The following is a 268,433-nucleotide window of genomic DNA, read 5'->3' on the forward strand; positions in this document are numbered from 1 at the left end:
GCTCGCAGCTATTTGGCTTGTTTCAGCCTGTCAGCGGCAGGGAATGTCCCGTCCTGCAGCGCCGTGTATCCGAATCCGGCTGGTGGCGGCAGGGAATGTCCCTTCCTGCAGCGCCGCTGGTTCGAATCCTGCTATCTCTTGCAGTAAATGTTGGCCTATTTTCAGCCGTTTACACTTAGTTGGCCTGTTTCAGCCCGTCCGCAGGCCTGTTTCAGCCCTTGAGCGCTCAATTCTCCGTTAGATGTCGGCGCTTCTCGCGGTTCTCCGTCAAGTTTCGCTGCTCTCCGCAGTCTCTCGTCCGATTTCACTACTCTCCGCAGCTCGGGTTCCACCACACTTAGTGGTCTTTCGCTAGGTTTCGCTTCCACAACTGCCGGATGCAGAGTTAGACCTTGCTATCCAGGGTGGGTAATTCAGGTTGCTTGTGTCAGTTTTGCCAGTTTCACTGCTGGGAGTACCTTAGCCTCAGCTGCGCGTCTGCTCTACACTTGTGGTTTGCCATAATCTCACACAGCTGTCACCAAAAGTTGTGGTATCCGCCTAGGATAAATGGCAGACACCAGAGTTCAAATGACTACGGCAGTGTGAACAGACGTGGACACCTATACTATAGAGAAGCTACGCTTCTCTAGCAATCACTAAATAATAAACAAAGTCTATTCAGTTGTGTCTTTATTCAGGGTCTAAGGGTTACTAACTTTATATACAACAAACAATAAATACACAGATAGGAATAAATAATCATAAACAAAATCAATATAATACATATACAATAGTCAGTTTGGGCAATAATGATCCCCCATCCCTGGAAAGGGTGGGGGGAATTAACAATACAGCTTAACCATAATAAGGCTGTCAGAATCTATCATTAATTTTAGGCATAGGGAGGGGGTCGGCAGACCCCTTCCCCAGGACTCGGGGGAGGGCCCTTGGCCCTTCCCCGAACCCAGGTCAGGGTTGCCATAGGCATGGCTCACGGTTGCCGAATACCACACCACCACCCTCCTAAGAGACATGAATTTAACAACTGATTGACCATAGACAAATGATTTCTCAAATTAGATATTTAAAATTAAAAAAAAAATTAAATGTCACTAGAGGCCTCTAGGGGCGTAGCCGCTAGTCAAATATATCCTATCAACTAATATTTGGGTACTTTTAGGGAAGGATGGAACATTGACTATAAATTTTACTAGTCCCCAATGTTTTTTTACTTGATTCTCTTATTATTCCTTGGCTTTAAAAATTATGGGTACTTTTTTAAGTGTTGTTTTGTTAGTTCAGACAAGTAGTGTTCTCGCTTTTAAGGGGGTAATTTTGATAATCATTATTGAGAGTAGTAAAAGGTTATAACCCCCCCCCCCCCCCCCCCTTCTTATTTTCAATTTTTTTTTTAATATCAGGGCTCAAATGGAGCTTTAATAACTTATAACATACAAAAGTGTGTACGCTTTTAAACCAATAATGTTTACGGATTGTTCCTAAACTGGGTTACAATTCGTGAAGATAATGGATTGTTCATCTAGTCTTTCTATACCATTAAAATACCAATATTAATTTTGAGCGTTAAAATATTTGGATCATGGAAAGAAAACGAAGTAGCGGGTTTTGTCGTATTTAAACAGTAGCTTTTGATAGTTTATTTTATTTTAGGTTAGGTAAATGTTGATGATTGCCCTGCAGGGTTGGAGCGCCTGCAGGGGCTAGAAATAGGAGAAAAGCTACTGTGAAAATAGTAACCCGCTACTTCGTTTTCTTTCCATAATCAAATATTTGTACTAAGAAACAAATTGCATTTTAATGATTTTAAAAAACCTTTAATGACAAAGTCATATAATAAATATTTTACAATTAAGATATACATAAAGTGCATTTAAAATATGTCTTTCTTAAATTTTTAATTAATATTACTCAGGAGTAGATATAAAAAAGTTAGATTAATCCATTTTTATAAAATTTTACAAAACAATAATTTCTTTATTGTGGCCCTACGTTCGCCTATACCTTAGCGCATAGCTCTGACTAAGTCTGTTTATGAATTTTAAAATTGTCCTACCGATTTTAAGCTTTGTATGATGATCTATGTAACGGTTAGTTAATATTTGTTCTTTGATGTTCGTTTTAATTTGCTTTAATGAATTTTGTCATACTTGTTTAAAGAAAGACTGTCCATTAAAAAGGAAGTATAACCCCCCAAAAATATTCGTAAAAAATTGTATTATTTCTTATTAAATATTATAAAAAAAATTTACTTTAGTCCCCCCCCCCCCTGCCCCCTCAAAAAAAAAGTAGTAGTAAGTAACCCCCCACCTCAAAATATGTTTTACACCTTACCCCCCACCCCCCCCCAAAAAAAAAAAATCACCCCCTTTACCAACCCCTATAAAAAACACACCTCAATAATAAGCCTTGAAATTCCAACGATCCTTCGATTTTGGTTTAAGTGGGGTGTCAAAGTGTCATGGCAAAACCGTGTGCACTGTGCAGGCCACCACTTAATTTTGTACCTTCTGGTCTGTTTTAATAATAACTACGATAATAAACATTCAATCTAGATAATAATGATAATAATTTGTAGGGAAGCTATAATAACAAGGATGACAACATCCATAAAAGCGAAGCACTGAAACGGTTAGACAAACGGACATTAGCACTTGTACAGTGTCAGAACTGAATAATCATAATATAAATGTATAAGAGTCAAAGCAAAATTGTAAGTAAATTTGTTGAAAAACTGCTTGATTCAGGATAATGTTTATGGACATACTAACATTTTTAGGACTTGATTATAGAGTTGCCTTGCTTAAAACATTATACTTTGTTGTCCCAGGAATCAATATACCAAGAATCAGATCAATCGGATGATTAGATCACATAAAAATTTGTTGTTAAAAAAGTAAAAATAATCAACATGTTTAAAATGGACGTACGGACATTTTGGTGATGATTATAAAGTTGCTACGCTTTCTAAAACGTACCTATTAAAGGAATCACCATGCAAAATTTGAAATCGATAGGACAATTCTAACATGCCTAAATTAACGAAAAAAGCTATCCGTTACGGACGTACGGACGGACCGACCCTAATTATAGAAAAGCTTCGCTTTTAAAAACTGACAACTTACATGGACCTTAAGGGATGAGACGATAAATTAATGACAACACCAAATAGGGTTACCGACTGATAAGTTTGCACACTGCTAGTTTGTACCAACCAATCAAGATATGTTAAAAGTACTCAAAAATTTCAAGGCTACAAAATTGGGTTTTTTTTCTTAAAAGTACCCAAAATTAAACATTTTCTCATTCATGGGCCCACAAACTTTGGATGCTTTTACTAGAACTTAATTTGTTGGTTTAAATCTGCAGTGTCCAAACATTTTCACCAATGATTGTAATCATGTACATGAGGGGTATTTTGTTTATAACCTTTGAGGAGGTTTCATCTTAAGGGATAAGACAATAGCCAATAAATTGATGTATTTAAATTGATTGTATTTATTGTAGTGGTTTGAAACGATTGGACACTCAACTAAATGAACCATCCAATCAAAATTTAATAAAAGTCCCACAGGTTGTTAAGCTAACGAGTAAGAAAACGTTATTACAAGACTTTGGGGGCTAGTGTGATTCACAGTCCAATGTCCCCCCCCCCCCCTCCCTCCCTGCTTAATATCCTTGTGACTTACAGAATAGCCTCGCTCCTAACTGCCCTGACACCAGTCCGACTAATTTTCTTAACAAATAATTTCCACTGAAAAAATATTAAATTAGTTTTCATTCAACATTTACATTGAAACTATCAAATTGTCTGTCAATCATATTAACAAGAATAATTATGTCCATAAAAGGCGTATCAAATAGGGATGAAGGGGACATTAGACTGTAAATTACATTGATACCCAAGGTTTAACGTCGACTCAAAAACTTTGGGTCCTTTTACTAAATTTTGATTGTTTAGTTCTTAACATATCGAGTCCAAAACTTTAAAATAATAATTCAAATCTACAGAAGGGGTAATTCGATTTATAATCATTGAGGATGTTCATCAATTTATCGCCCATTTTCTTATCCCTTATGATTTCTGTTTTTGAACAGACTTATCTATAAAGTTTTCATATTAAGACATGTCTACTTTTTTTGTTTCAAGGCTTAATATAATTTGAAACAAATATAAAATGATAAAAATAACTGACTTAAAGTCTCCTCGTTGAATAGAATCAGTTCATAGTCAGGGATCTTAAGGTATAAGACGATGGTTATCATTTGATACCTATGCCTTGCTCAATGATGATAAACAAGATTACATCTTATGTAAATTAAATTATTAAGTAAATGGTTTTGACCAATCGAAATTCAACAAAAAGTATCCAACGTTTTTAAGCCAACAAATAAGATAACATGTTTATAAAACTTTGGGTACCAGTGTAATTTCAATTCTAATTTCCCCTCCCTCCCTGGTTGAAAGTATACCTGAACAGAACCATAATTAGTCGGATTAGCAGAGCTACTCTATACTAGACTGTGTCAGTGTGTATGTACCTGCGTTTGAAAAGTCAAAGGATAATTTAATGGCTAAACTTGAAGGACCTTATAGTGCCTCATAAAAAATGACGTCATACAATACAAATGACCAATGATAGGCAAGTATACATTGTAATTAACCAATGGTAAAATGTAAACTGACCTATCATTGGTCATTCGTATTGTATGACGTCATTTTTTATCACCAATTTTAGGCATTATACATTTAAATTGACCAATGGTAGGTCAGTATGACACTAAATCAGTTTCACAGTTTTGATAACTTCCTTAAAATTTAGATTGCCTGCCTTTTCCCCTTTTCACCCCTGAAATTTTAAACTCCCCCTGACGAAACAGACTAGGCTTTTTATTCCTTAAAAAATTGCTTCGCTTTTTATGGGTATACAAGTTCTTGTTTTTTTAGTCTGTGCGTAAACTCTAAATTGGATGTGCTGAATTTTAATTTCCAAATGTGTACGCAGTTTCCGCGGTGTTTCCTCATCCTATCTCAATATTTACTACTAGCTAAAAAGCTTCAAATTTCCAGGGAGTAAGGGAGGGGACAATGGATCGAATATTCAATCTTTAGGAGTCTCAAACTTTGGGGACTGGCTTAAAGGGAATGTGCAAGAATTTAGCAGTTTCTGACTGAGTTTGGGGACCTGTGCAAGAAATGCCGTTACTCGCTATGTTAGTTTTGAATATATATAGTTTTGCAGACAGAGAGTAGTTCAAATATAAATACACGGCCCCCCTCCCATACTATATTTCACCCCCTTCATCCCCACCTCCTTTTTAAAAGTAGATGAGAAAGGGAAATGGAGAAGGGAGGTGGGGGAAATAAACAGGATAAAAAGGGGCAGGAAGGCGTGCAGGTCATATACTTGCCCATCCAGCTACACGCCTGCCTGCCCCTTTTTTCCGTGTTCACATCACTTGCCCTCAAATCTCTTTTCTTTTTCCCTGTCATTTGAAGAGATCCAGGGAGATATTTCTAGTAATTAATTACAGAATGGTTATGACAGTCTGTAATACTGATAATCTTATTTTCAAATGATTGCTTTTTTTCTTGGAACTTTTTTCTTAGTTTATGGTTTTCTAGATTTAATCAACAATCACTCTACAATTTCCACCATATTTTCGGGATTATTCTGGTTTTCATGGCCTTTCTTCAAAAACTCTCAAATTGAATTATTTGCCCATTGTCCCCTCCCTTACTCCCTGTCAAATTTCCCCCCCAAAAAATCAAAAAATTTAAATTTTGAATGCATAATGCATAAATCGTTTATACATTAATTTTTTTTTTTTGGAAGTTTGAAGTTTTTTAGCTAGTAGTAAATATTGAGATAGGATGAGGAAACACCGAGGAAACTGTGTACACATTCGGAAATTAAATTTCAGTTCATCGTAAATTGGGTAATTATCAGGGAAGGAAAGAACATTGGACTGTAAATCATTTGAACTGGTAACCAAAGTTTTTATAAAAATGTTCTATATTGTAGGCTTAGAAACTTTAGGTATTTCATTAAAACTTGATAAGCTGGTCCAAACTTTACAAACAATGTTTTATCATAATGGGGGAAGTACATTCATTTATTGCCCATTGTCTTATCCCTGGTAATTAGCTTCTAATTTAATAATATTAAAAAGAAATTAAATTTTTTTGTAGAGGTTTTTGTAGAATGTGTTAGTTTAAGAATCACTGTACACAAGAATGGTTATTAAAAATAGTTTCGCTATTTTTATTCTTATTTTTACAAATCAGGTAATAGTTATATATCGCATCATTTTATTAACAGCTTTCCGCGGATATAAAACTGGTTTTAATATGTGATTGTATATTTTTATTTTTGTAGAAAACTGGATATAATACGATATGATACATGAATTTTAAGTATGGCTTCGAACCGGTTCTAATCCAGCGGATATTAATCGGTTTCGAAGCAATACAAATGAAATTATTATCAGAATTTTTGGACTTGGAGTACTTTTGGTTTAAACCGAAAGGACTTTTCTATCAAGTTTGAATTTTAACTAGAATTATGTGTTTGAATTTGTGAAACTTAAAAAGGAATTTTTAGCAGACAAAGACTTTTGGTTTATTTATTTACACGGGTAAGACCAACGGAGAAATAAATAGATTTTATTCAAGACCATCTGGGAAAAAAAATCCATTTGTCCATTTCTACAAGAATCCTAATATTAGAGTAAAACACTAGATTGAGAGGGTTAAATTCTTCATCGCAATGTCCTTGTTTCGACTTTCAATTGGGTCATTGAGAATCAACCACTGGTGTGGCGTGTATTAACACAGCCAAGTAGCAGAAAATAATTTGGTAGCAGACGAAAGAGGAAGGGAGTTAGTTATCTGTATATACATCTATACTTTAGATCTGTTGTGTCCTTATTTGAAGATTTTAAAAATATTTTTTAGAAGATTTTTAAATATATTAAGACACTTGGGGAAAGAAATGGATTTTTTCTTACTACAAATTTAGGGGGTCTTTATGTGAAAATGTGAATTTCTCAGCTGCTATTAAAAATAGATGTCTGATTTTTTTGTGAAGATTTCCCTTAAATTTATTCTTGATTTATGAAAACTGAACATTTGCTCATCAATGATTTTTGTTTGCTTCGATACTTAAAAAACTATGAAAACCAAATGTCATTAATAATAAAGTTGAAGAAATGCCTTGGTATTTTTAATATAATTTATGAAATTATAGACTTGTCACCCAAAAGACTAAACAAACTTTCTTTATTTGTCTTTTAGCAATTAAATCTTTAATTTAAGACTTTTTTGGATTAAATTGGCTGCAAAAGTAATTAAAACAATAAAATCAAGGTTTTGTAAATAATTAAAAAGTATACATTAAAAAGAACTGCAATCTATTATCCTTATTTAAAAGTAACAGGATGCCTGATTGTCTGTATGCAGTGTTTGATCTTGCCAACCGCTGAAGCAATATGGTTCTCCTTTGCAGTAAAGCTTCCTACAGGTCCAGAGAAGGGTTATATTTTTTGGGGGGAATAGTAGCCCCAACCTCCAAAATGAAATTTTAAAAATCTAACCTTCAAAACTTTATGGATTTTATCATGTTTGTTTAATGTTTAGGCATCCGGTAAATTAATAAACAATTTTATTATGTTAAAATAAATAATCTATGAGTTTAATTAATAATTAATTCTGTGTTGACAAAAAATAGTTCTTTTACACACAATACAATTGGGAAGATGGATATGTTTTTACTTTATTCTATCAACTGGTGGGGGCTCTAGAGGCCTCTTGGGGCACTTGGGGGGGGGGAGGGGGGGTTTGGGGGAGTCAACAACTATCTATTTGCAATTTTACTTTTGAAAAAAATATTTTGGGAGGGTCAATTTTTTCAAAGGGCGTTTTCTCTTGAGTGTGTTGTAATAACCTACCCCAAAATAATTTTAAACTTTCCTGGTAACTACATTAAAAGGGAAACCCAAATCAGTTCAGTGGTTGTAAATAATTTTTTTAAGAACGGGTCCTGACTTTTGTGATTTTTCTTTAACCCATACATGATGAGCTCCTAAAGTTCAAAAATTTGATTCACCGGGGTTCAACAAATTACATTTTTTTAATAATTAGTCAACATAATTTAAAAGTGAGGTGTCAAATTAAAGATCTTACTATTGTTGTTCATAACGTTGCGTTTTAGTACCTTAAAACCAACCTCCTTTTTTTAAAAAAAACTTTATTTACTTCAAAAATAAGAGGTCTACAAAAAACGATAGCATATCTAAATTCTATGGATCATTTTATATCTACTACTTACTAAAAGCATCGACTAGCTATTTTTTTAAATCACAAAAATTAGGACACGTTCGTTAAAAAAAAACACAAATTTTAATCAAACAGTTTATGAGGGGAGAAATCTGTTCAACACCCCAACTCCTTTACGCTACTGCACTGCACACTGATTTTCTCAGGAAGGGATGGAACATTGACTGTAGATTAGACAAGTAGGGCCCAAAGTTTTATAATATCGTCTTCTTATTTATTCGCTTAAAAATTTTGGGTACTTTTAATAATTTTCTCGTATTCATTCGAATCCGGTCGATAGGAACCGGTTCTCATCCATACGAAAAAACTATGTCTAGCATCGTATAATAAACAGCTTTCCGCGGATATAGAATGTACAATTATAAGATTAAAACTAGTTTTTTTAGCCCCAAGGTGCCGAAGGCACCGGCTAAAAAACTGGTTTAATCTTATGATTGTACATTTTTATATTCGTATTATTTGTTTGATTTATTAAGTGTCAAAACGTTTCAGCCAATAGTTTAATCTAGAGAAGCAGTAAATTTGTAATCATCATTGGAAATGTACATCAATTTATCATTCATTGTCTTATCCCTTAAGATTCCTGTGTTTACTTTACTATAGGTTACATAATATGTTTGTACCTATTACTATCATAATTACAATAATTACACTCTGTTATAAATTACATATAATAAATAAATCTGATTGATTATTATTTTTGGAATGATTTGATTATTGCATTTGAACTGATTTTAACAAGATATTTCAAGCTTTCAATTTATTACATCAGATTATCGTGCCTGTCTGAAGCTTAAGATCTCAGTAACCACAGAACCGATTGGGCTCTACTCTTCAGGGAATATGCCTACTGGTCCTGTGATGGTTTTAGGCTATTTTCTACACGCCACTGTATACTAGAAAGGAATATCTTTTGCCTTTCTTAGACATAAAAAAGTATGTATTAAAAGTAACTTAGTCAGCTAACTTTGATAGGTTTTAGCCAAATAAAAAAATTTTAAAATTCTTAGGTAGCCGGTTTTACAACAGATGAATGGGTGAAATATTTTGATAGTTTGCGCACTATTGATCCTCTACTTTATAATTCAGGTAATAAATATATAAATATAGTTGTAAAAGCAGACAACTACCTGTATCTCTTTGTTTTGGACCTTTTACGTCTGCTAGCATATTGATTTCTTATCTTTTGAAGCGGCTTGGCTGTGTAAAAATTCCCAATGCTATTGGCTCATTTTTAAAGACCCAATTAAAAGTCTGCACAGGGTAATTGCAGTGGGGACATACAGTTATTTATCCTCTTCCTCCTCTATAGTATTATTTTATAATTCGGGTAAAAAAAATATTAAACAACAAGAAAAAGTATGGCCAAAAATAGCACATCAGTTAAAGTTAACAAAGACCTAGAAGAAAAAATACAGTTAATTTCTAAATGAAAAACATTAACATGGTGTTTTACAAGGATAAAATTACAGGGGTTATATAAGGATAATCAATGGGTAATTAATTCATTTTTAAATCAACGCTTAATTCTTTTGAAAATCATATTTATCTAAAAAAAATTTACAACTAAAATTGAGAAAAGAAAAATAAGAAAGTGTTTAAAGAAAAAAATGTTTATTCTTATCTTATCTTAGTTATCTACAAGGTTGATTGTAATACAACTGATGAAACACTCTACATGATGAATTATTTTTATACATTATATTAGCTTATCTTAGTTATTTACATGGTTGATTGAAATACGACAAATAAAACATTGTAGATGATAAATGATTATATTAGCTTATCTTAGTTATTTATATGGTTGATTGAAATACGACAAATAAAACATTGTAGATGATAAATGATTATATTAGCTTATCTTAGTTATTTACATGGTTGATTGAAATACGACAAATAAAACATTGTAGATGATAAATGATTATATTATCTTATCTTAGTTATTTACATGGTTGATTGAAATACGACAGATAAAACATTGTAGATGATAAATAATTATCTTATCTTATATTAGTTATCTACATGGTGGATTGTAATACAACAGATGAAACACTGTCCATGATAAATGATTTCTATACATCAAAACGTCTCAACCTGAAAATTGCTCGGGTAATTTTTAATTTTAAATTTATTAATGTGTAAATTAATGTTAGGTTATTAAGTTTTTAAAAATTTAACGTAAAAAATTTACGTATTTTTTGGTGTGAAGGGGGGATAATTTATTTTTCTGCGGAGAGTGAAGGCATCCTACACATTGGTAAAAAGATAAAAAAAAACTTTTTTGACCAATAAGAAGCTTTAGTGTAAAGGAGAGCTGGTCTAGTGGTTACCAGGGAGTAAGGGAAGGGACAATGGATCGAATATTCAATTTTTAGGAGTCTTAGATTTTGGGTACTGGCTTAAAGGGAATGTGCAAGAATTTAGCAGGTTCTGACTGGCTTTGGGTACTAGCGCATCAAATGCTGCTAACTCACAACGTTAGTTTTGAATATAGCAGACGAGTATCAATAAACTTAATTTGTTATGAGATGGCTGGTTTTAACAATTTTTTTTCTCAAGAAAATATTATTTCATAGAAAAAAACTTTATTGTGATATTTGTGTAATAAACATTATAAGAACCCTTACAATTTGGGGTTATGGGGCTATGGGTTGAACTGGTTTCTGGGACAATTTTCTAGCAATTAATTACATAATGGTTACGTCAGTCTGATGTGCTGGTAATCTAATATTCAAATGAATGTTTTTTTTCTTGGAACTTTTTATTTTATAGTTTTCTAAATTTTATTAACTTACCCTTTAAAATTTCCTAAACATTTTCTGGATAAATCTGGATTTCATGGTCTTTCAGCGAAAACTCTTAAATTTAATTAAATGTCTCCTCCCTTACTCCCTGAGTGGTTACACACAAAAAAACAGTCAGATTTCCTGTTAATTTAATATAATACAACATTATAATCTTTTTTATTTAGAGTGTGCTATCACCCCCGCAAGAATCAACAATAATTGTTTGCAATCAACCTGACAAAGTAAATGTAACTTGGGCTTTGCGGTTCAACAAGAACAAATGCGAGGGCAGTTGTGGTGTACAAAATATCCCAACAATTAAAATGACTAGCAGATTGCAATAATGCATTATGGATAGACGGATAAAGATATTTTAATAGCAAATGTTTAGAGGGCATAAATAAGGAATTTTCATAAATAAAAAAAATCACAAAAGCTTTCACATGTGTCTTAATTAACAAGGATGACAACATCCATAAAAGCGAAGCACTAAAACGGTAGGACAAACGGACATTAACACTTGTATAGTGTCTGAACTGAATAATCAGAATATAAAAGTATAAGAGTCGAAGCAAAATTGTAAGTAAATTTGTTGGAAAACTGCTTGATACAGGATAATGTTTATGGACATACTTACATTTTAGGACTTGATTATAGAGTTATTCGCTTATAATGTTGTTCTTTGTTGTCCCAGGAATCAATTACCAAAAATCAGATCAAAAGGATAATTAGATCACATAAAAATTTGTTGTTAAAAAAGTAGAAAAATCAACATGTTTAAAATGGACATACGGACATTCTGGTAATGATTATAGAGTTTCTACGCTTTCTAAATTGTTCCTAAATACTAAAGAAATCATCGTGCAAAGTTTGAAATCGATAGGACAATTCTAACATGCCTAAATTAATGAATAAAAGCTATCTATCTCGGACGGACGGACCGACCCTAATTATAGAAAAGCTACGATTTTAAAAATGGGTTAATATTAACATATTTGTAGCATGACTGATAGACCAACGTTATAAGTAAATTAAACACTGAATGATCATGGGTATATAGGGTATCTTTACCAAAAAAATCAGTAGTTTATCTTAAGTAGCAGATGAGAAAATCACATTTACCCCATAGATTGATAGACTAGAAGGACGAGCAGACAAGAAAATTGTAGAATTTCTTTGCTATTATAAATGATTTATTGTGAGTGCAATAATTTTGTATATTTGTAGGGTGTAATTCAAACAACTCATACGACGTTCATCTTCCTTACAGATAACACAACCATTCCACTAAGGTACAGTTTTGGTGCAGTTCGCGGTAAAATCTTCATGGGATTGATTATCTCAAAAAATCTATAAACTTTAAAAGCTGCTAGTTGCCAAACGTCTCAACGCACATGCTTTGCCTGCACACCGTTAAAAGGTGAATTAGAAATAGCCATGATCCAATGATGCACAGAGAAAGTTTTACTGAAGAAAACACGCGTAAAATAAGCCTTTTCGCGTATTTATGTGCGCTGCGAGATAACTTAGAGTTCTCTAGGGCACCTAAGTTTTAATTTTAGTTTTAAAAAGAAATATAAAAAAAAAAATTTTGGAAGTCATATTTTTCTCAGTGCGATTTATCTTGGGAAGAACCGTATCTGTTTAGCGGTTAGTGAGATTCTTTGGTACAGACAGACACAAAGACAGATATCATGTTACTTTTATATTTGGATTATATTATTTTAGTTTTGAGGCTAATGGATACAACAACACAAAATATTTGATCAACTCCCAGTTTGATATTTTTCAAGTTGTCTATCATAAGGTTTGGTTAATTATTTAAACACTAATCAAGAAATATTTAGTACTGAAGCTACTTTGTATTTAACTTTACTTGTCCGTCCTTCAGTCCATGCACAAGCTATGAAGGGAATTTGATTTTTTCGGCTGCTATTTAATATAGACAGCAAAAATTTTTGAGGAACAATATATGTGTTAGAGTGCTACATTAGTACATGTGGACGTTGTCATCCTTTTATATCTATAAATGTTTTGTGATTTTCCATTTTTATTTAGGCCACTTTTGACAAGGTGTCATTTTTGAAGCCATTGGATTTGACTGGCAAAAAGACTGAATCCGGGTAAATATTTTAGTTCTTTCCGCTGGATTAAAACCGGTTCTAACTAACCTAACCTTTTAAAGTTAAATATTTGAGGATTTACATTATGTTTTGAATTATTTAAACGTATATCTAAAATTGATTTTAAAAACAAGACTCACATATGATTTATGTAGGCCATTGAAGGTTTTAGTCTATTTCATTACAAAATTAAGGATGTCATTAAAGGATAGGTGTTTAGCCAAGAGTAAAATTAAAATTGAATTCTAACTCTTAAAAATATTAATAGTTATTTCTCGCATCGTATTATAAACAGCTTTCCGCGGATATGGCACTTCAGGGCTAAAAAAACAGGTTTTAATCTTATGATTGTACATTTTTATATTTGTAGAAAGCTGGATATAATTCGATGCTAGACATAGTTTTTTCATATGGATGAGAATCAGTTCCTATCCACCGGATTCGAATGAATACGAGAAATTGAATTCTAACTCTTATAAATATTTTAGAGTCGATTTGCAGGGTCTGGAGTTAACAGTCGGATACATTGAATATGAAGGATACCTTACGTAAATACATTTTCAATCAGAAGCTACTTTATAATTCATTATTTTGGTTGGTTGGTTAGGTCTATAAAATTAGTTGAATTGCATGCATTACATACCTTCATAAGGATTGCGAACATCTTTATGATACCCAGAGGGTACACAAAGTTTTGAAGAAATAAAATATTCTTATTCATTGACTTTTTAGTTATTAATCTTGATTTATTGTTATTCAATATTCGTATCCAAACGTTTCAACCTACAGGAATACTAAACCTTTTTTTCAAATTTAAAATGCATATAAAAATGATTTTAAAAACTTTCTAAAATTATTCTAAAGTTTTTAACTATTAAACTTTAAATTATCAAATATGGAGCATTTAAAAAATTTCTAGTGCTCCCCTTTTAAAAACGCTTTGCACGCCACTGGAGTATTTGCTGCAGGCTTTCAAAATCAATCATATTTCTATTTGTTAAGGTATAACAAGTCAACAGGGTTTGACCTGAAATTTGGCAAATTATTTGAGATAATGAAAAAACAGATGAATTTTACCTACAAGGCTATCCCTTCTAAAGATGGTGGATATGGATCGTTGGTGAGTAATTTGATTACAGAATTAATCCCTGGTTTATTGGCCCTTGCCATTACTTGTTCTGATGAAATAGAATATATATATAGTATGCAAAGACGTCCAAGCTTTTTTTAAGGGGGGGGGGGAGTAAAATCTATGAACACAATCTCTCACTTGCTGGCTTATGTTTCTTGGAATTAATCTTGATTGGTTGGTTCCAACTAGAAGTGTTGAATATTTCAACCACAAAGTTTTATCTATTAGCTTATCCCTTAAGATCGCTGATAAAAGCTCAAACCAAATTTTTTTATAGTTGGCTAAACCTATCAAATTCAATGGACATGAAGTCACACATACTGGTCTAATTGGGATGTTGGAGGGCAAAGAAATTGATGTAGGACTGGCAGATCTCTCATATACGTATAGTAGGTCACAGGTAACTGAAGTAACAGGGGTTGTTCAATAGTTTACAACAGAATACAGGGATAAAACAATGGAATCAGGTCTAATTTGGATGTTAGAGGGCAAGGAAAATGATGTAGGACTGGAGGATCTCACATATACCTATAGTAGGTCACAGGTAACTCAAGAAACAGGGGTTGTTCAAAAGTCCACAAACAAATACAGAGATTTATCAATGAACACAAGACTAATTGGGATGATGGAGGGCAAAGAAATTGATGTAGGACTGGCAGATCTCTCATATACGTATAGTAGGTCACAGGTAACTGAAGTAACAGGGGTTGTTGAAAAGCCCACAAATGAATACAGGGATAAGGCAATCAAAACAGGACAAATTGTGATGTTGGAGGGATAAGAAATTTATGTAGGACTGGAGGATCTCTCATATACCTATAGTAGGTCACAGGTAACACAAGAAACAGGAGCTCTTGAATAACACATGATCGAATACAGGGATATATCAATGGAAACAGGACTAATTGGGATGATGGAGGGGAAAGAAATTGATGTAGGACTTGCAGATCTCTTATATACCTATAGTAGGTCACAGGTAACTGAAGTAACAGGGGTTGTTGAACAGTCCACAAACGAATACAGGGATAGATCAATAAACAAAAGACTAATTGTGATGATGGAGGGGAAAGAAATTGATGTAGGACTGGAGGATCTCTCATGTACCTATAGTAGGTCACAGGTAACTAAAGAAACAGGGGTTGTTGAAAATTCCACAACAAAATACAGGGATAAGGCAATCAAAACAGGACAAATTGTGATGTTGGAGGGGAAAGAAATTGATGTAGGACTGGAGGATCTTTAATATACATATAAATAAGAAATTGACGTGGGACTTGCAGATCTTTACCTATAGTAGGTCACAGGTCACTAAAGTAACAGGGCTAGGTCGATAGTCTATGACCAAATACAGGGAAAGAGGAATAGACATGAGACTAATTGTAATGTTGGATGGGAAAGAAATTAATGTAGGACTGGCGCATCTATCATATACCTATAGTAGGTCACAGGTAACTCAAGAAACAGGGGTTGTTGAATAACAAATGATCGAATACAGGGATATATCAATGGAAACAGGAATAATTGGGATGATGGAGGGGGAAAAAATTTATGTAGGACTTGCAGATCTCTTATATACCTATAGTAGGTTACAGGTAACTCAAGTAACAGGGTTGTTGAACAGTCCACAAACGAATACAGGGATATATCAATGGAAACAGGACTAATTGGGATGATGGAGGGGAAAGAAATTGCTGTAGGACTTGCAGATCTCTTATATACCTATAGTAGGTCACAGGTAACTGAAGTAACAGGGGTTGTTCAAAAGTCCACAAATGAATACAGGGATAGATCAATGAACACAAGACTAATTGGGATGATGGAGGGAAAAGAAATTAATGTAGGACTGGCGCATCTCTCATATACCAATAGTAGGTCACATGTAACTGAAGTAACAGGGGTTGTTGAAAAGTCCACAAACGAATACAGGGATAAGGCAATCAAAACAGGACAAATTGTGATGTTGGAGGGATGAGAAATTGATGTAGGACTGGAGGATCTCTCATATACCTATAGTAGGTCACAGGTAACTCAAGAAACAGGGGCTCTTGAATAACACATGATCGAATACAGGGATATATCAATGGAAACAGGACTAATTGGGATGATGTAGGGGAGAGAAATTGATGTAGGACTTGCAGATTTCTTATATACCTATAGTAGGTCACAGGTAACTCAAGTAATAGGGGTTGTTGAACAGTCCACAAACGAATACAGGGATAGAACAATGGTATCAGGTCTAATTTGGATATTAGAGGGCAAGGAAAATGATGTAGGACTGGAGAATCATTAATATACCTATAGTAGGTCACAGGTAACTCAAGAAACAGGGGCTCTTGAATAACACATGATCGAATACAGGGATATATCAATGGAAACAGGACTAATTGGGCTGTTGGAGGGAAAGAAAATTGCTGTAGGACTGGCAGATCTCTTATATACCTATAGTAGGTCACAGGTAACTCAAGTAACAGGGGTTGTTGAACAGTCCACAAACGAATACAGGGATAGATCAATGAACACAAGACTAATTGTGATGTTGGAGGGAAAGGAAATTGATGTAGGACTGGAAGATCTCTCATATACGTATAGTAGGTCACAGGTAACTGAAGTAACAGGGGTTGTTGAAAAGTCCACAAACGAATACAGGGATAGATCAATGAAAACAGAACTAATTGTGATGATGGAGGAAAAAGAAATTGATGTAGGACTGGAGGATTTTTAATATACCTACAGAATGTCACAGGTAACGGAAGAAACAGGAGTTGTTTAATAGTCTATGACCAAATACAGGGATAGAGGAATGGACATAAGAATATGAAAGAAATTAATGTAGAATGTCAGATCTCTCATATACCTATAGTAGGGCACATGTAATTGGTGAAATAGTGGTTGTTAAAGAGTACACAACCAAATAAGTGATAAGGCAATTGAAACAAGACTAATTGATATGTTGGGGGGAAAGTAAATTGCTGTAGGACTGGCAGATCTCTCATATACCTATAGTAAAAGAGGTAGTTCAATGGCTTGACTAATTGGGATTCGTTACCAATGAGATGCAACAACAAATTACTACCTTCAATATATCACCTGGGTTTTTTATATTTTAGAAAGCTGATTTTGGTGGTATGATGATGTTACAACGAACTATCCTAATTGTCAAGAAGATTGGAGCTGGTGGAGATGATTACAAATACTGGGCTTTCTTCACAGTTCTTTTCAAGGTGAGACTCAGAAATCTTAAGGAATAAGACACAACATTGTACCTATCAATTACCTCATACATGCAAGGCTGTTGTCCATGACACTTTACAGTCAAGTCCAACTGCATAGGACAACTAAAGGGAGCCTAATATCTTCTTTTCTGTTAAATAACAGACAACCAACTCTTTGATCGCAAAACCTTTCTCTGGAAGTCTTAACTATGCATGGCAAAGAGTTGCGCCTGTTTTTGGCCAATGCTTTCCCCCTGCTCTGTCTATTTATGTTGCACATGTGATATAGCAGCAGTAGGAACAATTTCTAATGTCTTTAGTTATGATGCAGTGTTGAGCCAAGATTCGAACTCATCACCCACACCACGTGTTTAGCCACATTTGCATCTAAAACTTATTGTACTAATTCTCTTATATCAAGTCATTGTCCTACTTTAACATTAATGTTTCTGATAATGAATAAAGCAAATGATTTGTAATATATCATTTATTCATCTACTGGCATAGAAAATGTAAATTATAATATTCAGGAATAACTCTTAATTGATAACACTGTACACTTGAGGAGGGGGGAATCGAATTTGATAACCCAATTTCTTATTTTAGATTTTAAAAGAAAAAGTAATAAAAATATTTTGGGGGGTGGAAATTTTTTTGGGGGGTGGAGGGTGCCCCCCTCATTTTTAATTTTAGTTAAAAAAATAAGAATTTAATTTTTTTTTGAGGGGGGGGGGGTGTCCCACCCCCCAAGAAAATAGTTATAAACCTTCCCAGGACCTATGAGAAGCTACCCTGTTAAGGAGAACCTGATCAGTTCAACGGTTAGCAAGATCCTTTGGTACAAACAGACACACAAAGAAACAGACATCCTGTTGCTTTATTATAAGGATACATAAAACTGCAAATGCAATATACTTAGTACATGCCTAGTGTTAAACCAAAAACCAAAAAATTCCCATATTCAAACCACATACTTCTATTATGGTTTATGAGATACAAAGTAGAATTATGCCTGTCCTTTCTGTCTGTAACAACTTTTCAGGGGGTCATACTTACTAAACCTTCTTTAATAGTTTCTGCTGGATCGGGGTAAAGCAATTTAACAATCTATTCTTTTAATTATAGTTCCCTTTTGTTTTTAGGATGTATGGGGCGCCTATCTTGTGTCTGCTGTTGTTTTCTCCTTGTTTACTTTTGTTCTCACTCTATTTGCCCTCAGGATCATTCATCTTATTTTTTTGATTAAACATCTTCTATTATAAAAAGTTTTTATTTTCTTTTAAAATCTTACTAAGCCTTTGAACAAGTTAGTTTACCAATGGTTATTTAGGGTTATTTTTTTTAGAGGCAACCCTCCCCCAAACAAATCTTCTCTACATTTATAAGAATCTTCACTGTAAAGGAGAACTATAGCCGTTCAGCAGTTCACAAGATCCTTTGCTACAGACAATAAAATGCTTACTACTTTTGTATAATAGGATAGAATGCAAGCTTTAATTGTAATATAATGAAAAATGGTCTTAAAAATTACAAGACTTAAAATTGAATGAAAATTATGACCAGGGATTGCAAGCAGGAATTAACAATGTGGAATATTTTAGCATTAGCTTCCGACAATATTGCATTTTCAATTAGAACAATGTCGACTAAAGATAACTATATGCTTGAAGAAATAAGGTAATTTTTTAGTAGCTATGCTACTTTTTAAAGGATTGTGTCTGTTCTTGTGTCTGTCAGTAATAACACCCTTTGCTAATTTTAAAATCCAACTAAATCTAATTTTTGAGAAAATTAGATTTGAAAATTTTAAATTCAATTTTCATCCCCTAGGAGTTACGGAACAATCATGACAATAAAAGAAAATATTCATACTTTTCAATTCTTTACAACTTTGCTTTTATGAAGTCTTTCATAAACCACTCTATATAAGATTTATTTAAGGCTGAATTTCCGTGACCTTGGCAAAGCAACTGATAAAAATGACCATTGATTAACTCCCTTCAGGAGTGGTTTTATGAAGAACTTTATAATGCAAACTTGTTCAAAATTTTAAATCAATAATCTTTGCTTTTCTTGTCATGATTGTTCGGTAAATCCTAGGGGATGAAAATTGAACCTAAAATTTTCAAATCTAATTTTCTCAAAAATTAGTTTTAGTTGGATTTTAAAATTAGCAAAGAGTGTTATTAGACCTACTTACTGATACGATTGCAAAGTCATTTTTGCCTAACACTAAAATAAACATTTTTCATCTGGCCACGCAACAGTGGGTAGGTAGGATGGCCCAATTTTTATTAGAAGGGCAGATAATTTACTCTTCAGTTTGGCTTCAAAACTGATTAATATTCGCTTGATAAGAACCAGTTCTCAGCCATACTGAAAAGATATGCTAACAAAACTGTTCTTAATCTTATAATTTTCATTTAATATTCTCGGAAAGCTGTTTACATATAATACGATGGTATGAATAACTATTCCTTCACTTTCCCATCACTGCACTTTGTCCCCTTACCTCCCCAGTCCCTTTATTTATTATTATTCCCTCCCCCAACTTCTTTGGTCCAGCCATTTCGGAGATTCATATTACTCATATTCTCACAACTTACTATTTTTAATATGGAATAGTATATAAAAATACTGATTTATATTTCACCTTTTAGATATAAATATGTGTGGAGATTTGTGATGTTTACCTTTATCTTGACTGGATACTTTGCTGTGGAAACTTATAATGCTGAACTTACTACCTCATTAACTAAGTAATGTTATATTTTTATTTTTGTCTTTGATTTTAATTATTTAAGTAAATCCTTAAGTAGTAACCTTTTTTTGTCTGTAGCGAAGGATCTCGGTAACCGCTGTACCGATATAGTTCTCCTCTACAGTGAAGCTTATGATAGTTCCTGAGATGGTTTTGGGCCATTTTATTTTTATAAAAAAGTTTGGGTGTGGTTTTAAGCTATTTTTCTGCCCCTAGAATATAGAGCTCCTAGATGCTAGGGACGCAGCCGCTAGTATCCTATATAATTATACTCTTTTTCAATAGGAAAGAAGTTAAAATGCCAATTCAAAGACTTGAAGACATTTTGGGTAAATAATAATTTTTAGTAATTATTTGATAAGGTTAAGACTTACTTTATTAGTTTAGCTTGTGATTACCTAGTAAAGTTCCTTATTAGAAAGCTAGGGTTTTAAAAAAGGGATGTAAGCAAAGAAAAATAGCCTAATACCATCCTAAGACTTAAATCTTAAAAAGAGATAGCCTTAAACTATTTAGAGACCTATTTGAAGCTTCCCTAAATTTAAGAAATTGATAAACTCAGTGGTTAAAGGTTTATTCCACACCTTAAACTATAAATTTATTAGATTGTCCATCACAGACATACTAGAAGACAAAGGTTTTGTTTCAGTCACAAATGATTCAAACCCAATTCTGTGACTGTCTAAAGCTTTCAATTATGTCTCAATAAATATTAATGCTTTGGATTTATTTTCATTGAAGATAACGATATGAAGCTATCTCTACCAAAAGGAACATTCTATGTGACTCAGTTTGAGTTTGCTGAGGATGTAAGTATTCATCTAAAGGAATCCTGTAAGAAATACATTATTTTAATTGCAGAAAGTTTGACACAAGTAGACCCAATACCTTATTTTTTTTTGATGTAATAGAAACCTTTCAAAATTTCTATCGACCTAATATTCATTTTAAAATGCATACAACTTTTTTGTTATTAAAGCTGAAGGCTTCAAATCTGGGGTATTGGGTCTACATGTGGTGGTTTTCCAGCATTTAGATCGTTGTTTTTCTTGCAGGCTTTCTTTAATAGACTTTATTATAAAAGGCATAACACAAGCTCATTGTCAGGAATGCTGTAAGTTCAAATATTGGCCAAACACCGTGTCATAACTAAAGATAGAAAATAGATCCTGCTGCTGATATGTCAGGTGCATTACATTAATAATTAGAGTTTGGAAAATGTCTTGGCACAAAACAGGCACAAATAGTTACCCTGCAGTTAGGATTTCCAAATGCCCTGCAATCAAAGGGTTGGTAGGTTAAAGAGTGTTTATGGGCTCATTTTCACTATGATTGGTCAATCATCCTTGCTTAATTTTTCAATGACTAACTAAAATTTATATATTCAGGGAGACTGGTATAAAAATATTTACAGAGACAAAGTTCAGGGACAAAAGTATGGAGTTGTTCAACAAACTGAAGAATTAGTTGTTGAAGCTTTGAAGGCTAGATATTTATTTTACACAAATGTTTGAGGATAACAAAATGAAAATAAAATGATTCATTCTCTACAGCCCAAAAGACAAACACTTTTAATCTTTTTTTTATAAATCTATCTCAACCAATGAAATCTTTAATCTTGTAAGTATGACTAAATCTACAGATTTTACTTACGGTTTAGAACCGGTTTATTTCCGATGGAATTTTAAGCCATGGTATAAATCAGCGTTTCGGAGCCGTTTATTTTGGTGCGGCTCCGGCTCCAGCTCCAACTTGACATATTTTTTCCCCATAAAAAAATATTTTTTATTTTTGACTTTTGAAGGTTTTAAAAGTTCAATTTTTGATAAAAATGGACTTTAAAAACTTAAAAAGGGCATTTGCACAAGACAAAACAGAGTTACCTAATTATAATTTATAAAAAATCTCTTTATTTATCTAGTCTGAAGCCGTTTTTTAACGAAAATTACGGCTCCGGCTCCAGCAAAATATGAACACTGGTATAAATCTGGTATAAATATAATTAAATCCAGCCATTGTCTATGTGTAAGACACTGGTGTCCTGAATAGGAAACAGGTTTTTTTTGAGTTACGTATGACAAGACCTATATTTCTATGACCGGGCGTGTATGATGGTTCAGCACATAACTTTCATTAAATCACAGCTGATCATTTTTGTGGATTTTTTTGAAAATTACTTTTTTACCCATATTATCATAGTTTTTCCCCCAAAAAATCACAATATTCTCACATTTCCATCTTAGTTATTATATTTTCATGCAAAAAAGTATAGTAGATGACAGCTATAACAAGATCAATTACCTCAATTGACTATTCTAAGATTTGTAGGTAAAACATAGATACTGGATGTGATACAAGGTTCCTCTGAGGTTCCACCAAAAAAGTTTAAACAAATCAGAATCAGCAATGATTTTATACAATGTTTTCATTGTAGTATTGACAAGTAAATCACTTCTAGACACCAAGCATATGAAGGACTGGTAAAATAACCAGGGAAACTTGACAATTAGGGTTCCAGCTACTGCCCTGTCTCACTTCTTTATCCTGCCTGCATGATTTGTCCCTACCTGAATGATGCTGTTAAACTTGCAGAACAACATTATGGCTTTCACACAGGCAGGTTCACCACCACTGCCTTACAGAGTATTAAAACCTTAATCAACAACAGCCTAAACAATAAGAAACCAGTTATCAGAACAGTGGCAGTTGCCATTTATCTTTCTAAGGCTTTTGACACTGTAAACAATGAGGTTCTACTGCATAATATTAATGCACTAGACTTGAATGAGTACATGTAACGTTTTATGTGAATACCTTAGAGGTAGACAACAATTTGTTGTTATCAGAGGATCTAAATATGCATACAAATTTGCCAAACAGGCTGACCTACAAGGAGGGGTCTTATACCATATACTATTCGAACTGTAAATTTCATAAATGCCAACACCACACTCTAATTACATCTAGTTTCCTCTGTTGACAACTCCAACAGCATAGGTCCTCTTATTTATCCTTATGTCAAGGTCATAAAAGCTTACTTAGCAGTTCTTAATGATTGGTTAAAAAGCCAGAACCCATTTTTTTCTCCAGCCAAATCACCTACAATAGTCTTTACCACCTTTTTGAATGAAGCAGGCACTGTAGTATTTGTTGAAACAGTACCATAAGTCAGACATCCTAAGTTCTTAGCTGTTACATGTGACAATCTTTTCTATATTGACCATCTTGTTAAGGAGCCTAGAAACAAACTAAACCCTTAAAACTAAATGCTTCAAGCTCTCTCCACCAGAGGGAAAGAAAAGTAAGCCATAGAAAATACATAAAAAGCAATTTCCCAGTTCCTGATATTCTACTGCAGTTCCATATTTAGTAATGCCAGCTGGGACAGCCTACTGTTTGCTGGAAAAGCTGCTCTGAGAACAGCCATCTACAGTCACGCCACGAACCAGGAAGCATTCATTACCAGCAATATTTTCCTATGAACTGCAGTAGATCCAAACTTATTACCCAGAACAGCTAAAACCACCCAGTCCAAATACTTTCAGGTTACAATGTTTACCTGAATACCACAACCCATCAAAACCTTTAAAATCAGCAACAATACTGAACTGACTGTTTCCCATAATGATGAGCAGGAACAAACAATAACACAGGAACTATTTAGACATCAAGTCAGCAAGGAACCAATATTGAGCAAGATAACTTGTCAATATTACAAGGAAAACTTTATACAGAATCTTTGCTGATTCTGAAGCATTATAGTTTAAACTTCATTGGTGGAACCTCACAGGGACATCTTATTACAGCCAGTAACTATGCTATAACAATTCATGAGGCATGCATGAGGGACTTAAAAAGTGAGTATTTTTTTGTGTTGACTACCAAAACAAACTTAAGTTTTGTTTAGCTGTTTAGACATTAATTCAAATAACAACTTCAAATAACTTTTACCCAACTTCTATACTACAAATCTTAGATTAGTTAATTGATTCTGAAAGATCTTTGGTTTAGCTGTCATCTATTATACTTTTCTTTGAATAAATTTAGATTAACTAAGCAGTAAATTTGAGAACATTGTGATTTTTGGGGGGAAAACTATGAAATCTGGGTAAAAAAGTAATTTTCAAAAAAATCCACAAAAATGATCAGCTGTGATTTAATGAAAGTTATGTGCTGAACCGTCATACACGCCCGGTCATAGAAATATAGGTCTTGTCATACGTAACTCAAAAAAAACCTGTTTCCTATCCAGGACACCAGTGAAGAGCTTTGGTTTCAAACACTTTACATTTTAAGCTTTTGAAATAAACTAGAGTAGGGTGAGGTCTTTTGTAATAATTGTAAATTGGCAGTTTCCAAAAATATAGATATTAAATTACATATCATGCCCTGTATTTTTCATGGATATAAAGGTATATTGAGACAACGGTTAATAAAATGTAATAATTATCCTTAGTGGTTAAAACGTTTAGACACTAAACTTAATGAACAAACAAATCAAAATTAAATAAAAGTCCACAAAGTTGTTAAGCCAAAGAATAACAAAATGTTATTGCAAAACTTTGGGGACTAATGTAATAAACCGCCCAATGGCCTCTCCCTCCCTGGTATTTTTTTTCTGTCCTTCTGTCCGTGAATTTATGCTTGTCTTATAATTTATTATATCATTTAGAAACTTAACATAAACTTTGAGATTTTTATTTATAACTCTTTAAAATGATTTTAGGACAATTATGTTGTGCTTACATCTGGAGAAGTTGCTTTTCTGTATAAAAGTAAGCATTTGCATTGATAATTAAGAAAGGGAAGAGAACACTTACAGATATGCTAATAAACTCAAAAAAATTATTTATTAATCAAACTATCATTGTTTGTGTTTAACCCATAATCTACTTTATAATAATAAACTTTCTAAAAGAATGTTAAATAACAATTCACGATTAGAAAATTCTTTCATTAAGTAAAATTGATATTAATAACACTTTTAAAATTTTTGAAAGACTTATTTTTAGACAACCACCCCTGCCTGGTAGAGATAGTTCCTAAGGACCCAATCCTGGAGACTGTTAATCAAATTGGAATGTATATTCAGAAAGGGTCGCCTTTGACACAAATGTTTAGGTAACTTTTAACTCAATATTTTCTACTAATGGCTATGCCCTAAGCTCTATATTCAAAAGGGAAAAATAGCTTTAAACCATACCAAGACTTGAAAATTAAAATAGAATAGCCTAAACAAATTAAAACTTATAATTTTGGTCATAACATTGTTCCTAATCTTCTTAGAAATCTAAAAATCAAGTGAATAGAAAATTATACACCAAAATAAGATCTTGTTGTATATCCCGTCTACTATAGGCAATTCTGATGGATGTACAGATCTGACAATAAATGTAATCTTGTGTGTTTAGGAACCAAATTGGAACCCTTCATGAGAGTGGTGTAATCAATGTAATCACAAAAGACAGTGGGAGGTATTTTTAAAAGCGAAGCTTTTCTATAATAAGGGTCGGTCCGTCCGTCTAAAGGGATAGCTTTTTTCGTTAATTTAGGCATATTAGAATTGTCCTATCGATTTCAAATTTTGCATGGTGATTCCTTTAGTAGTTAGGTACGAATGAGAAAGCGTAGCAACTCTATAATCATTACCAAAATTTCCGTACGTCCATTTTACTTTTTTAACAACAAATTTTTATGTGATCTAATCATCCAATTGATTTGATTTTTGGTATATTGATTCCTGGGACAACAAAGTATAATGTTATAAGCGAAGCAACTCTATAATCAAGTCATAAATATGTAAGTATGTCCATAAACATTATCCTGTCATGTATAAAGCAGTTTTTCAACAAGTTTACTTACAATTTTGCTTCGACTCTTATACATTTATATTCTGATTATTCAGTTCTGACACTATATAAGTGTTCATGTCCGTTTGTCCTACCGTTTCAGTGCTTCGCTTTTATGGATGTTGTCATCCTTGTTTATCTATTTAATCATTAAAAAGATAAACGTTAATGTTTGATTTTTATACTGTAATTCATAAGCGAAGTAAGTGAATTTTTTTCCAGCATGATATCCTTGAATAAAATATATGAATATATTTGATTGGTTAGTATACGTGTTAAGGATATGACAGTTTTCCTCATTTTAGTCATTCTTTACACTTTTTGGATCAACTGCAGTTCACAGTATAATATTCCTGATAAGCAATATTTCCAAAAATCTATGAATTTTAAAGGCTGCTAGCTGCCAAACGGCTGAACCTACAGATCAGGCCCGCACACTGTTTTAGGTGGCATAAGAAGGCCTACAAATAATCTGGAATAGCCATAAATCAATAATGCATAATTATCTCGCAGTGCAGAGAAATGCGCGAAAAAAACCTATTTTACGCGTTTTTTCTTCAGTGAAGCTTTACCTGTGTATCATTGGATCTTGGCTATTCCAGATTATCTGTAGGCCTTTTTATGTCGCCTAAAATGGTGTGCGAATATGACCCGTACGTTTAGCCGTTTGGCAGCTAGCAGCCTTTAAAATGCATAGATTTTTGGAAATATTCGTTACCAGGAATATTTTACCGTGAACTGCAGTTGGTCCCACTTTTTTTTATAGAGGATAATCTTTTATTCACTTTATCTGTCCTTCAGTCAGTCAGTTTCTACCGCTATGGAGATTTATGTGGTTTTATCGACTGCTTTTGAAGATAGACATCTGAAATTTTCAGTGAAGATTCTTGTGACATAAGAGCATCTAGTCTATATGTTGTTTTGTTCGTCTGTCTGTCGGTCAGGCTTCAAGAGACTTTTGCATATTATCTGTGTTTCTTTTCTTTGTTATGACAATATAACATCTCTTCTATCACTCTCTTTGTCAGTTTGTCAGTGCTTTGCTACCTTTAGAAGATTTCATCCTCGTTTTATTTATAACACAAAATGAAACCAAAACAAAGTATTCCAAATATTTGGAATGGCTGGAAAGTGTCATGTGTGAGGTCATAAAAATAAGTCTTAACAGGAGGGATGAAAGGAGAAGAGGGAAAGAAAATCCCTCAAAATGAGATGAATAATAGACGTATTTTTCATGACGTCAGACATGACACTTTCAGGCGGTTCAATTATTTTTAGTACACTGATGAAAGAATGTCAGGGACAAAGCCTTGTTCTCGGCCTGGGGGTAAGTTGAGTGCAGGGGTTAGGGATGTTTTCCCTAAAAATTTTCTTTGCCTGCGGGACATTCAGTAAACGTTCCTTTGATTTAAATATGTTTAATTGTAACAGATTTTAGGTGCCTGATGAGCACTTAACCTCTCCCCCTTTATTATCTAAATATTTTTTTTGTAAATAAGGGCCAGGTAGTTTTAATTTTTGATTGTTCATAACTCTAGGGAAGGTTAGGTTAGGTTATACCGAGTACTGGGTAGTCTAGCAGTGTCAGGGCTTCTCAAGTACAGACCAAACAGCATAAGGGCCCCCACAGGAAAAAACATAACCATCCCCTTTATTTTCAAATTAAGGGGGAGGGGATATCAGTGCTCAACAGGCACTTTAAGGGAAAGTACGATAAAGTTGAATAACAAAAGAAGACTTTTTTAGACAAATAAGTAGATAAATGGACAAAATTTTCCCTTCTGTCGCCAAAAATTGTTAGTAAAAAAGTTAGGCACTAAAAGTTTTTACGCCGACTTATGAGAACTCATGTTTATAAAACTTTGGGAACCAAAAAATTTAACAGGCCCCTCCTTCCCCTGTTCTTATATTCTTTATTTTCAGAGCTGCATATTTCTGTTTGTGTGCATCGCTGCAGGAATCGCCCTATCCGTCTTAACCCTCATAATTGAAATTATCGCAGACAAATTGGGCATTTTTAATCTAAATATATTCTATTTTTACACTGAATAATTAATAAGAATTCCAAATCAAAAGAAAATTAAGCGTCAATAAAACTAATCAAAATTGTCAATTTTCAAATTGAATTGATATAATTACTTTTGTATTGTTTAACCTGTATATATTTTTCATGTACTAAAAATGCAGAGCTCGGCAGCCGCGCGTTAGTTGCCTGAAAGCTTTAGGAAAATAAACCTTCCTAAAATTCAGCTAGCAGTCTAAACCTGGCAATCCCTCTTTTCCAAAAAAAAAATTTGAAGCATCCAAACGGGTTTTAATTTGAGACTAAGTCGCGGCTGATGCACGGCTGTCGAGCCTTGTAATAATGTATTGGTTTGTATTAAACCTCTTATTCTATTATCTTAGATTTGTGATAATCAATAAAATTTTTAATTATAAATATACATGCATGCCTCCGTAAATACCTTGGAAAACACAAAAAAATGTAGAATGGAAACACAGACGAGGAGATCAAAAAGCATTTATTCAGGGGTTGCTATTCGCCCAATTAAATCCATTTGAAATTGCCTAAAATCAAATATTTTGTCGGCGTAGAGTTGGCATAAAACGTAGGGGTTGTGGGTAAATTTTAGAATTGTTTGTCAGAATCACATTTTCTTTTCCCTGCACATATTAAAATCAAGAATAAAAATGTATTACAGAAAACAATCACGGAACCTTACTCACATATCTTTAATATTTGTATTTTGTAGCACGCCAGTCAGACTGTCGGACAAAGTAAATTGCATACCAGATGCTCATTTGCATAGAGAATCTTCACAAAAAAATCTGAGTAAAAGTAATAGTAGGGAATGAGTAGTAAAAAGTAAAGTAGTAAAAAGATAGAGCTTTTACTATATAGAGTATCTAATTTTTAAAGCAACATTGGTATGTTTTTAGTGCATTTCTATGAATAAAATAAATTAATTCTACTGATACGATAGATACTAGTAGCTTCGCTCCTATTCCCCCCATTTGTTTGTTTTGAAAAAAAAATTAAGAGAGGGAATGGGTGCTAAGGGCCTAGGTGTTTCATTCTTTTCAATTACATATTATTTTTTTGAAAATAAACTAATTTTTAATGAAATAGCTAAATACCTGAGGTGGATTCTTTCAAAAAAAATAGTATCGCTGGCGAGGCAAAATTGTTTCTGGGAAAAAATTCTCCAAAATCACATAAAAATCTACAAAAATGAAGTCTGTAAATTCTTAAACGGCATTTGAAAAAAAATAATTTCAATGAAGGAAATTTGATTTAATCATTTGTTTCTAACGAGTATCTACTCTATTTTTAGTTCGGTTTGTCAGTAAATTTAGATTTTCTCAATATGTCCTTAGTGGTTGATTATATATGTTTTTCGTTATTTTGAATATTTTCATCCTTGTTTATTCAAATAAAATATTTCCCAGAGAGAGAGAGAGAGAGGGGACAATGGGCTGTTTATTACACTAGTCCCCAAAGTTTTATGATAACGTTTTCTTGTTTGTTGGCCTAACAACTTTGGAGACTATAGTGAATTTTGATTGGTTGATTCATTATGTTGAGTGTTCAAACGTTTCAACCAATAATTTTAATCTACTTTAGAAGTAATTTTTGTATCATAATTGAGGAAGTACATAAATTTATCGGCCATTGTCCTATCCCTTTAGATCCCTACAGAAATCAAAATATTTTTATATGAAATAATCTAAACGTCGTCTTCCTTCGAATGTATTTTAAATATTTGGAAAAAAAACAAATAAGAAAAAACAAGGATGAAAACATATATAAGTAGCGAAGCTCAACAATTTATAATAAATATCAGGAAAATATTAACTAAAGAGCAGTAAAATAAAAATAAGCATTAAATTTGATAATCACGAAACCTTTAAAATCATAAAAACGTAAAAAAATTTTATATTGTAAACTTATTTAATCCTTGAAAATTTCTATCTTACATATGAGTCAAGTAAATCATAAAACTTGAAAATCTAGGAATCGATCTAGCACCTCCACCCATAAGCAAATCTTAATTAAACTTGATGGAAATATGTAGAATGTTAACATATTTAGATCCACGATAATTTAAACCGTCATTCCTTAATAGGAATCGAGAAAATCATGGAAACCTAAAAGTTTAGGCATCTATCTAGCACCCCAAATGATGATATGATGAATAAGAATTTGTTTAATCCCTAAAAAATTCTGCTGTTTATCCTGAATAGGAGCCTTGAAAATCACGTTTCCCCATATCGTTACGGACGGACGGACTGACTGACGGATAGACAAAGTTAATCATAGAGTAGCCTCGCTACTAATGATATCTTTAAATGTTTACTCCATAAAATACAAAAAAAAATTAAATAAAATAAACAAAATAAAGATGCCTATTATACAAAGAGAATTTAAAAATAAATTTTGTTGTTTTAATCACACATAGGTCTCACCTATAAAATCTCTGAAAATATTATCAAAAAAATTTATTCATCCTACACATCACTTTTTTTTACGGCATGTTCTTATGGACGGATGTACAGACATATTATAGTTATATTATAGCTGCGCTTCTCATAAAAACAAGAAAATTAAAGTCTTTAAATATATTTATTCTCTAAATACATAAATAAAACATTTTATTAATTAATTAAATCACAATGTTGTTGAATTTAATGCTAAAATTCAAAATGTAAAAACAAGGTACATAGTATTAATCTTAATAACAGTCTTTGTTAAACCCACCTTTTTATTGCCTTTTTAGGTCATGTTTTTTAGTTAATGATAAAAATAGCCCCGCAGGGGCTATTCTAGGGTCAGATTTAAATGAAAAAATAAGGGGATGGGTTTTGCTTATTTTGGACTCTAAAATTTATGTTGGACAATTTTAATTTTAAAGCAGAATATCACATAAATTTTTAACGTCCAAACAAAAGAGGGGCGAATAAAAGTCCCTTGAGTAGACCAAGACCAGCGAGACCAGCAACGGCTGCGCCTACACCATCACCACCACCACCAGAACTTTGACGATTAGCAGCAGCACTAAAAAATAAACAGCATTAGTATTACCTTCAGGCCAACATATTTATTTATGGACTAGCGGGTACGTCCCTAGAGTCCTCTAGTAGCACTTGTTTTTTTATTTAATATATCTAATTAGATAAATAATTGGTTTATGTTTCGTTCAAGTCTCTTATTTGGGAGGGATAATTTTTTTCTAGGGGCGATTTCTCTTGGAGGGTGGTGGTACCCTCCCCCAAAATAGGTAAAAACCTTCCCTGGACCTATGAGAAGCTAACCTGTTAAGGAGAACCCGATCGGTTCAGAGGTTAGTGAGATCCTTCAGTACAAACACACAGACATCCTGTTACTGTAGTATTAGGATTACTGCATAAAGACAACAGACAAAAAAAACATCTGCAAGGAACAAACAGACACACACCAAATGCTTTCATTTAGAAATTGTAATTTACTTGGCTGTTACTTTAGATAGACATTCGTTGATTAATTCTTGTAAATTTTAGAATAGTTATTTCTCACATCGCATTATAAACAGCTTTCCTCGAATATAAAATGTACAATTATAATATTGAAACCAGTTATTTTAGCCTGAGATGCCAAAAGGAATGGGCTAAAAAAATGGTTTTAATCTTATTGTACATTTATATATTTTAGAAAACTTGATTTTATACAATGCTAAACATATTCTTTTTTTTGTATGGAAGAGAACCAGTTCTAATCCACCAGGTATTAATTGATTTCAAATTAATACGTGAAAAAATATGGGTTGAGTTAGACCTCAAAAACCCCACTTCAAATACCCAGTAATAGAATTAAACCTTTAAAATGAGGCGGGAAATTTTAAATTCTCTATTACTGGGCCGTTGCAGTCCGAGGTATTTGATATCCCACTCAATAATATTACCTTTTCACTTTTCTGATGTAGTTTTTATACTCCTTGGAGTACACACATTTTGTTTTTCCATTTTTTTTATCAATGTAACAACATTTTCCACAGTTACTCCTAAAATAAAACAACTTTAGATAATTAATATAATACCAATATGGTTCTCCTTTGCAAGTGATGCTTTTTAGTCTCTCTCCCTATTTAGTTTAGCCTTTAAAACAGTTTTCGCATGTGGAAAAAATAAATCACTACAATATTTTTTTTCCCCTCCTCTTTGATACTAGAGTGGTCTAAGGGCGTAACAGCTAGTTCTTATGCTTAAGTAACAGGCAGTGGCGTGCGAACCGAAGGGGGCATTTGGGGCAATCACCCCCCCCTCCTAGCAACCAAAACGCCCCCCCCCCCCCTAAAAGTTGAAAAATGCCCCATTTGCCCCCCCCCCTGGTCAACAAAAATGCCCCTTTTTGCCCCCTACCCTACAAAAAGCAAAACTATCCCAGTTTCCATAAATAAGATCAAGAAATACTCAAAAAAAAAAATTTGGCGCCAAACAACCGTTACTATTCATTTAACCTTACCAAATTTTTTAATTAGCGTAGAAATTAGGTTATAATCTTTTTTCACTGAACATAACAAACCTGGTAATAGGAAGTATTTTATTTTGTATAATATAAACTTTTTACTAAAGAAATTTTGTACATCTCCTATGATGATACACAAAATTACCCCTTATATAGATTACAATTAGTGGATGAAATGTATGGAAACTCGACTTAATTAACCAACCAATCAAAATTCCATTAAAGTCCCCAAAGTTGTTGAGCCAACAAATAATAAAATTTTATATGAAATATTGGGGACTAGTGTAATAAATAGCCCAAAAACCCCTCCCTCCCTCCATATTTGAAGAAAAAAATATGCGCTTCGCGCCCTTCCAAATGGTTTCTGCTTTTTAACACATTGTATATTTTGTTTTTATTTCTATAAAAATATTTGTAAACATTAAATATTTAATCAAAAAGTTATTTTATATAAAAAAGAAACAGATATTTATCTAAGCCTTGTCTAAATGAATAACTATATATGATGTCATATTATTTTCAGGATAAGTTTATCATTTTTTTTGTGTACATACCCTTACAAAAAGACATGTTTTTTTACGGCAATTTTCATTAAAACCCTTAAAACTAACTACACTCTATATTCCTAACTTGATAAAATAGGCCACTCTTGTTGTCCTGATTTGATTTAGTTCAAAGGGAGAGTAAATATTTTTAGGTGCGCTTCACGCACCACCCTTACTTGGAAACACCACTTAATGAAAAATTAACAGAGTTTTAAAGTGCCATTTAAAGAGGGTAGAATATGTTGATATAACTTTTTAGCTTCTCTATAATTCACTATGGCTGTCAGTACGTAATGCTAAGGGGGAAATGTAACTTTTTCAACTGCAATTAAAGATAGAAGGCTAAAACTTATCATTATGGAGTATAATTAACTATTAAAAATTCATGGAGGTCGGACTGCTTTTAAGGACGTTTTTGGCTATTTTTGTATCTTTTAAATTTTGGGTATAGTCCCTTTTGTGACATTGCCTCTTAAGGTGCATTTCGTTGTATTTTCACAGTAGCTTTTCCCCTATTTATAGCTCCTGCGGGGCCAATTGCCTAACCCTGCGGGGAAATCACCTGACCTAACTTGACCTTAATAAATTATTAAAAGCTACTATGAAAATACGATGAAATGCCCCTTAAGAGGCGTTGCCACAAAAGAGACTATACCCCAAAGTTTTCCATATTTCTAAGAGATTTTTTATCTGTAGATGAAAGGACGAGTAATTTTTTTTATTTTTTACATAGTTCTTTATATCTTTGGTTTTTATGGTAAGATAAATTTTTTTGTGGATTATAATATTTTAAAAAAATAAAATTTCTTGCTGTTTCAAGCATCCAGTATGTAATTTACTTTGACTGTCATCACACAACATACAGGAAAAAGGATATTTTTTCTACCTAAAATATATATTTATTTCAACAGATACTCTTTAAATCTATTTAAATCTGTATTCTTATTAATGATTTTTTGTGCTTTGCTACTTAAAGATGTTGTCATCCTTGTTGTCATACAATAAAGAAATATTTAAAATCAGTTTTACATATTAGGTTAATTTTTGGTAAATTATTTCCAAAATGAGTGTTTTTATCTCCCCCCCCCAAATTTTTTTTAATGGGGTTATTCATCCTTCCTGCTGAGATTTTATAACATCCCCTTCCACCCATAAAAAATGTTTTGTGGTGGGGGGTCATTGCAGGGTGGGGAGAAGGGATGGGGGAGAAGAGATGGGGGGGGAGATATGGGGGATATAAATGGGAAATAGGGATGGGGAAGAAGGGATAAGAGTAGAAGGCCCATAATCAAATAATCCCACCCCTTACAACGCCCTTATTTAAAATTAGTATATATAATCAAAATTTTACAAAATCTTCAAAATGACCCCCCCCCTAGACAAAGTGCTTCGCACGCCACTGGTAACAGGATGTTTGTCTGTAACGGTGTCTATCTGTAGTAGCTGAAAAAACTTCAAGATTTAGGTCAAGGGAATGTTTATTATATTTAGCAGTGGTTATCTCAACCCTCATAAAGAGACTAGTCCCTGAAAAAAATGTCCCCCCCCCCCAAAAAAAAAAACTAATTTCAAATGTCGAGGTTCAATTTAGAACCCCCCCCCCCCCCCATGCCCCTAGAGTCTTCTAGCCGCTAGTATATTTAAAGTACATGTAGAACCAACCCAGAAGGAAAGGGGACAATGTACTGTTTATTACACTAGTCCCCAAAGTTTTATAATAACGTTTTCTTGTTTGTTGGCTTTGGCTTACAACTTTTGGGACTTAAGAGAAAACTTATTGGTTGGTTCATTAAGTTTAGTGTTAAATTGTTTCAACCAATAATTTTAAACTACAAAATCATTATTGTCTTGTCCCTTTAGATCCCTGCAACTGACCTGTGTTGAGGAGTACTATGAGCTTGGTAACAGTATGAATCCTTGCCATTATAGTAGTAGGATGTGCAACAGTATTTAGGGCCACCACTTTCTAAACAAAAGTTGAATCTGCTGGCCCTAAATATATAAAAAATTATTGTATTAAAGTAATGCGTTGTCTGTCTGAAGCTTCATATAGGTCCATGGTGAGTCTATCTATAATACTAAAGTAGTAAATATTTATAGTGGGAGGCTACCTCCTTCCTTTCAGAATAAATCATCCCATTGAAAAATCCCCACCCCCCTCTTAAAGGCCTTTAGGAGCCTAGCCGCTATTCACCTATCTATCTATCCATCCAGAGGCGTGCACAAGGGGGGTATATCTACCAATCTACTAGTCAAAGAACGTTTTTAAGACTTTTATGTAGAGGGTGGACATTATATTTATGGAGGGTGGATTCATCCTTCCCGACACTTAAATCTATCTATTTATCTACCTATCTATCTATCCATCTGTCTAACTATCTATCTCCACTTACTCTGCTCTCTTGACAATACTATGGGTATGATCTGCATCATTAACAGGAGTAGCGGGAGTATTGGGAGATGAACCTATCTATCTATCTATATATCTATATATCTATATATCTATCTATCTATCTATCTATCTATCTATCTATCTATCTATCTATCTATCTATCTATCTATCTATCTATCTATCTATCTATCTATCTATCTATCTATCTATCTATCTATCTATCTATCTATCTATCTATCTATCTATCTATCTATCTATCTATCTATCTATCTATCTATCTATCTATCTATCTATCTATCTATCTATCTATCTATCTATCTATCTATCTATCTATCTATCTATCTATCTATCTATCTATCTATCTATCTATCTGTCTACTTACTCTGATCTCTTGACAATACTATGAGCTTGATCTGCATCACTAACGGGAGTAGCGGGAGTAGCGGGTTGTGAACCTGCAGCCACAAGGCTTGCTGTCAGTCCAAGACAAACAAATAATACCTAAAATCAAATAATAATCCGTATATATATAAAGTAACAGGATGTCTGTCTGTGTGTCTGTCACTAGCAAAGCTTTCTGAAGGTAATGTTTATAACTATTTTAACAAGAATGAAATCATCCAAAACGAAATGAAGTCGTAAAACAAATCCCATTTTGTTATAGAAATCAAACGTCTCTTATTGATTACATACTAATGAGACTGAGAAACAATTTAAAAAAATCAGCCGTCTATCGTAATTATACTTAATAAATCATATATATCCTGTACAAATTGGATGTCAGAGCAAATTACCGATAGACCTATTGCATAAATAATGCCTTATCTTTTGCACAAAGTGGTACAATGTCTTTTTGATCGTCTGTATAAAGCTTAAGATATCTGTAACCACTAGACCGACAAGGATGTACAAGGATATAAATACTTATCCTTCAGCGGTTATTGGGGGTTGGGACACCCTAACAACCCCCCCCCCCCTCCAAAAAAGAAAAAAATAGCCGTTAGTCCTATAAAGAAAAGATTCACATAGGTCCCGAGATTATTTTAGGCTTATTTGTCTTTTAATTTAAGTCTAAGGATGTTTTTTTTCTATTATTATGCATTTCCCTATCCCAAGGAATCCAGATCCCCTAGATGCTAGGGGGCCCGGCATCTATTCTCTTTAAAAAGAGAAGAAATCTGTCCACCTGAGGCGTAGCCAATGGACGGACGGATATTTAGAATATCTAGTTTTGGAAAAAAAATCCATAAATTATTATAAATACCATAGTTTTTAGAGATGCTTCCATTTTGAAATCTTTGTAGGAACTGAAATTCAGATTTCGAAAGTTTGATTTTATATCCTTGCATACACACACATACAAATACACCCCCCCCCCCCACACACACACACACACACACTCACACACACACTCACCGCAACCATATGCTTATTAGACAAACCATTGACGTCATATCCTTATTTCAAATCGTTTTCATTATTTTTGAGTGAATTACCTTTTCTAATTTTCTAGGAGCGAAGCTACTCTATACTTACAAAAAGTACATATGTCTGTTCGTCCGCTCGCAACGGTTATCATAAATTTGTTGGGCATGTTAGAAATTTTAGAAGTATGTTGATTTGTAAATTTTTATCTGAAGCTTCAAATTTCAATCTACTGTTTGAGTTCTACTACTTTATATAGGGACTAGCAGCTTTTCCCCTAGCCTCTAGGGGCTGTGCCCCAAGAGGTTTAATCAAACCAATTTTTCAAATTTTAATTTAAAAGAAAAAATAAAATAAAAAAATTTTTGGGGAGGAGAATTTTTTTTCTGGGGGGGGGGTAGTCAACCCCACTGTTTTAATTTTAGTTTTAAAAAGAAAATTTTAATCATCATTGGGAAAATTTTGCGTCCATTGTCTTATCCCTAAAGATCCTTGAAAATTAGAAAGTATCTTCATATTTAAAATTTCAGTGAATTCCCTTTTTTAATAAAAATTTCTTTGCCTGAAGCTAATTACTCCTTGTCATGCAATTTTTAGTAGCAAAGCTACTCTATAATTCACAATGACCGTCCGTCCGTAATTATTGAATTGGGGGAAACGTGATTTTCTCAGCTCCTATAAAAGGTAGAAGGCTGAAACTTTTTGACAACATTCCCATCATTAAGGAGCACAATTAACTATAAAACATCAATGGCAGTCGGACTTCTTTTTAGCAGGTTTAGGCTATTTTTGTATTTTTCACATTTTTCTCCATATCTTTGGTGCTTATGGTCCGATTTCCAAATTTTTTTTAGTTATAGATATCGAAATTAAATTTCCTGTCATTTAAAGAAAACAACTATGACGGCCAGACTGCCTTTAAGCAGGTTTTAGGCCATTTTTGTATTTTTCAAATTTTTCTCCATACCTTTGGTGCTTATGGTCTGATTTCCAAAATATTTTCAGTTATAGATATCAAAATTAAATTTCATGTCGTTTAACGAAAACAACATGGCAGTTGGACTGCTTTTTAGCAGGTTTCAGGCTATTTTTGTATTTTTTCCTTGTTTTTCCATATCTCTTATGTATATAGTCCGATAAAATTAAATTTCCTGTCGTTTTAAGAAAGATACCATGGCGGTCAGGTTTTTGGCTATTTTTATATGTTTTACATATTTCCCCATATCTTTGGTGTTTTTAGTCCAAATAATTTTTTTCATTGTTATGAGCATCTTTTATGTAATTTACTTTGACTGTCATCATTATACATAGACATTAACATAGAGCTTTTTTTAATACAATACACCTAGATTAGATTAGATTAGATTTATTATTCTTGGGTGTACATACATAGAGAAAAAAACAATAATAAATGAATTAAATGAATATTATATACATTTATATATACAGTCAAATTTTATTGATATGATTAATTTATACAAAAAAATTTCTTCTCAAATGGCAGTTTCCTAAAAAGTAGGAAGTATGCAGTAATGTGTATTCACACATTGTTTTCATACAGGCCATATAGATAAGACAAAAAAACAGAAAAAAAGATAATAACCAATAGATAAAATCATATTGGAGAGGAAAGAATGATAATAGGAAAGATTGATTAGGGCATACAAGTCTCACACCATTATTGCAATATTCGAAATTTAAAAAATTTTCAAGAAATAAATTTGATTAATTTATCAGATTTTAAACGAACACAGTAATAGTGTCTGACTGATTATTACGTAACAAAAAAAAATTAGCCAATGAGAGGCCACTATAAATTTTACCATTGGTTAATAACGGCCTCTCATTGGCTAATTTTTTTTTGTTACGTCATAATCAGTCAGACACTATTACTGTGTTCATTTTAAACAATATTGAAAAGAAATATAAATCTATCTACATTCTTGACATAATGGGTTGTTACACACTAGAGTTAAGCTTGATAAAAAAAGATTCTTTTGTTTTAGATTTTTAACAAATATTTTTCTTGATTGATTGTGGGTTAATAAATCATTATTACAATGGTTATTCCATAATTTTCGAAAATGATACTTAGGAAATCTTTCCATAGATTTAAACTTTCTGGTATGTAATTGATTACGGCGAAGCCATGTACCTTGAAAGGAACTTGTTAGATTATTGTTCATAAAACCATACATAAATAATAATTTTAAATAATTAGCTGATTCAAGTAAAGGAAGAACATTCATTTTTTTAAATAAAGGCATTGTGTGTGAGATTATCATTGTGGCTACATTTTTAGAGATAATAAAATATACCTTTTTAAAATTTAATGTGTATTTTTACATAGAACAAGGACATCTAATTGTTTTTTTTTTCATATTCCTTCTGGTTGTGTCTCAAAAATGGATAATGCACTTTTATTTTTGCTTTAATTCGTGTAAAATGATAACAAAAAACTATTTTTTAGATTTCTAGTATCAGCGGCTACCAACTAGAACCGATTTAAACGTCTGGGATAGGCAAAGAGTATTATGTGTGAATATGACTTGTGACGGACTTGCCCTGAAAATAGCCCAAAAATGGCTTTACAGATGAGCCGCCAGCTTTTAGCCGTTACTTTTCCAACCTCAATTTTGGGAAAATATACCTAACAAGGATTACTAATGCCAAGTTTTATAACAAAATTCGGATTCTATTTGCGATTGATTAGGAGATGGTTGCATTAACCCACCCTTTAACATAAAGGTATATGACAAAAAGTCTAGAGTTTGTATTTTGATAATAGTATGTACTACGGACAGATTAATTCGCTTAAATTGTACATTTGTACAGTTATAGTTAAAAAGAATATACAGAATAAGAAATTAAAAAATAACATTTTCCATAATTTTCTTAAAGTAAATAAAAAAAATCTTTTTTTGCACATATAAGAATAAAGATATATTTCATTGAATTCATAATATTATACAAATTTTCTTAATCCAAATAATCATGAAACCCCGAATATTTATCAAGCACTTTTCTCATGTAGTTTTTATGCTCTGTAATGTAGTAACATCTGGTTTCTCCATAGACTCCATCTTTTGTATAACAACATCTTCCACAATTTAACCTAAAATAGGGACAATTTAGACAATAAAGATAACACAATTATGGTTTTCTTTTCCAGTGATAATATTTTTACACTATCCCTCTCCTCAATTACTACTAGAGAGGTCTTGGGGTGTAGCCGCTAGTAACAATATTTAAGTAACAGGATGTTTGTCTCTGTGTGTGTCTTTCTGTCTGTAGCTAAATATATGCACCGATAAGAATCTACTTTTCAGTGCAGCTTCCAAATGGTGAGGTTCCAATTAGACCCCTTCTTCCTCTAGTGCCCGTATAGTTTTTTTTAGGGAATTATCTGCTATAATTATATAAAGTCAAGGTTGTAAAACAATTGCTCACTAGTTAAGCTGTCTTAAAGACTTGAAATATTGGAAATATACCAGCAATGAAATTAATTTTAAGCCGTAGTAAGTGGTCAACACATAGTAGAATTGACAACCATTACAACTGCACACCAAATATTATTTAAGATTAATTCGCTTGTTGGTTTTACATTATTTCTGGGAAACAGACCCCATAATGTTGAAGCTCTTTGTAGTGTAGATGTAAAAAGGAAATATATTCAGAAACTATGGCCGAAAAATTCCGAATGACGTCATATTAGAATAATGGACTATTCTAATACGACTTCATTTATAATACTTTGGCCAAAAGTTTTTTTTTATTTTATCCCCTATATTAGTAGGCACTAAAAAGTGCTTCGATAAAGTTATCTCTAAGATTTTAAGTATTTAAGACTGATTTGATCTTTTTTGTAGAAGACAAAATTAATTTGTAATAAAATATGTACTCTCTCGTTTGAGCCAAATTCTCTAAAGGGCTACGTCTTGATCTGTGGTGCTCTTTGAGGTGATTAGATTCATAATTTAATGTTGTTTTTAGATTAAACAAAAACAAAATTTAACAAAAATTGTAGGATTTGTAATGAAAATTGTGAAAAGTTGTTTTTTCTTTTCTTTACACCCTTTATATGCTAAACTGACCTGTTTTTCTGGCTTATTAGAGTAGTATTTGTAGTAATCCTTTCCCTTGTGGTTGTAGGATGTGTAACATCGTTTGTAAGAATAACTGTCAATACACTCATTGTTGTTTCTAAATAAAGAAAATCATTTATAAAAGTAATGGGATTTTTGTATGTCTGTAGCGAATGATCTTGCTAACAGCTGGCTTTCCTTATACAAAGAAACTTAGGGTATAGTCCCTTTTGTGGTAACGCCTTTTAAGGGGTGTTTCATCATATTTTGCCAGTAGCTTTTCTCCCATTTCTAGCCCCTGCGGGAGGCTTTAACTCTGCATGGTTAATTGCCTAATCCTGCGGGGCAATTGCCAAACCCAACTTAACCTAACCTCAAAAGCTACCTTCACTTTACCCACCCATGATAAATCGCCTCTTGAATAATAATTTCCCTTCTCTTGTGGCAAAGCTGCTAGTCACTTACCTATCCATCAAGATGCATGCAGAATGGGGGTGTATCCACCCCCTGTTAATTCACTAGTCAAAGAACTTTTTAAAGACTTTTAAGAATATTGACTATTTAGAGGGTGGATATTTACATTTATGGGTGGTGATTACATCCCACAAGATATTAAAATAACACCCCTCTTGTGGTCTAGATTGCACCCCTTAAGTCTCACTACCCCAAAAACCCACCAAAACCATATTTACACCATTGCATCTATCTACATATCTGTCTATCTATATACCTATCCATTTATCCATATGTCTATCTACATATCTATATAACTATCCATCTTTTTTCTATCCATCCATCTAATTAAATATCTGTCTATCTTTTCAATTGTCTATCTACCTACATATATATATCTACCTATCCATCTGTCTATCTATCAATACTTACTGGTTGTGTCTCTTGACAATACTATGAGCAGAATCAACAGGTGCAGAACCTTCTGGCACCAGGCCTGCGGAAGGTGATCCTTCTCTCTTGACAATACTATGACCAGAATCAACGGGTGCAGAACCTTCTGGCACCAGGCCTGCGGGAGGTGATCCTTCTCTCTTGGCAATACTATGAGCTTGATCTGCAGTAGCGGGAGATGAACCTGCAGCCACACGGCTTGCTGCCAGTCCAAGACAAACAAATAATACCTTAAAGCAATTTATAATCCTTTTATAAAAGTAACAGGATGTCTACCTGTGTGTCTGTCACTAGCACAGCTTTCTAAAGGTCCAGGTAATGTGTATAACTATTTTAACAAGAATGGAATAATCCAAAACGAAACAAAGACGCAAAGCAAATACTAGAAATATAACGTCTTTTACTGTATTACCTACTGACGGGACCGAAAGTCATTTCAAAACTTAGAGTATTGGCTCAGTGATAACAGAAATCTTAAAAATTAATAAGACAAACAGACATCCTGTATAAGGATAAAAATTAGATGTCTCCTAGAGCATTACCAATAGACCTAGTGCATAAATAATGCCTTATCTATTGCAAAAAGTGGTAGGATGTCTGTCTGAAGTTCAAGATCTTTTTAACCACTGGACCGTCAAGGGTGTGGTGCTTCTCAAGGAATATAGATACTTGTCCTATAGATACCCCCCACAAAACTTTTTATAAAAAAAATCCATAAATTATTATAAATACCATAGTCTTTAGAGATGCTTCCATGCATGTTGAAATCTTTCACAGTTATGGAATCTTGACCACAAAGATTTTTTATATCCAATCTTGACAAGTGAGGTACTTTTGGAAAGAGGAATATATATAGAAAACGCCTATGTAAATTTAAAAATCTGCAGAAATCATATTTGCAAGTTATTTGCAAAAATCTGCAATGTTAATTTGCAAAATTAATTTTATGCCTTAAATGACAGATTTAGAAAAAAATCTATTTATGAAATGTGTTTATCTATAAGTTTAGAACATAATTAAAGCAAGTGTAATTAAATTAATTAAAGCATTAGTGTTACTTTGTTCACCTTATATATGAAAAAAGCAGTTTCTCACATTTTATGATAAAAAAAGGTATAGGAACCAAAAAATATGTTTTTTCTTGATGTAAACACAATAATTGGCATTAAATCTATCATCCTAAATGTAAAAATCAGATATAGAATCCTTTTTAGAGTCAATATAGTGCAAAAAGTAACCAAGACATTTTTGCAAAGTATGAAAATCTAAAGAAAATAGTTCTTTTTGATTTTGATATACATATCAGAAAAATGTATAAAAAATTTGTGATCAAAAACTATAAAACATGTTATAAGTTTTTTCAACACTGTCATTGATTAAATTGCACTTTTAGGTTTAAGAATTACCGAAGTAGTGCATAAAAACTCTTTTTAAGAAGTAAATAAACAAAATAAATGCAAAGAAAAACAACTACAAAATGGTCTACTGCATTATAAAAAACGCCTAATTGTTGATTTGAATTTATTTTGTTTAATAACTAAATAAAAAGAGTTTTTATGTGTAACTTTGGTAATGAGTAAACCTAAAAGTGCATTTTTATCAATGATAGGGTTGAAAAAATTATAAATTGTTTTATAATTTTGATCACTAATTTTATATACATTTAACTGATATGTTTATCAAAATCAAAAAGAACTATTTTCTTTAGATTTTCATACTTTGCAAAAATGTCTTGGCTACTTTTTGCACTATATTTGCTTTAAAAAGGATTCTATATCTGATTTTAACATTTAGGATGATAGATTTTATGCCAATTATTGTGTTTACATCAAGAAAAAACATATTTTTTGTTCATATACCTTTTTTTTATCATTAATTGTGAGAAACTGCTTTTTTCATATATAAGGTGAAAAAAGTAACAAAAGAAATTTTTTTGCCTTAAGTATGTTCTAAACTTATAGATAAACACATTTCATAAAAAGATTTTTTTCTAAATAAGTCATTTAAGGCATGAAATTAATTTTGCAAATTAACATTGCAGATTTTTGCAAATAACTTGCAAATATGATTTCTGCAGATTTTTTAATTTACATAGGTGTTTTCTATGTATATTCCTCTTTCCAAAAATACCTCACTTGTCAAGATTGGATATAAAAAATCTTTGTGGTCGAGATTCCATAACTGTTCTTTGTAAGAACTGATTTCTAATCTTGAAAGTTTAACTTTATATCCATGCAAATCCAGGCAAAATATTGACGTCATATCCATAATGGTTTTCATTTTTTTGGGTGAATTACTTTTTTTCATTTTTAGGAGCAAAGTGGTAAACACTGAACTGATTGGATTCTATTCTTCAGGGAATATACCTACTGGTCCTGTGATGGTTTTAGTCTTTTTTTTGGGGGGGGGGGAGGGGATGGGACACCCCTAACCCCTCCAAAAACTGACAAGGTTTATAACTATTTTGGGGGGTGGGTGCCGCCACTTTCTCCAGAAAAATCCCTCCCTAGAAAACAATTACCTCTCCAAACTTTTTCTTTTTTTATCTTAAATAATAATTGAGTTATTAAATTCAACTTCCCCCTCCTTAAGTGCCCCCCCCCCCATACACACATCCATATGAATTGACGTCATATCGTTTTAATTTTTTTTGGTGAATAACCTTTTTCATTTTTTAGGAGCCAAGCTACTCAATAATTCCAAAAGTACATATTCCGTCCGACCTCTCCTAACAGATTGCTCATATCTTAACTTTAGAAATATTGGAATTGTATATCAATTTAATAAATTTAGAGTTGTTAATTTAATTTTGTTATTTTTTATCTTGAAGCTTAAAATTTATATTACCACCAAACTGTTTGAGTTCTACACTTTTATATAGATAGCATCACATAGGTCCCAGGATAGTTTTAGGCTATTTTAATTTTAGAATAATCCTTGGTCTAACCAAGGACCCCTTTGACTTTCTTTTTTGTTAGCCTTCACTTTTTATGTATTTTGTCATCCTTGTTTTTTTAAAAAATAACTCAACCCCGTCTTTCAATGGCTACAAAAAGAGAAATTTCCCAGAAAAGCCCTGAGGTTTTTTAGAAAATAGAAACAAGGTAGATAACATTCAGAAAAAAAATGAACATTATCCTTATAATATAGTAACAGGATGTCTGTTTGTCTGTGTGTACCGAAAGATCTCACTAACCACTGAACCAATCGTGTTCTCCTTAACAGGGTAGCTTTTCATAGGTCCCAGGAAGGTTAATTACTATTTTGGGGGAGGGTATCACCACCCTCCCAGGAGAAATCGCCCCTAGAAAAATCCCCCCCCCAAAAATTTTTTTTTTTAAATTAACCTAAAATAAAAATGGAGGAGGTGCCCCCCCCCAAAAAAAAAAAATTTCCCCCCCTAAAAATTTTTTTTTACTTTTGCTTTTAAAATCTAAAATAATAGATTGGGTTATCCTAATAACAATGTAACAGGATCTTTGTCTGTCTGTACCGAAGGATCTTGCAAACCACTGAACCAATATGGTTTCCTTTATAGGGTAGATTCTCAAAGGTCCACTAGAGGCATCTAGTGGCACTTTAAATGTTTTTGTTTGTTAAAGTCTATGTTAATTATTTATGTTACGATATCTACCATATGTTACGTTGAAGTCTCCTTATTTATGTTACGATACCTACCATATGTAACGTTGAAGTCTCCCAATATTAAAATTTTTTTCGATTTTTTTGTCATTTCTCTTGGGAGGGTGGTGGTACCCTCCCCCAAAATAGTTATAAACCTTCCCAGGACACATGAGAATCTACCCTGTTAAGGAGAACCCGATCGGTTCAGCGGTTAGCGAGATCCTTCGGTACAGACACACAGACAGACAGACAAACATCCTGTTACTTTAGTATAAGGACTAGCGGCTTCACCCCAAGCCTCAAGTGGTGTTTTTCAATTATGGTTCAATGTAAGATTTATTTTTCAAAAATCTTAATTTTTTAAAAGATTTTTTAATTCTTAACTTTTTTTAGGTTTCTAAAATTATTTGCCTGTAGCTTTTTTGGGCGTTGCCCCTACAGGGGAAGAGAGGTTTTCCAACCATTTTGAAAAAAATAAACAAGAAAAAAAATATAAGAAAATCTAAAAAAATATAAATTTTTAAAAAAATATATTTTTTTGAATTATGAAATTTTAAAAGATATTTTTTTGAGGGGATTTTTTTAGTTTTTAGGGGGGCTTTACAGTTATACAGGACCTGTAGGTATATTCCCTGAAGAGTAGTTCAACGGTTACCGAGATCTTAAGCTTCGGACGGACGGACAGACATACCTCTACTTTGTAGTATAAATTAGGTACATTACTTGCCAAGCGGACCAGTTTTCTTCGCTACATTTTGGTCTGAAAGAAGAAATAACCACAGAATAGCTTAATACCTGCCCTGGAATACATTCTTTAAAAATGTGAAACAATGTAGAAAGCTTTATTTTCAATGAAGACAATTTGATATAATCAGATGCTTATGTTCTATTAATAAGTCTCTTCTCAAATGAATATCTACTCAATGGATAAGGCAATGGCCGATAAAGTGATGTACATCCTTAATGATAATAACCCAATCTACAAATTACAATTAGCAGTTGAAACGTTTGAACACTCAACCAATTAACCAAACAATCAAAATTTAATAAAAGTCCCAAAAGCTGTTAATAAAACGTATAAGAATAGTTATTTCTTTCATCGTATTATAAACAGCTTTCCGCGGATATAGAATGTACAATTATAAGATTAAAACCAGTTTTTTTAGCCCCGAGATGCCGAAGGCACGGGCTAAAAAAACTGGTTTTAATCTTATGATTGTACATTTCTATGTTCGTAGAAAACTGGATATAATACGATGCTAGACATAGTTTTTTCGTATGGATGAGAACCGGTTCCTATCCACCGGATTCGAATGAATACGAGAAAATGATATCTTAAACTTTGTAGTCTAGTGTTCTTCATTACTTCGTTGAATATTATCACCCAGTTTGTTGAAACTAAATATTTCCTATTTATACATAACATTTTTAATTTTATTTCATAAAGGATTTCAGTTTTTATAGACTTGTGTCTTTTTATTCACTTCTCAATTTATAAAAGATTGAATTATCTTACATTATGATAAATTCACTAAGTGATAAAGTCGGATACTTCCTTTAGTTATTTATTGAAATATATTTCGGTGGACATTCTACCCTCTTCAGTCTAAATGACATAAATCATATTAATTTAATTTACATATTAAAAGATAGGTAAAAATAAAGAAAATTGTAGAACTATACAGGCAGAAAATGTTGCTAAAAAAAATAATATGATCAACCTTGAGTTTAGTTGGATGTTAAAAGTAAACTAAAATGGGATTTTTTAGCAGGAGAAAATAATCAGCAGGGGGGGGGGGTGTTTAAAAATACATTATCTCCAAAAAAAATTTCCTCTAAGGCAAAATTTATATTTAGGGGGGAGGGGCGAGGGTTAATTACCCACCCAAAAATTCATTTAATATCTATAAAACGCGTCATATACATATAGACAGTCATACAAAGTATGGAAAGTCATTTTCATAGAACATGCTTTGTAAGTTAACAACAAGGATGGCAAAATCCATAAAATCGAAGCTCTGAAACTGTAGTACAAACAAACATTATCACTTGTAAAAATTGATTAAATACAGGATGATTTATCACAAAAAAATAGTTGTAAAAAAAGTTAAAAACCATATTATAGAGTTGTTACGCTTTCTAAATATTACCTAACTATTATAGGAATCAACATGCAATTGCAAAGTTTGAAATCGAAAGGACAATTCCAACATGTCCAAATTAACGAAAAAAGCTATCCGTTCCGGACGGACGGACGGACTGACTGACGGACGGACGGACTGGCCGACCCTAATTATAGAAAAGCTTCGCTTTTAAAAATGACGTTAATAGTTATTTCTCGCATCGTATTATAAACGGCTTTCCGCGGATAGTTTTAATCTTATGATTGTACATTTCTATATTCGTAGAAAGCTGGATATAATACGATGCTAGACATAGTTTTTTCGTATTGATAAGAACCGGTTCCTATCCACCGGATTCGAATGAATACGAGAAAGGATATTACAATATATTTTCCTCAGACTAATTTCCCCGAAAGTTCAAGTAAAAACTTCTTGAAATTTTAATGTGTTAAACTTTAAAGAACAAATTATTTTCATTCTTTTGTGAAAATCATTTATTAATGTAATCTTTTCACGGAGTGGTATAACTTTACCACAGGATAAATGTCCCAATTATTGTAAAAAATGAAATATTGTATGTATGGTAAACGTTAGGGTTTGTTAAATTTAATGGATATTTTGGCAGAATATTTTGTTGCTTTCTAATTATAAACAAGGATGACAACATACATAAGTAAATAAGAAAAATAATAATACCCATAATTTTTATGGGAATATGAATTTTAGACATCTATCTTTAATAGCAGACAAGAAAATCATAATTTTGCTTCCATAAAATTCGGCAGAGCAGTTTAAGAACCTTATTGCTATTTTTTTTTAATTAGGGTCGCTGCTCGCTGGTGAGGCAAAATTGTTTTTTTTTAAATCTTCAAAAATCACATAAAATCTTATGTTAATAACCCTTTTATGATTTTATTTCATTTTCGTAGATTTTATGCGATTTCGGAGGATTTTTCACAAAAATAATTTTGCCTCTCCAGCGAGCAGCGACGTAATTTTTTTAAGAATCCACCTCATACCTTATAACTTACATACATATATACATTAATGGATAAAAAATGCTAGGATAGTGTATCAGATTCTTGCATACACTGATAATATTCTAATTTCAGCTGGCTAATATAACGATACCCACTTTACCCGATCCCCTCCCTCCATTTGAAGAACGAACTGAACAATAATTCAGGACCATATCAGCAACCTAAATTGAAGACAACATGTTCCCTGTTATATTATCCATGTTTTCTATATACATTTTTACATTATACACTTTACAATATGTGTTATTATACTTCATTGATTCACTTTTTTTATTCCAGTATACTATTCCAATAAAACAACAAATTTTTGGTAAATTTTTAATGTTGAAATACAAATGTTTTGAATGTGTAGTGGGACAAAGTGTTTAAAAATCAGCAATGTGACGTCAAAAATGAGTAATTATCCATCTCTCCCACTTTTCCTCTCATCTCCCTCATGTTTATGACGTCACATGACGGATTTTTGTGACACTTTTTCACGCTACTTTGAAGGTTTTTTTGAGTTAAGCTGTTTAAAGTTGAGTCCAGTAATTTTGGTCATCCTATATTTGTTTGGATCTTGATGAATGAGATAATTTAGGTTTGCTAGGTTATTTGTGGCATTACAGTGTTAGAGGTCCGCAAGGGTTAGACAGACATAGTGTAACTTATATGAGGTTATTGCATTGCATAAATAGTCTACCTTTTCATATTATTTTAATCTTGATTTATTGGACACAAAATTATACTGAAACCCAAAGTTTAATAAACACGGCCTCTCATTCGTTGGCTAAAAACTCCGGAGACTTTTTTAGTTGTTTAGAAATCTTTATAGAAGTTGTACAAACTATTAGTGTCTAAGCTTACAACCAATTATTTTTAACTACAAAAAGCACAATTCAGCCAATTAGCCATTTTAAACAGAAAAACAAGAATTATTTTTTGAGCGTTTTCGCTATAAAAATCATAATTTATGTATTAATGCTCGACAACTGTCTTTTTCCATAATTTTTGTTCTCCATAATATTTATATAGTTTAGTTAAGTTTTAGTCATAGAAGAATTAGTGTTTTTTAACATTATACAGCATAGCTGCTATATACATCAGTAATGACTATACAGTAAGTACAAAGTACAATAAAGCAAGGAATAAGGATGTAAACATCCATAAAAACGAAGCTCTGAAACGGTAGGACAAAGGAACATTAACACTTGTAGAGTGTCAGAACTGAATAATCACAATATAAATGTATAAAACAAAACCTCAAAGAACATCACAAAACCTTTTAAAAATAAGGTTTATGTCTATTGAAGAACACTGTAAGTGTCTGACTGATTATGACGTAACAAAAAAAAATTAGCCAATGAGAGGCCATTATTGACCAATGGTAAAATTTATAGTGGCCTCTCATTGGCTAATTTTTTTTGTTACGTCATAATCAGTCAGACACTATTACTGTGTTCTTTTTTCTCCTAATATATTTTTCAGGAAAGTTTCAAAATGACTAAATTTTCATCAAATTAAGCTGTTATCTAAAACTAACGGTTACGCCCCTAGAGGCATTTTAAATGTTTGTTCTTTATTTTAAATATAAAACTTGAGAAATAATTTCTATGTTGCGTTGAAGTCTCTACACGACAATTTTTTTTCGATTTTTTTTGTGATTTCTCTTGAGACGGTGGTGGTAACCTCCCCCAAAATAGTTATAAACCTTCCCGTGACCTATGAGAAGCTACCCTGTTAAGGAGAACCCGATCGGTTCAGCGGTTAGCGAGATCTTCGGTACAAACATACAAACACACAGACAAACATCCTGTTTCTTTTTTATTTTACTTTATTTTACGCCCCTAGAATAAAATTTCCTCCAAATTTTTTTAAATTTAATTTTTAATTAAAATTAAAAATGGGGGAGGGGGGGAATCGTTGTCGAATTCAACTCCCCACTCCCCAAGTGCTCCTAATTGCTTATTTTCTCATCAATTGTTTTCCTTGTCCTTTGTTTATTAAAATAGCTACTAAAGTAGTTTCATATCATGATCGGTTGAAACGGTTCGGCAGCCACAGTTACTCATACTATCAGCCACGCAGCTGAAAGAAATAATAAGCTGCCGGACAAAGCGGTTTTTGGCAGTAATACCAACTGAAATACTTAATAAAACAGCTGTGACAAGCCAAAAGTAGCTACAGTATATAACTGCATGAATTTGGGAAAGCGGTGCAGATTTGAAGAATCAGCAGCCCTTATCCGCAGCCTCTTTCAGCCACGCTTTGTGTCACACTACTTAAGAAACCTTAATTCTGTTACCCAAGGTTTTTCATCCTGGTACCCAAGTTTTTTTATTCTCGTACCCAAGGTTTTTATTCAGGTTGCAATATTTAGCTAGAGAATTAAGGGGGGGGGGGGGTGCACAATTAAACCATGAACATGTACATGTTAATGTAATTGTTGATACTTTTTACATTTAGCAACATAGATACAAAATTATACATAGCATGTTAAAAATGTTTATCATTTTGAAAACTAGAAAAGATAAGCTTTCCATTGGTATGTCTAACAATTTCTTAGGATAAATATGGGCTGAGCAATAACAGTTTTAAAATGCCTACCCTAACTTTTTTACCTTAGTTTTAGAGGATTTTAGACGAAAATGGAAAAAAAATATTTCGCGGATTTTCTCAAAAAGGGCCCATTAGAAAATTTGATTTTAACTTTTTCCAGTATACCAAGACATGTGACTTTAAGGCTGTGCAAACCGCTTAAATGGGTATTTTCAAAAGCCTAGAATTTTTTTAGCCTACCCGTGTACAATTACTAAATTAGTAAGTACATGTATTATAAACTAAAAAATATATATTTCTATTTTGTAAACATTTTTTGTTTTCAATCAATTATTATTAAACTAACAATATTTTCCGTCATTCAGTATTTTCCCCTCAAATCTACGTATATTACCTAGCCATAAATTCGTTTTGTGTGTATGACCACTGTGGGGAAATAGACTAATAGACGGAAGATTTTTTGTTGTGCCCCTAAAGGCCTCTATTGGCACTTAAGGTGGGAAAGTCGACCTCCTAATTTAGATTTTAGTTTATAAAAAAAGTCATTTTTTGGTGTCATTTTTTCAAGGGTCGATTTCTCTCAGGAGGGTGGTTATACCCTCCCCCAAAATAGTTATAACCCTTCCCAGGACTTATGAAAGGACTATGCTGTAAAGGAGAACATACACACAAATACCCTGTTACTTTTATAAGAGGATATATTTCAAGAGGCTGTGCCCTTAACAATAAATAATTTTTTTACAAATCAATCATAATTTTTCAAGGTTGAAAGTGTCAATAAAATTCCCATGGAACCATTTAAACATAAAAAACATTTATTCAGTGACAGATTACGCCCCGTCTTACGAAGCAGTACATACAATAGTACACCAAGCTACTGCTTAGTACCAGGTGTACTTTACAATTTTTCATAATATTTATAAATTTAAATTGCATAACTAACACTAGATGTTATGTGTGGCACTGATTAGGCTTCCCTAAAAGTAGGAATATGCGTATCCGAGATGTTTGCATTGCCTTTTTGAGGTTGGCATTAAAATAATAAGAAAAATAAGAAATAATAATGTCAAAATAAATGTAGGTAAAATTAAATGGACAGGGGAAAAAGAGAAGGAAAGAAGGGTTACAACAAATTTTAAGGCTAGTTTTTCTTAAAGAAGTTGTATCAACTTTTTTTTTATAGCTAGCCGGTTCTTTTAGTAAGTAGTAGATGTAAAATTTTTCATAGAATTCAAATATGCAATCGGTTTTTTTGTAGACCTCTTATTTTTTAAGTAATTTAAGTTTTTTAAAAAAATAATTAAGTCGGTTTTAAGGTACTAAAACGCAACAAAATAAAAGAAGAAAATGGTCAGTAAGAACAAAAATAGTAAGATCTTTAATTTGACACCTTACTTTTAAAATTCTGTTGAGTAATTATTGAAAAAATCTATTTTTTTAACCTCGGTATAATAAAAACTTTAGACCTAAATATTTTCTCAAACAGACATAAAAAACATGGGTTCATATATACCATTAGAATCAGAAAAATATTACGAATCCATTGTAAGCAAAATTGAAAAAAATTAAAAAATTACAGAAATGGCCAATTATTTTTTTTGTTCAGACAACACTATTGTTTTCCCTTTTTTACCCCCTCTTTACCCCCTCTTTACCCCCTTCCCATTTTTATACTCAATTGAAGAATTAAGACGTTGCCTGTACAACATAATATGATATTTTCATATAATTCCTTTTATTGTAGTTTATATACTATATTGTAAACTTTTTTTTTCAATTTTGCTTACAATGGATTCGTAATATTTTTCTGATTCTAATGGTATATATGAACCCATATTTTTTTATTTGTGAAATAATAAAATTAAGTTCAAAGTTTTTATTCTCGTGGGTTTAAAAAAATCGATTTTTTCAATAATTACCTGACAGAATTGAAAAAGTAAGGTGTCAAATTAAAGATCTTACTATTTTGGTTCATAATGACCATTTTCTTTCTTTTTTTTGTTGCATTTTAGTACCTTAAAATCGACTTAATTTTTTTTTTTTTTAAACTTAAATTACTTAAAAAATAAGAGGTCTACAAAAAAACCGATTGCATATCTAAATTCTATGAAAAATTTTACATCTACTACTTACTAAAAGAACCGGCTAGCTATAAAAAAAATAGTTGATACACCTTCTTTTAAAACCATTTCTGTAATTAATAATGTAAGGTTTTTAATAAATCCAGGCAAATCAATATATTTTAAGTACATTCATTACATTCTTCAATATTACATATAGATTTAAAAAGTTCATCTTTAAGATTTAATGCAAATGTTTTTTTAGGAATATTCTCATTTAAAAGATCTTTTTCATGACAAAAATTATTCCATAGTCTTTGAAATGAAAATAATGGAAACCTTTCAATTTTTTTAAATTTGGCTATTGGAATATAAAACTCACTAGAATTTCTTAGTTGTCTCTGATTTCTTAGATTATTTCTAATCCATACACCATCAAAAGAATTTGGTAAAATATTATGTCACTTTTCGAATATAGAGACCCATAATACCGAGATTGTACGCAAGTTTTTAAAATACAAATGCAAATAAACACAAAAACACTGTTTCTAAAAGTTTTAAAAACTTGAGGTAAACCAATTCTATTATTTAAAATAGTAAGTCTTTTTTATCTCAAGCTAAAGAAAATTTTTGTCCGAATTGGATGTACTTTTCATAAAGCTCTATAATTAGCAATGGAGGCAGGGGGCGAAACAACTGTACAATAGTATATACTGTACAAAATTGGACCCTAAATTAGCCTACCATTGTTTTCTCCTATCAGGAATAGAGAAAAAGGCAAAAGATCACTAAATATTCTGGAGTTGTGAAAGTAAGATTTTCTGACAATAAATTCCAGTGATCTAAAGAGATAAGACAATGGCTAATGAATTGATGTGTTCCTCAATGATGATACACAAAATACCCCTTCTATAGATTACAATTATTCGTTGAAACGTTTGTACTACACTTAATGAACGAACCAATCAAAATTCAAAATAGCCCCCTAAGTTGTTGAGCCAACGGATATGAAACAATTATTACAAAACTTTGGGGACTAGTGTAAAAAAAACAGCTTAATGTCCCCCCTCTCTCTCTACTATAAAAAAATCTGCTAGAAAATATTTGTTTTAAAAGCTGAGTGAATTATGTTTGAATGTGATAGATCATCTATGGTAATAAATCTAATGTATTTACCAATGTCCGTTTCCCTGACCAGAGATTATATGTGATCTAACAATTGATATATTATTAATTGGATGTTGCACTTAATTTTCATGTTATTTAATCAATTAAAACTTACATCTGGTTAAAAAATTCATTCACTCCCTTTAACCTATCCAAACACTAATCTTACTTACCAATAAATGAAATCCATACAAGCAACCAAAAGTGACGACAAATTTTCCCCTGTTAATATATCCACGTATTCTATGTCCATTGTTCACAATAAATTTTCTCAACTTTCTCCTACCAAGTGTTTCCACAATGTAGCTAGTTCTTCCCCCTCATAGCAGCGTGTTTTACATAAGCAGCTGCGCCCCTGAATTTAAAAGGTTAGGGAAATACAGAAATAATAGCTTAAAACCATCCTTAACACTTATATCTATAAATAAAATAGCTTTAAACCATCCATGGACATATGTGAAGCTTTCCTAAAATGGAGAAATTAATCGGTACAGTGGTTATAGAAATTTTTTTTACACAAGACAGAAAAAAACTTATATTATAGTCGTGTAAAGTACGAATCTATAATACAGAGTAGCTTATTGTCTGTCTGTCCGTCCGTCCCTTAAGATCGGATTCCACTTTTCAGGGTGTAAACCTATTTGTCCTGTGGTGGTTTTAAGCTATTTTCTTGAGGGGTGGGACACCCCCAACCCCCCAAAATAAAAATAAAACCTTCATTTTTTTGTTTATGGGGAAGTTAGTTCACATAAAACTACTGGCAGCACCAGCAGTACTTAATTTTTTATTTTTTTTTTATTTACCTCTTGGGGCAAAGCCCCTAGAGGCTAAAGGTGAAACCGCTAGTAATTTATGAAGACTTGCGTAATTGTTTGGACACACCAGAATACGCATTTTCACCCAGTGCTGACGCTTTTTATAGAATATATATAGTTAGTTGGGTCTAGACGTACAGAGGGTGAAAATAGTTATATCATATGTAATGTGTTAGTTCATCATTTATAGGTTATGTAAAGTCTAGCGGTCTCGCCCCTAGAGGCTTCTAGGAGCACTTGGATGAATGTTAATGAAGTCGACGCTCCTACTTAAATCTAAAGTAAAACAAAAATTTGGGAGAGGTATTTTTCTAGAGACGATTTTCTTAAGAGGTTGGTTGTACGCTCCCCCAAAATAGCTATAAACCTTCCCGAAATTTGTAAGAAGCTTAACTGTTTAATTTTATACAAAGCTTCGAAATACTTCTATGTTTTCATTCCACAGAAAAAATAGGATGATAACATCCATAAAAGCGAAGCACTGAAACGGTAGGACAAACGGACATTAACACTTGTATAGTGTCAGAACTGAATAATCATAATATAAATGTATAAGAGTCAAAGTAAAATTCTAAGTAAATTTGTTAAAAAACTGCTTGATACAGGACAATGTTTATGGACATACTTAAAGTTTTAGGACTTGATTATAGAGTTGCTTCGCTTATTACATTATACTTTGTTGTCACAGGAATCAAACTACCAAAAATCAGATCAATCGGATGATTAGATCACATAAAAATTTTTTGTTAAAAAAGTAACAAAAATATTTAAAATGAACGTACGGACATTTTGATGATGATTATAGAGTTGCTACGCTTTTTAAATCGTACCTAACTACTAAAGGAATAACCATGCAAAATTTGAAATCGCTATGACAATTCTAACATGCTTAAATTAACGAAAAAAGCTATGCGTTACGGACGTACGGACCGACCCTAATCATAAAAAAGTTTCGCTTTTAAAAATTATGAAATTGTTAACAACTTTCTACTCTATAATTTACTTTGTCTGTCCATTCTTCCGCACGGCAATGGAAGAAATGTGATTTTCTCAGCTGCTATTTAGGATACTTTGCCGTGCCAACTTTAATTGGTGACGATACCCCTGACCAAAGAGATCAAGAAAATAATTTGCTTTGTCCGTCAGTTTAATAATATAAATAAATCTCACTTTCTTTATATAAAAAAAACTTTTTTGGGTATGTAGGAAGGACAGCAACATCGGTCCAGGAATTGGATCTAGGAACTCTGTATGAGTCACACAAAAAAAATAACCAAATTCCATCCAAAGACTTATTTCTAAAGCTTTTAGTAGACTAAAAAGAAGAATTAAGTTTAGTAGTCAGATTTACAACTTTAGATTATACAAGCGAATGCATTATGCGTCCCTAGCTTTGAATTTGAATGGGTAGAGAGATAGGATAAAAACAATTCCAAAAGTGAAATCTAAAAGTTAAAAAGCCTACACCATTGGTTTATTAGTTAAGCTACAGAATTATTTTCAGAAAGAAATGAGACCAATACACAGCTTTCCTCTCATGTTGTTAATAATATACTCTCACAGTTTACATATAGCATCAGCAGCAAGTGTACACAAAATGGCGGATAATGAACACAAAATGGCGTCAAGTGAACACAAGATGGCGGCAAGCGAACACAAAATGGCGGCTTTTGTTTCACCCGTGCAGCCTTTAAATAGCGGTAATAGACAGGGCAAAATGTTAGGTAAGTTTATTGTCTTGAAATTTTATTGGAATCTTTCAGCTGACTGATAGTAGATAACCAGCTGCAAAGGCATTATCAACAGCCGCCAACTTTAAAATTGCAGTCAAATAACAAAAAGTTTGTTATGCCGCTAAAATTAACCAATCACATCTTGCTTAGTAAAAAAGACATTAATAATTTTGTAGGTATTTTGTCAAGAAAACGTCCTATTGGTTCATTTTAGCAGCAGATTTATAAATTCGGTTGTTCTATCAAAGTTTAATTTACCCATTTGAAGCTTCCCAGAGCTGGATCTTTAAATCATTTTAGTGGTGAGCCAGATCTGGGTGCGCCGAATTTCCGCCAATCACATCGCGGCATTTAATAAAATGCTGTACTCTCATTGGTGGAAAGTTGGCTTACCCCGATCTGGCTCACCACTAAAATGATTTAAAGATCCAGCTCTGAATTATTTTTTTTCTGATAACAAAACTTTGAATTTCTGAACTGAAATAACACTTAAAGAGTTTTCCAAGTATGGCTTCGAAACCGATTAATATTCGTTGAATTAGAACTGTTTCTTAGCCTTACTGAAAAATCATGTATAGTATATCAGACAATTTTCCACGAATGATAAAATAAACATCATAAACTTATACCAGTTCAGTCAGCCCGGTCCTTTGGCCCCTCGGGTCTAACGAAACTGTTCGTTATCTTAAAATTTTTAATTTTAATATTCGTGGAAAGCTGCGGAAATAACTATTATAACAGTGTAACTTTTAGGTTTGGATACAGGAAATCCAGAAGCTGACAGGAATCTTCATAAAATAACTCAATATTTATGAATGCAAAGATTATCTATATTTGGGTCAGTCCATCCATACAATATTAATTTAATTAATATTTATATAGGCATGTCATAATGTGTTTGCTTGGTGATTCCTGTAGTTTGGTACAATACTTAAAGTGATAAGTCTGCAAGTCCATTTTAAATTTCTTAGTTTTGTAGAAAAAATTCCGTTAACATAATTTTTGTATTATTGATTCTTGGAATAATTTAGTAATTCTTGAAGAGCATCTCTTTAACCAAGTCTTTTTAAAAGCGAAGCTTTTCTATAATTAGGGTCGGTCAGTCCGTCCGTCACGGATAGCTTTTTTCGTTAATTTAGGCATGTTAGAATTGTCCTATCGATTTCAAGGTACGATTTAGAAAGCGTAGAAACTCTATAATCATAACAAGAATGTCCATACGTTTATTTTAAACATGTTGATTTTATACTTTTTTAACAACAAATTTTTATGTGATCTTTATCATCCAATTGGGACAACAACGTATAATGTTATAAGCGAAGCAACTCTATAATCAAGTCCTAAAAATGTAAGTATGTCCATAAACATTGTCCTGTATCAAACAGTTTTTTAATAAATTTACTTAGAATTTTACTTTGACTCTTATACATTTATATTATTATTATTCAGTTCTGACACTATACAAGTGTTAATGTCCGTTTGTCCTACCGTTTCAGTGATGTTATCCATTTCTTATGAATGATATAATATGAAGATAATTACTTCAGAGAGGCTGAAATGTGGATCATGGCATTAATAGGTAAATAAATTTTGATATAAGAAAGAATAACAACATGAATTAAAGACAAAGATCATAAGGGATAAAACAATGGATGATGAATTGATGTAGATTTCCAATGCTAGTTTGAAAAAATCAATATTTTACAAATCAGAGAACTTGTTGATAAAACTTTGGGTACAACTATAATTTACAGTTGTTGTAACATCCCCTTAAAAAACAAATATGGCAATTCTAATCAGTGATATCGGATATTTGGATTAGAATTTTCACAAAATAGGGGTGGGGATGGGGTAAAAGTAGGGTATAGTCTTAATAGCCAGCTGGAAGAACTATTTTACTGTAGTGCCTATCGATTTTGTTTTTTTCAAGGTGCTATGGCTGCGGCGGCTCCCCTGGCCTTCCTGAATCCTGGACTAGGCTTCAAGAGGAAGAGAAGTGCAGGTATATACCTAATAATCAGGCATCTAAAGGGATAAAACAATAGCCGATAAATTGATGTACATTCTCAATGATGAAACACAAAATTACCCCATGTGTAGATTACAATAAGTGGTTGAAACATTTGTACACTCAACTTAATGACCAACAAATAAAGATTTTTAAGCCAAAAAATATAAAAACTTTATTATAAAACATTGGGGACTAGTGTAATGAACAGTCCAATGTTTTAATTGATATTTGCTTTTTTAAGTTGTCGTTTAGTCGTATGCAGAAATTTAGGGATGGTACAATGGATCTTAAGTTGATTTTCTTTGAATTTTGATACTAGAACTAATGCAACTTTTCTTAATTTGGCTAATTTAATACACTTAGGAGACTAGCGCACAGAATGCCGTTGAATTTGTTACAATCCTAGCAGACCCAAGGTCCAAACATAATGAAAATAATCAATATGATTTCTAGCAGACAACAAAATTATTTGTATTTATTCTAATTATTATTTTTTTCAGCACAAATTCTTAAATTGAATCAATTGTCAACCCCTGAGCTTATGTTAGAATACTTTAATGTAGTGTTTTTTTCTGTCAATGATTTGTCCATGATTTCTGTAAGATAATGAATTATTCTTTTTTCAGATGAGAGTGAAACACTATTATCAAATGCTGAACAAATTTTGAATTATATCAACAATCAGTTATAAACCTTGCAAAGAAGCGTAGCTACTCTGTAACTGGAACATGGTTGTTCGTCCAGGATCAAGAAAAAGTAGTAGTAGTCGTTACACATTCTAAGCAGTTTTTTGTGTGACAGACAGTATCAACAATACAAATAAACTCACACCTAACTTGTGTATGTAATAGTTAATTATCGCATTGTATTAAGACAGTTTTCTGCGAATATTAAAATAAAAAATTATAAGATCCAAACTAGTTTTGTTCTCCCTGTAGGTTTTAATTCTATGATTTTTATTCTAATATTCATGTAAATGGCTGTGTTACGATGCTATAAATGATTTTTCAGTGTGATAAAAAAAGTTGTAACCCAGTGGATATTTATCGCTTTGCAAACCATTCTGGAAAATACTTCACAGTTATGTTTTTATCAAAATATTGTTAGCTTATTAATGCTGCGCTATTTATGGACATAATTGTCTTATTTAATTTCAAAATGTTTAATTGTGATTGACTAGTCTTCCAAGTGTAATAAATTAAAACAATATATGTATGATAAATAAAAAAATATATTTAGAAAAAAATAAAAATGTAAAAAAAATACATTATACTTTTTGGTGTGAATCCATTTCATTAATGAAAAAATCACATTTTTCTATCAGAATGTCCAAGGCCATAACCACCTGAAAAAGAAAGAAAATTGTAAATAAGCCATGCTTCAATGTATTTGGAGCAAGGACGAGTACGTCCATTATGAAAATTAATTAAGAAATTGCAAATTCTGTTAAGGGGGGGGGGGGAAGTTTGTACAGTTACAGGAAATGAAAATTCAGTATCAAATTTTGCCCTGGCCGTTTGGGCTTGTTTTTATGGTTATCAACCTAATTCTTTTTGTAAACTCTCTTATATGATTGAATCTACCTGTAAAACTTTGAAAATTGAATTTTGGGACTTTCCTTCTAGAGGCTAGTGGGACAAAAGACCCCCCCAAACATTAAATTTTAAGTTCCAATCATATAAGTTGATTACTATAAAAACAAGCCCAAACGGCCAGGACAAAATTTGATACTGAATTTTCATTTCCTATAACTGTACAAACTCCCCCCCCCCCCCTTCAGCGAAGCTACTTAACAATAAACTTTGTGGGTTTGTCTATCAGTTACTCTAAGAGGAAAAAATTGATTTTATCGGCTGCTGTTTAAAATAGACCTTTGCAAAGATACCCCTCACCAATGACCAATGAACATACGGTATACAACTTACTTGATGCGTCAAAAGACATATTTAGTATATACTAGGTTTCGTTTTTTTCTCTATTATTTCATATCCTCCTTTTATATTTCGATTTCTATTCTTTTGACTGCTTTATATCTGGTCTATAACTCACATTGTCCATAAATTTATTTGTTCTTCTCTGCTTCTCATAGATTATGTCCCCTTTTAACAGGTTTTAAACCGAACAAACAAGCAATAGACAAAAGTAAATTAAAGCGCATCTATGCTCTTAATAAAAAAAACTTACTAAATCTGTAGATTTGACAGCACCAGTAGATTCAACATTGAAAATAAAATGATCCTTCTTCTTCTCAAGTGTTACTGCATCCTAAATATAATAATGATAATAGTTATTTTCGTATAGATAAGAACCGGTTCTAATCCAACGGATAATAATCGGTTTCGAATGAATACGAGAAAGAATTTTTTACTGATCTTAAATTTTTTCTCATAGCTAAATACAACTACGTTTAGAAGTTCCCTTGAGATTAAATCAAGACATTTTTTACAGCTTTGATAGTCCTTTAGTAACTAAAAACTGTAGAAATAAAGGAATACTTTCGTCAATCAATCAAGTTGTTAGTTATGCAACTACGCGTCTTTAAATATTTAATAAGCAACAGGTTTACTTTGAAATAATTAAAAATTTTCTTTGGTAAATAAAGTCAAATTCCCACAATTACAAATTTTCTCCAAAATCTGTAAAACAGCTGTTTACCTTAAGATCTTCGTGTCTGAAAATATTTCTGCTGCACATGTCATTCCTAAAATATGTTTAGAAACTTAAGTAATGCACTTTTCAAAGTAAGGGCAGGGGTGTACTGTATAATCATATTCTGCACAAATTTTTTTCCAGATTGCAAAAAATATCCTCCCCTCCCCCCCCCCCCCCAAAAAAAAACCAGTTTTCCCCAAGGAGAAAAAATGGTATAGCTAATGAAGTAGCTACGCCAGAGCCTTACATATAGGACACTGAAGATAATCTCTACAAGTATACCCAAGTAATAACTTCATTTATTAATTGTAAATTGCCTAATTAAAATCTTAACTCTGCCTCGTGAAATATTGTTGCCTCGCTGCGCTCCTTATTACCTATTATTAAAATTGTTCTTGATAAATGAAAGTTAATCATACCTGGAGTCGACTACAACAGCCTTTTTCCTGCCATCCTGCGTAGGCTCCAGCTGGATTACTCCAGGTGTAAATGATTTCAACAACCTACAAAAACATTAAGATTAAATATTTAGTGCTTATATGGACTTCAAACTTTTAAACAATAAATAATCAGGGAGGGAGGGGACAATGAGCTGTTAATTACACTAGTCCTAAGTTTTATAATTTGAGTGTTTAAATGTTTTAATCACTAATTTTAATTGTAGAGAAGGTTTATTTTGTGTATCATCATTGGGGATGTCCATCCATTTATTGGCCATTGTCTCATCCCTTTAGATCCCTGATAAATAATTATGCTGGTTCCTATGTTTTAAAAACGTTCTCTAATTTGTTGACTTAAAACTTATGGACCATTGAAGCATTACAGAAGGACCAGTCTCAAACACGTATATTATAGAGTAGCTTCGCTACTTAAATAAGATGTAAACCTCATGGCATCATCGTCGTAAACGTCTCTGTTGATTGTAATTTCTGGATGTAATCTGTAGAAAGCTGTGGCAACTGGAGAAAATTTGGCATGGTCTCTTCCAACCCCCTAGCGAGCAAATTTTGAATTAATATTTGGATAAAATCAGGATATTTGTATGGGAAAGTGGAGAAAATTTAGCATAGTCTCTTCCAACCCCTTAGCGAGCAAGTTTTAAATTAATATTTAGATAAAATCTGGTCATTTGTGTGGGAAAGTATCTACTAACCCCTCAGCGCGTAAAATATGAATAATAATTAGATAAAATCTGTCAATTTGAGTGGCACCTGGGGAAAATTTGGAATGGTTTCTTCTAATCCCCTAGCGAGCAAAAAGTGAATTAGTATTTGGATTTTCCTTGCCATGTTCTAGACTAGGTAAAAATATTGGTAAAGTCTCTTTTGTAACAGAAAAAAATATTTTGAGTTACACTTTAAATCTAATAGCAAGAAAAATATGAATTATTATTTGAGTATATTCCTATTTTGGTCAATTTAAACCTACTAGCAAATACAATTAAAAGTTCAAAGTGTTATTTTAGTGGGGAAAGGGGAAAAGTTTGATTATTTTATATTTGGTATAGCCCCGCTTGGTTAGGGTTCAGGGACCCCCGCAGAAATTAAGTATAGGAAAAATTTAACCCCCCCCCCCCCCATATATTCAATATATTTTTTTGAATGGGGGTTTGCTCAACAGTCAATTGTGAAAAAGCACCAAAACTACCTTGACAGCAAACAGTCTCATTTCCATCTCATGTCCAGGACGGAGTTTGTTTAATAGGATATCTGTCTCCACTGGTCCAGGATCTGTCATCTTGGAGGCCTATATAATATAAATAATGAAATAGTTATTTATCGCATAGTACCTATTAAATATAAACACCTTTACGCGGGTATAAAAATGCACAATTACAGGATTAAAAACAGTTTTTTAGCCCCTAGTTGCCGAAGGCACGGGCAACCAAAAGGGCTTTAATTTTATGATTGTACATTTTTATATTCGTAAAAAATAGATATAATGCGATACGATAAATGATTTTTTTTCAGTGTGGCTGAAAACCGGTTCTTATCCACCGGATATTAATCGGTTTCGTAGCTGTACTGGATCGAATTGTAGATTCCCAATCCATGTATTAGACCAATAGAATAGTGTAAGAACAATCCATATTATTGATTAGTAAGTGTACACATTTTGGTACAAATGACAATTAGTTTTTTAAACGTCTATAAGTTCATGATCAAAGAATGAAGGAAGGAGTTTTTAAAACTTTGGATACCAATCTAATTTAACAGCCCAATTTCCCCAACCTTCCTAAATTTTATTCATATTATTCCTTAATTCATTTGGCTAACCTAAGAATAAACTTTGTTTCAGGACGAAGGGAACATTGAACTGCACAGTAAATAAATTACAACGGGATTGGGTACTTTTGTTGAATTAAGATTGTACATAAATTCATAATCCATTGTCTTATCCCTTAAGAATCCTGACTTTTTTATATTTGAGAAAAAAAATGTATACCTGTTTTCCTTTGGGTACCCATTTCATGGCACTGGTAAAAACTTTGGAGTTGATGTATGGTTCTTCTTTGTCGGGATTAGCTCTGAAAAAAATAAAGTATTTACAGAATTTTTGCTCTATCCCAATGGATATAGGTAGAATATATGTGGATATTATGACGAGGGAAAATTTGTCAATTTTGGTTGACAATAAGGACCTCATTTATTGGCCAGTTCGCTCATCCAGTTACAGGGGAGAGGATGGTGTAAAGGGGGTAGATGGGCGTATCGTTATTTTGGCCTATTGCGAGTATCGCTTAATTAGAATACTTGAAAATCTGGTTATCGATTTCACTTTGACTATTTGAGTTTTATATTTTTTATTATACAATGCAATAATAGTTAGGTATCTATCGCATCGTAATGTAGACAGCTTTCCGCGTATATCAAAATAAAAAATTTGATTAACAAGAATAAAACCAGTTTTGTTGCCCCCGAGGAGCCAAAGGCACGGGATAACAAAACTAGTAGGTATTAATTTGATTAATTTTGTTTCAATATTACTGAGAACCGGTTCTAATCCAACGGATATTAATCGGTTTTAAAACGTCATGCTGTAATTGACTATACCTGCATTTTACATGTAATGTGAATTCTAAAGTATCTTCTTCAGTGCCTTCATCTTCTGCGTTCTAGACAGAGCTTTCTTTTAGTCTTTGTTGAGAGGGATCTTATGGGATAATACAATTGACGATAAATTGATATACACAAATCTATAACCCGTTAAAATTAAAATTATTGGTAGCAAATTTTAGACACAAATAGTTTTGAAACAAGTAATTAAAATTAAATAAAAGTAGCCAAAGTTTTAGAGCCAACGAATAGGAATTATTTCTGTCTCCTGATTATGATTATCCGACTTATAAAATAATGTTGTATTAAGATCACTGGGAATTTAACTAGATAGAGAATCTACTACACGAAATATTCAGCCCTCTATTTCTAATAGAAGCTGATAAAAAAATATTTTTAGAGAGATGGAATGATAAGCATGATAATACCATAAGTAGTTATCATAACATTACTGGCAGACAGACGGACAAAAGGCTAGAAATCAACCTTATTAGACGTTCACTCAAAGCCCAAAAATAATGGATTTAAAAGTGTATTAAACTGTATATAAGACATTTGCGGATATATTGATACCATTAATTTGCCTCTTAGATAAAAAAAAGTATGTTTTTTTAATATTTTTCTCTTGCTACAAATCAAATTTCAAATTTGAGTCACCAAAAATGCTAAACTAATTTTTGCTCTAGAAGAATCATTTTATGGAGTTAGAAAGTGCTTAATACCTCATTTTAATTGCCTGGCATTGCTTTATAATGTACAGGTAATGACTTGGTTGTTTATAGAATAGTTGACTAAAAAATCGAGGTTTTGTGATAAACCCACTTTTGTTGTTGCTCCATAACTGATATTTTTTTTCTAAATTTTTTGGCTGTAAAGAAGCTTATATATTCATATAACATCCACCTAAATTTGACTTTTGATATATTATTTATAACATCACCAGAAGGAATTGAATTTTGGAAAAAAAATATCAATTTATATTTTACACTATTATGCATTGTTCTTGTTCTTGTTTCTAAAAAATATTTATATTATTAAAAAGAGAATTATTTAACGCTTCTATAGGTATGTTTATCATTTTTCTAGGCTAAATATAACTATAATTACACCATTTTAAAGTTAAACATCATAACATATAAACTCACTTATTGAATCGGTCTGTATTATTAAGCTGGCAACTCTTAAAACAGCTGCATTTCATTATTCTATTATATAAAGTAGTAAGCTTTTTTGTCTGTAGCTTAAGATTTAGATAAGGTTTTAGGCTATTTTACTAATTTCCTTACTTTTTTAAATTCAGATATCCTAGATCCTTGGAGCGCAGCTGCTAGTAAACAAACAAGGAAAACGATTCGTGAATAATTGATTTACTATTTTAATAACATTTTTATAATTTGTTTATGTGTTTATCCATGCCATGGTTAGCTCTTTTTGTTAATTCAGGCGTGTTAGAATCCTATTATATAAAGTAGTAAGCCTTTTTGTCTGTCCTGAAGGATCTCGCTAACCGCTGAACCGATATTATTCTCCTTTACAGTGAAGTTTCTTATAGGTCCTGGGAAGGTTTTAAACTATTTTTGGGGAGGGTGTCTTCAGCTCCCCCCCCCCCTCAAAAAAATAAATATATTTTTTACTCTTTTAAAACTCAAATTTAAAATGGGATGAGGTCGACTTTTCACCTCCCTACTTAAGTGCCCCTAGAGGCTTCTAGAGGGCGTAGCCGCTAGTTAATCTTATAGCAGTTAGGTACTTAGCAACTTTACAATCATTACTTCATGTAAAGGGACGTCCAGGTGGGAGTGGGGGGGGGGTGTAGGTGGTTAAGGGTTACTAATTTATTTGGGACAACCCCATAATTTTTAAATTTATAACTTTTAACCTCCGCCCCCCCCCCCCCAAAAAAAAATATAAAAAGCTTAAACATCCTTTCCTCTATGATATAAAGATTACCCCACAAAATGAACATGGGGGTGCCCAAATTTAGATATTTCCCCCAAATCAAAAAGCTTGTACGTCCTTGATTATGTAAGCTCATTTAAAACATACTGAAATCAATTTGTGTACAATGATTATCCTATTCATCTGTTTTTAAAAGCGAAGCTTTTCTATAATTAGGGTCGGTCCGTCCGTCCGTACGTCCGTCCGTCTGTCCGTCACGGATAGCTTTTTTCGTTAATTTAGACATGTTAGAATTGTCCTATCAATTTCAAATTTTGCATGGTGATTCCTTTAGTAGTTAGGTACGATTTAGAAAGCGTAGCAACTCTATAATCATTACCAAAATGTCCGTACGTCCATTTTAAACATGTTGATTTTATTAGGGTCGGTCCGTCCGTCCGTACGTCCGTCCGTCCGTCCGTCACGGATAGCTTTTTTCGTTAATTTAGACATGTTAGAATTGTCCTATCAATTTCAAATTTTGCATGGTGATTCCTTTAGTAGTTAGGTACGATTTAGAAAGCGTAGCAACTCTATAATCATTACCAAAATGTCCGTACGTCCATTTTAAACATGTTGATTTTTTTACTTTTTTAAATAGTTTTTTTTCGTTAATTTAGGCATGTTAGAATTGTCCTATCGATTTCAAATTTTGCATGGTGATTCCTTTAGTAGTTTGGTACGAGTTAGAAAGCGTAGCAACTCTATAATCATTACCAAAATGTCCGTACGTCCATTTTAAACATGTTGATTTTTTTTTACATTTTTAACAACAAATTTGTATGTGACCTAATTATCCGATTGGTCTGATTTTTGGTATACTGATTCCTGGGACAACAAAGTACAATATTATAAGCAAAACAACTCTATAATCAAGTCCTAAAAATGTAAGTATGTCCATAATCATTATCCTGTATCAAGCAGTTTTTCAACAAATTTACTTACAATTATGCTTTGACCCTTATACATTCGCATTCTGATTATTCAGTTCTGACATTATACAAGTGTTAATGTCCGTTTGTCCTACCGTTTCAGAGCTTCGCTTTTATGGATGTTGTCATCCTTGTTTAGTAGCAAAGATGCTCTATAATTCAAAATATCCCTCCGTCCGTTGTCTGTCCATTCATCTGTATGTCTGTCCATTGGTATGTCTGTCTGTTCATCTGTTCGTCTGTCAGAAAGGGGGATAACGTGATTTTCTCGTCATCTATAAAAGATAGAAGGCTGAAATTTTCATGGATTGAATATTCTCTCTCTCTCTATCGATACTCCATATTTTCATCAAGTTTCATTAGGATTTTTCAATAAACTGGGGTGGGCTATATCAATTCCTACATTTCAAGTTTTCATGATTTTCTCTACTCCTATTCAAGATAGATGGTTGAAATTTTCAGGGATTGAAAACTTTGATATTCTGCATAATTTTATCAAGTTTTATTGAGATTTACTTATTGGAGTCCTACCCCAAACGTAGGAGTCCCAAATGTTGGAGTGGACAAACGCAGGAGTCCCAAACATCAGAGTAAAACGTAGGAATGGGACAAACATCAGAATGGACAAACGTCAAGGTGGACAAATGTTGGAGTGGACAAATGTTAGAGTGGACATTGCTTAAAGAAAAACCTAGGAGTGTCTGCTATTTTAATAATATGACAATTTTGAATCTTTTTATACCCCTGTCTATAAAAATAATGACTATGGCCACAGCGCTCGGCCCCCTGGCCTAACCTAACCTAACTAAGAAAATTAACTGGACGAAGGGGGGGGGGCTTGGTTTATATAAAAAAAATTCAAAATTGAAATAAGAATTAAAAATTTAAAAAATAGTTTGGGATGTCCTGTGTTTGTCCACTCCGACATTTGTCCCAAAAATCCTGCGTTTGTCCACTCCAATGTTTGTCCCACTCCTACGTTTGTTTCACTCCTACATTTGGGACTCCTACATTTGGCATGGAACCGATTATTGGTTGGGGTGCTAGTTTGATTCCTAGATTGTTAAGTTTTCCTGATTTTCTTTACTCCTATTCAAAAAATTTAAAGAGGCTGGGTTTATACCACCAATAATATATTAATGGGGGTGATTACCCCCATCCCCCAAAAAAATTACACTTTTACAGGCACCCCCCCCCCTGGATATCTCTGCACTCTCCCTTGTAGTGACTAGGTCAACTTCATGGTCTCTGGAAGCCCATTCAGTTATAAGAAGTTAACATTATGAGAGCACTCTTATAGCATCCACTCTATCATAGACGTCCAAGGGGGGAGGGTAAAGTGGCGATTACCCCCCCCCAACCGAATTTTTCATTTACCCTCCCCCCTCATTTAATATTTACCCGTACCCCCAACCATTTAAGAGGGGGTATTTACCCCCCCCAAACAATTTTGGGGGGGTAAATACCTCCCCCAAAATAAAAAAATTTTGTGCTTCGCGCATTTACTAATTATTTAATTAAATTTGGATCTACTGCAGTTCACGGTAAAATATTGCTGGTAACGAATATTGCTAAAAATTTATGAATTTTAAAGGCTGCTAGCTGCCAAACGGCTGAACGTACAGATCATACCCGCGCACCATTTTAAGCGGCATAAGAAGGCCTAAAAATAATCTGGAATGGCCAAAATCCAATGATGCACAGGGAAAGCTTCACTTAAGAAATACCGCGTAAAATAGGTCTTTTTCGCGCATTTCTCTGCACTGCGAGAAAATTATGCATTATTGATTTAAGGCTATTCCAGATTATATGTAGGCCCTCTTATGTCGCTTAAAACAGTGTGCGGGCATGATCTTTACGTTCAGCCGTTTGGCAGCTAGCAGCCTTTAAAATTCGTAAATTTTTAGCAATATTCGTTACCAGCAATATTTTACCGTGAACTGCAGTAGATCCTTAAATTTAAATTTCTCCCCCTCAAAAATTTTACCCCAAGGGTAAATTTTGGGTGGGGTAAACAAAATTTCCCCTGCCAACAGATTTCTGGAGGGGGAATTACCCCCCAAAAGCAAATTTTACCCCCAGGGTAAAAATTTTGGGGGGGGAAAAAAATTTGCAACGTGCTTCGCGCGCCATTTTACCCCCCCCCCAAACCGAATTACCCCCCCTTGCAAAAATTTTACCCCCCCCCCAAAAAAAACAAGCTTGTATGTCTATGATCTCTATTAGCATTACATGTGTAATGCATTATAGACAGACATATAGATATTGTGAGGGATCCTACACTTTCTAACACCTTGTTTTGCATGGTAAAAATAGTTCTTGATATTGACATTTTTTTTAAAAATTACAATAACTTGAATATTGTGGTATTCGGCAACCGTGAGCCATGCCTATGGCAACCCTGACCGGGGTTCGGGGAAGGGCCAAAGGCCCTCCCCCAAGTCCTGGGGAAGGGGTCTACCGACCCCCTCCCTATGCCTAAAATTAATGATTGATTCTGACAGCCTTATTATGGTTAAGCTGTATTGTTAATTCCCCCCACCCTTTCCAGGGATGGGGGATCATTATTGCCCAAACTGACTATTGTATATGTATTATATTGCTTTTATTTATGATTATTTATTCCTATCTGTGTAGCTATTGTTTGTTGTATATAACTTTAGTAATCCTTAGACCTTCAATAAAGGAACAACTTAATAGACCCTGTTTATTATTTAGTGATTGCTAGAGAAGCGTAGCTTCTCTATAGTATAGGTGTCCACGTCTGTTCACACTGCCATAGTCATTTGAACTCTGGTGTCTGCCATTTATCCTAGGCGGATACCACAACTTTTGGTGACAGCTGTGTGAGATTACGGCAAACCACAAGTGTAGAGCAGACGCGCAGCTGAGGCTAAGGTACTCCCAGCAGTGAAACTGGCAAAACTGACACAAGCAACCTGAATTACCCACCCTGGATAGCAAGGTCTAACTCTGCATCCGGCAGTTGTGGAAGCGAAATCTAGCGAGATCGGACGAGAGACTGCGGAGAGCAGCGAAACTTGACGGAGAACCGCGAGAAGCGCCGACATCTAACGGAGAATTAAGCGCTCAAGGGCTGAAACAGGCCTGCGGACGGGCTGAAACAGGCCAACTAAGTGTGAACGACTGAAAATAGGCCAACATTTACTGCAAGAGATAGCAGGATTCGAACCAGCGGCGCTGCAGGATGGGACATTCCCTGCCGCCACCAGCTGGATTCGGATACACGGCGCTGCAGGACGGGACATTCCCTGCCGCCGACAGGCTGAAACAAGCCAAATAGCTGCGAGCTGCGAGCAAACATACGAGTGTAGTGTACCAAGCAGAGGAAACTACGTCAACTCCAAGTATCCTGAGAGGCTACAGCGCAGCCACCCATCTAGAAAAGCAGATATTATATCACATTGTAGGGATTACCACCCTAGTGTGAAGGCTGAACAATAGATTTATGAGCAAGGATTGGTAAACAATTTGTTGTGTATTGTGATAAAAACTAAAAATAGAACAGGCTTGGTAAGCAAATCTGTTGTGTATTGTGATAAGGCCAAAAATAGAATCTAGATGTAATATAACAATGCATTGATAAACAATCTAACCACCCAAGCCTCCAGCACAACAAATACACCCCTTATTCCAGAGGAAAGGGAGGGGCCCACCATCCATTGAAGACAATACAATCGAGGTGACATAACAATAAGCCCAGGATTAAGGAAAAGGGCACAATTACCTCACCACACAGTTACCTCAAACCCACAGCACTCCCCCCTCTCCACAGGGGGAACGGACGGTCCCCTCACGCGCTTCCCCCCTCCTACCCACACTTGACTAAGTCCGTCCACGGTGTGGAGATAGCGACCGGGAGAACAGAGCGCCATTTACAGGTCGCGCAGCAGAGTTCGGGACGCATAACAAAATTCAACGGACGAATAAGACAAAGCGGACCAATGAGAGAGCGGGTTGAGGGATAAGTGCGCGTTTTACCTGTGTGCGCGGATTTGACGGTGCGTAAGCGCATTGCAAGGAAAGGATATTTCACGCACACACACACACACAGGAGCGGAGCTACTCCATAGCATCTAACAGAGATATTTTTAGAAAACAAGACTTACAAGCTTCTCCCTCCTATCTATAGTGTGATAAAGGAAAACCCAATCAGTTCCTGACAGCAGTTCAGACCCTCAACAGCTATCTACCCCTACCAGCCTACTCTACAACTCAGAAAAAACTAGTGACAAGTACATCTAAGTTACATCCTTGTAGTTAAACTACCAACCTAGTGATAAACAGTGTTGGCTGCTAGGCTAGAAAGCCTCAAGTGTAAACCATTTATAGTATTGACTTAAAACTTCGTGTCCCGCCGCTGAACCGTTGACCCGATGGAGCAGCCGCAAGCACCAGGAGGCGACCAAGCCCAAGGATGGCTCCAGGATGATCCCCAACCGGCTCCAGCCGAGTACCGCAAGCTGATGCTGAGTAACCTGCCGGAGTATAGAGGACCGCCCAAGCAATCCTGGAGTTCCCACATCCGCAGACTCGAGATGTCATGGGCGGCTTACCGCGTGCCTCCCCATGACACACTAAACCGCCGCAACGCCCTCTTACTGTCACTGGTGGGGCAAGCGGCGGAGATGGCCTCTCATCTGTTTGGCGAAGCAGGCCAAGCCTTGACATACGAACAAGTCAAGGCCGAGTGTGAAATGTTATTTCGTCCAGCCTTTGAATCCCAGACTTAGAAGCAAGCCTTCAGGGATTACAGGCAACACTCGACAGAACCTATACAAGCATACATATCCACAAAGTGTGCCTTGTATAGGGAGGCCTACAGCCATGAGGACCTTGAATTGTTGATAGACGAATTAAATCGTGGCATTCGTAACGCTAATGTGAAACGTGAAATGATGAGTCATGAGATCGCCTCGGTACCTGAGTACACGAGGCGAGCCATGTTCACCGTCACAATGATTACCAAGCAGCTGAAGGAGGGTGTGTGCCTAGTGGACGCCACCGACGGGCTCACGGGATCAGCCAGCGTCCAGTTGCCCCACTACGACGAGTTGGAGCCAATGGAGATTGGCGCCTTGGCTCCGGGTCTCCACCAGATGGGGAAGGTCGCCCCAGATGACAAGACTTCAGGCCGCTGTTACCGCTGCCAAGGGAAAGGCCACCGAGCCCGAGACTGTCCGACGCCTATGGAGGTCAGCCTAGAAGAGAGACGCACCCAGCCACGCCGTGAACGTCCTGCCAAGTGCGACCGTTGCCACTATGCCGGCCATACGGCGGCCGAGTGCAGAGCCGACTGGGACCAGGTAGCCGGCCGGAGGCGCACTGCGGACAAGGGCGCTCCCCCAGGAAAGCCCAGCAGAGTAGCCAACATGGAAGGGAGCGCGCCCCCAGCAACACCGCAGCAAGCAGCCGCCCCCAACGCAGCGGGCCGAGCCGACGGAATGCCGCAGTTTGGAACCGTCCCAGCTAGAATCAACGTACTGGGAGGAGCGGCTGAACCCAACCGGGTTGGCCTGGGCTTCAGCCTCAACCACCTGGGGCTGGAGTTTGTGCAGCCCAACAACATCGCCGAGCCAGAAGTCCTGAGGCCCCAGCCCTTCAGCCTAAACATGATGGGGCCTGCCCGACCGAGCCTACCCAGCAAGAGTGGAGGGGCGCTACCCAGCGTCACTGAGACGGTGTACGGAGAGGCCCTGGCGGCCGTTGAACGAGAGGCAGGAGGCGCTAGCCAGCGCATCGGAGTCGATGTATGGGGCGCCACCCGGCGCCGCCACCTGCGATGACTGGGGGGTGCTATCCAGCGCCCCCACTCTGGTGCCTGGGGCGACAACCGTCGCCGCCACCGAGATACCTGGATCCTGGAACAAGCCAGCAGTCCCAGAGGAAGGGGTGACACCCGTCACCCCCAGGCAGCCAGCGCCACCAGCCCGTAGGGAGAGCTCAGCCATACACCATCCAGCGCCCACTGCCAGCCGAGGGAACCCAGCTGCCCATCACTTCCAGTCGAGCCAGGATAAGTTAAATTTGACAAATGTATTGTATCCAAAGCATTGTAACCCCCCAACCTTGCCTGTGCCTCCTGCACCAGAGGCTGGGGAGATTGAAATTTGGGGATATAAGGACTTGCCTGTGCCACATGCACCTGAGTTCCTAGGGCAGGGGAGGGACGTAATTCAGGGCGAGCCTGTGCCACACGCACTTCAGCCCCATGCCACTGGACATGCCATGGACAAGGGAAGGGACCCCTTGGGGCTAGGGGAGCCGACACCCAGGCAGGCGCCAGTCGCCTGTCAGTCTGTCATTGGGGAGGGTATCGGGATGCCCCGGGCACCCAAAGATAACGCTCAATGGAAATTTGTATCTAGCCAGGAGCAACCCAGCCGTGTCCAGCCCCAAGAAGCAGCCGTGGCCCGAGCCAAAGATCCCCAGCCGCGTGTGCGAGGTAGATGGCTGTCTGGTAGCTTCTAACACTGGTGGATGGTTCTGTGGGGACTACTGCTCGCAGCCGTGTGGCCTACAACTAGCTACGTCCTGGTAGGGTGGGACTGCGCCAACCCCACCCACGTCACAGCCTACAACAAGGAGAAGATGTGTGCAACGGAACCGCTACACCAGGAGGTGCCCCTGGGCCACGAGGTACATGTCCTGCAGCAAGTCAAGAATAGGGAAACAACAGGATATAGCTGTCAGCTCACCGTGTCCCAGTGGACATTTAGGTGTGGGGTATGGGGTCACCTCAAGGTGACCTCGGTCCCCACCCTCATGAGGCCAACCAAGATTGATCCAGAAACGTGCCGAGACCTGGCCAGGAACCGAGTCTGCCAGGCAAGACCCAGCCACTGACGTTCCAGCTGAACCATCCCCTGTTCTTCACCCTCGACATGGTGGGCGCCTTGGTCAACAGCCCCAAGGGGGTGGGTTGTGAAGGGGAGGACGTCCATTTCGAGGGCCAGCTGTACCGCAATGAATTAGTGCTCCAGGAACGACGGCTGCTGGTCAAGGAAGAGACCTACGTAGTGGAGGATGGACGGGTGGAGTCCCAATCTGACCACCTGACCCTAGAATGTCCCCATTCTGAGCTGTCTTGCATTACTGGGGAAGCCACCTACGTGTGGGACCACCTGGGGAGAGATTGCCCCTTGAGGCTGATCCGCAGCCTCCAGCCTAGCCTAGTGATGGATGCGTTCCTGGTTGACCATCAAGCCCAGTTCTTCATCAACATGACCACCCCCACCTCAATAGTGAACTGCGACTTTGAGGCTCATGCCACCAACCACCCAGCATTGTTCGTGGCAGCCGACTCGGCCGCGGCAGCGCTGCCCAGAGTATCGGCCAGGGATGTGGATGTCCCCCTGCAGGCCCAGATACATGCAGGTTACATTGGATTTACCCTGGAGACACGCATGAAAAGCACAGCGGCAGAAGAAGTAGCGGCCAATTGCTGGAAGCTCCAGCAACTAGACCCGGCCCACCCGGTGCGTGTCCAGGGGAGCACGTTCTCTGTGCTGAGGGGAGATGTACTGCTCCAGCTTACCTGCCAACGCAACAAATATGTTGTCCGTGAGAGCAATGAATGTTGGGACAAAGTACCAGTAGAACCCACAGGATTCGTAGACGCCGTGACAAGAGTGTATAGCGGCCATGCCACCAAGATTCCCTGCTCCTCCACCTACCCCCTAACTGTGCACGCGGAGGAAGGCTGGATAGAGCTAACCCCCGCACCTAAGAAGAGGCCACCCCCGCTGGATACGCCCAAGCAGCTGCTGACAGAACCCTTGGATGACTTTAGTTCGGGAGGCTTGTATTCGCAGGCTGAGCTGAGCCTAAAATTAATGATTGATTCTGACAGCCTTATTATGGTTAAGCTGTATTGTTAATTCCCCCCACCCTTTCCAGGGATGGGGGATCATTATTGCCCAAACTGACTATTGTATATGTATTATATTGCTTTTATTTATGATTATTTATTCCTATCTGTGTAGCTATTGTTTGTTGTATATAACTTTAGTAATCCTTAGACCTTCAATAAAGGAACAACTGAATAGACCCTGTTTATTATTTAGTGATTGCTAGAGAAGCGTAGCTTCTCTATAGTATAGGTGTCCACGTCTGTTCACACTGCCGTAGTCATTTGAACTCTGGTGTCTGCCATTTATCCTAGGCGGATACCACAATATGATGATGTTTAAAAAATGCTGAAATTATAGTTATATTAAGACTAGAAAAATTATAAACATACCTATAGAAGCGTTAAATAATTCTCTTTTTAATTATAAAAATATTTTTTAGAAACAAGAACAAGAACAATGCATAGCAGAGTAAAATATAAATTGATATTTTTTTTCAATATTCTAAAACTATCCGGGACCTATAAGAAGCTTCCATAAAACAGAGAAGTCAATAGGTACAGTAGTTATCAAAATCTTAAGCTACAGACAAAAAAGCTTACTACTTTATATAATAGAATAATGAAATACAGCTGTTTTAAGGGTTGGCAGCTTAATAATACAGACCGATTCAATAAGTGAGTTTATATGTTATGATGTTTAACTTTAAAATGGTGTAATTATAGTTATATTTAGCCTAGAAAAATGATAAACATACCTATAGAAGCGTTAAATAATTCTCTTTTTAATAATATAAATATTTTTTAGAAACAAGAACAAGAACAATGCATAACAGTGTAAAATATAAATTGAAATTTTTTTCCAAAATTCAATTCCTTCTGGTGATGTTATAAATAATATATCAAAAGTCAAATTTAGGTAAGACGAATGGTTAATGGACCCAACATGTAAAATCCTCAGAATGAAAAACTCAAGGCATCAAACTTTTAAATTTATTCAAGGTTTCGAGGGCAAAACTGCCCTCATCATCAGGAACTAAACAAAAAAATAGCAATTAAAATTTATCAAAATATGCATTTTAAGTCAATTATTACTTAATATATGTTTTAGAGGCATTTTTACATATATAAAAAAAGAATTAAAATTCCCTGTGGTTACACATTGATAACAAATAAAGTGAATAAATAGGATATATGTTGATACAAGGTTAATTAAATGCAAAGTAGGGCAGTTTAAATAACAAAATAGAATTAAATTTGAAATAAAATCTTACTTTTTTTCGTCCATGTACATTACCTATTAACAAAACACTAATTGAAACTGGCAAATTTTTGATTGATTTTTTGTAAATTTTTTGAAAGTTGGACGGTCAAATTAAACAAGTTATTAAATCATTTGCTCTAGAAAAAACTTCAGTATAGGTGCAGCTTTGCAGATCAGTCTTTAAGTAAAAGTTTGACCAAGAAAATTTTTTTTAAAAAGATGAGCAAATGTAACAAAACAAAACAAAAAAATTTTTTTATTGCAACTAGCAAAAAGGTACATAAAATTGTCATGAATTTATATTTAAACCATGTTCAACTGTCTTCTTTTCTCTTATCCAATATTTAGGTGGATGTTATATGAATATATATATCTTCTTTACAGCCAAAAAAAATTAAGAAAAAAAATATCAGTTATGGAGCAACAACAAAAGTGGGTTTATCACAAAACCTCGATTTTTTAGTCAACTATTCTATAAACAACCAAGTCATTACCTGAACATTATAAAGCAATGCCAGGCGATTAAAATAAGGTATTAAGCACTTTCTAACTCCATAAAATGATTCTTCTAGAGCAAAAATTAGTTTAGCATTTTTGGTGACTCAAATTTGAAATTTGATTTGTAGCAAGAGAAAAATATTAAAAAAACATACTTTTTTTTATCTAAGAGGCAAATTAATGGTATCAATATATCCGCAAATGTCTTATATACAGTTTAATACACTTTTAAATCCATTATTTTTGGGCTTTGAGTGAACGTCTAATAAGGTTGATTTCTAGCCAAAACAAAAAAAAGGATTTGCATAGGTCATAAAAATCAAATCTCTAGTAAAATCACTTTACTTTTGAAAAAAATGTATGACTGAAAGCGCTACTAACAGCCTACGGACAAAACAGTTTAAAGAAAGGATCCGCTTAGGTCAGAAAAATCTTTACAAAAAAATTCATAATATTTTGAGTCAAGAACGAGAAAACCACGTTTCCGCCTTAAACATGCACAGTGCACACAGGTGGACAAAGTGATTTGTAGAAGTAGTAGTTTCGCACTAAAATAGGACATAGAAAGCTATTACCTCAGGTTTCCATTTAAAAAGTCTTGGATCAGCTTTCAATGGAATTAAACCCATTCTGTGAGCTAATACTTCATCCTGAAATATATTTAAAGAATGACTATTTTATTATCTACGGGCAGCTACACCCCTAAAGGACTACAGGGTCATTTCAGTAAGGAGGGTTGAGTTGGAGGGTTCCACCCACCATATAAGATTTTAGTTTTTAAGAAAAAAAAGTATAGGTAAATTCTTTTCTCGTATTCATTCGAATCCGGTGGATAGGAACCGGTTCTCATCCATACGAAAAAACTATGTCTATCATCGTATTATAACCAGCTTTCTACGAATATAAAAATGTACAATCATAAGATTAAAACCAGTTTTTTTTAGCCCGTGCCTTCGGCACCACCTCGGGGCTAAGAAACTGGTTTTAATCTTATAATTGTTCATTCTATATCCGCGGAAAGCTGTTTATAATACGATGAAAGAAATAACTATTTATGCTGGATGTATTTCTGTGTCTGATTGATCATCTATGGTAACATATCTATTGTATTAGCATACACATATATACACACAGACCAGGTACAAGGGTTCAGCATTCTGTCAAACAGTTCTAATTAAAAATTTTTTCTTTCACTTCCTCTTTCTTGATTCCTGATTACATACTATGCTATGTAACATTACGTAGAAGTGCGATTAAAGCTTACATACAAACAGACAAACATACAAAAGATACAGATAAACAAACAACAGATTATAACTAACAGACAGACAAACATAAAACAGATTATAACTAACAGACAGTGAAACATACAACAGATTACAACTAACAAACAGATAAACATACAACAAATTACAACTAAAAGATAGACAAACATACAACAGATTACAACTAACAGACAGACAAACATACAAAAGATTAAAACTAACAGACAGGCACACAAACAAGCTATTACACCTAAAAGACAGACAAACAAACGAACAATCATAATTAACAGACAGACATTCATGACATTAAAACAAACAGACAGACAAACATACAACAGATTACAACTAACAGACAGACAAACATACAACAGATTACAACTAACAGACAGACAAACATACAACAGATTAAAACTACAGACAGACAGACAAACATAAAACGATTAAAATTAACAGACAGACATTCATGACATTAAAGCTAATAGACAGACAAACATACAACAGATTACAACTAACAGACAGACAAACATACAACAGATTATAAATAACAGACAGACAAACATACAACAGATTATAAATAACAGACAGACAAACATACAACAGATTATAAATAACAGACAGACAAACATACAACAGATTATAACTAACAGACAGTCAAACACACAAAAGATTACAACTAACAAACAGACAAACATACAACAGATTACAACTAACAGACAGACAAACATAAAACAGATTATAACTAACAGACAGACAAACATACAACAGATTACAACTAACAGACAGACAAACATATAACAGATTATAACTAACAGACAGTTAAACAAACAACAGATTACAACTAACAGACAGTTAAACAAACAACAGATTAAAACTAACAGACAAACAAACATACAACATATTACAACTAACAGACAGACAAACATACAAGAGATTATAACTAACAGACAGTTAAACACACAAAAGATAACAACAAACAGACAGACATAAAATAGATTACAATTAACAGACAGACAAACATAAAACAGACAACTAACAGACAGAAAAACAAACAACAGATTAAAACTAACAGACAAACAAACATACAATAGATTATAACTAACAGACAGACAAACATACAACAGATTATAACTAACAGACAGACAAACATACAACAGATTATAACTAACAGACAGACAAACATACAACAGATTACAACTAACAGACAGACAAACATACAACAGATTATAACTAACAGACAGACAAACATACAACAGATTAAAACTAACAGACAGGCACACAAACAAGCTATTACACCTAAAAGACACAAACAAACGAACAATCATAATTAACAGACAGACATTCATGAAATTAAAACTAACAGACAGACAAACATACAACAGATTAAAAATAACAGACTAAGCAGACAAACAAACATGTAATTTAAACAGACAGACAAACATACAACAGTTTAAAACTAACAGACAGACAAACATACAACAGATTAAAAATAACAGACTAAGCAGACAAACAAACATGTAATTTAAACAAACAGACAGACTAACATACAAAATTAAGTTGAACACTGCACTTACAAAACATTAAACTTTCACTTACGGATATGGATAAAATTCAACAAAATTTGTTTGTCTGTCAGTTACTTTATATCTCTGAAACGGCCAAGTTGTCAATTGCAGCTTTGCATATAACCTTAGAATGTTTCAAGCTATTCTAAGGTTTAAGATGCTAAGGGCACATCCATTATTGACTAAATGAAGTAGTTTTTTTTTTGCTTTTTGTTTAAGATCTTAGAAACCGATAAAACTCTTTGTGTTAAGGAAGCCTCATTTGAGTTCGGGGATGGTTTTAGGCTATTTAACTGTCCTCCCTCCTTTAAATTATAGGGACGCAGCCGCCGATAAATAACAAAGCAATGAAATAAGTGGAGTATACTCTAATCTATTGTAAGTCTTTCTACGTATTTATTTTATTCTATATCCTTATCTCAATTTATGATTACATAGGAAAACTTCCACGAAACAAAACACACAAACATGCACTATAAAGTATTAATGCAATTTTACACACATACCCACACACACCTACATACACACACACACAATTATACACAAAACATGAAGTACATTTAAATAACTTTATACTCAGAGTTAAGGTTATTTTCAAAAACAGCTGATTTTCACACATAGAAAAATTTAAATACCTTTTTAAGAAAAATAATTTTTTTTTGGCTTTTAAACTTTTGGACTGTTTACATACTAAATAAGCTAGACTACGTAAACACTGTAGTCTATACTACTTGGATACTATACATACAGTCTAGATTAAAGGAATCTTAAAGAGTCATGACTGTGTAGATACTATAGAGATTGCGTAGGCACTGTATTTTTAATCATTAAGTTGCTGTCGGACAGACAAACCATTTTATAAGAGTAAATTTTTTTCTTAATGTTATTTTGCTATGTAAACTTTTGGTTGAAACGTATGACCACCCTAGAATGTTGAACTCCCTTCCTATGTTCTGATATCCTTGTATAAATTTGGAAATATGTACTCTGTTTTTACACTATGCATACTTTCTGTTTGTTAACAACGAAGATTTTCTGCATAAAGGAACGTTACGTCTGTCCGTCCGTAATGCTTAATTCTGATCGTTTATAAGTAGTGTTATAATCGTTCTAACGATTTAAAACCTTGCATTAATATTATTTTAACAATTAAATATGTAGACCTAATAGCATAACTATTCTATTATTTTTACCAAAAGGTCTGTAAGTCCATATCAAACAAGTTGTTGAAGCACTTGTAAAATTAACTTGGTTTTAAAAATGATGATTTCTATAGAGTTTTTTTTAAATGATGCAATTTAATGATTACCATTGAACTGATGTCTAATTTTATAAGCTTTGCTTTTAAGAATGTTGTCATTCTTGTTAGTAAGCCTTACTGTATGTTTGTGTGTCAAACTTTACAAAGTGCAACTTCTAATATTAGAAGTTCAGCTTCGCTATATCAATGGTTTGTTGTCCGATCGTCTTTCCATTGTGTCATAATAAGTTATGAACACTGCTTTACTATAAGTATACCATCCTTCTATATAAAGTTTTTGGTTTGTTTGTCTTTTAAGATCTAATTAACTGCTGACTGAACCTATGGAGTACTTTATAAAGGTCATTGGAATTATGTTTATATTTCTGTCTTGGGAAAGTTTTAGGTAATTTTTCTGTTCCATTCCCTCTTTGAATTAGAGAAGAAAAAAAAGAATCGGGCTGATTTAAAACAATTTTTCAGTCCCCTCTTTCTTCGAATTTAATTACCCAAGATACTCTAGTGGAGCAGCCGTTGGATAAATACATAAAGATAAGAAAAAACGGTACTACGTCAAACACTAGATACGTCAAACAATAGAAAAAAAACATTAAACTGTTAAACAACAGAATACATAACTTTTTTTCTATTTTTTTTAAACAACAAGTTTGACTGCCAACTGTCATTTAAACACTGCAATATTATGCCCATAGCTGCGCTACATTTTACAAATGTACTTAATTACAGGGATCTAAAGGGATAAGACAATGGCCGATAAATTGATGTACATCCCCAATTATGATACTCAAAATTACCTCTTTTGTAGATTAGAATACGTGGTTGAAACGTTTAAACACTTAATAAACCGACCAATCAAAATTCACTATGTCCCAAAAGTTAATAAGCCAAACGAATAAGAATAGGTTAATATAAAACTTTAAGGACTAGTGTAATAAACAGCCCATTGTTACCCCCCCCCCCCTCTCTCTGACTTGGTTACCTGCATAACACTAGTATTCTGGTACAGATGGACCTTCTCAATGGCCATGGTGGGAACATCTGACAACAGGATACGCCGGACAGCATTCGCTATGGAGGGATCGTAGCCGATCATGTCGAACTCGAGAAACATTCCATTATCCTAAACAGATATATTTAAAAGTTTTATACCTTTGAAGACTAAATATCAGGGGTCTTCAGGGGATGAGACAATGGACGATAATTCCAAATGATGATAAACAAAATTACCCCATCTGTAGATTTAAATTGTTGGTGGAAAAGCTTTTAAGCCAGCGAAAAGAGGCATGTATTAAAACCGTGTCAAACTTATGGTATCAGTAGGTAATTTACAGTCAAATGACTCCTACCTCCCTGTGTAACCATAACTGGTAGTAACACTTGATAGAGTGGGTGTTTTATGATAACGCGTAATTTACAGTCTGACGGAAATACTTTGGTTAAAGAGTAGCTGCGCTATAGATAAGCCAGTAATACATTCCATTCCAGCAGTGAAGATTATTTGTTGCATCGTAATATAGACAGTTTTCCGCATACAATGAAAGAAAAACTTGTAGAATTCCAGTATTGTATATCAAAGGGGACCGATAGCCAGGAACAACCAGTTTTAATCCAGCGGAAATGAATCGGATTCGGATCTATTAAAAAATAGCACTTACGTCTTCTTTAATGATCTCTACTTTATAATTAGCCTCTGCCTGTTTCCCCCCGCCATAATGTACAGCAATGTTAAAATCTGGCTAAAAACCGGTTTTAATCCAGCGGAAATGAATCGGATTCGGATCTATTAAGATATAGCACTTACGTCTTCTTTAATGATCTCTACTTTATAATTAGCCTCTGCCTGTTTCCCCCCGCCATAATGTACAGCAATGTTAAAATCTGGCTAAAAACCGGTTTTAATCCAGCGGAAATGAATCGGATTCGTATCTATTAAGGAATAGCACTTACTTCTTCTTTAATGATATCTACTTTATAATTAGCCTCTGCCTGTTTTCCCCCGCCATAATGTCCAGCAATGTTAAAATCTGGCTAAAAACCGGTTTTAAACCAGTGGAAATGAATCGGATTCGGATCTATTAAGGAATAGCACTTACGTCTTCTTTAATGATCTCTACTTTATAATTAGTCTCCGCCTGTTGTCCCCTGACATATTGTCCAGCAATGTTAAAATCTGGCTAAAAACCGGTTTTAATCCAGGGGAATGATTCGGATCTATTAAGGAATAGCACTTACGTCTTCTTTAATGATCTGTACTTTATAGTTATTCTCCGCCTGTTGTCCCCTGACATATTGTCCAGCAATGTTAAAATCTGGCTAAAAACCGGTTTTAATCCAGGGGAATGATTCGGATCTATTAAGGAATAGCACTTACGTCTTCTTTAATGATCTGTACTTTATAGTTATTCTCCGCCTGTTGTCCCCTGACATATTGTCCAGCAATGTTAAAATCTGGCTAAAAACCGGTTTTAATCCAGGGGAATGATTCGGATCTATTAAGGAATAAAACTTACGTCTACTTTAATGATCTCTACTTTATAATTAGCCTCTGCCTGTTTCCCCCCGCCATAATGTCCAGCAATGTTAAAATCTGGCTAAAAACCGGTTTTAATCCAGGGGAAATGAATCGGTTTTGGATCTATTAAGGAATAAAACTTACGTCTTCTTTAATGATCTGTACTTTATAATTAGTCTCTGCCTGTTTCCCCCCGCCATAATGTCCAGCAATGTTATAATCAGAAGTGTTCACTATCTCAAACTCTTTCAGAGTTAACCGGGATTTCGAGTTGAAGGAAAATTCTGCCATTTTATTTGTCTGAAATTTAGTTAGGTATAAATTTTTTTTGTTAATACATATATACATACATGAACGTTAAAGAAAACAGGATTATATTTCATAAAAACTGATGCCTTTTAAATTAACTAAAAAATTAATAACGTCTTTATAAATCATTTTCCAATATGGCTTCTAAATTGATTAAAATTCGCTTGATAAGAACCGGTTCTCAGCAATACTGAAAAATCATGTATAGCCTCGGATTATAAAAATTTTTCACGCATATTAAAATAAAAATCATAAAATTAATACCTATCAGTTTTAATATCATAATTTTTAATTTCAATATTCGCGGAAAGATTTCTATAATACGAAGCTATAACTAACTGTTCAGAAACCTACAATATAAAAAAGAAAATCCAAAGAATAAAGTCATAAAAAATGGATAACAAATCTATTACGTACAGTGTACACCTACAAATAAAAACTATAGGTACAACAAATACCTATAAAATTTACTCTTTTTGAGTTTTAAGAAAGTCAATAAATATAGCATACATATTTTTTAAAACTGCTGGATTAAAATCAAATTTGGCGTATCTAATGATTTTCACTTTGGAAGTAGATAGCTTTTGATATTATGATAAAAGGATACCTAGCTGAAACAACATCTTTACAATAAATTTTCTTAATTTTTTGTTTTATTTACACTGAATGAATTATATGGGATATAAAAAAGGGAATACAATTTTTAAAAACTAAGAACAGATTCTATTTTTCTTGAGAAACTCAATAACACTCGGATTATTAAAGAGCTCAAGTTTTCTTTCGGTTAGGACATCATCAAAAATAGATGATTTGATGAACAGGGATCCAACCCTTAGCATTTCCGCGGGTTTTTCAGCAGCTGCCTGCTCGCCGCCGGTCTCCGCTCCTTCGTCCTCACAACCGTCGGTCATCGTGCTACCTCCTCCCCCCATTCCATCCATGCCCCCAGCCCCACCCACCAATCCACCTCCCATTGCTCCGACGGCTCCCCGTCCACCTCCCCCGGTAGCATCCTTCTTTCCCCTTCCTCTTTTGGACGGTCCTCCCCCGGCGCCTACTCCGCCCCCTCCACGACCTCTACCCCTTCCTCTTGTTGGGGCTGGGGTGGTTCTCACACCCTCCATGCTATGATGGGATTGGGGAGTTTGTAGTGAAGGGGCAACTATGACTCCTAAAAAGACCAATACTTAAAATCTAAATTGTCTTCACTTTTAATTTTCAAAAAGTAATTATTGTAAATAATATAAAATATGCAAAATAAAAAAGGGATAGAAACTACCCAACTATCCCGTATCAACGCAGATGGCTTCTTTTAAAATTACTCTGAAAAATATTAATATTTCCAGCAATTTCAGATCACTGTCCTTGTATCCCGCTCTGTTTTGTTAACCATTGTACAAAGATAAATAAATATTTAAGTATTGGTCCCTGGGCTAGTAGATGTTAGGATGACCGGATGGCTAAGACTTCCTCCTCCGGAAACAGAAATACTAGAGTGATCATCCAGGAGTCCTAGTCAAACAAGAGATGTTAAAAATTGGAATTTTATTGGTAGATATTATCACGAAAACTGAAAACTAGATAAATTTTAAAAGCGAAGCATTTCTATATCTAATATCAGTAAGCCAGCATCGAATAGCTTTTATTGTTTAAATGGGCATGTTCAAACTTAGAATTGTCCAATTAATTTAAAACATTTGCATGGTGATTATTGTAACAGGTATAATTTCGACAGAGTAGTTAGATACTCTATAATTATTACCAGAACGTCCTTATAAGTCCATTTATAAGATTAGGTATGATTTTGGTCTTTTTTACATAAAAAAAAACAACTATAAAATAAAAGTCTTAAATTGTAGTTTCCCTTCGTCTCTACGTCCGTACCTTACTACTAGCTATTATCGTTAATTTATTTATGTTAGAATTGTTCTATCAATTTAAAACTTGGCAAGATGATTCCTGTTACAACTTTGTGAGTATTTACCTGAATTGGAAGAGTCTAACTGAATTAAGTTGGGAGGTATGGCAGGCATCTCTGTTAACAACTGATACGAAGTTTTCTCATCTCTGAATATAAATGTATAGAAGCTGCGCATCTGGAATCTTGAGAATATTTTTTCGATGTTGGGTGTATTGTAGGGAGCCTAAAACCTTTGCATAAAATAGCCTAAAACTATCCCATGAACTATTTGCAAGTGGTTTCCTATAATGCAATGTATAACTTAGTCGGTTAAGTGTTTTACAAGACCTCAGTGGACGTTTAAAAAGTCCTTATACTAGTAATTTTAGGAATTTAGTGACAAATCTTCAAATGTTTGGTAATTTTAAATATTACAAAAAGCTTAGCTATTAAAGAAGGGGCGAAATAATACTTATTAATTTTAGTACCTGGCAAATGGATCTGAATTCTGTAGAACGGTTAGAGTGGTAGAACTGCCAGGCAATGAAGCAGCTGCACTAGTCACAGCTGAAAAAGACCAATTAAATATATAGCGCTAGCGCAGCAACAACAGGCTTTATGAAAAATAAAGCTAAAACATTCTATTTTTGCTTTTGGCGGAGAAGGTTGGCTATTTTACCCATCTTCTAGCTTTAATGAGGAGGAAGGAGGAGCGGGGGGATCACATCACTCTACACCCCCCTACCGCACGCCACTGCATTCAAATGTAATTTTTCTAATTGGATAGTTAAAATCGACCCTAATTAGCTATCAGTAACAATTTACAACTTTTCTTCCTTCCACATAAATGATTTTTGTTGTTACTTCTTCAAATATTTTCAAAGGATCTAACCTCCAAATAAAGGGTTATTTGATGGTCCAAGATCAGGACCTCGAAGGTTTACCAATGTTTCTGCAGCATCAAGTAATCTAAACAAAAATAGAATTACAAATATATTCCTTAAATATTTTTCAATTAGATCGCAAAATTAAAATATTTGTTTCAAATTATCTACTTATATGAGAGTTTGCTTTACTAGTCAAGAAGTTATTACGTGAATTTCACCAGGGCTCTTAAGGGGTAAGACAAAGTTATCGAATTATTTCTATTTTTTTTTATTACCATTATAATTTATTGTCCAATCTAATCTCCCTCTTTCTTTACACAATATAAATACATAATTTGTTGGATCATGTAAACACTCGAGTACTAGTTACCTCGGGCCCTGCAAACTTCTGTGTAGCTCCTAGGTAGTTCTAGTAGCTCCAAAGTAGCTCTAGTACCTCCTAGGTTGCTCAATTAGCTACCAGGTAACTCGAGTAGCTACTAGTATTTGTTACCTTGGATCCTGTAAACTTCTGGGTAGCTCAAGTAGCCCCCCTCTTTCCAGAACCATTCTGGCCTCCTCTGCGTCCAACTGATGGCCCTCACTGTCCATTAAAAGTCGCGGGTCCTTTATAATTCCAGGTTTGAGAAAAATTAAGGATGGATATAAGAACAAAAAAAATTATTGAGTATTCACACAATCAAATAATAAAAAAACAAAATATACCACCAGATACTTGATAAGGTTTCGTGATTTCTTGTAGAATTGTTGGTTAGAATAGCTACCCCTTGTCTAGATGATCAATCCCTCAATTGGCCCAATAATGACACATTTTAGAACCAATCCGAAAATATTTTAAGTTAGAAAATTGTACACATTTTGGTACATATGGGCAGCTTATTTTTAATTCATCATTAAAATAGTCAGCTGTAAATAGTTGATTTATTTGTCAGAAGTTGTACGATTGTTAAGTTTGACTGACAGTTTATGGAAATAAATCTACTATTTAATCATTCAACGTATTTTTGCACCTGTAAAGAGCTGGATTCAAGTTCAATTAGTCTTGAATCTGGAAGAATAGAATCATCTGACATATCCTGCTTCTCATCATAGTCTCCATATAAATTCATTACAATACAATCTGAAAATTTAGCAAAAAATAACAAAATTTGCATAAAAAATAAACTAAGGGAGGGGTGATTATAATAGAGACCTCGTAAATAAAAGTATTAAAGACAATTAAGGAACATCCTGTCAATGTTTTGAATTATTTAGCCCAAATTAAGTAAATATCTTAATATAAATTCATACATTTTTTTACATTTTTAAGAAAACGTTCTATTTCTCAAAACATCCAAGTTTAGAGATACTATAAGTGCCCTTTCAACTTGAATTACGAGATCTCTACAATAATCACGCCCCTCATTTTCTAATATTTTGCAGCAAAAAAATAACAGCCTTCAAAATATATCACAAATATAAGTGTAAATTTATGTGACTTAAACAAACTCCAGGTAGGAAAATCTATACTGGGGACTGGACGTTTCTCTGGTGAGGACCAAATTTCTGGCCTGGTTGGAAGCTGAGCTGTTGCAGCTGTCAGTGTCCAGGGATCCAAGCAGCTGCAACCAGCTTCTGGCACCCTTCATGGTTACAAATCCATGGCCGACATAACAACCTTCTGTGTAGGACATGTCACCTTAAAATAATATTAAAGTTTTTAAAAAAATAATTAAGCTATTCTATAGCTAACTAAGCGCTTTCAAACAAAGAACCCTGGTGAGCACTTATAACCTCCCAACCCCCTTCATTTTAAATAAATTGAAGACAAATTGGGGAGGTGGTTTTTGTTTGTTTATTTGTTTATTACTTTAGGTCTGGTTTGGTAAGAAAAATCATATTGGTTGCGTCCTAAGGACCTTTAGTGAAATAAAATATTTTTTTTTCATTTATTAACATTAAGTGCTCTACAAAGTCCAATAAAATGACAATGAAAATTATCGTATAAAACATTTATCTACTAATTTACTATTAATTTCAAGTTATATAGAAACCTATAAGTTACCTTTTAGCTTTCTACTATTTTCTAAATACTTAGTTTTATGGGATTGTGTCCCCAGGGAGTAAGGGAGGGGACAATGGGCAATTGATTAAATTTAAGAGTTATCGCTGAAAGACTATGAAATCCAGATTAATCCAGACAATATGAAGAAAATTATAAAGAGAGAGTTAATACAATACACTAAACTATAAAAAAAGAAAAGAGTTCCAAGAAAAAAGCATTCATTTAAAAATTAGATTACAAGCACATCAGACTGACATAATCATTCTGTAATTAATAACTATAAAAATCTCCCTGGAACCCATTCAACCCATAGCTCCATAACCCATAATTTAATTGGGTTCTTCAAATGGTTATTAGTCAAATATCACAATAAAGTTTTTATAAATGAAATTATATTTTAAGGAGAGTAAAAAATTGTTAAAACCAGCCACATCATAACAAATAAAGTTTATTGATACTTGTCTGCAATATTAAAAACTATCACACGAGTTGCGGCATTTGTTGCGCTAGTACCCAAAGTCAGTCAGAAACTGCTAAATTCTTGTACATTCCCTTTAAGCCAGTACCCAAAGTCTGAGACTCCTAAAAATTGAATATTTGATCCATTGTCCCCTCCCTTACTCCCTGTTGTGTCCCTCTATTCTAATTAAATCTTACCAATTATAACATATCCCATAACCTCTCTTTTGCAAGAATTTCTAACAGTATTAAACTCCCCAATCCACAAATCCTCGGATTTCCCGGCAAATGCCGCGTTCTCTGTGTTGCGCATCTGTTTGAGGGTGGCCATGCCGGTAGCGAGGTAGTTCAGTTTCTCAGTGTCTAGTTCTTTACCCAATGCTGTGGACTGGCACTTCATGAGTGTCTAAATAAATATTTCTTTTAAAAACTCAAATTTGCTTAATAAAATGAATATTCACTAAGAGGCTGCTGACTTATCTAGTACAGGGTAGTAGCACAAAAAACAGCTTAAAACCATCCCTGATGGCTTGTATTTTTAAAAAATAAAATAGCCTAAAACCAGCTAAGGACCTACACGAAGCTTTCATTAAAAGGAGAACTTAATCAGTTCAGGCGTAAACGAGATCTTGACGGACAAAGCAAGAATTTACTACTTTTTATGTGGACATATTTGTTAAAAATTTTATCTTCAATTCATTTATGTACCTGTTTATCTTTAAGCTTCTTCCATTTTCTTTTTAATCTTTTCTTTTGAGCCTAAAATATTCATCAAAATTTAAATTGGATTGTTTTACCCATACCCAATTAATTGATTAATTAAATGCAAAAATTCTACATTTCGTCTCAACACTTAATGATACTATTTATTTGCCAAAACTTGAAATAAGATTTTCTTTTTAAAGTTTAAGTTAATTGGCAGAAAAAAAATTATCAAAAATGCACCTTATGGGTTTCAATGGTCTCCTTTCTCTGTTTTTCCATATCATCCTGTTGATTAGTCTCGACAGGACCTTCCCACAGTCCAGACTCCATCACCTCCTCCAGATCTGCCCTGCTGGGCAGACAGATCAGGCTGTTGGCTCCAAGTCTACCTGGATTTTAAAAATGTTATGAATATCAGGGAAAAAAGGGATATTAGACTTTAAATATAACTGGTATCCAAGGTTTTCTTATTCGTTGGCCTTAAAACTTTGTGTGCTTAAATTGTGATTTATTGGTGTCCAAATTTTTCAACCAATTTTGAATAAATATTACCTCTACATGCAATTTTCAATTTGACAGGTACAAGACAGTTTTCATCAGCTGAGCTGATAACCTGAAATTTGTTGCCAGATTTAAGAATGAAAATAGCCAAATATCTTTTTCAAAGACTTCATTTGAATTAGATATTGTCATGCTTGGGATGAAATTGAAAAGTTTGGACACTGATAGATTGAACCAGCCAATGAGAGAATGTGTTCATAACCTTTAAACATTTATAATATTTAAATTATGGCAACCAAACCTTGATGTTTGATGTCAGCTGTTGCAGGCTGCTGATGACCCTTGTGTCCCTCATGACTTGTATGCTGGTAATTTCTGGCTTTGTCTTGTTTATAAATGCATCCTCAGCTGCCCAATCTAAGATATTATATTTAAGGGATAAGACATTTGATATAGGATGGGGGGGTTAGTTTTGACATATTATTTATTGGAGATAATAATCTTATTTATTGAGTTTTAAGATTTTAAGATTTTTTGGATAGACCTCTAGGTTCAGGTGCTGCGGTCCAAAGATAAAGCCTATAATCACCGTTTACGCAATGTGTCAAAACTTTCCCCTTCCCTTTGATGCTAAACCCTAACATACAAAAATAAAATAATCTTTTCTGTAGAACTGTTGAAGGAAAAGTTAAGACTCTACTGGTTTGTACAACCCAAAAAAGATTAGATAAAATACCCTAGTATGTTTAAGCTAACAAATGAGAGAACGCGCTTCTAGTGCCTTGGGAACCAGTATAATATACGATGATGGAAAACTCCCCCCAAAATAGTTATAACCTTTCCATGATGTATGAGAAGCTACATTAGAGAGGAGAACCATATCAGATCAGCGATTAGCGAGATTCTTAGGTACAGACATACAGACAAACACACACAGACACACACACAGATCCTGTTACTTTACAGAAGAATAAAAATTCCAGCTACCTTTGATTAAAATTTTCCATGGAGCGGTGAAAGGTGATGCTATTCCAAGGATTGGATAACTGCATCTGTAAAAATAAAAGGATGTTAATCAAGGTATTAGATTTTTAGCACACTTTTTGGTGATTTCACACAACGAGTCTGTCAAGCACTGATAAACCCCTCACAACCCTAATTTTAAACAAATTTAAGTCAACGAATGAGAACTTTTGGGATCGGTCCAATTAACAGTTCAATGTCCCTCCCTCCCGGATGAAAATAAGACAATGACCGATAAATTGATGTACAATGTACATCCCCAATGATCATAAACAAATTTACCCCATCTGTAGATAACAATCAGTGGTTGAAGCGTTTGTAATTCAACTTTATGAATTCAAGAAAAGTCTCTACAGTTGTTAAGCTAACGAATAAAAAAAGTTATTATAAAATTTTGGGGACTAGTGTAATAATCAGTTTAATGGCCCTGTCCTCCCTAATAAAACTACACAAAAACTATACCTATGAAGTGGAGGATGATCAAAATAATCCTTCTGTAAATCCTCTTTCCTTGTCTCAGCTTCTATCTCGCCAGATAGAGAATCTGGAAACCTGTAATGTAAATAAATGGATGGCGTTTTCACACAAAGTAGGTACCCTGTTGAGGACTGATAATTCGCCCCCACTTTATGAAAGAAGTTGAAAATAATTCTTCAGTTTGTTTGCTAATTACTTTAGGTCAGATACAGAAATGCTTATTATGAAATTTAGAAAGGTATATTTTCATCCTAAAAATTCCCAGTAATGATTTTTTTCTAAATTGTACCTAACTGTTACAGGAATCATCATGGCTGAAATAACTATAATGGCTTACCTATACATCAAAGGAGGTCTACTTTGTTCTAACTGTAGATGATCAAATTCTTTTTCTCCCCCAACTCTACAGCCATTGTAAACTAGGCACATCCAAAATGGCATGGCCCAACCTAAAACGAGGATTAGAATTTACAACAAATAAAATAGGCTTTCAATCAACAGTCAATGAACAAATAACATTGAACATGTATGATACATTTGATTTCAATCTGTTCAATACTAAATGTGCATGGTAAAAGCAATCATATAAAACAGCCTAAAAATTTCTGCCATAGCATTACAGACTGACGGAGAGTTGGTTATAGAGTAGCCTCGCTACTTAAAAAGTATAAAAACATATAAAACTATGATAATAATAAGGGGGGGGGGGGGAAGTTTGTACAGTTATAGGAAATGAAAATTCAGTATCAAATTTTGGCCTGGCCGTTTGGGCTTGTTTTTATAGTTATCAACCTAATTCTTTTTGTAAACCTTCTTATATGATTGGATCTACCTGTAAAACTTTGAAAATTGAATTTTGGGACTTTCCTTCTAGGGGCTAGTGGTGCAAAAGACCCCCCCAAACACTAAAATTTTAAGTTATGAGCTTATTTTTAAAGATATCGAGCTGATTTTTTAAATGGAAGCTTGTATTGCATAAATGAGTTGATTAGCCATCCCATATTTCATTTTTGCACCTTACCTCTAGGGGCATGTAAGCTCAAAACTTATAAATTTTGTATTTGGGGGGGTTGTTTTACTCCAAAAACCCCTAGAAGTAAAGTGCAAAAATGAAATATGGGGTGGCTAATCAACTCATCTATGTAATAAAAGGTTCCATCGATATCTTTCAAATTAAGCTCATAACTTAAAATTTTAGTGTTTCGGGGGGTCTTTCGCCCCACTAGCCCCTAGAGGGAAAGTCCCAAAATTCAAATTACAAAATTTTACAGGTAGATCCAATCATATAAGAGAGCTTACAAAAAGAATTAGGTTGATAACTATAAAAACAAGCCAAAACGGCCAGGGCAAAATTTGGTACCGAATTTTCATTTCCTATAACTGTACAAACTCCCCCCCCCCCCCCTTAGTGATGGCAATCCGTCAAATTTTTGGGCCGGATTCGGATTCCGGATTCTTAAAAGAATCCGTCAAAAAAATGGCGGATTCCTTGCGGATTCCGGATTCTAGCAGTATTTTACAAGGATCTTTAAAAAAAATTTAAAAAATTAAGTGCTACATATGTTCTAAAAATTAATGTTCTTGGTGTTCTTTCACTTTCGATAATCGAACCAGATTTTAAAAGATTTTATAGGTAATGATGATAATCTTTGCCTTCAAAAAGAGGGAGTTGAAAGAAAAAACTCGAGACGCTAATTTTAGCCTACCGATTAAGAATCCAGAATCCGCTATGAAAAAACGGATTCCGGATCCGGATTCCAAAATTGGCCCAAAAATTGGGCGGATTCCGGATCCGGATTGCCAACCCTAATAATAATATTGTTACCTGCAGGTATCAAAATATCTAATGAGTCTATGTGATTCTGTGGAGATAACAAAACAGGTACTCGAGATTCTAGGTCATCTAAAAATTGACAATTTTTTTGTATTTTTATTTTGATAACTTTAACAAAATGTTTTTGCTTATTTTAAAGAAAATATTTATGATTAAAATTCATTATTAACAATAAAAAAAACATTTTTCTTGTCCCGTGATAATATCAATGAATCATTATTCTTTTGAATTGGTGGAAAACGTAAAAACTATACCAAATAATGACTTTTTAAAAAAAAGTCTTTAAAAATGAAAAACCTACCAATAGGAATTGTAACACCAGAGATGCCAAGGTTTCCTCTTCTCTTGTTTATCACACAATTTGTGGCTTTGGATAATGTCACTAAAAATATGTCTATGGATAAATAATAATATAATATAACATTGTAAATAACGAGGATACGTCTGTTAGTAGGGGGTACAGTTCACAAGAGGAAAAATTGCAAAAAAGAGAAAGAGAAAAAATTAGGATTAGAGAAAAAAAGAAGTCACGAATTAACATACATACTCTATACAATACACTGATTGAGAGAATACCTTATAAAGATGTTTAACGACGAGATTAGTTTTAATTTTTTACTAAATTAGATGCTTCGCCCCTACCCTCCTCTAGGGGAGGGCTAAGGAGGTCAGGAAAAAAGCATAAAACCCCCAAAAGACATTTTTAATGCTTCCCTGAAAAGTACAATCAATTTGGACAAGCAGTTTTTGAGATCTTTATCTTCAGACAAAACTAAACTTAATACTTTATATTTTAGAAGGACTAGCTACCACGCCCTAGGCCTCTAGGGGTAAGTAAGGGGGTAGGAAAATCAACAACTCCCCATTTTCAATTTAATTTTAGAAGAAAAATCATGTTTCACGATAAATAAGCTGACTAACAAAAATTTTGACTTACAGATAAGATTTATTACTGTAACTTTTAATGAAGCATTATTAAATAAACTGATATAATATTACAATACCTGAATCTCGAATTTTTGAGTCAAAAAATAAAGGAGACAACTTTGTTCTTTGTAATGCTGAACTTTCACTTTTATTTACAGAATATGTACTCTTTGCAATTTTAGATTTTTCTGAGCTCTTTGTATCTTTATTTTCTACAGGCTTTACATATTTCTTGATTGGTAACAAAATTCTTGGATCTCTAAAAATAAAATCATTACCTATGTAAAAGTAACAGGATGGCTGTCTGTCTGTAGATTACAAACTCAATAACCACTGGACCGATATGGTTATTCTTTGCAGTGAAGCTTTTTATGTGTCCAGTGAAACTTTTTATGTGTCCAGTGAAGCTTTTTATGTGTCCAGGGAAGGTTTTTAACTATTTTAAAGGAAGAAAAAACGCCTCCGGGAAAAAAATCCCTCCCTCAAATTTGGAAATCAATTCCATCCCCCCTTTCCCCCTCATTCTCTCAAGTGCCCCAAAAGTCCTCTAAGGGCGCATACGTTTTAAATAAAGCGGTTACCTGACTGTAAGGCAAGTTAAACTGTCCACCGATTTACTCTCCCCAAAAACTTTATTAAGCTCCTCATTTTCTTTTTCTTTCTCCCTGTCACCAAAGTATTTTTTCCACCATTGCAGGCCAGCTTTTCCTACTGCTGGATTTGCATCCTCTTTTGGCTTTACTGTAGCTGGAACACATGTAGTTTTCATAATTTCAAACCTTTTGGGACCTACAAGCCTAAAACGGTTAATAACACCCTGGAGATTTGTAATGGTTACACCCTCTTTACCCTTGTATTTGGGGGTTCTGTCATGAGGAATATTGCGCGGCGCCAGCTTTTCTTTCTCTGGTTCTTTCACAGTTTTTTCTTTGTTGGTTTTATCATTTAGAGGCTTTTCTGACTTTTCTTGGCTTGCTTCATGGCTTGGTGGTACTTCATCAGTCTTTTGTTTCTTCTTTGGGGGTTCATTTTCAGTGCTGCTTTCAGTAGAATATTTTTCTTCATTTTCAAATTTCTATTATGTTATATAAAGTTAAGTACCTAGGTAGTTAGATTGAAAACATATTATTTTCCTTTTTTTATTCTTATTTTAGGTTAGGTTATGTTGGGTAAAGTAAAGTTTAAATGAGCCTTCTATTAAGGGGGGCGTCGGATCTGACACTTTTGCGTAAACAGGGTGCATAGGCTTTGTGTTAGGAGTTAGAGGATAGGTTATTTGGGAAAAAAGTTTACATTTGGGGTATATTTTTCTTATATTTAAAAAAAATTTTGAAAGGTATCCAGGTTCAGGTGCTGCAGGCTGGAAGGTCGTTTCTGGACAGGTATAAATGAAAAAAAAATTTTGTTTGAAGAGTTAGAGATCAACTTATTAATCCTAATATGCATCTTTAGGGATGTTATGAGCATATATGAAGAGAAAATAAAAATCAGCCTCCAGGTTCAGGTAGTGCAGGCCTCCAGGTTAATTCTGGACAGGTAAAAACTGAAAATTTTTACTTTTGAAGTTAGAACAAACCTTATTTAACAAAAGTTGCTACTTTATGGATGGTATGAACTAATTTAAAGAAAAATTTGAAATCGGGCTCCAGGTTCAGGTACTGCAGGCATCCAGGTGGATCCTGGACAGGTAAAAACTGAAAATTTTTATTTTTGAAGTTAGAACAAAACTTGTTTTACAAAGTTTGCTACTTTATGGATAGTATTAATTTATTTGAAGATAAATTTGAAATCGGGCTCCAGGTTCAGGTACTGCAGGACTCCAGGTGGATCCTGGACAGGTAAAAACTAAAAATTTTTACTTTTAAAGTTAGAGCATAACTTATTTAACGTAAGATGCTACTTTATGGATAGTATTAACTCAATTGAAGAAAAATTTGAAATCGGGCTCCAGGTTCAGGTACTGCAGGACTCCAGGTGGATCCTGGACAGGTAAAAACTAAAAATTTTCACTTTTAAAGTTAGAGCATAACCCATTTAACAGAAGTTGCTACTTTATGGATAGTATTACCTTAATTGAAGAAAAATTTAAAACCGGGCTCCAGGTTCAGGTACTGCAGGACTCCAGGTGGATCCTGGACAGGTAAAAACTAAAAATTTTCACTTTAAAAGTTAGAGCATAACTTATTTAACAGAAGTTGCTACTTTATGGATAGTATTAACTCAATTGAAGAAAAATTTGAAATCGGGCTCCAGGTTCAGGTACTGCAGGACTCCAGGTGGATCCTGTACATGTAAAAACTTAAAATCTTTAATTTTGAAGTTAAAACAAAACTTGTTTTTACAAAGTTTGCTACTTTATGAATAGTATAAATAAAGATAAATTTGAAATCAGGCTCCCGGTTCTGGTACTGCAGGTCCCCAGGTGGATTCTTGACAGGTAAAAACTTAACTAAAAATGATACCTTTGAAGTTAAAACAAAAGTTGCTACTTTGTTGCTAGTATTAAATAATTTAAATTTCGGGCTCAAGGTTAAGGTGCTTAGGCCTCCAATTGGATTCTGGTTAGTTTAATAATGAACGTACTTAATTACTTTATAATTAGAGCAAAATTATTTTTAAAAATTGCTTTTTGAGTTTGACAGCTCTTTTCTCAACGACGATGCTCATGCTCCTCATGAGATTGATGAGACGTTTGTGCAGAAACATGTGGTTTTATTGGCAATTCAATATGACAATGAATAGATGATGTCTAACTTGCATCTTAGTTGTATTTGTCTATTTTAACAAAATTTGTTTGGTTTGTTTGTTACTTTTAAGTTAAGGGGGGGGGGGGGGGGGTTTAATGCAACCATCTCGTAATCAATGTATAAATGGCACTTAGAATTCGATTTTTGATCTGAAATTTTGCATGAGTAATCCTTGGTAGGTCTATTTTCCCTAAATCGAACAAAAAGTTAGAAAAGTAGCGGCTAACGGCTGGCGGCTCATCCGTATAGCCATTTGTTGGGTATTTTCAAGCGAAATCCATCACGAAACCTCTCTCCACATAATGCTCTTTTCCGATCCAAAACGTTTTCAAACAGTTCTAGCCGGTAGTTGCTGGTACTAGAAATCTAAAAAATGTTTTTTTTGTATCATTTCACATGATTTAAAGCAAAAATATGTTTCAAAAAGTTGATTTCTACGTAATTTATGACAGATTTGCCCTAAAAATAGCCAAAAAACGGTTAAACGGCTGAGCCGTTAGCCGTTACTTTTTCAACTTTTTTTTTCGATTTAGGGAAAATAGACCTACCAAGGATTATTCATGCAAAATTTCAGATCAAAATTCGAATTTTAAATGCCATTTATACATTGATTACGAGATGGTTGCATTAAAAACACCCCCTTATGTAAGAAAGTTTTCATATTCTTTTTTTTATACTTGATAGTTGAAGAAAGCCTGCAGGAAATACGAGGCTCTAAATGCTGAAAGACTGCCACAATTAGGCTTAATTCCCTGAATTCGAAGCCTTAAACTTCAATAACTTTTTTGTATCAAATTAATGGTATTGTGTCTACTTGTTTTTACCACAGTTAGAGCAGTGTATTTTCTGCAGGCTTCCTTTAGTGACTGACCTGTTGACAATATGTTTTTTTTTATTCTAGTCGATTGTTAATATTATTTTTGCAGATATAATTCAAAATGTAACAAAATGGTTGGATTTAACTTAATCTTGAGCCCGATTTTAAATTTCTCTTTGAATTAGTTAAATAGATATAGTTCTAACTCTTAAGTTAAATATTTTAATTTTTACATGTCCAGAATCCACCTGCAGGCATTCAGTATATGAAATTTGAGCTCGATTTCAAATTTTTCTTCAAATGAGTTAATACTATCCATAAGTAGCAACTTTTGTTAAATAAGTTTTGTTCTAACTTCAAAAGTAAAAATTTTCAGTTTTTACCTGTCCAGAATTCAAATGGAGGCCTGCAGTACCTGAACCTGAAGCCCGATTTCAAATTTATCTTCAAATTGGTTAATACCATCCATAAAGTAGCAAACTTTGTAAAATAAGTTTTGTTCTAACTTCAAAAATAAAAATTTTCAGTTTTTACCTGTCCACCATTCACCTGGAGGCCTGCAGTACCTGAACCTTGAGCCCGATTTCATATTTTTCTTCAATTGAGTTAATACTAGGGTTGGGCCGGATATCCGGCCGGATACCGGATATTGAAACTATCCGGCCGGATATCCGGCCACACCGGATATTGAAACTATCCGGCCAGATATCCGGATATTAAAACTATCCGGCCGGATATCCGGCCCAACCCTAGTTAATACTATCCATAAAGTAGCAACTTCTGTTAAATAAATTATGCTCTAACTTTAAAAGTGAAAATTTTTAGTTTTTACCTGTCCAGGATCCACCTGGAGTCCTGCAGTACCTGAACATGGAGCCCGATTTCAAATTTTTCTTCAATTGAGTTAATACTATCCATAAAGTAGCAACTTTTGTTAAATAAGTTTTGCTCTAACTTTAAAAGTGAATTTTTTTAGTTTTTACCTGTCCAGAATCCACCTGGAGGCCTGCAGTACCTGAACCTGGAGCCTGATATCAAATTTTTCTTCAAATAAGTTAATACTATCCATAAAGAAGCAACTTTTGTTAAATAAGTTTTGCTCTGACTTTTAAAGTGAAAATTTTCAGTTTTTACCTGTCCAGGATCCACCTGGATACCTGAACCTGGAGCCCGATTTCAAATTTTTCTTTAAATTAGTTCATACCATCCATAAAGTAGCAACTTTTGTTAAATAAGGTTTGTTCTAACTTCAAAAGTAAAAATTTTCAGTTTTTACCTGTCCAGAATTCACCTGGAGGCCTGCAGTACCTGAACCTGGAGGCTGATTTTTATTTTCTCTTCATATATGCTCATAGCATCCCTAAAGATGCATATTTGGATTAATAAGTTGATCTCTAACTCTTCAAATAAATTTTTTTTTTTCATTTATACCTGTCCAGAAACGACCTTCCAGCCTGCAGCACCTGAACCTGGATACATATCAAAATTTTTTTTAAATATAAGAAAAATATACCCCAAATGTAAACTTTTTTCCCAAATAACCTATCCTCTAACTCCTAACACAAAGCCTATGCACCCTGTTTACGCAAAAGTGTCAGATCCGACGCCCCCCTTAATGGTACCCTGTAGATGGAAAATACCTCGTATGGTTAGAGCCGTTGAATCAGCTGGAAAAGAGGGCAGGTTTCCGGTAGTCAAGTATTATATTTATAGGTGGAAATACTCAAACTTTATACATTCCTGACTGAGATTTAAACCAAAAGCCACATCTAAAGTTTTCCACAAATCTTTGATAAAACCAGGGTGACTAGAAATCCATATTCTTGCATTTGTAGAACCTAAAAAAAATGAAATCTATTTATAAATAAAATCCTTATAATGTAAGATTATTTGTCTGTCTGTAATAAAATGTCTTAGTAACCGATAGACTGGTATGCTTCTTACAGTGAAGCTTTTTAGATCCTTGAGGGATACTTAGGGAACCTCCACTATCCAAGATTAAAATTTCCCTCCAAAAAGTTTTTACTTTTACTGTTAGAACTAAAGTAATGGGTCGACCACTCCAGTCTCCTAAGTGTTTTTAGGAGCGTACCCTACCTACTAATATCTCATAAATGCAAATGCTGACCTGAATTTTGTTCATCTGGCAACCAAATGTAAGAAACCTCAGCAGCCAGAGCATCAGAGCTGTCATCAGCCTTTGGCAGGTAGACCAATGCAGTCTGTTCCAGGTGTGATTCTGCTGTATTGAAGACTTGCCCAGTTTCTGGCCGGGTTAGTGCAGATAATTCATTTGTTATCACATGTTTTGGACCCTGCAGGTAAAAATATTTGTAAACAAACCATTCAAGTTTTATTAAAGTAGCGGGGACAGATATAATCTTTGCTTGTTTTTGTCTCTGTAAATGAAATAAAATAGAAGAAAATTTTTGCTAACTAGCTTGGTTTTAAACAGACAGGACAACAAATTTTTTTTTGGGGCCTAATCTGATAAGTAGGGAAAAGCTCCAACATTTTAGGGGCTCAATAGCACGTTGTTTCAAAATTGTAAAGGGTTAATTAGGTTGTTTACTATTTAAAACCATTAAAATTGTCCTAGCTACAGTTATTTGTTGAAAATTTTGGACAATTAAAAAAAGTAGGTATCCTTAATTTTAAATAAGAAAAGGTACCTTTAAATCTTTGGGTACAAGTATAATTCACAGCTTAATGTACCCTCCCTCCCTAAACTATATACCTGAATTTGAATGGTATTGAAGTAGGACAAATCAAACATAAGACAGGAAGACTTGGTTGCTCTATAACAAGCTCTCCATCCCTGAGGTAAGAAGACACAATTATAGTTTAAATCCTGTAAATCGTTTTCCAGTAGTACAACTCACTTCCACCGTATGTCTGTTCATTACGCTACCACATGGTAATTGGATTTACCGGGGGGAATGTGATTTATAACATTATATTGAGTACAAGTTTTTTTCTTCTAAATCTACTCTGTAACTAACTTACTTCTTAGTCCATTTTTTACTACTAGCGGCTTCGCCCCTAGCCTCTAGGGGCTTTGCCCCAAGAGATGATAAAAAAGGATATCTCCTACAAAAAAAAATGGGAGGGAAGGTTTTGTTTTTGGGAGGGTTGGGGGTGTCTCACCCCCCAAGAAAATAGCCTAAAACCACCACAGGACCAGTCGGTATATTCCCTGAAGAGTAGTAGAGCCCATTCGGTTCAGCAGTTACCGAGATCTTAAGCTTCAGACGGACAGACAGACATCGTTCTACTTTGTATTATAGATTAGAAATTAAAAATATAATTTACCTTGTCATTTGGAAAACCAGGTATTTTGTAGCCCCATTTGTAATACATATGGAACCTGCAATAATTAGGTGCACAACTAAAATTTACAATTTTGTAGATCCATTTCATTGTAATACATATGGAACCTGCGATAAGTACAAATACGGAAATTTTAAAGAATTTTAAAAATTTTTTAGAAGACATTCATCCAATAAATATAGAAATTAGATAAACAATCCATAAATTGGACCAACAGTATTACAGTGTAAAAATAATCCGATCACATTATTGGTTAGAAAGAGTACCTACACATTTTTGGTTCGAAATGGAATTATAATTTCATCTATACTAAAGCCAGATTTAAATAGTTGAATTTTGCTTGAAAAATCATTTTTCTGATTTTTTTTATTAAGGAATAGAAAACTATGTGAATAAATGTTTAGAAAAATCTTAGTCTGCTAAAAAATTCCTTTTCAAGTTGGACAGATTATTGTGTCTGATTGACCATCTAGTGTCCTAATACGTCTATTTTATCTAGGGATGGCAATCCGTATCCGGAATCCGCCCAATTTTTGGCCAATTTTGGAATCCTATACCGGATCCGGAATCCGTTTTTTAATAACGGATTCCGGATTCTTATTTGGTAGGCTAAAATTAGCTTATTGAGTTTTTTCTTTCAACTCCTCCTCTTTGAAGGCAAAGATTTTCATCATTATATACAATATCTTTTAAAATCTGGTTCGATTCTCGAAAGTGTATTATAGAGAACACCAAGAACATTGATTTTTAGAACATATGTAGCACATAATTTTTAAAAAAAATTATAAAAATCCTTTTAAAATATTGCTAGAATCCGATATCCGAACCCGGAATCCGCGGGAATCCGCCACTTTTTTTGACGGATTCTTTAAGAATCCGAATCCGGCCCAAAAATTCGACGGATTGCCATCACTAATTTTATCATCAACAATTTTGCCTTTTTCAACAATAAAAAATGTATTACCTTTTAGCATGCCAAATATGGGTTTCCAGCCAATATTGTTTCTGCTGTCTGCAAAATCAATTTATTTTTTGTATTGAGAACAAATTCAGTTCTTTAAGAATCATCATATATAATATATGGTAACTTTTCTCTAGGGGCGATTTCTCTTTATGGGTGGTGGTTTTTTTTTCTCCAAAAATATTTATAAAACTCCTCAGGACCTATAAGAATCTACATTATAAAGGAGAACCATATCGGTTCAACGGTTAGCAAGATCTTTCGGTACAGACTGACATACACAGACAGAGATCCTTTAACTGTATTATAAGTATTGCTTTCATATTATAATATGATTCTAGTTATTTTCATCTTTTATGTAAAAACCACTATTAGAATTTCTATGAAGCAAAAATGATTTAATGACTTTACCTTCTGTTATATTCTTTTAGAAGATTTGCTGGTCTGCGCCTGTGTTTTCTACTTGGTCGCTTTGTAACTGACTCACCCCCTTCCTTGTCTTTCTCTCGCAAATATTTACCCCTGAAATAAACTAAATATCAACATACAAGTATTTTTTATTGACAAAACCTAGAGTAAAAAATATACTTAAAATTAAGTCTTATGATTTGGTCAGTATTTTAAAATTCTAATTAACTACTAAATTCTTTATTCTTACTCAATTTTTCACTGCTATCATGCAAAACTTTCCGCTTCCTTTCGATTCCCATTTTTTTATAGGGTGTCCACCTTACAATTTGTTTTTAATTATAAAAGGTACCTGTAAGTGTACAGATTCTCTGAAAAGCATAGCCAAATTATTAAAACAGCTAGTTTCAATTGGAAGCACATCGTTCTACTTAATTTTTTTTATCTACCAATACCTGAGTCGTCTTGGTAATCTCATAACATCATGAGCAACAGCTCTTCTGCGCATATGCCGCGGTACCTTAAGAAAATATTGAGTATTAATGTATTTTCTGTTGAGGAAGCCGTTTTGTGAAAAAGCTGATTGATTTCCATTGGATGGGTTAAAGTTCACTCCCCAAAATAGTAATAAACCTTCCCTGGATCTAAAAAAAAAGCTTCATCGTAAGGGAAAACTATATAATTTTGACGATTGGAGTACACACACAGACAGACAAACAAACATCCTGTTACTTTTATCTTCATGGATTTATACCTGCTGCAAAATTTATGAATTTATCTGGAACTTATTTCCTTATTTAATTTAATTTTCAAATGTCGGAGAAGAAAGGTTTAAACGACAAGAAAAATTGATTAGGTATTCAACAGGTGTCATCAGGGAGGGAGAAGATATTGGAGTGTAAATTATATGTCTACCCAAATTTTGAAGACAGGATTAATTTTGTTTATTATCATAAGGAATGTAAATTTATGGTCCATTGTGTGTGGACTCGAGTAATCATGGAGTAAGTTGAGATTCTTTAGTATAGCAAAATTAGGCTACGCTAGGGTTAGCTCAAGCTCCACGTTCAAGCATAGCATACCCATGGGATTTTTTTAATACAGGAAGGAAGGGGACAATGGGCTGTTTATTACACTAGTCCCCATCGTTTGTATGATAACGTTTTCTTATTCGTTGACTTAAGAACTTTGGGGCCTTTTTAAGAATTTTGATTGATTGATTAATCAACGTGAGTGACCAGTCCAGACGTTTCAACTTATAATTGTAATCTACAAAAGGGGTAATTTTGTGTCTCATCATGGGGCATGAACACCAATTTATCGGCCATTGTCTTATCCCATTAGATCTCTGGATTTAATAGCCGGTAATATTGAGTATTGAATACCTGTTGTCCAGCAAGCTTCCCAAATCTTGGATCTGCGTTTATTGTTTGTGACAGACTTGAAATTTCCTAAAAAAACATTTTATTTTTTAACTTTTATTTGACTTTCTTTGCCTAAGTTAAGCAAATAAAAATTAAGAAGTCCCACAAAATGCATCTGATCTTATATTATCAATTCTAGTAGGTATTTTTTTCTTTTTGTAATACCTACCTTTAAACAGCATTTAATCGAAAGATTTAAAATTTTTCCTCAAGTAGTTTTAAAATACTTATACTTGACGAGTGGACTTTCTATCGCAAAGTATTATAGACAGCTTTCCGGAGATATTAAAATGACAAATTAAAAGATTTAAATCAGTTTTGTTAGATCGAGGGGCCGAGTCCCGAGCTAACAAAACTGCTAGGTATTAATTTTATGATTTTTTAAATATTCGTAGAAAATTGTCTGTAATACGATGTAAAAATGCTTTTTTTAGTATGGCTAAGAACCGGTTCTAATCCAGCGGATAATAATCGGTTCCGAAGTCATACTGAAAAATAATATCAACCTGCATTCTGTTTTGTATCAGTTCACTAAGTTTGATGTTATCTGGTATTTTCGTTGACTTAGACATTTTAATGCTATTCTATTTTTTTCTGAAAATAACAAAAAATATCACAGTTGGCGATTATGCTTATAAATATCGTAAAACTCTTGTAAGCCGAATAAATAGACCATTAAGAAATATAGTAAATTCTTAAAGATCATATAAACCAATAAGTATTATTTTTAATTACCTACTCTGAAAGAAATTGTAAATTCAAACTAAGCACTTCATTGATGGCATTAAATCGGTACCTGGCATTTTTTTGGCTTCATAACTTTTACTTACTTTTAGGATATTATACATTATCTTTTTGGGGTTTCTGATTTCTTAATGTATTAGATAGGTACTTGGCTTAAGAAATCGTTAAAAAGAATTATAACAAAGTTTTATGACACAATATTAAAAGCATATCAACTAGGTAAGCAACAAGGAAAAAAATGAGAAAATCTATTAAAATTTGACAACTTTTGGAACTTTTTTCGCTGGTTTCTCATGTTTTGCTTTGAATACGTTGAATCTTGGCTGTTCATCCTCGATGTTATCATCCTGTATCATTCCTCCAAGAACGGCTCTTCTTATATCCTAAAAAATAAAAGTTTAGACAGAACTTCATGGATAAGACAATGGATTATAAGTTAAAGTAGCCCCAAAATTATCATTTATAAAAAAATATCCTTTGCGTAGATTAAAACTAGTGATGGGTTATTCCTTAAATATTTTTCAAATTCTTAATTAAATTATGTAAGGTTCATAGCATACTTTTCAAACGTGGCTCTGAATCCGATTAAAACCGGTTATGACCTATATTGAAAAGTATGTATGGATAACTCTTCATTTCAGTGTTCTGGAGCCGGAGCCGGGAGCAGCAACATTTTTGGTGTAGCCAGATCCGGAGCCGTATTTTTCGTTAAAAACGGCTCCGGATCCGGATTAGTTAAAAATGATTTTTTAAAGTAATATTATAATTTGGCAACGGTATATTTCCATATAATAAACTGAAAAACTATTGTTACTTAACAAATAGACACACATCCTTCTACTTTTATATAGCTTTAATCAAATAAAAGCAAAATATTTTATATTAGGTATTTATTTTATTTTATCAAATTCAATAATAAAAAAATTTGATATATTAATTTTAAAGTAGGAGCCGGAGCTGGAGCCGTATTTCTAAATATTTCAAAATACGGCTCCGCGGAGCCGGAGCCGCATCAAAATTATACGGCTCCGACACCCTGCTTTATTTAAATGAAAATAAAAATTCATGATTTCTTCCCTTCGGCCTTTCAAGGCTGAGAACACAGTAATTTTTACAAATAATTTTGCATTACAATTTTTCCTATCCTGGGAATATTAACCGTTAACGTTTATAAGATGAGAACAGTTTATTTTATCGCATCGTATTATAGACAGCTTTCCGCGGATATTAAAATGAAATATTTAAGATTAAAACCAGTTTTGTAACCCTCAAGGGTCCAAAGGTTGATAACTAGATCTCATCAAGTGGATATTAGTCGGTTTCGAAGCCATAATGAAAATATCATTATACAATATAGGTACATACCTTTTGTATCTTTATATGACAATCTTTTGCGAAGTGTTCCACACTACCACAGTAAAAACAACCACCTCCCTATAGTTACATACATTAGTAATTCCAATAGATTTAGAATATATTATGACAATTTCGTCAATTTAGGTTGCTAATATGAACATCACTTCTTGGTCAGATCGTTCATACAGAAGGGGGGGATGGAGTAAAGGGGGTGGAACCAGCTACAAGTTTCACTTAATTAGAGTACACGATATTCTAAGTAATAATAAATCCATTTTCATTCTTCTTGACATATCAATAATAAATACAGTAAGCCTAGATGACCAATCTCTTACATTGACCAATAGGAATAAAGTGTCGTTCGGTACAATCCCACAACACTATTGGTTTGAAGGAGTACATATTAAAGTATAAAAAATAAAATAATATGTACGTGGCTAAAAAAACAAAAATCCTATAAAAAAGGCAAATTAACATGTCTGACCATCTAGGATAATAAATCTATTGTTAAAGATAATGTATATAATTTCCTGTGGATAAAGTCCTTTTGGATTATCAGGACAGGCTTTGGACAGGTGACCGACTTGTTTACAGATGAAACAGGTTGCAAAGTTGTAGGCATCTCCATCTACCAGTTTAGTATGTTGTTTAATTATTTGTGGCATTATCCCTCCAAATACCTGGTTGAACAACAATAACCCTTCCATTATTTATGAACAAATTAAAAATAAGGTTTTTGGTTTTTAAAAAGTGGCACATCCGCCTCCCCCCTTAGAAGAGGGGAGTTTTGTATTAATTTTAGACTATCTGCCTACTATCTACCTGTTTATAAGGAGGTTTACAGGATGTTACTAAATGAACAAAACACTTTGTTTTACGTGACATATAATTAGATTCCCCCCCCCCCTCTGTTTAAAAATAATGACATAACAACAAACATTCCTTTGGCTTTTAAAGTGCATGATTTTGACGTATGATCTAATGAACCACATTTGAAACAAACTCCAGAATCCGGGGCTCTAAAACAAAAAAATGAATAATAAAGGGAGGGAGGTGGTACGGTACGGTTTTTTCTCCTGGCAGGGGTGCATATTCTGCAAATTTGAGCCAGCAAAGGGGGGGGGGGGATAAAGAAATATGTGGTTTAGGTGGAAAAAATGTTAAAATTAAGGGAACTGGAAACATTTTATTCCATTTTGCCCCACTCTTTGGTGAAAAAAAACTAAAAGAAGATGTGGGAGGGGGATAATATAAATAAAATAAAGAGTTTTAAAAATATTTTTCCATTTTATCCCTTCCTTGCTGGAAAAAACAAGGAGGTGAAAAAAATTTAAAATTTTACAGCAGTGGAAAAAAAATGCATCTTGTGCAGAATATATTATACATCCCTGTCTTCATATGTAATAAAAAATAATGTCTTGGTGTTCTCAATAATTCAATACCGAGAATCGAACCAGATTTCAAAAGATATTATACATAATGATGATAACCTTTGCCTTCAAAAAGGCAGAGTTGAAAGAAAAAACTTAAGACGCTAATTTTAGCCTACAAATCAAGAATCCGAATCCGCTATTAAAAAACGGATTCCGGATTCGGATTCCAAAATTGGCTAAAAATTGGGTGGATTCCGGATTCGGATTGCCAACCCTAACAAAAGTCAAAAAGTTTAAAATTAAAGCTTTCTTATTGGCCGGCTTAACAATTTTGGGGACTTTTAATTTTTTGCTTCATTAAATTGAGTGTCCAAATGTATCAACCATTAATTGTAATCTACAGAAGGGGTAATTTGTGTATCATCATCTTTGTGGATGATCAACATTAATCGGCCATTGTCTTATCTTTTTAGATCTTTTTCTTTGCATTTGTTGGCTTTAAAACTTTTGGGTACTTTTACAGGGGTGTATATTCTGCACAAGATTTTTTTTTTTCCCCGGCTATGAATTTTTTTTATTTTTTTCCCTCCCTAGTTTTTTCTCACCAAGTAGGGGGGAAAATGGAAAAATATTTAAAGAACTCTATTTTATTTATTTTATCCCTCCTACCACACATTTTTTTAGTTTTTTTTCACCAAGGAGGGGGGGAAATGGAAAAAATGTTTTCAGTTTTCTTAATTTTTACATTTTTTCCCCCTCCAACCACATATTTTTTATTTCCCCCCCCCCCCCCTGAGCCGGGGATCCCATGTAGAATATACACCCCTGTACTTTTACTAGTGTATATCTAGATTGTTTAGTTTAAACAAGAAGTGTTTAAACTTTTCAACTAATAATATTAATCTACAACTTTGGAGTGTACAAATTATCATCTATTCTCTAATCCCTAATGATTTCTGACAAAACTGGAATACTTACAAGGATCTATCGCCAGCTTCCGGGCAGCAGGCGATGGTATGGCCTGCTTTCTTGCATTTGAAACAGGTCAACTTGTTGAATCTGTATGAATACATTGGGTTAGGTTTTACTCAATTCTTTTGCATGGGGCATAGACTTTTGAATCCCTCATTCCCCCCCCCCCCCCACCCTCTCAAATTTTTAGAAAGTATACTAGATTAGCAAGCCCCCCCCCCCTCCCACACAAAAAAAAAACTTTTGAAATCCCTAATATTATCTCGTCACAATAATTGAAAATCTGTCAAAAATCGTTGTTTTTCCTAAGGTGGGTATTTATTTCAGGGTAAAATTGAGTGAAAATCTAAACATTCCTGGCTAGTCTGTGTTCTGCAATCCTACGTTCTCGTTTCAATACTTCAGCCAATTCGTCTTTAGTTAATCCTGTCCAAAATAGTTTTTTTCTTCTTAAAGTTACATATTTGCGTAGTCCATAGTAAATATAATCATAGTTGCACATTTGCTTGCAAGCCCTAGCCGCATTTTTAGAATCAAAAATGGCGGCCGACAGCCGAAAATTATTCTGCCATCAAAACAGTTTCACACTTTGCAGCCTTGCCGCATTTTTTACTATTCATTTATTTTTTACCAGCAGCAAAAAATGTTCACCCCCTCCCAAATATTTCTTATTCCCCCCTTCCCCTCCTTTTAGCATGGGATCCCGTGCAGAATTAAAAACCCTTCTTTTATACTAAATCCGCTGTCAGGCCATACTAAAAATAGGTGGCTATAGAAAGCCATTATAAATTAAATTTTAAATTTAATAAATGAAAAAAAACTTTCCTTTAGACTTCAAATCTTTAGCTAACTTTAATAACTTGTCTCTATCATCTTTTGTTACTCTAGTTACAGAGATGTATTTGGTTTATAAAAAAAATACACAAATGATCAACATTCTGTCTAGAAGAAAGTTCATGGTTACATGAAGAAAAAAATAATAATTTCCAAATTCTGAATAACCAAAGATTTAAATTATTTTACCATGTAGTTTCATATTAGTTTCAAAAAATGGATATATTGACAGGGAAAAATTTGCCGCCAATTTAGCTTGCTAATATGGTATTCATTTAATGGTCAGTTCGTTCGTTCATTAGGGGGTGATGGGGTAACGGGGGGGGGGGGGTATCGTTATTTAACCAGCAGCGAGTATCACTTTATAAGACTAGAAGAAAATCTAGTGCAACATCCAAGTAATATAGGTATTTTTTCAAAAACTACATTTTTCTAGGTAATTAAGAAAAGATTTGATTGTAAAGAAACCCAAGGATCTAAGACAATGGCCGATAAATGGATGTACTTCCCCAATGATGAGTTGATACAACTCCTTCTGTAGATTGCGATTAGTGGTTGAAGGGTATGGACATTCAACTTAATAACCTATAAACCTAAATTCAATAATAGTCCACAAAGTTGAAGAGTCAACGAATAAGAAAACATTATTATAAAACTTTGGGGACTAGTGTTATAAACAGCCCAATGTCCCCTCCCTCCCCGAAAGAAACCTGTTGTAAAGAACCATATACATCCCTGAAACCCTGAAACAAAGCTTCTCCCTCCTTCACCTCAGCGCCACATAAATCTCTTACAACATCGTCCCTCCTCTGGTTGTATTTGTTCCTGTTGTCCAAATTTCTAGGTCTTTCATTGTCAAAATTTCTAGGCTTGTTGTATTCTTTATTTTTTCCTCCTATTTGCATCAAATTTGGATTTTCCTCATAAGCAAAATTTCTAGGCTTCTCTTTGTTGTTGTTTTTATTTTTTTGCATAAAATTTTCTGTTTCTACTTCCTCATTTTTTGGGTTTTCCCCATAAGCTAATTTTTGGAGGGCTGTAAGTTGTCTTTCATTGTCAAATTGTTTTGGCTTTTCATTGTCCAAATTTTTTGACTTCTCTTTCTTGTTGTTTTTATTTTTGTTTTTCTCTTTTTGCTTAACATTTTTTGTTTCTATTTCTTCAGATTTTGGTTTTTCTCCACATGCTAATTTTTCAAGGGCTGTGAGTGGTTTCTTTTCCTTTGATTTTACCGCTGCCGTCTTTGCATTGTATGTGTCCTAAAAAAGGATACATCGTTAATAATTAAAAATAGAACATCGTAAATCAACAAAAGGATGACAACATCCATAAGAAGCGAAGCTCAAAAAGTATGGATGGATATCTGGAAAAAATTAACTATACAGCAGTTTCATAAAAAAACATTAAACTAAAAAAATCACGAAACCTTGTAAGATTTATAACATGAAAAGGGGGGGGAGGGGGAAATGTGGTGACTCGTGCTACGACATACCAGCAATTTTATTTTGGGTGCTACTCCCTTAGTTTTAGAGATAATTGGATGAAATCTTTTGGGCTGGGTCAGTAATTACCCCAAAACGGCGGCGGGCGGCGGGAGCGGCGGTCCCGCCGCCGTTTTTTTTGAAAGATACCTCTAGTTGGGGTAATTACTGACCCAGCCCAAAAGATTTCATCCAATTATCTCTAAAACTAAGGGAGTAGCACCCAAAATAAAATTGCTGGTATGTCGTGGCACGAGTCACCACATTTTCCCCCCCTTTATAGTTTAATCATTGAAAAAGAATAGCCAAGCTCCTAATCTGAAAATTTTTATTGCTTATTAATTTAGCTTGTGGTGTAGAAAACAATTATGCAAAAACAATCATGTAACCTGCAATTCTTTTCTCCTTTCTTCAGACAGTTGTTCACAGAATCTTTTCAGATGTTCAGTAGAGCCACAAATTTTACATTTCTCCGTCTTTTTTCTCTTTTTCTTGCTAGGCTTCTCTGTGTCGTCCTCTTTTACTGTAAAAGGATTATTTTAGCACAGCTACTCTATGACTGGATTATCTTCAGGGATGATAAATTGATGTAAATAAAATTATCCCTTCTGTAAATAGAGGTATTTGGTTTGAAAAAGTTTGCTCACTGCTAGAGTTAACCAACCAATCAAAATGATTTAAAGGTATGTGTCAACGAATATGCTAATGAGGCCACAAAACTTTGGAAACCAATTTTATTAACAGTCCAATGTCCCCTCCCTCACAGCTAATTTCTAGTATTTTTCTTTCTAATTTTGATTTATTTTAATTACCTGCAACAGAATGTTTTCTCTTTAGAACATCAACTTTTACTGTTTCAGTTTCCTTTTCATTTTCATCAACAAGATTATCAGAGTTGTCTTCATTGGCGTTTTCAGAGTCCACATTCTCGCCTGCTCCTACAAAATATCTAATTAAGAGGGGGGGGGGGGGAGTTTTGACACATTTGCGTAAACCGTGTGTAGTGTGTACTGTGTATAGGCTTTATCTTTGGATTGAGAGGATAGGTTATTAGAGATAAAATCATTCTTATATGATAGGTAAATTTTCCCAAGTTTTAAGATTTTTTGGATAGGCCTCCAGATAGGCCAAATTTTAAAAAAGAGTTAGAGTTCAACTTCCCTATACCTCATATTTTTAAAATAAATTTAAGATTCCTGATATAGTCGGAAAAATAATTTGTACCTGGACCAAGCTGCCTGACCAGACTTGTTTGCTGTTCCTGTTCATCACCAGATGCATCATCTTCCTCAAGATTATCATCTAAAAATCAAGAAATGGATCATTAAATTAAAATAGCAGTGGTGAGCCGTTTGGTGTTTCCAAAGTGTTTTCCGGCTCACCACTGCCATTTTGATTTAAAGATCTGTAGTAGGTGAGCCGCTTTCAAAATCGGCTCACTGGATCTAAGGACCATTACATTCAATAGAAGTACAAAAGTGTCTCGTCCTTTAGAAGTAAAGGAATTTGGCAGATTTCCTCAAAGCGCTTAGTCGAACACAAAACTAACCTCCTTATTTTGGATTAAATGAAAAATAAGGGGGGGAAAGTTTCTTGTGTTTGTTTCTTATTTTAGATTTTGGTTAGGTAACTAATATTACCTCACCTTCGATAGAATTTTTGACATAGAGGTTCAGAAAAGGGCACTTATAAGATACTTTTAATGATACCAGTATATTTCATTTTATAAAAAGGATTATTCCATGAAGTGAATGTACAGTAAAATCACAGTTAATTGCCCCCTTTCTCCAAAGCCTTTTATTTTCTATGTAGCTTAGTTCGTTAGATGACCTTCGTGGAACTATCCCTTAAGAAAGTTTATAGTTATTTATCATATAAACAACTATCTGCGAATACTAAAATAAGAAAATATAAGATCAAAACTAATTTTGTTAGTTAGCACAGGCTAACAAAACATACTAGAAAAAAAAAATATTACCCACCTTGAACAAAATCTTCATCATCTTCAACAGAAAAATTTCTGAAATTAAATTTTCTTGGTGATTTTAGGGTCAAATTTCAGAAATCTAAAGGGATAAGACAATAGCCGATAAATTGATGTATCTCTTCAATAATGTTACACAAAATTACCTCTTCAGTAAATTAGAATTACGTTTGAACACTCAACTTAATGATTCAACCAATCTAAATTAACTAAAGTCCCCCACAGTTGATAAGCCAACGAATAAGATAAGAAATTTGGGACTAGTGGAATAAACAGCTTATTATCCCCTCTCTCTCTGGTCAACTTTCTTTTAAAATATACTTATCTCTAAATTAACAACAAATAACCATATAATATTTAGTAAACTTGAAATTAGCATAGGACCATAAGGCCACTGATAAACGGCCAGTATACGCAAAAGGGGTAGTTTCACGAAATGCATTTTAACTTAATTTAGTGAACCGCACGGCATATTTTTTGCTAGTTAATGAGTTTACCTATATTTATATGGCATATATTTGAAAGAATTTAAATTTTCTACCACGTAGTCTTGATATTTTAAAAACTACGTGGTAGAAAATTGAAATTCTTTCAAATATATGCCATATAAATGTAGTTTAAACAATTAACCAGAAAAAAATATGCGGTTCACTAAATTAAGTTCAAAAGAAATGCCTTTCGTGAAACTACCCCTTTGATACAGGCAAAAAGCTTTAAAAAGTCTAAATAAGCTTAAAGATCATAAAGAGGGAAGGGGCATGTAACACTTTAGGTAACCTGTCCTAAAAAACAAAGAAATTCGACCAAAAATAAGTTAAGGTACTGGAATTTAGGATGGCAACAATGTGGAACTGGAAATAACGTTGGCAGAACCACCACTCCCGCCATTTATAGTCAACATGTTAGACATGTGGTAAAATAAAAAAATAGGAGTGTCGCAGCCGTTTCTTCACTGCCTTTCCAATTCCCAGTGTACTGTGTAACAACTATTTATGGTTATGTATCTTAGTGTTTTAGGCACGGCTACAAAGTGACACATTGGCCTTCTCATCTCTTTAAGAAACCCCAGTTTTCAAGATCATATTTATCCGTATACAAACCTTGGTTGTATTGTAGCCACAAGTTGTGACCACGGTGTTGCATCTTCTGGCTCTCTATGCACTGTACCCACTGCTTTCAACTTGCGAGCAAATCTCGTCATTTTTAAGCCCCACCTTTATAGTCTATATCTGAAATAAAAACTTAATATGGCCTTTAAAACATAACAAATTGTTATTTATTATTATTTAAAAATGCAGTTACAATTACAGGGAATGAGTTTATTATTGACTTTTTCATATTATATATATTAATTTATAAAAAATTTTATATGAAATATTTAAGTAAACAATACAATTTTCATCAGAGGTAAAATAAAACAAAATACATAAAATACACTTGGAGTGAGATATGTTTTTTAGAATTTTTTAAAGAATATGCAAAAAGAAAATTCTAAAATTAATCTCTGTGTATCTTCTGACATGAAGGGCTAAATCACCGAGATGTTGAATAGTTTACTCGGCATTTGATTTTGCCGCCAAAAATTTTGCTCGTGTGTGATGACTACAGCTTAGCGCAGGGTGCTGACATTCTGAAATAAAAAATATTATCATACAAAGTTTCAAAATTATGTAAGATTAAATACAATATAATATGCTAGCGGCTAAGTCCCTACAGCCCTCTACAGACAATCCTTTACTTTTATATGGTTATTAATATTTTTATTGGTACAATATTTACCTCATATGAATTTAATTATAAAATGTCATGTACTTTTTTTTTTATAAAACTAGCGGCTACGCCCCTTGAGGCCTATAGGAGCACTTAAGGAGGAAGAGTCGAATTTGATAACCCAAATTATTATTTTAGATTTTAAAAGAAAAATAATAAAAAAAAATTTTGGAAGGGGGAGGCGAAATGCTACCCACATTTTTAAGTTTAGTTTAAATTTTTTTTCCCAAGGGCGATATCTCTTGGGAGGATGGTGGTACCCTCCCCCAAAATAGTTATAAACCTTCCCGGGACCCATGAGAATCTACCCTGTTAAGGAGAACCCGATCAGTTCAGCGGTTAGCGAGATCCTTCGGTACAGACACACAAACACACAGGCATCCTGTTTCTTTAGTATAAGGATTCATACAATCACCAAAAAAAATATCTAATTACAAAGTAGAATCATATGATATCTGACCGTTAGCCGGACTAAGGATATTCTTAATTGGTTGTACAGTACACTCTCAATCGTTGACTACTAAAGCTTTGGGGACTTGATTGGTTGATTTGAACTTTTCCATTAAAAGATCTAATCAGCAATAAAAACAGTAATTTTGATACACATTAATCATTGGAATTAGGTATTCATTTTCTTATCCCTAAAGATTTCTGTTTATCCACTATTGTCATCTCCTTTCCTCCCTGTAGGGACCAAGTTTCATGTTGCCTTATCCAATTAGGTAGAGGATGTAAATTGTTGATTGATTAGCCATAGTTTCTTAGGGTTTGGGTAGTCATGGTGTAGGCTGAGATACTTTTGTCTAGCCACTAGGGCTATCAAGCTCCACGTTCAGACACATTATGACTTGACCCGCTATCTAATGAGAGCTCAGGGTTTCGGATCCGCATTGATTGTATGCGGATCCGGATCCTACTGGATCCGGATCCGGATCCTTGAAAATAAAAATAAAATCACCAAATTTTTCAAAAAAATTTTATTCTTTAATTCGAAGTCAAAAATACTTTTAATTTTCAAGTCTGAACCTAAACCTTAAAGATTGGCTCTCATCAAGAGAATGTCTGAGATTTTATATAAATTTAGGTAGATTTTTCCATTTTTTCCGCATGTTTTTGCGGATCCGGATCCTTGGACTCAAAAATATGCAGATCCGGATCCGAAACCCTGTGAGAGCTACTTATTAATTGTAAACTATACTGGTTTTCAATTTTTAAAAAGCACGATAACTCATTCGAGGACTTAAATCCTGAACAGTTAGTACAATCTTGCAGTGTCCAAACTTTCCACAAATAAAACTACTGTAAGGGTAATCATGCAGCTACAATATCTTACCTTACTTGGAGATGCCAATAACTCCGCAGGCAGAACGGGCACCAGCGTTTCCTAAAATCAGTTTCATATAAATTTCGTTAAAAAGTCTTAAACCTAGGAATTTTTTTTAACATCCTATGTTTATAGGTATCTTCTCCATATATATACATGAGATTATGACAATAAAAAAATCCACCGGTCAAGACAATCCGCCTGTATTATTACCTGTAGTCTTGCTAAGCTCATGGCCACCCTTGCCGAGGTCGTCCTGATCAGCGTGAATAACCATGGTCCTATACAAAGTGTATTTTTATTAGAGTCAAAAGTAGTGAGGCTTTTTGTTTGTCCATTAAGATCTCGCTAACCAGTCCAATGGCCAGATTGAATTCTTATGTAAAGTAATAAGGCTTTGTTTGTCCTTTGAGACCTAGCTAACCACCAATCGGTTGAGTTCTCCAATTTAGGGAAAAGAGAGCACCTAGATGCTAGTGGTGCAGTCGCCATTAGTCAACAAAATTCGAGTATGGAGAACTATTTATTAGTGATGGCAATCCGTCGAATTTTTGGGCCGGATTCGGATTCCGGATAATTAAAGAATCCGTCAAAAAAAGTGGCGGATTCATATTTTTGGCGGATTCCGGATTCGGATTCCGGATTCTAGCAATATTTTAAAAGGATTTTTTTAACAAAAATTTAAAAATTAAGTGCTACATATGTCCTAAAAATCAATTTTTTTGGTGTTCTCTATAATTCACTTCCGAGAATCGAACCAGATTTTAAAAGATATTATATATAATGATGAAAATCTTTGCCTTCAAAGAGGAGGAGTTGAAAGAAAATACTCAAGACGCTAATTTTTGCCTACCAAATAAGAATCCGGAATCCGCAATTAAAAAACGGATTCCGGATTCGGATTCCAAAATTGGCCAAAAAATTGGGCGGATTCCGGATACGGATTGCCATCCCTACTATTTATTACAACAAATAAAAAGTGTTTTTGTGAAAGTGAATAAATTTCTAGTTGATGGAGATGAGAGAGTTAAAGAAAAGGGTAAAAATAGGTACAAAAAAGGGGTAGTCATATAACTGAAGGGTAAAAGAAGGAAAGAAAATGGCCGCCAATGTAAAAATAGACAGCATATGAGTGACTCTAGAGTAGTTTTGTTATAAAATCTTATTTCAATTTGGTTTTATTAGCAGTAACATGATATAGACTTTATGGAGAAACAGAGTAGCCGTATTCTCTGATCTGCATTGTCAAATAGAGAGACACGCCTGATGATTAACACAGGGATCTAAAGGGATAAGACAATGGCCGATAAATTTATATATATCCCCAATGATGATACACAAATTACCCCTTCTGTAGATTAAAATTAGTAGTTGAAACATTTTATCACTCGACTTAATGAACTAACCAATCAAAATTCTCTAAGGTCCACAAATTTGTTAAACCAACGAATAAGAAAACAATTCTATAAAACATTGGGGATCAGCCAATTGTCCCCTCTAATGTGTGTTGAACATGATATGGATAAGCTTACCTGCCAATAATAGAGTGTTCTCCAGTCAGACTGATCATGGCATCCTTGATGTCAACCTAAATATTAATAATAGAGTGTTCTCCAGTTAGACTGATCATGGCATCCTTGATGTCAACCTAAGTATAATAATAGAGTGTTCTCCAGTTAGACTGATCAATATCATGGCATCCTTGATGTCAACCTTAATATAATAATAGAGTGTTCTCCAGTTAGACTGATCAATATCATGGCATCCTTGATGTCAACCTTAATATAATAATAGAGTGTTCTCCAGTTCAGCGTAACAAGATTCTTTGTCAGTAACATACGCGTTACTTCACCTAAAGTAATCTGTAATAATTAAACAAAAACTACCCCTTCCCCTGATATTACATATAATTGGGGTGGGGGGATTTTGGGGTCAGCGATAAACTAGAATAAAAAACGTTCTCTCACCTTAGCAACACCACCTTCAGCAGTGACATTACCGAGATCACCAGCATGACGTTCACCCTTGGCATTCTCCGGGGCTCCGTGCTCACAACCGTCAGGGTTGAAGTGGGGTCCGGCAGAAGTGCAACCGTTGGTGTTGTCACCAAACTAAATAGAAAGGTTAGTTAAAAATGTATATATATACGTGGATATTATAACAGGGGGAAAATTGTCGTTAATTTAGGTTGCCAATACGGACATTATTTAATGGTCAGTTCGCTCATCCAGTAGGAGGGGCAGATGGGGTAAAGGGAGTGAATGAGAAAAAAATTGTTAGTTTATCCAGCTACAAGTTTCAGTTTATTAGAGTACAAGATAATCAAGATCCAAGTAATAATAAATCCATTTGGTTAAGTTAACATATCTTTATATCATAGATAGAAATAGTTGTGTTTGACTAACTGCTCAACAGATTGGCTTCTCAGAAATAGGGAATCTTCGTACAAGAAATTTTATTTTCTATATTAGGGAAGCGGGTACTCTCCAAAGAACCGTATATATGTATAAAAATATATCTATTATACCTATTCTTAATACTTATTAAGAAAATTATACAATAATACAATATACATACTTTTATATACGATGAAATTCAACAACTCAAAACTAACTGTATGTTGACAAAAAAAAAAAATTAAAGTTATTGTAAATGTAGAATTAGATTCAATAATATTGAGCTAATATCTAACAATCCGACAAATAAACGCTATAACTTTCTTATATGTAGGAAACCTAGTAAACAAAATCTAGACTACGTAGCTGGTCATTTACATTATCATATTAATCTGTAAAGTCTGTCCCATACCTGTGACCAAACTCCGGTACCAACGTCTCAACTGGTACCAACATCTCCTCCGGTACCTATGTCTCACTCTCAACTGGTACCAACATCTCCTCCGGTACCTATGTCTCAACTGGTACCAACATCTCCTCCGGTACCAACATCTCCACCGGTACCTATGTCTCAACTGGTACCAACATCTCCTCTGGTACCTATGTCTCAACTGGTACCAACATCTCCTCCGGTACCTACGCAAATATCACCTGATGAACATGGAATCCATGGAGGCCATCATCGAGACCAGTCAATTCTCCAGACACAGCTACGGGTCCATCACCTTCCTGTAACATGAAAATGTTGAAATCCAGAAAGTGTGTGTCCAACCACTGAGAGATAAGGGGGGGTCAGTAAAAAAAAAATATATTTTTTAGGACAATTTGCACAATATAAATGAACACTCAGCACTGATTACATGACCTATGTTTACAATTCTTAAGGGATAAGACAACGGACAATAAAATTAATTTACAACCCCAGTAACTTTACAACAAAATTACCACTTTTGTAGATAAAAATAATTGGTTGGAAAGTTTGATCATAACAAGTTTCATTTAACCAATCACGATTTTAGAATGTCTCCAAAGTTTGTGTGCCAACGAATGAGAGAATGATGTATATTTGAAAAAACTTTGGGTGCCAGTAAAATTTACAGCTTAATGTGCCCTCCCGCCCTGCTATAATCTATGCTGTACCTGTTCAAAGAAAACGGTTCCATTGACCTTCTCTCCCTTGAGTACACAGACAGCCTTCATTGCCATTGTTACAGGTGATTTGTCTGAATATTATTAGGTAGAAAGCATCATGAAAAAGCAAAATAATCGTTCTTTGTCAGAGCGGCAAAGGAGTTAAAAAATGATTTTTTAAGGTTTATTTCATGAAAATATCAAAATTAGTATTAAAAAAATTTAAAAGTTTATTCTTATTTGTATATCCTTTGACAGTGAGACTAACTATTTCGCTTGCTTTGCTTAATTATCTTATACCTGGAGTATCTAATTATATAATATATCTATATCAATTGCGCTTTAAAGGATCAAGAATAATAATTCTGAAAAACATAAATGTAGAAAAAACTGAATTTATACTTAAAATATTATTTCCTTAATGAATACCAATAATATGCAGAACAAAATTTTTAAATGAATAAGACAGAAAGCTTAATAGTAGGTCAATCCTACTTTGGATAGCTGTAGGAATTCCATATACAAAATCTACATTTGTTCTTCAGTATAATTATGCGAGTCCATAACATTTTAAAAATCAGTATTGTACATCTAATTTAAAAGGCACTAGGTGAGTTGAAATTTGTGATCACATTTTCGTGGTTGCACAATTTCAGAGAAAATATATTATAGACTTTGTTGATTGGAAGAAGTTCTGTAGATTAATTTCCAGTATAGCTTTGAAACCGATTAATATCCGCTGCACAGTGGGCCAGAATTGGCCAAAACGGTTCAAAATTCAATAACTCAAAAACTAGGGGTTTTAGAGAAAAAATTGTAAAACATGAAATGTCTATCTATGCAAAAACTAAAAGTTTGCTTATTTGTGTATACTCAGTTTTGGGGGAATTTTCGCGGATTTTTTTTTCAATTACTACTAAACTTCATTTTACAGTTTCAACATCAAAAGAACAATTTCATATTTTTAAATTTTAAGCAACTTTGCTTTTATGTACAATTAACTTCTGACCACTCCTTCATGTGGTTTTGGTGTATTTTTCGCGGATTTTTTTAAAATTACCACCAAACTTTATTTTACAGTTTTAACACCAAAAGAACAATTTCATATTTTTAAATTTTAAGCAACTTTGCTTTTATGTACAATTAACCTCTAACCACTCCTTCATGTGGTTTTGGTGTATTTTTCGCGGATTTTTAAAAAAAATTACTACCAAACTTCATTTTACAGTTTCAACACCAAAAGAACAATTTCATATTTTTAAATTTTAAGCAACTTTACTCTTATGTACAATTCACCTCTAACCACTCCTTCATGTGGTTTTGGTGTATTTTTCGCGGGTTTTTTTTAACCTACAGAACTTCATTTCATAATTATTGGTTGAAACGTTTGAACACTCAACTCAATGAAACAACTAATCAAAATTAACTAAAGCCCCCTAAAGTTGAAAAGCCAAGGAATTAGAAAACATTTTTATAAAACTTTAGGGACTTTTTTATTAAACACATTGTCCCCTCTCACTCTCTCTGGAAAAAGCAGTATAGTAGTTTGGGAGGGAGGGGGCATTGGGCTGTTTATTACTTTAGTCCCCAAAGTCTTATAATAACTTTTTCTTATTCATTGACTTGACAACTTTGGGGACTTATTAAATTTTGATTTTTTGGTTCTGAAAGTTGAGTGTCCAAACATTTTAACCAATAATTGTAATCTACAGAAGGGGTAATTTTGTGTATCATCATTGGGGATGTACATCAAATTATTGGCCATTGTCTTATCCCTTTTGACTTCTGAATAGTAGTATAGCTATGCATAAGCAACAATTGTTAAAGGCTAAGCTTTTCTATAATTCCGGTCGTTCTATCCGTTTGTCCGATCAAAACGTATAGCTCCTTTTAATAATTGAGACAAGTTATAATTGTCCAATCGATTTCAAACTTTTCATAATAATTCCAACAGTAGGGTACTATCTAAGAATCTTAGTATTCAATGCGTTTTTACTTTATAAAGATGCATGGTTTTCATTCTTGTTCAAGGGCGTGCAAACATTTTTAACTGGGGAGGGGGGAAATACCCAATTTGAAAAAACTAGACTGAGGAACATTAATAACAAGGATGACAAAATCCATAATAATCAATATAAATATCTCCACAACTTATATTATTAATTTATTTTATCCAGGGATACAGGGGATAAGACAATGGACGGTATATTGATAATGATAATAAATTAACAAAGTTCGGGGGGAGGGGGAATAGGATTGTTAAATACACAAATACCAAAAGTTTTAAACTTATGCTTATTTCTTCGCTGGATTAAAAACTTTGGGTACCTTTATTAAATTTGAGTTCTATAAAAGCTTCTAAATGTTTCAACTAATGGGTAATTTTAATCTACAGAAATGTTAATCTTGTTTGTCTTATCCATTAAGATCCCTGACAAATTTAACCAGGTTGAATAACATTATTAATAAGCAATTTGGGACCAACAACAAAATTCAATGAATGGTTTTAAGCCAACAAATAATACCACGGGGTTATAAAGCTTTGAGTACCAGTATAATTTATGGTTTAATGGTCCCTTCCTCCCTGTGTTTGCTTAAAAAACGTTTAGGTAATGATGCCCTACTCTCACTATTAGTGTCATGTATCAGACATAGCAGCAGAAGGTAACATTTTTAACGTCATTAGTATAACATGATGTAACAAGAATCGAACACACAGGTATGCTATCATTTACGCTAATACAACAGGTTTTTAATATAAAGCTTTACAAATGGTAATATTCATTTGTCCAACCGTTTCAGATAGCTTCGCTTTATGGATGTTGTCATTCTTGTTAACATAAAATTAGTTATTTCTGCACTATTTCAGGACATAATACAAGGACGTCAATGCTTTTTTTATGGGGAAGGGGGATAAATTAAGGGACTTCATATGTAAGGGAGGAGGGTTAGTTTTATGTAGCATCAACACTTATGAACAAACACATACACACACACACACAGAAAGAGAGAATTATAAGAAGAGAGAGAGAGAGAGAGAGAGAGAAGGAGAGAGAGAGAGAGAGAGAAAGAGAGAGAGAGAGAGAGAGAGAGAGAGAGAGAGAGAGAGAGAGAGAGAGAGAGAGAGAGAGAGAGAGAGAGAAAGAAAGAGAGAAAAAAAGAGAGAGTGAGAGAGAAAGAGAGGGAGAAAGAAAGAGAGAGAGAAAGAGAGAGAAAGAAAGATAGAAAGAGAGAGAGAGAAAGAAAGAGAGAGAGAGAAAGAAAGAAAAAGAAAGAGAAAGAGAGAGAGAGAGAGAGAGAGAGAGAGAGAGAGAGAGAGAGAAAAGAGAGAGAGAGAGAAAAGAGAGAGAAAGAGAGAGAGGGAGAGAGAGAGAGAGGGGGGAGAGAGAGGGGGAGAGAGAGAGAGGGAGAGAGAGAGAGAGAGAAAAAATGAGAGTATACAAAATTGTCACATTTACACATATAATATTAGGTTTATTTGAAAAAAAAATGTGCAACTCAAATTATTAACGTACGTATAAAATTGTAGTTTTCAAAATTCAACCAGCAAATTTTAAAACTTTCTAGAATGCACGGCTGCAAACGGCTGCAGCTAAAATCTTTTCTTCTGGCCTATGAATGAGCTAAATTTTATGAGAGTTAAGATCCTAGACCGGGCAAGTCTGGGCGAAATCTGCTACAAGCTTTGAAAGTTGACCTATGCTTAAAAATAAGCAAAATTTTAGGAATATTTTTTATATAATTGATTGTTTAAATACCATTTTATTTATTTATTTCTAGTTTTACTTTTATTATCTGATTACAATTGTTGTAACGTTTATCTGAAGCTTGATTTTTCGAAAATCGGCCATCATTAGCCTAAGAAATCTTGAATTGAAGAAGGGTTGGTAGTGGTCAAAAATAACCTTAAAAGAATGCGACCCTACTCTACTTTGTTAGGCACTGGACGCACTCAGAAATACACCTGGACCTTGAAAATATCATTTTTAAAAGCCCTAATGTATGTAATTTAGTCATATAAAGAAAAAATATAAATACCAAGAAACCAAATACCCCACCAATTATTGTATTTTGACACCTGCTGGCCCACTGTGCGCTGGATTAAAACTTTTCACATCCATACTGAATAATATGTATAGCAACTTATTACAGAAAATTTTCCACGAATATTATAATAAAAATCATAGAATTAATACCAGTTTTGTTAGAAAGGGCCTTCAGCCTCTCAAGGATAACAAAACTGGTTTTAATTTTTATCTTTCATTCTAGTAACACTGGAAAGCTGCGATAAATTATTATTATCTATCAGTGTTCATAAATATTTTCTCTCAAATTGCAAAGTGAGTAAAAAGTTACATTTTAACAACTATTTGAATAAAAAAAACTAAATAAAAATAAAAATCATATGAAACGCTTTCAAAGTCATTTAACGAGTATCAAAATAATTGTGACAAGCTGCAAAAATTAAGTACAATTTTTCTACAAATACGAGATCAAATTTGCAATTATGATTGTCATTTGCTTAAAATCAAATTTGAATTTAAAAACAATATATTTTATTTACAATTCTAATCTTTTACTACAATTATCTCCAATTTAAGTTGATATTATTATTAGTTTGTAGATAAAAATCACCACAATATAACAGATTTGTAATATAACAATTTCTACTGTTGTACTATATTATATTTTCTTTTTTAGAACCCGACTTCTACTATAGCCGGTGTCGTGTTATCACTACTATGTATTTATGAAAACTAAACGAACTAGTTTTTAAAAAAAGTTTCCTTATAAAATAACAAAATTTGTTTAAGAATCAATAGCTTAGATATACAGGTTGTAAACTTGAATTCAAATTATGATTTTGGAATATATTTTCTAGACTCATTATGTAAATTGCTTTAAAAATATTAATCTTTTGTTATTTTGAAATAGTTAAATTTGCTGTCTTAAAAATTTAGCTGCATTTTAATAATATTAAATCATCATTCTACTTGTTTAGTTAAATTTAAAAAACTGTAATAAGACGATGATTTTTAACAAACTTTAAATAAAAACTCCGCTAACAATAATAGAATATCAATATATAAAATAACAAGGAAGACCAAGTCAAATGGTAGCGCAGCTGTTATGAAAGCAAAGTTTACAGTAAAACATTTAAATTAAGACAACAGAAAGAAGGAAGCAAAGATTTCTAAAAATGTGAAATTTCAAGAATATTGGGATAGAACAATAAAGACTAAGTTAATCTTCCCCAAAATTGCTAGGAACAAAATTCTAGCTTAAGCTTATAAATATAGGGAAGAGTAAAGGATGGTAGATTAATATACAAACGTTTTCCACTCCCTATACTTGGTATATTTTGTAGTAAGTAAAATGGAAAATAAAATTTCTCCTAAGTTCTTTAACATGTTTCTCCCTTTTTTTTCGGGTGGGAGCAAACTATCTTTTATTGTCATATCCCTTACTCACAGCAAATGTTATGAAGACTAAATATATCAACTTCTTTTGGAGATAACATTGAGAATATTGCACAGATTTTGCTGGATGGACTTGGCTCCATTTAGAAAGGTAACAGGTTTTCCAAGGGATTCGAACTCTTGCTTATTGCTGACATAATATGGCCAGGCATATTTGGTAAAATAACCTTCCTGAAAATATTATAAATTTTGCAAGTTGTTATTTTCGTATTGTACATCTATTAACGGTTGTGTGTCCCTAGCATCAACGGGCTCTGTATGAAAAAGAGAACGAGGGGCCAAACCTAAGACGAACTAAATAAAAATCTTAAATAATATAGCTTAAAACTATCCGCTAACCAAAAAGATTCCAATAATTAAAATCTCAATGTATTCAGTGGTAAGTGAGCGAGATATTAACGGACAAATAAAAAGATTACCAGTGCATATTAAAGGATTTACAAATTAAAAATTTTACATTTTTTACCTTAGGAAATTCTAATTAAATTATGACCAACATTTGAAAGGGGTTTGTGCCTGTCCGTCATTATTAAGTAAATTCCCACAGCTTTAGATAATGTCTCTCTCTCCCTCTTTTTAGTAGCGAAGCTACTTTATAATTCACTGTCCGTCCGTCTGTCCGTCCGTCCGTAATTAATGAATTGGGGGAAACGTGATTTTCTCAGCTCCTAAAAAAGGTAGAAAGCTGAAACTTTTTGACAACATTCCAATCATTAAGGAGCACAATTAACCATAAAACATCAATGGCGGCCAGACCGCTCTTTAGCAGGTTTTAGGCTATTTTTATATTTTTCACATTTTTCTCCATATCTTTGGTGTTTATGGTCCGATTTTCAAAATTTTTTCAGTTATAGATATCTAAATAAAATTTCCTGTCGATTAAAGAAAACAACAATGACGGTCTGACTGCCTTTATGCAGGTTTTAGGCTATTTTTATATTTTTACATTTTTCTCCATATCTTTGGTGTTTATGGTCCGATTTTCAATTTTTTTTTCAGTTCTAAATATCTAAATTAAATTTCCCGTCGATTAAAGAAAACAACAATTACGGTCCGACTGTCTTTTTGCAGGTTTTAGGCTATTTTTATATTTTTCACATTTTTCCCCATATCTTTGGTGTTTATGGTCCGATTATAAAATTTTTTTTCAGTTATAGATATCAAAATTAAATTTCCTGTCTTTAAAAAAAAACATGGCGGTCAGACTGCCTTTTAGCAGGTTTTTGGCTATTTTACACATTTCCCCATATCTTTGGTGTTTTTGGTCCGATTTTCAAACTTTTTTGGGATATCAGTATCATAATATTTTTCCCATTGTTATGAGCATCATTCATGTAAATTACTTTGACTGTCGTCATCATACAAAATAAAAAAAAGTTTCTTGTTTATTTTCTCTGACAAATCTATTTTTTAATTTAAAAAATATACTTTAAATCTACTTGTATTGTACACATTCCCATCCATGATTTTTTGTGCTTCGCTACTTATGGATGTTGTCATCCTTGTTTTTATTACCTCTCTTTACCTTTCATTACATCTAAAATGTTGTTAATTTTATTGCACGATACGCGCGCTAAAATGGACATAATTGTCTTTCTGTTTAATGAGGACAATGTAAATATTTTCTATTATTAGTCCGTTCGGCCATTAGAGTCACTTTTATTTGACTTTAGAAATAAATTTTCAAAGTTCTAAACAGTAATGAAGCACTACTATAAAATTACAACTATCCGTCAGTTTGTCCTACCTGATCCTGTGGATCATAAGTTCGATGCTGACGTCTGGACCAACAAGTATCATAGTCCAGCTCCAGGAAAAATCTGTAATCACACAGGTCTGATATCTTGGGGTCATTCAGAACTAAAAAAAAATAAAATGTAGTAGACCCTCATTTGATTTCATTGTTGGAACATAAAATATAACAAAGACTACCTGTAATCTGTTTTATTTTTTTGAGAGGGGAGAGGAAGTCAATATTAGTTATTTCTCGCATTGTATTATAAACGGCTTTCCGCGGATATAGAATGTACAATTATAAGATTAAAATTAGTATTTTAGCCCCGAGGTGCAGAAGGCATCGGCTAAAAACACTGGTTTTAATCTTATGATTGTACATTTTTAAATTCGTAAAAAGCTGTATATAATACGATGCTAGACATAGTTTTTTCGTATGGATGAGAGCCGGTTCCTATCCACCGGATTCGAATGAATACGAGAAAAAACAAGATAATTTTTTAAAAACTTTACAAAAATTTTGGTTTCAAAATTAATGTTTTCAACTTAACTTGTTTTTAACCTATCTCTAATAAAATTTTTGCATTCTAAGATATGAAGAAAATTTCTATTTTAACAATATTTTTTATTTTATTTCGTGTTAAGTAGAAGTGAAACAAGCTATATTCCATTGTTGGTAATATTTCAAATATTCATTTAATTTTCATTGTTTATGCTAATATATTTCTGAATTAACTTATATATTTTAAATATTAAACACATTTTGAATACTAACATATAACACATAATTAAATTTTTGTACGTCTTTACACAACGAAGATTTAATGTGTACTGACCGTACAACAATACCCGAAACGTGGCAGTAAGAATTACGCGGCATTTTGTACATAAAAAACAGGGTTGTCGATTTTTAAAAAGTGGCAAATTCTAATTCTATAAAATACATGGTATTTTTTAATAGAACAAAAATATTACTTAGTTTAACCCACTTGCCATTAACAAAAGTTAATAACCTATATCTTAATTTCTTCATTGGGTTGGGGAGTTTTGTATCAGAAAAAAATATTTAGTGATTTTCAACAAAGTATGCCTTAAAAACCGGCTTATGCAACGGTTTGCAAAACATTTTTGTACTCTTAACAAGAGCCGCGCAATCTGAATTTATAAATATACGCATTTTTGCACACTCTTTAAATAGGTCATGATCCAAAAATCTTCCAAAAATAGGAAAAACCGGTTTTTAAGTCATAATTTGTTAAAAACTGCTAAATGTTTTTTTCTTATACAAAACTCCCCAACCTAATGAAGAAATTAAGATATATGTTATTTACTTCTGTCAATGGCAAGTGGGTTAAATTAAGTAATATTTTTGTTCTATTAAAAAAAAACACCCTGTATTTTCGATTTGATGAACACCTCCAAATATAATAAAAATGTTAACCCTTCAAAATTAATGGTAGATAGGTTTATAAACTGTAGGACAGGTTTGTACGCCAAAAGAATTGATAAGAGTAGTAAAGTGTTAAGTCAACTAGGAACGTGATCACAAAACTTTTATATAAAACAATATATAAGTAAAATCTAGTGTCCCCTCCCTCCCTCGATAGGCAGGCAGTTGAAAAAAAATAAAAATATACCTAATATTCCTTCAACCAACAGAAAATTAACATGTTTGAAGTTGGCTGGATCTAATTTTGTCTCCAGGCTGTCGGCTCCAGTAAATATATCATCAACCCTCCATTCTTTGGCTCCATTCAGTTCCAACGTTTTCTTACTAATCTCTGGATATAATATATTTTTTAAAAGCCAATTTTCAGCTAACGGTAAAAATGACGTTTTTAGGGAGATCTTTATACAACAAGGAACAGAATGTCTGTCCGTTTTCTTATCTGTAAAATGGCTTTTATAGGTCCTTTTTATATCTATTTTTAATGGAAACAGAAGAAAAAACCGTTCTCTGCTTTAATGTCGCTTAGCGAAAGACGGACGGATATTTTTAATTATAGAGTAGCTCTGCTATTATCATCTACAACAAAGATGACAATATCAATAAGAAATGAGAAAAGGGGTAGTTTCACGAAATGCATTTGAACTTAATTTAGTGAATCGCATTTTTTATCCTGGTTAAATGGTTAAACTACATTTGTATGACATATATTTGAAAGAATTTTTCACGTAGTTTTTAAAATATCAAGACTTGAAAATAGTCTTTTTAAATTGCATATATCACAAAAAGAAAATTTTCAAGTCTTGATATTTAAAAAACTAGGTACATGGTAGAAAATTGAATTTATTTCAAATATATGCTATATAAATGTAGTTTAACCCATTAACTAGGAAAAAATATGCGGTTCACTAAATTAAGTTCAAATGCATTTCGTGAATTTACCACTTTAGTCCATCTCAAATAATACATAGACAAGTTGTTAGGTATTATTTTTCTTCATTACTAACAGACAGGCGTATGGACACGGACAGACTAAGTGAGTTATAGAGTAGCTTTGCACTTTACAGTGGATTTACTCTGACCTTTTGATTTGTGTATTTCATCCAGGATGTCATCATGCATTGTCTTCATGTCAAATCCAGATAAAATCTCCCAATTAATAACAGAATTCTCATCCCTTAACAAAATATAAATATTTTCGTTCCGGTGGTCTTACATTGAAAATATTGTTTGAAAAGGTGTTGTTAAAAATTGGGTAAGGTATACTGTCTAATGTCCCTTATTACAATACACATTCCGTTTGGCTTTGAAAACAATTGATATCCACTGGATTAGAACCGGTTCTCAGCCAAACTTCAAAATCATGTATAGCATCGTACTGGAGACAATTTTCTACGAATATTAAAATGAAAATAATAAAACTTGTTTTAATCTTATAATTTTTATTTTAATATCCGCGGAAATAAGATGCGATAAATAACTAGGTATACCTGACATGCCTGGAGTCATCTTCCTTCCAGTAATAGTCATCCTGGTTAAACACCCTGCATCATATATTTTTCATAATTTTTCTCGTAATTCAACTTTACATTATCTTAGCAATAATATGTTGAAATTAGCGCAGCTACAGTAGAACTAGGGTATATCATACGTCCATAAGTCTGTCTGAGTGCTTATTAATAGTGACTTCGCCTCCTAGCATCTACAAGCTTTCTATTCGAAAAACAATAGAGGGGGTATAATAATAACATACATTTTTCATAGCCTTATTAGGAATAAACAAAGCCTACAAGCTACAAACAAACAATAAATATCTTTTAAACTAACTATAAATGTCAAAAAAAATCCATTGCTGTGCTTCTTAAAGAACAAATAAAATATAAAGTGCTAATTAAGTTTTTTACTTATATAACATAAAAAGCATCATTTATTGACGTATATTTCTAATTCAACTGTACAGTGAGTAAAAAATATATGACTAAGCAAGGTGCAATGTGGTGCTTATACCTCGAGTTTACGAAAATTCTCCGTAAAATATTACAAATTGTCGTCTTCCCTGAGCAGGTGGCTCCGCTTATACCAACAACTAAAACATATATATCCTTGTTTTGTTTTAAATATTTGGGCAATTTTCAAACCTTAAATTATTTTGTAGTATTCTAGATAGTATTTGAAACGCAATAGGTATAACTGTATCATAACCAGGGAAGGAGGAGACATTGAACTGTAAATTATACTGGTACTCAAAGTTTTATAAATGTGCTCTCCTATTTGGAAAATGGAAAAGTTTTTAAAATCTTGATTAGTTGGTTCAAACTATCAGTATCCTATTGAGACTATTCATAATTTTTAATCTAAATAAGGGGTATTTTGTTTTATAATATGGTGAACTGAACATATCGTTTATTGTTTATACGACATAAATAATTTAATACCAACAAAAAATAATAACTAAAATACTTTTTATAAATATTCACCTAGCATTTTGATATATTTATTCTTCTTTTGATTCCAATCGATCTAAATATTATAAAAAAATAAATATTTAAAATTAAGTCAACCTCAAAAACAAGAAATTGAATTAAGGGGGGGGGGGGTAATGCAACCATCTCGTAATCAATGTATAAATGGCACTTAAAATTCGAAATTTGATCTGAAATTTTGCATGAGTAATCCTTGGTAGGTCTATTTTCCCTAAATCGAAAAAAAAGTTGAAAAAGTAACGGCTAACGGCTCAGCCGTTTAGCCGTTTTTTGGCCATTTTTAGGGCAAATCTGTTATAAATTACGTAGAAATCAACTTTTTGAAACATATTTTTGCTTTAAATCATGTGAAATGATACAAAAAAAAACCATTTTTTAGATTTCTAGTACCAGCAACTACCGGCTAGAGCCGTTTGAAAACGTTTTGGATCGGAAAAGAGCATTATGTGAAGAGAGGTTTGGTGATGGATTTCGCTTGAAAATACCCAACAAATGGCTAAACGGATGAGCCGCCAGCCGTTAGCCGCTACTTTTCCAACTTTTTGTTCGATTTAGGGAAAATAGACCTACCAAGGATTACTCATGCAAAATTTCAGATCAAAATTCGAATTCTAAGTGCCATTTATACATTGATTACGAGATGGTTGCATTAAACCCCCCCCCCCCTTTTAAAAATTTAATTTTCAAAAGACGACTGTTCAAAACATGGACATACAATGATACACTAGTAGTTGAGTAGCTGCGCTAATAATAAGAAACCAACCTGCTCTTACAAGAGAATAAGATTTCAGGAATAAAATTGTGGAGATTAAGGTTCCAGTAAGAGCTGGCACAAGCAGACCTGTCTCACAACTTGGGAAAAATCTAAACAAAAATAAATTTTCATGATAAAGCTTTGAAAAAAAAGAGTTGAGTTGAACAAAATAACTGCAAACTTATCCACTTATAATTTTAACCTACGGAAGTGAAAATTGTCCATATCCTAAACCAAACCAAATTAAGCATAAAATACACATTTTTTTCTTCGTTTGTGGTTTGCGATATAGTAAACAAAAATGACACTTGTAGATTAAAGTTATTGGTTAAAAAGCTTGGACACTGCTAGTTTGAACCAACCAATCAAGATTTTTAAAAAGTACCCAAAGTTTTTAATCAAACGAACAAGATAGTATGCTTTATGAATCACTTTATATGTTATGTGGTTTTACTTTAAATGAAAACTTTTCCCTAAAATCCTCCACCCCCCCCCCCCATTTAGTCCTACTTTCAGTCTCAATATTATGTTAATAAAACTTAGAAGTACTAGTTAAAATTACAGTCCATTGCCCTCTCACTCCCTTGATATTAGGGAGGGGTCGATTTTTTAACGAAATCTGAAAAACAAAACTCACCTTTGAATAATAGAAAGATATGGTTGATGAAGGAATGGGAAGCCAACTATCAAGATTGTGTAGTATATAAAAAATGTTCCTAAAAATAACACAAGAATGACAAAATCCAAAATACGAAGATTAACTGTCAGATAAAGGAGTATTTGAAAATACAAGAGTAAGAATTAAGACTAAGAATTCAACGTCCTAGATAAATTTTTGTAGAAATCTAATCTTAAATTACTTCAAAACAAGATTTTAAGACTTGATTATAGAGATGCTCCGCATATGGCATTGTGCCAAATCGTCTCAGGAATCGATATATTGTAGTATTTCAAGTGTATAACATGATTAGATAATAGAATTTTTAAAGAGAAGGGGGGGTTAATGCAACCATCTCGTAATCAGTAATTAAATGGCACTTAGAATTCGAATTTCGATCTGAACTTTTGCATGAGTAATCCTTGGTAGGTCTATTTTCCCTAAATCGAACAAAAAGTTGGAAAAGTAACGGCTGGCGGCTCAGCCGTTTTGCCATTTTTTGGATATCTGTAGTGTAAATTAGTCACGAAACCACCTATCTTCACATAATACTCTTTTCAACTCCAAAACGCTATCAAACGGTTTTAGACAGTAGCTGTAGGTACTAGAAGTTTTAAAAATGGCTATTGCTATCATTCAACATGAATTAAACCAAAAATATGTTTTAAAAAGTTGATTCCTACGTAATTGATGATGAATTTACCCTGAAAATAGGCAAACAACGGCTAAACAGCTGAGCCGCCAGCCGTTACTTTTCCAACTTTTTGTTCAATTTAGGGAAAATAGACCTACCAAGGATTACTCATGCAAAAGTTTATATCGAAATTCGAATTCTAAGTGCCATTTAATCACTGATTACGAGATGGTTGCATTAACCCCCCCCCCCCTAAATAAAATCAACACGATTAAAATTCAACAATAAGGAATTTCGGTAATGATTATAGATAAGACATTACGGAAGGCCTGACGCTTATTACAGAAAAGCTTCGCTTTAACAATGTGTACTTTAATTAATCTTCTTACCTACTATAACTAAGCTAAGTATTCCTTGCTGTCTAGGTGTATCCAACATTACACTTTCTGAAAAAAAAATTGCAAATTCAGGTACTTCTTGTTAAAATTATATGCTTGATCGGTAGGTATATCATTAGAAAATAATTTCATAAATAAACAACATGGAAAAAAAACAGGATCATATGTCAGGGATCTAAAGGGATAAGACAATGGCCGATATATTCATTTAAATCACTAATGATGATACTCAAAATTTTCCCATTTATAGATTACATTAAGTGGTTGAAACGTTTGGACACTCAACTTATTTAACCATCCAATCAAAATCAAATTAAGGTCCCAAAAGTTTTTAGGCCTACAAATAAGAAAATATTATTACAAAACTTTGGAGACTAGTGTAATAAACAGCCCAATGTCCTCTCCCTCCCAGATCAATAACATATGTACTTTTTGATATCACAAAGCATTTTTTAAAAATAATCGTCATATTCTTCATTTTTCTTCTTTTTTGCCTTCTTTGTGGTCTTTCTTCCATGCTTGATAACTGTCATTTCCTCTTTATCACCTGAGGATTGTGGATAAAAGAATAAGAAATTGGGCTAAAACCACCTCAAAAGAATTGCTAAAATAAATGATCTTGTAATTTGGTCTTCATTAATTTTTTAAAATTGTTGTAGGCGTTTTACAAGATAGGCAAAGGCATTTTATGAGAGATGATCCAATATTTCAAAGAGAAATTCTTCTTTACCAAAACATCTTTTTTATGCATCATTTTAACAACAACTCTAAAAAAAACTTATTAAGACAATAAGGAAAATAAGAATGATTGATGTCTACTAAGGACAAGTGCTTGTATTATACATTTTATAATTTATTCTTTAATCCTGCCTGTAAAACCATCCACAATGTAGGCTTTACTCGAGTTGGCAAAGTTAAGCTGGCTAAGCATGGCAAAATCTTGGTCTGTGAAAACTGAACCCTCGTCTTTCTTCCCAGTCTCCAGCAGAATCTTATCATGATCCTTAAAAATGGATTTATTATTACTTGGATCTTACACCAGATTTTCATGTTCTATAAAAAGAAAGAAATCTGTAGAGGGCTAAAATAAAGATATCATATTATCTTTGGGTTATAAAAAGTAAAATTGTCACTACCTGTCTTTTGTTTTTGTAGTTTGCATCAATAATTCTTTCTGTTGGTACTGTTGATATCTTAGCATCATAGCTTTCTAAAAAATTAAGAAATTTTGAACACAACAAAAAAATTAAGTTGAAAATTTGAAAAGAAAACACATTACACTTAAGGTCTGTAGTACAAAAGAGAATGATGTCTTTCCGTTCGTTAGTTCGCCCGTCTCTTAAGATCTCGAAAACAAATACTATTATAAATAACATTGATTTACTACCTACTTACGTAATTCTATTATTTCCGTATTTCTTTTAGTTAAACAATCTTTAGATGATATACCCAAATTTAAAGTGCATAACCAAGTTTTTAAAGCTTTACTACATTAAAAAATCATTATAATTAACAGGATTTTTGTCTGTCTATTTGTACCGAAGGATCTCTCTAACCCCCCCCCCCCCAGTAAAAAAAAAATATTTTAAAATCTAACCCCCTCCCACCTCCCCCTAAGAGCGTAACTGCAAGTAAATAAAAAACTTACTTAAATTTTGTATGCAGTCTTCAGTATAATCGTCTTCTTTAGAGTAATCTTGATCGTTGAATTGAAAACTTCCCCTTTTTCAATTTTGACATTAGATTTTAAGAACTATTCAAGACATTTTGCAAAAAAAAGGGTAAGAGCATCCCGCAGGAGTAAGGCATTAAAAACATAATTCCTACCCCCTCATTTGAATTTATGTAAGAAATGGTGTGGGGTGTGTGGTGGGTAGGTAATGTTTAACAGGCTCATTGAGGGAAATCACACTACAAATACTTTATTAATCTAACCTGGACAAAAAAGAGCATCGAAATAGTTTTTAAAAAATAAATATCAAGTGAGAACCTACCAATAAAAATATTTTTGTAAATTTTAAAAAATTATCAAGAAAATCTTAAAGAATATATAAAATAAAATCTGATGTGCCTGTTAGATTTAGCAGGTTTATGCTTCTTCTTTTTTCCATCTTTAGTTGTCTCTAACTTTTGTTTTTTAATATTATCATACTCCTCCAGATCTCTTTCTAGCTCTCTTTTTAGCAGAGCAAATGACATTTTATTGTGGAGGTGTGCTATGAAACTGAATGAATTGAAAGTATTATTACATAAATATGTAATCACCAGAACTAACCAAACAAGAGAAAATTCAAAAATCTAATACATATAAATATTTCAACTATTTAAAAAAAATATTATCTTAAAAGCTTGGGGGAGGTGATTATTTCAAGGGTCTTATAAATAAGTGTCTTAAAATAATCAACACTCCCAAGGAATTTAAAGGGGTAAGATAATGGACGATAAATTGATGTTCAACACCCCAAATTATAACATACAAAATTACCTCTTATATAAATAGATTGAAGTTTGAACATTTCTGGTTTCACAGCCCAATTTATAAAAGTCCCCATAATTTTCAAGCACATAAATGAAAGAACGTTTAAGTAATAGAGTACCAGTATAATTTTCAGTCCATTATCTCCTCCCTTCCTGCCATTCATATTTTAGAGATGTATTGTACATGAAACTAGGCCATTTGAAAGAAAAAGTGTTTTTTAAATATTGCTTTTAAAACAGTATTTTTATAATTAATTTTAGATTTTACAGTATTTGTACAAATGTACACATCTCATTGAAAAAGCTGTATCTTTAAAGCTATAAAAGGATAATAAGGTCAAAATGACCGAAAAACTACAAAAAATTAAACGACTAATAATTTAAAGATTTAAATAAAAGCTCAAGTTTTATAAAATGATTATTAGATTTAACAGTAATAATTATGATTTATGCACTTTTAAACTAATAAAAGGATTTGAGACACACTTCGAAATATCTTAAAGGTTTTGCTTGTTTTAAAAAACAATAAAAAACCTCAGAAATTTGACAAAATAACCAACAAATAATCTGTGCTAGAAAAGTTTAAATTATAACTTCATGGAAGGAGATAGAAAGTCTGATTATCCGACGTAAAAACTAAGCATTTTCTTTGGATAAGAATTTGTATATGTTTTCACGGATAAGACAATGGATTTATATAAATCCCTAAAACTAACCCCTTATTAATTATAGGTGGCAAAGATTAAACACTGCTAGTGTGATCCAACAAATCAAGATTTTATAAAAGTCCAATGTCCCCCCCATCCTCTCGTTGTCAATGTTAATATGAAGGCAATTGGTTTTAGTATTTACGCCAAGTAATCAGACACTCCCCCCCCCCTCCCCTCTCATAACAAAATTCACAGCAGGCTTTTTTTTATCTAATAACATCATCAAAAAGTGAATAAAACCACAGAAAACTTTTCATAACAAGAAAATAACCGGTTTGAAAAGCAATTTGACTAAAGGTGCAGTGGTTTCTATGAATATATAAGTTGTGTTGACATCACAGTAAAATAACAAAACAGCACTGGTAGAAATTATACTGTGATACTGCAGTTTATGTAGTCTCTAGGAACCACTTGTGTATTCTGTTTTGAGTAATGAGTATAGACCTCAGTCATGGCCACCCGTATTCAAGGCTTTGATAAATTCTTCTAATTTCTCCTAAAAAAAAAATGAGAATTTTGAAATGAAATTAATACAGCAATATTGTAGTTAGGATTAATCTTTGACACAAAAATCAAAAAATGTAAAGTGTGTATCATTTCGCTTAATATTATTTTCCCCACCGCGAATTACCGCCAATCCGCAATTTTTCGATGAATAAGGTAGTAAATTTGTAATAAATCATGAATCTTCAAGGTTAAGGACAAAATACGATAAAGTGATGTACATACACCCTAACTATGAAAAAACAGAACTATCCATTTAGCACCAGCCCATCAAAATTCAATAAAATTCCCCAAACTTTTTAAGCTACCTGAATTTGTCTGACACGTTTAAGTTCCTCTGCCAGCAGCACCCTGCGTCCCGTCAACAGCTTAGTCTTGGACTCCTTGTCCTGGGACATCTCTTCCAGCACTTCTTTTATTTCTTTCTCAAGTCTTCGGGCTTCCCTATTCATCACCTAAAATCATAAAAAATATCAGAAGTTGCGGCATTGTGTACACTAGAGCAAGGAATTTTACTCATTTCTTTTATGAATAATATTAAATAGTAATTAAGGGTTAGGGAACGCGGGTAGGAAGTTAAGGAAAAAGGAAGGGAAGAGAAGGGAAAAGTAAGGGAAGAGAAGGGAAAAGAAAGGGGAAGTAAATTGAAATAAAAGTGAAGGGAAAGGGAAGCAAAGACAAAGAAGGGGATTAAAGAAAAGAAAAGAATAAGAAAGTTCAGTGAAGGGGGAGGTAAGAAAAGAAATGGAAGTTGATTAATCTGCGGTTTTAAAATTAACATCGGCAACGCTCTAATTAACAGTCATGACTTAGAGAGTAGCTTTGCTAATAAAAAAACATGAGTTTAATGTTGTATATTAAGCTATATAAGTTGGAAAAAATTTTAATGTATATAATAGATTTGCAACCTGCATAAATAAAAGGATTTTTTTAATAAAATTCGTTTTTTGTATAATTCTTTATCTAAAAGCGCAAATACAATTTAAGTTGATTAATTTTGACATCTGTGATTGGTGGGTTGAAAACAATCTGCGCTCTGATTGGAGAAGCCTAAGTTTCATACATCATTCAACCAATTATAGCTCAGGTAGTTTCCAATCCACCTATCCTATTGGTCAAAATTAATTAACTTAAATAGTATTTTGCGCTTTTAAAAAAAGAATTATATAATACACGAATTTTATAAAAAATCCTTAAAATTTTATGCAGATTTCAAATCTATTATATACATTTAAATTCTTTCTAACTTATATAGCTTATTGTATAGGGTAAAGCGGGGCGAACTCGGTGTTTTTTTTCGGTTTTTTAAACCTGCAAATCGTAAAAATTATTTTTTTTTAAATGGGACCAAGACCAGTAGAAAGATCTCGGAAAAGTCGACCAGGTCCTAAAAGGACGTAAACCTAGGACTTTGGGAAGTTTGTCAAAATTGATCTCTAAAACGGCACCGACTTCGCCCCGCCTTGAGGCGAAGTCGGTAGGGCATTTTCAAGCTTCGAAAAATCGATGACGTATTGATTTTATTACAGCATGCCCAAAAGGTAAAAGTTGCTAAATGTAATAAAGAGTATGCACAAAAAAATTTATTAAGATAGGTCAATTTTTTCTACCAAAAAAAAATAATTTTTCCGAAGTACGCGAAATTTGACTTTTTTTTCAAAAATTTTTTTGATAAAAAACATAAAAATACTACTAGAAAAAAATAACTTTTTATAACTTTAAAGGCCTGATCCTTAAAATTCAGGCAATTTTGAATAGATTTGGCCAAAAAAAAATTAGTTCTATTAGCAAAATTTCCTAAAAAATCAAGTTGAAAAAAAGAGAAAAGTTTGGCCAAATCTGTGGTCGATTTTCCAGCTTCAAAAAACCTGTGGTCGATTTTCCAGCTTCAAAAAACCTATGACATATTGATTTAATTACAGCATGCCCTAAAGGTTAAAGTTGGTAAATGTAATAAAGAGCATTCACAAAAAAAATTATGAAGATCGGACAATTTTTTCTACAAAAAAAAATAAATTTTTTCTAAGTACGAGAAATTTGACTTTTTTTCTCGAAAATTTCACTTTTTTATATACAGTATACGTTACAAAAAATGACCGGTCTTTAAAATGATCTAGACCCCCCTGTAATGAAGTTATAACCCTATTTTATGTGTGTGTGATCTTTATATACATGTATGATGGTGTTTGTATCAATCAATTAGACTAAAGAACATTTTCCGACATTTAGCAGACTATAAAAGAAAATATTCACAATGAAAAAATTCAGACCCTTATTTTTTAAAGTAAATTCTACTTAAGCCCAAAAATCACATAGTAAAATTAATTTTAGCCTAGGGGTTATTCAGAGTTTTATCTCAAGCATAAAATTTTGCTTCTATAGACACCTTACTCAGCTTCATAGCTCCCATACAAGTCATTTGAGCACAAAAAGCATGTATCAAGAACACAAAATCGATGAAATTTTGGCTTTGTGCCCAGGGTGCCCAATTTTCAGATCTCAGCCCACAGAAGGGCTAGAAAAAAGTTCTTTAGCTTTTTGGTAATGGCATAAGGAATAGAAAGCAGTTACCATTTGAACTCATAGTCTTAAATGACTTTAGAGTACCCTTACGGCCCCTAATAGGCTAGAATCGAGACATTTTCGATTTTCGAATTTCAGGATTCCAGGTATGAGTCTTTGGTTTGACTTTAGCTCGCTAAAAGTGAAGCTAGGGTTGAGATATTGGAGTTTAGTCTTCTTTACCCTCTCACTGTGGTATCTCCGTGTACTATCCTAGCTTGGTATCTTGATATCTTAAATATCAAGGCGCTGAGACAACTTTTTGTGAGACCGTTTCGGTAGAGGTAGGAAAAAATTCACTCAAAATACATAATTGGTTGATTTTTGACATTTTTAATATCTTCTTTTATAGCCTGCAAAATGTTGGTAAATGTTCTTTAATCTCATTTACCGCAACAAACACAAGCATACATATGTATAAAGAGCACACACACAAAAAATATGGTTAAAACTTTACTAGAAGGGGGGCAATAGCATTTTAAAGACCGGTCATTTTTTGTAACGTATACTGTAAAATTGAAAAAGTTAGTATAAAAAGTGAAAAAACCGAATTCGCCCCGCTTCACTTTTAGTCGATTTAAGAAAAAACTATACAAGCTTTTTTAAATTTTAAACGGAAATGGATAGCCTATTAGATTCTTAATAAGTCCCCTGAAGACGTCTAAGCTCTAGCTCTTACCAGTTTTTGTCCAACTTACCGTTTTTCCGACCGAAGCAAAAAAATCGAAAAAAAAAATTTTTGTCGTCCGACTTTAAGACCCAATAAGTACCCTAAAAATTCATCTCACAAAAATTTCATTTTATACTTTTTTGTAGGCAATTTAATAAGGAACAAATTTGATTTTATGTTTTTTTCTGTCAGTCGATTAGAACATGGAGAAAAATGTCATTTAATGAAGGTGGTAAAAAAAATACCGACTTCACCTCAAAACCGAGATCGCCCCGCTTTACCCTATCTATAATTATACCTGTTGTCTGAGAGCATTGGCGGTAACTCTTAACATCTGTTGAATCCTCCAAAATAAAACTGTATCCCCACAATCAAGCTCGTTCTCCAATCCCTGACACATTAAAATAGGTTAGAATTGTCCTATTCATTTGAGATTATATGAAAATATTCCCTCAACAATAAGCTTTTTAATTAATAGTAAACGAATAAAATAGTTATTTATGTTATGTTGACTTTAACAAAGTATTTGACACATAAACCTTTATAGAAAGTTAGTATTAAGGTCTTGGAAGATAAACGACATACTGACAGTGACCAAATGAATTATATACTGGATGCTCATCGAAATCTTTACCAAAAATTTCAACTGTCTATCTTAAGCAGCAGCCGAGAAAATCAATTTTCTCCATCGCGGTACGGACCGACAGACGGGAAATTACAGAGGAGCGTCGCAATTTACCTGATGGTACATCCAGAATCCTCTCTTACAGTCATGGCATCTTTGTAAAGCTCTCTGTAGAAAATGTCTTCTGTTCACCAAATACCATGTCTCCCTGAATGATAACATTTATTTTATCATAAAAAAATCATATGGACAAAAGACATGGAAAAAACCATGTATATTCATATGTTCTTAAATTCGTAATTAAATTTGTAGCATTACTGACAGACCGACGACGGATCAAATAGATCATATACTAGATGCTAATTGTCAATTGGTAAAGAAAATCTCCACTAAAAATAGAGAATAAAGAAAATCACTTTTCTCCAATAGCGTTTTGGACTTATATAAAAAGTGAATTATAGAGTAGCTTCGCTACTTGAGATTACATTGAAGTTATTTTTAAAGATTCCTTGTTAAAACTTTGTAAATCTTATTTGTAATATATCTTTAGAAAACTGTTTTTTTCCCCTTTACAGGACCATTGAGAATGAAAACTTTATTTTTTTGAAATATACCTATCTATAATACAAAGTAGAACGATGTCTGTCTGTCTGTTTGTTTGTAGCGAAGGATCTCGCTAACCGCTGAACCGATCGGGTTCTCTTTACAGGGTAGCTTCTCATAGGTCCTGGGAAGGTTTATAACTATTTTCTCGGGGGGTGGGACACCCCCCCCAAAAAAAAAATACCCCCCCAAAAAAATTTTTTTCTTTTCTTTTTAAAACTAAAATTAAAATAGTGGGGCTAGAGGCTAGGGGCGAAGCCGCTAGTAATATAATACAAAGTATGTACAAAAAAGTTCGTTTGATAAAGTAGGATCAAATTTTTTCAAACAATATAAAAGTAAAAACAAGTAGATGCAAATTGTAGCGAGATTATCCAGGCTTACCTAATCGCTTCATTATCCACCTCGACCCCCTGGGTGGCGAGATTACGGCGTACTGTTGTGATTTCCTCGTAGGATAAATGTGGGCCATGATCACTTTCTGCTGTCAGTAACTTTTCTAGCTCACCCTTAACAAAAAAATATTTAGTATTACTTGAAGTTTTCACGTTCAAATAAGTATGAGGTAAAATTAACGGTGCATGGTTTCCATCACAGTGTATATTTTGAAGTAAATTGTAAATAAGAACTCTCTAATGGAAAGCACCAAAATTTTTGTATGTAGATTGTAGATACTACAAAACAAGTCTAAAAAAATTGTAAAATAAAATCTAAAATTCATCTCTTTGGCGGAAATTTTCATGCTCAAGAAATTTGTTAACAGAAAATAGACCAAAAACACTTGACACACATATACATACATAGATTTCATACAACTTTCATTATGAGGTAAATCTAAAAGATGTTGACATATTCAAAAAAAATGTTTAGCTAAGGATCAGGTCTAGAAAAATGTTAGGGCAATAAAAAAAACATTTTTACCATATTTTTACAAACAAGAAATGAAATAAGATGTTCACCTTTGTTGCGTTTCTAGCTTTCTGTTCAGGGGTTCCAGACTTCCAGGATGTCCATCTTTCATACCTGGAATAACATATATTCAGGGGTCTTAAGGGATAAGACATTATATATTGTGGGTTGGTTTTCTTGGAAACAACGGGGTTGGCAGGAAAAGTCCAGGGCAGATTAAACCACATGGTTTTTTTCCGGTTTTAAACACCATCAAAAATACATGGCAAAAGTCCACCTTGAAAAAATGCTGTTTTGCCTCCAAAAAGGTCCTAAATTACTACTTCTTCTGAAGAATCCCCTTATTTTTTCTTAAAACGCATGAATAAAAACATTACCTTGAATTTACAACAAAAAAGACTTCTTTCTATTTATTTCAAATAAAAATGTTGCTTTCTATAAATAAGTCCTTTTTGTTGTAAATTCTAATGTTTTCATACTGTGTGTTTTTTCCCTAATATTTAACCAGTTAAAACCGGACTTTTGAGTCAGCAGACTTTTCTAGAAAAAGCCGGATTTTTGCCAACCCTGAGTCCCACAACCCAAAAAATTAATAAAAGTAAAAAAAAATTAAGAGTTAGATTATAAAAAAGTGGTTTAAAACTTGTGGTATCAATGTAATTTACTGCAGGCTATTGTCAACTCCCTCTCTGCATATATATGCAAGTCTTTAGACTAAGTTTAAATACACAAGACTTCAAAACTGGAAACACAAAGGATTATCATGGAAAGGAATTTCTGTAAATTATGATGGTAATTTGTTGTAACTAGCAGATACAATGTTAGGTTCAAGTTTACTTAACAATCTATAATGACCACTCCCTCCCAGCATAAAACTAGAGAGATAAGAGATATATTGATAAAACTTACCATCCCGGCCCAACAACTTGTCTGAGATTTTCATCATTTGCCCTCACTTTCTCATACAAAGATTCTTCCAAAAACCTGTAATATATAGAATAATAACAAAGATGACAAAAAGGAAGCTTTCAATTCAGTCGTATTATAGAAATGTTTGGCTAATAACACTGTGCCTTTTATTCTGAAGAATAACCCCTACAAAAATCAAAACGATATGATAAATCATAACATACAAAAAGTTACGGTCAACGTATAATTAAAATGTACCCGTGGAATTTCTGTTAAGAACTATAGAGTTGCTACGCGTTTTTAATTTTACCCTATTGTTAAAAAGGGTCTTATTAAAATCAATAGAAAAATTCAAATATACATAAATCAACGATCAGAGCTCTCTTTTATGCCCTTAAATGTGTAACAGCTTTGCTCCAAAAAAGAACTTTCTCTATATATTTTTTTTTTAAAGACAGGCTGTCATGCATTGTAATAATAGGCAACCCTTACCTAATAGCACCATCCCATTGTTGTTTATCCTAGACAGATCTATCCTCCAGAGTATTCAACTTACCTAATAGCACCATCCCACTGTTGTTTATCCTGGACAGATCTATCCTCCAGAATATTCAACTTACCTAATAGCACCATCCCACTGTTGTTTATCCTGGACAGATCTATCCTGCAGAGTATTCAACTTACCTAATAGCACCATCCCACTGTTGTTTATCTGGGACAGATCTATCCTCCAGAGTATTCAACTTGCCTAATTGCACCATCCCACTGTTGTTTATCTGGGACAGATCTATCCTCCAGGGTATTCAACTTACCTAATAGCACCATCCCACTGTTGTTTATCCGGGACAGATCTATCCTCCAGAGTTTTCAACTTACCTAATAGCACCATCCCACTGTTGTTTATCCGGGACAGATCTATCCTCCAGAGTATTCAACTGGATAACCCGTAACATCTCGCTGGCCTACACATTGCAACATTATTTTTAAACCTTTCAGAAATAATAGATTGGTCAAATTGGTAAACATTATTTACATAATTATACCATGTGGGAAAGTATGCAGAAAATAATAAAGGCCAAATTGTTCAAGCCTTTGACTAATAATCTTTGTTTAAGTAAACTTTTGCAAGGCCAATGCATTCTCCACCAATTGCCACAACTATAAATTAACAGAAATAGATACATTGATTAAATAATCAATGCCTTAAAATGATTTAAATTCGTATCACTTCTGTGTCCAATAGTGGATAGTATCATTCATAAATTAAATATCAAGGCACTAAATATATTAGAATTGTTTGTCAAATGAAAGCTGAAGTGAAATATTTTATATGTTACCAATGACAATATGTAACTGGTTAAAACACGATATACCAACCATAAATAATAGCAATAGAAAATATTTCATACTTTTTTTATTTCAATAAATTAAAATAAGGACTAATAAAAAAATAATAACAGAGTTTAAAGGACAAAATACCAAACTTTTTAAAAAGAGGTATAAAAAAAGAAAATCGGGAAGGTTACTATCCCCCTTTCTCACCCACTAAAAGCTCCCCTGGAAAATGAAGTTAAAATCAGAAAACTCTTTGTGACGTTCCAACAGACGTACGGCAATGACATAACTAATAAGCAGCTCCGCTCATAGAACTTCTTTAGGTATATTTATATATTTGATTTATCCTTGACAATTTGTTTTGGTAGTTAATTTAAATGTTGTAATTTGCTAAGTTAAATGTCAAGAATTTACTGATAAAGTAAGGGGGGTGGGGGGGAAGTTTGTACAGTTATAGGAAATGAAAATTCAGTATCAAATTTTGGCCTGGCCGTTTGGGCTTGTTTTTATAGTTATCAACCTAATTCTTTTTGTAAACTCTCTTATATGATTGGATCTACCTGTAAAACTTTGAAAATTGAATTTTGGGACTTTCCTTCTAGGGGCTAGTGGTGCAAAAGACCCCCCCAAACACTAAAATTTTAAGTTATGAGCTTATTTTTAAAGATATCGAGCTGATTTTTTAAATGGAAGCTTTTATTGCATAAATTAGTTGATAAGCCATCCCATATTTCATTTTTGCACCTTACCTCTAGAGGCATGTAAGCTCAAAACTTATAAATTTTGTATTTGGGGGGGTTGTTTTACTCCAAAAGCCCCTAGAAGTAAAGTGCAAAAATGAAATATGGGGTGGCTAATCCATTCTCTATGTAATAAATGGTTCCATTTAAAAAATCAGCTCGATATCTTTAAAAATAAGCTCAGAACTTAAAATTTTAGTGTTTCGGGGGGTCTTTTGCCCCACTAGCCCCTAGAGGGAAAGTCCTAAAATTCAATTTACAAAATTTTATAGGTAGATCCAATCATATAAGAGAGCTTACAAAAAGAATTAGGTTGATAACTATAAAAACAAGCCCAAACGGCCAGGGCAAAATTTGGTACCGAATTTTCATTTCCTATAACTGTACAAACTTCCCCCCCACCCCCCTTAGATTATTAATTTACGCTACTACAAAACGAGGAAAGACATGTGATATTAAATGCAACAAAATTGTATTCTTATGAAAGTTTACAGAAACCTAAGTTTGGGATGGAATTTAGTAACATACTAGTCCCGTTGTCTTATAGACACGTTCTCTCATTCGTTGAATCAAAAACTTAGTACACTTTATTAAATATTTATTAGCAGTATTTCGAACTTTAAAACCAATAATTTTTATCAACATAAGGAGTCATTTTGTTTTTCATCATTGTGATGTATATCAATTTATCGTCTATTGTCTTATCCTTTAAACTTCCTGTTTATAATGTACAACGTTCACTGCTACAATATGAAACACAAACTAAATACAAAATTTATGTACTCTTATGAAAGTTTAGAGTAACCTCCAAGCTAGGCTTATGACGAATACTCAGATTAAATGTCATGCAATTATGTTAGTATTAGGTTGTTTGTCTGTCAGTGTGTCACGTATTATCTCGGAAACCTGTAGACAAACAATTTGTAGTGAAGCTTCTTAATGGTCATCAAATAATCCACTTTAGAAAATGCTATAAGATAAACAAAACAATCACATTTCTCCCATAGCGTTACGGACGAACAAACAAAGTGAATTATAGAGTAGCTCCGCTACTAAAAAAAATACGACATTTAAGCTTTTTCCTTCTTTTATGTACGAGTATGGATACCATAAATGAAGATAAGTTTCTCTATTTAAATTCATGACAACAATATTTGTGGTTAGGTGATAGTAAAGAAATAATTACGTAATCATTGTAATGCATATTATTCAAACAAGTATTTTTTAAGGCGTACATTTTTGCTTAATCATTGGGATCTTAAGAGATCAGACAATGGAAAATTTATTGATATAGTCCTCTTATTATGATAAACTAAATTCCCCCTTCTTAAGTAGATTAAAATTATTGGTGGAAAAGTTTGAAACTGCAGGTTTAAATCAAACTACCTAGGTAATCAAATTAAGATTGCATTAATGTCACAACTGTTTTGAGCCAACGAATAATCGAGAGATAACGTAATTTTGAAATTTACCCTTCTAGGTAAAACATCGTTTCTGTTAAAAAATATTTCGTCAAAATTCAAAATAGTACAGACTCAGGATGTAAAAAGTTGCAATCGATAAACTTGAAATAGAAATAACTTCTATTAGTGCATTACTTAAGAACCGACGGGCAAAAAGAATAGGATCTACTACAGTTCACGGTAAAATATGATCTGTACGTTCAGCCGTTAGCTAGCAGCCTTTAAAATTCATAGATTTTTGGAAATATTCGTTACCAGCAATATTTTACAGTAAACTGCAGTAGATCCAAAGAATAATATACTGGATGCTTATTAAAAATAAAATCTTCACAAAAGTTTCCGAGTTTTATCTTTAATAGCAGCCGAAATACTTAAACCATAGCATTATGGACTGACGGACAGACAAAGTGAGTTATAGAGTAGCTTCGCTAATGAAAATCTTACCTTATCCTCCCACATATGACCATTCATGGCTGTGTCAACTACGGCGCCCTGAATTAAAAGGTTTTAATATAGGCATTACTAACAAACAGGCCAAAACAGATGATAAAATAATAAACAGATTATTTGTTTCTTATTCCAGCATATAACTATTGTCATATAATATCTTTTTGAAAGTTAAGTGCTGTCCTAAAAGTATGGTATTGTTCGTTTTTCTGTTTATCTGGCAACAAAGAAAGAATGAAGTAACTACTGCACTAAACCCCTCACCCCTCCCCAGACAACAACTTGAGAAAAATAATAATATAATGCGGCAGATAACCTCTAGATGATCAACTGGTCTTATTTTGGTGCATTTCTGAATTACATCTTGATAGTGAAGTACACGATGATACTATATATTAGCCCGACCCAGATTTGAAAAATTTTGTTAAAATTTTTGCCCCCAGCCAAAATATGGTTGATTTATGCAAAAAAAAGACCAATGCAAAATATTTCTACTTTTAATGCAAAAATAGCGACGGTACAAGCACTTTGAATTTTGAGGTCCCCCGTTATGGAGGTCAAAAATTCATTGCATCAGAACTATGGCTTCATGGTGCTCCTAGGAAAGGCCTTAAGGAGTAGAATCAGGAAGTTTTGTACATTTCAAAATATCTCGTTCCTAGCTTTAGAAATAACGAAAAAAACATTATTTTTTTTGAGTTTATTGAGAATTGTTCAATTTCTAGAAGTTTTTTGATGTTTTTTTTGTGATTTTCTCAGGCTAGGAACGAGATATTTTGAAGCGGACAAAAGTTCCAAAAGCAATAGGGACCATTTTAACTTTTATACTTCTGAATCCGTCTTGCAGAGATTCCTACCCTTTAACTACCCGGCAAAGTGCGAAAGCAAGGGTTGAATTACATTTTCTATAAAGTCATTGCTGTAGTAAAGTTTACTGTAAATTTTCAATCAAAAATATTGTTCGTACAATAAGAAAAAAATACCTTTAACATGTCAAAGATATCGTCATGCTCTTTTCCTTTCTTGGCTTTCTCCATTAGCTTATGAAATTCTTCCTAGAATGTTAAATATCCTATAATATAAAGTAGTAAGGCTTGTTGTTTGTTTGTTAAGATCTCGCTTACCACTGAACCGAAAGAACATTAAAGGGAAGTTGACATAGGTCCTAGGATGGTTTAAGCCTATCTAATTTAAATCTTAAAAACAGCTGTTCAATTTGCGCTTTATTTTTTTATTCCAATAAAATCACTTGCTAACTGAAGATGCTTGTAATATGCAGGGAACTAAAGGGATAAGACATGGGCCCAATGATAATACACAAAATTACCTCTTCTGTAGATTACAATTTTGTTTGAAACGTATGAATTCTCAACTTAAGGTACCATTCACATTCAATAAGTCCCCAAAGTTGTTAAGCAAACAAATGAAATAAGAATAAGTTGTTATAATCCCTTGGGGACTAGTGAATAAACAGCCCAATGTCCCCTGCCTCCCTAGTAATATGTAATTACACATAAAATGTATGCTGTATATATTTATCAAATCCAGAGATAAGTCAATAAATACCAAAATGAGTACAAGTTCTAACCAATAATATTGCCAAATTGTGTTCTTATTGGTTCAAATTCCAAAATAGGGGTCAAGATCTACTATATTTATTACCTGCAGAGTCTCCCACCCAATTTCAACAGATTTAATTGGCAGCTGATTTTCTGCCCACTGTTTGAGCTTGATATCAATAGTGGTGTTGAAAGTACCAGATCTGTTGTGAGGGCTGATTTGTCTGGTACCACCTAAAGTTTATTGTTATATTATTCCATCATGGAGGTGAATTCATGTTTAATGATGACAGCAAAACCAGTTAAATGAAGATTTTCCATGATTTTTTCCCCTTTAATTTCTTCTTGCGTAAAAAAGATCAAAGTAAAGTGTTTTCTATGTCTTAAAAAAATATTTCTTTATAGAGAATTGTTCCAATTCCTTAATAATAATCTATAATACAATGTAGAACGATGTCTGTCCGTCTGTCTGTCTGAAGCTTAAGATCTCGGTAACCACTGAACCGATTGGATTCTACTCTTCAGGGTATATACCTATCGGTCCTGTGGTGGTTTTAAGCTATTTTCTTGGGGGGTGGGACACCCCCAACCCCCCCAAAAATGAAAATTCCCCCCCCCCCCCAAAAAAAATACTCCTGGTGCTGCTGGTGCAGCTGGTGCTGCTGGTGCTGGTGCAGAAAATTATTTTTTTTCTTGGGGCAAAGCCCCTAGAGGCTAGGGGCGAAGCCGCTAGTGTTAAATAAAGGATCCAAGATACCTTTGTTTAATCTATTTTGGGCAAAGTAGACAGATCTATAGTGATCTATTTATAGTTACCCAGGCAGAACTGATAACGATTTGGGTTATTTATCGTTTATTGTTATAGTAGGCAAATATTATATTATCATCATCTATAATACAATGTAGAACGATGTCTGTCCGTCTGTCTGTCTGAAGCTTAAGATCTCGGTAACCACTGAACCGATTGGATTCTACTCTTCAGGGTATATACCTATCGGTCCTGTGGTGGTTTTAAGCTATTTTCTTGGGGGGTGGGACACCCCCAACCCCCCCAAAAATGAAAATTTCCCCCCCCCCCAAAAAAAAATACTCCTGGTGCTGCTGGTGCAGCTGGTGCTGGTGCAGAAAATTATTTTTTTTCTTGGGGCAAAGCCCCTAGAGGCTAGGGGCGAAGCCGCTAGTGTTAAATAAAGGATCCAAGATACCTTTGTTTAATCTATTTTGGGCAAAGTAGACAGATCTATAGTGATCTATTTATAGTTACCCAGGCAGAACTGATAACGATTTGGGTTATTTATCGTTTATTGTTATAGTAGGCAAATATTATATTATCATCATCTATAATACAAAGTAGCTTGATGTCTGTCCGTCTGTCTGTCCCTTAAGATGCTAACCAAATTTGTAGATTTTTAATCACCAAAGTTCTCGGTAACCACTGAACTGATCGGATTCTACTCTTCAGGGAATATACCTACTGGTCCTGTGGTGGTTTTAGGCTATTTTCTTGGGGGGTGGGACACCCCCAACCCCCCTAAAAATATAAAAAAACAACCTCCAAATTTTTTTTTTACATTTTTTGTAAAATCTCAGTAACTGCTGATCAAATTGGGCTCTACCCTTCTGGGAATATACCTACTGGTCCTCTGGTGATTTAAAGCTATTTTCTTGGGGGGTGGGACACCCCAAACCCCCCAAAAATAAAAAAAATCCCCACTTCAAATTTTTTTTTTTTTTCATTTTTTTAAAAACAAAATCCAGTAATTGGGGTGGGGGAACCCCACTCCTTCATGGGGGCGAAGCCCCCATGAATCCCCCCCCCCGAAAAAAAAATCAAAATATTTTTTTTTTAATTTTAATTTTTGTGTATGCGAACAACCTAGGTCTAATATTTACGAATTATAATTTTTGTGTATACGGCAAACAACCTGGGTTTAATTTGTACAAATCAAAATTTTTGTGCTTAAAGCGCACAACCTGGGTTTAATTTTACCACAGAGTAATTAAACAAAGAATATTTTTTTAAATATTTCTATTAAGAAGGGTTGACTTCCCAAAACTACATAGGGCGAAGCCCCTAGAGGCTAGGGGCGAAGCCGCTAGTTATATAATATCTTTTAATGAAAAAAAAACTTTTAAAATATTGCTAGTATCCGGAATCCGAATCCGCCTCTTTTTGGACGGATTCTTGTAAGAATCCGAATCCAGTCAAAAAATTTGAGGGATTGTCATCCCTAGTATTTGTATGTTATATTTTAAATTTTTAATGACGAAATAAATATGTTTATGTTTATGAATATTAAATGTATTGATTTTCCATATTTTGTCAATATTCGTTTATCGGACAATCTGGCAAGTTAATCTTCACATTTATGGCGTTGTAATTCTGAGCTGGATCTTTAAATTATTTTAGTGGTGAGCCAGATCGGGGTGAGCCGAATTTCAGCCAATCACAGCGCGGCATTTCATAAAATGCTGTGCTCTCATTGGTGGAAAAATGGCTCACCCCGATCTGGCTCACCACTAAAATGATTTAAAGATCCAGCTCTGGATTAAAATAGAAATATCTAATATACTCGCTACCTGAGGACTGTGTTTGTGCCGCAGGCAGGTAAATATTCTCAAATACATGCTGCGACACTCGTTCCCATAACTTCTTTCCAAGAGAATCCTCCCACGTCTAGGATAAAACAAGAATGAAAACTTAACTAAGAAGCGAAGCAAAAAAATTTTGGATGGACATTGGACAAATGAAAAAAAAAGTATTTATAGAACAGATGTAACTTCGCTACCTACTGATGATATTAAAACGATAAAATAATATTAAGAGACATCTATCTTAATATTTTACTAAAATACATCTCAAAAAATGCAAGTACAACTACTGTACTTTTACCAGATGTACACGTTTACTGTTTAACGTTATATTTACTAAACCAATCGATATATTATTACTTGGATTCATGTACTCTGAAAAAGTCATGTCTGCAGGAGCTGGCAAAATCCACCCCTTTTCCCCAAACCCTTCCTAATGGATGAACGAACTGACCAATAAATGAGGTCCATATTGACAAGCTAAATTGACGACAAATTTCCCCATGTCAATATATCCACGTACATCATATATCCATTACTATACCTGTGGACTGACAAGAGACAGGTTAACAATCTCATCCAGGATTTCTCCCCTGGCCTTCTCAAACAGTTCGTCCCTATCAAGCTCTCTAATTCGGGGGAAATTGTTCTTCCATTCCGTTTCAAGATTAAACCTATGCAATTAAATTCTATTAAAACTCAGGGATATTAAGGGATAAGATAAAAGACGACAAATTGATAAATAATGAGAAAAAATGTAGAAAAGTTTGGACACTTCAAGTTTGCACCAACCAATCAAGATTCGATAAAAGTTTTTATGCCAACGAAAGAACCGGTTCTAATACAGCGGATTCGAAGCCATAATGTAAATTTGTTACCTTGTGGCTTTAAAAGCATCAGCCTGTTGTTCCACAGTATCTCTGACCATCTTCCAGAAACATTCAGATACTGCAAAGCTCAAGTTCCTTAATGGTTATTTTTCACAAGTATTGTAGATAGCTTTCCGCGGATCGTAAAATGAAACATTGTAAGATAAATACCAGTTCAGTTAGCCCTGAAGTTATTAACTACAATTATTATTACTCATTTATGGTTGGTGGGTGTAAAAATGAACAATTAATATACACTTAAAGATTTTTTGAGAATGTTACTGTATTAAGAAAAACAAGCTAGCTTACCTGGTGGTAATCTGACTAGAGTTGACAATGCCACCTTTGAAAATTTTTGACTTCTGGAAAAATTCTTCTTCATAGTCCTAAAATTAAAATAATCAATATTCCAGTAAACAAATGAAACAAACTATTTAAACAAGCTTGGAAGTAGTCTTATGATTGTTTCAAGTCGGGAAGTGGGTTTACAATAGATTTATTACCCTAGACGGTAAATTAAGACACAAAAATTCGCCAAACTTGAAAATAAATATCTTGCAAACGAAGATTTTTTTTGGTCACATATCATTCAATAACATAAAAGAGTGACGAAATCTCCAAGAAGAACTTTATCATAATTAATCTGTCTTTTTACAGATGTGTACACTTTTAAACTAATAACGTAGTCTGATTGTTTCTACACTGTGTTCTCATTGGTCCAGTTAAGATATGGTATATCTATACTAGCGGCTTCGCCCCTAGCCTCTAGTGGCTTTGCCCCAAGATTTATAATCAACCTAATTTTTCGTATTTTAGATTTAAAAGAAAAAAAAGATAAATTTTTAGTTTGGGGAAGGGATTTTTTTTTGTGGGGGGGGGGTTAATTATATTGAAGTGAAGTGGGTGGGTATCCCCCCCCCCCCCCCCAAGAAAAGAGCCTAAAACACCCACAGGACCAGTTGGTATATTCCCTGAAGAGTAGAATCCAATCGGTTCAGTGGATCCGAGATCTTAAGGAACGGACAGACAGACATCATTTTACTTTGTATTAAAGATATAATAATCTAACCTTAATATCTTGAATAGAATCCTCCTTATTTCCTCTTCCCGTGACAACAGCAAAATATCCCAGGGCTTTCATTGGGAATAGCTTGCCAGACAGAATTTTTCTAAAAATGTTTCTTTTAAAATAATTTTCGAATTGTTGCAGGGGTGTATATTCTGCACAAGATTAATTTTTTTCCCCTGCTGCAAATTTTTAATTTTTTTCCCCCTCCTGGTTTTTTCCAGCAAGGAAGGGGAAATATGGAAAAATATTTACAGAACTCTTAATTTAATTCATATAATCTCCACTCTCGAATATTCTTTTAGTTATTTACGCAAAGGAGGGGAAAAAAATGTTTTCAGTTATCTTATTTTTTACATTTTTTTCCCCTAACCACATGATATTTTTTTTACCCACCCTTTAGCAGGGTCAATTTTGCAGAATATACACTTCTAAATTGTTGCTGAACATATATGCACATGCAGGGATCTGAAGGAATAAGACAATATACGATAAATCGATGAACACCGTCATTTACAATGAACAATACTTCCCAATTAGATTAAAATACTTGTGAAAAAGTTTGGACACTATGTTTGTACATTTACAATCTAGTCAGGATTTAATGAAGGTCCCCAAAGTTTATGAGCATTAAGATATTAGGGACCATTGAAATTTACAGTCCAATTTCCACTTTTTTTCCTGCAAATGAAAATTTACTATTTTCACTACTATTCATAATTTTCCAGGTTTTTTTGAGTCTCTCGATCTTGTTTTACTGTTGTACTGAGAAGTCAGTTTTTATTTTTGCGTTTTTACAGACTACAAATATCAACGTCTGTTTCAATATCATTGAATTTACGCAATATAACCAAAGTTATTGAAAGTCAAGTAAAAATTTTGGATCTACTGCAGTTCACGGTAAAATATTGCTGGTAAGGAATATTTCCAAAAATCTATGAATTTTAAGGCTGCTAGCTGCCAAACGGCTGAACGTACAGATCATACCCGCACACCATTTCAAGCGGCATAAGAAGGCCTACAAATAATCTGAAATAGCCAAGATCCAATGATACACAGGGAAATCTTCACTAAAGAAAGAACGCGCAAAATAGGTCTTTTTCGCGCATTTCTCTGCACTGCGAGATAATTATGCATTATTGATTTATGGCTATTCCAAATTATTTGTAGGCCTTCTTATGCCGCTTGCGGGCATGATCTGTACGTTCAGCCGTTTGGCAGCTAGCAGCCTTTAAAATTCATAGATTTTTGGAAATATTCCCTACCAGCAATATTTTACCGTGAACTGCAGTAGATCCGAGATTACCTTATCCTATCAGGGTTAGCCAGATTTTGTTCGGCCATGTCCACTTTGGTTAGGACAAAGATGGTTCTCTTGCCCGCGGGATCCATGGTGGACACCAGATCGGTCACGTTTGACCGCTCAGCATCTACTGACCCGTCCTAATTAAAAAATAGTCAACAATAGGTATATTAAAAAGATTTTTACCCTAGATGGTCAATCAGACACAATAATCCATACATCTTAGGGAAATATGTATCAGCAGTTGATTTTGTTAATATTTTGTCATTTTGATTCAATTTCATAACAAGAAGGAAAATATCATTTAACAAAATGATTCTACAAAATAAACTCTTCCTAACCAATAATGGTATTAGTCCAATTAAGAGATTGATCATCTAGACGTTCTGAGTTTATTGTATTTCTAGGGACAGGACAAAGATAATTATCTTCCTCCCAGGCATAATTAAGTATTTATATGCGACACTGATAGCTAAGTCATGATAGATGGGAAATTTTTGTAGGGGATATCAAACCACATCAACACCCCACCTCCCCCTCAATCAAGGTCCTTGATGAAGAAAGTAAGAATAAAGTTTACATACCTGAATACATAAAATGATGGCATTTGGATTGCTCATGTACTGAGTTGCCAAAGCTTTGATGCTGTCCTTCGTCTCGGGATTCATTCCTATAATGATATGGCCAATTATTAAATTACATTACAATATAAATTTTTTTTATAAACAAGAGATAAATAACAACCATTGCAAAAACCTATTATACATATAAAGTACTTAAAATTTTTACGGTAAATCGTTTGGCTATGGCAGTTTTTTTTAATATCTTTGAGTATGACACAGAGCAGTTACTAACCTGCAGTTACAGTTGAGATAATTCCAGGTAAGTCCACCAGAACCATTCTCTGGAGGCCTGGACCTTTCACAGTCATACTGATGACGTCACTGGATACTGTGCTTCCACTTTGTACACTCTTCATCATTCTAGAAATGTTAGGAAAATTGAAACGCTTGTGATCGTCTATCCTTGTACAAAAGTATCAGGATATCTAACCGCTTAACTGATATGAATCTCCTTTACATTTTAACTTCCCAGGAAATTTTTAAAGATTAGTAGGAGAAAAAGATTCAAAAAGAATAGGTAATAATTAAAATTTTAGAATTAAACAGGGGAAAATTAGTATCGATTTACATTCAATAGAAAACTTTTCTGTATCCAACCTGGATTGATATTTTTAAAGAACAGTCTGACTTACTAAGCGTATTTGACAAAACGCGAATAGTTAACACACAACTTTACGGAAAATACGCGAAAAAAATGACCCTCTTTATTATCTTTTCTGATAAAATTCCTACCTGATTTCAACTTCTCTTCTCAACTCAGCCAGCTCAGCTTCATTTGACAAGTCAAACTCACGATTTGAATCCTGCAAAATATGAAAAATTCCGTTTAATTCCAATTTTTTTTTTGCCCCGAACGGCAAAAGGCTTTGGCCAACAAAACTGTTTTTTTTTATCTTTATTTCATTATTAATCGGCATAATGAAAAACAAATTCTAATGAACATAATATAAATAAATATCTAAATCTTATTCTTAATCGTAACGAACTCCAAACTTATTGCTATTTATGAAGATTTTTATCTTTTTATCATCAAATGTAACATTATTTACAGAGGTGACCTTAGGGAATTTCTCAAAGATTAACCGTTGTCTTCGGACAATCCCTAAATATAACGTAGCTGCACTGATAACAATAGCTTTTTAAAGAAGTGTGGAAGGAGATCTGATCATCATTTCACCATGACATTTACCGTTTACGTAGCACGGACAGACCCTAAGCATATAGTAGCTGCGCCTATGGTAATACCTTAAATGAGGCAATATGGTATGGGCCCTCGCTAAGGGTAACCTTCACAGGTGCTCTGGTCATCATTTCTCCAGCCCCGCGGGGGAATATCCGGGCTTGTGCTACCATCTCCAAAACGCTAGTTTTTCCTTAAGTAAATGTTATTTCAATTTTCACTATAGTAAGAGTTCTTTTAACTTTACTTTGAGTAAAAATGAATCCATGTCATTTCATTGATTATTAATTTTTAAAAAGCAAATTATTATTTATTCAGACAAAAACATTCCTACCGGTTTATCCATTCTCACATTCTCTATATAGCTTTAAACAATTTTTAATTAAATCATGACTGCGGTGTCTAAACTTTTCCATCAATTATTTTAATGGATAAAAGATGCATTTTGTTTTAATAATTGAGAATGTAAATTAACTTTTTTTCCATTGTCTTATCTCTTAATATGGATCTTGGACAAAGTAGCTTTGGACAAAGAAGCTTCAGACAAAGTAGCTTCAGAACAAAGTAGCTTCAGGACATTTACTTAAGAAAAGTAGCTTCCTAAGAAAAATAGTCTCCAATATGGCCGCAGCGCTCGGCCCCCTGGCCTGCCTAGCCGCGGCGCTCGGCCTCTAGCCTATAACCTAACCTAACCTATGTTAGCCTCAGAACATTTATTTAAGAAAAATATCATCAACTGATAATACATAGGTAGGTGGTTTAGAATTTCGTGGATTTTGCAAAAGTGGTTAATAGATTTTTAATATTGTTTTTACAATTTTTAATAATGTTTTTACAATTTTTTGGTTAGGTTATAGGCTAGGGGGCCGAGCACCCGAGGCTAGGCAGGCCAGGGGGCCGATCTCTGCAGCCATGATCTTTATTAACACTAGAGGCTACTTTCCTTAGGAGGCTACTTTGTCCTGAAGCTACTTTGTCCGAAGTTACTTTGTCCAAGATCCCTTAATATCCATGGGATTACCTGAACTTTGATCTCCGACTACAACAACCCTTGGTAGATGATCAGCTGTGTTGTAACTGGAATCATATCCGGACAACTCGTCCAAAACCTGGCAAATTCAGATATAAGTAACTGCTAAAAGTATTCCAATCTTTTCGAAGAAGAACGTGATTAACTTAACTTAATCCTAACTTCAGAGAATCAGGGCTACATACCTACATTAACTTATTATGGGGGGATGGAACAATGGGCTGGAAAATACATAAACGTTGGATTAAAATAATAAGGTAATTAATTGAATCTTTATCTGTCGATCCAAACTAGCTGTGTCCAAACTTTTCAATTCCATTTAGAAAATACTATTTTTATTAATAAAATTGACTTTTAAAAATGCTTTTGCTATTTAACATTTCACATATTTTTAATTCAAAATAAAATGCAATAAAGTTATAGCTGCCTAATTTATCAAGCAAAAAATGCAGCCAAAATAAAAATGTACGTTCAATAGCAGTTGAATATCCACGTATTACAAGGAAGAGGGATTTCTTCATAACAGACAGACAGAAAAACATATGATATAGAGTAGCTTCGCTACTAAAAATTGTCTTACCTCGCTGTACATATCAATCAAAGACTTCTTGATCTGTTTAGAAATTGTAACTTGTTTACCACGTAGCAACAGCTGTTTTCTTAGCTCCTATAATAAATATATTTTCTAATCTATTGTATATAGTAGTAAGGTTTTAAAGTCTATCCGTTAGGATCGCCTAACTAAACCGAATAAAATCTCATATTTAGGGATGCTTCACATAGGTATAGGGTTAGATTAAAGATATTTCATTTTTACATCTAATTATTGGGAAGGTTTTAAGCCATTTTTCTGCCCCCTTCCCTGCCCCTTCGATTACAACGCCCCTAAATACAAAGTGCACCGCCGCTATATAATAGTAATTTAAATGTTTACCTTATTTTCTTTTTCTAGTTTCTCAATTTCTTTCTGGTATTTGATCTGAGTTCTCATTAGTTCTTCTTGAGCTGATTCAAGTTTTCTTGCTAGTACTGTGTTCTTCTCTCTCTCCTAATATTAAAAATCAATGTTAACTACTATGCTTTTAATATTATTATGAATTTGTATAACGTTTTCCTTGTAGCATTAATTTTGAAATAAGTCATTAAAACTATAAATTAGAAGCCAAAAAGGTATTATTTAAATTCGATACAAATATAAAAAAAGCAATAGTATATTCGTACTATTTCAATGGACGATAAATGATCTAAATCCCTGATGATAATAAACAAAATTAACACTCCTGTATTGTAGATTGGTTTAGAACTATAATTAATAAAAATACCCAAAGTTTTTGAGCCAACGTATTAGATAACATCATCATGCTTAGTCTTTCAAAACTTTGGTTACCAGTGTAAATTCCAATCTAATGTTCCATCTCACCCTCAATATTATCAAAGAGTTTTATCAGCGCACACATGGTTTAATGTGTTTTTATCTTTTTAGACTGATGACAAATCTCAAGTTGAAGAGAAGCTACAAATTTTATCATTTCATATTATGCCTATGCCTAAAGTTATAAATAGTCAACAGCAGCTAAAAAGTCATGTCTCTTTCCAGACTGTAAAATGGTCCGGGCTTAGTGCCTCTTAGTTATCACCTGGTTTCACAGTTATCCTGAAAAGTAGGCGGGCCAGGCTGACCGCCAAGCCTGGCGACGAGCCCGCCTAAAACCCGTGGAGGCTGGACACAGACAACATCTCTACCCAGACCAGGTGAGAGCTAATCTTATTTCCGTGGTGACAGCTCTTTCCTACACCCTTTCCAAGATGACTGCTAAAGTACCCTACCCCCGTCAGTTAACAAGCAATGAAACTTTGGACACTTTAACCCACTGGAAAAGTCATGTTCGAAATTACTTTAGAAGAGATGACAACATGAAAGTTTTTTTTGCAAGAGCGGCAAAATGGGACTGTTCAAAAAATAATTATGGATTTCAAGGGGAGGATGCAGCTGATAAAGCTGATAGTCTTGAAAGTCTTTTAGACACTATAGCTGGTTTTATGCCAGGTCCTTATCTTACGGCCCAAATAACGAAACACACCAAGGGTATTGAGGATGTTTTCAAATTAATCTGGAAGCATTATGATGTTGATCCTACACCTTCTACTTTTTTAGATTTTGATTCACTTAGCTTAGATAAAGAAGAGCGCTACATAGATTTGTTCTACCGGATGCTGTACCATACTGAACAACATTTGGTTACTGCTGGAACTGAAGTTGAAGGTGAAAAAGTTAATACTACAGAGCAGGTGACACATTCTCATAAAAACTTAGTGGCCCTTAACTGGCTTCAAAAAATCAACCCCAATTTAGTTGGCATTGTAAGGCTGGAGAAATCTAAAGATTTAAAAAATGGTCAACAGCTACATTCCCTTGTCCATGATATATCTAAAAACATTGATGATTGGCTCGTGAGACATGGAAAAACTAAGGATGGTGATAATGTAGTCAGAAATGTCAGATGGGATTCATCCCAAAGAGGCACTAGCCGCGGCCGTGGCTCGTTTAGAGGCAGATTCAGAGGATCTTACAATAGTAGACCTGGGTCAAATATGTTCTGTCCTGGGTGTAATTATTTGTCCAAAGAATTACATTTAAATGTCGATTTTGCTCACTTCCCTGCCCAGTGTCCAAGAAAAAGATCGGTCCTTAGGTTGTTAAAATTGGAAGAAGCCAACCTGGATGGAGAGGATAATCTGGACCAACCTGTGGAACAAGAACAGGATGATGATCAGGACACTTCTCCAGAAGGTAAAGATCTTTTTTCACAAAATGATAATGCAAATGTAAGAAAAATATGGAAAGCTAAATCTCCAGAATTAGATGCATTTATTTTTGACACTAAAGTGAAAGCAATTATCGATGAAGGCAGCGAAATTTCAGCAATTAGTTCAGAATTACAATCAAAATTAAAATTACCTTTGTCTAGAACAGTAGAGTTGGCCAGGACAGCAGATCTGCAAAATTTAACAACAAGGGGAGAGACATCAGATGCCATTCAACTTAAGGTTCCTACTCTTCAAGGATTTACTCTATGGAGCCTCGGACAATGTCTAGTAATTGATAATTTAGGGTGTGATGTTTTAGTTGGTGAGCCTGCCAAAGTATTTAATAATATATGTACTAACCCCTCCCTCAAACAAGCAACATGTATTGATCAAAACAAAAATGTCAAAGTTGTTCCTTATTCAAAAAATGAATGTAATGTTTTCAAAGTTAATATTGAAAAAAAATCAACTGTTTACCCCAATGAAGTTTTCCATCTTGATGTACCTGAGCAATTTAAAAATTGTAAAGAACTTGTTGTTGAATCAGTTGAAAAATCAATCTGTCCCGAACCAACAATTGTAAATGTAAAAAATGGCAAAGTTATTCTGAAAAACAATTGTAATTATGCAGTTTCTGTCGATGCCGAAAATCCTCTGTATTTTACAAGTCTCAAAAAGATTTATGATATAAATAGTTCAAGTATGAAACAATTTGAAGCACCATGTTTTCCTGGCAATAATAATTCATTTGATTTAAATCAGGTTAAGCTTGACCCTGATAATATTTTATCTGATGATTGGAAAAACATTTTTATCGATATTTTATCAAATTTTACAGACATTTTGACAGATAAACCAGGAAGATACAATGGCTATTATGGACAGGTGCCCTGCTCCCTCACCATAACAGGTATGTTACCACCTTCTGTAAAGCCACGTCTACCAAACTACCCTGATGAAAAACTAAAAATTATGGCTAATTTAATGGACAAAATGGAGAAATGGGGAGTATTGGTCAAACCTGAAACTATTGGTGTTATTCCTACTCATGTACATCCGTGTATTTTAGTCCCTAAAGAAAATGGTTCTTTTAGACTAGTAACTGATTTTAGAAGTATTCAGTCAAATATTTTACAAATACCCACAATTATGCCTACAGTGGCAGATGCTATGAAAGACCTTGCCTTGTCAAATTTTCACATTGAACTTGATTTTAGTAATTATTACTGGCAGAATGCGATACCAAGAGAGGATAGTGAGAAGCTTGCAGTTGTACATCCTTATGGCGGCCTCCGTGTTTACACGGTTCTACCGCAAGGCCTGAGGAATAGTGCAGAATGGGGCAGTGAAATTTTAGCCAGAATTTACGGAGATTTGGTAAAAAATAAAATCTGTACCAGGATAGCAGATCAATTATATGTTTTAGGAGACACTCTGACGGAGGTAACTGAAAATTTTAAGGAGGTCTTACAAAGAGCACAGCTAGCAGGTTTAACATTTAAACCAGAGAAAATTGTTATTTGTCCAAAATCTACAGTTATTTTGGGTTGGAAGAAAATAAATCATGAATGGTTTCCCACAAATCATGTTTTATCCCCCCTTGCTCAAGCAGAACCCCCCTCAACAATAAAAAAATTGCGGGGATGGATTGGTGCCTATAGGCAAATAGCAAAAACAATCCCAAACCATTCAAGTGCCATACAAGTTTTTGAAAAGATGACTGGTGGTAAAAATTCGCGGGATAGGATAAATTGGTCCCCAGAACTTTTAGTTCAATTTGACAAAGCAAAAGATTCTGTAAAAACCGCTAAACCTATTTCTTTTCCTAGGCCATCAGATTCCCTACAAATCTATTCAGACTGGTCACAGGATGCAGATGCTGTTGGTGGTCGCCTTCTTATCATCAGAAAAGAAAAAGGTGAGCAAGTTACTTTGAATGGGGGCGAATTTTCATGCAGGCTTAAAGGGGCACAATCAAAATGGACTCCATGTGAGAAAGAATGTTTGGCCATTAAATTGTTAGTACAACATTTTCAACCCTTTATCCGTGAAAATAATAATATTACCACAATTTTCACGGACAACATAGTCACAGTACATGCATGGGCTGCCATCCAAAATGGTAAAATTTCGACGTCATCAAGGGTTGCCTCATTTGTCTCTACATTGTGTGAAAATAAGGTAAATATTGTTCACATTCCTGGAAACCAAACAATTTTAGCGGATTACAATTCTCGCCACCCTTCTATGTGTAATGAAACAAAATGTCAAATATGTAATTTCATAAATCAAGAAATAGATGATCATGATGTAATTATCAGAAATGTAACACAATTAGAATCCGCCCCCTTAGCTCAAAGAAAAGCATGGCTTGATTTGCAAAAAAAAGATCCCACCCATGTTTCTTTATTCAAACTTATTCAAAATGGACAGGCCCCTGAAAAAAAATCTGGCAACAAATCGGTTAAATTATTACATAATTTATACAAAAGAGGTGTTTTAAATATTGCTAAAGATGGATTGATTCAAGTAAAACACCCGGATCTCGTTCATAACATTGAATATAATGCAATTTCTGTACCAGAAACCTATATCTCCCCTTTGGTTCAATCTTTACATATGAAACTCAATCATCCTTCTGCTTATCAATTGAACAAAATTATGTCTAGACAATATTATTGTTCAGGTTTGGCAACTGTGATTCAGCAAATATCAACATCTTGTAATACATGCATCAGGTTAAAAACATTGCCGAAAGAAATTCGTAATCACGCAACCTCTCCATCGGAAACTTTTGGTAAACATTTTTCCGCGGATGTCTTGATAGAAAAAGGACAGAAGATTTTGCTTTGTAGAGAAAAGTTGTCACAATATACCTTAACTAAGATTATTTTAGATGAAACTGCTGACACATTAGAAACGGCGCTGGTATCTCTGATTGCTGATTTGGTGCCGGAGGATGGAACAATTGTCCAGGTAGATGCTGCGACCGGATTTCAAGCTTTAGAAAATGGAAAAGGTAAATTTCTTTCCAAATTCAAAATTGAGTTAGATATTGGCCGGGTAACTAACAAACAAAAAAATCCAATTGCTGAAAATGCAATCAAAGAATTTCGCAAAGAATGGTTAAGGTTAAAGCCAAATGGGGATTCTCTTACGGAAATTGATTTAGTAACAATCACATCTATAATTAATAATAGAATTAGGTCCAGTGGCTTAGCTCCCAAAGAAATTATGCTGAAACGTTCAAAACTTAATCATGAGTCAATTACTGTCAATGATAGCTCTGAAAGTCAAATGCAATTTGAAAGGAGAAAAAAGCATAATGATTATACAAAGTTGAAAGATTCGTTAACTTTAAACAAGCCTGCTACACCGGAGGTCAAAGTTGGGGATCTTGTCTATATAAAAAAAGATTTGTCAAAATCGAGAGGAAGGGAGGAATACATAGTCACAAAAATCTTTGTCAAAAATGATGAAATATTTCTGCTAATCAGAAAAACTGAAAAGCAATTCAGAAACAAAGATTATCTTGTCAAATTATCAGAAATCATTTTAGCCCCTTCTGTAAATATCAAAGAAAGTGATAATTGTAGTGAAAATGAAGAAGAAGGTTTTCAAGGTTTCCAGGAAAATATTACTTTAAATGCCAGAAACAAGTTACAAGAAATAACAAATAACATCAAAGATTCTTTGCCAACAGAAAAAGCTAGAGGTAGGCCTCGTATTTCTTATCCAGATTATATTAATCAACTTTCACAAGATGTCGTTGTTGATGAAGAGGATGAACAACTTTGTGGTTTTGATCATGAAGAAGTTACTGAAAGCAAACACAGGAGAGAAAAACTTCAAACTATAATTCATGAAATGGAGGATTATTTGTCCTCTGATGATGATATTGATGACTTCCAGGGCTTTACACAAACAGATTTAAGTGCTGCTAAGAATAAACTTACAAACCTAAAAAAAAGTATAAAAAAAGAATCAAACTTAAGATCTGTTAAAAACAAAACAAAGATTTCTGTTGAAAAATATCCGTGGAACCAAGAAGAATGGAGACAAATATTGGAAGAGGAAGATGAATTTGATGTTGACATAAAATTAGAAATATCAGATTTGTCGACAAATTTGTTAAAACAGCTGCCAAACTATGATGCAATGAATCTATCAATAGATGATTATTTCAAAGAAAATGCGGATTCCCTAACATTTGATGATACAGAATTTTTGTCGTTCAATGAAACAGGTGCTATATCAAAAACAACATTCAGAAGCAAGTCAGAAACAGATCCAAACCTGTTAGAAAAAATTCCTGTTGTTGAAGAAAGTGATTCTGACATAGAATTCAATGAAAACCTGGAACAAACAATGATCACTTCATCCCCAATAAAATGGAGTCCACAAAAAATAAAATGTGACAAAGTTCAAAATCTTGACAAGGTTTTGGAAAGTTTAAATAAAAATAGTCCAGCACTACAGAAACCAGAGGAGGGCAGAGTTTATGATATGGATGAGATATTAAGTGATATTGAAAATCATTGTGAAATACGTGTTTCTTCACGCAGGACCAGGAGACATGACTATAAACAGGCAAATTCTAAAGGCTTTAGTTTTATGTGAAAAAAAGGACAGAGGAGAAAGGAGAAACCACGCACACATGGTTTAATGTGTTTTTATCTTTTTAGACTGATGACAAATCTCAAGTTGAAGAGAAGCTACAAATTTTATCATTTCATATTATGCCTATGCCTAAAGTTATAAATAGTCAACAGCAGCTAAAAAGTCATGTCTCTTTCCAGACTGTAAAATGGTCCGGGCTTAGTGCCTCTTAGTTATCACCTGGTTTCACAGTTATCCTGAAAAGTAGGCGGGCCAGGCTGACCGCCAAGCCTGGCGACGAGCCCGCCTAAAACCCGTGGAGGCTGGACACAGACAACATCTCTACCCAGACCAGGTGAGAGCTAATCTTATTTCCGCAGTGAGAGAGGGGACACTATTACTATTATTATTAATTATGATTTATTTTTGATTATTACACTAGTCCCCAAGGTTTTATAATAACGTTTTCTTATTAGTTGGCCTAACATCTTTGGGGACATTAGTGAATTTTGATTGGTTAGTTAATTAAGTTGAGTGTTCATACCGTACGTTTCAACAACTAATTTTAACCTACAGAAAAGGTAATTTTGAGTATAATCATTGGGGATGTATTGTACAGTTGTACATCAATTTATCGGTCATTGTCTTAACCCTTTAGATCCCCGGAGTTTTATATTTTTAAATCACCTGTTCCGCTTTCTTTTTCTCCTGTGCAATTTTCTCATCCTTTTCTAGTAGTTGTTTCTCTTTTTCTTGTATAAGAGCCGCACTTTCCTCTATCTCCTTGGTTTTCTCATCAAGCAACTTGGTGTCAGGGTTGGTATTGGTTAAACTAAACAAACATAAGGTGATAAACGATGCTTTCCCTTTAGCCGTATTTTATACCACCAAACCCCAATCTCAGACGTCCAAATGGGTGGGGTAAAGGAGTGTTTAGACCTCAAACTTTGAAACCCAACATTTTCCTCTTCTAAAAACATTTAAAAAATACATTACCCTCCTCAAACTTTTTAAACCCCTCATTTTAACTTTTGATAGAGATTAATCTCATATCTTGCCCCAGTGGGCTAATATAATAATTTACTATACTTCACTTAACTATAGAGAACATAAAAATACGTTTTTTCTTGATAAAATATTTCTTTATTAGAATTCTTTTTTAAAACTTGTTTTTTTTTATTGCTACACTCTTATAAATTCAGCTTTCCATATTGTTATGATAACCGTACCTGAATGCAGTTACTACAGGAACTTCTGGAATGGATAACTTTGGCCTTTCAGGTAAACTATTCTTCAATCTGTTATATTCTGCTGTTAAACTATTCAATGTTGTAAAGGTCTCCTTCTAAAACAAATAAGGGCTTAGATCAACAAAATGAATATTTGACAATAATTGACATACGGACTTTCTAAATTACATAAATTTCTTTTACCCCCCCCCCCCCAAAAAAAAATTAGCAAGATCCTTCGGTACAGACAGACAAACAAAGATCCTATTACTTTATTTAAAGGATGTGTACTGCTTGAAAGAAAACTTACATTAAGTTCAACTTTTTTAGCATCCTCTTCCGCTTCCTCCTCCTCTACTTTCTTAATAGCAGCGTCCAATCTTTTATCAAACCAGACCTAAATTAAATTTTGTGAGGTTTCGTGATTTCAGGAACAAGAAACCCAATCACATAACCAATCTTTATCTCAAATAACCTCAATTCCCCTAAAACAAAATAGTCAGAAGTCTTATAATACTGACAAAACTTCCATTTCCTCTTTATAAAACATGCAACATATATGATAAATGAGAAGTGATTCGCTAATGTAAGGACAATACCAAGCTATAAAGTTTTCACTTCAAATCCTTACAGTGCGATTAAATTGAGATATTAAATACATGTGTACCATTATGCTACACTTATAGAATAAAACAAATCTAGAGCATTAATTTATTGAAAATAGGTTGTAGTACATTATTTACAGTACACATCCGATCACTGGCCTTAGATTAACATAAACAAGTTTTTAATCTATGGTTTAATTAAAGTTTTACTCTATGATTTTAGTATGAGATTTTATTCTAAGATTGTGCATAAAAAAGTAATGCAATATATCTGAAAGTAAACAGCTTTAATAAAATTAACTTATTATAGAGAATTAATGAAAGAAAATATTAAATTTATCATAAATTTAAGAACATCAAAACATAAATAAATATCAAGTAATATTAACTATTTAATCACATTAATGTTACTTCCTTCACTGCTGTTCAAAAACTGAACCAATTGGATGTGTGTGTGTGTGTGTGTGTGTGTGTGTATTGACAGTACAAAGGGGAGGTAACCCTTGATGATATATCCAGTTTGACCACTAAACACAGCAATAGAGTTAATAGTATAGAGTTCCAACACACACTTAAATAAATCCAATTACCAAACTTTGTTTGATGATAAGTCTTAAAAGCTTCGCGTGACACTCCCCAAGGCAGAAAACATCAAACAAAGTTTACAGTAAATGTAAAGACCAGAACAACAAAAGATTCTCAGGCCTTTTAAAAATCTTGTTTTTTTTTTAGTTTCTATCTAATAATAATCTCAATACAGATATTAGAACTGATACATAAAAATACATTAAATACATATCAAGGATCTATAATATGCCATGATCGGAATAATTCACAATAAAAGCATTAAGGACACAATTAATAAAATATATACAACTTTAAAATCAATCAATTACTCGTGCTAATGTCGCAGGTTTAAAAATTAATCAATCAATTTCTTAAATGAATATTGAATTTGAAAATAAGCTAAAACATTTTACAATATTTTAATAAAAAATATATTAAAATTAATAAAGGTAAATTGAAGTTTAAAAACAATTAAAATATGAGAAAATAACCAGATAAATATTATAATGTTTAAGTTCTCACTATAATGTTTAATATAGAAAATCAGTTGGCCTGAGCAAATCCTCTGTAAGGTCCTCCATAACAAATATTGCTGCCAAATACATCTTTGAATGGACTTCTATATACACCTACTCCAGAGGGAAGGGTATAGATTAACACAGGTTGAAGATTAACATGAGTAAGTCCAATCAAGAGTTTAATCCTGTCTCCACCAATATATGCTGGTAAAATAGTACCATTGGGAATGTCTGTAAACTTTCTGGCTTCCTGATTAATAATTCCTAGATCATGTTTAGGAATGATCTTAGTAATAGAAGAAATACATTGAGCCTTTAATTCATGGAAAGTTCCTGCTCTTGTTGGTCCCAATGCTAAATTAATCTGACCATCAGTTTGAATCTGATTTCCAGAAATAACACTTATCTGTGTAGGTTTATCAGAATTCAATTTAAATTGTAGATCTTCTGCTAATGTTTTGTCAACCAAATTCTTGCAAGACCCAGAATCAAAACATGTTAACACATGATTGCCATGTATGTTGAGCACCTGCATTAAACTAATGCAATCATCACTAGATTCCTTGATAACATCATTCTTCCTAGGCTCTTCTTGAATGCCACTGTGAGTGTTGAAGGCTTTAAGGGCTTCTTGATCATTATATTGACTTGAACTGTCACTGGAAAGAAGAGTTATCTTTATTATTTTAACAGAGGAATCAAACTTAGGCACATAGTTCCTTAAAGCATTGGAAATTTCAGCATATGATGGTTTGAAATGTTTCTCAGTTAAACAAAAGAAGACAGAAAACCACGGTCTATTCTTTTTCTTGGAGAGAGCTTTACAGTCTTTACACTTAATTGCATCTGGAAGTGTTTTGACATTAGAACACTTACTCCATTGACATCTCTCTGAGGACTGTAGACAAAGTGTACAAAATCTGAATTTATACTTTCTCTTACTCTGAATCCGCTCTTTGGGACTTATCTTAAAGAATTCTTCACATTGATCAAGACTGTGATCATGACCAGCAATAATACAAGGAAACCTGTAACTACTGGTAGCTTTGAAAGATTTAGGATCCTTCTGATCATTGTGAACTAGATGAACAGAATTGTTTAATGATCTACTATCCATATCAGCTAAGTTAGTTTTATCCTGCTTCATAACTTTAACTTTACTTGGTAAAATAACAGTAGGATTCATCAACCTAGATTTGTTAAGCATGCATGCATCATACAACTCATAATAATCAGTAATTGTAGAGATCAAAGTGTTATATGCAACCTTCCCTTTGATCTGAATAATATTATCAATATCTCTTATTTGTCTAACATATTCAATCTGTGCTTCTTGAGGAAGGAAGTGCATAATTTGTGAGATAAACTCATTTGAGTAAAGATATTCCTCAGCTTCATGAGTAGGAATATCTGATGAAAACAGTGACTTGTCAATCTTCTGTGTAGCACAATGAAGCTTCCTAAAATATTTCACCTTTTCAGACTCATCTTGATAGATTCCAGGAACACATTCCTTCAGGAGTGGCTTTAAGTAATTATTGGCAATGACCCTTAAGTCACCATACTTCTTTATAAGCACATTCCTCATGGCATTGTAGTCACCTTTTAAACTTATAATTTCCTCTTGAATACTAAGGCTCAGGTACTTCTCATAGAGCAATTCTGCCTTTTCTGAGGAGATTTCATAATCTTTAGACAGAGCTTCAAATCTTCTAAAGAATTCAAAAATATTAACATCTGATTGGCAAGAAAACTTTGGTAATTCTTCAAACAGCTTATCACTATGAGATTTAAAAAGATATCCTTCTTGATGATACAGAGCTCGAATCTTAGCAACATATCTGCTTGCATCATCTATGGCATCTAACACCATTTCAGATAAACACTCATTGAATGTCGGAGAACGTACATAATACTGAAGTGATTTAGATAACTCTCTTTCTTTTTCTTCAATAGCAATTACTTTGTTATTGTAAAGATCCTCTAATACAGATTTGTTCATAGGTTTAGCAACATCAGGACTTAATAGAGATTTCAAACTGTTCATTTGAATCTTTAACAATCTGCCTTGCACATCAGACACATTCAGAACACTATTTATATCATTTGTAGCTTTTGACCTGCTATCTTGAATTTCAGTATTTTGAACCCTTGGCTTTAAGCTGGCAGCAGCCTGATGCAGGCATGATTTATCAGAACATAAACCACAATCATTTGATTGAATAGAAGCACCTCCAGGTTGGACTGTAGCATGTACATCATTAGTTGAATTAGCTTTGTTACTGGAAGGTAATCTGTCAGGATTCATGTTATGAGTAATAGAACTAGATAAAAATTTATCTAAAGTAATTTGAAGTTTATCCATTGAACTATTTATAAGTGATTTAAAAGAAATCAGTTCATTAACCAAAGATTGTTGAGTAAGAAATGCCTGGTCACTTGATGATTTCTTGGAATCATGTGCATTGGACAGCACATTGAACTTTGCCTCTAGGGCATCTAATTGATTTTGTAGTTCAGTCACAGCAAAGGTGCTGACTATTGAATTTGAAGGATCATCCTGTTCTGAGCTTGTTCTACTTCTTGTTCCTGAAGACATTGTGATATGTTTAAGAGTTGACAGGAGATGTATAGCGTATCTGGTAACCTTAGGATTGGTTAGTAGTCCTTCTTGTTAACACATCTGTACTATTCATCAGTAAACATAAAATTAGATGGAGTAAATAGTTTGATAGTTGTAGATTACTAAACTTTATCAGCCAAGTTTCCACAGATAACCAATCAATCATAGATATCAACCTTATGATAAAAAATCAATACTTTCACAGAACATTGGTAAATAGCTACCTAAGATTTAAATAATTAGCCAATAAGCAGGCTTAAATTATTTTATATAGATAATCTAATTGGTGAAGGTTTACTTAAATACAAAATTGGATTTAATATATGATACTTATAGATTCATATGAATGATAATAGTTAGCCCAATGAGCAGGCTAAAACTAATTATCTGATCTTGAAATTGAAAATAATATCATCCAATTTTAAATGTAGTAATTAAATCTTTCAATAGTTAGCCTATAAACAGGCTTAAACTATTACTAAGATCTTGAAGTATGGTAATGCAGCCAAACTGAATCAAATCTGAACACTCATCTTAATCCAGTAACATCCATGGAAGGAAAGGAGGAACAATGAGGTGCAGATTAAACACACTTGGTAAGTTCCAACTCAAACCCTAACCTCAAGAAAGAGGGAGGGGAGGAACACTGCAACAAGGGTCAATACAGAAACATTAAACATTTTATAATATGCACTAAACTTAGGCACTTTAAAATTCATGTACACATGAGCACTGTATGTTTTTTTTTATGCACTGATTCGCTAATGTAAGGACAATACCAAGCTATAAAGTTTTCACTTCAAATCCTTACAGTGCGATTAAATTGAGATATTAAATACATGTGTACCATTATGCTACACTTATAGAATAAAACAAATCTAGAGCATTAATTTATTGAAAATAGGTTGTAGTACATTATTTACAGTACACATCCGATCACTGGCCTTAGATTAACATAAACAAGTTTTTAATCTATGGTTTAATTAAAGTTTTACTCTATGATTTTAGTATGAGATTTTATTCTAAGATTGTGCATAAAAAAGTAATGCAATATATCTGAAAGTAAACAGCTTTAATAAAATTAACTTATTATAGAGAATTAATGAAAGAAAATATTAAATTTATCATAAATTTAAGAACATCAAAACATAAATAAATATCAAGTAATATTAACTATTTAATCACATTAATGTTACTTCCTTCACTGCTGTTCAAAAACTGAACCAATTGGATGTGTGTGTGTGTGTGTGTGTGTGTGTGTATTGACAGTACAAAGGGGAGGTAACCCTTGATGATATATCCAGTTTGACCACTAAACACAGCAATAGAGTTAATAGTATAGAGTTCCAACACACACTTAAATAAATCCAATTACCAAACTTTGTTTGATGATAAGTCTTAAAAGCTTCGCGTGACAAGAAGTTTGAGTGCTGTCATTTCTACAACTAGCAAAAATACATTAAGTGTGTTTTTGTCTTACACTTGAATTTATAATTTAAATTGCTTGTTTGAAAACAAATCTGTGTTTCACGTTTGTCAAATTCACTTGTAAAAAAAAAACAATTTTCTAAAACACAGTATCTGTGTTATTGCTAGTAGTAAAAAATGGCATGTACCCAGCACGGGCAAGTTACCTTAAATTCTGCGTACTTTTCCCAGCCAGCCTCTTTCAACTTCGGGTCCATCTCTAGCTCACCTACTTTGCCTTTTACTGTATCTTTAAAACCTTAACAATGAAATTTTAGATTATTGAAGAATAGCCATTACAAGTCATCAGAGGGGTGGGGGAGGGGGTGTCTAGACAAGATTATCTAAAAATGAACCTAACCTAATAATTCTCATGAATCCGAGCAAATTTTTGACTAAAAGTTTTGAAATAAAAGATAAAGCTGCCTTTCCGTACCATAATGTGTACACTTTATATTATAACCAATAATGCAATTTTTGTGTTAACATAGGTCTAATTAAGAAATTATTCATCTAGACTTTATCTATCTATTGTAGGAAAAAAATACAACTAACCTATTAATCCCTGTCTGAACTTATCAATGTCGACTTCAGGAATCATTTCTTTCAGCCAGTCTGTATCTGGTAAACCTAAACAAGGGGGGGGGAAGTTTTGCCACTTTCGCTTACTCCGTGATTATTGGGCTAGGTATTAAAGTTAGACTATAGGTTATTTGGGATAAAAGTTTACTTTTGGGTAGTAGCTCACGTATTTTTAATCATTTTTTGGATAACCCCACCCCCTAGCCCCCCGGGGCTCAAAAACCCCCTAAAAATGAACCTAACCTTAATTTTCTCAGGAACAATTTGACCAATAGAGATGATTTTTTAAACTTAAGCTTTTATGCGTGTAAACTAACTTCTAGTTTAGAAGTCACCCCCCTGCCGCCAACCCCTAGCCCTCCGGGGCTCCAAAAAAACCCTAAAAATGAACCTAACCTTAATTTTCTCAGGAACCATTTGACCAATAGACATGATTTTTTAAACTTAAGCTTTTATGCTTATAAACTAACTTTTAGTTTAGAAGTCACCCCCCTGCCGCCAACCTCTAGCCCTCCGGGACTCCAAAAAACCCTAAAAATGAACCTAACCTTAATTTTCTCAGGAACCATTTGACCAATAGACATGATTTTTTAAACTTAAGCTTTTATGCTTATAAACTAACTTATAGTTTAGAAGTCACCCCCCTGCCGCAAACCCCTAGCCCTCCGAGGCTCCAAAAAACCCTAAATATGAACCTAACCTTAATTTTCTCAGGAACCATTTGACCAATAGAGATGATTTCTTAAACTTAGGCTTTTATGGTTATAAACTAACTTTAAGTTTAGAAGTCAACCCCCCTTGTGCCAACCCTTAGCCCCCCGGGGCTAAAAAAACCCTAAAAATGAACCTAACCTTAATTAAAATTTCTTATTTGAAGAGTTAGATTTACATTTATTAAACCAAATATGCTTATTTTTGAATGTTATTGACATATTTGCTGACAAAATTAGAATCAGCCTCCAGGTTCAGGTGCTGCAGGCCTCCAGGTCCACTCTGGAGACAGGTAAAATTAAAATTTCTTATTTGAAGAGTTAGAGGTACACTTATTAAACCAAATATGCTTCTTTTGAACGTTATTGACATATTTGCAGAAAAAATTAGAATCAGCCTCCAGGTTCAGGTGCTGCAGGCTTCCAGGTCCACTCTGGAGACAGGTAAAAATTAAAATTTCTTATTTGAAGAGTTAGAGGTACACTTATAAAAACCAAATATGCATCCTTTTGGATGTTATTGACATATCTGCTGAAAAAATGAGAATCGGCCTCCAGGTTCAGGTACTGCAGGCCTCCAGGTCCACTCTGGAGACAGGTAAAAATTAAAATTTCTTATTTGAAGAGTTAGAGGTACACTTATAAAACCAAATATGCTTCTTTTTGGATGTTATTGACATATCTGCTGAAAAAATTAGAATTGGCCTCCAGGTTCAGGTGCAGCAGGCCTCCAGGTCCGGTCTGGAGACAAATTAAAATTTCTTATTTGAAGAGTTAGAGGTACACTTATTAAACCAAATATGCTTCTTTTTGAATGTTATTGACATATTTGCAGAAAAAAAATAGAATTAGCCTCCAGGTTTAGGTGCTGCAGGCCTCCAGGTCCACTCTGGAGACAGGTAAAAATTAAAATTTCTTATTTGAAGAGTTAGAGGTACACTTATAAAAACCAAATATGCATCCTTTTGGATGTTATTGACAAAACTGCTGAAAAATTTAAAATCGGCTCCCAGTTTCAGGTGCTGCAGGCCTCCAGGTCTATTCTGGACAGGTAAAAATTGAAATTTCTTATTTGAAGAGTTAGAGGTCAACTTATAAAACAGAATATGGATCTTTTGGCTGTTATTACTATTTCTGGAGAAAAATATTAAATTGGCTCCAAGTTTAGATATTCACCTGGCCAGCTGCAACCAGCGGTCACCAAGACGCAGGTAAAATTGTCCATATCAAAAAGTATCAATGAATATGATACCTAACATGTCCAAAAAAAAACAGCGAAAATATCTGAAAATACCCCCAAAAAGCCATCTGGAAGCCTGCAGTACATGGAGGCCGATTTTATTTTTTTCTTTAAAAATGGTAATTTTATCCAACAAGATGCTTATTTTCTTGTGAATTGACCTCTAACTCTTAAATTAAGAATTTAAATTTTTTCATGTCTAGAGTTGAACTGGAGGCCTGCAGCACATGAACTTGGAGGCCGATTTAAATTTTATCATCAAGTATGCTATTAACATCAAAAACCAATGCATAGATTGTTTTATAAGTTAACCTCTAACTCGCCAAATAAGAAATTTTTTTTACCTATCCAGTGTCCACCTGGAGGCCTGTAGGACCCGAACCTGGAGGCCGATTTCAATTTTTCCAGCAGATATGTCAATAACATCCAAAAAGAAGCATATTTGGTAAAATAAGTGTACCTCTAACTCTTCAGATAAGAAATTTTAATTTTCACCTGTCGAGAGTGGACCTGGAGGCCTGCAGCACCTGAACCTGGAGGCCGATTCTCATTTTTCAGCAGATATGTCAATAACATCCAAAAAGTAGCATATTTGTTTTTATAAGTGTACCTTTAACTCTTCAAATAAGAAATTTTAATTTTTACCTGTCTCCAGAGTGGACCTGGAGGCCTGCAGCATCTGAACCTGGAGGCCGATTCTAATTTTTCAGCAGATATGTCTATAACATTCAAAAAGATGTATATTTGGTTTAATAAGTGTACCTCTAACTCTTCAAATAAGAAGTTTTAATTTTTACCTGTCTCCAGAGTGGACCTGGAGGCCTGCAGCACCTGAACCTAGAGGCCAATTCTAATTTTTTAAGCAGATATGTCAATAACATCCAAAAAGATGCATATTTTGTTTAATAAGTGTACCTCTAACTCTTCAAATAAGAAATTTTAATTAAGGTTAGGTTCATTTTAGGGTTTTTTTTGAGCCCCGGGGGGCTAGATGTTGGCGGCAGGGAGGACTTTTAAACTTAAAGTTAGTTTATAACCATAAAAGCCTAAGTTTAAGAAATCATCTCTATTAGTCAAGTGGTTCCTGAGAAAATTAAGGTTAGGTTCATTTTTAGGGTTTTTTGGAGCACCGGAGGGCTAGGGGTTGGCGGCAGGGGGATGACTTCTAAACTAGAAGTTAGTTTATAAGCATAAAAGCCTAAGTTTTGAAAATCATGTCTATTGGTCAAATGGTTCCTGAGAAAATTAAGGTTAGGTTCATTTTTAGGGTTTTTTTGGAGCCCCGGAGGGCTAGGGGTTGGCGGCAGGGGGGTGACTTCTAAACTAAAAGTTAGTTTATAAGCATAAAAGCTTAAGTTTCAAAAATCATCTCTATTGGTCAAATGTTTCCTGAGAAAATTAAGGTTAGGTTCATTTTTAGGGTTTTTTTGGAGCCCCGGAGGGCTAGGAGTTGGCGGCAGGGGGGTGACTTCTAAACTAAAAGTTAGTTTACACGCATAAAAGCTTAAGTTTAAAAAATCATCTCTATTGGTCAAATTGTTCCTGAGAAAATTAAGGTTAGGTTCATTTTTAGGGGGTTTTTGAGCCCCGGGGGGCTAGGGGGTGGGGTTATCCAAAAAATGATTAAAAATACGTGAGCTACTACCCAAAAGTAAACTTTTATCCCAAATAACCTATAGTCTAACTTAAATACCTAGCCCAATAATCACGGAGTAAGCGAAAGTGGCAAAACTTCCCCCCCCCCCCTTAATTAGTAGGAATATTACCAAAATACAAAGATATTGGTATCATATCTAATGTATTTACCGTTACCAATATTTAAAAACGATTTTAATTTATTCATAGGTAGTGATTAAGCTAGCAGCAGATTTTCGGGAAACACCATAAAAAGAATATTTTTTTTGTCCCCTTCCCACAGAAGTGTTTAATTTCTATTTCATTTCTTTATTTTATCCCTTCTTTTTTAATATTTCTCGAGTGGCTTTTATTCTGTTAAAACCAATTTTATTTTTTCAAAAATAAAATAATAAAAACTTTTTCCATTCTTCATATTGTTTAGCGTTCAATATCAATTTCAGTTATCTATTTTACCCCATCTTGTTAAACTTTGAGTATTTTTGGTTTTTTTCGGTCTCGAATTTATTTATTCTGTTAATTAAAAACCATATATATCCTCAAAAAATATGTATAATAAAATAAAAACCTTTTTTCCATTCTTCATATTGTTTAGCTAAGCTAGCTCCGCCTCCAACGGCACCACCAAGTAATAAATATCTAAAAATAATATCATTTTAAAATTAAAACTATAAAAAATAAAGACACATAATACAAGATTGCATTTTTATCATTATGAATTTGAGGACATAAAGTTGCAGCACTAACAGATTATTTGAGCCAACAAATCTATTTTAAGCTATTCATAAACATATTGTTTTGATTTTGAAAATTAATAAAATCTTCAGATACGAAAAATTAATAGGTATCAGCTATAATATTATGGCAATCATAAATCAAGTTTCTAGCCAACGGTGACCCGCAAAATTGTACTTCAGCCCTCTCTTTACCCCAGTGATAGACTGACTATAATACTCAAACTATGCAATAACTTCATAAAAAAGCATATTGATATAATAGCATATATTTAGCCGTAGGGTTGGGCCGGATACTTTTTTGGCCGGATACCGGATATTCGGCTGATTTATAATGCCGGATATCCGGTTCCAGCCGAAAATCTGGCCAACGTTCGATATCCGGCAAATTACCGGATAACCGGATATCCGGCGTCAAAAATCAGCCGGATATCATGTAACCGGATAGTTTTAATATCTGGTATCCGGCCGGATATTGAAAATGACCGGATATCCGGCCCAACCCTATATTTAGGTACTAAAAATATCCTCAGAATATTGAATAAAAAAACTACTAATACCTGATTTTTAAAACACTTCTCAAGACCACAGGTACCCATCCTAAATAAAAACAACATTTGAAATTAAAACTTGCTAAAGCTTAAGCACAAATAAGATAGTAAGGACAGACAGAAATTCGAATTATAGAGTTGCTTCACTACTTAAAATTAAAAACTTAAATGATTTTAATTGGAAAACTTTTAAAATAAATCCATGCGAGACATAAATTCACGTTTTAAAACCAGTTTCAGTTTCGAAAAAAATAAGAGATCTAGTGCAATTTACGGCGAAATGTTTCTGTTCAATAATGCACACCATTGTTATCTCAGATGCACTTCAATGCGCGAAAAAGACTTATATTACGCATAATCAATCATTACCAGGAACATTTCATCGTGAACTGCACTAGATCCAACAAAAACATTCAGATTAAAAAAAATAAATTGCTCACCTAACTGTCTGATTTGGATGGCTGTAGTTAATTTTGGATTTATCAGAAGTTTTGCTTGATGTCGTCCATGTGGCAACCCTGATTTTATTTTTTATCATGTTTATTTTATTTTCAACAACAACAACATATTGTACTGTAAATCACACTCGCAACCAAGGATTTATAAACACGCTATTTTATTCGTTGTCTTAACAGTTAGGAAACTTACAGGGGTGTATATTCTGCACAAGATTTATTTTTTTCCCCTGCTACAAATTTTTTTATTTTTTTTCCCCCCTAGATTTTTCTTAAAAAGTAGGGGGGGAAATAGAAAAATATTTAAAGAACTCTATATTTTATTTATTTTATCCCTCCTACCACACATTTTTTTAGTTTTTTAACCAAGGAGGGGGGGAAATGGAAAAAATGTTTTCAGTTTTCTTAATTTTTACATTTTTTTTCCCTCCAACTACTTATTTTTTATTCCCCCCCCCCCCCCCCCTGAGCCGGCGATCCCATGCAGAATATACACCCCTGGAAACTTACTTTAAATTTTGCTTGGTAGGTTCCAAACTAGTGGCGTCTAAACTTTTTAACCAATAATTTTGAAGTACAGAATAGTTATACTTATTTAACATAAATATCATGTATAAAAAATTATCTTTTATTGTTCTTTACAATAAGTCGGGGGAATGAATTTTCCATAATTTCAGGGTTACGGATCCGCATTGATTTTTTGCGGATCCGGATCCTCAAAATTTGGTCAGTGCGGATCCGGATCCGGTTCCGGATCCCTGACAATAAAAATAAAATCACCAAACCTTTCAAAAATATTTATTCTTTAATTCGAAGTCAAAAATACTTTTAATTTTCAAGTCTGACCCTAAACCTTAATGATTGGCTCTCATCAAAAGAATGTCTGAGATTGTATATAAATTTAGGTAGATTTTTCCATTTTTTCCGCATTTTTTTGAGTCCAAGGATCCGGATCCGGATCCTTGGACTCGAAAATATTCGGATCCTTGCGGATCCGAAACCCTGCATAATTTAAAGACAATTTTTTTTATGTAGCTAAAAACACTCTAAATATTAATACATTGATAAAAATGCCTGAATAGTGTCTCGTTGAATGATTTTCTCCACACAAACGACAATATTGGAAATTATATTGTAGGGGCAGAATCCTAAACATTGAATTATCATTATTTATAGGAAGGTAGGTATGTAATACATTTAATTGACAAGTGAATAACATACGGTTTTTTATTAGGTAGGGGACTGTAATACTAGTACCCAAACTTTAAAGCACATTCTTTTCTATGTTGGCTTACAACCTTTGGGTACTTTTATAATACCATGATAAGTAGGTTCAAATTAGCAGTGTCTAAACTTATAAATCTACAAAAGGGGTCATTTTGTTTGTATATCGATCGTTGACAGTCGTAAAATCTCTTTTCTCCTATGTTTTTATTATTTTTTCTCTTTAGTTATAGTGGTTATGAAAGTAATCTTATTTTGGGAAAATATTTACTGTATGAACACTACATCACCGAATCAGCTGACATACCTTTTATTTGTTCCATTACTTGATATTATTTGTTGGATTCTTGGACCAAACTTCCCCCTGCTCACAATTTAATTTGATAGATATATTTTACAGAATAAAAGACATCCTTAAGTGTAATGTAACAATAATCTTCTGGATTTTAAAAGTTTTTAAAAATAAAATATGATTAAAATAGCAGTTAATAATTTTATTACCTATGTTTTTAATGATTTGAATAGCACTAAGTTAAAAGTTAAAGATAAATAGAATTAAAAATCCTTTAACCACCTGAATTGTTACACCCCCCCCCCCCTCTTCCCGAAAATAGGGTTTGAATACAGGGAAAAAAACGGGGTATTTTTTTATCGTCAAGGGGGGGGGGGGGGGGGGGGGGGTGGAAACACCCTACATAGCGAACAGTATCAATAGTAAATTGGCGCATATTTTTTTTACATCCCTATTTTTAACACAAAAATCATAATTTAACGCGCGCAAATAATCTGTGTCAGAATATTGTAGATTAGTTAATTAAAAAGTAACAGAACAAAAATTCCAGACAAGCAAAATATTTTGAGTACAAAGAATGACAGGCTGACATGTAATTTACTTTCAAATTAGTAGCGTTTGAAAGAGGGGTGTCAACTCAGTGAACTCAAAATAACTCTAATCAAGATATTAGTAAGAACTCTCCCCTTTTTGCCCTCCTAAATTTTTAAACTCTTCTGATCAGTGTTCCGGAGCCGGAGCAGCAACATTTTTGATGGAGCCGAAGCCGTATTTTTCGTTAAAAACGGCTCCGGCTCCGGATTAGCTAAAAATGATTTTTTAAAGAATATTATAATTTGGCAACGGTCTATTTCCATATAATAAACTGAAAAACTATTGTTACTTAACAAATAGACCCACATCCTTCTACTTTTATATAGCTTTAATCAAATAAAAGCAAAATATTTTATATTATTTATTTTATTTTATCAAATTCAATAATGAAAAAAAATTTTTATATTAATTTTAAGGTAGGAGCCGGAGCTGGAGCCGTATTTCCAAATACGGCTCCGCGGAGCCGGAGCCGCATCAAAATTATACGGCTCCGACACCCTGCTTCTGATGAATCCCCGCGCAAGCCACTGTTTTCAAAAATATACGCTAAGCTAACTTGACTTTAGTGGTCTATTTTAGTCAATTTTTGAAAGTAATTTTAAACGTAAACCCTGACATGCTTCTCTAAGATTTAGGCACAGATAGTATAATTCGATTTTCTTGAGTTTTAGTTTTATAGATACCTATTCTAATTAAGAATTATCAAAATGTATGGGATTAAGAGTGTATGCTATCCAAAGAAGTTTTCGTACAATGTTAAGTTGTAGAAAACCTAACAATCTTTCAATTAAACCAAAAGTAGCACAATGAGACCGCATTATTTGTTATAAATGTTAACAAAATAAAATGAAAAAGCTTTGACTAATAAGATGTTGGACGGAAAATTGTCTTATTTACCATCTAGGATAATAAAACTATAATTAGAATAGCTTTTAACGATTTTTTAGGTGGAGAGGTTCGCTCTTATAGACGTCTAAATCCTTATTCATGCAAAAAAGAATATATTTTATCCAAAATTGCCTTGCAAACCAGGACATTGTTATATTCACTCTATAATATCTTTACTCCATTGTAAAAACAATCTGAAAAATCATAATAATCAAATATATAAAAACAAATTTATAATTGAGATTAAAAATTTAGATTTTCAAAAAACATTTTTTTAAAGCAGACAAGATTGACAAAATCACAATGTGTGTGTTTTCCAATGGATTAGTACAAGGCTTGATCCAAGCACAGTGGTTTAAAAGTGGTTAACAAAGTGCAAAAGATTTATTTTCTCCAGTTTAATTTTGGTTACATAAGTTTGGTGATTAGTGTGCAATAATATTCAAGTTACAAGCATATAAGTGTAAAGCAATTTTCATTAAGGCGGGAAAATGAGCTGTTTAAGTCACGTGATGAATCAGCTGTTTAGTCACAAGATAAATCAGCTGATTAACTGGAGAATGAGCATCTTGGGATTGGTAGATTTTTTTTCTGGCGTCGTTGGTGGTGTTTAGCCCTTAAGGCTGGACATGCCGGCCCTCATGATCTCATCAACGAGGAGGAGGTTGGTGGCGATAACGGTGCAGGAGTTGATCATCTGCCTCTTTACCCTGTACACATTATATATCATAATTTCAAATTATCCTCTATCATTAATATTAAGTAATATGTTTTTAATGTTTGTCCGTTAACATTTAATTGTCCATTTAACAAATTAATTTATCCTATAGGTCACAAGATGACTTTAGGCTAGGTATAATTTATTATGTAAAGCAACCCACCAATGTGGAAATCCAATCGGTTAAATAGATAAAACAAAAAGTAATTTACATATTAGGAGGATAAGTTGATTAATATTGTGATAATTTCCTGTAGTTATCGTAGATGCCAAGATTGGCAGGAATACAGGCCTCACCAGAATCACAATCAAGGCCAACCTAAATAATATAACAATGCTAATGGGATTAACAAAGGTTCTGGCGAAATAGGCATGGGTCTGTAACAATTAAAGAAACTTTTTCTAGTATGGCTTCGAAACAGATCAAATAACGCTGGTTTAGAACCGGTTTTAAGCTATAATGAAAAAGCATGTATCGTATTATAGTCAGTTTTCTCTAAAATTCATAATGTTAATACCAGTTTTGTCAACCCATACCTTCAAAGCTAATAAAAATGTCTTAATCTTATGATTTTTTATTTTAATATCCGCTGAAGACTGTCAATAATACGATGCGATAAATAACTATTCTTATTGATCTTATGTAATTTTAAAAATATTTTACCGACAAACCAACAAGTCGAGCCGTCCATTTAAATTAGAAGAACTTAAATCTAACTCACCAATTGTCCGGTTGCGGATTCTTCCAGAAGTTTGACCATAACGTCCTGGGAATCAAATCCAGAGTTCTGGGCCAAAACTTTGGGGATCACGAGCATACCATCAGCATAAGCCTAAACACAAAGTGATAATTTTTTTAAAATTATCAGAAAACCCAAGGGATAAGGCAATAGCAGATAAATTGGTGTTCGTACAAGCCGGTCCCCAAATCATCAATCCCTCATGTATATTAAAATTATTGATGGCAAAGCTTTAAAATAAAGTCGGGAAAGTGTGGTTCCGCCACTGATACTTAACAGTTGCACATTGTGTTTGAAGTTTGGTAACAAAATGTGGCACATCCTACACCCCACCCCCTTTATCTAATTTTTAGCTTCTTTATATATCTTTCTATCTATATCGTTTACCTGGATACCGAGTCTGGCACGGCCCTTGACGGTCTCCAAGTACTTCTTGAGGGCAGCATGAGCAGCCACCTCGAAAGCACCAGCACCGGGAACAACACAGTCATCTTCGATGGCGTTCTTCACGGCACGTAGACCGTCACGGACAGCGTCCTACAAAAATACAATAGTTCATAATTATCATGATTATAAACCAAATTACCCCCTTTGTTGATTGCAATTAGTGGTTGAAACGTTTGGACACTCAACTTAATGGATCAACTAATCAAAATTCAAGTCCCTAAAGTTATTGAGCCAACGAATAATGCTAAGCCTAAAGTAGCGTAGCATGAAGTTTATATTTTTTTAGATGGAAAGAGAATAAGAGCATGAAAAAGAGGCAAAATCGGTTACAATCGAAGCTTCATCATATTGATAAAGAATTGCAGACAATGTTAGTACTTTTACAAACAGAGTGATGAACAGCCAGGGGGGGTTTTAAATGCAACCATCTCGTAATCAATGTATAAATGGCACTTAGAATTCGAATTTCGATCTAAAATTCTGCATGAGTAATCCTTGGTAGGTCTATTTTCCCTAAATCAAACAAAAAGTTGAAAAAGTAACGGCTAACGGCTCAGCCGTTTAGCCGTTTTTTTGGCTATTTTTAGGGTAAATCTGTCATAAATTACGTAGAAATCAACTTTTTGAAACATATTTTTGCTTTTAATCATGTGAAATGATACAAAAATCACATTTTTAGATTTCTAGTACAAGCAACTACCTGCTAGAACCGTTTAAAAACGTTTTAGAGCAGCAAATAGTATTATGTGGAGATAGGTTTCGTGATGATTTGCATTGAAAATAGCCCAAAAAATGGCTAAACGGCTGAGCCGCCAGCTGTTAGCAGTTATTTTTCCAACTTTTGTTCGATTTAGGGAAAATAGACCTACAAAGGATTACTCATGCAAAATTTCAGATCGAAATTCGAATTCTAAGTGCCATTTAAATTATACATTGATTACGAGATGGTTGCATTAACACCCCCCCCCCCCCCCTTAAAGAGTATTCATACTGAACATCTTGAAAAAAATCAATATATTCAGTGTTCAAACTATTTACTGTTTACTTTGTCATCTGACTGGATAAATGTGCAGTGCATTTGTTTTCTAAGTGTATGACTGTTTGTCTGTCCTATCAGCCTCTCTATTTGTCATGCTAAGTAATAAACTAACTGACCTTAATCTGGTTAAGAGTATGCTTGTTGGGTCCCTTCATCAGGATAGTCACGGACTGCGGGTTCTTGCACTTCTCAACGAAGGTGAACTTGTTCTCCCCAAGGACGTGCTCGTACACGGTGCCAGCATAACCAAGACAGCTCTCATCTACACAAAAAAATTATGATAAAAGTTTACAGATCAATTAGTGGGATTTTAAACTTAAATGGAGCATGGAAAGAAAACAAAGAAGCGGGTTTCGTCGTATATTCACAGTTGCTTTTCTCCTATTTCTAGACCCTGCGGGGGGCTCTAACGCTGCAGGGCAATCATTAACATTTAACTAACCTAACCTAAAATAACCTATCAAAACCTGCTGTGAAAATACGTCGAATACCGCTACTTCGTTTTCTTTCCATGATACTTAATTTTTATTAATCATGATTGGTTGGTTCAAACTAATAATTTTCAAACTTTAATATTTTGAATCAACAAAAAGAATGATTATGTTCCTTACATCACACATCACTTTATTTCCATTGTGCTATCCCTGCAGATCCCTAATTTTATACCCTTAAGTCAACACGCATAAAGAAGTAAATATTTGTTACCCATATCATCGACACTGTTCATGGCAACTCCACCGCAAGCCAGAGCCAATCTCTCCATATTTCTCCTCTTGGCTCTTCTCAGACCTTAACAAAGCATTTGATAAGTAACTGCATTTCTTTACAAATACAACAATAAGTTCCTGTAAAGAGGATATATATTATCTGACCTTGACAAAGCATTTGATATTTAACTGCCTTTTTTTACAAAAAAAAAACAGATTCACATAAAGAAGGGATATTCTCAGACCTTAACAAAGCATTTGATAAGTAACTGCATATTTTTAAAAATACAACAATGTAAAGAGGAGATATACTCTCAGACCTTGACAAAGGATTTGATATGTAACTGCCTTTTTTTTTACAAAAAAAAAACAGATTCACATAAAGAAGGTATATTCTCCGACCTTAACAAAGCATTTGATAGGTAACTGCATATTTTTTAAAATACAACAATGTAAAGAGGAGATATACTCTCAGACCTTGACAAAGGATTTGATATGTAACTTCCTATTTTTACATATAGGACAATAAGTTCCTGTAAAGAGGGGATATTCTAAGACCTTTACAAAGCATTTGATATGTAACTACATATTTACAATGCAATACAACAATAAGAGGGGATTTATGTAGAAAACTATAATCATAAGTTAATTTTAAGTTCACATTAATTTTGTAGAACAACTTCTTTGACGGTACATAAAATTCTTACCCATAATTCCCTCCTTGGCAAAGGCATCCAGGGACATGGGGTCGATACCCTTCTGGTTGATTACAACAAAGGTCTTGTCTGTTCCATCACATACCTAAAATTTAGATATTTCTGTCAGTGTGTTAATTCAGGTTTGAGAGAACCTTGTTAATGAAGATTCATGTAACAAAAGGGAATAAAAACTTAAGAGTTTAGGAGCTATATCCTTATTACCAGAAAGTCCACCCGTCCATTTTCAACATATTCAATAATAGCAATTACTTTTGAAAATATGATTCCAATAACAATTAGGAAGAAAGTTATAAACGTACAATCTCTTACACAGATGTTTTGGTCTAACCAATCAAAATTTATTTAAAGTGTCTAAACTTTTTATTCCTTTGAAAAGATAACATGCTTATCTATACAGCTGAGAGTACTAATATAATTTTCCCTCCCTAATAGTTAGTATCTAACAATCTTGTTAATTACCTTCTTCTTGAGCTCAATAATCTTGGCAACTCTGTCCTCGATGAACTTCCTCTCAGCAATGACGAGCTTCTCCCTGTCCTCGGCGGACTTGTAGAAGAAGCCGGAGTTCACCTCGGTCTTCTCGTACTCCAGAGACACATTCATAGTCAGGATGTAGCAGTTCTCCAACCTGCAAAATAAATATAATATGATAATTCTCTAGAGGACAATTTGATCTTATTTTGGTGTATCTTGGGTCCAATTTTTGTTACGCGGACAAACTTCCTACAAAAACTTTGATTGCATGACCTTTACCTGGAAGTCCAAAATGTACAAAGGTATAAAGTGATAAGTTGCACATGTTTGGGAATAAACAATTTTCCCTTCAATAACAATAAATGCCGAGCACCCGACATGGTAGCACTAGACATCTTTTATAGAGAAATTGAATAGTTTAAAACCTTCCCTGGACCTATAGAAAGCTTCATTGTAATGGAGTTCCTTCACTACAGAAAAAAAGCTTACTACTTTATACAATAGGATACATATTATTCTACTACCTTTACTTTCACCTTCAACATCTAAATAATGCTTATTCATAGTAAAAATTGAACGGTTTATTACAAGAATACATTTGATTTTGATTTTTTTTGTGTGAAAATATCAAGCTTTATAGAGCTCCTTCATGAATGGATTGTTGTTATACCTCTTTGGCATGTCAGGGTGTCTTCCTCCGTGGTCGAGGACGAGACCGTTGACCAGCTGGGTGTCGGTCTCGCTTCTGTGCTGCATCTCCATCAACTCAACCATGTGCAGGTCAATGGGGGCATCAGCCTAGCACATTTTGATAATTAAGACAAAGATTAGAAAAAGGGTAAGAAAATAAGAGAAAAAGTAATAGGTTGATATAGAGAAATATCTATGGATCTTAAGATATAAGACAAAGGACAATAAAATGAAGTGCATTGCATCCCTTATGATGATTAAAATAACCATTCTGGTTATTTGAAACACTGGTCGATAAGTTTAAATTTCAATCAAGTTTAATAAAAGTATCCAAAGCTTTTAAACCAACGAATAAGATAACTTGTTTAATAAGTTTAAATTACAGTTCAATGTCCCCTTCCTTCCTTAAGCAGAAACCTTTAATACTAACAGATGAAGAATACATATTTTTATACTGTAAAATAAATGATAAAGACAAAGATTACCTTCTTGATGGCAAGAACAGCATCGACAACGATATCAGTGAGGCCGGCGGCCATCTTGGGGTGCACCTTAGTGGCCAGAGAGGTTCTAAAAATGATGATTTTAGTAAAATCTTTTTATTCTTCCTAAGAAGTATAATGTACTTTATAGTACTCCTTGTATAGTTGAAGAAATTCAAGAGATATTTACGAATATTTTGCCCTAGTTATATAATAAAACTAGTTGCTTCGCCCCTAACCTCTAGGGGAAGCCTTGAAAATAGTCTTAAACCAACCCACCACATTTATAAAACTTCCTCTAAAAAGTATAATAAATTCGGATCAGTATTTTACAAAATAATTTAGCTTCAGACAAAAAAAAACCATACTTTTCTAGATTGTAGGATAATAAACTAATATTCATAGCTTTACAAATTTTGGCAATAAAAAAATTGGGTATCGTCTCTTAAGGGGCGTTTTGTCGTATTTTCACAGTAGCTCATGATAGGTAATTTTAGGTTAGGTGATTGCCCCGCAGGGGCTAGAAATATGAGAAAATCTACTGGTAAAAATACCACGAAACGCCTCTTAAAGAGACGCTGTCACGAGAGGGACTATACACAAAAATTCTTATTACCTGGAAACAGAGGTGAGAATGTCCCTCTTCTCAGCCTCAGTGAGCTGGACCTTCATATCATCAAGAACCTGGAGACACTTCTCCTTAGCCTTGTCAAATCCTTCACACACAATTCTAAACAAAAAATATAGAAAGTCTAGATCCCCAATACTTTAATTGGGCCACTAGGAAACAGTTAAGAATCAATCCGACTTAGTTATTGGTTAGAAAGAGTACCTACACATATTGTTGCGAAAGGAAAAAGCAATGGAAGAAAAAATGTACATTTCCAATTAAAATAAACAAAATTATCTATTCTGTAGAAAAAATTACTGGTGTAATAGTTTGGAATCACTAGCTTGTAACAACATTTCAGGATTTAAAAACTTTAAAAGCTAATAAACGAGAGAATGTACTTCTAAAAACTTTGGATACCAGTAGAATTAACAGCCCCATATCTCCTCCCTCCCTGCCTGGTTGTTACTAACCTGGGATGAAGACCCTCCTGGACATAAAGCTCAGCCTGCTTCAAGAATTCACCAATGAGAAGCACGGTGGAGGTTGTTCCATCACCGGTCATATCATCCTAGAATAAATAATTTTGAATGATATCCTGAAGCAACAAGCTGTCTATTTATAGCAAAGAATTTCATTAACCACATAACTAAAATGGTTCCTTTCTACATCAGACCCCAAAAACAGAAAAATAATTTTAGTATAACTCCGAAACGGATTGGCTTCCGCTGGATCTATACCGGTTTTGAGCCATATTGAAAAAAAATCATGCGAAGAAATATTATAGAAAATTTCACGAAAAATATGAAATTAATCCTTTTTCGTTGATTGAAGTCTTCAGTCACTCCGGGTCAACATTATATAATCCAAGTTTCTTATTTAATTTACTATACGCGAAAAACTGTCTAGAATACTCTGCAAAAAATAACCATGAAGAAATAACTGAATAGTTATACCTGAGCTGTTGATGCTCTGGCAATCAAGCTGGCAGTAGGATGCTGGATCTGCATTTCGTGGAGCAGGACGTTGCCATCCTGAATATAAATCAGGTTGTATGTTTAAAGGAATGTGAATTGAGAATTTTGAAACATTAAACATGTTCTTTAAGCATTTGCTGTGATTTAGCAAATAAATTCCATTTGAAATAGCTTAAGATATATTTTAGTGGCGTAAAACTTGTTTTGTCCTTTAACTAAAGGGAAATGGGTAAGAAGAGGGGGGGGGGGGTTAAGAAGCAAGTGGGTTGTGCGGAAATTTAACCTTAGAATTGTTTGTCAGAATCCTGGTCCCTTGACCCAGACTTTAAGGGAGACCAACCAACAGAAGTGACACGAGGAGCATCTTAGCTCCTAGGAAAAGAATACTACCAACCTTAGTGATCTTAATATCTCCAGCCCCGGAGACCAACATCTTCATGGTTCCCTTGGGACCAAGGTTGCTCTTCAACACTTCTTGGATACCCTAGAGAAAATTTGATTTAGGGTTTTGTCCGTTAAGATCTCGATAACGACTCTACAGATTGAGTTCTAAATTTGAGGTAAGCTTTACATAGATCTCGGGATAGTTTAGGGCAATTATATTTTGTAAATTTTAGATCTTATGGTTTAAGGCTATTTTTTGCCCCTTCCCTGCTCATTCGAATACAGGTCCCCTAGATATAAGTTAGTTGAAAATCTTTTTTAGAAATTATCAGACGTCTATCTTAAATAAGAATAATAGTTATTTATCGCATCGTATTATAACAGCTTTCCTAGGATATAAAAATGTACAATTTTAAGATTAAAACCTGTTTGCCCCGAGATGCCGAAGGCTAACAAAACTGGATTTAATCTTATGATTGAACATTTTTTATATTCGTAGAAAACTGGATATAATATGACACAATATATGATTTATCAGTATAGTTTAGAACCGGTTCTAATCCAGCGAATATTTCGGTTTCGAATCCATACTGGAACGAATATTACCACTAACAAATCTTACCTTGGCACCAGAAATATTGACTGCAAGGGCCTGGGCCGCTCTAGCCACCTCAGCCTTAGGGTTCAACATAGATATGGCCGACATTTTGGATTTTTGTGAATTTGTCTCTGTAACATAAGATGGTGTAAATATAATCTTTATAATTAAAGAATAGTCCATAATTAGTTATAAGGTTATCATAGCATGGTTATAAAAACTAATTTGGAATAACAAAGTAAATTATTAGGAAAGACTTAAAAAGCTTTTAAACCCTTCCAAATGATTTACCAACAATCAATCAATAAAATAAATATAGAACTATGAGTAAATGCAATTTTAACATTAAAAAGTGAGTATGTTTGAAATAAAAATGAAAATTGAACATACCTAATGCATAAATTAGAATGAGAAAATTTTGAGACATTAAATTATAAAATATTAAAAAATAGTTCAAATTGTCAATAACATTTTAACAAACATTTGATAATAATTATAGTGCATAGTAAAATAGATCTAACGTTGTGTGCAGTAAAACAATGATGGAAAATTTGGTAGATTTTTTTGGATCAAATTAGAAATATGAAGAACATTTTTTACCCTTTTTATAACCCATTACATATCCATCTTCTCCTTAGTATCTTGGAAATTATAAGAAAATTGTGGCTTCTCCCAGGGATAAGCCAATGGCCGATAAATTGATGCATTTTCCCAATGATAAAATTAGTCTTTCTGTAGATTACCATTAGTGGTTGAAACGTTTGGACACTCAACATAATGAACTACCTAACCGAAAACAAATACGTCATTTCAAAACTTTGGGGACTAGTGGAATAAACATCTCAGTGTACCCTCCCCCACCCCATGAGAGGAGAAATCTGGGAAAATTGCATCACATGTTTTTTTACAAAAACTTACGAATAGCCACACATCCTGTTACTTAAGGACATGATAGGATTCTTCATATTTTTAAGAAAATTTCTGATGTAAATTCAAACAGTAAATATAAAAAAAACATGATTTGTAATTATAAGCTAAAAGATATGATAATATTCATAATAAACTAGATTAAGTTTTCCATTGCTCTGAATTTGGAAGGTTGCCGAAGAGAGAGGTGGGACTTTTCTTTTCTCGTGTCACTCTCAATGCCATTAGAACACTTACCTTAACAAGATTAGTTATCATGAAAACTCATGCCTTTTTCAAATAAAAAAATATTACTGTTGTCATTGCACGCACAGTAATATAAGCACCATAGAATGACAAGAAAATTTAAAAGTTTATCCAACTGTTACTTTAAACAAGTTATTTTTAAATCAATATGACAATGTCCATGAACTAACCATAATAGCTATCCGTTATGGGCGGACGGATCTTGAATGTAGAACAGCTACGCTATAAAACCTTACTTTATCTAATTCTTGTTGAGTAGCCGTTTCAGTGTCAAGGCGAATCTCTCTGGATCTTTGGCCAAATTTTTCTAGTAGCTTTAATCTGTAATCAACCTAAATAATACATGGATTGTTTAAGTTATAGAAAAGCACAAAAAGATATATTTTTTTGTTATAATGGTTTGTAGGTTTTTCTTTTATTTATGAAAAAAACCTTAACAGAGCTTCTATTTAGCTTAATTTTAAAATTAATTTTTGGATACACTAGCAAATATAACTTTTATTGAAACTTAAAAGGTTGTTTTAAAACAAGTCAGGATATTCTCTAAATTCTCTCTTAACCATGGATCAATCAATGTAACGGATAGCTTTTTTCGTTAATTTAGGCATGTTAGAATTGTCCTATCGATTTCAAATTTTGCATGGTGATTCCTTTAGTAGTTAGGTACGATTTAGAAAGCGTAGCAACTCTATAATCATTACCAAAATGTCCGTACGTCCATTTTAAACATGTTGATTTTTTTTACTTTTTTAACAACAAATTTTTATGTGATCTAATCATCCGATTGATCTGATTTTTGGTATATTGATTCCTGGGACAACAAAGTATAATGTTATAAGCGAAGCAACTCTATAATCAAGTCCTAAAAATGTAAGTATGTTCATAAACATTATCCTGTATAAAGCAATTTTTCAACAAATTTACTTACAATTATGCTTCAACTCTTATACATTTATATTTCAATTATTCAGTTCTGACACTATATAAGTGTTCATGTCCGTTTGTCCTACCGTTTCTGTGCTTCGCTTTTATAGATGTTGTCATCCTTGTTTTAACAAAATTGAAAAACTTACCACTTTATTGACCTTATTATTTCTGAGGTCTAAAGTTTCTAAACAAGGAAGAGAACAAACATGGAAGACATCGTCTAGCTTGGATATCTGATTATCACTCACATTCAGATCCTAGATATTAAGAATTTAAGAATACAATCCAGGGTTGGTAAAAACCAGGTTTTTTTTTTAAATAACCCAACCCATTGGGTTTAATTAATAAAACCCGGGTTTTATTAATAAAATCCGGGTTTTTTTTGGGTTTTATTGTTTTCTTAAGATTATTACCTAGGAATTTTAAGATATAAGGTTAAATCATTTTTATAAAGTAACAGGAGGTTTGTCTGTACCATAGGATCTCGCTAACCGCTGAATCGGTATGAATCTCCTGTACAGGGTAGCTTTTCATAGGTCCAGGGAAGGTTTATTCCAATTTTAGGGGAGGGCACCACAAATCTCCTAAGAGAAATCTGCCCCAGGGCACCCCCCCCCCCCAAAAAAAAAGTGGTTAAAAATCTTCAACGGACCCGTGAGAAGCTAATTGTAATTAAGAACCATATCGGTTCAGTGGTTAGGGAGTTATTTTGGTACATAGGGACAGACATTCCGTTACTTATATATAAAATGCAGTTAAAATGCAGTTATACAATAATCAAAATAAAATGTTTTTATAATATCAATTATTTGTTTGAAAATAGTACTCCTTTTGAGTCAAAATAGAGTTAACGTTATCGACGATAGGTACATTTTAAAAAAACCCGGGTTTTTTTTGGATTTTTTTGAGTTAAAAACCCAATAAAACCCAACTTTGTTTTTTTTATGCCAACCCTGATACAATCAGAATATTAAAATAAGACTTAAGATTTTCTCATTTCTCAATTTTAAGAGAAAGGTGCTGTCCCTTAAACCACCTCCATCTCCCGTATTTTTTAAAGCAGTTGAAAATAAGGAGTAGGGGTTTAGTTTGTAATTTTGCCTAAGCCCTGAAAGGCTAACCTGTACCAAATATAACCTAACTGGACTTAAAGTAGTTTACAAACAAACACATTACTACTCCCCCCCACCCCTTATTTTCTATTTATTCAAAAAAGAAGGGTTGTGGGTATAAAGGGAAATGAACACCTAAAATACTGCTTCTAAAAGTGAAAGTAATATTTGGTTTTTAAAATCTTTGATTTATACATTTTTCTTCCAAAATAACTTTTTAAAAAATATTTTTAAAACTTGGAAAAAATCACTTATTTTCAGAACATACATTATCTATAGAAAAATCGTCTAAAATTTGAAAAATGCGCTAACCTGTAAAGAATAAAGTTTCTTGAAGTTAACCAGCGACTTGATAATATTGTGACTAAGGTTTATATGAGTTATTTGACCAAGCATTGTATGTAATTCCTGAAAAAAAAATTTTATCATAAAATAAGATTTCCGGATCATGAAAAGAAAACGAAGTAGAGGGTTTCGTCGTATTTTCACAGTAGCTTTTCTAATATTTCTAACCAATGCGGGCAGCGTGTCGGAGCCGTTTAATTTTGATGCGGCTCCGGCTCCTACCTTAGAATTAATATAACAATTTTTGTTCATTATTGAATTTGATAAAATAAAATAAATAATATAAAATATTTTGCCATTATTTGATTAAAGCTATATAAAAGTAGAAGGATGTGTGTATTTGTTAAGTAACAATAGTTTTTCAGTTTATTATATGGAAATAGACCGTTGCCAAATTATTATATTACTTTAAAAAATCATTTTTAGCTTATCTGGAGCCGGAGCCGTTTTGAACGAAAATGGCTCCAGCTCCACCAAAAATGTTGCTGCTCCCGGCTCCGGCTCCGAAACGCTGAATGCGGGACAATCATTAACATTTACCTAAAATAACCTAGAAATAAGAGAATAGCTACTGTGAAACTACGACGAAACCCACTACTTCATTTTCTTTCAATGATCCAGATGTTTTAAAAATGTAGGTTTACTAGAAAAAATGTGTTTATCCGTTTCTCCTTTAATTTAGGCATGTTAGAAAAATCTTAAAAGGTCAAATGCGTCGATTTAGAATTCTAGATTACTAAGTTAAGTAAAATTTCCAAGGATATCTTTGCTGATTTGCTAAGCTTTGCTTTTATGGGCAAAGTCATCTTTGTTCTTTTCATTTTAATCTAATTAAGGAATATCAAATTTAAAATGGTCACCTTATTAATGTCAATTCGATTATGAGAAAGATTGAGGGTGCGTAAGCGAGGTAGTCCAGTTAAATGCTCTGAAAAAATAAATTATTTTTGAATAGGTATTGTTTAACGTTATCCTATTATAAAATGCATTAGGGCTTTATTTGTCGGTAAATTAATATTTTGACAAATACTTTTAAGAATTGAGTTCTCCATTAAAGGGAAGCTCTACATAGACTTTGAGATGGTGGTTATTTTTTGCCCTTCTCAACCTTTTCGATTACAAAGCCTCTGGATTGTAGGGGCGCAGCTGCTGGTACAATATAATTCGAAGAAAAAAGGTGAATAAACGCAAATCTCATCGAGACAGACACACATCCATCTTACTAGTTTCACGGAAAGATAATTAAATGACATTTGATTGTAAATTATTGGAAGGCAAGATTATGCAAAAATACATTCTTCTACATTAATTTATAGAAATCCAATTAGTGAAGTTTTTATTGGTATGCTTCCTAAGAACATTAACATAAAAAATCAATAATAAAATGTTACCTAAACTATTAATGTTATTGTTGTTAAGAAATAATGTTTCTAAAGCTGGTGCTAATCGTATTGAACTATCAAGGCTTTCTAGTGAGTTCTTACTGATGTCTGAAAAAAGCATTTTTTAGGGTTTTGACTTAGTGCGTTTCAATATTTCTATTATGGGAAATAGTAAAGCTTTTGGTTTGATCTAACTAACTAACCCCCTAACAGACTAGGTTCTAAGTTTTAGGAAATCTAAGCTATATTTTCACCAAGGCTCTCCCCCCTTAGAATATAAATCCCTTAGATACGAGGAGCGAAGCCACTCTGCAAGTGTTTTAGTCTGTATTGTCCTTCGGTCTCTCTGTAGCGCTTAATTTGATTGTGATAAAGAAAATTATTTGGGAAATCCTATTGACAGTGAACAAAATAAATAACAGGAGCTCGTTGAATGTGTATTGTAAGGGATATGACGAGGCAACCACAGTAGCCTTGTTTTTTTTTGGAAAAAAAATAAATATTTTTTACCTAAAAACACAAGTTTCTCCAATTTCATGTTTGGAAGGGAGATTATTTGAGTATCTAAACAAACAAAAGAACATTAGCTTTATTTCCTATTTTGGATGAAAATAAGTTAAAACGGCTGTGATTTATAACTAAAAATTATGCTGACTACAGTATGTTTTCTGGTTTTATTAAACACGGCGTTTATTTATGACATAAATCCGCCGATTTTAGACGCAAGACTTTATCAAAGAGAGCCATTACCGGGATCTTAAGGGATAGGACACTATAGGATAAATTGTTGTACTTCTGTAATGAATAAAATTACCCCTTTCTGTAAGTTAAAAAGTTTGAAAACTACTGTTTGTATGAACCAGTTAAGTTTTTAGGATAACGAATATGAGAATATGGTAGTAAAACTTTGGGTACTAGCAAAGCAATAGTCCAATGTGTACAAAGAAGAAATAATCAAACCTAAAGTATAATGAGGATTATCACAGAGTAGAACATTGGCTACAGAAATAATTCCACAATTGTGGACTATCAATTCACACAGGGTACTCCTGAATATAAGGATTTTATATAGCGAAACTACTCTATAATTAATAAATGTCTGTTAGTCAGTCACTACACAAAGGATACCGTAAGTACTACGCCACAATTAATTAAGAAAAATAGAATATTTTTTAAAATCCCATTCTATAAAATTAAAAGATTTTTTGGTCTGTAGTGAAGGATCTCGCTAACCGCTGAACCGATACGGTTTTCCTTTACAATGAAGCTTTCTGACCCTTTCATTACAGAGCCCCTAGATGCTAGGGATGTAGCCGCTAGTATAATTTTAACAGCTTTGCTATTTTTGGATGCAAACGTTTATTTTAAAATGATAATAATGTACCTTAGTAACCCAAGAGAGGTTATGTGTTCATCATTAAATTGTACATTGTTCACAGTCAGTCTTGACAAACATTTAAATGCTGAAAGAAAAATCTTATAATAAAACTTTTTGGCGCTAAATGAATTTTTCAAAATAGAAGGGGAAGGGGCGTGTGTGACACTTTTAGAGACCAAAACTAAAAGTGAAAGGAAAAATAGAGTTACAGTACTGAAAAGGGTAGTTGCACGAAAAGCATTTGAACTAAATTTAGTGAACCGCATATTTTTTCCTGGTTAATTGGTTAAACTACATTTATATGGCATATATTTGAAAGAATTTCAATTTTCTACCACGTAGTTTTTAAAATATCAAGACTTGTAAATCGTCTTTTTAAAATTGCATTTGTCACAAAAAGATGATTTTCAAGTCTTGATATTTTAAAAACTACGTGGTAGAAACTTGAATTTCTTTCAAATATATGCTATATAAATGAAGTTTAACCCATTAACTAGGAAAAAATATGCGGTTCACTAAATTAAGTTTAAATGCATTTTGTGCAACTACCCCTTTAGTGGAAAACGGCGTTTTTGACGCTGTTTCTCCACAGTTCCACATTGTACCTCTTAATAACTCTTTTTTTTAGTAGAGTTCCTTTGACTTCTAGTTTTGGTCTTTAATAATGTCACCCCCCCCCCCCTTTAAATCAAGAATGTGTACGTACCAAGGAAGTCATATTTGAGTTGATTAAAAATGATGTTGCTGGTCCCCAGAGGATCTGTGCTGCCAGTCAGCTCCAGTTCCTTCATGTGACAACAGGCATCCACAATATTGGTAAAATCATACCTGCAAACAGAGAACATATAAAATAGAATCACACTATATATAAAGGAACTGAAAATAATATTTTATAATTGAAATAATACAATTTCCTATTTGGCTTCGAAACCGATTATTATCCGCTGGATTAGAACCGGTTCAAAGCCATACTATTGTCAAGTATCTTGTATCGTATTATATCCAGTTTTCACCAAAAATATAAAAATGTACAATCATAATATTTAAACATGAAATTATGTTAGCTCGTACCTTTGGCTCAAAAACTAGTTTTAAACTTATAAATGTACATTTTTATATCCGCGGAAAGCTGTTTACAATACGCTGCAAGAAATAACTTAACATGTTTGTTTTTACTTTCATTCATTTGTTAATTTTAAAGTCTGGAAAAGACTTACTGTTTTGATTCAGTGTCCATAGGGGGGCAGGAATGTTGTAATCTCTGGCTAATACTGTTCATTTCTATAATGTAAATAACATTTATAATTCTATTATGATTCAAATTTTAGAATGTGTAATATAAGACCACAATTTTGAAAGAGTCATGGAAGTTAGTTTAGAGTGGGCTTCGGGCCATTTTGTAAGGGGTAGAGTAAGTTAACGCCACCCTCAAAGGATATCCGAAGGCGAAGCAATTAATTTAAAGTCTTTGTCTTAAATTGGAATACTAAAGATTGTCAAAAAGAGGAACATAGATTCATCCTTAAGGTTTTATGTCTGAAGCTAAAATTCTTGGAATTGGTTGTACTTTACAGGGTAGCTGAGTATCTTGTGTTTTTTTTTAGCTATTTCCTGCCGAACCCCTCCCCCTCCCGTAGAGACTAGGGACGAAGCAACTATTTTTTTAAATGCAGAACAAAATATTACCTAAGGGTGTCCATTTTGGGATTTCCTCTTTCTTTTCTGGTACTGAATCTACTAAAACAATTAATAGAACAAGATTAGATTTCATGAAAACCTATGCACAGAAAGACTGAAAATTATTTTCTGATGTTTTGGCCAGAAAAAACATTGAAAATCCGATGGTATGAAACAATCGCTAAACGTTTCAAAATTTTAAATGTGTGATTGACCGACACATTATGAAGACCATCATTTAAGAGATCATTGGGGCCATGGAAATGACAGAAGCCATTAAAAAATAACAAACAGCTTGGGATTTAAAGATTCTGTGCGTTTAATAATATATTCCAGAGCTCTTCGAAACCGATTAATATCCGGTGGATTAGAACCAGTTTTCTACAAATGTAAAAATGTAATATCATACGATTAAAACCAGTTTAATAGCCAGCTCCTATGGCATCAAGGGACTAACAAAACTGGTTTTAATCTCATAATTGTACATTTAATATCCGCGGAAAGCTGTTTACAATAGGATGCGATAAACAACTATACCTGTATCACCAGAAATAACAAGGTTACTGAGTTCCAACTCCCGCGCATAAAAATCATTGGCCAAATTTCGCAGGATAAAATGACTTTCATACTGAAAATAATTTTAACTTTTAATTTTGTTATTTGAAAATAAAAGCCTTCTTTCAATTGAAGAGTAATAAGAACGAGGACGATTTAGTTCAAAGGTCTCTCAGCATGAGAAATGTTGTAAAGAACAGTAGGTATACTTGAATAGAGTAAACCAATAGAAAATCACAAACATGCAATGCTTAGTTCTTATGAACAATGAACATTAATAGCTCATTAATTGCATTAACTAAGATTGGAAGCTTTTTGTGGCGCTTCATGTATATTGCTTTCAATATTGCTTTTGCTGTGTAGATTCTGCAATTCAATTAACACAAGCTGTATCTCCCTTTATGGAATTTTAGTCATAGAATCTTTAAAGAACAGACAGAACGCCCTTTTTATAGAGTAACTGTGGTACTTAACATAATGTAAAAAATAAACATCTTCTAGTATGGCTTCAAAACCCATTAATACCCACTGGATTAGAACCGGTTCTGAGCCGTATAGAAAAATCATGTATCGTATCGTATTAGAGAATTTTTTAATGAATAATGAATTAAGTCATCAAATTGTTGGTTCGGGACAATAATACTGATATTAATCTTATGATTTATCATTTTACTATCTGAGGAAAACTGTCTATAATACAATGGATATTCCCTACCTTGTCAAAATGAAGAAATTCTGCTAGAACAGGGGGTAGATTTTTCTCCAGAAAATGGAAAGTGCTTTGTAAATAGGTTTCTAGTTCTGTCCTAAATTAAAAATTTCATCTTAATAAAGATCATATTGATATAAAAGAGTCAAATAAACCTAGACATTGCCAGAGATCTTAAGGGATAAGACAATGCAATGGATGACCTATTGATTTTCATCCTCAATGATGGTTTACAAAATAAACCCATCTGTAAATCAAAGCTATTGGTAAATCAACGTCTTTATAACTTTGTGTATTAGTGTAATTTACAGTCCGATTCCCCGGGCCCTTCTTCCCTGAGAAATTCCAGTTAACTCTCATGTATGAAATTCTGCCTTAGGTAGCTAGTAAACATTTAGTGAGTTTTAGAATCATAACGTCATTGTATGTCATTGAGAGTAAGTAAAAAAAAGTAGAAAACCATGCATGGCCATGTCAAGACTTTAATTTAGAAAAAAAAAGAGAATCCCTTACTACTGTATGTACCAGAATAATAAATAATATTAGATTTTATACCTGCGTTTCATGAGGAAAGCTGGATCCTTATTTCCAATAAGCTTTTTTGGTGGTAGTCCGTCCTTGTCAACCCCAACATCAACAAGTTTCTCGTGTAAAGAGAGAAATTCATTGTATCTTCGTTTCACGTCCCATTTCACTTCTCCTATCTAAATGAAAACAATTTTGGAAGTTTTCTTTCTAAGAGAATAGCGAGAAAAGGCACCCCCCCCCCCCCCAATCCCATCATCCTTTTTTTTAAATAGGGGGGGGGGGGGATTAGGGTTAAGATGATATTAAGAATAACATATATTAGCTATTTATCGCATCGTATTATAGACAGCTTTCCGCGGGCATTAAAATAAAAATGAAAAGTTAAAGCCAGTTTTGTGATTTTTATTTTAATATCTGCGGAAATCTGTCCAAAATACGGTGCGATACATGATTAATCAGTATGGCTGAGAACCGATTTTAATCCAGCGGATATTAATCGGTTTCAAAGCTATACTGGAAAGGCCAATGAAAAATAAAAATTTATCATGAATGTATGAAAGTTAATTAACCCTAACCTCATAAAATAAGAGGAGAGGGAGAAAAGATTTCCATAAATTAATATTGGGTTAAAACATTTTTACCATCAATATTGTCTTTATATGATAGTTTTAATTTTATGTTGTCACCCATTTACTTAAGTATAACTATAAAAAAAACACACATTCGTTTTGGTTAATTCAAATATGTATTTATCCAAAACCAGTTTTGATTAATTGCAGGGATCTCAAGGGATATGACAATTGGCGATAAATTGATCTATATCCTAAATAGTAATTAGTATACCTTGACTTCTGTAGATAAAAATATTTTTGTTGAAAAGTTTGGGAATTGTTAGTTTGTACTAACCAAACAATGTTAGATTAAAGTCCCCAAAGTTTTCACGCCAAAAAATGAGACAGGGGTGTATATTCTGCATGGGATCGCCGGCTCAGGGGGGGGGAAAAAAATAAAAATAAGTGGTTGGAGGGAAAAAAAATGTAAAAATTAAGAAAACTGAAAACATTTTTTCCATTTCGCCCCCCTCCTTGGTTAAAAAAACTAAAAAAATGTGTGGTAGGAGGGATAAAATAAATAAAATATAGAGTTCTTTAAATATTTTTCCATTTCCCCCCCTACTTTTTAAGAAAAAATCTAGGGGGGAAAAAAAATAAAAAAATTTGTAGCAGGGGAAAAAAAATAAATCTTGTGCAGAATATACACCCCTGAAATGAGAATAAGGGGAGGGCGGGTTGTACCAATATAATTTAAATTGCAATGTCCCTTTTCTTACTATTGCATTTATTTGTATGAAAGCTAATTGACCCTTACCTCATGGTTGGAGGAAAGGGGGAGTAGACTCTCATTTATATTTTCTTGGGCAATATTGTAAAAACTATCTTTATGTCTTGATAAAGATAGTATTATTGTATATGTCTACCCTTTCAGGTTAAGAACATAAAAACTAGGGATGGGAATCCGTCGAATTTTTGGGCCGGATTCGGATTCCGGATTCTGAAGGAATCCGTCAAAAAAAGTGACGGATTCTTGCGGATTCCGGATTCTTATTTTTTGCGGATTCCGGATTCGGATTCCGGATTCTAGCAGTATTTTAAAAGGCCGTCCGTCACAGAGGGATAGCTTTTTTCGTTAATTGATCACTATGTTACTTGGTTGAAGCCTTGATTTGTTTAAAGTGTTGACTTCCAGCATAACTAAAACATTTACATCACATTAGTAATTATTAAAATTTGTTATTTAGAAAAAAATTTAAGTGCTACGTATGTCCTAAAAATGTGCTTGGTATTTTCTAACCTATTTAAATTAAATTTAGCCTACCAATTTAGAATCCGGAATCCGCTATATAAAACGGATTCCGGATCCGGATTCCAAAATTGGCCGAAAATTGGGCGGATTCCGGATTCCGGATCCGGATTCCCATCACTAATAAAAACAAAAAACAAATTTTTAAAAACCTTTTCCGCCATTCAAAAGAAAAATGCTTAGACTTCAAACTTTACTTAACTTTCTTTTGTTCATTAAATGTTATAGATTAAACCAATAGGAATCATTTTTGACTGGTGGAAAGTTGAAGCTTTTTATTCTTACTTCAAGTTTTTTATACTCGCCCCTCCTAATCAAAACCTTACCTCGACAATGATAACATAGTAGGTGACACTTTCTTCATTGACAATTTCTGGTATAGAAATATTTGTGCTCGAGCTTAACAGATAGTTGGCCATAGTTTCTCTGGTATTTCTTTTTGTAGTAACTATCCCATTTTCAAGTCTGAAAATATACAAATAGTTAACATTCGGTTTTACTTTTTTAATACATTTAGATCTTATCACAGATTAGTTACATTTAATTGGTATATATATAATAGTCAAGGGGGGGGGGGGGGGGGGGGGGCGTGTAGAATGATCATAATCCAAGTAATACAAAAAATTTAAGTATGATTTATATAAGTGAATTTAATGGTTCATATTTCGAGCTTATCCAAGAAATACAAAAAATTTAAGTATGATATTATAAGTGAATTTAATGGTTCATATTTCGAGCTTATCATACACAGTTATAGAATCTCGACGACAAAGATTTTTTTATCCAATCTTGACAAGTGAGGTTTTTTTGGAAAGAGGAATATATATAGAAAACGCCTATGAAAATTAGAAAATCCGCAGAAATCATATTTGCAAGTTATTTGCAAAAATCTGCAATGTTAATTTGCAAAATTAATTTCATGCCTTAAATGACTTATTTAGAAAAAATCTTTTTATGAAATGTGTTTATTTATAAGTCTAGAACATACTTAGGGCAAAAAAAATTCTTTAGTGTTACTTTTTTCACCTTATATATGAAAAAAGCAGTTTCTCACATTTTATGATAAAAAAAGGTATAGGAACAAAAAATATGATTTTTCTTGATGTAAACACAATAATTGGCATAAAATCTATCATCCTAAATGTAAAAATCAGATATAGAATCCTTTTTAGAGCTAATATAGTGCAAAAAGTAAGCAAGACATTTTTGCAAAGTATGAAAATCTGAAGAAAATAGTTCTTTTTGCTTTTGATATACATATCAGATAAATGTATATAAAATTAGTGATTAAAAGCTATAAAACATGTTATGAGTTTTTTCAACACTGTCATTGATTAAATTGCACTTTTAGGTTTAAGAATTACTGAAGTAGTGCGTAATAACTCTTTTTATGATGTAATTAAACAAAATAAATGCAAAAAAAAACAACTACAAAATGGTCTATTGTATTATAAAAAACGCCTAATTGTTGATTTGAATTTATTTTGTTTAATAACTTAATAAAAAGAGTTTTTATGTGCTACTTTGGTAATAAGTAAACCTAAAAGTGCATTTTAATCAATGATAGGGTTGAAAAAGTTATAACTTGTTTTTTAGTTTTTGATCACTAATTTTATATACATTTATCTGATATGTATATCAAAATCAAAAAGAACTATTTTGTTTAGATTTTCATACTTTGCAAAAATGTCTTTTTTATTTTTTAACTATTTTTGCTCTAAAAAGGATTCTATATCTGATTTTTACATTTAGGATGATAGATTTTATGCCAATTATTATGTTTACATCAAGAAAAAACATATATTTTGTTTCTATACCTTTTTTTATCATAAAATGTGAGAAACTGCTTTTTTCATATATAAGGTGAAAAAAGTAACACTAAAGAATTTTTTTTTGCCTTAAGTATGTTCTAAACTTATAGATAAACACATTTCATAAAAAGATTTCTTTTTAAATAAGTCATTTAAGGCATGAAATTAATTTTGCAAATTAACATTGCAGATTTTTGCAAATAACTTGCAAATATGATTTCTGCGGATTTTCTAATTTTCATAGGCGTTTTCTATATATATTCCTCTTTCCAAAAATACCTCACTTGTCAAAATTGGATAAAAAAATCTTTGTCGTCGAGATTCCATAACTGTGCATAGCTAAGATTAAGAGAATGTCTAGTACATTAGCCCCTCGTCCCTTTTAAACATTACAATGAAGCCTTCTTTAACCTAAATAACTGCAGCGGAGTGGAGAAATGTTTATCCTGCATGTTTTCAAACCTAGCACAGCATCTTAAATGTCCAACATTACTTTGACTGCAAAAATTATCCTGTGTGGAAGTAGATGCGATTGGTTCCTGATTGTTTGGCGGGTTATTTTTAGTTTTAATTATGGGTAAATCTTCAATGTCTCCAGAAAATGCGCAAAGACTTTGTGAGTAAAGAGAAGAACAGGAGGCTGTTTTGTAGTTTCGCCGGGATCCTGCCTATTTATTTAAACTTCATACTTTTATTCTATTTGCGTTTTTAGTAGTGGAACTACTCTTAACTAGGTTTTTTTTCCGTTTTCTGTAACTTGCTTGTCTGTTAAGATCTCGCTATCTACTGATCCGATTAAGTTCTTAATTACAGGGACGCTTCACATAGGTTCCAGAATTGATTTAGCCTATTACTAATTTTTAAAGAAGTTCTTGGGACAATTACAGTCTTTATTTCTGCCCCTCTTACTTCCCTTATCAAATACATTGCTAAAAGCAAAATCAATAGTATTAAGTAAAAATGAACATTTGCTGCACAAAAAAATTACTTTACTGCTTTGATCAGCTTGATATTACTGCTCTACATATGGACATTAATGGTTTTAACTCTTTTTTTATTAATATCATAAAACTGTGATTAATGTATAAGTTTATTCCTGTCCATAAAGATGTCTGACACTATAACTATATTTGTGTTTTCTTTCTTCCCATAAACTCGAAGATTTCTTGTCTCCTATTTAAAAACAATTTTAAGTAAAACAATGATGACAACACCCATAAGAAGTGAAGCCCAAAAGTCATGGATGAACAAAAGAATAGTGATTATAAAGCAAATGCTCAAATAAAAAGACAGATGGAGAGAGAAGTGTGTAAATTATAGAAATTCAAGAAATCTTCATAAATAGATAAACATCTTTTTTGTAGCATGAACGGCGGACCAATGGACCAAATACATTGTATACTGAATGTTTTATGGAAACTGGTTAAGACTTTCTAAAATGTAGCCCATATAATAGCGTTACGGACTGACGGGCGGACAGAAAAAAATTATTAATTAACTTCACTACTAAAAATGTACCTTTAATATTTGAATAATATTTTCGCCAAAATCTGCTAGCATCGTCTATGGACATTCCAGCGTCTTTGAGAAACAGGGAGAAATTAAATCTTTGATTGTGTCCCAACTTTTCACCTTTTACCAACTTGTTGTAAATTTCTTTCATACACCTTGGAAATTTTTCGCTCTCTCTTTCTACATTTCGCATGTTAAGGGAGCCAGATTTGTTACATTTTGGAGATTTCTCGTATATTGAATTTCTAATGTAATTTTCATAGTTTTGTAAACATTTAAATAAAACTTTGGTTCTTTGGTCATCAATTTCATTATTGAAAGCTTGTAAAACATAGGGATTTTTTTCAACATAAGAATTTAATTTTTCTTCTAGCAAGATGAGAAATATTTGTCTAAAAAGATATTCATGATGTTTGCATGCTAAATGTATTAAACCCTTATTGAGAACAACAGATCTATTAGCAACTAACTTTGGTACTAATTGGAAAGGAACTTCAAGATAAACTTCACAATTTTGATCATTTGAGTAATGTTGTATAGTTCTATGTTCATAAAAATAATGATCTAACAAATCATTTTCTAATATTTGGTATACAACTTCTAAGATGTTTTCATTAGGATTTTCTAAACTTTGCAAATGTTCATAGAGATCTTGAAAGGATTCAGTCATTTGGGATTTTGTGAAGTCATGGTTGATTCTATATAAAAACAGGGACGTTTCTCCTAAAAGGGATAGTTGCATAAAGTGCATTAAAAAAATGATTGCAAGAATAAGTTATAAGAAAACCATCTAACATATATAATTTTGTATTACAATAAAAAGCTATCAATTAGGCAAAACTAAAATAGTCATCATGTGAAAACAGGACAGCCACTTAAGTTGCATATCAAAATACATGATTTTGAAGTCTTGATATTTTTAAAACTACCTGGTAGAAAATTGAAATTCTTTCAAATATTTTGTCCTATAGTTGTAGTTTAAACCAGTGAACAGAAAAAAATGTGCATTTCACTAAATTCAAGTTTAACTGCACTTCGTGCAACTATCCCTTCCTTTTAAGAAAATGGTTCTAAATCCTGGATTTAAAGCAGCCAATATCAAAAGCATATTGTGAGATATTCTATCTTTGCCATCATTGGATAAAATATTTTCGACATTACTCCAATTTTCTGTTAACCAGTCTTGCAGAGTGGAAACACTGCAACCAAATATTATTTGTTTAGAATTTCATTCAAAAAGCACAGGACAATTATGTCTAAGAAGCATACATAATCTGACACATTTTGTGAAACATGATAGTAAGTTGAACTATATGAATATAAAGATAATACCTACAAATGTAAGTGTCTAACAGTCTACAAAAGACTGCGGAAACTTAGTTAGTCGGCTGAATAAACACTAATTTGTAGAAGTAGCAGCAACAAGGGATCTAAAGGGATAAGACAAAGGCCGATAAATTGATGTACATCCCCAATGATATTCACAAATTACTCATTCTGTAGATCACGATTTAGTGGTTAAAACTTAAAGAAACCATCAAACTTAATAAAAGCATCCAAATTTGTTAAGCCAACGAATAAGAAAACGTTGTTATAAAACTTTAGGAACCAGTGTAATTAACAGCTAGCTCAGTGTCCTCTCTCTCCCTCATCAGCAACCCTTTATAAATTTTTGTAAACAAATTCCTTGTAAATCTTGCCAGGTTGTGCAACAAATATATTCTAAAATGTAAATAGCATTCTTAATTTGGTATAATTTAAAACTCAAAATGCTTTGATGAAACTGTTATAAAACCGAAACAGAAAATAATAAGTGTAATACTAAAACACAAAAATAAAAGCATCGCAGCTAATTTTTTTTAACTATGGTTAGTCCGTCTCTGTAACTGCACTGTCAAAATAACTTGGTATATTATTCATATCTTTAAAACTTTTAGGTATACAATATATATACATATAGCCTGAAAATTAAATCAATTAGCTAAAACATAATATTGGTCATGCTAATTTTATAAAATATAACAAACGGTCTGATATAAAACTGGTGCTAAATGGTTTTATTTAAAAGATTAAATGTTCATAGTTGTTAGTACTGCGCTACTTATATAATTTACCATCTTTATAAATAAAAGATTTGCTTATCCTTAGACGTAAACACACCTTGATTTGCTGATTTCTTTCAGTTTTTCTAGCCCAATATCGCCTCTTATTTCAGTCGTGTAGAACATGACAATTTTCTGGGCGAAGCCTGAATTTTACTTCAGGGATATGACAATGGATATTTTATCATTCTTCACTCTACTACGTCTATAAACATTTTTTGTAATATGTAATTATAAGTATAGCATGCGCTCTCTCCCGTAATCATTGAAGAAATATTTAACATGTGTGTGTGTGCAAGAAGACCGGGATTCGAACCACAATTAATTTAACATAAAATCTTTGACAATCTCTTATAAATGAACCAATTATTTAACTAAATATAAACACTTAACATATCTGAGTCATATTTGTTAATAATAAAACATAAATCCAGATGCAATATTTATAGAAAAATCTGGAAGGTTCTAGGAGGGCGAATTCGCCGAGATGCGCAAATTCCTTAAAATGCCGCGAACTATTGCGAGCCCTACACACTGTTCAGAGATGGCGCAACTTTTAGTTTTCAAAGATAAAAATACGGGAGTTGCAACTTTTAGTTTTGTTTGGAGTGGGTTGCGCGGGCCAGCCAATCAGATTTGAGCATTATCAGCTGTTCGTATCAACAAGGACAAATATACCAACACAATTTTTCTAATGCCATTTTTATTTTATTTTTTAAATTGCAATAAAAATAAATCATCTCTTAATATTTTTTCAAAGAAGAGTTTTTTTGAGGGTGAGGAAATAGCCTAAAACCTGCCAAGGATTTAAATAATTGAAATTCCCTGAAATCGAGAACTTCTTCAATTCATTAGCTAGCGAAAAATAAACTTACAGACAAAAACCTTTACTACTTTAAATCACAGAAAAAATGGAGAAAAAAAAATTTAACTCAATTTTAATTTATTGGGGTAAGCTGTTTAAAAGTCAGAAATTGAGAACTGGCAATCAAGATTAATGTACTCACTGTTTTTAAGTCAACAAATTTGGAGGGGGGGGGGGGGGGTAAAACTATGGGTACCACAACCTTTACTATTTAAAGTCCATTGTCCCCTCCATCACTGAATTTTCTACTACTTTACGGTTAAAATAAAAAAATGGTGTGTTGGTGGGTTGGTTGTCAAATTCGGTGATTCAACTTTCATCCAAAAGGGGGAAAGAGGAAAGAAAAGAAGGATTCTTCGTTTGTTGACGTGAATTTGTTCAAAATTAGACAATTTTATATCTTTTATAGTAAATATTACTTATCATATATGAATTTTAAAAGAAAATTACCTATTTTATACAATTATTATAAAATTTTGTAATTAAATACACGAATTTTGAAATTTTGGACTAAATATTTTTTTCTAACTGTTAATTCAAATTTTAGAATAGATTTTATAATGTTTTTTTTTATTATTTTCAGAATGTAGTCGTTTTCATTAATGAGAAGTTTTCTCTTTGCTGTTTTTAATTTTCAAATGAAATAAAGTGGTTTTGATTTAAAATAGAGCAATTTTATCATATACAGTTAAGAACTTATTAACCGTTAATATGCAGGTAAAATTAATTATGTTCAGATTAAATATACAAACTTTACTTGTTGATTACAGGAAATAGCCTAAAACCATTAAAAGATATTACTTAATTGATTTAGAAGTATGGTAGTCTTAAACCATACCATGATCTATGTGATAGATAATTCCCTAAATTTGAGAACTTGGGTTAGCAAGATCTTGTTGGACATACAGGAAATACTCTATGATTTTTGATAATATAATCTTAGTTTTTTTCCATAGGATTTAAAGATTTTATATACCGTTGATAAGTTGAATTTCAATATGTTTCCATAGAATCTTGTCTAAAAAATCGTAAACATTGTACCTAAGGACTTTTGCTTTTTAATTACGTCTCTGTGGACAATTATCCGCAGAATTTTCATTTCTCATTTTTATATTTAGACCGAAGAATTAGCCTGTCTTCCCGTGGGGTCTGAAGTTTCAGCCAAATATAAGGTTGGTATTATACTGTATTTTAAGTCTATGATAAATTGATTAATATAATAAATTATACTAGTTGTACTTTACTACTTATCGTAACCTACAATAAGCATAAAAGATATAATATTTTTTCTTTATTTATGCATAATACTATGTAAAGGAAACATTCAAATTGCAAAAAGAAAATAAGATCTGTATCAAAAAACTATTTGCAATGTTATATTTTGTGTTGTCATTGACTATTGAAACATCTTAATTAATAATTTAATAATTTTTATATTCATAGGGAGCTTTCTGTGAGGCCAAAGTAAAGAAGGTCCACAGACAGGTCAAATGTCGGATCACGTTTAAACAGGTTTATATTTTTTATTAACTTTAAGCGAATCACTATAATTTTTTATGTCCGATCGACTATCTAATTTTATTTTATTTAAGGTAGACTACCTACTGTTTTTTTAAAAAGATTCTCAATAAAAATCCGCACCCATTATATAATTTACTTTAGATTTTGCGTCTTTTCATGCTAATTTTGAACATTACGCAATGTAAATACTAATAAAAATATTGATGTACTATGTTAGTTCCAAAATTAGAATTGTTAAAATCTCCAACCACACATATATTTAAAATATCTCTAATTTGTTAAACTTAAACTTTTATGGAACTTTTACTTTTTATTCATTTTTTCTGAGTAGGTATAATGATAGGTAGGTAAATAAAGACTGAAATACTACATTCAACCAATTCTATGATGTCTCACTTAATGATATTTTTAAACTTAAACTTTTATGGAACTTTTACTTTTTATTCATTTGTGCTGAGTATAATGATAAATTAAGACTGAAATACTGTATTCAACCAATTCTATGATGTCTCACTTAATGATATTTTCTTTCAGGGCTTAGGAAGTTTTACTGTGTGTGATACCCAGATAAAAGGAAATATATCTGTTGGTGCAAGTATCCAGGCAAAGCACCCGGAAAAATCCGGGTTTTTAGATGCTGTTGTCAATAAAATCCAGGTAGATACATTTTTTACCTCTTGGAAAATAGATGTAAAATAACAATATTGCCTCTTACTATTCCATTGGTCAAAATTAACGGTTCTTTAAAGTCATTAAAGTCGAACCTCAACTTTCCTAAATATAATTATAAACCTTTTCAGTATGGCTTCGAATCCAATCAATATCCGCTGGATTAGAACCGGTTCTCTGCCAACTGAAAAACCATGTACCTGTAGCATCGTATTATTTCTAGACAATTTTCCACGACTATAAAAGTAAAAACCATAAGATAATACTAGCCCTGACCTTCGTGGCTAACAAAACTGGTTTCAATCTTTTATTTTTATTTTAATATCCGCGGATAGCTGTGGATAATACGATGTGATAAATAACTAAATCAGTTTCTTTGCTACAGATAGTGATACATTCACTTTTAAGGATAATGTGTGCCTAGTGCTTTAAATATTTCTATTTTAGGACCAATCTCACTACACTGTCGTTTTTGACGATGGAGATATCGCAACGCTTCGACGTAACGCGCTGTGCATGAAATCCGGGAAACATTTCAACGCTTCCGAGTCGCTGGACAACCTGCCCTTGACCCATCCGGAGCACTTTGGTACCCCCGTAGGCAGTAGACGGAGGGGCAGGGTAGAGGAGGAGGAGGAAGAAAGCTCCGAGGTGAGAAGTGCAGCTATTATAGACATAGGCATGTCCGTACGTCCAATTGAATCAAGGCTTTTCTTGAAATTAAATAAAATCTGGGTTTTTTTGGTCTTAAACTTAATAAACTAAATGGCTCAATGTTTAAACTCAAATTAGCTAACTATCTAACGAAAAGGTTGTATGATGAAGTGATTTATCATACCTGCTCTGCTCACATTATTTTCGTTGTTGAATATTGATTGTGTTACCCTTTGAATCATCCCCAGTAATTACCTGAATAATATTACAAATGACATATTTGCCACAAGTGACTTTGGTCTGAAAAATAGCCTGAAACCATCGTAAGACTTAAATGAGGAATGAGAAAATCCCATATTACGTTTGACGAATCTTTATCCTAAGAAATTTAACTGTTAACACTTTGCTTAGTTCATGAATGAAATAAAAAAAATAACTGTCCGTTCGTTCTAAAATAAGTACACTTTCTAACCAATAATATGTCCGGATTATTTCTTAATTGAATTATTATTGGTCTAATTGATGAATATTTATTTGTTTTAGGATGAAGAATATTCCCAGCCCTACCAGGACAACATTGGTCGGGTGGTCTGTGTTGAAATATCTGACAAGAAGATGGCCAGGGCCAAAGAAAACTGGTTTCCCGGTCTGATTGTTGCCCCCAACGCACAAGAGATTGTTAAGATCAATACTAAGGTACTTTCAATTACGATTTAGAAACCAAGTGTTTTGAATATCAAGTTTGTTAATGCTGCTCTACTTTTGAACATACTGGTCGTCGTTTCGTTTACTATAATAATATACCCTTTAACTAAATTAAGTTTCTAACTTGATCTCTATCTCAACTTATTGCAATATATATTTCAGTGCTCTAACACTTGTACAATGTACATCTTTCAAAAGTATAGTTTTTTTCATGTGATAAATACATAGAATAATTGCAATGATATATTCAATATTTTGAATTATGATAAAAATACATAAAACACTAGCATTTATATGTCAATACAATTTGATATAAATTGATCCATACTTTTATTTAATATACTGGCGAAAAGTGAAAATACATCCACTGTACTTTTACCGGGTGCAACAATGGCAGGATCTTCTATAACCCTGATTATTATCTCAGGAGGACTTTTTGGTGCGAAGCTTTAAGGATCACCGATTCTACACAGTCCCCAAGAAAGAATGCAAAAAGTTCCACCGCGATACCGCCGTTAAATCCTCCGCCGACCCTGCACACACCAAGGCAGTGGAGAACGTGATCGCCTTCCTGGACAAGGACGAGCTGCCTGTCCACTGGGACAGAGAGGTGCTCTTTGATATGAGAGAGGATCCCAGGTAATAATAACTTCATAGAAGTAATAGGATGTCTGTGTGCCTAGCAGAAGATCTTGCGAACCGCCGAACCGATATACATAGTACTCCTTAGTAATGAACTTTCTCATAGGTCCAGAGAACGTTTTAAGTATTTTTTTTTGTGTGTGGGGGAGGGCCACCAGCCGTAGTAGCTACTAGTTAATCCAGGCGTGCCAGAATTGTCTAGTTATTTACTAACTTTGCAAAATGATTGCTGAAACAGTTTGTTAGGCACAATATAGAAAGTGAGCAAAACTAGTCCTTTCAAAAAAATTATTTTACTGTATTTGTTTTATTGTAAGACTTATCCAAATTACTGGATTTTTGGATATTTATACAATGATTCAGAGGAAGATATGGCACAATGTTATAATTGAAGACTGTAGTATGTACACATTAATCAGATATTTAAGCTAGATAGATTTATGCGGATTTTTGTTCCAATCGTTGTTACTCTATAGCAGTTAAGTAATGTTTGTTTGTCTGGTATGTTGATCTTAGTTTTTTAATATTTTGTCATCCTGTTTTGTTTTAGCACTGAGGGAAGCAGTGAAGAGGATCTGACAGAATCTGGAGATGAAGATAATGAAAGCACAGAGGAAAAGGTAAGAGTCAATTTGGAAATTGCGTCAGGGATCTAAAGGGATAAGACAATGGCCGATAAATTGATTTACATTCCCAATGATGAAACACATAATTATTAATTATTCCTTCAGTAGATTACAATTAGTTTTTGATACGTTTGGATGCGTAACTTTGTTACGCCAACGAATAAGAAAATTTTATTATAAAACTTTGGAGACTAGTGTATTAAGAAGCCCAATGATCACTCTCTCTGTGATTGCGTAGTTTCACAGTTTTATATTGTACTTCATTAAAACAAACGCCATTTTTAATTTTGGTGTTCTAATTCTTTTAAAAGTCTTATAACACTTAACTTTAGCACATGGCCAGTTGCCGTTCAGTGGATTTTTTCATTCTTGTTCTAATTTTGAATACTTGCAGGATCATTTGGTGGCTGAGTTGTACAAGCACATGGACGACAGGGGAACCCCTATCAACAGAACCCCCAGCATCGGGGCTTGTGACGTCGACCTATACAAACTATTCAAGATTGTACAAAGGTTGGGAGGACAAAATAGAGTGACGGCAAATAACCAATGGAGACAGGTAAACAAGCTTTGTTATTTTTAGCAGCGCAGCTGAACCTAACTGTAATTTTTCTGTCTTGGTAAATAAAATAGTCGTTTATTAAGAAGTGTTCCCTAAGTTTTTAATTTCAACCAATGAGATATCGTTTTTATAAAACTGGCAACCAGTGTTTACTCCCTCCCGTGGCATCTACAATTACAACTGGCAGTAATACGATTTTATCGTCTCAAGTTATGACACGTTTTTATAATCATAGGTTGCGAAGAAGCTGGGCTTTGAGACAAACTGGTGTGCTAATCAAGTCCGTGTTTGTTATGCAAGATATCTGCACAGTTTTGAAGAAATGTATAGAACTCTTGGGTGTACCTTTATCAACTATCCTAAGAGTAACAATCTAAGGTAAGAAATCTTCAAATGTAGTTTTATTATGGGATGTGAAGGAATAAGACAATGGACAGAACAATAGATTAATGTGTGACACTAAAGCAACGATTGAAAACAAAATTATCCCTTTTGCAGATTCATAATTTTATTGGAAAAGTTTGGACACTGCACATAAGGGCAACAAGGGGCAATAATTCACCACCCCCAAATCAAGTTTTAAACATTCTATGAGTATTATCATACCCAATGTACATCAGATTTTAAAGGAATCATAAAAATACGCTTTTTAAGTAAGCATTCTAATGCATGGAAGTCAAGAAATGCAAAAATTTTCTTACAGAAAAAGGCGTACTTTTTGTGTTTCACCAACAATTTTAAAAGTATTATAAAATCTCTTAGAATTAACGTAATTAGACAAAATAACTTCTGATGAGTCATGCATTACATATATTTTGACAGTATAAAAGAAAAAAACACAAATTGAAGAAATTAGTCCTAAATAATTATAGTTGAAGTCAAGATTTTAGTTTATTTTTGTTTGATTTTTAATCAACATTTAAGTAGACAGTAAGAGAAAACATGTTTTCGCCGGGTGTCGCCGGCTAAAAAAACGATATTTGATTACCCAAAGACATATTTTAATCGCCAGTACTGGTTTCATTTACCCCCCCGCGCCCCCGTAGGGGTTTTTAGCGCGTTTTCTGAGGCTGGGTGCACGAAAACTTTGTTAGGAAAATCTTTTAAATGCGCTTTTAAAGTCAAAATGAAAGATGTAATACATATAGATAAAAGACGCAAAAACATAGTTATAAGAAATATTTATTTGATTAGACTTTGAATTAAAGTTGATAATGAATATTTTCAAGTTCTATTGCACTAAATGATGGAGACGGGAGGAAGGGGGGGGGGGGAGCTAAACCTAAATCTAAACCTTTTTATGTTTGATGTTTTAATGTAACTGAATAATCGTTTCTATAGATTATTACAAATATCAGGGATCTAAAGGGATAAGACAAAGGTCAATAAATTGTTGTACATCCCCAATGATAATACACAAAATTACCCCTTGTGTAGATTAAAGTTAGTAGTTAAAACGTTTGAACACACAACTGTAAAACTTTGGGGACTAGTGTTATAAACAGCCCAATGTCCCCTACCTCACTGCGGAAAGGTAGTTAATATGCAAATAACGTGAGGTTCTTATAATCATTCTAAATTGGAATTAGCTAGTAGTCTATCTGTCTGTATATTGGTAATGCTTTGATTTTAAATTATGTAGTTACATGGTATTCATGTTTAACCTCAGCAGTTTTATTTAGAAAGGGAGGGGACTGTTAATTACACTAGTCCCCAAACTTCAAAGTTTTATAATAACGTTTTTATATTCGTTAGCATAAGAACTTCAGGAAATTTAATTGATTTTTTATTGGTTGGTTCATTAAGATGAGTGTCAAAACTTTTCAACCACTAATTGTCATCTACAGACAAATAATTTTGTAATATAATTAATTAAATATGTATTTATTAAATATGTATCAATATTGGGGATGTACATGTTAATCGGTTATTGTTTTGTTCCTTAGATCCCTAGGTGTTAATATATAATACAAAGTAGCTTGATTTCTGTTTGTCTGTCCGCCCATCCCTTAAGATCTCGCTAACCACTAAATTGATTGAATTCTACTCTTCAGGGAATATATCTACTGGTCCTGTGGTTGTTTAAAGCTCTTTTTCAAAAATAAAAACCCCCAAATTTTTTTTTCATATTTCTATAATTAGGGTCGGTCCGTCCGTACGTCTGGTACAGTTAGCTCTTTTACTTAACTTAAACAGGCTAGAATTGTCCTATCGATCTCAAACTTTTCATGCTGATTTCTACAACAGTTAGGTACAACTTAGAAAGCACAGCAACTCTATAATCGTTACCAGAAAGTCCGTACATCCATTTATAACAAGCTGATTTTTACTTTTTTGACAACAAATAATTGTTTTGAATGTTAAAAATATCCTATTCATCTGATTTTTTTAATACTGATTCTTATTTCAATAAGGTGTAATGTTATATTCAGTTCTGACACTTCACAAGTGTTAATGTTCGTTTGTCCTTCCATTTCAGAGCTTTGCTTCTTTCATTGATGTTGTCATCCTTGTTTAATTACCTCTTGGGGCAAATCCCCTAGAGGCTAGGGGCGAAGCCGCTAGTATACATATAAACAGTAAACAAGAATCATAATATCATTAGAAATATAGATATTAGTTAATAAAAATTTATGTTAATCATGCCCACATTCATAATGGATTTATTAAACATTAAAAATAAAGTGAAACTTGTAGCTTGCTAAAATAAGGATCCCCATCCACCCCCATTTACACCATACCCTCCCCTCCTACTGAAATGAATTCCATGACCCCAAATTTGACACTTTGAACACTAAAATCGGACTACAATTGACATAGTTATACTTTAAAGGGCCCAAAAAGCTAGGGTGAGGCGGGGCATTACCGGTATTTTTTTTGGTTTTTTGAAAAAAAAATGGGGTAAATATTAATATTTTTAAATGGGACCAAGACCATTAGAAAGCTTACGGAAAGGACTATCAGGTCCTAATAGGTCGTTATTCTAGGACTTTTAGAAGTTTGTCATAATTGGACTCAAAGAAATTACCGATAAATGCCCCACGGTGGGGCATTGTGGGTAACGTCTTTTCAACCTAAAAAAAATCGATGAAAAACGGCCAAACGGCCAGTCAAACATAAATAATCATAATTAGTATAGGTTATAGGGATTATCCACAAAAAATTTCATAAAGATCGGACTATTCCTTCTATGTCAAAAATCATTTTTTTTAAAAGACGAGAAATTTCGATTTTTTTTTCACAAAAATTTTCTTAAAAAATAAAATTTAAATTTTTTTATATAAAAAACCTGTTCTATTCACTTTTTGGCCTAATTCTTAAAAAGCCCATATTGAATTTTAGATTTTACCAAAGAAAACCTGAAAATTGATCCTAAAAATCGAATTTGAATTTTTTTTCCGACGTTACTTAAAAATACCCCGCGCGAACTTTGGTCATTTTTGAAAAAAATATTAACTCTACATTTAAGCTCTCAACGGATTTGGAAAGAGCGGGCAATTCTTAGTTCAAAAGGTTTCTACGGATCAGTTCTAGGTCTTACCAATTTTTGTGTAGGTCGATCTTTATACACCTAGGTGAAAAACATTTTGAAGAAAAAAAATTTTCGTCCGACTTTGAGACCCAAAAAGTACCCTTAAAATTCATCTCACAAAAATTTCATTTCATACTTTTTTGTAGGCAATCTAATAAGGAACAAATTTGCTTTTATGTTTTTTTCTGTCAATCGATTAGAACATGGAGCAAAATGTCATTTTCTGAAGGTGGGTAAAAAATTACCGGTAATGCCCCTTACCGGTTAATGCCCCGCTTGACCCTAGTGATAGGGTAGCTGCGCTACTAAAAAATTCTCATATTGCTCTGATAACCAAAACCTCTAATTAGACATTTTAAACACGAAATTCAAGATAGTTGATGGATAGATAGATGGATAGATAGATGAATAGATAGATGAATAGATATATGGATAGATAGATGGATAAGTAAATGGATAATCAGATGGATAGATGGATAGATAGATAGAGGGATAGATTGGATGGATCGATATATAGATGGATAGACAGATGGATAGATAGATGGATAGATAGATGGATAGATAGATGGATAGATAGATGGATAGATAGATGGATAGATAGATGGATAGATAGATGGATAGATAGATGGATAGATAGATGGATAGATAGATGGATAGATAGATGGATAGATAGATGGATAGATAGATGGATAGATATATGGATAGATAGATTGATAGATAGATGGATAGATAGATGGATAGATAGATGGATAGATAGATGGATAGATAGATGGATAGATAGATGGATAGATAGATGGATAGATAGATGGATAGATAGATGGATAGATAGATGGATAGATAGATGGATAGATAGATGGATTGATAGATGGATAGATAGATGGATAGATATATGGATAGATAGATGTATAGATTGATGGATAGATAGATAGGGTAAGGGGGGGCTATTTTCGGGAGGGGTTAATCTGGTAATTTTCTATCTACCTTCATAAAATGACCTTTATCTCCATGTTCCTTTCAAATGACAGAAAAAAACATAAAAGCAAATTTGTTTGTTGTTAAATTACCTACAAAAAAGTATAAAATGAAATTTTTGTGAGATGAACTTTAAGGGTACTAAATAATTAAATCCCCTTTTTGGTTGATTTGCCCCAATGTGCACTGCTAGTTTATATGAACCAACAAAGATTTTTTTATGTTATTAAAGTTTTTAAGCTAAAGAATAAGAGAACGTCAGTTATAAGTAAGATAAAGTCGAATATTCTAAAACCTTCATTGGGCAAATGACAAATTGACACAACCCTATTTTAGGTGTAATAAGAAAGTTTTTAAAAATTAGGAGGAGGTGTTGGAATGGCGGTGGTACCCTCCTCAAAATAAGTATAAACGTTCCCATGCTACATAAAAAGGAGAAACTTATTGGTTCAGCGGTTAGCAATATCTTCGTTACAGACAGACACACAGACATCCTGTTTTATAAGAGTTTATAAACTAATACTTGAAAACTTTCAGGGCTCGGCATGGATCTGGAAGGCCGCTGGTACGTGGCGCTAGGATCAAGAGTAAGGACCAGGACGGGGATAAGGGGGATGGAGACGAGCCTGGACCATCAGGTAAACGTACGTCATTCCCAATTTTTAGCAGCGAAATTACTCTATAATTTAATTAACTTATGTCTGTCCGTCAGTTCGTAATTCTATGAAAAAGTGTGGTTTAAGATAGAATTTGTTTTATGAAGATGCTCCTTCCCAAAAAACATCCAACATACAATTTACCTGTTTCATCAGTCTGTCGTTCATGCGCATTTATTTTTTTTTAAATCCGTTATTTTCTATCATCGATACTAAACTTTTCCTTTGCTAATGCCTACTAAAATATACATGAAATATACGACAATAGCCGTTAAATTGATGGATACCTATCTTCTATTGTTATAAAAAAAAAATGTACTCTTTCTAAAAATAATGTTGGTAAAAAAGTTTAGACATAGCTTATATTTTCTTGACACTTTGTTAGAGTAATTTTGTTTATCATCATTTGTACAATGTACAATCTATTCACCGTTCATTGTTGTTTCCCTTAAGATCACTGACTATATAAAGACAAGAAAAAACTATTGTGTATTATTGCAACTAGGTGGGAAGGAGAAGGGAGATGAGAGTAGTGACCAAAGCAGCACAACTAGCCAAGAAGATAATAAACAGGTAATATTGCAGGGGTGTATATTCTGCATGGGATCCCCGGTTCAGGGGGGGGGGGATGTAAAAATTAAGAAAACTGAAAACATTTTTTCCATTTTGCCCCCCTCCTTGGTTAAAAAAACTAAAAAAATGTGTGGTAGGAGGGATAAAATAAATAAAATATAGAGTTCTTTAAATATTTTTCTATTTTCCCCCCTACTTTTTAAGAAAAATCTAGGGGGGGAAAAAATATGAAATTTTGTAGCAGGGGAAAAAAAATAAATCTTGTGCAGAATATACACCCCTGTAATATTGTCACTTCGATTATAAAAACAAATATTTATGTTCAGATTCTAATCTAAATACATTATACTGTCTCATACATTTATCATTTGAAACAAAGATCATTGTGAATGTGAAGGTTAATAAGTAGTTGGGCAGCAATGAACTGCATGGTTTTATATTCTTATCTACATGGCATAGACAGAATGATAACATCTCAGAAATTTAGATCTATTTGACTTTATAGCCAGCATTCTTGTTATTAATCTGCTTCTTTATCTTCAATTAACATATCCCTCTTTATGTAGTCGTCAATATGAAATCATCCTATCCTAAAATAGGGAGAAGATTAGGACAGCTTTATAATTGATGTAAATTAACGAGAAATATTTTGTCATTTTACTAATGTACATGAATACAATTTTAGGGTTATGGCAGCGATAGTGCAGTACCCACGCATGCCATGAGCAGCCGCAGCCGTGGCAGCAGCGAAGCTGTTCTCAATATGATGAACCGTGGCCGCAAAAAGGGATGTTCATACATTTGTGTAAAAAATAATTCATATGGTTAAATAATTCTTTGCTTGATATAGGATAAGAAAATATAAGATCAATTAGTGTATATCCACAATTATATTAAACAAAATTACCCCCTTTTTGCATAAAAGTGGAAAAGTTTGGACACTGCTGTTGGTTTGTATTAAGCAACCTAGATCCAATGAAAGTATCCAAAGTTTTTAAGTCAACGAATGAGAGAATGTGTTGATAAAACTATGGGTACCACTGACCAGTATATTTTACAATTGAAAGTCCCCTCCCTTAAGTATTAACCAATGTATAAACTTAACAGAAGGGTTGGAAGCGTTCTGTCGCCACTCCTCCTGAGGCACCCTCACCCTCCCCCCGAGGTGGTGGAGGGGGCCAGGATATGGAGGTCGATGACAATGACCAGGAAATTACATGAATTTATTCATTGTTGTGCACAGGATTTATCTTGGGGTGTAGAAAAGATGGATGCAGCATTGCAGGCCTTCCCAATTTCAATTTTATACCCCCTTCTGAACGCACATAAATTTAAAATATTTTAATAATGTTTGTGTAGCAAAGCTTTTTCAACATTTACGAGAACAGTTAATAAGATAGGTAATGAAAATGTTTTAAAATCATACGTTAACTTTTGGTTTAACCATACTAAATAATCGATTAGGTAGGTACATGTTTTTTAAAGTATATCCCAGCGGAAATTAATATTTAAAATTGTGATTCTAAGACATATTTTTAAAATATACTCGGATTTTTTCGTAAACAAAAATATTTTTTATTTTTAAAATGTTAACTTCATGTACAACAAACCTTTAGTTGGAACTAGAGACAGAAATAGTTGGAGATAGAGGAGCTGCGACCTCTGTTTATAAACCTGGCAGAAAATCCGCGGGAAATAATGGCAATAAATCCGCCAATGTTTTTGGAAGGACAAGGTAATAATGTTAACATTTTTTTATTAGAGAAGGCGAACTATTCAGAGATTTCTGAAAAGTTTTGGATGTCGTGTTGTACATTTTTAGTATTATACTTCAAACAAGGCTTGTAAGCGCAAATGAAAAACTCTTGTGGGTCATAGTAATACCCCCCCCAAAAAAAAAAAAAAAATAATAATAATTAGGTTATCTCCACCATTTAGTTTAATTATTGTATGGGGGGTGGGGGGGGGGGGGGTATGTATTTTATTTAGAACCCCCCCCCCCTCTTTATATTCTGTATCTGTACGCGTATTTGCTGTTTCTGTAAACAATGCTTCTATATTATTATATTTATTGACAGTATTGTCCTAGTTAATTCTTTTTGATACAAAAGTTTCATATTTTAGGCGAGATTCCAGCTCAAGCCTTTCAACAGCCAGCGACGTCAAGTCCAAAAAGGAAGAGAAATCGTCCAAGAAAAACAAGGACGAACAGGAAGAGAAGCCGGAGCGCGGCAACAAGAAAATTATTAAAGACGAAGATGAGAAAAAAGGCGCCAAAGCTAAAAAGAAGGATGACAAAGATGTGACTGAAAAGAAAGGAAAATCTGATGATGATAAATTGGAAGGAAAAGTAAAAGGAAAGAAGGATGATAATGAAAAGACAAAAGGTAAGCTTAAAACATGGATGACAACATCCATATAAGGAGTGAAGCACAAAAATTCTTGGACAGAAAGGGGATTTTTAAAAATTAAGCTTCCTATGAATAATAACATAAGAGAAAAATCTCATACTTGAATTTGACAATAGACAATAAATTGGTGTAAATCCCTAAAAGTCAAAGGGAAAGAAGGATTGTAAACTTAATAACCAGTATACTAAAGTCTTTTATTGAATCTTATTCTTTATCAGGTCGTGGAAACGAAGCAAGGAGCAAAAGCCTCGCAGTTGAAGATATTGAAAAGAAACTGGACGACATTGACAAGAAAGAGGAAGAGCAAAGCAAGCGAGGCAAAGATCCGGCGGCAGACCAAGACGAGAATAAAGACAAGGAGAGGGGGAGGAGGAGTAAGCTGGAAGATGAGCCGCTGGAAGGAAGGGGAAAGAAGAAATTGGTAGAGGTTGAAGAGGATAGAGTTGTTGTAGGACGTGGGAAGGTGAAGGAGGAAGAGGATAGTGACGGAAGTGGTAAACCTGCCAGCAACAGAGGCGGCAGGAAGAAAGGTAACTCAATTAATCAGGGATCTAAAGGGGTAAGACAATTGCCGATAAATTGATGTATTCCCAATGTTAATACACAAAATTACCTCTTCTTTAGATTATATTTAGTGGTTAAAACGTTTGGACACTTAATTAATGAACAAACCAATAAAAATTTAATAAAATTCCCTTAAGGTGTTAATCTAACAAATAAGAAAACGTTTTTTTATACTTTTGAAGTTTAGTCTAATAAATTATATAGCCTAATGTCTCTTTCCTACCTGACTAAAGAGCCAAAGACAAAAATGTGTAAATAATTGACAAAAGTCTAAACCCATTAGGCCTAAAAGACCTAACTGGTTTTGTTAATGTTTTTTCTTATGCTAGGTTAAATTGGATACAGGGTTGCACAGCAGGTACATGACTCCCTGCAACGGTTAGTCATAAAGAAAAAGTACTATCCCCCTTATTTATTTTCCATCATTCAAAATAAGGGGTTGCACACATAATTGTTTTGTTATAGGACGTAGCAAGTTGTTAGCTGATGAAGAGGATGAGAACACAAGTGATATGGATGCCGCGCTCAAGGATAAGGATGAGAAAGAAAAGAAAAAATCTCTGAAAAAGAAAGTTAGCAGCACAGCTGTCAATACAACCGCGGCAGTTACAGGTTGGATTTTTATCGAAAATAAATTAGGTATTATCTTGGTTATGTCATGTTTTCTTTAGGAGCGCGCAGCTGTACCTAAATTAGGGTATATCCGTCTAACGGCTAGTTACTGAAGATATTTATGCTTCACTGGAACTAATCAACTTAATCACATGACATCCTAACGTTTTCTAAACTTTTCCTATGGCATTTTTATAATCACTGCTAAGAAGTGTAATATGAATATTGAATAATGCATTATGAGCAAAATATAAAGTATAAGTAATAAGTATACAAATTAATAGATATTGACAGATTGACGGACTTGCCCTTATTGTAGACCATCCCCGCATCTCTTGATCGTCAGTTTACATACAACTATGAAGTTATGTTTCTACGTACTATGAGAATTTTAATAAAAAAATATTTCAATATAGGTCCAAGTTCCGTTGGAAGCACTATCGCTAGTGCCAGTTCCCTTGGAGTTGCAGCTCCTAGCTCAGCTACTGCGGTCAAGAAGACATCCTCTGGTAAAGAAACAGGGGATGAACCTCAACATTTAAAGGTATGCTTATAATTTTAACCTCTTCCACCATTTCTAAAATGATATTTAATGCTTTCTCGTCATTTGCATAGCCCCAAGGATCCCAAAAAGGTACCAAAAAGTTTGTATTTCTATCAGTTAGTAACACTTAGTAAAATCTGACATCTTAGAAGGACAGATATCGTTATCATAATTGCAATATGGCACAAGTTTTCATGATAACTAATTTTGTGTAAATTTATTGTTTATTCATAACGATTTATCTTAGGGGGGTGGTGGTACCCTCCCCCAAAAATAAAATAGTTATAAACCCTCCCAGGACCTATGAAAAGCTACTTTGTAAAGAAGAACCATATGATATCGTTTCAGCGGTTAGTGAGATTCGTCGGTACACACTGAAAGACAGCCATCCTGTTTATTTATAAGGATTTATTCATCTTTTTTTAGAACAACGTAATCTGCTCTATTGGTGACAAGATCAAAGTATTCTGGCTGCACGGACAGATCTATGATGCCAAGATTCTCAAGACTAATCATCCGGAGGGACAGAAATGGCCAAAATTCTTTGTACACTACCTGGTAAGTGCATCAAATTTGACACCCCCGCGTGGCTTAACTCGTAGCGCATCCGCTTGTCGTCGGGGAGGTCTGAGTTCGAACCTCGTCATAATACTGCGTAATAACTAAAGACTCTGAAAATGGTTCCTACTTCTACTGTGTAGATGCAATACATTAATTGTTAGATAAAGGGGGAATGCCTTGACGTAAAATAGGCGCAACGCATTGCCATGTATAGTTAGAACTTCAAGATAAAGGTCGTGCATTAGGACAAAAAAAAGAGGGAAAGATTGGCTCCCATTAGTTATCTTTAATTTATTATCGTCCATTGTCTTGTCCCTTAAATAATAATATTATTACAGGGTTGGAATTCTCGTTATGATGAATGGATAACTCGGGCCAGGATTGCCCAGAATGAAACCTGGAACCAGTCCAAGGGTGGTAAATCTGCAGCCCCTAGCAGTACTACCGTAACTAATCAAGGTATAAATTTAAACTACTTCTGAAAGGTGTTAATACATAAAGTGTTTTTTTTTCAATGAAACTAAAGTATTTCTTGATCTAACCAACATACCATTGACATAATATAATATAATGAACAATAATCAGTACACTTTATTAACCCCCACCCCCCTCCCTATTAGCCGGGGATCTCATGCAGAATATACACCCCAGATGTAAACTAAACCAATACTTATGTTCCTTAAAAAAACACTGTATTTTATTTAATTCTTGCAAAAATGGCGGGAGCCTTTTAGTGCTTAACAAGACACATTGAAAAAAAGCCATTCTAATCCTAATCTTTGTTTCATAATCAGGAAGCGGACCACCAGATGTGAGCACCTCAATCGCGGCAGCGGCGGCTAGTAGCGCAGCCAATACCAGCACTGAATCTATTTCAAGCACCAAGACTTCATCCAGCTCTACTAAGTCATTCAAGGTAAGAAAATGAGAATACAAATTAATTGCTTATTGGCAGTTTCTTGCTTAAAATGAATCAAGGGAAGATAATTGTTAAAATTTTCAGACTGAACCGATTCAAGACTATAGACGTTATCATCTGAGACAAAAGTCGTGCAATCAAAGGGTTGGTTGTCTGCATGCAATTGTGGAATGTCTTAAGGCCTACGACGAAACCTCTAAGTTCATTTCAACAAATCAGTAATTTCATAAAAATGACTATGACTTAGGTATTGAAAATGCAAAATTGCTCTTTTCATAAAAAAGTCGGCAAAGCTTTTATTGTATACTATTGAATGAAGTTACATTTCTTTCATCATCTATGAAAATAAAACATTTTAGCCTAAAATATAATTCGAGCTTGGAAGATGATGAAAAATATAAACCCTTTGCACCATGTTAAATATGAAATTTTTTATCAGGGCAAGCCTGGCACTGGCAAAGTGAAGGAAGATGCCAAGTCTGACAATGAGAATGAAGAAGATAACAAACTTAAAGACGAAGATCTTGATAAAACCAAGAAGGAGGACACACCAGCAAAGGTATATTTTGTTCAAGTAGCGCATCTACTCTTAAATACTTGAATTCAAATTCACCCTTTCCTTTTGTAATACGCTTATCTTGTTCTATAGAGCTTCGTTATCCCCCACTTTGTTTATTTGTTTTGATTTTGTATTTCTACCTATTGTTTATTTTAGGATAGGTTTGGTAAATGTTAATGATTGCCCCGCAAGGTTAGGAAATTGGCCCCTCAGGGTTAGAGCCCCCCGAAGCGGACGAAATCCGCTACTTCGTTTTCTTTCAATGATCAAAAGATTTTGTTCCTTTACGTTAATGGTTCGAAATCATTTTAAAAATAAAGAATTTTTAAATCCTGATTTTATGTTATTTAATTTTCTTGATTCCTACTATTAAAAAATGCGTTCATATTTAGGACATTAGAGAATAGAAAAGAGAAAGATTAAACATTCAGCCCCTCTCCTCCCCCCCCCCCTTTTTATTTTGTTTTACATTTGGTAGATATTGTTAGGAAGATATTCATGTTTGTTTTTATGCACTGTACATTCATTGCATCTTTAGGTGTAATGGGCTTTTGGGAAATTGTTGATTTTGCGTTAGTTTCAACTTAAGTTCTTTTCAATTTGATTTTTATTATAGAAGAAGAGGTTAGTGAAGGGGCGAGGCACTACTCCCAGCTCCACCCCAGATAGTTCCAGAACAAGTTCACCTGCTTCCACCAGGGCGGCTAGATCACCTACTAAACAGGTATATATTGTAGTTCGTACTATTTTTGGTTCTACAACGATCTATGTTTTTAAGTTCTTTTATGTCTTACACCTCCTTACCTTGAATACTATACAGTGAAATGACTACAGGGATTTTAGGTGATAGGACTATGAACAAATAAATGATAATGCATGCACACACACCCCAATTATGATAAACAATGTCAGAATTATACATGACCTTAATCAATGATTAATAATAATATCATTATTTTACCATTTGTTTTCACTTTTATTACTTTTTATTTAAAGAATAACAAATCGATTAATTATGGTTTATGGTAATGACATTACCAATTATGGTTTAAAAATAGTTTTCACTTTCAACTTTATTTTACAGGTTTCACCATCCAAAGACACTGACCTACTTTATTTTACAGGTTTCACCATCCAAAGACACCGATGACCAAGATGAGACAGATGACCGTGCCAATACCCGCACCTCGTCCCCGGTCACTGCCGCCGGTCAACGCACTGAGTCCCCTGTGACGCGCAAGCTAAAGCGGCAGAGCAGCACTGCTGCGGCTGCAGGCAGCGTTGGTGCAGCCGATGCGAAACCAAAAGCTAAATCAACTCCAGCCAAAAATGATGATGAGAAAATGGAGACTGATAATATTGACACTGAGGAGGTTAATAAAGAGGATAAAAACAAGAAAGAATGTGATGATAATAATCAAGAATTAAAGCGCAAATCAAGCAGAACTGGACCGACAATGACAACCCCGTCCAGTGAACTAAAACGGCGACCCAATACGCCTGACAAAGCAGCAGTAGATAACAAAACCGCTGAAACTAAGAAGGAAACTAAAACTGTTCTTCCTGCCAATGCTGCTAACGCGGATAATCCGCGTACATCAGCTAGGTTAGAGTCTAAAAGGCCGGTAACTCCAGTTTCTGATGCCAAACGACCAGTAACTCCATCCAAGAAAGCTATGCTTCCCAAAGATGATGACCCTTATGATTTTAAGGTAAATAGACTTTAATTGCAGTTCTCAATCCCATCAATTTCAAAACAAATCCATCTACATCCATTAGGTAGTAAAGATTCTTTAAACGATAATCTTTAAACCTCTGAGATCTGAAGGAATGGTAAATTGCTGTTCTTACACCTTACGATTGACTAAAGTTCTTAGATTAATTGTACACTGTTGGTTTGTACAGCCCAATCATTTTTTAAAAATTTCTAATGTTTCTAAGCCTACAAATGAGAGAATGTGTTTTTAAAACATTGGTGTTATTTATTTTCTCTCCCTGTGTGAAAACTAAACTTATTTGGTTCAAATTAAATAAATATACCTTCTGTAAGTAAATAGAAAAGATGATTTTTAAAATACCATTTTTTCAGGAAATTGAAGAAAGCACTTTGAAGTTTGAGCCAACGTTGAAATCTACTGATTCACCGACCAGAGCCGCTAGAATCAAGGAGGAAGCTGCCAAGAGCCGCAGCGTTGCCGAGGGTGCCAAGCTGTCGATGGCAGTTGCAGTAGCTGCTGATAAGTCCACTGATAAAACCGCAACAAGTGACTCTGCCTCTCCTGGAAAGACTGATGTACTTAGCTTTGCAACTGGAAAGGTAAGGGCAATTAAATTATCAGCTATCCTGTACCTTGGTCGACGGTTTCTTTAATATTCAGTTTAAATTTTATAGTATAAGACAATGGACGATGAATTGATAATCAATACAACCCCAATTATGATACACAAAATAATCCCATTCAAAAGATACCTAAAACATATTTGTTAAAATGTTGGGACACTGCTTCAGTGCTTATTTATCCAAACAATCAAAATTAATGAAAGTACCTACCCAAAATTTTTAAGAGAATGTTTTTTTCTCGTATTCATTCGAATCCGGTGGATAGGAACCGGTTCTCATCCATACGAAAAACTATGTCTAGCATCGTATTATATCCAGCTTTCTACGAATATAAATGTACAATCGTAAGATTAAAACCAGTTTCTTTAGCCCGTGCCTTCGGCACCTCGGGGCAAAACAAACTGGTTTTAATCTTATAATTGTACATTTTATATCCGTGGAAAGCTGTTTTTAATACGATGCGAGAAATAACTATTAGAAAACTTTGGATACAGTATAAGTTATAATCCAATGTATCATGTATATAGCTCTGATTATCTAAAGTTAAGATTGAATTGCACACTGAGATCATCATAGGCTTCATCAGGATCCGAAATTTCTTGTACTTTGTGCTATAGATTTTAAGCTAATTCAAATTTTCAGGTAACTCCAACAAAAGACAGTTCTAAGCTACCAGCAACTGCAGCTGCCAGGGGTAGAAAGAAGAAGGTTGATGAAACATCTACTGATGATCTACCTACAACAGCTGGCACAAGTGATAAATCTTCCCCTGAAAAAGATGGTGAAGCCAAGAAAGAAAAGGCTGGCAGCATCTCCCCTAAGGCTGATGCTAAAAAGGTACCAAATTTTTTATTTGTGGATGTTTTCTGTCCCCTCACAGGGGCTGTAAGGGATAAGACAATCGGCGATAAATTGATTTACCCCAACAATATGCAAAATTACAATTTTTGTATATTAAAATTATTAGCTAACTTTAACAGATAAGAAGTTGAATTTTTAAAAAATTCCTGAAAATTTATTTACATTTGTTTATACTTTTGGTTTCTCCTTCTAAGAAAGCGATGCAGGGATTCCGGTGTGGTTTTAAGCTGTTTTACTTTTAAATATTCTTATGATGAATTTAGTATATTTTTTGGACTCTTTCTTCTCCCTTTCAAATACAGATCTTGACGCTAGTTTTTATTAATTTTAACATTGTTTAGGAGAGCAATGACACCCCAGAGAAAAAGGTAAAATCCGAAGACCTGAAGAGCGTATCCAAGACAAAAGACTCACCGCCAAAGCTCTCATCTGGACAGCCACTGGTGGCACTGCAAAGAATCTCCACAACATCTCCTTCTTCCATGTTGAGCTCTACCTCATCTCAGGTAGGTTTAGGAGGAATACCTTGGCCCATCAACAGTCAAATCTTATTTACATAATAGATGTAACACGAATCCTAATTTCTTTTATATTTAGTCTCATTTAATCAATCCCATAATTCGAGCGACGAAATATTTAAACAAAAAAATTTCATCAGCAAAACCTTAACCTCAGAAATTAAATTATTTATAATTAACTTATCATATGGATCGGATGATAGTAAAAAACAACTGCTCTTTCATATTAAAATGGATACATTTTTAGTTGTTCATCTAGACTGTCTAAAATTAATATTTAGTCAATTTCCCATATAAGTGCAATTAAATGAAAAAATAAATAATGATAATCTTATTTTTTCTTTCTAATAAATCCAGGGGTGTATATTCTGCACAAGATTTATTTTTTTTCCCCGGCGACAAATTTTTTTATTTTTTTCCCCCCCCCCCTAGTTTTTTCTCACCAAGTAGGGGGGAAAATGGAAAAATATTTAAAGAACTCCATATTTTATTTATTTTTTCCCTCCTACCACACATTTTTTTAGTTTTTTTTTCACCAAGGAGGGGGGGAAATGGAAAAAATGTTTTCAGTTTTCTTAATTTTTACATTTTTTTTCCCTCCAACCACTTATTTTTTATTTTTTTCCCCCCCCCCTGAGCCGGGGATCCCATGTAGAATATACACCCCTGAATAAATCCAAAGTAGCTTATGATTGAAGTTAAAACTTATTACAGGTTGCGCCATCTTTACCTGTGTCCGTAGCAGCGCCCTCGCTGCCAGCCATGAAGCCGATGACCCTGCCTCCAAACCGGTTTGCACTGTTCCCTCACTTAGCTAGCCTATCTGCGGGTAAGACACAGTTTTACAAAGAAAACTCAAGAATAGTTAATAAAAGTGAATATTTTTAATTTAAGTCAAATGTAAAAAGTTATATATATTTATATCTCTCACTTTTTCTTGACTAGGTACCTTTTTGAAAATTTGATAATTTTGAAAGAAAAAACATCCATTGCTTGGAGCTGCTTTAATCCTGTATGACTCTTTTAACCGTTATTTAATTTCACATAACCTACAATAAGCCTAAAAACGCCTTACTCCATTCGTCGTCATGAAATATGATACACTAAAGCCGCCCTGATGAAGTATAGTTTGAAAAATTTTACTGATTTTTTTGTATGTTTAGGTGGTGGATTAAATCGTCCTCTGCCTACGGTAGCCCCACCCCTCCCTCCCTCCACTATCCAGCCTCTTCCAACCATTGCCCCCAGCCTTCCCCCCGTGTCTCCAGCAATCCTTCCGTCCTCAGCACCCCCCTTACAACTATCCCTACCACCCTCGACTGTGGCCACTAAATTCTTATCCCCCCCGATAACATCAATATTAAACACACCAGCCACTACAACTGCCCTCTCTTCAACAATATCAATGACCTCGATGATTCCAATGACATTTTTGTCATCAACTTCCACTATATCAACAAGCTTGTCGACAACAGCTAGCACAACACTGTCCTCATTGATGATGTCGACAACGTGTTCAACTAGTTTGTCCGGAGATTCGTCAACTGGTAGCTCCACGCCGCTATCAACCTCTAGTGTCATAGATGCTATTGTGGGCACAGTAATAAAGGTATTTTTTTCTTTGTACTTGCATCTTCACCTAACTATAGAGGCTTAGGGCCAAGGTGGTGAAGCATTTACGTTATATTTTGATATTAAATATAAAAATGTGGGTTTATGTATATGTTTTGGCTAGGGGGTTTATGTTTTCCTTAGGCTATATCTTTTGAAAAGGGCATTTAGTCTACATTTTTTTAAAACTTTAATGGGGTTTTATCTAGGTATCTATTTGTAGATTTATTTTCTAATATAAAAAAGACAATAAAATGATAAAATAAGCATAAGTATATTCAAAATAACATAATTTTATATTTGTGTTGCTTCTGTATTTACATTGGCAGCTAAGATGTCGCGTGAGCGGTGTTGTCTCTAGAAGAGTAATCTTATTTTTTTCATTTTAAAAATTCAAATGTTTTTATGAAAACTAATCTTGTTTCCATATTATATTTAGACAAACTTGGATCAGATGAAGAAAGAGAAGGATGAAATAGATGTAAAGCCAACCCTTACAAATATTCTACCTCTAGAATCTGCGAAAGGAATGTTAAAAATGAATAATCTTGCCCATTGTCTTATTCCTGAATACAAGAAAATTAGGTCTATAAGTAGCGCAGAAATTACAATTAATTAAACCTTTGTTTATAAAAGCATAAATTGTAATACAAAAATTTGAAAAACAATAATTGATAATTATAGATAGATATTATGGTTTATAGATTACCCACTATTGCAATGGTAGTGTATATTCTCTCATTCGTTGGCTTAAAAACTATGGGTACTTTATTTAAATCTTGATAGGTTCATGCAAACTAGCAGTGTCTACAAATGATTTTAGAGGGGTAATTTTGTTTTCATAATTGTAAGAGCTACCATTGTAATATCAGCCAGGGTTGTAATATTATTTTAACATTTTCAAAAAGTAGATAAAAACTCTCAATCTACATCCACACCACCACCTTCTACTTCAAACTTATTAGGAATTCCTACGAAGCAAGAAAATAAGGTAAGTGTTATAAATTCTTTGATTTTCATCATTCCATTTTTAATTTTAAACCTACCTACCTACCAAGCCAAATGTATAAAAGTTTTTAATTTTAACTATGTAAAGTTGATTCTTACTATTACGATTTCATTTAGGATACTGTTAAGACTGAAATTAAGCAAGAAACAGAAGATTCCGATGGAAACGACACCAAAAATAATTCCGATACGGATGACGCTAACTCCGGCGACAAGAAATCTGACGCCGCCAGACGCGGCGAGAAACGGCATTCTTCCCTGGACAACGCTACCGCCGCCGCTGCCTCTGGCGTATCACCGCGAAAAACGCGGAAACGTCAAAAGCTGCGGGGACCGCGTAATTATAATCTTAAATCCCGCGAAGTTGTCAGCGATACCGACAGCGATTCATCCGAGGCTGGCGGTGATAGTGCTACCAAACATAGGCCTGTACCGCCAAAGCGGCGGAAGACTGTTGAGTCGGCGGAAAGGCGGAAGGCTGCGGCCGCAGCACAACACCAGGAAAGCGGAACTGGTAAAATTACAGAGGACTCGGATATTGACAAGAGTCTGGTTTGTCGGGAAATTATAGAAAGGTAATAGTTGTTTATTGCATCGTATTATAGACAGCTTACTACATATAAGAAAATGAAAAACTTTAAGATTAATTCCAGTTTTGTTGGCCCCGTGAACCCGATTTCTGGGTATGATTGTCACATTCAAGGGGGAATAAATTGTCAAACTACTGGGGTCCTAGGCATCAAGGGGCTTTGTATTCGAAGGTAGTGGACATACATATTGCTATCTGAAAATAGGATAAGATAAGCAAAAAAACTATTTTTAAAAGCGAAGCTTTTCTATAATTAGGGTTGGTCCGTACGTCCGTCCGTAACGGATAGCTTTTTTTGTTAATTTAGGCATGTTAGAATTGTCCCATCGATTTTAAGTTTTGCATGGTGATTTCTTTAATAGTCAAGTACGATTTAGAAAGCGTAGCAACTCTATATTCACCATAAAAATGTCCGTACGTCCATTTTAAACATGTTGATTTTTTTTACTTTTTTAACAACAAATTTTTATGTGATCTAATCATCCGATTGATCTGATTTTTGATATATTGATTCTTGGGACAACAAAGTATAATGTAATAAGCAAAGCAACTCTATTATAAAGTCCTAAAAATTTAAGTATGTCCATAAACATTATCCTGAATCAAGCAGTTTTTCAACAAATTTACTTACAATTTTGCTTTGACTCTTAAACATTTATATTATGATTTTCAGTTCTGACATTATACAAGTGTTAATGTTCGTTTGTCCTACCGTTTCAGTGCTTCGCTTTTATGGATGTTGTCATCCTTGTTTTTATTATTTCTAATGCAAACTTTTGAATGTAGAAGTCCGGAGATGGTGAATGCCCAAGGAAATAAATATTCGGAGCACCAAAAACGAGCTTCTGCAAACAAAAGTGGCGGCGACGACTCCTCAGAATTGGACCTCGAGTCGCTGACTGGCAGTCCCAAGCGTGTCGGCAGCGATTTAGAGTCGTTAACAACCACCCGCAGTAATACGCGGGCTGACAGGCAGGGCGATGGCCGTGGCGGTAATACCGGGCACAAGGACAGTGATGTTGAGAGTGTGACGGGGAGTTCACGCCGTGCCGGATCAGTGGATTCTCGCGGCGGCATGGACAGCTCTAGTGACACGCGCAGTGGGCGGGGAAAACGGAAGCGCGGCGGAGCTAGCGGCATGGACATATCGCCGATTGATATGAAGAAGAAACGGCGGTCGCGGGATAGTGTGGGACGGGGTAGGGGGAAAGGCAGAGGGGGTAGAGCTTCTGGAAGTAATAGCAATAACAGAGGACGACAGGTAACATTTTTTGCAGCATAAAGGGGCAAATATAAGATCTTTCTATATTCAGCTTAAAACTTTGGGGGTAAGGTTGGTACTTGATTAGATTGTTAAAAATATAAGAATCAAATCTTTCACTCCATTGATTTTAATCTACACAAAGTGTAATTTTGTTGATTACCCACTTTTTGGGCGTAGATGAATTAGTATTAGTATCGTTACGATAAAATACTAGAATACAAACAAACAGTAAAAAAAAAACACAAAATAAAGAAATCCTCAAATGATTTGTAGCCTGTTTTGCTTAATTTTTGCTAAATTAAAATTGTAATCTCTTGAAAATTTCTTCATAATTTATTGTAATTAATATCTATTTGTTTTTTTAGGACGGTGATGATGGCTCAGAAACTGGTGGTAATGGTGTTACTTTAACTCCTACTATAATGGGTACAAGGTATAGTAAATAGATAGATCACAGTCTTGTGGTAATGGTGTTACTTTAACACCAAAAATATTCCTTATTACTTATTTTGTTCATAGAAGACATGATTGTTAAAACTTTCTATTACAGGTCGAGAACAGATTTTGAGATGACCAAGTTAGTCCGCCTGGATAACGCCGCGCTGGAGGCGCTGGCACAGCCTAAACCTAATGCAAGCTCTAAGTACAACTTCTATGTCAAACTAGGTAAGATAATTTCCGGTATGGATTCGAAACTGATTATTATCCGCTGGATTAGAACAGGTTCCCAGACCTGCTGAATTGTAGCATCGTATTACAGACAATTTTTCACGAATATTAAAATAACAAGCTGAGAAGTCTGACCAAGGTTGTATTAGTTGGACAACTATAAACTCTTCCCCCTTTTTCTTCAACTTTAATTTCCTAAGAACAACGATCCAAGTAGATTCTAGGGATGTTGTAAATTAAACTTCCGTTTTCAAACCCTTTCAACCTTAATTTTTTCTTAGAACCTGGAATGGATTCAGGCGCCAGAATTGGCCTGCTGCAGGGCGCCTTGGAGGACCTGCGCAAAACCTACCTGACCATCAAGAGCGAGCTCAGTGCGTTGGAGCGCAGACGCAAGAAAATCCGCAAGAAGAAGGAACAGCGCAGCAATACAACGGAGCTACACTCACAAAATTGATTGATCATGTGTTGTGAAAAAAGGGAGGGGGGGGGGGGGGGGGTTGGAAACTATCAAAAGATCACGTAACACCATACTTAGCTTTAAAAAATCAAATAGCTTCCTTGAAAATTATGTCAATTTTGTTTGCGGTTATAATACTGTAATATATGGCAATTGTTATATTTTTTGTTAATTTCAATTGCAATAAAAAACTTGTTCAATAATTAGACCTTCCCCTCCTTTCTTTGGTTTATTTCTTTCCAATTAAGATTCAAGATTTTATTTATTTTTTTTACATTTTAATGAATTTGGAAGAAATACACCAAACTAAGTCGTTGTGAATGCCCGAAAGTTTCTTTTTCTTAATTTCTCTCGGACTTATTGCATATAATAAAATTTTAATGGTATATTTATGTTTTGTAATTATTAATTTTGAATTAATTTTTTCAAGTTTTCAATTAAAAAAAACTACTTTTCTTGCTAATGTTATGTCTAAAAAATTACGTAACGTAAAAAAATCACTTATGAATTAAGCTTTCTTTGACAGTATTAACCATTCTTTCCACAAAAATATGAAATTAAATTGAAATGAAATTATAAATATATAAGATCATCTATTTGTACCTGATCATACAAAGTTGGGACTATTTTAAACACTGTTCAATATTTACTAAAATAACTTTAGGCCGAAATAAAACAAGGATGACAACATCAAAAAGCAGCGAAGCACTTAAAATTTATGGATGGACAAAGCTAGTTGCATGACCGACGGACAAAGCAAATTATATATTGGATGCTCAGTAGTACAAGAAATCTACAACAAAAATCAGCCAAGCATATTACTGTACATTTTCTACCAGTTGGACGGACGGACATGTTGAAATATCGAGTAGCCTCGCTACTATTCAGTCCAAGTAACTATAAACGGTGTTGAAATTAGTCCTGAACTTTAAGAGAGGAATAGAACAATGGTAATTAAATTAATCTTCACCCCTTAGCTTCCTCCAAATAATTATTAGCTACCAAAGGCAGCAGTTATAATTATAATTGGGGAAATATCAATTTATTACCCATTGTTCTATCCCTGTACAAAAATCACAAATGAAAATTGTCAAAAATTTGAGAAACAAAACCAGTAAATTCAGGTATTGCTTAATTTTTCTTATATTTTCATTAAAATCATAAGAAATGTTGAAATGAAATATAAAAGGTCCCATATTAAATATCAATTGATACAGATGAAATTGTAATTTTAAAATCATAATAGCGATGGGCATGCTATTGGTAGTGTATCATATGTTTTCAAATTGAAAATAATTTTAAAATCTGAAAGTAGTTTTTTAAATGTTTAACATTCCAAATTATACATAAATTCATTTTAAATTTGGCCTATCCTACAACAATTAAATTGTTAATGTTGATTTTATGACTTCATTATTGTTTCTTTTCTCAAGTAGAATTTTGTTTTGAAATGGAAAGCATGTTTTTTTTTAAATATTATATTTATTGTTTGAAATGTAACAAAATTCTACTTTAATCAAATGTTTGTTATTGTATTGAGTATTTTTCAATGACTGGCATGCCTACTATACAATATTAATTATCTGGTGTGTTTGTTAGCTTTCATTATTATTATTATTATTATTTACTTTATATTATAAATTAATTGTTTATATTTAGCTATATAAATAAACAATATATTGAAAATTTCTATATTTTTTCTTTTAATGTCCTAATTTCTACGTATAGTGAACATTGCGCTTTTTTAGTAGCGAAGCTACTCTAAAATTCTAAGTTTATGAAAGGAGATGTCTGAATTGAAGCAAAGCTTTTAGGAGCATAGCTATGATCGTTTATTTAGAATCGTCTCTTTTTCAAAATTGCATGATGATACACTGACCACTCTCCCACTGTTTTAATAAATTGAAAACAAATGGGGAGGGGGGTGGAACTTTTTCATATGCCTAACCCTTACTGGGATTCTAACCCTGCAGGGCTAACCAGTACTCAATATAAACCGACATAAAGTAGTAAAAAATACAAAATAAAAACCCTCCCCTCCAATTATTTTCAATTTTCAGGAAAAAACTAATTTATTTTCCAGTATGGCTTCGAAACCGATAAATATCCGCTAGATTTGAATCGTTTCTGAGCCATACTGAAAAATTATGTATAGCAAACAATACATTATATTTTAGACAATTTTCCAAGAATTTTAAAATGAAAATTGTTGTTAGCCCAGGCTTTAGACCCCTTGGGTTTAACAAAACTGGTTTCAATCAAATACTTTTCATTTTTATATCCGCGGGAAGATGTCTATGATACGATGCGATAAATAACTATTATTGCTGCTCCCTATTCCCTGAAAAGAAATGGGATTAAGAAGTGACACTGGTAAAGCTACAACTTGATCCAAAAGCTAATTCAACCAGGGATCTTAAAGGATAAGACAATGGGGAATAAATTTATATACATCTCCCAAATAATGACTTAGTTACTTCTTCAGTAGATTAAAAAATATTGAACACTGTTAGTTTGAAACCAACCAATCATAATGCGCGCAATAAAGATACTCCAAATTTTTGACCCAACTTATAGAATAACTTGGCTATAAAAATTTGGGTACTAGTGTAATTTACAGTCCAATGTCCCCTCCCTCCCTCTGAATTGAACAGACGTGCATTCACGTCCGCATATTATCACATGTTCGCAAAAAAGACACAATAGCAAATAAATTTGTTAGAACAAGGAGCGAGTGGACATTGGCAAATTATACTCAGTGGCGTGCGAACCGAAGGGGGCATTTGGGGCAATCGCCCCCCCCTAGCGATCAAAACGCCCCCCCCCCCTGCCCCCCCCTAGCAACCGCCCCCCCTGCCCCCCCCTAAATGTTAAAAAATGCCCCATTTTGCCCCCCCCTGGTAAACAAAAATGCCCCTTTTTGCCCCCTACCCTACAAAAAGCAAAACTATCCCAGTTTCCATAAAAAAGATCAAGAAATACTCACAAAAAAAAATTTTGGCGCTTCGCGCCAAACAGACAGTTACTATTCATTTAACCTTACCAAATTTTTAAATTAGTGTAGAAATTAGGTTATAATCTTTTTTCACTGAACATAACAAACCAGGTTATAGGAAGAAATTTTGTACATCCCCAATGATGATACACAAAATTACCCCTTATATAGATTACAATTAGTGGATGAAATGTATGGAAACTCAACTTAATTAACCAACCAATCAAAATTCCATTAAAGTCCCCAAAGTTGTTGAGCCAACGAATAAAAAAATTTTATATGAAATATTGGGGACTAATGTAATAAATAGCCCAAAAACCCCTCCCTCCCTGCATATTTGAAGAAAAAAATTTGTGCTTCGCGCCCTTCCAAATGGTTTCTGCTATGAAATATTGGGGACTAGTTTAATAAATAGCCCAAAAACCCCTCCCTCCCTGCATATTTGAAGAAAAAAATTTGTGCTTCGCGCCCTTCCAAATGGTTTCTGCTATGAAATATTGGGGACTAGTGTAATAAATAGCCCAAAAACCCCTCCCTCCCTGCATATTTGAAGAAAAAAATTTGCGCTTCGCGCCCTTCCAAATGGTTTTTGCTATGAAATATTGGGGACTAGTGTAATAAATAGCCCAAAAACCCCTCCCTCCCTGCATATTTGAAGAAAAAAATTTGCGCTTCGCGCCCTTCCAAATGGTTTCTGCTATGAAATATTGGGGACTAGTTTAATAAATAGCCCAAAAACCCCTCCCTCCCTGTATATTTGAAGAAAAAAATTTGCGCTTCGCGCCCTTCCAAATGGTTTCTGCTATGAAATATTGGGGACTAGTGTAATAAATAGCCCAAAAACCCCTCCCTCCCTGCATATTTGAAGAAAAAAATTTGCGCTTCGCGCCCTTCCAAATGGTTTCTGCCATGAAATATTGGGGACTAGTGTAATAAATAGCCCAAAAACCCCTCCCTCCCTGCATATTTGAAGAAAAAAATTTGCGCTTTGCGCCCTTCCAAATGATTTTTGCTTTTTTTCACAATGAAAGGACAAGTATTTTTTTTTATTTTATACATAGTTCATTATATCTTTGGTTTTTATGCTACGATAAATTTTTTTGTGGAATATAATATTAAAAAAAATGAAATTTCTTGCTGTTTCGAGCATCCAGTATGTAATTTACTTTGACTGTCATCACACAACATACAGGAAAAAGGATTTGTGACTTTTTCTACTTAAAATATATATTTATTTCAACAGATGCTATTTAAATCTACTTGTCTGTATTCTTATTAATGATTTTTTTGCTTTGCTACTTAAAGATGTTGTCATCCTTGTTGTCATACAATAAAGAAATATCTAATATCATTTTTTCATATTAGGTTAATTTTTGGTAAATTATTTCCAAAATGAGTGTTTTTATCTCCCCCCCCCCCCCAATTTTTTTTAATGGGGTTATTCATCCTTCCTGCTGAGATTTTATAACATCCCCTTCCACCCATTAAAAATGTTTTGTCGTGGAGGGGGGGGGGGGGGAAGGTTAATTTATCTTCTGTACTATTTTTTCGAAGATGCTTTCTAGCTCCCTTCCCTTCGGTCATTGCAGGGTGGGGAGAAGGGATGGGGGAGAAGAAATGGGGGGGGGGGGAAGAGGTGGGGGATATAAATGGGAAATAAGGATTAAAACGCCCTTATTTAAAATTAGTATATATAATCAAAATGCCCCCCCCTAAAGCAAAGTGCCCCCCCAGGGCACTTTGATTTAGGGGGGGGCAAAATTTTAAAAAATCTTCAAAATGCCCCCCCCTAGACAAAGTGCTTCGCACGCCACTGATTATACTGATCTGCAAAGTTCACCCACCATGGTGGTACCCTCCCTCAAAATGATTATAAACCCTTCCGGGACCTATGAAAAGCTACCCTGCTAAGGAGAACCCGATCGGTTCAGCAGTTAGCGAAATATTTCGGTACACACAGAGAGACATCCTGTTTCTTTATTATAAGGATTTAATTTAACAGATATTCCAACAAATATATTGAATATTTGACTACAATTAGAAAGGTAATGTAATATATATAATACAACTGCAATGGTTAAAATATAACTATTATCATGAACAATAGCAAAATCATCCTAATATAGAAAATACAAAGATCTACGTAAATATTACTGCAATGGTTAGATTAAAAGTATTTGCATTAAAGAAAATATTTGCTATTATATGTCTTACCAAATTATCTTTGTTAAGAATGAAGTTATAACAATAATAGGATGGGTATGGTAATCCAAATTGATAAATAATAACATTCAACATTTTATGATAAACTAATGTTTTTGAATATGAAAATCACATCATGGAAAGAATTTACAGTATTTTAAGCCAAAACAACATGAATCAACTTCAATCAAGGTTAGAAAAGGTTCCATCAAATCTACATGTTCACTGCCAACAACTACGGCATATTCAGGCTGTGCTCTTTGGATTAGGTTTCTGCAAGTTTTGACATAATCTTGATCTGAATCTGTAAACATAATTATGCTTTCTGCCTCATCTAATAAACTTGATAGATATCTATGAAATGCACTTTTCATACAAATAACAGTAACCTCATCATATGAACGCCGTCTAACATTTTCAATATCTTTAACATTGATATACCTTTCAGAGTTGTATTGCTTTGTTAGGTAATTACCAATCTTATTACACTGTTCCTTGTTATTTGATAGTATCAAAATAGGTTTGTTGTTATTAGGATCAGACCAATACTCATCAATGATTGCTTTAACCACATATTTTTCCTTCCATTCAAAAACATTTTCAATATGATAACAATTTACTGGCACTTTCAGGTCTAGCACATATTCATGAAGATCTGTATCTCTATTAATCATTGTAGAGACTGGAATTGGTATGTGGCACATCATCACAACTATTGCAAAAGACATTGTTCTAATGATCATGTTCCTCACAAGATTGTTCTTGGACACATGACTATTGTTTGAAAATATAATAATGTTTCTTGCCTGAGCACCTCCAAAGGATTCAAGATCTGTTACAATAATACCCTTAAGATTTATCCAGTACTTGTGAGGTAGTTTAAACCCTTTGAGCAGATAGGTAACTTTTGCAGTTGGATTAAAATATTTCTGAAAACTTTTAAACTCTCCATAGAAGCCTGTGTCAAACAGAATAAAAACTGTTTCCTCTGGATTTGAAGAGAAATACTTATTGATTATTGCTTCAGCTATCAGATGTTTATCTAAACCATACTGATAATTGTCATACCAATAGCATATTGGTCCTATAATATTCTTTTCTGGATTGAGTAATTCATCTGGTTTTGCTTTAATCAGACTAAATGCTCTAGATAAAGCAATTACATTTTGAGAATTTCTCATGTTGATAGTTAAATCAATTCGTGTAGCATTGAACTTTTTTGTCATTTCATTTATCAATTATTCATTTTTGTTTTTTTTATGAGTTCTTCATCACACTTCATGGTCACACAGAATGACTTGTCAGATAGAAACAAGTCTGGAAGATCAGAATGTATTGGAGGAAGTTCATCAATGAAAACATAATCATGCCTTGACATGGAAAGATAATTACTAAGTGCATCATAAATAGTCGGTTTACATTTCTCAAATTGGGATCTGCTCATACTCACTGTAAAAACAAAAAACAAGTCCTTGCAGGTTATGACGTTGATGTTTTGAAACTCTTTAAAATCACTATATGCAATCATATCCATTACACTATTTTCTTTGTGTTCTGTTTTATTTAAATCCCTGACCTTTAATTCATAATGGGTTAATGGTGATAGGTTTATGAAACCAATATTAGCAGTAGGTAGGTCTAAAGCACATTGTTTAGCTTTTTCTTTTAATACAATGGTCTTGCCAGTTCCATAGTCTCCATTGATTATAATGTATGGAGATGTGCATTCAACAGCAGCTAATTGTTCTGGATTCAACATGTAGAAAAGATAGTCAGAGTTTTCTCTAATCTTATCAACAGTGGGTTCAAGTTGATTTCTGTCAGTCAGACTTTCGCCATAAATGGCATGATCATTTCCTACTAATTGCATTTGAGTCTGCCTACTAAAGTCATGTGGATTCAAGATCAGATTCAGACATTTAGTCTCTCTCAATGAAGCAAAGCCTATTAATCCTACCAGCAAATTTTCATACTCTTTATGATATTCTTTTGCTTTGAAGAGTTTACATTCCTTTGTTATATTGGAAAGCCAAGGTTCAATGTTTATGATATCCTTGTCTTTGACAGAGAAATTACTACAGTTGTTGCAAGGAATCTTATTCTCTGTAATAAGATTAGGAATACAGGCAGCCTTGATAAATTTCCAATGTGTAGACAACAAAGATCCAAATACCCTTGTGAAAAAAGAAAGATGTTTTTTAGTTTGATCTGCAGCATTTTGTAGAACACTAACTTTAGATCCTCTTTTGACCTCAATATTTACAATTAGTTTAAATTCAGGCAGAAGGAGTAATGAATCATACTCCATTGATGCCTCTTGAATGCAGTTGAAATAGTAATGTTGATATATGTAAAATCTCTTCAACATTTCATCCGAGTTGGATTTCATCCCCTTTTTACCTTCACGTTTCAGAACCTGAAAATATGGTAAATATATTTTTTTATAGTAATGAGTATTTGGTATTTTCTAATTGTTATTATTGGTGTTAAACTCAAAACTTATTTTATAGAGACAATCTAAATGATCAACAATTCAAAAATTTTTGTTGCATATAATACATTTTTTTATACTATTGTTGTTAAATTCAGACCATATCATAAAGTAATCATATATACCTGATCAAAAAGCCATGTTGAAGGATTTCCTTTCCTTCCTGTATTTATATAGTCTTTGTGGAGTTTAACATGTTGTTCAAGTGTCTCTTCATCCATATTCTTGATATCTAGAATTTCCATAACTTCTTTTTCATACTTATTGAGCTCTTCATAATTATTTTTATTTCTAAGTTTTTTACCCTTTTCAAGTTTTGCCTTCAGAACATCTCCAGACTGGAAACCTTGCATGATAAATGCCTTGAATTGTAAATTTCTGAGTGCAATTATCAGGTTTTGATGAAGCAAATCTTCACAGTGTTTGTCAAGAAATTTGTTTATCTTTTTCTTGCTATTTCCTAGAAGGATAAAAGGGTTTTCTGGTAGCCCTATCATGTTAGGTATAGCAATTAACCTATTGTTTTTATCAAAATAATATTTGCCACATTTCTCTCTTATTTCATTGATTTTCTCCATAATTGTACATTGTTCATGTGTATTAGCAGGACCAAGAAAGTTGATTGTTTCATCAACTATTTTACACTTCCTCTCCAGCTCTTGGGAACTCAGTAGTTCCTGCGTAGATATTTGGTGACAGCCAAGTTCCAGCTTACAGGAACATGGTCCTGCAGCTGTCATTTTTTTCTGAAAATCAAATGTTCTTTACTTGTAGATGTGTTAAAACATGTGGAAATTATGTTGTAAGGCTTGATATTACTGACTGCTACATAATTAACAAAAAATTACAAGTAAGAGCTTGCGTTCAAATCTATGAATCACATAAATTAATTTCCAAAATGCAAAATTTGTTGTGTAGGCTAGCTTTTTGATTACAAAAGGATATATTTATTTAAAGCCTTAATTTCGTACTACAATCAATCTTATCACACAAACTAATAATAAAAACGAGTTTAAACTAGAGAAAATATAATAAATTTTTATAAGAGATAAGAAATAAGTTTTTATCCCTGGATGATTAAAGGTAAAGTTTGTGTTGTTGTAATAAATGTGCAAATTAAATAAAACAGAAAAAAAAACCAAAAAGAATTTATTTTCCAGCATGGCTTCGATTAATATCCGCTGGATAGGAACCGGTTCTCATCCATACGAAAAAACTATGTCTAGCATCGTATTATATCCAGCTTTCTACAAATATATAAAAATGTACAATCATAAGATTAAAACCAGTTTTTTTTTAGGCCCCGATGTACATTCTATATCTGCGGAAAGCTGTTTATAATACGATGCGAGAAATAACTATTCCAGTATGGTTTAGAACCCTATTAATATCCGCTGGATTAGAACCTGTTCTCAGTCATACTGAAAAATCATGTATAGCAGCGTATTAAAATAAAAATCATAAAATTAATACCAATTTTAGTACCCCTTGTGGCTTAAAAAACTGGTTTTAAGCTGATAATTTTTCATTTTAACATCCGTGGAAAGATGTCTATATTACGATGTTATAAATAGCAAATCTTTATCCAAAAATAATCATATTAAATTATTTTTTTCTGAAAATATTTAGATAGGTAATAATTCTTTGTTAATATAAAATGTATAAAATATACTAATATTGTAAAATTATAGTAAACAATTGTTGTAAAACTACTAAATTTATTATAGCTTTAATCTTAAAACGACGAAAGCTTATATTTGGTAATAAGGTTAATTTCGGTTGTTTCTCCTCAAGTGCCTTGTCGAACAAAGATCCCCCCCCCTCCTTGGGGTAGTTTTTCATGTGTTAATGTGTTAAATAACTTTTTGATAACTGGGTTGGGACTCTGTGCAATGTGCATGCTTTCAATTGAATATCAGACAATAACGTCGGAAATATCAACACCACCAAGTCGCTACAAAAAAGCCGAAAGCCATTTGCTAGCAGACGAAAAAAGTTCCCACCACACCGCACTGGAACAACGGTTGTTGTCTTGGTTATACATCTTTACATATACATTTATTCCCTGTACAGAAATTGTTTCTGAGATCTTACTTAACTTTATATTTATATTATATCTTTATTAATAATCAGGGAGGGAGGAGACATTGGGTTGTTTATTACATTAGTTCCCAAAGTCTTATAATAATTTTTTCTTATTTGTTGGCCTAACAACCTTGGGGACTTTTATTGAATTTTGATTGGATGGTTTATTTAGTTGAGTGTCCAAACGTTTCAACCACTAATTGCAATCTACAGAAGAGGTAATTTTGTGTATTATCCTTGGGGATGTACATCAATTTATCGGCCATTGTCTTATCCCTGATTAATAATGCTAATTATAGTAAAATCTTATCTTCCACTTTAGTTGTTATTCATATGTGCTTTGTAATCATTTTGAGTAGCGAAGCTATCCTAATCTATTTTCCACATCTGGCCGTCCCAACTCTCTCCCCCCCCCCCACTCCTTCCATTACATTTTTTACATAAGGTAGTTATTCTAGTTTGTGAATCAACTTATCAAGATTTAATTATTAAATGCAAACAGTTTTTGGGCCCACGAATGAATTAATAATTTAAATATATTTTTCATTTAATTTTTGGATATTATGACCTTTTACAGCCTTGTTTTACATTTGATGTACTATGTAGTAGTGTTACATAAGTTACATTTAGGTTTTAAATATTATATTTTATGTCTATCTTATGCCCTGTTAAAAAAGTAGTTATTATGTGAGTCACAATAAATGGATATAGGATATACGTGGTTATATTGCAAGGGGAAAAGTTGTCGTCAATTTAGCTTGCTAATATGAACCTCATTTATTGGTAAGTTCGTTTATCCAGTAGGAATGGAGGGGATGGGGGTACAGTGGAAGGATTAGAGATATCGCTATGTTAGTCAGCTGCGAGCATCACTTTATCAGAGTACATGAAAATCTGGTGTAACATCCAAGTTATAATATATCGATTGACAAAATAGTTGACGTAAATTTTGAAGACAAAGAAAGTCCATCAATGACGTCATAAAAATGAGGGATGAGGAGAGGAGGAGTTGGAAAGAAAACCCCTAAAAAAGGGATGGATAATTTCTCGTTTTTATGACGCAACATGCTGATTTTTTAGGACTTTCTTCGTCTTAGTAAATTATGTTTTAAAAAATATTTGAAAAATAGCATGTAAATATTAGGTCAGCCACGACAACTATTTATTAAAGCAACATAGTCGACATAAACCCTCGAAATTGTATATCGGTAGAATGTCAACAGTGTTTTGACAGGGTATTGTACATATTTCAAATGAAAGGTCTTGGTATTGTAAATATGTAGCTAGCTGTCATTGGAAAGCAGATGCGTTTCATTTCGGAAAATTTAAAATAAATTATTAATGCTTGCCTCAAAATTACTATCAAGATTTTTTTTGAAATAAATAGAAAAATAATAGAACTTGCAACATCTGCGGGAGGCCTTAGCCTATACCTATACCTGCTGCAGTGTCTGTTTGGAGCTTAAGATCTCGGTAACCACTGAAATGATTGGGATCTTTTAGAATGGGGGAACCCTAACCGCGCCACTGACCCCCCCCCTCCAATTTTTGAAAATAATTTCGGGTTACTGGGTAATGGGTATGTCCTGGGTTAAATTTTTCCAAAAAGAGTAGGTAATTTTGAAAAGCGATTTTAAAAAAAATAACTATAGCTTTGAAAGTTATTTATCGCATCGTATTATAAACAGCTTCTCGCGGTTATAAAATGTACAATTAAAAGATTAAAGCCAGTTTTGTTGACCATAGTAGGGGGATATCCCATTACCTCTAGGGGTCAATCCGCTAGTGATTTAAATTTAGAGATATTATTCCAATGAAAAAATTACTTAAATAATTATACATGAATTGTCAGAACATACACAGTCTTGAGGTTTAGGTTCTGATATTTTGATAGTAAAGAATCTGAATCAAGATTATTTATTACAACAGCGTAATAAATTATTTTTGTACCGGAATTACTTCAATTTAGATAGTCTTAAACACTTAGGTGTGTTATGTAATGCCTAGATTCTCCTACTTTGTTTCAATGTCTATTCATGTGTCTGCATAACTATTTTTTTCTATCATATCAGACTGTAAGTCTATCTTTAAATACTAGCGGCTTCGCCCCTAGCCTCTAGGGGCTTTGCCCCAGGAGGTTTGATCAAACCAATTTTTCGTATTTTAGATTTAAATGAAAATTCTTTTTAAAAAATTTCTTTTGGGGGGGAATTTTTTTTTTTTTTTTTGGGGGGGGGGCGGGGGGTGTAGTCGACCCCACTATTTTTATTTTAGTTTTGAAAAGAAAAAAGTTTATTTTTTGGGGGGGGAGGGATTGTTATTTTTTGGGGGGGTTGGGGACAGACAGACAGACAGACAAACGAACATCGTTCTACTTTGTATTATAGATGTATTTCTGTATATTTGTCTGTCAATCTGTATTTCTGTACATTTGTCTGTTAATCTGTATTTCTGTACATTTGTCTGTCAATCTGTATTTCTTTACATTTGTCTGTCAATCTGTATTTCTGTACATTTGTCTGTCAATCTGTATTGCTGTATATTTGTCTGTCAATCTGTATTTCTGTACATTTGTCTGTCAATCTGTATTTCTGTACATTTGTCTGTCAATCTGTATTTCTTTACATTTGTCTGTCAATCTGTATTTCTGTACATTTGTCTGTCAATCTGTATTGCTGTATATTTGTCTGTCAATCTGTATTTCTGTCTATTCGTCTGTACGTATATCTGTATGTCTGTTTTATCTGTCTTACTTTAAGTTAGTTTGTCTGTCTCTCTGTCTTTAAATATGTATGTATTTCTGCATATCTTTCTGTATGTCTATATAAATGTCTATCTGTCTGTTTATCTATCTGTCTGTGTATGTAAAAATGTCTGTATATCTGTATATACATATATTGTTTTCACTGTAATACAAAGAGTTTTTGAACTTGAGTTAATTCTTGTTTTCAGCTACAAAATCACTTATAAGCTAAATTTTGGTCTTTGATATATCTTAGAGGGGCCAGGTTAAGCACCAAGAACTAGTAATTTCTTAATAAAGATTATATGTAAAGCGCCTCTGGCCATAATGTAAACCTTCTTAGATAACCTAGAAAGGATTAAATTCAACAAAAGAAATCCTTTTGATGTAAAGAATTAAAGAAATTTTGTCCATGTATTTGAAGTATTACATGATATCTGCTTATATTTTAGCAGCGTAGCTACTCGGTTAGTTATTTTGTCTGTTTTGTCCGTATGGTATGTCTATACTTCATTATGTCCGTGGATTTCTCTTATTTGATTAAATTTAGTACTAGCTCTCTGGTTCAAAGTGCTTTTCTCTCATTGGCTCTAACTATCAACTAGCTATCTAAATAGTTAAAAGTATTTTTATTTGGTGAAATTCTTAACTAGCCCTTTGATTGGTTCATAGTTCTTTCTCTAATTGGCTGAAATTCTTAACTCGATCTCTTATTGGTTCAACATATATTTCCCTTATTGGCTGAAATTCCTAACTTGATCTTTGATTGGTTCAAAGTGTATTTTCTGTTTGGCTGAAATTCTTAACTTGCTCTTTGATTGGTTGAAAGTATATTTATCTTATTGGCTGAGATTCTTAAGCCAATCTTAGATTGGTTCAAAGTGCATTTCTCTTATCAATTGAAATTGTTAAGTTGCTCTTTGATTTGTTGAAAGTGTATTTTCTTATTGGTTGAAATTCTAAACTCAAACTCTGATTGGTTGAAAGAATATTTTTTTTTCTTCACTTAAATTCTTAACTTGCTCATTAACTGGCTTAAAGTGTATTTCTCTTATTAGCTGAAAATCTTAACTTGCTTTTTAATTGGTTCAAAGTGTACTTTTCTGATTGGCTCAAATTTTATAATCATTATTGGTTCTGTTCAGTAATTCATCGTCCATTGTCTTATCTCTTAATATTCCTCACTAAAAACATATTATGTGTTATTTTTCAGTTTGTAAAGAAAAGTTTTTCCTGAACTTTTAAACAATAATTCTAATGTTTCATTTTGTCATCAGTAAACTTTTCCTCCTGCCATCTAAATATTTAACAAATTCAAATATTTTTATGTTTATCAATATGTAAACTGGTGTCTAGGTCCCTAGCTTCTCTGGGAGCATCTTATTAAGGATTTGAAAATTAAAACAATGGAACAAAAAATGGTTATTTGGCGCGTCTTATTATAGACAGCTACTCGCGGATATAAATATAAAATATTATAAGATAGACCCGAGATAGATCATTAGACTCGAGTAGCCGAATTCCAAGGCTAACAAAACTGGTATTAATTTTATGATTTTTCTTTTATTATCCTTAGAAAATTGTCTGTAGTACGATGCTAAACATTAATTTTCATTGTAGCTGAGAACCGGTTCTAATCCAGCGGATATTAATGGGTTTCGAAGCCATACTGGTAAAAAAGGGACAGGATTTGATTATTTTGTAAAGATCTATTTTATTGATTCATAATGAGGAACTTATTTTAGTCTTTTTATAAACCTGGCATGATTTTCAACACTCAGGGCTTCACTAACAATTTGAAAAGAGTATTCTAGTGTTGTTTGTTTTTATTTGCCATGATATATCAATCCAAATTTGTTTTCTCGATGAAATGTGTGTATTTTTCCTATTAGAAAAGTTAGAAAGTTTGTTTTTGTACCTTTTATATAAACTATTTAAAGGCCAAAAATATTTTTTGGGGAGAGGAATGCCCTATAGATTCAAGATTTTATTGCCTAGAATAATTTATTTTTCAAACTTAGTAGTAAAATCAAAAACGGTTTTGTATGATAATGGATTCAATTATCTTGAAATGTGAAGTAGAGTACTAGTTGAATTCCAACAATTAACGGGTTATGGCAAATAATTGATGCAATTTTATTGTTTATTTTATATTACCATCAACAGCTGTTAAAAGAGCTAAAAACCAAGACTAACATTTTAAATAGCCTAAAACTATCCCAGGCCCTATGTGAATCTTTTATAATTTTTAGAACTCAATTCATTCGAGAAAAAAAATAGGGAATAAACTAAAATCAACAGGTGTTTGCAGTAGGAGGGTGTATCCCGCGCCAAAATTTTTTTCTTAGAAATTATTTATTTTTTGGGGGGTATTTCCCCCCCCCAAAAAAAATTTCTCCCCTCCTAAATGGTTAGGGGTGCCACAGCACCCCCAGGGTAGGGGTAAATTTTAATTGGGAGGGGGTAAAATAGAAAAAAATTTGGAGGTGCCTCCTAAATTTTTTTTTTTTGGGGGGGGGGTAATCACCACTTTACCCCCCCCCCCCCCACCTTGGACATCCTTGAATTCCCACCCGCTGGAAAAATTTAGGGGGTTGTATACACCCTACACCCCTCTACAACACCCTTGACAGAGGTTTGCAACTCCCTGATACACAACCCTAAAACAGCCAAGGGGGGTGTCAAGTTAATAAAGTCACACCCCCTATGAATTTAAAAGGTGTAATTTTTTTTTTGTTGACATTGAGTATGTTGATTATGTGATGAGTGGACCTTAGGTGGTGTATGTTGTCTGTAATAAACCCCTAAATCTCAAACCCCATCGATTTTGGCTTAAGAAGGGTTTGTCAAAGATCGTAATGGGGGTAGCAAAACCCTCTGCACGCCACATAAGTATTTTACCAAATATCCATCCTAAGCCTAAAACTTGAAGTAGAATTGTTCCCTGACAATTAAACAAGTAAAGATGTACAAGTAAGAGAAAGAAAGAGAGAAAGAAATAGGGAAAATAAAAAGAGAAAGAAGCATGAAAGGAGAGAGAGAGAGAGAGAGAGAGAGATAATTAGAGAGAAAGAAAGGAGAGAGAGAGAGAGAGAGAGATAATTAGAGAGAGAGAAAGGAGAGAGAGAGAGAGAGAGAGAGAGAGAGATAATTAGAGAGAAAGAAAGGAGAGAGAGAGAGAGATAATTAGAGAGAAAGAAAGGAGAGAGAGAGAGAGAGAGAAATAGAGAGAGAGAGAGAGAGAAAGATGGAAGAGCATACTAGGAATTCTAGCTCAGAATTCTTGGTCATACAGGTAGAAGTCAGGAATAAGACAATGGACGATTAATTGAGGTACATCCCCAATGGAACATAGATAATAACCCCTTTTGTAGATTGGTTGAAACATATGGAAACATATTGCTAGTTTGAACTAATTATTCAAAATGTACCCAAAGTTGCTGATTCAACAAACAAAATAACATTATTATAAAACTTTGGTACTAGTGTAATTTACAGTCCAATGTCCCCTCCCTCCCTGTGTATAAGTAGTTTATGATTTAACTTGAGTACTTGAGTACAATTCCTTACTAGCTTGCGAAGCCTAGGTGTGATTAGCAAAACTAAGTTATAGATTGTCATTAGGAATAGAACTAAGTTCTAGCTTCATTACGGTATAGTAAAATGGAAACCAAAAGGCCATAATTTAAAAAAATACAATATTTTTGGCTTTAAAACTCTGGAGAACTTAATCAAATTTATGATTTAAAAAAAAATTCAATCAATATTTTAATTTACAGAAGGAACAATGTTGTAAAGCATAGAAAGTTTCCTGTATAAAACTGATGGACAGAATCACTCAAGTTCCTTTTTAAGGGCTGGTACTGGGCCCACGTCAACTCCCCTTCCCGCACGCCCATACGCAGTTATCCGAAAGTACTTCCATGTTCTTTACTCTATAATAAAAGGATTATAAGATGAGTAGTTTTAAAATTTCTGATTTAAAATTTCAAACGGTTTAATTAATATCTTTCTTTTTTAAAAGCGAAGCTTTTCTATAATTAGGATCGGTCCGTAAGTCCGTCCGTACGTAACGGATAGCTCTTTACGTTAATTTAGGCATGTTAGAATTGTCCTATCGATTTCAAACTTTGCATGATGATTCCTATAGGAATTAGGTACGAGTTAGAAAGCAAAGCAACTCTATAATCGTTACCAGAAAGTCCGGCCTTCCATTTTAAACATGTTGATTTTTAACTTTTTTAACATCAAATTTTTATGTGATAAAATTATCCGATTGGTCTAATTTTTGGAATACTGATTCCTAGGACAACAAAGTACATTGTTATAAGCGAATCATCTCTATAATCAAGTCCTAAAAATTTAAGTATCATCAGATTTACTTACAATTTTGTTTCGTTTTATACATTTCTATTATGATTATTCAGTTCTGACACTATACAAGTGTTAATGTCCGTTTGTTCTACCGTTTCAGTGCTTCGCTTTTATGGATGTTGTCATCCTTGTTTTCTAATTAAATCAGGGAAGAGGTAGACATCGAAAATAAAAATTTAAAAACGCATTTTGTATTTGATTGGCGTAAAATTTTATTAAGTCTTGATCTCTTGCTTCTTTCTTGCAGTGTCCAAACTTTTCACCTATTATTCTTAACTTACAGAATGGGTATTTTGTAGGATATGTACATCAATGTATCGTCCATTGTCTTCCCTGCAATAATGAGCTTGGCATCACTGGATTCTACGATCCTTGTTTACCTGTAACTTGCTGTATGGACTAATTATCCTCAAAATTTCTAGAATACCAGCAGACAAATTAACAACAGTTAAGGAACAACCAGGAAGGAAGGGCAGGACACTGGACTGGAAATGTTACTGGTAAAAACATTAAAACATTCTCTCTCATTCGTTGGCTAAAAATAGTTATTTCTTTCATCGTATTATAAACCGCTTTCCGCGGATATAGAATGTACAATTATTAGATTAAAAACAAGTTTTTTTAGCCCCGAGGCACGGGCTAAAAAAAATGGTTTTAATCTTATGATTGTACATTTCTATATTCGTAGAAAACGGTTTATAATACGATGTTAGACATAGTTTTTTTGTATTGATGAGAACCGGTTCCTGTCCACCGGATTCGAATGAATACGAGAAAAATATTTAAAAATCTTTGTCTGTTCAACAAAAAATGTCCAAAACAATTTGAATTTCAAGAAAAGGGTAAATTTGTTTAACATAATTGGAGAAGTACTCAAATTTATCGTCCATTGAGATTAGAGATTATGGTTCTACAATTCTTAGTTTTCCTCACTCAAGTTTCAGTAATTTTTGTTTTCTGAACCTCTTGGCATGGTTGACAACACCATGTTGTACAATATAACTGAAGGGTGTCTAATAATAAGTAGAATAATTGATGTACATCTCCAAAAATGATATAAAAAAATACCCCTTATTACAATTACTATTAGCGGTTGAAACGTTTGAACACTCAACTTAATGAATTAACCCATCAAAATTCTTTGAAAGTCCCAAATGTTGTTAAGCCAACGAATAAGAAATCATTAATTTAAAACTTTTGGGACCCCTGTCATAAAACAGCCCATTATCCCCTCTCTCCCTGTATACAATTAGACCTTTTTAGTGGACCCAAAAACACTTATATATCATGTACATATTGCAGACAAACAACCTTTGCCTGAAAGTCCTAACTATGTAAGGAAAGGCGTTGTCCGATAATTTATTTTAAACTAGCGGCTTTGCCCCTAGAGGCCTCTAGGAGCACTTGAGGAGGAGAGAGTCGAATTTGATAATTCAATTTCTTATTTTAGATTTTAAAAGAAAAAGTTAAAAAAAATTTAAGTTTGATGTTTATTTTTCGTTGAACTCTCTTTCTAAAATTGGTAAATTTTTAAAAAATTTAATTTCTCTAGGGAGGGTGGTGGTACCCTCCCCCAAAATAGTTATAAACCTTCCCGGTACATATGAGAATCTACCCTGTTAAGGAGAACCCAATCGGTTCAGCGGTTAGCGAGATCCTTCGGTACACACAGACAGACACACAGACAGACAGACAGACAGACAAACATCCTGTTACTTTAGTATAAGGATTAAGGGAAAATTATCAATAATATAAATATTCTGGCCTAATAGTTGATATACTTACCAACCGAGTCAAAGAATAGCTTGTTACACAAATAAATCCTAAATAATCCTTCAAAAATTGCATGTTTCTAAATATTTTTTTTTGTTAAAAAAAAATTATTCTTAGATATAAAATATAATTCTATAAAACAGGATATAACTACCTTAAAAAAAAATATTTTGAAACAAAATATTCTTGTAGCAAAGAACATTTTATTTAGTACAATTTAACCAACTATAGAAAGGGACAATGAATATAAAATTCATTCTTTTGGGTGTCATAGACTTTGGGTACTAGAAGTAACGCAACTTTGCTCTTTTCTTTGCTAATTTTTTAAACTGTAGGTAGCAGTACAGGGCACATAAGAGACGTTAAATTTTGTTCCATTGTAATTCAGCCAACATGGGATTTAACCCACGGAATTCAGCCCTGCGGGATTTAAACCAACGGAATTCAGCCCTGCGGGATTTAACCCAACGGAATTCAGTCCACAAAAATTCAACCCAATGTATTCAGCCAATAGGGGACTCAAACCATGGAATTCAGTCCACACAAGTCCATTGTATTCAGCCAATAGGGGACTCAAATTTAGCCTACATGGGATTAAACCCACGGGACTCAACCCACAGAATTAATCCAACAAGGGATTCAACCAGCGGATTTCAGCCCGCAAAGGACTCAACCCAGGGAATGTCTGGGTTTGAAAATAAAAGTTAAGTAAGTTTAGCCTAGAACAAAGCCTTTTTATCCAACCTAGAGAAATACTAGTTTAACTATAGGAAACACCAAATTGTCATACAGCAAAATAAAAACTCTAATCACATGCAATTCTTTCTTGCACAAAACTACCGCTCGAAACCCTAGACCAATGACTAAAAGAAATTTTGGAAAATTATTAGGGTTTAAATAAAATTAAGTATTTTTACCTAGAAAAAATCACCTTCAACCCTTATTACCCTTGATTTATTGAGTAATTGTTCTACTAAAATCCTACCTGGTTTATAATGCAGAACGTAAAGTCAATTATAGAAATGCTTCACTTTTAAAATAACTAAAAAATTTTTGTATAAGCAATTATAAATTGATTTATCGTAAAGAAAACAGATAAATAAATATAGCACAAGTAGAAAGAACATAATTCAAACAACATTGTTTTTTTGATTTATTTTGCTGGGCCTTGCAATCAATCACTCCACACCACACTGGGATCTTGAATCAAGTAAGTTACAGGTAGTCAGGGATTTTAAGGGATAAGAAACTTGACAAATAAAACTATTCCCTTGTAGGTTGAAGTTTTGGGTGAAAATATTTGGATATAACAGTCAAGATTTAATCAAATTTCTCAAAGTTTTTGAGCATTAGAATTATAGACAATGTTTATGAAACTTAAGGACTATTATGATATATAGTCCAATGTTCCCTTCCTCCCTGGCAGTATTTGTTATCAAAACCTAGCTTATTGCATTTTGAGTATAGAACTATGGTTTGTTGAAATACTGCTTTTTTCAGTTTTAAATTTAAAGCATATCTAAAAGCTGAAATTTTGAAAAATAATTATAATATAGTAGAATTAAATGAAATGTAGATAAAAATAGTTAAAATCACGAAACCTGATAAGCTAAAGTTCTGCGATTAAAATTGTTAGACAAGAACAAATTCAGCTGAAAAGTAAAAAGCAACAACTAAGAAGCACAAATAAAAACATACACCAAAAGTTCAATAAATTTTCTTTTTGTGAAAAAAAAATATTCAATGTTTTCACCCAGTACCACAATGTGACCCAAAACACACACAAAAATCCATCTTCCCACCACCAATAAAAATTCCCAACTTTTGGTATTTTTTGCCACCATCCCCTCATTTCAAGTCCAAATACAACAGGGATAAAGGAAATAACTCCCCCAAAATAAAAAAAACCTAAAATAAAAATTTTTTGCGCGCTTCGCGCGCATTTTTATTCCTAAATATTTAATAGTATTTCATTATTAGGTAGGTACCTTTTTACAGTAAACTATTTCTTTTTTTTTGGGGGGGGGGATTTTCCCCTGCCAACAGATTTCAGGGGGGGTGATTACCCCCCCCCCAAGCAAATTTTACCCCCAGGGAAATTTTTTTTTTTTGTGGGGGGGTAAAATAATTTGCGGCATGCTTCTCGCGCCATTTTACCCTCCCAAAAAAAATTACTCCCGCCCCTTAAAAAATTTTTACACCCCCCAAAATAAAAACCTTCGACCAAAGTTTGGTAAACTCATTTTATCACATGTTAGCTTTGAAACCATGGGTACTTTTATTAATGTATAAAGTCTAATGTCTATAGTGCCCAAGCAAAATGGAGATAGATGTCACCGATTTTGGCCTACCTATTCTATTGACGTCAGGAAATACCCAAAACTCCATCTCCTTTCTAAGAGGTTTCTTTCCCCCTTCCCTTTTTCTTTCCCTCTTCTAAGACGTCAATAGAATAGGTAGGCCAAAAGCCGTGACATCTATCCCCATTTTCCTAGGGCACTAAACACAGCTACATTCATCTTTTATTGTCCTATCCCTTAATATCCCTGAAGTTCCACCAATCACCAATTGTTTTTCCGTGCGTTTATTGAAATCTCATTAACTTCACCCCCTTATCCCATCCCCACATTTTTTCCCTTTCCCCCCCACTAATGATACTCCGAGAGAAGTGCGAAGAAATCTCTCTCTCTCTGACGGAGATTTGGTGCGTGCACATAATTTATTTCTCAGAAGATGTATTGAATTTTACTTCATTCCCCCCCGGTCCTAACCCCCCCCCCCCACAGATTTACCCCCTTTAACATTATTTGGGTTCTTGGTACTTTTTCGTATTATGTGTAGATTGTAGATAATATAAAAAAATCTTTAGGGATAATTTATGTTTGATTATAAAAATTACTTTGTCAGTTAAACTTGTTGGTTGAAATGTTTAGACACAGTTACTTTTTCCAACCCAATAAAGATTTACTAAAGGTTACAAATTGGTTTTTACATTCAAATACTTTTAAAAAGATTATGAAAAAGTTGCAAATAAACAAGGATGACAACATCCATAAAATCGAAGCACTGAAACGGTAGGACAAACGGACATTAACATTTGTATAGTGTTAGAACTGAATAATCAAAATACAAATGTATAAGAGTCAAAGCAAAATTGTAAGTAAATTGGTGGAAAAACTGCTTAATACAGGATAATGTTTATGAAATACTTACATTTTTAGGACTTGATTATAGAATTGCTTCGCTTATAACATTATACTTTGTTATCCCAGGAATCAAAATACCAAAATTCAGACTAATCAGATGATTAGATCACATAAAAATTTGTTGTTAAAAAATAAAAAAATCAACATGTTTAAAATGGACGTACGGACTTTCTGGTAACGATTATTTAGTTGCTTTGCTTTTTAACTCGTACCCAACCCCTAAAGGAATCATCGTGCAAAGTTTTAAATCGATAGGACAATTCTAACATGCCTAAATTAACGAAAAGAGCTATCCGTTACGTATGGACATACGGACCGACCCTAATTATAGAAAAGCTTCGCTTTTAAAAAATCATGTTATTTTTCATTTTACTGGTTTGGGTGTATAAAAAGGATACGGACCATTATTTCTTCTCCATATAACAACAGTCCCTTGAAAATTCAATCTACACCCATTTCTCCTCAACTCTCTTTCTCTCTCTCTCTCTCTCTCTCTCTCTCTCTCTCTCTCTCTCTCTCTCTCTCTCTCTTTATCTCTCTAGTTTTTGTATCGGAGAGAAAGTGGATATATAGAAGAAAGGTTGAATGTATAAATTAGAGGGAGTCAAAAAGCAAAATTTGGCTGTTTCATACACCGGTCCCCAAAGTTTTACAACAACATTTTCTAATTCGTTGGCTTACCACCTTTGGTGACTTTTACTAAATTTTTATTGTTTGGTTCATTAAATTGTTTGTCCAAACGTATTAACCACTAATTGTTATCTACAGAAGGGGTAATTTTGTATATAATCATTGGGGATGTACATAAATTTATCGGCCATTGTCTTATTCCTTTAGATCCTTGAAGTTTACCACATATCGCATTTTAACTTTAAACGAAATTTTATGTTATTTAAATGATAGAAGAGTCCTGCAGGAACCACTGAACATCTTCTCTATAAACTACCTTGTCCCTTCGTTCATTTTTTTGTGCTTCACTGCTTATGAATGTTGTCATCCTTTTTTTTAATGTAAAATAAGCTTTCACTTCAACCCATTTCTTAACCACAGATTGGAACCCGGTATTAGTGTCGGACTGATTATGACGTAACAAAAAAAAATAGCCAATGAGAGGACATTATTGACCAATGGTAAAATTCATAGTAGCCTCTCATTGGCTAATTTTTTTTGTTACGTCATAATCAGTCCGACACTAATACCGGGTTCACAGATTGTTATTTTAACCCTCCCCCCCCCACATATTTCTTGTCCTTGTTTTTGGCATTAATCATGCGGGGCCCTATCTATAATTTTTTTCTTCACCTAACCTAAATCTTTATAAAAAATATCTGTTTGTGGTCCAAATTCAATATGGGGGAAAGTCGCCTAATCTTCAGATAATTATGCTGTTTTAAGAACGAAAATTTCAAGACTTTAATATTTGTTGAAACTCCCTAGTATGTATGTATGTTTATAATAATGTACATTTATAAATATATATATTTTAAGATATAATTCTCTTGGTACACAAAATCCCCCCCCCCCCAATCCTGATAACCTCTCTCATTTAATTTTACCTCTCGCAATTGAATTTTTGTGGAAGCCAATACATTAAATCTGGCCGTTTCACTTTTATCGTTATTGGACAATAATTTTTTTTTGTCTTTTAAGCTTATTGTAGGTTAGGTTAAGTTTGGGTTCCGATTCCTGGAGAATACCCGCAGGGTTAGAGCACTAACAGCGGCTAAAGTGAAAGGACCTAAGGACCCTGTGCTGAGATTCAATTGGGTCTTATAATATAAGTCTATAGCGTTCAAATCCAAAAAAAAATTTAATCTCCTCACTAAAACTTTAGAATTTTGTATAAGATTTCCAGTCTGGCTCGCAGCCATACTGAAAAATCATGCATAACATTGTATTGCAAACAATTTTCCATAAATCTTAAAAAATAATTCCAGTTTTGTTAGCCCGGGTCTAATTAACTATGAATTATCTTTGTTCACGCCCCCCCCCCTATCCCTCTAAAATTTCAATGAATATTACACTGTGGCATATCCCGCTACTCTAAGTGCAGAAGAATGAATCTATTGGTGGGTGATACAGTGTCTCATACAATGATGCGAGATAGCAACCGAATCTTTAATTGCACGACTTTTATCTGAAAGTCCCAACTCTGCTTGGTAATGATTTGCGCCTGTTTTGGGCTAAATCATTCCACCTACTCTAAATAGTAATATCTTATACCGGACATAGCAGCAGTAGGAAACATTTTTTACGTCTTTAGTTATGACGCGGTGTAAAGCCAAGATTTGAACCTTCCCGATGACGAGCGGATGCGCTACGGTTTGAGCCACGATCGCAGGTCAAGAAGTAACTAGCTAGGCTCTTGGCGGCGTATCATTTAGCAAAGATCCTAGATAGGAGTTACATGAGAATTTAATTTATTTATTTAAAGGGGGGAGAGGTGGGGGGGGGGGGAGAAACTATTTAGCATGGATAGTTACTAAAAATTCCCTGCAAAAGAATTTTTATAGTGATTACATGTATTTTTTATCGTTTTATCCTTTAAAATCCCTTTAAAAAGTAGATAGAAAATTGATCATTTAATTAATTAAGCTTCCTCAAAAATGAAACAATGTCAATCTATTTTTGTAAAAATCCTTAAGAACAATCCCATATTCAGGTTTTTACAATGAGAACAGTATATTTTTGTTTAGAGTAGCTATTATTATATGGTTAAAATTTTCTCAGTGGTGGGGACACCGATGGTAGATGTCTCAATGTAACGGGCCCACATCCAAACCTTCATACCCCGTCACAGTTACTTTCTATACCTGTAGTGGACAAATACAATTACAACACGGATTTCCGATTAGAAATGCTCTAAGATTATTTTTTTTCACCCTTAAAAACGTAGGTGCTTAAAGTTTTATAAATCAGAATGCCTAAAAATGCCGCATTAATCTATGGGTTTAAAAACAAATTAATTTGTTAAGATATTAAATGAAATATAAAAAGATTTTCTTTCATAACTAAAACTAAGTTAAAATCTTAAAATACTAAATTTCATTACATTATTTTAAAAGTTTTAGCTACTGCTTTGAACCAAAACAATAAAAATTTTAGCAGTAAAAATAAAGCATAACATGTCCAGCAGCTAAAATCAAAGTTAAAAATATGCTGGACAAAAATAAAACCTTATGGAAGCATAACTAAAATTTACCCTTGAAAATGTTGAAATTAAACTTAACTAATATAATTTTCTGATTTCAAACGTTATTAGAATTTTAGAATTGATATCAAGTTTTTTCCTTGCACAATTTATCAATGGTTTCATATATCATTTTAACAATGGATCTAAATCTTTTTAAAATCTAAAGTCTCGACAAACACAATGATTTTCGATAATACAGTGTGTTTTTTTTATGAGAACTTTTTTGAAAGCAATTTTACCCCACTTATAGTTATCAGAATTTAATGATTAATGGCTTATTTTCTTTGTTTTTTAAGGCAATTAATAGAACAACAAAAAATATTTCAGTTTTTATTTAAAAAGTACAGTAAAATCTAAAATTCAAAACTTAGGTGTCAACATATAAAAATGGTTTTAGCGCATTTTTCTTTAAAAAATGCATTTTCTGTAGTCGACTTTGGGGGGCCAGTACTCACTCCCTGGTTAGGATATGACCTTCAAACTTTGATATGTTCTAGTACATGTCCCTAATAGTATCTGTATACATTTTTAGCTCTATATTTTTACCATTCTTGCAAAAGGTTGATTATTTGAGCATAAGAAAAATGTGCTAAAACCATTTTTATATGTACTTTTAAAATAAAAACTGAAATATTTTTTTGTTGTTCTATTAATTGCCTTAAAAAACGAAGAAAATAAGCCATTAATCATTAATTTCTGATAACTATAAGTGGGGTAAAATTGCTTTCAAAAAATTTCTTATAAAAAAAACACACTGTAGTAGTGTACATACATATGTCTGTATGTGAAATAGTTTGATAGTTGGAAGATAAAAATGCTCTTGTTTAGTAAAATTAGTTTTAGCTAATCACTAAGTAGTTTTAAGTCTATCAAATCATTAGTAATCGTATATTTTACATAACTGTTTAATCAATTAAAAAATTTAAAGCATAAATGAGTTATTTTCTCATGGCATTAAGAACCAGTAAAAAAGTAAGATAGAAGTTTTTATTAAAATGACTTTTGAAAAATATCTATTGTTTAATCGTCCTTTTACCTTATATAAATACAAAGTAGAACGATGTCTGTGTGTCTGTTTGTTTGTTTGTAGCAAAGGATCTCGCTAACCGCTGAACCGATCGGGTTCTCCTTTACAGGGTAGCTCCTCATAGGTCCCGGGAAGGTTTATAACTATTTTCTTGGGGGTGGGACACCCCCAACCCCCCCAAAAAATTAAAACTACCCCCCCCCAAAAAAAAAAAATTTCTTCTTAAAACTAAAATTAACTAGAGGCTAGGGGCGAAGCCGCTAGTTACCTTATAAAACCCTTAAGTATATTATAATTAGATTTAAAATTATGACATCTAAAATAGTATTTATTGTTGCTTGCTTCTTTAAGTGGTTAAAAGTTTCGGGTATAGTCCCTTTCATGGCAACGTACCTTAAGGGATGATTCTCGTATTTTTCACAGTAGCTTTTCTCCTATTTCTAGACCCTGCGGGACCAATTGCCTAACCCTGTGGGGCAATCACCTAACCCAATGTAACCAAACCTAAACTAAAACCTATAAAAAGCCATTTTAAAAATACGACGAATCGCCCCTTAAGGTTCGTTGCCACGAAAGGGACTATTCCCAAAGTTTCTTGTGTTCATATAATTAACGAGCAACGCAGGAATGAATGCTTTGCCTTACCAAAAAGTCAACATTATACCCTGTAACCCTACTATACAATAAAAAAGGCATTGTTCAGGGCAGCCGCGTGCAAGCAACATGTAAGCCTCAGGAAAATCAACCCTAAAAAATTTAAAAACTAGCTGGAAATCTAAACCTAACAAAACTATGGCAATTCCTCTTTTCTAAAAATTCTGAAAGCACCAAAACGGGTTTAAATTTGAGTCTTAGTCGCGGCTGCCGAGCCCTGGAATTGATAATACATGTGATAAAATTAAACTACACAAAAACACTTTACATTTTAAATTTTTCGAGTGCCATGATATTTTATATTGTTAGATTTTATATTAGCAGCATAGATGGTCTGCATACATTTTATTTGTAAGGGTTTCAATAAAAAGGAAACGTTAATTTTGTTTAAAGGAACTGAACGTTTTAGGCCAAATTATGTTCATTATAATTTTATATATTTAGATAGATTAAGATGATCTATAAACGTTAATATGTCTTGCTTATTTACTAAGGACATTAATTAAAACTACCAAGCTAGTATTCCTTGATTCACTCCTACACAAAAGATTGAAAATGATTGCTAAATCGAAATATATCTTCATGTCTTAGAATAGTATTTAGTAAAAAAAGGTTGAAAAAAACTCTAATTTAAAAAAATAGTACATTAATTGACTTTAAAAATCTAAAGATTAAGGCTCATAATCAATTACATTAGATGATTCATCTGAAGAAATTTTTTTTTACCCTAACTTTAAGTAATCCGAGTAGTTTTTGGAATCTGTCCTTGTTTTTTTATTGTTAAAAATATTTTAAAATTTTTGTTTTGATTTATTCATGTAGGCTAATACCGGTTTATACCATATTTTCAAATGTTTTTTTGTGATTTTAAAATGCTAGAAGTTATAAAATTTTGGATATCAGTGTAATTTGAAGTGCAGTGCCTCCCCCCTCCCAATTTATATTTGTGTAGCCTTGACCTTAAAAAAGTGTTTGATAATGTATAATTCAATAAAAAATATAAAAAAAAATATTTTTGTCCGGATTACGGCAATGATTTCAATAATCACTGTATAGATTTGGCTCTTCAATGAAAATCCATGGTTTTAGGTAATTTTTCTGGGCAGTTCAACACTTTCCTCCTAAAATAATTGCCCCTTTCCCCCAGTAAATAAAGAATACAGTGCTAATCTATTAAAAAACATACAAATTGAAAGTATGGACAATAAACGAATCAGTTCAATTTAAAAATCGTCAAAACATTTAAAAATCGTTAAAAAATAGTTCCTTTTTGAAATTGTTAGAGTTACACTAAAAAGTTTTTATTCTCTTTATAATGTTAAAATTGTATCATATTGAAAAAAGTGTGAAATCAAAGAAAAAGAAGACTTGAATGATAAAATCCATAAAAGCGAAGCTTAACAATTTCGAAGAAATATCAAAATTTTTACAATTAGAGAGGAACTACTTATTTAAAATAATACTGTCATCTAGGGACTCTTTATTCGAAGGGTAGAGAGGGGCAGAAAAAAGCCTAAAAACATCCACAAACTGAAGCTAAAAAGTAAAAAACCATCCCAGGACCTTTGTTAATCAAGAACTCAATCGGTTTAGTCGTAGTCGTAATCTTAAGCTAAAGACAAAAATAAACCATTCGACCTTGAACAAAATTCCTGAGGTGGTTTCCGGTCAATTTTCTGCCCCCTACCAATTTAATCGAGCCTTTTAGATGCGCAGTCCCAAAAGCGTAAATAAAGAATTGCTACGCTTATAATATCATTTTAAAACAAAGTAAATAATATGTTGCAATAATTTTAAAATTCAAAATTTTGGAGTACTAACGTATATTGTAAAGTTTTTTTTATAATTTTAAAGTTAAAAAAAATATACCATAATGTTACAGGAATCTTCTCACAGGTTTTAAATAATTATGACAATTCTAAAATATTTGTAATTGCAATAAGCATCACTTGTGACAGACTGTTTGACTGTTTGACGTATACACCTTCAATGTAGAATAGTTTCACATTCAACAATTTGTATGTGAAATCTTTTGTGTATTTTATAGAAAAAGAATATGATAGGAGAGACGACGATGGGCGGATTTCATATAAAAGAAATTTGTTTTTTAAATGTGTGAAACTACCCCCTAAAAGTCAAATGTTCGTTTGTCCGTAGGCTACGATTTAAGATATTTCTTTGACCATATTTTTTGTGTATCATCTCTTATACTTAGTCTGTCTGTCTGTCCATCCTGCTGTGTAAATCTTAATAGCCTAGTAAATTGTTTATTATGGATTATGATTTTCAATTGACGTTAAATATACATAATGATGAAGATGATTATGGTCCCTCCACAGATTATGACGTCATACGATAGAATAACCAATGAGAGGCCAGCATAAATTTTTTTCAATTACAGTGTACACTGGCCTCTCACTGGCTATCTATCCCCAAAAGGGTCCTATGACAAACACAGGAGTCCCAAACGCAGGATTGGACACTTAACCTAACCTAACCTATTTTAGACCTTCTTTTAGTTTTTTTTAATGCCTAACCCCTGCGGGGGGCTTATTTGTACATTAATATCGTAACCTAACCTAATCTGTATAGAAATACTTAATCAAATTAATATTTTAACACTCCTGCGTTTGTCCACTCCTGCGTTTGTCCACTCCTGCGTTTGTCCACTCCTGCGTTTGGGACTCCTGCGTTTTTCCTGGAACCCCTAAAAATTTTTGAGTCAGCGAATGAGAACTTTTTGATACAATTTTGGGGACAACATAACTTTGGGTCCTAAACCCTCAAGTTTATACAGTAAATAATTATATAGTTCCTGGTCATGTTTTAGGCTATTTACAGAAATTGAGAAAAAAAGAAGTTATCTATAATACAAAGTAGAACGATGTCTGTCTGTCCGTCTGTCCGTCTGTCTGTCTGTCTGTCTGTCCCTTAAGATCTCAGTAACCACTCAACCGATCGGATTCTACTCTTCAGGGTATCTACCTATTGGTCCTGTGGTGGTTTTAAGCTATTAAGCCCCAACCCCCCCAAAAACCAAAAAATCCCCCCCCCCATTTTTTATTTATTTATTTTTTTTTGAAGGAGATTTCCATGGTCCTTTACGATTTTCGCCATAATTTTTTTTATCACCTCTTGGGGCAAAGCCCCTAGAGGCTAGGGGCGAAGCCGCTAGACATAATAAAATGTAACAGGATCTATGTCTGTCAGTACCGAAGGATCTAGGTAATCGTTGAACCGATATGGTTTTCCTTTACAGTGTACCTTCTTAATAGATCCTGGAAAGGTTTAGAACTATTTAGGGGAGCGTACCCATACCCTCCCAAGGAATTTTTCTTTCTTTTAAATCTAAAATTGAAAGTTTGGGATTGACACACCCTAAGTGTATCTAAAGATATCAAGAAGCGTAGGTATCCGACTGTAAAATAATTCTATCATACTTGGAACTTGGAAGCTAAAAATTTATGAAAAAATATGCCCATCATTTATTTTATTGTGAATAATACATAACATCCAGGGAAGGAGGGGACAATAGGGTGCTTATTACACTAGTCCCCAAAGTTTTATAATAATGTTTTCTTATGTGTTGGCTTAAGAATTTTGATCTTATATTTGATCTTATATTTGTTGATATAATACCAGCACAACAGTTTAACAGGTCTCTCTCTCTCTCTCTCTCTGATCTTGTATTTGTTGATATAATACCAGCACAACAGTTTAACAGGTCTCTCTCTCTCTCTCTCTCTGATCTTGTATTTGTTGATATAATACCAGCACAACAGTTTAACAGGTCTCTCTCTCACTCTCTCTGATCTTGTATTTGTTGATATAATACCAGCACAACAGTTTAACAGGTCTCTCTCTCTCTCTCTCTGATCTTGTATTTGTTGATATAATACCAGCACAACAGTTTAACAGGTCTCTCTCTCTCTCTCTCTCTGATCTTGTATTTGTTGATATAATACCAGCACAACAGTTTAACAGGTCTCTCTCTCACTCTCTCTGATCTTGTATTTGTTGATATAATACCAGCACAACAGTTTAACAGGTCTCTCTCTCTCTCTCTCTCTGATCTTGTATTTGTTGATATAATACCAGCACAACAGTTTAACAGGTCTCTCTCTCACTCTCTCTGATCTTGTATTTGTTGATATAATACCAGTACAACAGTTTAACAGGTCTCTCTCTCATTCTCTCTGATCTTGTATTTGTTGATATAATACCAGCACAACAGTTTAACAGGTCTCTCTCTCACTCTCTCTGATCTTGTATTTGTTGATATAATACCAGCACAACAGTTTAACAGGTCTCTCTCTCACTCTCTCTGATCTTGTATTTGTTGATATAATACCAGTACAACAGTTTAACAGGTCTCTCTCTCATTCTCTCTGATCTTGTATTTGTTGATATAATACCAGCACAACAGTTTAACAGGTCTCTCTCTCACTCTCTCTGATCTTGTATTTGACATATTTCTCTGTAATTTCCTTTGTATTGAAAAGGAATAGAAGATGTGCTATGTGTTTTATCTTTTTGCCATTGACATGTATACATATCCTCAAAGAAATTTTTATATTGAACAATTAAAGTAAAAGAATAGAGGGGAAATGGGCTATATGTCACCTAGTCCACAGGGCGGGGATCTTCATAAGTATCTTTTGTATCAGGTCTTTTAAATAAGCCAATAGCCTCGGAAATATAAACACAGCCGAGTCCCTACAAAGGAACAGAAAGCAATTTGCTACAAATGAAATGGTTCTCCACCAAATGGGTAGTTTCTGGATTATACATCTATACTTTTACATTTATATTAACAGAATAAGATGTTGAAGCTTTTATTTTTTTTTATCATGTTATAAATGGACTAAAATTTAGAAATTATTGAGAGAACGTACATTTGAGGGAATATTTATATTTATATTTATAGAGATGTTATGCTTATAACATTGTATCAAATCATCCTGGGAATCACCAATTATAAGATTATTATTTATTTGTATGTACTAAGTAATAAGTTGTTACATAAATCCCAAGTTTATTCTCTGGAAGTCTCTGGAAGGTGATATTTTTGAAGGGAAAGAAAAGCAGAAAAAATAGCCTGAAAATACCCAGAAATTTAAAACTAAATAATAAACAGGAAAAAAACCACTACGGGATCCATGTGAAACTTCCATAAAATGTAGAACTCAATCATGTTCAGAATTTATCAAAATCAAAAGCTACATATCAATAAAACTCTACTACTTTATACATAAGGATGTTTTTCATAATCATAGTTCTTTAAAAAACAAGGATGACAACATCCATAAATGCGAAGCACTGAAACGGTAGGACAAACGACATTAACACTTGTATAGTGTCTAACCTGAATTATCAGAATATAAAAGTATAAGAGTCGAAGCAAAATTGTAAGTAAATTTGTTGAAAAACTTCTTGATACAGGATAATGTTTATTGAGTTTATGGACATACTTACATTTTTAGGATTTGATTATAGAGTTGCTTCGCTTAAAATATTGTTCTTTGTTGTCCCAGGATTCAATATACCAAAAATCAGATCAAACGGATAATTAGATCACATAAAAATTAGCTGTTAAAAAATTAAAAAAATCAACATGTTTAAAATGGACGTACGGACATTCTGGTAATGATTACAGAGTTGCTACGCTTTCTAAATCGTACCTAACTACTACAGGAATCATCATGCAAAGTTTGAAATCGATAGGACAATTCTAACATGCCAAAATTAACGAATAAAAGCTATCTATCTCGGACGGACGGACGTACGGACGGACCGACCCTAATTATAGAAAAGCTTCGCTTTTAAAAATTAAGCAGAAAAATTAGGACAGTGTAGATATCTATAATACAAAGTAGAACGATGTCTGTCTGTCTGTCCCTTAAGATCTCGGTAACCACTGAACCGATCGGATTCTACTCTTCAGGGAATATACCTACTGGTCCTGTGGTGGTTTTAGGCTATTTTATTGGGGGATGGAACCCCCCCCCCCCAACCCCCCCAAAAACAAAAAATCCCCTCACCATTTTTTTAGCAGTTATTTTAAAAAAAATGGCCACACCAAAAATACTCAATTATTTAAAATTACCTCTTGGGGCAAAGCCCATAGAGGCTAGGGGCGAAACCGCTAGTGATTGAATAAAATAAAATTATATATAACAAGGATAATTATGTTAACAAGTAGTGAAAAGATAAGGGTAAGTAAACTGTTAAGAAAATATGTTACAAAAAAATGGGCTAAAAAAACAACATTGATAAGATCACACTACCAAATGAGGTAAAATACGGACGTACAAACAGACGGACAGAGGCACAAAGTATGATCAAAAAGGACTATATTGCTGCCCAAATTGATTTAAATTATCAAAACACAAAACAATGTAAAAAGTAAAATAAATATTTAAAAGAAGATAGATGAAAGGACAAGGATTATAAAAAAAATTCAATAGCATTTTTCTTTTTCACAATTTAACAAAAAAATTTGATTTAATGTAATATTTGGTACTTTCATTCCATTATACTCTTTGATCACCATGAAGATGCCCCCTCCCCACCTGCAGGGTTATATCTCTAAAGGGTACTATCCCTGCGGGGCTATTCTAAACTTTAATAACATTACTTAACCTTAATTAAGTCTTAAAAAATTTGTTTTGGTGCCTTCTACTGTTAGTAAACGGTTATACTTTGATCATACACAAAATTTTCCTATTCCTTAATAAAGTAAAAGTTACAGTGGGCTAAAATAAGGATTTTTCCCTTCCAACCAATTTACCCCATCCTCTACCCTCTAACTGGATGGACTAACTGACCAATAAGAAGAGTTCCATGTTAGCAACCTACTTTGACAAAATTTTTCTCCCTATGGCATTTTAGTGAGGAGACTGGCGGCGGGTGTCTCCTTACTACAGGCACGTCCGTATGATGACACAATACAATCTTTCCCGATTTTGTATTGATTTTGCGGAACATGGCAAGGCGCTGCGGGAAGAACATGTAAATAGTAGAAGGAGCAAAGCTTCTCTAGCCTCTAGGGGCTTTGCCCCGAAAGTTTATTAATGAAAAAAAAAATTAAGCCCCCACTCCACCACTAATTTTAAATAATAGAAAAAAAATTGGGGGGGGGGGATTTTTTCATTTTTATGGGGGTTGGGGGTGTCACACCCCCAAAGAAAATAGCTTAAAACCACCACAGGACCAATAGGTATATACCCTGAAGAGTAGATTCCGATCGGTTCAGTGGTTACCGAGATCTTAAGAGACAGACGTACAGACAGACAGACATTATTCTACTTTGTATTATAGACTACTTTGTATTATAGATAGATACACGGTGTGGTCGTCGGTCTCTCATTACTACACCATAATTT

At 33.5% G+C, this 268,433-nt stretch overlaps 20 protein-coding genes across 32 annotated transcripts; 7 read left to right on the forward strand and 13 right to left on the reverse strand.

Annotated features, from left to right (window-relative positions):
• Window positions 1-6,191: 6,191 nt before the first annotated feature.
• Window positions 6,192-18,853, forward strand: LOC145331292 (uncharacterized). Its single transcript, XM_080175909.1, has 12 exons — window positions 6,192-6,289; window positions 9,349-9,427; window positions 10,353-10,447; window positions 11,310-11,366; window positions 12,352-12,416; window positions 12,853-12,931; window positions 13,183-13,247; window positions 13,736-13,795; window positions 14,250-14,367; window positions 14,657-14,779; window positions 17,487-17,600; window positions 18,734-18,853. The coding sequence occupies exons 1-12, from the start codon at window positions 6,239-6,241 to the stop codon at window positions 18,851-18,853; spliced, it is 1,026 nt and encodes a 341-aa protein (XP_080032035.1). The 5' UTR covers window positions 6,192-6,238.
• A 176-nt stretch (window positions 18,854-19,029) lies between these two features.
• On the forward strand, window positions 19,030-28,641 carry LOC145332328 (uncharacterized). Its single transcript, XM_080177323.1, has 10 exons — window positions 19,030-19,268; window positions 20,252-20,350; window positions 20,638-20,681; window positions 21,094-21,161; window positions 21,741-21,836; window positions 25,079-25,127; window positions 25,365-25,473; window positions 25,764-25,826; window positions 27,480-27,528; window positions 28,125-28,641. The coding sequence occupies exons 1-10, from the start codon at window positions 19,138-19,140 to the stop codon at window positions 28,251-28,253; spliced, it is 837 nt and encodes a 278-aa protein (XP_080033449.1). The 5' UTR covers window positions 19,030-19,137; the 3' UTR covers window positions 28,254-28,641.
• A 2,165-nt stretch (window positions 28,642-30,806) lies between these two features.
• On the reverse strand, window positions 30,807-37,003 carry LOC145332431 (uncharacterized). Its single transcript, XM_080177426.1, has 5 exons — window positions 36,905-37,003; window positions 36,023-36,141; window positions 35,124-35,240; window positions 32,141-32,239; window positions 30,807-31,257 (listed from the first exon to the last, which is right to left on the reverse strand). The coding sequence occupies exons 1-5, from the start codon at window positions 36,926-36,928 to the stop codon at window positions 31,134-31,136; spliced, it is 483 nt and encodes a 160-aa protein (XP_080033552.1). The 5' UTR covers window positions 36,929-37,003; the 3' UTR covers window positions 30,807-31,133.
• A 2,584-nt stretch (window positions 37,004-39,587) lies between these two features.
• LOC145332212 (uncharacterized) lies at window positions 39,588-42,912 on the reverse strand. Its single transcript, XM_080177169.1, has 4 exons — window positions 42,789-42,912; window positions 42,036-42,286; window positions 41,160-41,268; window positions 39,588-40,180 (listed from the first exon to the last, which is right to left on the reverse strand). Exons 1-4 carry the CDS (start codon window positions 42,810-42,812, stop codon window positions 40,103-40,105), a joined length of 462 nt encoding a protein of 153 aa, XP_080033295.1. The 5' UTR covers window positions 42,813-42,912; the 3' UTR covers window positions 39,588-40,102.
• A 13,983-nt stretch (window positions 42,913-56,895) lies between these two features.
• Window positions 56,896-60,430, forward strand: LOC145332460 (uncharacterized). The gene is made up of 5 exons (XM_080177455.1): window positions 56,896-57,147; window positions 57,910-57,937; window positions 58,701-58,735; window positions 59,087-59,158; window positions 59,794-60,430. Exons 1-5 carry the CDS (start codon window positions 56,934-56,936, stop codon window positions 59,856-59,858), a joined length of 414 nt encoding a protein of 137 aa, XP_080033581.1. The 5' UTR covers window positions 56,896-56,933; the 3' UTR covers window positions 59,859-60,430.
• Polr1C (RNA polymerase I and III subunit C) lies at window positions 60,383-84,325 on the reverse strand. 6 transcript variants are annotated; one of them, XM_080177448.1, is made up of 12 exons: window positions 84,161-84,325; window positions 83,121-83,159; window positions 82,445-82,585; window positions 77,953-78,027; window positions 64,873-64,934; window positions 64,265-64,346; window positions 63,467-63,565; window positions 62,706-62,812; window positions 62,239-62,322; window positions 61,823-61,868; window positions 61,352-61,432; window positions 60,383-60,512 (listed from the first exon to the last, which is right to left on the reverse strand). In XM_080177448.1, exons 1-12 carry the CDS (start codon window positions 84,323-84,325, stop codon window positions 60,435-60,437), a joined length of 1,059 nt encoding a protein of 352 aa, XP_080033574.1. In that variant the 3' UTR covers window positions 60,383-60,434. The 6 variants fall into 6 exon arrangements, with proteins under 6 accessions (XP_080033574.1, XP_080033576.1, XP_080033575.1 ...); XM_080177450.1 differs by lacking the exon at window positions 83,121-83,159 and adding an exon at window positions 83,267-83,305; XM_080177449.1 differs by lacking the exon at window positions 83,121-83,159 and adding an exon at window positions 83,976-84,014.
• Window positions 84,326-85,049: 724 nt separating this feature from the next.
• Window positions 85,050-88,227, reverse strand: LOC145332457 (uncharacterized). The gene is made up of 6 exons (XM_080177453.1): window positions 88,084-88,227; window positions 87,567-87,679; window positions 87,079-87,155; window positions 86,675-86,753; window positions 86,271-86,353; window positions 85,050-85,798 (listed from the first exon to the last, which is right to left on the reverse strand). Exons 1-6 carry the CDS (start codon window positions 88,225-88,227, stop codon window positions 85,701-85,703), a joined length of 594 nt encoding a protein of 197 aa, XP_080033579.1. The 3' UTR covers window positions 85,050-85,700.
• Pop1 (POP1 ribonuclease P/MRP subunit) lies at window positions 88,193-105,327 on the reverse strand. The gene is made up of 22 exons (XM_080177444.1): window positions 105,237-105,327; window positions 104,692-104,757; window positions 103,762-103,826; window positions 103,310-103,420; window positions 102,902-102,949; window positions 101,920-101,974; window positions 101,345-101,425; window positions 100,736-100,922; window positions 100,348-100,445; window positions 95,625-96,118; window positions 95,121-95,302; window positions 94,418-94,498; window positions 94,108-94,185; window positions 92,620-92,731; window positions 92,268-92,357; window positions 91,770-91,834; window positions 91,084-91,199; window positions 90,834-90,894; window positions 90,522-90,670; window positions 90,285-90,335; window positions 89,775-89,982; window positions 88,193-88,751 (listed from the first exon to the last, which is right to left on the reverse strand). Exons 1-22 carry the CDS (start codon window positions 105,300-105,302, stop codon window positions 88,552-88,554), a joined length of 2,664 nt encoding a protein of 887 aa, XP_080033570.1. The 5' UTR covers window positions 105,303-105,327; the 3' UTR covers window positions 88,193-88,551.
• Window positions 105,328-105,466: 139 nt separating this feature from the next.
• On the reverse strand, window positions 105,467-114,708 carry LOC145332455 (uncharacterized). Its single transcript, XM_080177445.1, has 13 exons — window positions 114,575-114,708; window positions 113,473-113,510; window positions 112,715-112,792; window positions 112,303-112,428; window positions 111,880-112,013; window positions 110,745-111,268; window positions 109,999-110,059; window positions 109,532-109,599; window positions 109,182-109,262; window positions 107,773-107,849; window positions 107,360-107,458; window positions 106,840-106,907; window positions 105,467-105,857 (listed from the first exon to the last, which is right to left on the reverse strand). Exons 1-13 carry the CDS (start codon window positions 114,673-114,675, stop codon window positions 105,726-105,728), a joined length of 1,587 nt encoding a protein of 528 aa, XP_080033571.1. The 5' UTR covers window positions 114,676-114,708; the 3' UTR covers window positions 105,467-105,725.
• On the reverse strand, window positions 114,703-120,832 carry Sod1 (Superoxide dismutase 1). The gene is made up of 8 exons (XM_080177454.1): window positions 120,628-120,832; window positions 120,105-120,460; window positions 119,616-119,693; window positions 118,536-118,679; window positions 118,101-118,156; window positions 116,782-116,849; window positions 116,578-116,628; window positions 114,703-115,104 (listed from the first exon to the last, which is right to left on the reverse strand). The coding sequence occupies exons 2-7, from the start codon at window positions 120,168-120,170 to the stop codon at window positions 116,579-116,581; spliced, it is 462 nt and encodes a 153-aa protein (XP_080033580.1). The 5' UTR covers window positions 120,171-120,460; window positions 120,628-120,832; the 3' UTR covers window positions 114,703-115,104; window position 116,578.
• A 4,330-nt stretch (window positions 120,833-125,162) lies between these two features.
• LOC145332467 (nicotinamide riboside kinase 2) lies at window positions 125,163-133,734 on the reverse strand. The gene is made up of 10 exons (XM_080177467.1): window positions 133,675-133,734; window positions 132,631-132,709; window positions 132,003-132,103; window positions 131,234-131,276; window positions 130,764-130,842; window positions 130,247-130,300; window positions 129,839-129,933; window positions 128,947-129,090; window positions 127,323-127,435; window positions 125,163-125,746 (listed from the first exon to the last, which is right to left on the reverse strand). Exons 4-10 carry the CDS (start codon window positions 131,238-131,240, stop codon window positions 125,594-125,596), a joined length of 645 nt encoding a protein of 214 aa, XP_080033593.1. The 5' UTR covers window positions 131,241-131,276; window positions 132,003-132,103; window positions 132,631-132,709; window positions 133,675-133,734; the 3' UTR covers window positions 125,163-125,593.
• A 1-nt stretch (window position 133,735) lies between these two features.
• On the reverse strand, window positions 133,736-135,928 carry LOC145332468 (uncharacterized). Its single transcript, XM_080177468.1, has 5 exons — window positions 135,755-135,928; window positions 135,332-135,405; window positions 134,820-134,893; window positions 134,554-134,686; window positions 133,736-134,230 (listed from the first exon to the last, which is right to left on the reverse strand). The coding sequence occupies exons 1-5, from the start codon at window positions 135,880-135,882 to the stop codon at window positions 134,136-134,138; spliced, it is 504 nt and encodes a 167-aa protein (XP_080033594.1). The 5' UTR covers window positions 135,883-135,928; the 3' UTR covers window positions 133,736-134,135.
• Window positions 135,908-181,395, reverse strand: Opa1 (Opa1 mitochondrial dynamin like GTPase). Of its 4 annotated transcripts, none has more exons than XM_080177459.1 (36): window positions 181,314-181,395; window positions 179,715-179,771; window positions 179,258-179,331; window positions 178,169-178,246; window positions 177,738-177,777; window positions 177,012-177,082; window positions 172,832-172,906; window positions 172,444-172,535; window positions 166,807-166,893; window positions 166,497-166,612; window positions 165,955-166,099; window positions 158,795-158,908; window positions 158,441-158,527; window positions 157,852-157,939; window positions 156,896-157,023; window positions 156,383-156,453; window positions 155,883-156,010; window positions 155,612-155,697; window positions 155,031-155,167; window positions 153,728-153,827; window positions 152,968-153,044; window positions 152,668-152,754; window positions 152,334-152,463; window positions 151,778-151,874; window positions 149,301-149,431; window positions 148,622-148,693; window positions 147,636-147,683; window positions 144,530-144,615; window positions 143,654-143,728; window positions 142,795-142,858; window positions 142,220-142,344; window positions 141,347-141,440; window positions 140,906-140,998; window positions 137,684-137,830; window positions 137,014-137,367; window positions 135,908-136,754 (listed from the first exon to the last, which is right to left on the reverse strand). In XM_080177459.1, exons 1-35 carry the CDS (start codon window positions 181,328-181,330, stop codon window positions 137,317-137,319), a joined length of 3,168 nt encoding a protein of 1,055 aa, XP_080033585.1. In that variant the 5' UTR covers window positions 181,331-181,395; the 3' UTR covers window positions 135,908-136,754; window positions 137,014-137,316. The 4 variants fall into 4 exon arrangements, with proteins under 4 accessions (XP_080033585.1, XP_080033584.1, XP_080033582.1 ...); XM_080177458.1 differs by having other exon boundaries at window positions 135,908-136,031; window positions 137,065-137,367; window positions 151,775-151,874; XM_080177456.1 differs by having other exon boundaries at window positions 151,775-151,874.
• LOC145332464 (uncharacterized) lies at window positions 159,474-160,965 on the forward strand. 2 transcript variants are annotated; one of them, XM_080177464.1, is made up of 3 exons: window positions 159,474-159,612; window positions 160,016-160,651; window positions 160,830-160,965. In XM_080177464.1, exons 2-3 carry the CDS (start codon window positions 160,072-160,074, stop codon window positions 160,835-160,837), a joined length of 588 nt encoding a protein of 195 aa, XP_080033590.1. In that variant the 5' UTR covers window positions 159,474-159,612; window positions 160,016-160,071; the 3' UTR covers window positions 160,838-160,965. The 2 variants fall into 2 exon arrangements, with proteins under 2 accessions (XP_080033590.1, XP_080033589.1); XM_080177463.1 differs by having other exon boundaries at window positions 159,517-160,651.
• On the forward strand, window positions 160,966-163,682 carry LOC145332465 (uncharacterized). 2 transcript variants are annotated; one of them, XM_080177465.1, is made up of 4 exons: window positions 160,966-162,111; window positions 162,498-162,586; window positions 163,355-163,406; window positions 163,565-163,680. In XM_080177465.1, exons 1-3 carry the CDS (start codon window positions 161,371-161,373, stop codon window positions 163,392-163,394), a joined length of 870 nt encoding a protein of 289 aa, XP_080033591.1. In that variant the 5' UTR covers window positions 160,966-161,370; the 3' UTR covers window positions 163,395-163,406; window positions 163,565-163,680. The 2 variants fall into 2 exon arrangements, with proteins under 2 accessions (XP_080033591.1, XP_080033592.1); XM_080177466.1 differs by lacking the exon at window positions 163,355-163,406 and having other exon boundaries at window positions 163,565-163,682.
• Window positions 163,619-165,500, forward strand: LOC145332393 (uncharacterized). The gene is made up of 3 exons (XM_080177391.1): window positions 163,619-163,687; window positions 163,875-165,258; window positions 165,354-165,500. The coding sequence occupies exons 2-3, from the start codon at window positions 163,903-163,905 to the stop codon at window positions 165,498-165,500; spliced, it is 1,503 nt and encodes a 500-aa protein (XP_080033517.1). The 5' UTR covers window positions 163,619-163,687; window positions 163,875-163,902.
• Window positions 181,375-189,929, reverse strand: CCT6 (chaperonin containing TCP1 subunit 6). Its single transcript, XM_080177460.1, has 15 exons — window positions 189,791-189,929; window positions 189,179-189,268; window positions 188,764-188,841; window positions 188,281-188,378; window positions 187,814-187,927; window positions 187,201-187,285; window positions 186,696-186,823; window positions 186,011-186,179; window positions 185,540-185,633; window positions 184,831-184,914; window positions 184,242-184,387; window positions 183,027-183,176; window positions 182,622-182,732; window positions 182,150-182,218; window positions 181,375-181,890 (listed from the first exon to the last, which is right to left on the reverse strand). The coding sequence occupies exons 1-15, from the start codon at window positions 189,872-189,874 to the stop codon at window positions 181,792-181,794; spliced, it is 1,599 nt and encodes a 532-aa protein (XP_080033586.1). The 5' UTR covers window positions 189,875-189,929; the 3' UTR covers window positions 181,375-181,791.
• A 146-nt stretch (window positions 189,930-190,075) lies between these two features.
• On the reverse strand, window positions 190,076-201,882 carry LOC145332463 (nischarin). Of its 2 annotated transcripts, none has more exons than XM_080177462.1 (16): window positions 201,739-201,882; window positions 199,580-199,728; window positions 199,031-199,121; window positions 198,298-198,388; window positions 197,770-197,817; window positions 197,301-197,364; window positions 196,790-196,911; window positions 196,090-196,168; window positions 195,666-195,754; window positions 195,216-195,269; window positions 194,715-194,813; window positions 194,184-194,251; window positions 193,291-193,386; window positions 192,013-192,123; window positions 191,171-191,271; window positions 190,076-190,925 (listed from the first exon to the last, which is right to left on the reverse strand). In XM_080177462.1, exons 1-16 carry the CDS (start codon window positions 201,829-201,831, stop codon window positions 190,835-190,837), a joined length of 1,446 nt encoding a protein of 481 aa, XP_080033588.1. In that variant the 5' UTR covers window positions 201,832-201,882; the 3' UTR covers window positions 190,076-190,834. The 2 variants fall into 2 exon arrangements, with proteins under 2 accessions (XP_080033588.1, XP_080033587.1); XM_080177461.1 differs by having other exon boundaries at window positions 197,770-197,820.
• A 6,206-nt stretch (window positions 201,883-208,088) lies between these two features.
• Window positions 208,089-235,991, forward strand: LOC145332469 (uncharacterized). 2 transcript variants are annotated; one of them, XM_080177469.1, is made up of 37 exons: window positions 208,089-208,419; window positions 208,821-208,874; window positions 209,146-209,214; window positions 209,758-209,880; window positions 210,340-210,543; window positions 211,090-211,242; window positions 211,679-211,890; window positions 212,444-212,513; window positions 212,914-213,078; window positions 213,317-213,459; window positions 218,123-218,229; window positions 218,747-218,814; window positions 219,500-219,599; window positions 219,920-220,021; window positions 220,429-220,549; window positions 220,939-221,201; window positions 221,444-221,755; window positions 222,255-222,401; window positions 222,818-222,945; window positions 223,372-223,503; window positions 223,845-223,965; window positions 224,301-224,422; window positions 224,865-224,984; window positions 225,601-225,708; window positions 226,109-226,696; window positions 227,074-227,301; window positions 227,968-228,162; window positions 228,528-228,692; window positions 229,419-229,533; window positions 229,868-230,313; window positions 230,755-230,840; window positions 231,225-231,306; window positions 231,441-231,898; window positions 232,699-233,173; window positions 233,542-233,609; window positions 233,727-233,842; window positions 234,127-235,991. In XM_080177469.1, exons 1-37 carry the CDS (start codon window positions 208,414-208,416, stop codon window positions 234,300-234,302), a joined length of 6,348 nt encoding a protein of 2,115 aa, XP_080033595.1. In that variant the 5' UTR covers window positions 208,089-208,413; the 3' UTR covers window positions 234,303-235,991. The 2 variants fall into 2 exon arrangements, with proteins under 2 accessions (XP_080033595.1, XP_080033596.1); XM_080177470.1 differs by having other exon boundaries at window positions 218,123-218,223.
• Window positions 235,992-240,731: 4,740 nt separating this feature from the next.
• Window positions 240,732-242,733, reverse strand: LOC145332075 (uncharacterized). The gene is made up of 2 exons (XM_080177006.1): window positions 242,119-242,733; window positions 240,732-241,918 (listed from the first exon to the last, which is right to left on the reverse strand). Exons 1-2 carry the CDS (start codon window positions 242,731-242,733, stop codon window positions 240,737-240,739), a joined length of 1,797 nt encoding a protein of 598 aa, XP_080033132.1. The 3' UTR covers window positions 240,732-240,736.
• Between the last annotated feature and the right edge of the window lie 25,700 nt (window positions 242,734-268,433).

Source organism: Acartia tonsa, chromosome 11, assembly GCF_053477335.1.
Source record: "Acartia tonsa isolate MP-2025a chromosome 11, ASM5347733v1, whole genome shotgun sequence".
Taxonomy (NCBI): domain Eukaryota; kingdom Metazoa; phylum Arthropoda; class Copepoda; order Calanoida; family Acartiidae; genus Acartia; species Acartia tonsa.

Coding starts and splice junctions, on each gene's coding strand:
- LOC145331292 (XM_080175909.1), top strand. CDS start 6,239: ATGGTTATTAAAAATAGTTTCGCTATTTTTATTCTTATTTTTACAAAT. Junction 13,796..14,249: donor GAATATGAAGGATACCTTAC/GTAAATACATTT, acceptor CTATTTGTTAAG/GTATAACAAGTCAACAGGGT. Junction 14,368..14,656: donor ATGGTGGATATGGATCGTTG/GTGAGTAATTTG, acceptor ATTTTTTTATAG/TTGGCTAAACCTATCAAATT.
- LOC145332328 (XM_080177323.1), top strand. CDS start 19,138: ATGAAAATTATGACCAGGGATTGCAAGCAGGAATTAACAATGTGGAAT. Junction 20,682..21,093: donor AAGACTTGAAGACATTTTGG/GTAAATAATAAT, acceptor TTTTCATTGAAG/ATAACGATATGAAGCTATCT. Junction 25,827..27,479: donor ATCACAAAAGACAGTGGGAG/GTATTTTTAAAA, acceptor AATTATTTTTAG/TACACTGATGAAAGAATGTC.
- LOC145332431 (XM_080177426.1), bottom strand. CDS start 36,928: ATGGAAGCATCTCTAAAAACTATG. Junction 35,241..36,022: donor AGTATTGTCAAGAGATCAGA/GTAAGTAGACAG, acceptor TTATATATTTAG/GGCCAGCAGATTCAACTTTT. Junction 32,240..35,123: donor CATAGTACTCCTCAACACAG/GTCAGTTGCAGG, acceptor GTTTTATTTTAG/GAGTAACTGTGGAAAATGTT.
- LOC145332212 (XM_080177169.1), bottom strand. CDS start 42,812: ATGGAAGCATCTCTAAAGACTATG. Junction 41,269..42,035: donor ATTGTCAAGAGACACAACCA/GTAAGTATTGAT, acceptor TTCTTTATTTAG/AAACAACAATGAGTGTATTG. Junction 40,181..41,159: donor CTAATAAGCCAGAAAAACAG/GTCAGTTTAGCA, acceptor TCCCTATTTTAG/GTTAAATTGTGGAAGATGTT.
- LOC145332460 (XM_080177455.1), top strand. CDS start 56,934: ATGAGACCAATACACAGCTTTCCTCTCATGTTGTTAATAATATACTCT. Junction 57,148..57,909: donor TAGACAGGGCAAAATGTTAG/GTAAGTTTATTG, acceptor TGTAACTTTTAG/GTTTGGATACAGGAAATCCA. Junction 58,736..59,086: donor GTGGATCATGGCATTAATAG/GTAAATAAATTT, acceptor GTTTTTTTCAAG/GTGCTATGGCTGCGGCGGCT.
- Polr1C (XM_080177448.1), bottom strand. CDS start 84,325: ATGTATATATGTATTAACAAAAAAAATTTATACCTAACTAAATTTCAG. Junction 64,935..77,952: donor TTTTTAAATGGAAACCTGAG/GTAATAGCTTTC, acceptor AGCTCTGTCTAG/AACGCAGAAGATGAAGGCAC. Junction 60,513..61,351: donor CTGTCAAATCTACAGATTTA/GTAAGTTTTTTT, acceptor TTTCTTTTTCAG/GTGGTTATGGCCTTGGACAT.
- LOC145332457 (XM_080177453.1), bottom strand. CDS start 88,227: ATGCAAATTTTGTTATTTTTTGCTAAATTTTCAGATTGTATTGTAATG. Junction 86,754..87,078: donor AAATAACCCTTTATTTGGAG/GTTAGATCCTTT, acceptor GGTCTTTTTCAG/CTGTGACTAGTGCAGCTGCT. Junction 86,354..86,674: donor AATTCAGATCCATTTGCCAG/GTACTAAAATTA, acceptor ATTTATATTCAG/AGATGAGAAAACTTCGTATC.
- Pop1 (XM_080177444.1), bottom strand. CDS start 105,302: ATGTCTAAGTCAACGAAAATACCAGATAACATCAAACTTAGTGAACTG. Junction 92,358..92,619: donor AGACCTCCTTTGATGTATAG/GTAAGCCATTAT, acceptor TTTACATTACAG/GTTTCCAGATTCTCTATCTG. Junction 90,895..91,083: donor AGCTGACATCAAACATCAAG/GTTTGGTTGCCA, acceptor AACAAATTTCAG/GTTATCAGCTCAGCTGATGA.
- LOC145332455 (XM_080177445.1), bottom strand. CDS start 114,675: ATGACGAGATTTGCTCGCAAGTTGAAAGCAGTGGGTACAGTGCATAGA. Junction 112,429..112,714: donor GGTCAGGCAGCTTGGTCCAG/GTACAAATTATT, acceptor GATATTTTGTAG/GAGCAGGCGAGAATGTGGAC. Junction 111,269..111,879: donor AAAGGAGAAAAGAATTGCAG/GTTACATGATTG, acceptor ATCCTTTTTTAG/GACACATACAATGCAAAGAC.
- Sod1 (XM_080177454.1), bottom strand. CDS start 120,170: ATGGCAATGAAGGCTGTCTGTGTACTCAAGGGAGAGAAGGTCAATGGA. Junction 118,680..119,615: donor ATGGATTCCATGTTCATCAG/GTGATATTTGCG, acceptor CTTTCTATTTAG/TTTGGTGACAACACCAACGG. Junction 116,850..118,100: donor GAACACTCTATTATTGGCAG/GTAAGCTTATCC, acceptor CACTTTGTATAG/GACCATGGTTATTCACGCTG.
- LOC145332467 (XM_080177467.1), bottom strand. Junction 130,301..130,763: donor AGAATTTTCGTAAACTCGAG/GTATAAGCACCA, acceptor TATATGATGCAG/GGTGTTTAACCAGGATGACT. Junction 127,436..128,946: donor GTTGGTTGAAGGAATATTAG/GTATATTTTTAT, acceptor ATTTTTTTTTAG/TTCTGAATGACCCCAAGATA.
- LOC145332468 (XM_080177468.1), bottom strand. CDS start 135,882: ATGTCATTTGCTCTGCTAAAAAGAGAGCTAGAAAGAGATCTGGAGGAG. Junction 134,894..135,331: donor AGACTGCATACAAAATTTAA/GTAAGTTTTTTA, acceptor TTAATTTTTTAG/AAAGCTATGATGCTAAGATA. Junction 134,687..134,819: donor ACTACAAAAACAAAAGACAG/GTAGTGACAATT, acceptor TCCATTTTTAAG/GATCATGATAAGATTCTGCT.
- LOC145332464 (XM_080177463.1), top strand. CDS start 159,667: ATGACTGCTAAAGTACCCTACCCCCGTCAGTTAACAAGCAATGAAACT.
- LOC145332465 (XM_080177465.1), top strand. CDS start 161,371: ATGAAACAATTTGAAGCACCATGTTTTCCTGGCAATAATAATTCATTT. Junction 162,112..162,497: donor TAGGAGACACTCTGACGGAG/GTAACTGAAAAT, acceptor TTCTTTTCCTAG/GCCATCAGATTCCCTACAAA. Junction 162,587..163,354: donor TATCATCAGAAAAGAAAAAG/GTGAGCAAGTTA, acceptor ATTATTGTTCAG/GTTTGGCAACTGTGATTCAG.
- LOC145332393 (XM_080177391.1), top strand. CDS start 163,903: ATGCTGAAACGTTCAAAACTTAATCATGAGTCAATTACTGTCAATGAT. Junction 165,259..165,353: donor GGAGACATGACTATAAACAG/GCAAATTCTAAA, acceptor TTATCTTTTTAG/ACTGATGACAAATCTCAAGT.
- Opa1 (XM_080177458.1), bottom strand. Junction 166,894..172,443: donor AAAAGTACGCAGAATTTAAG/GTAACTTGCCCG, acceptor AATTTAATTTAG/GTCTGGTTTGATAAAAGATT. Junction 137,368..137,683: donor AACGTGTCAGACAAATTCAG/GTAGCTTAAAAA, acceptor TTTTTTTTTTAG/GAGAAATTAGAAGAATTTAT.
- CCT6 (XM_080177460.1), bottom strand. CDS start 189,874: ATGTCGGCCATATCTATGTTGAACCCTAAGGCTGAGGTGGCTAGAGCG. Junction 188,842..189,178: donor GAGATATTAAGATCACTAAG/GTTGGTAGTATT, acceptor ATTTATATTCAG/GATGGCAACGTCCTGCTCCA. Junction 183,177..184,241: donor ATACTCTTAACCAGATTAAG/GTCAGTTAGTTT, acceptor GTATTTTTGTAG/GACGCTGTCCGTGACGGTCT.
- LOC145332463 (XM_080177461.1), bottom strand. CDS start 201,831: ATGGCCAACTATCTGTTAAGCTCGAGCACAAATATTTCTATACCAGAA. Junction 198,389..199,030: donor AATTTCTTCATTTTGACAAG/GTAGGGAATATC, acceptor AATTATTTTCAG/TATGAAAGTCATTTTATCCT. Junction 195,755..196,089: donor ACCTCTCTTGGGTTACTAAG/GTACATTATTAT, acceptor CCTTATATTCAG/GAGTACCCTGTGTGAATTGA.
- LOC145332469 (XM_080177469.1), top strand. Junction 220,550..220,938: donor AATGTTTTTGGAAGGACAAG/GTAATAATGTTA, acceptor TTCATATTTTAG/GCGAGATTCCAGCTCAAGCC. Junction 231,899..232,698: donor TGTCGGGAAATTATAGAAAG/GTAATAGTTGTT, acceptor TTTTGAATGTAG/AAGTCCGGAGATGGTGAATG.
- LOC145332075 (XM_080177006.1), bottom strand. CDS start 242,733: ATGACAGCTGCAGGACCATGTTCCTGTAAGCTGGAACTTGGCTGTCAC. Junction 241,919..242,118: donor CAACATGGCTTTTTGATCAG/GTATATATGATT, acceptor CCATATTTTCAG/GTTCTGAAACGTGAAGGTAA.